This window comes from Dendrobates tinctorius, unplaced genomic scaffold, assembly GCF_039654945.1.
Source record: "Dendrobates tinctorius isolate UK_male_01 unplaced genomic scaffold, ASM3965494v1 ptg000017l, whole genome shotgun sequence".
Lineage (NCBI taxonomy): Eukaryota > Metazoa > Chordata > Amphibia > Anura > Dendrobatidae > Dendrobates > Dendrobates tinctorius.
This window is the reverse complement of record NW_027361685.1, coordinates 7,270,350-7,495,920: the sequence shown is the minus strand read 5'-3', so window position 1 is coordinate 7,495,920 and position 225,571 is coordinate 7,270,350. Positions and strand designations below refer to the sequence as shown.

At 46.1% G+C, this 225,571-nt stretch overlaps 2 protein-coding genes across 2 annotated transcripts; both read left to right on the top strand.

Moving 5' to 3' along the window:
- The first annotated feature begins 24,002 nt into the window (after positions 1 to 24,002).
- Positions 24,003 to 93,538, top strand: LOC141082423 (uncharacterized). The gene is made up of 4 exons (XM_073566364.1): positions 24,003 to 24,087; positions 32,373 to 32,470; positions 32,669 to 32,759; positions 90,295 to 93,538. Exons 1-4 carry the CDS (start codon positions 24,003 to 24,005, stop codon positions 91,485 to 91,487), a joined length of 1,467 nt encoding a protein of 488 aa, XP_073422465.1. The 3' UTR covers positions 91,488 to 93,538.
- An 11,054-nt stretch (positions 93,539 to 104,592) lies between these two features.
- On the top strand, positions 104,593 to 223,504 carry LOC141082422 (uncharacterized). Its single transcript, XM_073566363.1, has 5 exons — positions 104,593 to 104,685; positions 148,877 to 149,000; positions 212,007 to 212,104; positions 212,303 to 212,393; positions 221,516 to 223,504. Exons 1-5 carry the CDS (start codon positions 104,593 to 104,595, stop codon positions 223,114 to 223,116), a joined length of 2,007 nt encoding a protein of 668 aa, XP_073422464.1. The 3' UTR covers positions 223,117 to 223,504.
- Positions 223,505 to 225,571: the final 2,067 nt, after the last annotated feature.

Here is a 225,571-nt window from a genome sequence, read left to right as displayed (position 1 = left end):
ATGATTTTAGGGTTTTCTTCGTCTAGTCCCACTTGAATATACTTCAATATTAAATAGTCTCCTGATGAATGAATGAATCCAATGAATATTCATTTCTCTTGAGTAGCGGCACACGTGACCGCCGGCAGCAGCAGGAAGCCGGTGGCTGACACTGCGCGCTACTGAAGAGGAAGGAATACTCGCTGCTCTCTGTGCGCACAGTCCCGGCGAGTACTCCGGCAGCTGTGCTCTGCTTGTGAGCAATGCATGACGTCCCTGCCAAGCACTGCTTACAAGCATAAAGCAGTTGCTGAAACCGGAGCAGGACGCAGCGAGGGAGCGCCGGGTAGGTAAGTGTAATTTTTTTAATGTTTTCTGATTGGGGCTGTGCAAACCAGAATACGGATGGGGCCCTGCATACCAGGATGAGATGGGGGCCCTGCATACCAGGATAGGGATGAGGGGGCCATGTGTATCAGGATGGGGGTGAGGATACCATATATACCAAGATAGGGGATATTAAGTACAGAGTTGACCACATTTTTTGCTTTAATTTTGTTCCTAATTTCCTGCTCTAAAACCTAGGTGTGTCTTATAGTCCATACGGTATATATCTTTTTTTTTTCTCAGTGAACTCATTCCTCATGTTTGGCCTCATTAAAATAAAAACACTCATACTCCGCTGGCGTGCCGGCTCCACTTCAGCGGTGTTGAGACTCACTGTCCCGGGGCTTATGTGAGGTTGTCACATCACACGAGCCCTGCACCCAATCAGCGGCAGCTTCACTGTTCCTTCGGACGTATTGAACATGAAGATGAAGTCAGGGCTGCGGCTGCTCTCTGACGGCCTCATGATGCTTGATTTGTCCGAAGGTGGGGACAGTGACGTCAGCGCTGATTGGGCACAGGGCTCACGTGACGTAAAATCCTCAAAAGAGCCCCAAGAACGCAAGCGCCAACACCACTGAAACGGAGCCAGCATGGGAGGTTTGTGTAAGTGTTTTTATTGTAACAGGACCAAACATGAGGAATGAGAAGGGGTTGTCCAACTAGTTGTCAACCTTTTTATCAAAAATCCCACACAGGGAAAAGTCATTATTATACCGAGAGTGTGAGAAATGAATTACAGGAAAATCGTATTTTGTTGACCTTCAAAAATAACTCAGACGGGGAGAACCTATATATATTATTCACAGATTGTACAAAAACATGATGCACGCGGCGTGCGTTCAAGGATGGAATATTATATGGGAGTTTTATAGGATAAATTCAAGGTGAGAATATTATATGGGAATTTTATAGGATAAATTCAAGGTGAGAATATTATATGGGAGTTTTATAGGATAAACCAAATACCAACAGAAAATAAACGACCCAAAACAAACATTTATCAGTAAAAATAACTCCTCTTTATTAGGTAAAGTATCAAAGAATTGCTCCATTTTCCGATACCCGTCGCGTCTACATTTTTCATGATTTCAGGTTGGGTGAGGGATTATTTTTTGCGTGCCGAGCTGACTTTTTAATGATACCATTTTGAAGCAGATACGATCTTTTGATCGCCTGTTATTGTATTTTAATGCAATGTTGCGGCGATCATAAAGACGTAATTCTGACGTTTTGGATTTTTCTCGTTACGCCGTTTAGCGATCGGGTTAATTCTTTTTTTATATTGATAGATCAAGCGATTCTGACTGCGGCTATAACAAATATGTGTATGCTTTTTCTTTGTATTGTTTTGTTTTGAATAGGGCGAAGGGGGGTGATTTGAACTTTTATATTTTTTTTCTACTTTTGGCATTGTGAAGACATACAGCATTGTATCTTAATTAACCAGATGACTATTTTTAGCAAATGAAGAATAATAGAATGTTATCTGTATGTTGGCTTTCAAATGTAAGTGTTGATTTCTGGTTGGTCAAGAAAACAGACTTTTGCTTGTGTAAGCCGGTAATACTGAGTTTTGTTGTGCGCTTATCCTTGATCACTGGTGATGTTTGCTGATATGCTAATTATACATTGTGTTATTGAGCCAGTTTGTTGACTTCTAAAGCAGAGAGGGAAAAACTATGCAAATATTTTAAATAATCAAGTAATGCTATAATAATCTCATCTCCATTCTTACCCTTTATGTAAATACTGAATGAGGGACACTTCTTAAGTCTAAGAATAGGTGACATGCTTCTATATAAAGAGACAGAGAGAAATAGCCAGAGAGATTCTGCCAAGACATCTATACATACAAAGGACAAGAGACAGGACAGCAGCCACAACATCATCACAAGGGACACGGATCTATCATTCTACAGGAAACAACCTAGGGGTTTTCAGCCTCGGTTGGAAGAATACAGATCTGCTCCATTGACCATCGCTGAAACATGGATACGTTTGGAGACAGGTTGTGGACCTCAGATCAACTGGCCTTGTACCTTATGTGGACTCAATAACCTGTCATCTTCCTACACTTGTCATTACCTCCTCCCTGTGTGTGTGCCACAGGTGGAGTAGTGACCCTGGAAGATCTGTAGTCACAGCAGCTATTATCCCGACAGGTCAGTGGAAGGGTGAGAGTCTGTAATGTGCCCCATCTTGGGTATTTTGCTGGGACTGTTCTATGTGTTATTTGCCTGTTTTGTGGTACAATAAAGCATTGTCACACTTTTACCCTCCCCATGTGTTGTCTGAGTAGCGTCTTGCCCACGTTAAAAGGAGAGCAGGAATTCGTCAGGACGATCCCTGTGCCATGCGGTTTTGGCTAGTGGACCAGACCGCCTGCTGACCCCCCATGTCTCCACAGGCATGCTTCAATAGTGTCCTTGGGAGACTAGAAGCTGTCATAACCCGATCGGCTCTGCTACATAGAGGCGATGACCAGATCTCCTGTATTTAGCAGAGTTGCTCACTTGCTATGAGCACCGACCAATGGGCAGCACTCATAGGATCCGGCAGTGACAAAACCATAGAGGTCTGTTGGAGACCTCTGGCTGTCATGCCAACCCAATGGTGACCCGCGATCACGTGACAGAGTCACCGATGGGTGGAATTTCCAGTCCATCATGTGCCGGAAAAAATGTGTGCTCAGCGTCGGAGCCCACATCAAAGGGAGGGAGTCCGAGATCGGCGTACATTTACACCCGATGTCAGAAAGGGGTTAATGGGGATTGTTTTTACAGAGACAGAAGTGGTAATCAATCATGTATACATACAGATAATTACAGAAATACACAGTTTATAATGTTAAATAGTAAAGAGTTAAGACAAGAAAATATAATTTGTGTAAACCAGGTGTAGATATAAAAATTCAGGTAAATGTCAGATGATGTAGCTCCATCTAGTGGCCATGTGCAAAAGTGCCATCATAGAGTAACATGTATCCTAAGAGAGCGTCACTATCAAGGGGGAGATGAGATAAGTGCACTGTATTTATTGAGTGTAAGATAAATCCATACATAGATATATGTGACCGGATTGTAGATCTATCACTGGATATCCGTGTATAAGGGGAATAGATCCTGTGCACTTATAGATGAATATCTTATATAATGAGAGGACACAGAGCAAAGGGTATAAATAGTGAGAGAATAAAGAGCTGACAGCGCATTACATCCCTGGAGTACAGATAGGAGATATAAAGTGCCGCCAGTGCTATATGGGATATCCCAGGAATACAGCACAGCCCATATAGTGTAAAGGAGGAACCATCCTAACAAGAGATGGAGATTACAGATCCTACAGACGACATGCCGGGAGTGTACAGAGAAAGATGGCAGAGTCACCACTATTCCCTCTTACGGGCGTTTTGCCCCGTCAGCTTCCTCAGAGGGTACGGATAAGTGTTTCCAACACACCAAGGTCCTGCACTAATCCAGGCAAGGGGAGTAACTCTGGGGTAAAGTGGTGGTGTTTCTAAAGGAATTGGGGCTGTTCCCTGGTCACATCTATGGAACACATGATGGAGTCGGCCATTGTCAGCCAATCACATTGGTGGTTACTGTTTATACCGGCCCTTTCCTGTCCAGGGTCGTGTTATTGGCGTGACACCTAATAGTGGTGGGGACATACCCCTGATGGCTTATTGGTGTAACCCGAACGACCTGGGGCAAATGCCAATCAGAGGTCACAGGGAGCGAGTATACCCCACGTGGGTACATGCATCTGTGACGCCCCCGGGTGGTGTGTCACGTGCGGGATCCAGGAAACAGCGTCACACGCCATCCCGGGTAACTCCGACTCCGGACACCTCTGATTGGATGGTGTCACCGAGGGGAGTGACCGGAATGACGCTGGATGGACTCGTTGCCATGGAGACCAGACGGGCCCACACCACGCAAGCGTTTAGCATCCTCAGGGAAGCAGGAGGTTCAGGATGAAAACCTGTTGGTAAGACCACGATGAATAATGCTGCATAGAGCCATCTGGTAGCGATCAATCAGGTAAAGTGATAGTGAGGGGGTCCGGAAACAGAACAATGCAGGTGAAAAGAGCCAAATGTGACCCCACCAAGTGACCAGTGAGAGCGCAACTGTGCAACGGGTAAGAAAAGAGAATAAACAGTGATATGGTAAAGATATAAAGAGAAAAGCAGCTTAATAACATTGATGATAATAAAATCTATGGAAAGTGTTTGTGGTGAAGTGTATACACTCCTAGAAATGTTTCCTCTACAATATAGAGATATAAATGATCAGTATTAGGACGTGTAACAAAGAGGAATCTGTTATTTTATGGAGAAAATGTAATGAGCAATAAATGACGGGAATAATGCCGACAAAAGGAGATTGGATCCTCCACCGTATCGTGTTGGGGACAAAGTCTAGCTCTCCTCCAAATTCATCCGGTTGAAACTGCCCTCCTACAAGTTGGGACCACGCTACATCGGTCCATTTGAAATTCTTGGACGTATCAACGAAGTCGCCTACAAATTGAGGTTGCCTGCTTCGCTCCGGGACCCGAACACCTTCCACGTCTCCCTCCTGAAACCTGTGGTGCTGAATCGCTTCCATTCCTTGCCTGATGCTGGTCCTCAGCCGGTGGGTGCCGATGATGTCTTTGAAGTGCAGGACATTCTCGCTATGAAGAGGGTTAGAGGTAGGACATTCTTTCTTGTTGATTGGAAGGGCTTTGGTCCTGAGGAGAGATCCTGGGAGCCTCGGGAGAATATCAATGCTCCCCGTATCCTCAAGAGATTTCTTGCTAATCTCCGGGGAGGGCGGCTTAGGGGAGGGGGTACTGTTACACCGCTCCATCATACTCACCCGGCCTCCGCTCCCACGCCGCAGCCGGTCTCCATTCCCACGCCGCAGCCTCTCTCCTCCCGACGGCCACGGCGGTCACTTCTGACGGGCGCACGGCCGATGCCATCTCTGCATGCAATGCGCATTCCCACGGCCGCGCCTCCCATCTGCTTCTTGTGCTCCGGCTGTGCCCTGATCCGGATGCACCTTCGGACCAATGGCAGACCAGATGGGGCCATATAAGGCCACTTCCCCCTGAGGGAGGCGCCTGATCGTTGTGTTACCCTGCACACTGGGCCCTGCTTCCTCCTGTGCTCTCTGCAGCCTCTCAGTTCCGTCCCCGATGTTTCCTGCAGCAGCCTCGCAGCCCTGTCTCTCGTGTTCCCTGCATTATACCCCAGTCCTGCTCCTGTGTTCCAGCTCCATCCTACTCCAGTCCTGCTCCAGCGTTCCTGTTCCACCCCACTCCAGTCCTGTTCCAGCGTTCCTGTTCCTTCCTATTCCAGTCCTGCTCCTGTGGTCCAGTTCCATCCTACTCCAGTCCTGTTCCTGTGTTCCTGTTCCATCCTACTCCAGTCCTGTTCCTGTGTTCCAGTCCAATCCTACTCCAGTCCTGCACCAGCGTTCCTGTTCCATCCTACTCCAGTCCTGCCTCCGGTGTTCCTGCTCCATCCAACTATCCATAATCCTACAGTCCTACTTCAGTCCTATCGCCTGTGTTCCGCTCCAGATATCTCTCCATATTCCAGCCTTATAGTCTACGCTTCAGTCCCGCACTCCTACTCCAGTCCATTCTGAGCCGCCCCTCTCGGTACCGGCTACAGTGGCACTCGAACCCCTGGGCCTGCTCCTAACGGTCCCTGTATAGGGGTCGGTTCCACCTGGCAGCTCGCCGGGGACCCCTCGGTGCCACGGTCCAGAGGGTCCACTCCTGGAGATTCCGGCTCCTGACCATCCACGCCAACATATGTACTGAATATCACTTAGTCATTGTGTGACCAAATATATGTGTGTTAGTAGATCTGAATCACTATCAAGTTTTGTATGTATGTACCTGGTCTTTTGTTAATTTGTGCATTCTAAAATGTTCCATTTCTGTTGTTCTTCAGCTTCCTGTCCACTGGCCTGTCTTATGCCGCCCTCCACCATGAGTTTCTCATTGGAAGATCTACCATTTTTGGCATAGTCAGGTCAACATGTAGTCAAATATGGTCAAGACTACATCAACTCCTCATGCCCGAGCCCAGGATGGAAGACTGGTTGAGGATATCAAGGGACTTTGAGGAGGAATGCCAGTTTCCTAATTTTATTGGGGCCCTTGATGGCAAACATATCCGGGTGCTTAAGCCGCCGAACTCTGGCTCCCAATTCTTCAATTATAAACAATAATTTTCTGTTGTATTGTTGGCTCTGGCTGACCCTCAATACAAGTTTATAATTGTCGACATTGGGGCCTATGGAAAGACGGGAGACTCTAGAGTCTTCAATACTTCCATTATGGGTCGGCGGCTACGCACCAACCAGTTGGATCTACCACCAGTATGCCAGCTACCAGGCTCCACTCAAGAATCAGTCCCTTATGTCCTTGTGGCAGATGAGGCATTTCAGTTAAGGCGCAATGTCATGAGGCCATATCCCCGGTGCAACCTGGACCACGGCGCAGAATTTTTAACTTGCGCCTATCACGTGCTTGGCGACTGGTGGAGTGTTCCTTTGGGATTCTTTGTGCCAAATGGCGGGTACTCCAGTCTGCCATTCAGCTGAGTGAACAAAATGTTAATGAAGTAGTTAAAGCCTGTGTCATTCTTCATAACTTCACCAGGATACATGATTGTTCCTCCTCTGCTGGGGTTGTGCGTGGGTCGGACAATGTGCGTAGGGCGAGACCACATATCACCCCTCAACGTAGACCGCTCTCTGGGCTCAAAGTGTGTGAAATTTTCACAAATTACTTTATGTCACCTGAGGGGGAATCTTCTTGGCAAGAGCATGCTGTGTCTATTTTATAATTTTTTGGTTTATGTCTGTCTAAATATATATATTTAAACCCCTTATGATTCTATGACTGTTTAATTGCATTGGTAAGCATATGTTAGTATGCTGACACCTTTTTTTAGAATTGAGACAGAGACGTAAAATGTAGTAGACAAATGTTTACTTTTGCCTTTTTTTTTTTTTAAAGGAAAACATTATTGCCATATGATAAATGTGGCAATGGGCCAAATTGGCCTTTGTGCAGATGTGAAAATTGGGTACAAATAACATTTTCTGACATATAAAACAACCACAAAACCATTAGGCAATACCAAAATGGCAACATTATAAATTTTGGTAGGTTGGGGGAGGAGAAAGCGGAAGACCAGCCTGTGTTTGCTGCTGGCTACTTTGCCCAACTTGGCCATCGCCCTGTGTGGGGGCATACTGTTGCCCATGATGTGGGTAGTGTACTGCCTCCTGGGATTGTGGTTGGTACTGGCCAGAGTGATACTGGAGAGGGGCCTCTTGTTGGGGCTGGTAGGCCCGTGTCTCATACCCACCAAAATAGCCATGTCATACCCAACCAGGTTGGGACCAGCCTCCAACACCGGGTGGAAACAAGTGGCCATATTGGTGAGGTTGGCTAGAGCCAGACATATGTGACTGCTGTTGGAAAGGTTGGGTAGGGGGAGGAAGGGGGTGAGGTGTAGGCGCACGTATTTGAGGATCATCAGAGCCTGCTTGAACAAGCATGTGCGTGGGGTGTCTAAGGCGCATCAGATTTCTGGGTGAAAGCTGCCACCTCTCCAGATATTCAAATAACTCATATGGGGTGTGTGCTTGCATCAAGCAGGATCTGAAAACATCCTCAAATACATAGCCTCACCTCACGAAAAAAGGCATGAAGATAAAGGGCCAGGCTGCATGAGTATGCCTCCTCGCCATCATCATTATTGACTCTAGCCAGATAGTTCAGTACCCCTGTGTCAACATTGGTACGGGTATCTTGGGCAGGGATATGGTGCCTTCTTCCTCGCCGGGATGGTCCAGCAGGCTGTGGGGAGCCCCGGATCTGGGCAGTTGGGCTGCTGCTGATGTTGCCCTGCTCCTCCTGTATGGCTGATGGTGCAGCAGCAGACGGTCCTGCTTGTGGATGTGGTCCTGGTGGTGGGGTTTGTGGTGCAGGCACTGGGTTTTCCTGAGAGGAATCTTCACCCATGCTTCTTGGAGGGGGAGAAGATGGGCCAACCACCTCATCCCCTACAGACCGAGGATCTATGATGGGCTTGGTATCTGAGCCAGCTCCTCTCTCCGTAAGGTTGGACTGAGTTCTGTTATGAAATAGAACAGAGCCAAAAATAAATCAATTTTTTTGGCCCTGTAAAGTATCTGTGTAATGTGGTGTGAGGTATCTACTTACGGTCTCAGATCCAGAATAGGGGCGAGGAAGGAGAGGCGGTCATAATAGATGTATTTCCTCTTTATGTGGCCCGCATCACCACTCCTGGACCGCTGCTGACGTTCCCGGCTGTATTGGTCGCGGATACTGCGCCAGCGTCTCATCACATCTTCCACTGCTATGTGACGGGAAATATTCTCAATTTCACATATTTGCTAGGTCAAATTTGCTACCAGTAGCCTAGGCATGTGGCCTTCTAGGGTGTGCTTTCTACCCAGGGTGGCATATATAATTGGGGCATCCAGGCCAGATACACAGGGTCACAATAGTTCAGGTATCAAGTAATTACACTTAATAACTTGGTTGGCCAAGAGGATGAGGAGCTTGTGGTCTGGGCCAAATTATGGCAGTGTAAAACCATGGGTCACATAAAAATTTACCCGCCTCATGAGGCAAAAGTCCAAGCACAGGAGGGGGGGGCCTGATTCTAAATGCCTTTTTTGATGTGAGGTAATTTTAAACAGTTTTTGGGTTGTACTTACTAAGTTGCTGCTGCTCCTCACGTGGCCGATCACCAAAATCGTGGAACATCTGGCGACATATGCGCCTCCATGATGCCTCCTTTCTTGCCCGGTTGGCATAATGGGCATCACATTGGTCCCAGATTTCTGGCTGCTCCTGCACTAATACAATAAGAATCTCCACATTGAGGAAATATGGCGCCATGATGCTGCAGGACTCCGTGGAGGAGTACTTCCTGGATGTCTGGAGTGCTTTTTGAGCTAATTAGCATGTCTAAGCTTCCTGATGATGGATTGGCCCATTTCCTGTCACCTGCCAAAAGACCTGCATATTTCTCGCAAGTCACACGTGTGGTCCGTGTGTAATCCGTATTTTTTGCGCACACATAGACTTGCATTGGCGTACTACGGGCGAAGTACGCTGACATTCGCAGCATGCTGCGATTGGCACGGACCGTAGAATACGGACGAGAATTATACAGCTGTTGGGAGCTGCCATAGAGAATCATTGGTCCGTGTGTAATGCGCGCTTTTAACGCCTCTCACTCGTCCGTATTCCTCTCTAGTGACCCCGGCCTTACTCACGTCCTCTGCAGGAGCATCATGAGCATGTCAGACAGCTGGAGTGGGAAAAACATTACCCAGCAATCCCTTTTTGACATTTTGAAGACCTCCATCATTGAACAATGTCCTAGCACCAAGAAACATAAAAGAGAAGGAAGATTTGCTAAAAATCGCCTGTCTACAGAATAAAATCATTACATGTGATCTGAAAACTTGCCTCTGTTGTGACTCGATCTGCCATGGTCTCTCTGAATTCACCCTTATTTCTACTGGTGAAATTTTCCCGATCAAAACTCCCATGTCATGTTCCACCAGTTATGTTACATACGTGATTATATGCTCATACCAGAAATTATATGTGGGAAGGACGACCCAACCCCTCCACAAAAGGCTGAACTCACACCGTTCCAATACTCCATAGGGTTTTCTCCAACATGGGCTTTCGCGTCACTGCACCATCAAACACAAGAAAGATTTCACACAACTGAAAATATTCCCCACAGAGGAGATTCCCCCACAGGGTCAGAATCGCATTGGACAACTACATCGGGAAGAAATCTTCTGGATTTATAAACTAAACCCCCTTACTCCAAATGGCCTCAGTGAGATTACAGATGTTACAGAGGCTCCTGCTGCACCAGCCTGGGATAAGTCAGATCATCGCCGGATCACCGAACTCCTCCTGTGACCCGGCTCCACCAGCGCTGGCCATCCCCCCCCCCCCCCCCCCCGGGTTTACTGAATTCGGACTGTGGGACAGACCCCCATTTGACGCATTAACTTTTACCCTATTTTCCTTCTGGATATTTTGGGTGCGTCTTATGGTCCGGTGCGGCTTATAGTCCAAAAGATACAGTATATTTTTATTCTTTCTTTTAGGTGACCTCACTTCATTCATAGGCACTTTATAATATAATTATTGTATGTAAGTGTGTTTTGTTTTTCATGAACTGCAAATTTATCTTTGTGTGACGGACTTTCTCATGAACTTTGACATTTTGTGCTTTGTTGGCGTTTTTTCATTCCAGAGACATACTGATAGGGAATTTAGATTGTGAGCCCCATCGGGGACAGCGATGATAATGTGTGCAAACTGTAAAGCGCTGCGGAATATGTTAGCGCTATATAAATAAAAAGATTATTATTATTATTATTATTATTATTATAAAGACTGCATATAAAACGTTCCAGGCTTGCCATGTTTATCCGCTCTCAGGTTTTGCCCTGAGGAAGACGTCCTGCGTGACTGTGAAACGCGTTGACTTTGAAAACCTATTGGAATAAACGTGTTTAAGGAAAATCTCCATCTCCGATCGTCTCCATCAGCAGCGCAGGTACAGACACATTATACCGGATCAGCTCTTCTGCTCGGTCTTTGGCACTGGGTCCTGCAGCAGCTGAATTATGCATTGAGCATGGTGTAAAGGCGCCACTCCATCAGGTGAGTGTAACACTCCCCTACTCTCATTATATCTGGTTATCAGGTAAGACCCTATTTTTCGCTTGTTTGTTCCTCAGTATCTCGACTACAAGAAATCTCTGTAACACTTTCAGGTTACTTGGTTAAAACCAATGAAGGGACTGCTGGGACCGTAACGGGGTCCATCTGAGACCCCAATGCAGAAGCCAAATGTCCTGAGAACTGGACCTGCTGGACCACAAATTGTCATTTCTCCAGGATACCAAATAAATAGTTGTCATGTAGAACCTGGAGACCCTGTCTGACATGCTCAGCATGCTCCTCCAGAGGACGGGAGTAACTCACTATATCATCCAGGAAAATTACCACAAATCTACCAATTAGTGAGAAAAAATATAATTACTGACATTGTCACAGACTGCCGGAGCATTGATTACCCGAATGGCGGCATCAGGTTGGGTTTTCTTACAACGAATATCCGATTTATGTTGGGACCCCCTGTCCCTGACAGCCGGTGTCGTTTCCCCTACAGAGGCTAATCCACAAGGGCACTGAGGTGTGAAACTCAGGCGAGTTTCTCCCAAGTGTGACCCCGACCTCAGCCGGACTCTGGAAGGGGGAAATAACCGAGATTTGGGCATTTTAGCTCCTGGTGTGGAGTCGATAGCACAATCATATGCCGCCATATAGTAGACGGCTGGTAACCGGTGATAATTCCCTCCTGTGTGGGGTCTATTTGTCTCCAGAGAAATCACACGTTACATTCCACACATAGCACTATGTAGAAAAGGCGGCGTGGGGTAATTGTGCCAGTAGTGAGGGGCGAATAATGGCGGGAATGTCACTGACTGAGGAGAAGACTCCTTGGAGCATCTTCACTCCGGAGATCATGTGACCCCTGACTCCTCCCCTCCTGTGACCTCATCACAGGTCCTGTGCACAGAGCAGCCATATATGTGGAGTGCGGCTCTGCAGGTTAGTGATGGGCAGTCCGGCTCTTCTGGCTCCTTTCCCCACTTTTCTCCGTCCTGTCCCTTCACAATAAAGCCTGGGCCTCATTATACAGCTGTACAGGGGTCTAGTGAAGGCTTTTTAGCCCTTTCCTCAGACTGTAGCTCCTGGGCTCAGGCCCTCACTCCTGTCCCTTCACTATAAAGCCTGGGCCTCATTATACAGCTGTACAGGGGTCTAGTGAAGGCTTTTTAGCCCTTTCCTCAGACTGTAGCTCCTGGGCTCAGGCCCTCACTCCTGTCCCCTCACTATAAAGCCTGGGCCTCATTATACAGCTGTACAGGGGTCTAGTGAAGGCTTTTTAGCCCTTTCCTCAGACTGTAGCTCCTGGGAACAGGCCCTCACTCCTGTCCCTTCACTATAAAGCCTGGGCCTCATTATACAGCTGTACAGGGGTCTAGTGAAGGCTTTTTAGCCCTTTCCTCAAACTGTAGCTCCTGGGCACAAGCCCTCACTCCTGTCCCTTCTCTATAAAGCCTGGGCCTCATTATACAGCTGTACAGGGGTCTAGTGAAGGCTTTTTAGCCCTTTCCTCTGACTGTAGCTCCTGGGAACAGGCCCTCACTCCTGTCCCTTCTCTATAAAGCCTGGGCCTCATTATACAGCTGTACAGGGGTCTAGTGAAGGCTTTTTAGCCCTTTCCTCAGACTGTAGCTCCTGGGAACAGACCCTCACTCCTGTCCCTTCACTATAAAGCCTGGGCCTCATTATACAGCTGTACAGGGGTCTAGTGAAGGCTTTTTAGCCCTTTCCTCAGACTGTAGCTCCTGAGAACAGGCCCTCACTCCTGTCCCTTCACTATAAAGCCTGGGCCTCATTATACAGCTGTACAGGGGTCTAGTGAAGGCTTTTTAGCCCTTTCCTCAGACTGTAGCTCCTGAGAACAGGCCCTCACTCCTGTCCCTTCACTTTAAAGCCTGGGCCTCATTATACAGCTGTACAGGGGTCTAGTGAAGGCTTTTTAGCCCTTTCCTCAGACTGTAGCTCCTGGTCACCATGTGATCTCACCATAACCCTAACAAGCTAATTAAGGTGTGAAATCTTGGTCAAAATTATCTCAGTGCACACATCTCCAAGGGAGCCCAAAGTTTTGCATTGCCCCTTTTTCCTTTTTGCAATTATGAAATTGTAAAAAAGTCTATATATATTTTTTTTTTTATTATTTTTGCCTAAAATACAAAGGTCGTGTCATCTTCGAGGTTCATCCCGCTGGTGCTCAATATTTAATAGGGTCTTAATATTAAACTTAATGAAAAGTTTGGTGAATTTCTTTGAGCTGTTTTTGTGGCGCCCCCAGGAGTATGGTTGCCACAGTGGCTTTGCCTTCCTCCAGGGGAGGGTAATGCCAGGCTTGGAGGCAATGATGGGTCTCTCTCACAGTCAATCCATACATGCAACACAGTTCCACTCCAGGCCAGCAGGGAGAACTCTGAACTAGGATGAAGGGGAGGGGAGCTCCCTGAGGGCCGAGAAGGAGTAGTCAGTTAGTCTGCGGAGGGTGAAGTGTGCAGACGTGGAGAACGAAGCTGAGAGGTTGAGCTGCAGAAGGCGAGCTCCCTCAGCTTGAGAGCGCACGAACTGGAGCCTGGTCTCCACGGTGGTACGGATACTAACGATCCTGCCACAGATACCAGAGGAGTAGGAGGCTGTAAATGCCCTTCTCCCAGCAAAGTCTTGGGACACAACAGCAATTGAATAGATAGCCAGGACTCAAGAGAGGAGTTCCCGAGAGTGGCTACAGCTGTCTGTCATACAAGTGTAGTTCTAGAAACATCTGAAGAGAGGCATTTCAGACTAACTAAGTACTGGAGTGCTTCACACCACAAAGCGCTAGGGAAGGAGACTGCACAGCCCGTCTGGGAGGGAGAATCCTGAGTTGCTTCCAGGCTATCCTGCTCCAATACCATCTGTAATCAGGACCCTGGACTTCATATACCAAGTAAAGGTACAGAAACTGCAACCGCTGTGTCTTGTCTGTTCCCTACGCTTCCAGCACTGCTACATCCCCGTGCCGGGTACATCTACACTGCCCTGGGACTACAACTCCACCTGTGGGGAGCTTTTACATTTTTGCTGCACCCTACCATCAGTCCCAGCGGATCTGTATGCAACGTTGGCCTAACACCATACTTGCCAAACACCACGGGTGGCGTCATGAACTATTCTACCCTAAACTACATCTACCCATTGCTTGGGCGCCCAGGGCCACGGACCGGGTCACCTCTGCTGTGACACATCCCCCTGACACCGGCCCGGTAACGAGTACCCCACAGCCCTGTGAGGGCGACCCAATTTGGCATCACGAACAGGATTATGGAGCCCGGAATCCCCGGGTCCTGTGTGCCATAGACAGTGATTGTGAACTGTGTGAATTTTGGCGCCAGTTGCCGCCATTGCCGCGCTGCTTGGCGCGCGCGGGAAGAAAGAGGGGCGGCCTTCATGGGCGGAGCATGCCGCAGAGTACAAAGAAGAGAAGTGCCACGCGGGAAGAGAGGACAGGGCGCGAGAGGGGGAAGAGCTGAGGCCTACAGCCCGGAGTGTCGGGCCTGTGAAGCGGCCGCCGGTGAGCTCACCCTAATCCCCCGGCCTAGCTAACGTTAACTCTGGGGGAAAGAAGATGTCTGGCGATAACGCCGATGGAGCGGGGGCGCTCCCGCTAACCCCGCAGCGGTCTCCATCATGCCGCTGTCTATGCCCTACATACCGGGAGCGGCCTGGCTACCGCAGTACTCGGGTGAGTCACATACCCTGAGTGAATTTAAAGAAAGGCTGTGCAGCTTGTTTAAAGTTTACCTTCTGTCTGGACAGTTAATGGGTGCAGCACTGAGGGAGGTGAAAGCCTGGCAAGCCACCGATAAAGAGACTGTTGCATTGGTCCTGGCCAAGCTGAGATGCACCTTTGACACCCGCACTGCAGCTGAAATCAAGATGCGGTTCTTTGGCTGTAAACAGAGGGCACAAGACAGTATCCGGGATTATGCTCTCAACCTGCAGGAGGCGCTGCGAGCAGTTAAGCAAGTTGATCCTGACAGTGTAAAAGAAGAAGATAAACTGTTGAAGGAGCAGTTCACTGAAGGACTACTGTCTAGTACCCACAGGGGGCAGCTGCGCATCCTGACCATGCAAACCCCTGATCTGAACTTTGCTGATTTTAAGGATAAAGCTATACGGGTACTGCAGGAACCCACTGACAGCCGTCCAGTGCCCCAGAGGCGCCTAGCGATCACCTACCTTCAGGAAACCACGCCTTTTCCTTACATCCCTGTGGAGGCTGATGCCCAGACTCTGGATAAAGACCCAACAGAGGAGCTGCGTCTACAGGTCCAGGAGCTGACCAAAGGAATGGCTGCACTTACCAGAACCGTACAGTCCCTGCAGGAGTCCTCCAAAGAAAAGGTCCAGCTTGCTTCCAGTCCAGAGGATGTTCCGTGGCTCTGGAAGAGAAGAACCCGGCAACTTTGAGGAAGGAACAATGATCGCTATGACCAGAACGGACGTCCCATCTGTCGTCGCTGTTACAAGGCAGGTCATCTTGCAAGGTACTGTCCTTTAAACGAGCAACCCCTGGGGCAGAGGGCCAACCCCCAGGAGTACATTCAGCAGGCCCAAGGAACTGGAGAGCCAAGTATGTGGGAGGGAGACCAATCCTTCCTGTGGTGATTGACAGCATTCCCATAAACGCTTTGCTGGACACTGGCTCCCAGGTGACCACTATGCCGTACATTTTGTACAAGAGGTACTGGGCTGATTCTGAACTCACCCGTGGCCCAACTGATGAACTAACAGTAGTTGCTAGTAATGGTCATACCTTGCCGCAGATTGGATGAAAGGAAATTACTGTTAAAGTGAGGTGGGTAGAGCTAAAATCACAGGGTCTGATAATTGTTGATATTGATCGACGTGAATGTAATCCCATGATGACTCTTGGTACAAATGTAATTGAAAACTGTCTGTCCGAGGTTATTGTCTTGTTGCAACAGGTGGCTGAGACTGCTGGTCCCAGAGAACGAGTCCTGCAGAAGGAGATCTGAGCCCTGATGCAAAGACAACAGGTAGAACTCTCTGGCGGAGAGATTGGCAGTGTCAGAGTGAGTGATGCTTTCCCCATTGAAATACCCCCCAGGAGTGAAATGTTGATATGGTGTCGGGCAGCTATAGGCCTTAGAGGGAGGGATTACTAGGCATTGGTGGAACCAGTATACTCCGAAAGCAGGCCCACTGTCCTGACAGCCAGGGGGGTGGTTGATGTACAAAAAGGGAGAGTACCTGTACGCCTGTTGAATTGTGGGGAGGAGGAAGTCACAATACCTTGGTACGCTACAGTTGCTAAACTGCTCACTGTCAATAACAACTCATTGCAGGCAGCAGAGCCCTTGGTCTCATCCGACCAGGTGGAGGACAATGGCTCTGGAAAGCAGTTAGAGGAGTGGTGCCAGCAACTGCAGGTGGGAACTGACTCTACCCCTTCATACCAGAGAAATGGGGTCTACAGAGTGACACAAGAGTATGAGCGGGTATTCAGCAAACACCCACTAGATTTTGGGCAGGCAAAAGGGGTGCAACATCATATCCCCACTGGAGACCATCCACCCATAAAGGAGAGGTACAGACCTATACCCCCAACACAGTACCAATGTGCTAAGAGTATGCTGAAAGAGATGAAGGAAGCTGGGGTTATCAGGGACAGTTGTAGCCCTTGGGCAGCTCCCATAGTTTTTGTAAAGAAAAAGGATGGTACCATGGGAATGTGTGTTGATTACAGGAAAATTAACAGCATTACACATAAAGATGCCTACCCATTACCTAGGATTGAGGAATCCTTAGCTGCACTTAAAACTGCTAATTATTTTTCCACCTTGGATCTCACCAGTGGGTATTTGCAGGTTCCCGTGGCAGTGGCAGATAAGGAGAAAACTGCATTTACTACTCCAATGGGTCTCTGTGAGTTCAATTGTATGCCGTTTGGGCTCTGCACTGCTCCGGGAACATTTCAACGGCTGATGGAGTGCTGCCTGGGACAAATGAACTTTGAGAACTTTGAACTTTGAGACGGTCCTGTTGTACCTGGATGATATTTTCTCCAAGACCTATGAAGAGCATCTGGAACACCTGGCTGAAGTATTTGAAGCTTTCTCCAATTTTGGCCTGAAGGTGAAGCCTTCCAAATGCCACCTCCTGAAGCCTAAGGTCCAGTACCTTGGTCACGTGGTCAGTGCAGAAGGTGTGGCACCAGATCCTGACAATGTCACGGTCATCCGGGACTGGAAGAAGCCCAGCAACCTCCATGAGGTACACCAATTCCTGGGACTGGTAGGCTACTACCGGAGATTTATCAAAGGCTTTACTGAAATAGTCACCCCGATGCAAAACCTGTTGGGGCAGTCCAAGAAGGGCAAGCAGAAGAATTCCATGTTTGAATGGACTGAAGAATTGGAGAAGTCCTTCACCAGATTGAAGATGGCCTTCACAGGTGACGAAGTTCTGGCTTACCCAGATTATGACAAACCCTTTGTGCTGTACACGGATGACAGCAGCGTGGGATTAGGAGCAGTACTGGCGCAGGTACAGAATGGAAAAGAGAGAGTGATCTCCTACACCAGCAGGAAGCTGCGCCCCACTGAGATGAACCCTGATTATTACAGTTCTTTCAAGCTGGAGTTCCTTTCCATAGTCTGGGCTGTCACAGAAAGGTTCAAGCATTACCTGGCTTCGGCAAAATTTACAATCTTCACGGACAACAATCCATTGACCCACTTGGACACTGCCAAGGTAGGACCTCTGGAGCAGCGATGGATGGCTCGGTTATCTAATTATGAATTTACTATCAAGTACCGAGCAGGGCACAAGAATGCCAATGTGGATGCGCTATCCAGGATGCCTAATCTGCCAGTTGCCTCCATTCCACCGGCCTTTGGCGGCCCAACGCGCTCAGGGAGTGAGAGACCGGCGGTCTGGCTTGAAGGAAGTCACCCTGAATCCATTGCCCCATCATGACTGGGCAGAAGCGCAAGATAGTGACCCTGCAGTCCGCCTGGTGAAGGAACTACTGTTGCAGGCTGACTCATGCCCAGATTCGAATGCTCCTGAAGAAACCCAGCAGTTGTGGAAAGAGAAAGGTCGGCTGTTCATATATGAAGGGAAGCTGTGTCGGAGAAGTATCAATGCCCGCACTCATGAGCTGGTCTGGCAGGTAGTAGTCCCAAAGAGAGATGCATCAATGGTCCTGGAGGCATACCACAATGGAGCTGGACACTTTGGATGGAAGAAGTTGGAAGTATTGCTCCGAGAGAGGTTCTATTGGACTGGCATGAGGAAAGCCATTGAGAAGTGGTGCTGGGAGTGTGGACAGTGTAACCTGCGCAGGAAGGATCGAGACAGCCAGAGAGCTCCCCTACAGCCAATCATCACCAAACAGCCACTTGAGTTGGTGGCCCTAGACCATGTGAAGCTGGTTCCAGGCCAGTCAGGCTACCTCTGTCGAGGTAGCTATTTTGGGAGGGCTAAATTAACCCTTCACGGTTGATCCAGTGATTTCCAAATTATTCCACAGTGTTGCTAGCAACTCAAATGACCACACGGAGACTGGGGTCTCTGTACAGGAGGATCAAGGCAGATCACTAAGCCCCTTTGTTTTAGTCACTTCTTTTATAATATTTTGCTTAATTATGCAAAGTTCTCAGCTACCAATAACATCATGGTAATGCTTCACTTTGTAAGCCAATAATATTGCAAGAAAACCGGAACTGCATATATGTCCGTACCTAAAAGTAGTATAATGGCATATTCTTCAGAGTTTTACACTCCCGCCTCCCTTATCTTGCACCTGATGGGAACAGTCTGGTTTCATGACAGCCCATGCCAATTACAAAAATTTATCTTACAGTGTTCACACAGGGAATGCAGGGCTTCTGGCTCACAACCTCTTAGTAACACCTCTTAGGGACTGACAAGTGTAAGGAACTTTGACGCAGTTTGTCAGCTTCCGTATTAAGGCCTTAATATCAACCAATACCTTACATATATTGATATGTTTTTTGTGCACTTTTTATATTTCTTTCAGGGTGCAGTTGGGCCCAAATGGTTCTGCAAACTTGTGGCCTCTGTTCACACGGGATGCATTCTAGTTGGCACTGGGCAGCCCCCCTTTATGGTGTTACTAAGAGGTTGTGAGCCAGAAGCCCTGCATTCCCTGTGTGAACACTGCCACATGCAGATTATTTTTTCTGCACTTGTGTACCACACGGCCAATCCCTGATTGTAGGCTGGCTGTTTCATTTGGTATTTATGCACCTGTGCAGCTGCCATTTTACTTGGGTCCGCTGCACCCTGGATTAGTGCAGATGCAGAATAACATATTGAACAGCACGGTCAGTTTCTTCTGATAACTGCTGAGGCTAGAAATTTACAACTGGGGGCCTAGCACCAAACAATATCTCATATGGGGACAGGCCATATTTTGCAATAGGGCTAGTACGAATATGGTATAACACAATGGGTATGAGCTCTGGCCATGGAGCCGTAGTCTCCTGCATCATTTTGGTCAATTGTCCCTTCAGTGTGCCGTTCAGCCTCTCAACTTTCCCACTGGATTGTGGGTGGTATGGAGTATGCAGGGCTACAGTGGATCCAAGCATTGTCAGAACTTCTTAGTACACATGGGAAGAAAAGGCCGGGCCTTGATCACTTTCAACAACTTCTGGAACCCCATATCTGCATATAACTTCCATCACCAGTTTCTTCGCTGTGGTCTTTGCAGTCATGTTGGTAACGGAATGCTTCCGGCCAACTGGAGAACCAGGGCCCAGTAGAATTTTTGCACCAGTGCGAGGGCCTGATTCTTTCCTCGATGTGTAGGCCCATGTGCCTATGTGGCAATAGCAGGGTACATCCGCTTAGGGAGACACACGAGTTGGTCCTTTTTCCAGAGACCATTATCCATTCTTGCCCCATCAGTCTTCCATTGCTTCACCTCTTCCTTTGGAGACATTCTCTGCGTTGTCATTAAGCGGTCTCGCAGGGTTCGACAGAAAACTTCAGTCTGTTGTAGATCATCAGGTTCTTGTAGGGTCAATGCTTCTTGTAACTGTTTACGCTGAGAGCGTGTGGTCACCATAGTTGGTATAGTTGGTTCAACGGGTAAGAGAGCGGCGGCTTTTGCTTGCATATCTGCAAATGTGTTGCCAACAGTCTATGGACTGGTCCTAGGACCGTGCGCCTTAACTTTGATAATAGCCACCTGAGTAGGTAATTTGATCGAGTCCAAGAGGGTTTTAACAGCTTCAGCATTTTTCACTGGGGTTCCGGCAGTAGTAATAAACCCTCGATTGGCCCATAGAGCCCCAAAATCGTGAGCAATACCAAATGCATACCGTGAGTCTGTGTATAACACCAGATCAGGATTTGGGAGTGGATTCTCACTGACATTTGGTGGAGTAGCTGTTTCTCCAGTCAGAAGTTGGGAACAGTCATATTGGAGGTAATCCTCATCACTGCCATCTTTCCTTATAGTTCATTATGCCGTCTTTCAAGGCGTTGTAAAGGGGTTACATTATGCGGGATGCATCCGGTATCCACTGACAACAATAAGTGCATAGTCCAAGAAAACGCTGGAGTTCAGTTTCATCTTTTGGGAAAGGAAGGGAGTTGACAGCTATTTTTCTTTCTTCTGCGAGGTGTCTGGCACCCTGAAGGAGACAGTGACCCAAGAATATCACTTGACCAAGGCAGAACTGAAGTCAAGAGGCCGAAACCAGACAGTTCAGTGCTGCCAGATACTTAAGGAGGCTAACAATGGCAGCAATGGCAAAAGACACCTGCTCATATTTTTTTGCAAACTGGTTGGGACTGTTTTGGGCCCCTTGTGGCATAACTGTCCATATTAACTGTCGCCCTGCTAAGTGAATGCAAATAGAAACTGGCAGTCTGGGTGTAACGGAATGCTAAAGAAGGCATTGGTAAGATCAATACCTGTAAACCAAGCAGCATCCTGGGGTATTTGGGACAAAAGAGTATGAGGATTAGGCACCAGGTTTGAGAAACACTTTTACTGGTTCTACAGTCATTTTCCCTATATCATTGGCCCTTTTGACCAGAGTTTAGATAGTATCTCTGAGAGGTATGGGGTGAGTCATTGATCCTCAGGCAATATTGGGGGTGGATCTGAGCCTATCAGGGCCATCATAACAGTAGGAAGGGCATGCAAAATACAGATTTCCTCACTGTCTTCATCTACATTGGGATTATATAACGTAAGAGCCATCTGACCATCATCTTGGAATTGTATTCCGGAGCGGAACTGTGATAATAAATGTGCCCCTAGTAAATTTACAGGACATGTGGGAGAGATTACAAACTGAATAGTAACCTCAGGGAAGGGTTTTATGGGGTTTATAAAAGTATATTAATTGGGTCTGCCATCTACCCCGATTAAAACAGCCGGAGTATAACAAGTTCTCTGAAAGTGTCCGAGTTTGGCACAGCGCCAGCATTAGCAGGGAGGGGCTGAGGAACAGGGATCCCAGTAGCTGAAGTCTGAGGGGGGCCAGAGTTTGCTGTGTGGGCTGAAGGGCACACTGATACTGATAAGGGACTGTGTACTCGCAGCTGTGCTGGGCACAATGGTGGGGGCTGGAGCAGCTGCTGGCTGCTAGCTTGCTTTTTTTCTTTTTTTCTCTCTCTCTGCTGAACAGAGCGGGTTAAAGTCTTCTCAAAACTTTTTTTTTCTCCTCTGGATCTGGTAAATGGAAGGGGTGGATACTCATAACCAATAGCAATAACGGGGACTAAGGCTGGTTGCGGATGATAATAGGTGCCGTCAGCAGAGGTGGGGGCTGCGACTCTCGGTCTCCTTGTACAATTGTCATCTAGCAGGGAGACCTCTTCTTTCAAATCATTACTTTAAACTATTCGTCTGCCTGACACATTGTCTCATTAATCTCAGTTCCTTCTTTAATCAATCACTTTCTCACACCACAGTCACTTTCTTGAACGACAATACATCCCGTCTTTGCCATAATAATAGACAATTTTTCTTCTTCAACATAGCAGTAACAGAAACAATCAGAATTCACTTGCTGTTCAATGTCCACATAACCTTCATTATACAATTCATGTGCCAAGCCACGGAATTCCTCAGCGCCTTCAAGTAATCCATCATCAGTCAACGTTCCTTTATTCTTTTTAACTCCTTCATTCCATAGCGTAGGCTGCAACCTCCCGCCTTTAGGAAATCCCAGAATCGAAAATATTTTTCCTGCATTCCTGACAGATTTCTTTCCTCGTCTTTGAATCATAAGACTAACCGTATCTGATCCTTCACACAATTCCAAACTTTTCTTTTTCTTCCACAGAAACATAATTCTCTTCTTTAGAGCTAAATACCCTGACTTAAATTATGCACAGATCTGGAGCGGCCGTATCATTCTGTTCCACAGGGTCAATAATCCCCCTCTGGGATTGCCCAAAATTTGCGGTACTCAGTGAAAGGAGGAGGGCGTCTCAGACTATCCCTCCGGACACCTCTGGTTATATATATCTTTCTGTATATACCTGAGTTACATATCCTACCCATCTTCGATCACATCACCACGCCCAATACTACTAATGATCGGGAATTTCAGGATATTTTGACTATAAAGAGAGCCACAATCACTGGTCAATCCGGGGTGTCCGTCCCTTATGAGGTACGGTTCGAGCACTGGGCCCCCAATGGGACTACACCTCTATATGATTCCACCCATGAATCACCCCACCAGGGGACAAACCTCAGATCCTCTTTGCAGCAACAAGCACAGGAAAACCACACCAACGGTCAATCTGAACTGTATAACTGCCAACTTACCGTGGTTGTTGTGGGGGATGATCAGTCCCAATTTTCCAGCACCTGTGTCCGCTCCGAGGGTCCTTTGTCTTGTTGTCCTCCGGGGGCAGAGGCGTCCCTGTTCGGGGGCCCCACGTTGGGCACCACTGTCGAGGTAGCTATTTTGGGAGGGATAAATTAACCCTTCACGGTTGATCCAGTGATTTCCAAATCATTCCACAGTGTTGCTAGCAACTCAAATGACCACACGGAGCCTGAGGTCTCTGTACAGGAGGATCAAGGCAGATCACTAAGCCCCTTTGTTTTAGTCACTTCTTTTATAATATTTTGCTTAATTATGCAAGGTTCTCAACTACCAATAACATCATGGTAATGCTTCACTTTGTAAGCCAATAATATTGCAAGAAAACCGCAACTGCATATATGTCCATACCTAAATAGCGTAGAAAGTAGTATAATGGCATATTCTTCAGAGTTTTACACTCCCGCCTCCCTTATCTTGCACCTGATGGAAACAGTCTGGTTTCATGACAGCCCATGCCAAGTACAAAAATTTATCTTACAGCAACAAAAATGAAGAAACGAAACCTTCAGAGAATGGATAAAACGAAACTTCAGCTTTGATTTTAGTATTAACCCTTCACACCTCTATGCCCTTACCATTGTGGACCATTATTCAAGATTCCTGGTGGTTGTGCCTGTCAAAGATCAAACTGCTAGAACGGCAGCCAGAGCATTCCAACTACACTTCTGTAGACCACATGGGTACCCTGAGAGAGTGCTTACTGATCAAGGTCCAGCTTTCGAGGCAGAAGTGTTTCATGAATTCTGTAACCTGTATGGTTGTAAGAAGATCCGGACAACACTGTATCACCCACAGACCAATGGCATGTGTGAGAAGATGAACCAGGTAGTGATTGACCTACTGAAGACATTGCCCTTGGAGGAGAGGAATCTGTGGCCCAAAAAGTAGCCAGACCTGGTAGACCTCTACAGCCATATTCCAGTGAACTCTACCAACTGAACTCCAGCATACCTGATGAGATCAAGACCGGGTAGGCTGCCTGTGGATTTGGACATGGGAGTCCTGACGCCTGAAGTAGCATTGCCAGAAGCTGACTGGGACAAGGAGAGGCAGCAGCAGTACAGAAGAGAACAGGAAGGTGAGGAGAAGAGTCTGGCCCAGGCAAGACAGAAGCAGGAGATGCTTTAAAACCAAAATGCACCTGCTGCTCCCTTTTCGCCGGGAGAACAAGTCTTGAAAAGGAAGAGGAGACTACATAAGCTGGATAATCAATGGGAGGCTGAGCCTTATACCATTCTGCCCTAGAACTTTGATAATACCAAAATCTGTCTTATTAGCAAAGATGGAGGAGAAACCTCAGCAGCCATTTCCAGAGATCACCTGAAGCTGTGTCCTGACTTGTTAAAAGAAAGAATAGAGGAACCAGATAACATCCAGTCAGTAGAGAAAGAAGAGAAGGTCAGCACAGTGCTTGGAGAGTTCCCTGCGAATTGGTCTAGAGTTAATGATGCAGTAGTGGTACCAGTGTTGTTATTTCCCCAAGTAGTAGCACAGGAAGATGGGATGCGAGAAAACCCTGAAGATCAGGAAAATCAGGTAGCAGTTGCCACACCAGCAGTGGAGCCAGAGAACCCTCGCCCTGCCAGTGGTGAACAAGTAGTACCTATGGTGAGTTCAAGAGTTCCTAGACACTCACGAGTCCCTGCGCCATGTAGAGTTACTAGGAGCGTATCTAGAGCAGTACACACAACATCGGTAGTTAGAACCAGACAAACAGTAAGGCCCACTACAGTACCAGTGTTACGCAGATCAACTCGTACCACACAGGGTGTACTACCAGTTAGATTCCGCATCTAAAAACTTTATTTATAAATAGTTCACCATTTGCCAGGAATGGACCATGGACATTGATGCTGGACTTATCATCATAGGACCATTTTTGAACACTTGGTTTTTGTATATTTTTAACTATTTTCAAATATTGTACAAATATTTTTGTTCAAATGTTTATATGTTATCTATGTTTTCTTTTGTTAAGCCCAGGAGTGCTGACTTGCACTAGGGGGGAATGTGGCGCCCCAGGAGTATGGTCGCCACAGTGGCTTGCCTTCCTCCAGGGGAGGGTAATGCCAGGCTTGGAGGCAATGATGGGTCTCTCTCAGAGTCAATCCATACATGCAACACAGTTCTACTCCAGGCCAGCAGGGGGGAACTCTGAACCAGGATGAAGGGGAGGGGAGCTCCCTGAGGGCCGAGATGAAGGAGTAGTCAGTTAGTCTGTGGAGAGTGAAGTGTGCAGACGTGGAGAACGAAGCTGAGAGGTTGAGCTGCAGAAGGCGAGCTCCCTCAGCTTGAGAGCGCACGAACTGGAGCCTGGTCTCCACGGTGGTACGGATACTAACGATCCTGCCACAGATACCAGAGGAGTAGGAGGCTGTAAATGCCCTGCTCCCAGCAAAGACTTGGGACACAACAGCAATTGAATAGAGAGCCAGGACTCAAGAGAAGAGTCCCCGAGAGAGGCAACAGCTGTCTGTCATACAAGTCTAGTTCTAGGAACATCTGAAGAGAGGCATTTCAGAGTAACTAAGTACTGGAGTGCTTCACACCACAAAGCGCTAGGGAAGGAGACTGCACAGCCCGTCTGTGAGAGAGAATCCTGAGTTGCTTCCAGGCTATCCTGCTCCAATACCATCTGTAATCAGGACCCTGGACTGCATATACCAAGTAAAGGTACAGAAACTGCAACCGCTGTGTCTTGTCTGTTCCCTACGCTTCCAGCACTGCTACATCCACGTGCCGGGTACATCTACGCTGCCCTGGGACTACAGCTCCACCTGTGGGGAGCTTTTACATCTTTGCTGCACCCTACCATCAGTCCCAGTGGATCTGTATGCAGCGATGGCCTAACACCATACTTGCCAAACACCACGGGTGGCGTCACAAACTATTCTACCCTTAACTACATCTACCCATTGCTTGGGCGCCCAGGGCCACGGACCGGGTCACCGCTGCTGTGACACATCCCCCTGACACCGGCCCGGTACCGAGTACTCCACAGCCCTGGGAGGGTGACCCATTTTTACTAGAGATGAGGGACTATTGTCAGAGAAGTTGTTATTGGCTAATATCGCTTACCGAATAGCTGCATCGGGACCCCGGATCCCTGGAGCGCTCCTGATAATCAGCTGCATGTGTCGCTCTCCATGCAGGTGCTGTGACTATCACACAGCGCGACACATGCAGCTGATTATCGGGAGCGCTCCAGCACACTGAGTCCTGCACACACTGAGGCCCCTAATCATGTGACCCCTGACTCCTCCCCTCCTGTGACCTTATCACAGGTCCTGTGCACTGCACAGAGCAGTCATATATTTGGCGGACACTCCTGGATCTTCAGCTTTCTGGGCCGGTTCCTCCTGTGAGTCCTATTAACCCTTTCGCTCCCTGTATTCTCCTTTCTAACCACGACAATATCTGAATTCGGATAGTGTGACAGGAATTTAAGCAACGTGGAAGGAAAAATGACAATTTTACTTTTTTTCTCACAAAAATGTGACTTTAGCCCCAAAATTGGCAGCGTAACAAATACTTATTTTCCCCACTGTAGTTTGCAGACTCCATATACAGATCCCTTAAGTGCGAAAAGAGCTGAATTCCCCACTTAAGTTATTGCATTTTGGAAATTGCACCCCACTGGGAATTTATCTACAGGTAAAGGCACAATTGTGTCCCCATGGGGGTTGTGCTCACAGCCCAACATAGTGAGGCCCTCCAAAGAAATGCCACCCCGCACCATTACTGACCCACTGCCAAACCGGTCATGTTGTAGGATGTTGCAGGCAGCAAATCGCTCTCCACGGCGTCTCCAGGCTCTGTCACGTCTGTCACATGTGCTCAGTGTGAACCTGCTTTCATCTGTGAAGAGCACAGGGCGCCTGTGGCAAATTTGCCAATCCTGGTGTTCTGTGGGAAATGCCAAGTGCCCTGTACGGTGTTGGGCTGTGAGCACAACCCCCATCTGTGGACGTCAGCACTCAGACCATCCTCATGGAGTCAGTTTCTAACCGTTTGTGCAGACACATATACATTTGTGGCCTGATGAAGATTATTTTGCAGGGCTCTGGCAGTGCTCATCCTGTTCCTCTTTGCACAAAGGTGGAGGTAGCGGTCCTGCTGCTGGTATATTGCCCTCATACGGCCCCCTCCACATTTCCTGGTGTACTGACCTGTCTCCTAGTAGCGCCTCCAGCCTGTGGACACCATGCTGACAGACACAGCAAACCTTCTTGCCACATCACGCATTGATGTGCCATCCTGGATGAGCTGCACTACCTGAGCCACTTGTGTCGGTTGTAGAGTACGTCTCATGCTACCACGAGTGTGAAAGCACAACCAACATTCAAAAGTGACCAAAACATCAGTCAGAAAGCATTGGTACTGAGATGTGGTCTGTGGTCCCCACCTGCAGAACCACTCCTTTATTGAGGGTGTCTTGATAATTGCCAATAATTTCCATCTGTTGTCTATTCCATTTGCACAACAGCATGTGAAATTGATTGTCAATCAGTGTTGCTTCCTAAGTGGACAGTTTGATTTCACAGAAGTTTGATTTACTTGGAGTTAGATTCTGTTGTTTAAGTGTTCCATTTATTTTTTTGAACAAAAGACCAGAAAAAGCCATACACCTGACAAATGCTATTGAGAACTCTGCTATTAGAAGTGGAAAGGAAGAACAAAGACAAAAGAATCTAATTAATAAAAATATTGGAGAAAGAGAAGCCAATCACAAACTAAAATGTTTCTATACTAATGCACAAAGCATGGGCAACAAACAAGGAGGATTGGAACTACTAAACACAGGAAAAGAAATATGATGTCATTGGAATCACTGAAACTTGGTGGGACAATACACATGATTGGAATACAAGACTAGAAGGATACAACTTATTTGCAAGAAACAGACTTGATAAACGAGGAGGAGGTGTCGCATTGTATGTTAGAAACACGTATATCTGCACAGAGATTGAAGCTTCAGAGACTGGGAGTTCTGTGGAAACCGTTTGGGTAAGAATACATGGAAAGAACAATGGAAAGGACACCATTGTAGGCATTTACTACAGGCCGCCTGTGCAAGCTGAAGATATGGATGAACTCTTTATGCATCAAATGGCCAAGTTCTCCAAAAAATATGACATAGTTGTCATGGGAGATTTCAACTATCCAGACATTTGTTGGGAATCTCTCTTAGGCAAAACTAACAGGTCAAGGAAATTCTTATCCTCTCTTGCAGACAACTTTATCTTCCAAAACCTAGGGGAGAAAACAAGGGGAACTGCTACCTTGGATCTAATCCTTATAAACAGGGAGGAAATGGTTGAGGAGGTAAAAGTGGCTGGGACCCTAGGAGGTAGCGACCATGCTATTTTAGAATTTTGGATAACTAGAGGCGGAAGACCTGTGAAGACTCAGACATCAAGGTTAGATTTCAGAAAGGCAGATTTTAAGGGATTCAGAAAGAGAATTGGAGGGATCCAATGGCTGGATATCCTTAAAGACAAAAATGTCCAGGAAGGATGGGAAATCTTGAAAAATGACATTCTCAAAGCACAGTTGTTAACAATTCCGAAAAGAGGGAAGAATAGGGAGCGTTTAAGGAAACCAGGATGGATGAACACAGAACTTAAGGACATGCTAAAAAGGAAGAAAAAAATGTTTATAAAATGGAAAGAGGGAGGCATATCTAAAGAAGAATATAATGCTGTTTGCAGAACCTGCAGGGCACAAATCAGATTAGCTAAAGCTGAAAATGAATTGAGGCTTGCAAGAGATGTCAAAAGCAATAATAAAGGATTTTGGGGATATGTCAAAAGTAAAAGAAAAGTCAAAGATGCTATAGGATTTTTACAGGATGAAAATGATGAAATGGTAAGACAGGATGTTGAGAAGGCTGAACTTTTAAATTCCTATTTTGCATCTGTTTTCTCTCAGAAAGGAAATGTAACATCAACTGTTATTCACTGTCCTTTTAAGGGAATAGAAGAATCCAGGATATCTATAAACAGAAAGATAGTGAGGAAACACTTAACTAACCTAAATGAATTCAAGTTTCCAGGTCCAGATGAATTACACCCCAGAGTACTGAAGGAGATAGCAGAAGAAATTTTTGAACCCCTCTCCATAATCTTTGAAAATTCTTGGAGAACAGGAGAAGTCCCAGAAGACTGGAGAAGAGCAAATGTTGTTCCTATCTTCAAAAAGGGGAAGAAGGTGGACCCAGGCAACTATAGGCCGGTGAGTCTGACGTCTATACCAGGAAAGATCTTTGAACAAATTATTAAACAACATGTATGTCAGTACCTGGATAAGAATGAAGTGATTAAACAGAGTCAGCATGGGTTTGTAACTAATAAGTCATGTCAGACTAACTTAATTTCCTTCTATGACAGTATCACTGATTGGGTGAATCAAGGAAATGCTGTAGATATAGTATATCTTGACTTCAGCAAAGCATTTGACAAAGTCTCTCATACAATCCTTATTGAGAAAATGACTAAGTATGGAATGGACAAGGCAACTGTTAGGTGGATTCATAACTGGCTTAGTGATCGGACCCAAAGAGTGGTCGTAAATGGCTGCACATCCAGTTGGAAGAATGTCTCAAGTGGGGTACCACAGGGCTCTGTCCTGGGTCCTGTATTGTTCAACATCTTTATCAACGATTTAGATGAAGGAATTGAGGGTAAACTGATTAAATTTGCTGATGACACAAAGCTAGGAGGGATAGCTAATACTAGAGAAGAGAGAGGGAGGATTCAAAAAGATTTAACTAAACTGGAGAAGTGGGCAGCAACTAACAGAATGGTTTTTAACAGGGAGAAATGCAAAGTACTACATCTGGGCAATAAAAATGAAAAAAGCATATACAGAATGGGAGGAATAGGGCTAAGTGACAGCACATGTGAAAAAGACTTGGGTATACTAATAGATCACAGACTGAATATGAGTCAACAGTGTGATGCAGCAGCAAAAAAGGCAAATGCAATTCTAGGATGTATTAACAGAAGCATACAGTCTAGATCACGTGAAGTCATTATTTCCCTCTACTCCTCTTTGGTCAGACCTCATCTGGAATATTGTGTCCAGTTTTGGGCACCACATTTTAAAAAAGACATCAACAAAGCAATTTCAGAAAAGAGCGACCAGAATGGTGACTGGTCTGCAAACCCTGTCTTATGAGGAAAGGTTGCAGGATTTGGGAATGTTTAGTTTGCAAAAGAGAACTACTGTAGTGCCGTGTATCATCACTGCCTGTCAGTGTAATACTAACGGCCCCATACACATGAGATAAGAGTTGGCTGAATGGTCATTTGGCAGACAGCTATCTCTCCCGACTCCCCATACACACAAATATTCCAGCTTTCCTGTGGTCTGCATGAGAAAGTCATCTCCAGACTCCTCTAGAGGAGGATTATCTACAGGAAGAACAAATGGATTATCCTCTGAAATTCAGGATGCCAGATCCTTCTCTGCCCTGACATCATCTGTCAGGAGGCTCCCAAATACATTATATGGTCGGCCAAACCCCCCGAAATCAGTGCTTTCATGGAACTTTAGTGTAATGTGTATGGGGGCGTTATAAGGTAACTTATTGGATGCTGCCTCTGGCCCGGCCTAATAGACCTTCATACATTGCAGCCCAGACACCATTATTAGGCATGTAAGTATCGGAGTAACTAGGCCGCCCCATACTATCGAGTACTTGGAGGCGGGGGGCATTCAGCCAAACTCTGTCACACCTTCTTAGATGCCATGTTTGCTTTTCACAGCAGCAAGTGGTTAAACTCTCAGGGTTTTCGTTGAAGCCTCATCTGTGCCGTCCCTGCGGTGTACATCTATGTTCTGGGGCACAAAAAGATTCATTTCTTTTTAATAAATGTTTAACATGTTAAAAATTATAAAATGTGTCTTCTGCTTTTTCCATGTTTTTTTCTTCTTACAAGAATTGTTGGAGCCAATTTTCTTTAGAAACATTTTAATATTGGCTTTTTCTGGAATTTTCCTGTAATATAGGAAAGTCTACGGCTAGAAATAAACCCTATAAATCACTGTACATGGAGACTTTGGGATCAGATCATTTCTGTCCATTGTGTTTGTGGAAACAAAAAATCTTTTCTAAAAGCCTCAAACTTCTGTGTATGACTCAGAGCTGAGATCTAACGTGATAGAAGATTCCAGTGCGGGGAAGACGGGAAACCTTCATATAGACGGCCGGTGGGGATGGAGGCAGTGACCGACTCTGACCAAATCTGTCTCTAGAGCTGTAGTAGAAGATGAAGATGTCGTCCTCATCATGAAGGAGTTATTTCTCATGTCGCGTGTAATGAATATCTCCTGCAGTATTGCTAATGCCGATTCCAGTGTCGGTAATGAGACGAGAATTAGCGTTATGGAAGATGAGTCTATGAGGAACGTGTTCAACTGCTGACTCCGAGGAGGAAACTGCTTGTTGTCTGTGGCCTAAATATATAGGTTTTATTAGTAGATGTCAGGGAAGAAAACTAAACCCTGTAAGATAATAAATCTCCTCATATGTTTCCCTTATTATCTCCAGTAATTGTATTATTACACAGGATTCTTATGATGTTATATCGGATCATCTTCTTCTCATTCAGGTCTCTACAATATCGAATCCTCTCAGTGAAGATCTTCTACAAAAGAGAATTTTCCTGATTTACCCATCAAGGATGGATATGGACAGAGACAAGATGGCAGAGAGGATATTACACCTCACCCTAGAGATCCTCTTCCGTCTCACTGGAGAGGTGAGAGATTCTGATGACGTCACATTGCATCATTCTTATCTATGGGAATAACGGATGGACAGAACTGGAGAGGTGAGGACTCTGGAAATGTCTGTAGTGAGATTTATTAATGTGTCTCTCCATAACCAGGATTACACAGTGGTGAAGAAGACCTCTAGTGATCGCTGTCATCACCCTATGTCTGAGGGATGGGGAAGGCCCCTGAGCCCAATCACGGGGCCTCCACCTCACCCCGTGATCCATGAGGACATCACTGACCAGAAGATCCTAGAACTCATCTACAAGATGATTGAGCTGCTGACTGGAGAGGTGACACTGCTGGGAATGCTGGGACATTATACAGTAACGCTATGAAGGGATCGGGGGATGACGGTATCATTGTATGTGTCAGGTTTCTATAAGGTGTCAGGATGTCGCTGTCTATTTCTCCTTGGGGGAGTGGGAGTATTTAGAAGGACACAAAGATCTGTACAATGATGTCATAATGGAGGTTCCCCAGCCCCTCACATCACCAGGTAATAGACAGGACTAAATACACACGGCCTATAATTATCTGTATGTAGAGAATGAATTTAGTCCCTGTATGCGTTTCCTCCAGATCTATCCAGTAAGAGGACAACACCAGAGAGATGTCCCCGTCCTCTTCTTCCACAAGACTGTAACCAAGAAGATCCCAGTGCTCCTCAGGATCATCAGGTAGATGGAGAGAAGGTGTCAGGAGATCTCCCCTATGATGTGTAGACGGCTGTGAAGGTCTTGTGCTCAGTCTTGTTTTATCCACCAGTTTTTTATGTTTTATACTTGTGTAATGAGAGCGGTGGAGATGGCAGGATTAGAGCTGATCATAGATGGGACTTCTCCATCTGTCGGTGACTTTTACAATATTTGTTTCAGGGTGAAGATCTGACCCATATTAATACTACAGAGACATATGTGAGGGGTGATGAGCGGTGTAAAGAGGAGATTCCCACATATGACTACCCAGGTGAGTAGTAACCACTGAATGCAGAGAAGTCAGATTCCTCTCAGTCACCGGCTGTGGCTGCTTTATCGGTGGTGTAGTCCGGCCGTATTACCATGATCACCATTTTGCCTCTAGACCACAACATTCTCTTCCACCCAAAACTGTTCAAATGACTTTGGGCATTGAAAGCCCTTTTCTATAGAACTTACAACCTGGAGGATCCACCTACCCCATGGGATTAGTGTGAGGGTGATCCCTTAAAGCAAGATCTATATGATTGCTTGTACCTGACCCACTATAGGCCAAGTGCTCACTTACAGAGTCACACTGAACACAGAGTTAGATGTCTACTCCTTTCTCAGCAAAGGCTTGCACAGAACTGAAGTTTATTCTCAAGACAAAGAGACAGGCGATGGGTGTCACACAATCTCCTGAGTAGCCAGTGTCAGTCTATGATAGGTCCATTTCAACTTCACTTCCATATATGGTATCCAGTATATCAGCTTCTGCATTCCTTCCAGGGTGTTATCTGAAGACACAGACGCCATCTTGGTACACCATATGTAATAATAATAATAATAATCTTTATTTATATAGCGCCAACATATTCCGCAGCACTTTACAGTTTAACACTTTCAAAACACAAGTCATAAGTAACAACGTTAACCATAATACAATAATTAAAGTAAAATAATCCGCCCCTGCTCGTGAGAGCTTACAATCTACAATGAGGTGGGGGAGAAATAAAGTACAGGTGTGTATTTACAATGGTGTATTTACAATGAAGGTCCCGCCATCTTGAGGGAGGGGAGGGATGGATGGAGATAGTGAATGGGCTACACAGGCACATTTACACATAGAATGACTTTGATTAATGAACGTGATAGGCCGCTCTGAATAAATGTGTTTTAAGGGAACTCCTGAAACAATGGAAATTTTGGATAGTCCTGATTTCTTGGGGTAGAGCATTCCAGAGGATGGGAGCAGCGCGGGAGAAGTCTTGGAGTCGGGAGTGGGAGGTACGGATTAGTGTAGAGGTTAATCGAAGGTCGTTTGCAGAGCGCAGCGGTTGGTTAGGCCAATGGACAGAAATGAGGGAGGAGATGTAAGGGGGTGCCGCACCGTGGATAGCTTTGTGGGTGAGAACAAGTACTTTGAAATGAATCCTATAATGAATGGGCAGCCAATGTAAGGACTGGTGAAGAACGAACGCGTCCGAGTACCGATGAGTCAGATAGATGACCCTGGCTGCTGCATTAAGTATGGACTGGAGAGGGGATAGTCGAGTGACAGGGAGGCCAAGTAATAGAGCGTTGCAGTAATCCAGGCGGGAGTGGATCAATGCTACAGTGAGGGTTTTTGTTGTTTCCATGGTGAGAAAAGGGCAGATTCTAGAGATGTTCTTTAGGTGCAAGCGGCAAGAGCGGGCAAGAGATTGTATATGGGATGTGAAGGAGAGGTTGGTGTCAAACATAACACCCAGACAGTGTGCCTGCTGCCGGGGTGTTATTATGGTGCCACCCACGGAGAGGGAAATGTCAGATTTAGGGAGGTTAGTAGATGGCAGGAGCAGAAGAAGGTCAGTTTTGGAGAGGTTGCGTTTCAGATAGAGAGCGGACATGACATTGGAGACTGCGGACAATCACTGGCGTTCTGTAGTACAGAGGGGGTAAGGTCGGGGAATGACGTGTATAGTTGTGTGTCATCAGCATAAAGATGGTACTGAAAGCCAAATCTGCTGATGGTCTGTCCAATTGGGGCTGTGTAGAGAGAGAAGAGAAGGGGGCCAAGGACTGAGCCCTGAGGTACCCCGACAGCGAGAGGAAGAGGAGATGACATGGAGCCAGAGAACAAAACACTGAAGGAGCGGTCAGAGAGATAGGAAGAAAACCAGGAGAGAGCAGTGTCCTTAATGCCTAGTGACTGGAGCCTAGAGAGTAGGAGATGGTGGTCAACAGTATCGAAAGCTGCAGATAGGTCAAGAAGAATGAGCAGAGAGTGGTCACCATTACGTTATGCTGTCTGAAGGTCATTGGTCACTTTGATGAGTGCAGTTTCAGTCGAATGTAGGGGGTGGAAGCCGGACTGTGAAGGGTCTAGAAGGGAGTGAGTGGGGAGGTAACGGGTAAGGCGTGAGTATATCAGGCGCTCCAAGAGTTTAGAGATGAAGGGGAGATTGGAGACTGGTCTCTAGCTGTTTGTGCAGGATGGGTCGAGAGCGGGTTTCTTTAGTAATGGAGTAACGATGGCGTGTTTGAAGGAGGATGGGAAAATGCCCGAGGAGAGGGAGAGATTAAAGATTGTAGTTAGGTGGGTTGTGACGACTGGAGCTGTGAACTGTGAACTGACTTGTATAAGGGTTAATAATTGATTTCATTAGCCATTCTCTCCTTCACATTAGGAGACGCTGACCGTTCCCTGCCCAGATCTGTAAACTATAAAGCCAAATGACAGCGTACGTAGAATGTGCTGACAAGATAGAAAATCACTTGAAGAAAAATCTTATGCTGGGCCTGTAAGAGAAAGCGGAGGGTAATGATGCTGTTGGCTTCCTAGATCCCTGAGATCTTATCGGATGAATCTTCTCTCCCTTCTGTGCTGCTGAATGTCTCATGGTCCCTACAAGACCAGGTCCAGTCTTTCTGGCCAAACTTCCCTTTTATGAGCGACAACAGTAAATGTGCAGTGAGGCCAAGTGTGAATTTCTGTCCAATAACAGCAGAGTTTCCCTTTATCCTGACTTTTCAATTTGTATTAAAATCAACTAACTTCAAGGAGGATTGTGATAATCTCCAGGACAAACATTCCACCTGTGCCCTGATAGATCTCTAAGCTGTGCGTAGCTGATGGCTGTAATATACATTTATTCCCGCCTGCAGGAGATGTGTTGGCTCCAGCTGTCATGGATTCACTCCACGTCATACATTACATTGTTTCTGATCCTAAGGAATTCAGATTACTGCACAATCTCTCCTGAAATGGGGAGCAATATTATTTTCTCTAATCTTCTGCTCAGGATCCATAGTAGCTCCAATGGTCCACCATAAATGAGGGCAACTCTGGTTTACTGTTGTGTAATCTGTATTTGTAGTTTTCAGTTAATGAGATTCTCGTGCTCTGGGGCGGGGCTGTGGGTGGGGCTGTGGGCGGGGCTTTATGTGGTGCTCTGATTACATATTCATCTGTATTGGCTTATGACAGGTCGCTGACCCCTCACTGACCTGCCCCCATTATTACATAATGCATATAATAGCATTGATATTATTGGTGATAATGCCTATAATATTGTGGCTATTGTGAGGCTTAGAAAAAAAATTACATACAGCAAAATGACACCAGCGGCCTCTGTCCAGTAGCCTCTACCTCTTACTTATAGATGCTACTGTGCAGGCGCCGCCATCGAAGGTGACATTTTGCTGGATGTAATTTTTTTTCTAAGCCTCACAATAACATATTGTGCCCATTTTGTGTCTCTGGAGACCTCCCCCCACCTACCCCCCGGAAATTGTTAAGTCAGCTCTACTCAAATGTGTCTGTCACTAAATAAACCAAATGCTTGAATGTCAAAACAGTTCAAAAACGTGGTTCTGTGTGGAAGATTGTAAAGCCGTCATGGAGGCATAAGGCTGGCAGTGATGGGCATTGTGGGTAATAATAGCGGGGATCATGCCTCATTCCTCTCTAGGAACATACACGACATCTTCTCTGGGGGTTCTTTATTGTTTCAGTTGCTGGGATGAGTGCAATAAAATGTCGCTCAGTGAGTCTTCTGACATCTTCACATTCTAAAGGATAGGCGGGGACAAAATTTTCAAAAACAAGATTTTCAGTGACCTTTTCCTGATAATGAAGGAAAGTATCTGCATTTCCGGCTTTTTTGTATAACACAAAAGAATTATATGTGGCCACCTGAAACAAATACATGACTAACTTTTTATACCAGATATATGATTTTCTTGATACCTGGTATGGCTGTAGAACCTGATCTGCAAGGTCCACACCCCATATATTTGTTGTAGGCAATGACAGACACAGGTTTTGGAGTAGTGGATCCCTGTTGGTCTGCAGTGGCCCTTGTGGCATCTGTGTGGATCGAGCTCAGGATAAAAATATATTTTTCATCCTTATACTTAAGGACAAGCAGCTCTCCATTGTGTAAAGCCCCTGACTGCCCCTTTCGGAACTCTTTGCTGACAAATGATTGTGGAAACCCCTGATGGTTTTAGCGAATGGTCCCACAAGCCCCTATGTTATGTTCAGCCAGACTTTTAAATAGAGGTATGCTGGTGTAGTAGTTGTCAACATACAGATTGTAGCATTTTTGTAAAAATGGAGTTATCAGCTCCCAAACGATTTTTCCAGGTGTCCCCAAAAAAGTAGGGCGTGGCTTGAACAGGGCGGTTGGACCAATAGGACTGAATGCTCATTTCTTTAACAAGCCCCATAGTGAATGTAAGTCCTAAAAATGTTTTCATTTCTAGGACATTAGTTGGTTCCATAAATTTGACTGAGCATAATAGGATTGTGGATTCTGGCTGATGAATTGGGACGCATATAAATTTGTAGGACAATATGCTCTAGCAAGCTATCTGTCATAATAAACAAATTAAAAAAATAATTGGTCCAAAATTTTCCACCTCCACATTTATACCAAGAATGGCATTAAAATTAGGGATAAATGGAGTAGCCGAATCCGAAGCCTCCCATCTGGGAAATGCTACATCAAGAGGCAAAGCCCCTTGGACATTGGTGTGCGCCAATTCACGAGCACTAGGGACAGCGCTAGTACTGGGCATTGTTCCCTGAGTTGGAGACATTTCTCCAGAAGCGCTATTTGTCCTTCTTGTTGTACTGATCCTTGTGTGTGAGGATGGACCAGAATCACTGCTCATTTCTGAGCTATCACTGTCGCTGCTACTAAAGCCCTCGAAATCCACATCACCATCTGACACTGCACTTTCTTCGCTGTCAGAACATAAAAGTGCATAAGCCTCCTCTGTACTATAATACTGACCGGCCATTTTATTTGTTTTTAATTTTTTTTACTGGAAATAAAAAACTCTGATATGATCAAATTATTGGGGAGACGATTGAGAAAAGGCTAATTCTTCAGCCTAACTCTAACTTTAGCCTAAAAGTAACCCTAACTTTACCCCAACACTAACCACTAACCCTAACTATAGCAATAACTGTAACCTGCCTTATCTGTTTTTCTATTGACAAATGATGGACCTGAGTGGGGACTTGTTTTTGTGAAATGAGAATTGGTATTACTTTCGCCTACATAACATTGATTGGCTTCTTTATATTCGATATTTGGGAGGCAGAATGAACAAACAGTTGAACACCACACACTACTGGCTCTTCCAACAAGGTTTTCTATTAGACTGTGAACAGTCATTGTCTTGGTAAATAATTAAAGTTTTTTACATAGCTTGTCATTTTTATGTACAGTTTAAGTAGAAGTGTTCAAAAATATAAAACTCAAGGATATTTTATTTAACAAAAATGTTTTTTTATCTTAGCAGATAACTGTACCAGGAGATCAGAGGGACAGCTGACATCTGATGATCTTGAGATCCTACAACATACAACTGAAGTGATTGCTATTACTCCAGATATATCATCAAACATTCACAGCAAAGATCTGTCATCTGATCCTATGAAACAGGTCCCATCTTCTGATTCATTACCGACTACTAAGGAAAATCAAAGTCACAAAACAGGCATTAAAAAACAAACTGCTCCTTTAGCAAAGAAGTCATTTTCATGTTCAGAATGTGGGAAATGTTTTGCACATAAATCACTGCTTGTTGCTCACCATAGAACTCACACAGGAGAGAAGCCTTTTTCATGTTCAGAATGTGGGAAATGTTTTAAACAGAAAGTGAGTCTTGATGAACACCATAGAGTTCACACAGGAGAGAAGCCTTTTTCCTGTTCAAAATGTGGGAAATGTTTTGCACGTAAATCACTGCTTGTTACTCACCATAGAACTCACACAGGGGAGAAGCCTTTTTCATGTTCAGAATGTGGGAAATGTTTTAATGAGAAATCTCATTTTGTTACACACCACAGAACGCACACAGGGGAGAAGCCTTTTTCCTGTTCAGAATGTGGGAAAAGTTTTAATGAGAAATCACAATTGGTTAATCACCATAGAACTCACACAGGGGAGAAGCCTTTTTCCTGTTCAGAATGTGGGAAATGTTTTAGCCGGAAAGTGATTCTTGTTACTCACCATAGAACTCACACAGGGGAGAAGCTTTTTTCCTGTTCAGAATGTGGGAAATGTTTTAAAGAGAAATCACATTTGGTTGCTCACCATAGAACTCACACAGGGCAGAAGCCTTTTTCATGTTCAGAATGTGGGAAATGTTTTATCTGGAAAACAGATTTGGTTAATCACCGTAGAACTCACACAGGGGAGAAGCCTTTTAAATGTTCAGAATGTGGGAAATGTTTTAACTGGAAGCAAAATTTGGTTGATCACCATAGAACTCACACAGGAGAGAAGCCTTTTTCATGTTCAGAATGTGGGAAATGTTTTAACCGGAAAGGGAATCTTGAAGAACACCAAAGAACCCACACAGGAGAGAAGCCTTTTTCCTGTTCAGAATGTGGGAAATATTTTAACCGGAAAGCGCTTCTTGTTAGACATCAGAGCAGTCACACAGAGGAGAAACCTTTTTAATTTTCTTAATGTGGGAAATATTTTACTTGGAAATCAACTGTTAATAAACATCAGAGACGTCACATAGGGGAGAAGCCTTTTTTATGTTCATAATGTTGGAATAGTTTTAACCAAAACTGAATCTTCTTAAATGGGTTGTCTCTTGTCAGTCCTCATGTTTGCTGACAAAAGGATAAAACTAAGCTTTATTAATTTCATATGTAAAACTATACCCTTATTTCACCCCCTGAAGGGTAGTCAGTAGGTGACCAATAGAAAAAGCATATACCCCACATCTCAGTATATAGAGTGAGGTGATGTATACACACTCACTCTCCAAGCCTCTCATTTCAACGGGTTTCATCATCCTCACCAAAGACGACTCATCAGGAGACTTTATTTAATATTGACCTATATTCAAGTGAGACTAGACAAAAAAAAAACCAAAAATCATGTATCATGTTATCCAAAACAGTCAGAAAACTAGCCCCATATTGGCAGATCCCAGACCTCAGACTATATACTGTGTAAGTTTATAAGCCCCTCCAGTGTCAGGAATAGATAGTATGTGACAATACAGTATAATTCTTGTGTTTTTCTCCTATAGGGACTGCCCTAGTTTGGTAATGTAACAGCTGATAATTAGTAGTGCAGACAAATTGTCCTAGACTAAACTCAGTCTTCAGACGGCCCAATATGTACCACTCAGGGAAAACTTACCTGCTCCAAAGATCATTAGCAGCTTCTAACTAATGGCCATGCTGCGGTCTGGCAGGGAATGAGTGCAATATCGGTATAAAGACTAGGGATATGTGCAGTCATAATGTCTGGGAGATCTGTGCCATTATTTAGTATGAATATGGAAATTATCTCTGAAAGGTAAGTGTTCCCTGAGCGGTGTATACTGTATTTTCACATACTATCTATTCCTGATACTGGAGGGGCTTATAAACTTACACAGTATATGCACTGCTCAGAAAAATAAAGGGAACACTTAAACAACAGAATATAACTGTTGGCACTCCCTCAAAACACACTTGTTCAGAGCGGCCTATCACGTTCACTAATCAAAGTCATTCTCTGTGTAAGTGTGCGTGTGTAGCCCATTCACTATCTCCATCCATCCTTCACTCCCTCAAGATGGCTGGATCTTCATTGTAAATATACAATTGTAAATACACACCTGTACTCTGTATCTCCCTCACCTCATTGTAGATTGTAAGCTCTCACCAGCAGGGTCATCTTATTTCGTCTTATTTTGCTTTAATTATTGTATTGTTAACGTTGTTACTTATGACTTGTGTTTTGAAACTGTTAAACTGTAAAGCGCTGCAGAATATGTTGGCGCTATATAAATAAAGATTATTATTATTAACTCCAAGTAAATCAAACTTCTGTGAAATCAAACTGTCCATTTAGGAAGAAACACTGATTGACAATCAATTTCACATGCTTTGTGCAAATGGAATAGACAACAGATGGAAATTATTGGCAATTATCAAGACACCCTCAATAAAGGAGTGGTTCTGCAGGTGGGGACCACAGACCACATCTCAGTACCAATGCTTTCTGGCTGATGTTTTGGTCACTTTTGAATGTTGGTTGTGCTTTCACACTTGTGGTAACATGAGATGGACTCTACATCCCACACAAGTGACTCAAGTAGTGCAGCTCATCCAGGATGGCACATCAATGCGAGCTGTGGCAAGAAGGTTTGCTGTGTCTGTCAGTATAGTGTCCAGAAGCTGAAGGCGCTACCAGAAGACAGGCCAGTACACCAGGAGATGTGGAGGGTGCCGTAGGAGGGCAACAACCCAGCTGCAGGACTGTTACCTCAGCCTTTGTGCAAGGAGGAACAGGAGGAGCACTGCCAGAGCCCTGCAAAATGACCTCCAGCAGGCCACAAATGTGCATGTGTCTGTACAAACGGTTAAAAACCAACTCCATGAGGATGGTCTGAGTGCCCGACATCCACAGATGGGGGTTGTGCTTACAGCCCAACACCATGCAGGACGCTTGGAATTTGCCACAGAACACCAGGATTGGCAAATCCACCACTGGTGCCCTGTGCTCTTCACAGATGAAAGCATGTTCACAATGAGCACATGTGACAGACGAGGCAGAGTCTGGAGACGCCGTGGAGAGCGATCTGCTGCCTGCAACATCCTTCAGCATGACCGGTTTGGCAGTGGGTCAGTAATGGTGTGGGGTGGCATTTCTTTGGAGGGCCGCACAGTGTTGCAGACATTATGGTTCCACATATCTCTAGTCTTTATAATGATGTTGCACTCATTCCTTGACAGACCGCAGCATGGCCATTAGTTAGAAGCTGCTAATGATCTTTGGAGCAGGTAAGTTTTCCCTGAGTGGTACTTATTGGGCCATCTGAAGACTGAGTTTAGTCTAGGACAATTTGTCTGCACTACTAATTAACAGCAGTTACAATACCAAACTAGGGCAGTCCCTATAGGAGAAAAACACAAGAATTATACTGTATTTTCACATACTATCTATTCCTGACACTGGAGTGGCTTATAAACTTACAAAGTATATAGTTTGAGGTCTGGGATCTGCCAATATGTGGCTAGTTCACTGACTGTTTTGGATAACATGATACATGGTTTTAGGGTTTTCTTCGTCTAGTCTCGCTTGGATATAGTTCAATATTAAATAGTCTCCTGATGAATGAATGAATCCATTGAATATTCATTTCTCTTAAGTAGCGGCACACGTGACCACCGGCAGCAGCAGGAAGCAGGTGGCTGACACTGCGCGCTACTGAAGAGTAAATTCATTTTCAATTGTTCAAATGAGGTTTGTTGTTCATCACCCCAGGGACCAAAGTAATCGCTGTTTTCACCTTTTAAAAGATCATATAAAGGTCTGGCCTTGTCTGCAAAATTTTCAATGAAATCCCTTGAATAGTTCATAAGACTGTGAGAATCATGTGGGAATAGTGGATGAGGGCAGGTATATCTCGCCCAGATTCCTTTCCTACAGTATGTGGCCTAGTCTGGTTAGTATCGCACCTGCTTACTAATGGATAATGGGAGGTGGATATAAAAGGATGCAAGGTGGTTGTGTGAGTGTCTCAGCCTGGGAACACAGAGAGCCTGTCTGTGTGAGAGACACACGTGAGTGGAAGCAGTGCCCACTGCAACTGTGGTTTGGCTGGACGGGAGAAGCCCGCCAGTTGGTAGTTAGGTTGTCCATTGTTTAGTTAGTGCCGGACAGGCAAGGATTTGTTTTATGTTTTATTTCCTTTTGCATTGCTTTCACCGTTAATAAACCTGACTCAGGGTCAGTTACACCCGAATCCCAGCTCTGCGCCTGAGTTTCATGCTGAACGCACGTGACCTTTGACCCCAGCAAAGGCGATCCCGGAGTGTTTTATCACATTGTGGTGGAGAACGCGGGCATCACGTTGCAAGCATGAGCATGGAGGACGTGGTGAAAGCGCTGGTACAGTCCACCGCCGTCCAGCAAGAAGCTAATCGGGTGATGATGGCCCAGCTGAAGGAGTTGGTGGACATGACAGTTACCGATCGTTCGCTTCTCCAGCAGGTGGCGCAGCGCTTGGCAAGCTTACCTGAGCTTAACCTGGAAGCCGAGTCGAGAGTGATTCACGTGAGTCGGTACTGGCAGAAAATGACGCCTGATGATGACGTCGAGGCATACCTGACCACGTTTGAACGGACGGCGGTGCGAGAAAAATGGCCGAAGGCACGATGGGCCAGCCTGATTGCCCCGTTTCTTTCCAGTGAGGCCCAAAAGGCGTATTATGACTTGGAACCTGAAGCTGCGCAGGACTTTGACAAATTGAAAGCCCAGATCTTGGCCCGGCTGGGAGTGACGACCGCTGTCCGGGCACAGAGAGTGCATCAATGGACTTATCAGCCGGATAAACCACCGCGGTCACAGATGTTCGACCTGATCCACGTGACGAAGAAGTGGCTACAACCCGAGGTGTTGACAGCGCCAGAGATAATCCAGAGAGTCGTCCTGGACAAGTACCTGAGAGCTCTACCGCCAGCCCTGAGGAAGTGGGTAAGCCATGGAAATCCTACGACGGCAGATCAACTGGTGGATCTGGTTGAACGTTACTCCGTGGCGGAAGGACTCCGAGACGACGCTACCCCACCTCGTTCTTCATCATCTCCACGTGGAACCGGTAAGACTGTTCCAGGGAGTAGGGGAGATGGAAAAATCCCTAAGACAGTGGGGGAGGAAAACGGGACTGCCCGCACTGCGAGGCCGAGAGTAATGAACTATGGTCTAAGCAAGGGGCCTGTTAGGTGTTTCCGCTGCTAAGAGATGGGACATATTGCTGCGAACTGTCCAGTCACTACTGAACCCATGCAGTGCGACATCACAGACTCTAAAAACCGCATGTCTATGGTTGCACGGGTAGTGAGTGTGAATGCCGGTCAAAAGGATGTGGAAAAACACTTGTGTGATTTAACTGTTGATGGCAAAAATGTGGTGGCATTGTTAGACTCGGGAAGTGTGGTGACTCTGGTGAAGGCCAGTCTGGTGCCAGCCCCGACTGGACCATCAGACAAATTTTCTGTAACGTGTGTGCATGGAGACACCTGTTCGTACCTCACCACGGTCATATGCATTACTACTTCCTATGGGTCTGTGCAACATAAAGTGGGACTCGTCCCGGCGTTATTGCATGATGTTATCCTGGGCCGGGATTTTTCCCACTTCTGGCAATTGTGGGAGAATCAGTTGATGCCTTCGGGTAGTAGTGTACATGATTCTTCTCCCAGGGCGCGTGTGGGTCCCGAACCCCGGGAAGAGGTCTCCCCGGAAGACTCGGGGGAAGAGTCTGCGGGAAATTACCTGCAGTTCCCGTTTTCAGTCATGGAGGGTGATACGGAGGAGACCGGGGAAGAGGAGGAGGCCGACAGCCGTCCACCTCCCCGTTTGCCGGATTTAGAAGTTCAGAAAGATGACTTCCAAAGCGAGCAAATAAAGGATCCTACCCTTTCTCAGGCTAGGACAATTGTAAAAGTGATAAATGGGGTACCCATAGAACCTGGCTCTAGGCTGGCATATCCTTACATGGTTCTGGAGAATGATTTACTCTATCAGATAGAGAAAAAGGGGGAAGATACGGTGCAACTATTAGTCGTGCCAAAACCCTACCGGCGGCAGGTGCTGGACCTGGCCCACGGACATGTGATGGGAGGTCACCTGGGAGTCCAGAAAACCACCGAAAGGATATTACACTGTTTTGTTTGGCCAGGCATGCATCACGATATTCGTGTATATTGTGAGTCTTGTCCTGACTGCCAAGCCTCTGCACCTAAGCCCCGGTTCTGTAGCCCTTTGGTACCCCTACCTATTATTGAAGTCCCGTTTGAGATGATTGGGATGGATTTAGTTGGGCCCCTTCCACGGTCTGCACGTGGACACCAACATATCCTGGTCATCTTGGATTATGCCACTCGTTACCCGGAGGCCATCCCTTTGCGTAACACGGCCACCAAGACGATTGCCAAGGAACTGGTGCATGTGTTTAGTCGGGTCGGTATACCAAAACAGATACTCACCGACCAGGGGACCCCCTTTATGTCCAGGGTAATGAAGGAGCTCTGCCGATTGTTACAAATCGAACCGTTACGCACATCCGTGTATCACCCTCAAACAGACGGGTTGGTCGAACGGTTCAATAAAACTCTGAAGCAGATGCTGAGAAAGGTGATAGACAAGGATGGGAAGAACTGGGACTATTTACTTCCGTATTTGCTTTTTGCCATCAGGGAAGTACCCCAGTCTTCCACGGGATTCTCGCCTTTCGAGTTATTGTACGCCCGACGTCTTCGCGGACTGTTAGACGTTGCAAAAGAAACCTGGGAGGGTCAGGTCACTCCATTTAAAACAGTGATAGATCACGTCACACAAATGCAGGACCGTATTGCGGCTGTGATGCCTATCGTCAAAGAACACATGATACAGGCTCAAGGAGCCCAAAAAAGAATCTATGATAGGGGCGCCAAGATCCGTACGTTTGCACCCGGAGATAGGGTGTTGATCCTGGTCCCCACGGTGGACAGTAAGTTCCTGGCAAAGTGGCAGGGCCCCTTTGAGATCAAGGAAAGAGTTGGTGAAGTAAACTACAAAGTATACCAGGCAGGTAAACGGAAACCTGAACAGATTTATCATGTAAATCTGATAAAGCCATGGAAGGATCGGTCTGCCTTGTCAGCGGAGCTGGCCCGTCCTGTCTGTTCGCATACCGTACCGGAGGTACGGGTTGCAGAGACTCTCTCGGAGCGGCAAAAGACTGAGGTCAGGCAGTTTCTACTTCACAACCAAAAGTTTTTCTCAGAAAAACCCGGGCAGACTACGCTAATGAAACATGACATCGTAACGGAACCTGGTGTCACAGTTCACGTAAAGCCCTACCGAATCCCGGAAGCGCGCCGTGAAGCCGTTTCCCGAGAAGTGAAGGCAATGTTAGAGTTAGGTGTCATTGAGGAATCGCACAGTGCTTGGTCCAGCCCGATTGTGCTAATTCCTAAACCGGACGGCACCATCCGGTTCTGCAATGACTTCAGGAAACTGAATGCGGTCTCAAAATTTGATGCCTACCCTATGCCCCGGGTCGACGAGTTAATAGATCGGTTAGGAAAAGCCCGGTATATTACGACCCTAGACCTAACAAAGGGGTATTGGCAGATCCCTCTGGCGGAGGCTGCCAGAGAAAAGACGGCATTTGCTACGCCGGAAGGTTTATTTCAGTATGTGTATATGCCGTTTGGACTGCACGGAGCACCGGCGACCTTCCAGAGACTGATGGATCGAGTCCTGAGGCCACATAGGCAGTACGCTTCGGCCTATTTGGATGACATTGTCATTTACAGCTTGGACTGGGAGACTCATCTCCAGAAAGTACAAGCTGTGATTGACGACCTGTGGGAGGCAGGTCTAACCGCGAACCCCAAGAAATGTCACATCGGGCTAGAAGAAGCCCGGTATTTGGGGTATGTAATTGGGAGGGGTGTTGTTAAACCCCAGGTTGATAAGATTCAGGCAGTTCAGGACTGGCCGCAACCTGTCAACAAGAAGCAGGTACAAGCCTTCCTGGGGATCGCCGGCTATTATCGCCAGTTCATACCCAATTTTGCAGCCATCGCTACCCCCTGACGGATCTTACAAAAGGGAAAGACTCCGTCATGATTAAATGGAGTTTAGCGGCTGAAGAAGCCTTCCATAGCCTAAAACGGGCACATTGCTCTCAGCCCGTACTGGTGACTCCGGACTTCCGCAGCGAGTTTGTGGTACAAACAGATGCCTCTGATACCGGTATCAGGGCCATACTCTCACAAGTGAGGGACGGAGTGGAACACCCAGTCCTCTATCTCAGCAGGAAGCTGAATAAACACGAGCAAAGGTATGCAGTCGTAGAAAAAGAGTGCCTCGCCAATAAGTGGGCTCTAGAGGCCCTCAAATATTACCTGGTGGGCCAAAAGTTCAGGCTGATCACTGACCATGCCCCTCTCAAGTGGATGCACTTGAACAAGGAACGGAATAGCCGGGTGACCCGGTGGTTCCTTGCCCTGCAGGCCTACACTTTTACGGTGGAGCACCGCCCAGGCGTACAGATGGGAAATGCAGATGCCCTGTCCCGAGTGCACTGTTTGGCGGGTGTCGTTGCTCGACCGGAGTGGTCTGAGCAGAGGGGGGGGATATGTGAGAATCATGTGGGAATAGTGGATGAGGGCAGGTATATCTCGCCCAGATTCCTTTCCTATGTGGCCTAGTCTGGTCAGTATCGCACCTGCTTACTAATGGATAATGGGAGGTGGATATAAAAGGATGCAAGGTGGTTGTGTGAGTGTCTCAGCCTGGGAACACAGAGAGCCTGTCTGTGTGAGAGACACACGTGAGTGGAAGCAGTGCCCACTGCAACTGTGGTTTGGCTGGACGGGAGAAGCCCGCCAGTTGGTAGTTAGGTTGTCCATTGTTTAGTTAGTGCCGGACAGGCAAGGATTTGTTTTATGTTTTATTTCCTTTTGCATTGCTTTCACCATTAATAAACCTGACTCAGGGTCAGTTACACCCGAATCCCAGCTCTGCGCCTGAGTTTCATGCTGAACGCACGTGACCTTTGACCCCAGCAAAGGCGATCCCGGAGTGTTTTATCACAAGACCTAAGAAATGTCTCAATGCCTTGTGTGATGTCGGAATTGGTAGGGAAGCAATTGCCTCAATCCTTTCCTGCAGTGGCTGCCTTTTCCTGGACTCAACAACACTCCTAAAAATCTGACCTCAGTCTTCATCAATTTGACCTTTTTGGTGTTCAATTTCAACCCTGCATCATGTAACAACTCAAATAATTCTGTCAGAAGAGAAACATGTGTCTCTTTATCCTCTGTAGACAATAAAATATCATCCACATACTGCAAAATGCAATCAGGCCTCGAAAATCTGGATAATACCTTCGCCAATGCCTGATGAAAACACTAGGTGACAAATGTGCTCCTTGAGGTAACCTGCAAAACAGATATTGCTCGTCCAAGAAGGTAAATGCAAACTTATACTGACAACTCTTTTCAAGAGGTATACTGAAAAAACCATTACTGATGTCCAGTGCAGAAAAGTATTTTGCCTTTGCATTTAACCTTGCCATCATGTCATGAGTATCTGCAGCAATTGGTGCCACATTGGGAGTATGCTTATTAAACATCCGCAAATCCAATATCATTCGATAAGAACCATCAGATTTCAAGACACACCACAAAGGATTGTTACTTACAGAATTAGCCTTTCGGATAACACCTTGATCTAACAATTCCTGTATGATCTTTGACATAGAATCAATTGATTCTGGAGGCAATTTATACTGACGCTGTGGCGGAAGATCTCGCCCTTCCACATTCACAACCATGTCCTTCATTGTTCCAACCTGATTCCTGAACTGAGCCCAAAGAGAAGGAAAAAGCTGTACAATTTCTGTCAATACCTCGTCATCATTAGTGTCAGGCCACAAATGGTCAGATGATACCACATCATTTAAGCAAATACTTCCGACATGGCTATAATCATTAGGATCAATGACTACCGGTTTACAGCCATTGGAATCTTTCCAGATCACTTGATTTCTTAGATCAACTACCCATCCGAATTTCTGCATAAAATCTGTGCCAAGTATATTTTCAGAATCACGACAATGCCAGATGTCAATTTCTGTTTTGAAAGAACTAGGTATTTCCAACGTCACATTGGGAACTAAGGTCGCTTTAGTTCCACCTTTTCCACTAATACCGACAATTGTACAAACTGGTGAATCTGGGCTTAGCTTCAAATCAAGATTAGTAAGACTTAACTGAGCTCCTGTGTCAATGAGGAATACAGCATTCTGGCCTGCTAAACTTCCTTTGATAAATGGTCTTCCACAGTCATCCAATGTAACGCGAGTCACAAATTCCAATGGATGTGGTACAGGAATAGTCTGTGATTGTCAGAAAGATGAAGGAGATGGGAGGAGACCAGTGTCCCTCTTAAAAGACTTTGGAATTCTATCCCTTGACTCTGTCTCCTTCACTGTCATCTCTCTGATCTGTCTGATTAATGGTGCATATGGTGACTGTGTTTGTCTGTTGGCAGTGTGAGTAGGTGCAGAAGGTTGTAATGGAGGTGCGGAAGGTTTGGTGGATGATTTTGGCATGAGTCCGTTTTCCCTTCCAAGCTACCTGTTCCTTGTGTACCTATCTCTGATTCTGTTCTCAAAAATTTCCTACACTGCCACTTTAAGTGTCCAGGTATACCACAAAAATAACAATGGATATTGTTCCTTTGTGTAGTATTTTTACCTCTTTGATCAATGTGATCCCTGTTCTTGGAGATTACTGTGGATCTAGGTTTCAGCTGACTTCTTTCTCATGAACTACAGCTATTTTAACCTTGACCTGATTTTGTTTCATGGATCTCCTTACTTTGTCTATAAAAACTGCTGCTTCTTGCAATGATGGCTGAGTGTTAGCCAATTGCACTGAGGCAGGATCCAAGTACTTGAACTTTTTTACAAAAAATCTTATCATGTATGCTGGCTCTTCGTGAGGTCTAAGGTCCATTACCATCCTATAGGCCTGTTCAAATTTTACCAAAAAAGAGAATGGGTCTTCAGAAATATTTGTTTGTAAACTCCCTAAAATATCAACTGTAGGCATGTCTTCTCCGGTTGTAAACAATACCAATTGTCTAAGTCTGTCTTCTTTTGTACTATGTGTTTCATTCTCATCATTTAATCTGGGTGTGATCTGTAATCTTTTTCCCATATGTGAAGGTAGCCATACTTTGAATATCTTATTTTTTTGTTCATCATTAAGATTGAATTTGTCTGTGTTTGATTAAAAAATGTCCACATTATAAAAGGCGTCCATCTGATCGCTGTAATTTGGAATGTCTTTTACAATTTTCATTAACTGATCGTGTATTTTCAGATTAATGCGTGCTGCTCTGTCATGTAATTTTTTCCGTTGTATGTCATCTGCCCATAAATCCTCTACTGTGACATCTGGATCTTGTGTGTCTGGTACAAATGATGAGGGAGCAGCACTGTCCTCCTGTTTACCTGTTGATCTTCTATTAGCAGAAACCCTTTTTATGTCTTGTCGTAATTTGGACAATAACTCTGTCCGAGTATCAATCTGATCTTCCAATTGTTCAATATGTTCTGACAATATCAAACAATTTGGACAATCAAAGTAATCCCCGTCAGACTCTTGTGTGTCATTGTGTGTGTCGGTGTGATCAGTTTCTTGTGTGACAATGCATGTTTTATAAGTGTTGGGTTCCGTTTTCTCAAAGACTAAGCTATTATACACATGGACAAGCTGCATAACATTCTGAAGTTTCCTTTGTAATTTTCTTACTGAGAAAAACCTTTTGTCAATTCTAACATTTTCTGCCTCACATTGATTATACAAACTAGACCATAATTGGGCATCCGTATGATTATGAACAAACTTGAAATCTATGTTACTTTTCTTAGAATAATCATGTATAAAATCCATTTTTCTCACCTATGGAGAGTCTTTCCCATCAATGGATGGTCCTCTGTGATCCTCAGATCTCCGTCTGGATAGGACGCATGCAGCTCTGTACGATCCTCACCCGTCGTCTTTAGGTTCAGTCTGATCCTTGTGCCGTGAAATAGTGGAATTCCTGAGGAGGCTTGTACAACAAGTGTTTTTAGCAGAGTTCTAGTGCTCCCCCCTTGTACAATCGAGGAAGGAATGCCAGCCAAAATTAGCACAAAAGAGCAGTCTGGCTAAGGCTTGCCAAAATGAAGAAAAATATATCCCTTACTTACTTTCAAGTAAGTGCACGGTGAGGATAAAAAGTAAAAGCAATGTTGAATTGAGGATAAAATAAGTCTTGTTTAATAGTTCATTCAAAAAATGATTACAAAAATGAAGAAAAGTAAGTTCATAGCACACAAAATACAAATGTTAGTTTAAAAGAAGAAAAAGAAGCATTTTGGTTCTTACATATGGTCTTGAGCAGCTGTTCCGTGTGTGTGTTCGAGAATCTCAAGGGATATGAGATCTGACTGAACAGAGTTAGGTCAGCTTTATATACTATTTTGACCTATAAACTACAACCACATATGGTGGCTTGCCTCTATGTTCATAACTTCTTTCATATTAAGTGAACCCTAGTTATTTTAACAATATGCATACAGTTATTTATGCATTACCTTAGTCTGAGAAACTTAAACCTATGGAGAATCATCCATCATCTCAGAATAGTCACATATTGACAGTTCTGACAAGTGACCTATACATCTGACACGCAGGAACAAAAGTATGAACCAAGGAACTCAGAATAACTCAGTCATACTCTAAACTAAGCAGAGCCTGTTGGCTGGACTAGACTTTGTATGTCAGAATTTAATCTACCGTATTTTCCGCTTTGTAAGACGCACTTTTTTTCCCCCAAAATTTGGGGGGAAAACAGGGGTGCGTCTTACAAAGCGGACATGCCTTACCTAGGCTGTGATCGGGGGCGTCCGGCGGTTGCTGGCCGCTGCTGCGGGTGTGTCCGGTGCCGCGTTGTGTGCCCGTCGATGCCCGGGGCTCTGCCAACATTGTGCGACAGGCCAGAGCCCCGGCATTTCCTCAGTTCCCTGTGTGCCGGTAAAAAGATGGCCGCCGGCGCGTGCGCAGATGGGATCTCGGGACCCAGTTCTCGAGAGATGAGATTTGAAATCTCATCTCTCGAGAGGTGGGTCCCGAGATTCCACCTGCGCACGCGCCGGCAGCCATTTTCCCTGGGTTCCCTGTGTGCGCGCGGTGGTGCCTGCAAAAAAATGGCCGCCGCGCGTGCGCAGATGGGATCTCGGGATCCAGCTCTCGAGAGATGAGATTTCAGATCTCATCTCTCGAGAACTGGTCCCGAGATCCCATCTGCGCACGCGCCGGCGGCCATTTTTTTTTTACCGGCACTTCAGCGCACATATACAGGGAACCGAGGAAATGCTGGGGCTCTGGTCTGTCGAACAATGTCGGCAGAGCCCCGGGCATCGATGGGCACACAACGCCGCACCGGAGCACCCGCAGCACCGGCTTCCAACCGCCGGACAAGTGGAGAAACCTGACACCAGCACAAGACTCTGCAGCAGCAACAGCACACATCGGAGCCCCCCCCTCATCCCTGAATGCGGCCTGCAGCATCACTCCACGCCTGCCTCCTCCAGCAGCGAGCCTGGGACCCCTCTACACCGCAGCCACCAACCCCGGTAAGCAATAAGATGCAAGGATTATAAAAGGCACCACCATTTTATTAAAAAATATTTTTTTCTTATTTTTCTCCTCAAAAATTGTGGTGCGTCTTATAATCCAGAGCGTCTTATAAAGCGAAAAATACGGTATATATTTTTTTTATCATAGAAATACTGATATTTTACAGTCCCTTTTAACTAATGCTGTTACTCACATAACTCTTCACATATTGCTACTGCATTGTCCTCATCACAGACACTACTTACTATCATATGACACCATTATTTACTCTCACAATGCCCTGCAGCTACCCCTATTAACCCTTGTGTATGCCAACCATACCTGCTAATGGCTCTGATATCATTTTATGTCTCCATTCTGGCTAGAGCTCCCATAAGGTCATCTCATTAGCTGCAAAGTTAGTTAGCAAAAGTTTTTCCAAGATGGCAGCTCAGTCCGACATGGCTGTTCAATATATTTAGTACTGATCATTCTCGTACAATGAGTGCTTTTATTGTAACATGGCCAAACATGAGGACTGACAAGGGGTTTTCCTAGTAGTGGTCAACACCTTTAAGAATATACAATTCTGAGTTAAAATATTTCCAAAATTTTGAACATGAAAAAAGTTTCTCCCCGCATGACTTCCCTGATGTTTATTAAGAGTTGATTTCGGTAGAAAAATTTCCCACATTAAGAACATGATTCAGGTTTCTCCCCTGTGTGAGTTTTTTGGTGACTAAGAAGAGATGATTTCTTCACAAAACATTTCCCACATTCTGAACAGGAAAAAGGCTTCTCCCCTGTGTGAGTTCTTTGGTGCTTAATCAAATCTGATTTCTTTGTAAAACATTTCCCACATTCTGAACAGGAAAAAGGCTTCTCCCCTGTGTGAGTTCTTTGGTGCTTAAACAAATCTGATTTCCAGTTAAAACATTTCCCACATTCTGAACAGGAAAAAGGCTTCTCCCTGTGTGAGTTCGCTGATGTGTAACAAGAGTTGATTTCTCAGTAAAACTTTTCACACATTCTGAACAGGTTTCTCCCCTGTGTGAGTTCTGTTGGTGCTTAACCAAATCTGATTTCTGGATAAAACATTTCCAACATTCTGAACAGGAAAAACGCTTCTCTCCTGTGTGAGTTCTTTTGTGCCTAACCAAATCTGATTTCTGGATAAAACATTTCCAACATTCTGAACAGGAAAAACGCTTCTCTCCTGTGTGAGTTCTATGGTGATTAACCAAATCTGATTTCTGGATAAAACATTACCAACATTCTGAACAGGAAAAAGGCTTCTCCCCTGTGTGAGTTCTTTGGTGATTAATAAGCAGTGATTTACGGGTAAAACATTTCCCACATTCTGAACAGGAAAAACGCTTCTCTCCTGTGTGAGTTCTTTTGTGCCTAACCAAATCTGATTTCTGGATAAAACATTTCCAACATTCTGAACAGGAAAAATGCTTCTCTCCTGTGTGAGTTCTATGGTGATTAACCAAATCTGATTTCTGGATAAAACATTTCCAACATTCTGAACAGGAAAAAGGCTTCTCCCCTGTGTGAGTTCTCTGGTGCTTAACACAATCTGATTTATTGTTAAAACATTTCCCACATTCTGAACATGAAAAAGGCTTCTCTCCTGTGTGAGTTCTTTGGTGCCTAACCAAATTTGATTTCTCGTTAAAACATTTCCCACATTCTGAACATGAATATCGTTTCTCTGTTGTGTGAACTCTCTCATGTGTAACAAGATGTGAATTCTGAGTAAAACATTTCCCACATTCTGAACAGGAAAATCTATTCTCTGTTATGTGAATTTTTTCTTGTTTAAGAAAAGTCTTTTTATAAAAACGATTTGCATATTCTGAATATGATAATGGCTCCTTTCTTTTAATAATTAATAATTTTTTATTTATATATATAGCGCCAACATATTCCGCAGCACTTTACAATTAAGCGGGGACATGTACAGACAATAAATTCAATACAAGTTAAGACAATTCAAACAGTGACATTAGGAGTGAGGTCCCTGCTCGCAAGCTTACAATCTACAAGGAAATGGGGGGACACAGTAGGTGAAAAATGCTTGTTAATTCAGGTCTGGCAATTATAATAGGGATTTTCATATAAAGCTGCATGATCCGGTCATCAGCCCATGTGTTTAAGTGCAATAGACAAGTATCAAGTGCAGTTATCATGTGCATGAAGGGTGTGGAGACAGATGAATAGTAGGGTGCAGATTCAGAATAATATTTGGAAGAAGGGAACAGGGCAAAGTTAGCTTGCTGGGTAGTTGATGTGGTAGGCTTGTTTGAAGAGATGGGTTTTCAAAGCGCGCTTGAATAGGTCAGGGCTAGGTATCAGTCTGATTGCCTGGGGAAGTGCATTCCAGAGAGCTGGAGCAGCACGAGAGAAGTCTTGGAGGCGGAGGTGCGAGGTTCGGATTACGGGGGATGTTAGTCTTAGGTCATTTGTAGAACGGAGGGCACGTGTAGGGCGATAGACAGAGATGAGAGAGGAGATATAAGGCGGTGCAGAACAGTGGAGAGCTTTGTGGGTGAGAGAGATGAGTTTATACTGGACCCTGTAGCGAATAGGTAGCCAGTGTAATAACTGGCACAAGATGGAGGCATCGGTGAAGCGGCTGGACAGAAATATGACCCTGGCTGCCGCATTCAAGATGGATTGGAGAGGAGAAAGTTTGGTAAGAGAGAGACCGATCAGAAGAGAGTTGCAGTAGTCCAGGCGAGAATGAATAAGAGCGACAGTAAGAGTCTTAGCAGTTTCAAAGGTGAGAAAAGGTCGGATTCTGGAGATGTTTTTAAGATGCAGGTGACAAGAGCGACTGAGTGATCGGATGTACGGAGTAAAGGAAAGTTCAGTGTCGAATATGACCCCAAGACAGCGGGCATGCTGCTTGGGAGTTATGGTTGAACCCTCCAGGGTTATTTCGATGTTAGGTAGAGTGAGGTTAGTAGAGGGGAGAAACACAAGAAGTTCAGTTTTAGAGAGATTTAGTTTCAGATAGAGGGAGGACATGATGCTAGAGACAGCAGACAGACAATCCTTGGTATTTTGAATTAGGGTAGGGGTGATGTCAGGGGAAGAAGTGTATAATTGTGATTGCTATAAGTGTGTGCTAGAAGTGTGAAGATTAATTTAAGAATTAAAACCAGAAGGATGTATACAGACTGTGCCCTGCTACCTGCCACCATCGCACTCTAACAAGCATCTCTATTCTTCCGACAGGTATGTCCATCCACCCAGCTCTCCTGCTCTCCTGCTGTCTGTCTATGAAGGACACACAGTGCGTCACCCAGCTTTGCACATAGACTTGCCTCTGCACCTAGCATTCACATGGTATGTCCATCCACCCAGCTCTCCTGCTCTCCTGCTGTCTGTCTATGAAGGACACACAGTGCGTCACCCAGCTTTGCACATAGACTTGCCTCTGCACCTAGCATTCACATGGTATGTCCATCCACCCAGCTCTCCTGCTCTCCTGCTGTCTGTCTATGAAGGACACACAGTGCGTCACCCAGCTTTGCACATAGACTTGCCTCTGCACCTAGCATTCACATGGTATGTCCATCCACCCAGCTCTCCTGCTCTCCTGCTGTCTGTCTATGAAGGACACACAGTGCGTCACCCAGCTTTGCACATAGACTTGCCTCTGCACCTAGCATTCACATGGTATGTCCATCCACCCAGCTCTCCTGCTCTCCTGCTGTCTGTCTATGAAGGACACACAGTGCGTCACCAGCTTTGCACATAGACTTGCCTCTGCACCTAGCATTCACATGGTATGCCTTTCAGCTAACCCCAGTGTTATTTATGACCTTGTTTACTCTGGCTTGATCATATACATCTGGTCCACTCTTAATTGTCTGGCCAAGATGAGCAGAGACCACTCCTCTCTGCTTCACACCTGACTGCACTTAGTTGTACATATATTGCAGAGTACAAGTCTGCATAGACTTCAGTCTGCATTGTGATTGCTATAAGTGTGTGCTAGAAGTGTGAAGATTAATTTAAGAATTAAAACCAGAATTGGAACTGAAGGGAACTGGACACAGTCACTGTAAACAATGTTTCTGTTTGTTTTCACTTTCACCCCAATAATCCTTCACTTTCTGCTAATTCCCCTAATCCCTACTCCTAGTAAGGAACTGTTCATCTCTTCTTCAATCCTCCCCATCCACCTCACCTCCGCCTCAAAACTGTTCCTTAACATACAATCCTCTGTCTCCAAACACAGACAGCCCCCTCATGCCCTCTCCTGCTCCCACCTGCTAACACTTTCTCTGCTCCTTCTCACTGCTGGTGATATCTCTCCAAATCCTGGTCCTCCTCACCACATTCCCACAGTCATTTCTACCTCCCATCCACGCTCTATCACAACCTTCCGTAACCTCTCCAACCTTATACCCATTCACCCAGCACCCGCTTCCCCAGTCCCACTAACAGGAGCTCTGTGGAACGCTCGCTCTGTCTGCAACAAGCTTTCCTACATCCATGATCTTTTTGTTACTACCAAACTCTCCTTCCTCGCCATCACCGAAACCTGGCTCACCCCTTCTGACACAGCCTCTCCTGCTGCACTTTCGTATGGCGGCTTCCACCTTTCTCACACCCCCCGCCCCAGCAGCAAACATGGTGGAGGAGTTGGTTTTCTCCTGTCAGATACCTGCTCCTTCACCCCAATCCCACTGCCACCCTCTGTTACCCTCCCTTCCTTTGAGGTGCACTCTGTGCGCATCTACTCCCCCTCCAACCTCCAACTGGCTGTCATCTACCGCCCCCCAGGGCCAGCCACCACCTTCTTTGACCACTTCACCACCTGGTTACTTCATTTCCTTTCCGCGGACATCCCTACTATCATCATGGGCGACTTCAACATCCCCATTGACACTTCCCTCTCAGCTGCCACTAAACTTCTATCTCTCACTTCCTCCTTCGGCCTCACTCAATGGTCTTCTACAGCCACCCACAAAGATGGCCACACACTGGACCTCATCTTCACCCGCCTCTGCTCCCTATCTAACCTCTCTAACTCACCTCTTCCTCTCTCTGACCACAACCTGCTCACATTCTCTTCCCTCTTCACTCCATGTCTACAATCCCCACCCCACAAACTTTCACACCCTCGCAGGAATCTTAAACACCTTGACCTACACTCATTCTCCGAATCCCTCCTCCCTCTTACAGATATAAGTTCCTTACACAATGCGGATGACGCTGCCGCTCTATATAACACCACAATAGCTGTAGCTTTGGAATCCGCTGCCCCACTTACACATACCAAAACTCGCAAAATCAACAGACAGCCCTGGCACACCAGCCTGACCAAAGAGCTGAGGCGAGCTTCCAGGGCTGCTGAGCGCAGATGGAAAAGATCCCACTCCAACGAGCATTTCATCGCATTCAAACAGTCCCTCACTACTTTCAAGACCACACTCGCCACAGCTAAACAAACCTACTTCTCATCTCTCATATCCTCCCTGTCTCACAACCCTAAACAGTTATTCAACACCTTCAATTCTCTCCTCCGCCCCCCAGCACCTCCTCCCTCCCCACTCATCTCAGCTGAAGACTTTGCCTCATTTTTCAAGCAGAAAATTGATAACATCATTGACAGTTTTGGTCAACAACCCCCAGAGCCCTTCCTCCCGACTTCCCAGCCCTCCACCTTCAAAACCAACTTCTCCACCATTACAGAAGATCGACTCTCCACTCTACTCTCAAGATCACATCTCACCACCTGTGCACTCGACCCGATCCCATCCCACTTCATCCCAAACCTCACCACAGTCTTCATCCCAACCCTAACCCATCTCTTCAACCTATCACTAACAACTGGTGTTTTCCCCTCAAGCTTTAAACATGCCTCCATCACACCTATCCTCAAAAAGCCCTCTCTTGACCCATCCTCTGTATCTAGCTATCGCCCTATATCACTTCTCCCATACGCCTCCAAGCTACTGGAACAACACGTCTACCTTGAACTGTCCTCCCATCTCTCTTCTTGCTCCCTCTTCGACCGCTTACAATCTGGCTTCCGGTCACACCACTCCACTGAAACTGCCCTTACTAAGGTCACCAATGACCTCTTAACTGCCAAGAGCAAGCGACACTACTCTGTCCTCCTCCTCCTGGACCTGTCGGCTGCCTTTGACACAGTGGACCATTCCCTATTATTACAGACCCTCTCATCCCTTGGCATCACAGACTTGGCCCTCTCCTGGATCTCATCATACCTAACAGACCGGACATTCAGCGTCTCCCACTCACACACCACCTCCTCACCTCGCCCCCTATCTGTCGGAGTCCCACAAGGTTCAGTCCTAGGGCCCCTGCTGTTCTCTATTTACACCTTTGGCCTGGGACAGCTCATAGAATCTCATGGCTTTCAGTATCATCTTTATGCTGATGACACACAGATCTACATCTCTGGACCAGATATCACCTCCCTACTAACCAGAATCCCTCAATGTCTGTCCACTATTTCATCCTTCTTCTCCACTAGATATCTGAAACTCAACATGGACAAAACAGAATTCATCATCTTTCCCCCATCTCACGTGACCCCCCCTACGAACCTATCAATTACAGTAAATGACTGCCCACTCTCCCCAGTCCCACAAGCTCGCTGCCTCGGAGTAATCCTTGATGCTGATCTCTCCTTCAAACCACATATCCAAACCCTTTCCACTTCCTGCCGACTTCAACTCAAAAATATTTCACACATCCGTTCATTCCTCACCCAAGAATCTGCAAAAACCCTAGTCCATGCCCTCATCATCTCTCGCCTTGACTACTGCAACCTCATGCTCTGCGGCCTCCCCTCAAACACTCTCGCACCCCTCCAATCTATTCTAAACTCTGCTGCCCGACTAATCCACCTGTCCCCCCGCTATTCCCCAGCTTCTCCCCTCTGTCAATCCCTTCACTGGCTCCCAATTGCCCAGAGACTCCATTACAAAACCCTAACCATGACATACAAAGCCATCCACAACTTGTCTCCTCCATACATCTGTGACCTCGTCTCCCGGTACTTTCCTGCATGCAACCTCCGATCCTCACAAGATCTCCTTCTCTACTCCCCTCTTATCTCCTCTTCCCACAATCGCATACAAGATTTCTCTCGCGCATCACCCCTACTCTGGAACTCTCTACCACAACATATCAGACTCTCACCTACCATCGAAACCTTCAAAAAGAGCCTGAAGACCCACCTCTTCCGACAAGCCTATAACCTGCAGTAACCACCGATCGACCAAACCGCTGCACGACCAGCTCTACCCTCGCCTACTGTATTATCACCCATCCCTTGAAGATTGTGAGCCCTCGCGGGCAGGGTCCTCTCTCCTCCTGTACCAGTTATGACTTGTATTGTTTAAGATTATTGTACTTGTTTTTATGTATACCCCCCTCACATGTAAAGCGCCATGGAATAAATGGCGCTATAACAATAAATAATAATAATAATAATAATTGGGTGTCATCAGCATAGAGATGATACTGGAACCCAAATCTGCTGATTGTTTGTCCAATAGGGGCAGTGTATAAAGAGAAGAGGAGGGGGCCTAGGACTGAGCCCTGCGGGACCCCGATAGTAAGGGGACGAGAAGAGGAAGAGGAGCCGGAAAAAGATACAGTGAAGGAGCGGTCAGAGAGGTAGGAGGAGAACCAGGAGAGGGCTGTGTCCTTGAGGCCTATAGAGCGGAGCATAGTGAGGAGGAGCTGGTGATCCACAGTGTCAAATGCGGCAGAGAGATCCAGGAGAATCAGCAGGGAGCAATGACCTTTCGATTTAGCTGTTATTAAATCATTAGAGACTTTAGTGAGGGCAGTTTCAGTAGAGTGTAAAGAGCGGAAACCAGATTGTAAGGGGTCGAGAAGAGAGTTATCCGAGAGATAGCGGATTAGACGGGAGTGGACCAGGCGTTCCAGGAGTTTAGAGATGAAGGGAAGGTTAGAGACAGGTCTATAGTTAGCAGTGCAGTTCTGGTCCAGGGATGGTTTTTTAAGTAAAGGGGTTATGATGGCATGTTTAAATGAGGAGGGAAATATACCTGAAGAAAGAGAGAGGTTAAATATTTTAGTCAGGTGAGTGGTGACCACTGGTGAGAGAGACTGCAGGAGCTGTGAAGGAATAGGGTCACTGTTGCAGGTTGTAGGCCGAGCAGAAGCGAGGAGCTTGGAAACTTCTTCTTCTGAAACAGGCTCAAAGATGTCTAGTGAGCTTGAGGTGCGGCAGGGAAGGGGATCCAGGCACTGAGGAGATAGGGCTGAGATATCCTGATGGATGTGGTTGATTTTTTCTAGGAAATAAGTGGCCAGATCCTCACCGCTGAGGTTGGTGATGGGGGCCTGTACTTTAGGTTTCAGGAGGGAGTTTAAGGTTTCAAAAAGTCGTCTTGGGTTGTTGGATAGTGAGGTGATGAGGGTGGTGAAGTAGGATTGTTTGGCCAGATGAAGGGCAGAGTTATAGGTTTTGAGCATGAACTTATAGTGGATGAAGTCTTCTGCTAAGAGAGATTTTCTCCACTGCCGCTCTGCACACCTTGAGCAGCGCTGAAGAAAGCGTGTTTGCGTTGTGTGCCAGGGCTGCCGTTGTCTGTGTCGGGTCTTTCTGCGTATAGAAGGTGCTGCTTCATCTAGGGCATTCTTCAGTGTATTATTGAAGTGTGACAATGCTATGTCTGGACAGGAGAGGGTGGAGATGGGGGCTAAAGATGTGTGGAGATTGTCCCTAAGCTGTTGGGTATTAATGGTACGTGTATTCCTATAAGTGTGGTAAGTGGGGGTGTTCCGGGTGAGGAGACAATTCTTGACAGAGAAGGAAAGAAGGTTGTGGTCCGAGAGCGGGAGGGGTGAATTAGTAAAGTCGTGCAGCGAGCTGGGACGGGAGAAAACCAGGTCCAGAGTATTCCCGTCCTCATGTGTAGGAGAATTAGTAAACTGTGAGAGGCCGAATGAAGAAGTTAGAGAAAGAAGATGAGAGGCAGACTGGGAGAGCGGATCATTGATGGGGATGTTAAAGTCTCCCATGATGAGGGTGGGGATGTCACAGGATAGAAAGTGAGTAAGCCAGGTGGTGAAGTGGTCTAGAAACTGGCGGGAGGAGCCTGGAGGGCGATAAACGACCGCCACTCGTAAGGAGAAGGGCTTAAAGAGTCTGACGGCGTGGACTTCAAAGGAAGGAAATGTAAGTGAGGGAACCGGGGGGATGACCTGGAAAGCACATTGTGATGAAAGGAGCAAACCAACACCTCCACCCTGTCTGTTCTCAGGTCTGGGGGTATGTGAAAATTTTAGCCCACCAAACGAGAGAGCGGCAGCAGCGGTGGTGTCTGAATGCTGGATCCAGGTTTCTGTAATAGCCAGAAGGTTAAGGGAATTAGAGAGAAAAAGATCGTGAATGTAAGTCAGTTTGTTACACACAGACCGTGCATTCCAGAGAGCACATTGGAAAGTGAGAGGAGAAGGCATGCACTGAATGTTAATAAGATTAGCAGGGTTTCTATATGAAGATGGAGGAGAGTAACGTATGCTGGTGGAGGGAGGCCCAGGGTTGGGGGAGATGTCACCTGCAACTATTAAAAGGAGAAAAAACAGAAAAAGCAGGTGGTGGGATGATTTGTATGAACGTTTTGAGTGCTGCATGGAGGTTTTGGATGGTTTGGTGTGGGTAAGAAATGTCAATAGAGCCTCAGAGTTATACATGGGAGAGGGGAAAAGAGAGGGGTGGATATGCAGAGAGTGCACAGAATGTGTAAAAGGGCAGGCGAGTTGTTAGAAAGCAGAGGTGAAGACAAAAAAGCAGCAGGTTGATATGATCAATGCAAATGTAGTACGACTGACCAAGAAGCATGGGTGCATGAAAAACTTATGCACCTTACCTGTCTCCTGCCCTGTCCAACTGCATTGTCTAACTGCAAAACACTTGATCCCGTTGCACTTAATATCTGTTGCACGCGTGAGCCCGCACGCGTGCTATCCCAACCAGAGCTAAATATATATGAAATGAAATGTCTGCTAGCTTCAGCCACCAAAAGGCCACAATCAGTAATTAACCAATTAGCACAAGGCCAGAGCAGGCATTACTATGCAGGGTAAATAACTAACGCTGGACAAGGCCATCAAACAGAGAAAGGGAAAAAACCTTTCTACACTTCAAAGCAGAAACCAAATAGTTAAAAAAAAAAAAATAAAGACCCACCACAGGAGTGATGGAATGAAATACCATAAAAATATCTGGCAATATATGATGCAGTTCACACTTGTCAGACAGCATACATGGATGATGGAATGAAATACCTGTGTGAAGAAGAGAAGAGAGGAACATCAGCTTCAATGCATTGTCTAACTGCAAAACACTTGATCCCGTTGCACTTAATATCTGTTGCACGCGTGCTATCCCAACCAGAGCTAAATATATATTCTTTTAGAATCAATTAATTTTTTAATGCTTATATTGTGACTTTGATTTTCCTTAGTAGTTGGTAATGAACCAAAAGATGGGACCTGGTTCAATGTATCAGATGACAGATCTTGGCTATGAAGGGATGATGGTATATCTGGAGTAATGGCATTCACTTCAGTTGTATCCTGTGATATCTCAAGATCATCAGATTTAAAAATTGAAGATGTCAGCTGTCCCTCTGATCTCCTGGTACAGTCATCTGCTAAAAATAAAACCAATTAATAATTTTGAATAAAATATCCTCAAATTTTATACTTTTGAAGATTTCTACTTAAGCTGTCCATAAAAAATACAGGAAAGATGTATATCTTTGTACCGTGTTAGCCAGTAGATAGAAAAATATTCAGAATTCAATAAAACATCCGGACTCCTTATCTATGAACTGGTCCAATATTTATGTTTCTCCCTCTCCCATAATCATTTGTGCTTCACGTCACTTGTCTCATCTATTGCATTTTTTATGTGCCGTATTGTTCATAAATATGTGACTCTTCAGATTTTGTATTAGTCTATGCCTGATGAAGAGACCTGAGTAGTCTCGAAAGCTTGCAATGTGTTACCATCTTTTCAGTTAGCCATTAAAAGGTATCAACCACTGAGGACTCTCAATTCAGAATATTCATAAAAAATACAAGCTTTTTAAAAATATTGAATTATTCACCAAGACAATGAGAGTTCACAGTCTAAATGAAAGCCTCATAGCATGAACCAGCGCATCATGGTGTTCAATGGTTTGTTCATTTTGCTTCCCAAACATGGAATAAAAAGCCAACAAACAATGTTATATAGGTGAAAATTATACCAATAAAGCTTCTATCTCACGGAAACACAAGACACCACTAAGGTCCATCATCTGTCAGAGGAAAACCAAAAGGTTTCCACAATGTTTGTGGCTCAACAGCTCTTGAAAAGCAACATGGCTTCCATAAACCAATCCAGCAATATCCGCTCTCCCAAAGTCAAATATCCACTCTCTTCTGAGCCTTGTAGTGCGCCCAAACCATATTTAGCATCCATATATTGGGCATTACTATAGTGAGAAGAACCCACTTAATTTACGGTGTGTGTTTCCTGGAGCACAATCTGGACATTATGTGCTGGGTAATAAAATGGCAAATGTGCAATTTTCATGTTGCAACATCCAGTGCGAGCTAATTTCCGTAAAGTGTCACTACTCCCATAGAATAATTCACTGAGGGTTATAATTTCCATAATGGAGCCACTTTATGGGGATTTCTACTGCTTTAGTTTCCTGTAATTTTGTTATATTAGGGCATCAGCAGATGGTGTGTCCCCTCTCCACTGGAATCTGCTCCTGTGATGTTTGATTCCATCACCAAGCAGCGCCTTATTTATTGTGCAGGCGTTGCTGGTAATAGAAGAGACGTCGAAACCAGAAGCTCTGGGTGGCGCTGGCTCTGTCCAGCCGCTAAGATTAGGGTGCCTGAGACCAGTAGTTTCATCCAGCCTGGCAGTATGGGTTTATGTGCTGTCCAGCAATCTGGTAGCAATCTGCTACCTGCTTAAGCCAATTAGAAAGCACCAAACCCTCCTAAAGCTTGAAGCCTATTCCCGGAATCTGCCAGATACAGCCTTGTTCTCCTCTGGTTCAGTCCTCTGTGCTCAGCTGGTGTATTTGTTTCCTGGTGTAATCCCAGCCCACTTACTGACTACACTTGTGTCTTCTGATTTTGTACTTTCTCTGCCCTCCTGGTTATGACCCAGCTACCTGACTATTCTTCTTGCCATCTCACTCCACAGAATAGCGGGTAACACCATGGCCCAAGCCTAGGGGTCTCTGTGTAAGTCCAGATCCATGTAGAGGGGTTAAAGGATGATGAGCAAGGCAATCATGGGATCTGGAAAATAGAGTAGATAGAGCCAAGCCTTCTCACGGTGGCCATCTTTGGATCTGCCAGGTGATCACTAACAGTGCTCCCAATACATCGTGTCTGCAAACTATTCCATCAAGATCTGTGTACGAATAGCTAAATGGCACTCATTCCTTTCTTAACCCTACCATGTACCCAGAAAGTAGTGTACAACCATATATAGGGGATTGTTGGATTCAGGAGACATTGGAGAATAATTTGTAAGGTCCATTTGTTTCCTATTATCGTGGTGAAAACTCTCTGGGTAATTAGAGTATGGGGCTCGGTGGCTCTTGGCAATCTAAACTATTGTAAGGGCCAATATTTTCTGTCAGATGAGTTTTAAGAGGAAATAAACATGTTACCGTATTTTTTGGATTATAAGACGCTCCGGGTTATAAGACGCACCCCAAATTTTGAGGAGAAAAATAGGAAAAAAAATTTTTTTTAATAAAATGGTGGTGCTTTTTATAATCCATGCATCTTATTGCTGTGGTGAAGCAGGGTCCCAGGGTTGCTGCTGGAGGAGGCAGGAGTGGGGTGATGCTGCTGGCCTCTGGGTGGGATGAGGGGGTGCTGCGATGTGCAGTGCGCCGCTGCGTGTGTTTGGTGCTGCTAGGGTGCCTGGCGCTGCTGCCCGGAGTGGACGCTGCTGCTGCCCGGGGTGACCACCGCTGCTGCCGCCCAGGATGTCAACCGCTGCAGGGGGGATCTGCCGACATTTCGTGAAAGACCAGAACCCGCCGCATGTCCGTGAACATGGCCGCCGGGGGGTGGCGCATGCACAGATGGAGATCTCTGTATCAAGATCTCGGGAGATGAGATTTCAGCCCTGAAATTATATCTCAGGGTTCTAGGAAGCCAACAGCATCGTTACCCTCCGCTTTCTCTTACAGGCCCAGCATAAGATTTTTCTTCAAGTGATTTTCTATCTTGTCAGCACATTCTACGTACGCTGTCATTTGGCTTTATAGTTACAGATCTGGGCAGGCAACGGTCAGCATTTTGAGGTAGATGGATCCTTCAGGTTGTAAGTTCTATAGAAAAAGGGCTTTCAATGCCCAAACTCATTTGAACAGTTTTGGATAGAGGAGAATAGCACTGCAGCCTTGCAGCGCTGGAATCCTAGGTTCGAATCCCACCAAGGACAACATCTGCAAGGAGTTTGTATGTTCTCCCCATGTTTGAGTGGGTTTCCTCCCACATTCCAAAGACATACTAATAAGGAATTTAGAGTGTGAGCCCCATCGGGGACAGTGATGATAATGTGTGCAAAATTGTAAAGCGCTGCGGAATATGTTAGCGCTATATAAAAATAAAATTATTATTATTAATGTTGTGGTCTAGAGGCAAAATGGTGACCATGGTAATACGGCTGGACTACACCACCGATAAAGCAGCCACAGCCGGTGACTGAGAGGAATCTGTGACTTCTCTGCATTCAGTGGTTACTACTCACCTGGGTAGTCATATGTGGGAATCTCCTCTTTACACCACTCATCATCTCTCACATATGTCTCTGTAGTATTAATATGGGTCAGATCTTCACCCTGAAACAAATATTGTAAAAGTCACAGACAGATGGAGAAGTCCCATCTATGATCAACTCTAATCCTGCCATCTCCATCACTCTCATTACACAAGTTGTTGGAATATGTTTAGTGCAACAACTCTGTTACAGTCTATGAGTGTTTAGTTGCTAGATTTGTATGCTGTTTATAAAGTTTAAAAAAAAAAACTCCCAGAGACAGGAAGAGCATGTGACTGTACTTCCTGTTTTCCTGCTGTGTCTGTGTATGAGAAAAGCAGCCTGTTGTAGATGCTGCAGATAGAGACACGCAAATGATTTATTCCTGATCTATTAAGCTTATCATATATTGTTCCTGAAAAAACAAGTTCTGTTGTCACACGCTTAACTGTAACACAGCAGCTATAGCCCAAAGAAAAAGCAGCACGGAGCAATAGAGAAGATGTCCACTAGCAGCAATCCTGTCAAGTTCTCAGTGCCAAGCCTCACTAGCAAGAACTACCAGTCCTGGAAATTCAAGGTGAAGATGCTCATAAGAGAAGGTACATGGAAATACACTCAGGATCAAGTGCCTCATCCATTACCAGATGATTGGCTAGAGAAGGATGAGAAAGATCAGAAAGCACAAAGCACGATCTCCCTCAGTGTAGATGATAATCAGATTGTGCAAGTGTGCAACTGCAGAAGAGATGTGGGATGAGTTACAGAAAGTGCATGAAAGATCAAATCTCAGCAATAAGCTTTATCTCATGAGAAAGCTGTATCAGTCTAAGCTAAATGATGGAAAGAATATGCAGGACTATATAAGAAACACCCTAGAGATTGTGGACCGTTGTGGTGCTAATATGAAATATGGATATCTTATAGCCTACATATTGTAATATATTGTTTATATGCTTTGATATAGTGTGGTCATTAGACCAAGGGTAGAAAGTATTGCAAATATGAAATATGGTTGCTTGAATCCAAACACTATATTGCAATACTAGGGTGTAATCTGGACTTTTGATACTGAGACACAAAGCGTTTGCTCTGTGTCAATACCGTAAGACAAGGAATTGCACTGTGGTCTTTGAAGCTCTGTGTTTCAAAGATTCCTTATCCTGATTTGCACACAAGTGATATTTGCTTTGAGTGAATACCTTCACTTGGGGGTGGTTGATGGAAAGAAGCTTTCCAACTAATTCTGTGTGGTATTCTAATATAAGAGTTGTGTGGTATATTCTTACATATAAGCTAGGACAATAGGAATAACAACTGTATAGATAATGAATATTTATGCTGCTTGAACAAGGAAGTCTTGTGCTCAATAATAGTCAATATTGGGTGGTGCATGACATCCATAATCGAGGAACGATTGTGATACATATCTTGACATGACTGAGTGTGTGTCTGAATTACATAGGTATCCAGTTTTCAGAATAGGTGATTATGGAAGTCATGCCACCATCTTAGAGCATTATGCTATGAGCATGAAGAGTTAACTTTGCAACAAGCAACATATGTTGAACTTTGCAACTTTGACAAGTTGACCAGAGGCAAACAGAGTCTAGGTTGACATACTATTGGCAAACAAATCTCTGGTTGGTGCAAACACACTAAGAGGCTATAGCAAACAGACCTTGAAGTCTTGTGCAGTTTCCAGATTCTGATGACTCAGCATACTGCACAGAGGGAATGTGGGAATATTGTGTATAAAAAGGTGGACCTGTGTCAGTGAGGTAGGGACATTTTCCAGAAGCTATCGTGGGTGCACGGTTTCTGTGATGACAAGATTTTCCTTCTCACTGACACTGTGGGGTCCCTCCAGTGGAGAAGTGATGTTGCAATGCTACCTGGTAATGTATTGATGCTTATTTCTCTATGTAAACAAGACAGGGTAATATTATATCTGCCATTCCATTAATTTGGTGTTTTATAATCATTGTATAATAAAATCGTGTTATATCCAAGTAGTAGCCTTCTTTAAAGCCGTATCCGAACCTTATTGCTAAACAGTTGGCAATACAACCGTCTCAGGGGTATTGGAGAAGAAATTAAAGATTTTCATGCTGCTGCACTTCTAATAAGTGGTCTTCCAGAGAGTTATGACACACTCGTGACTGCACTAGATGCACGGCCAGATGATGAGCTGACACTAGAGTATGTTAAAGGCAAACTTGTGCATGAATTCAAGAGAAAAACACAGCATGTAGCAGCAGTAATGAATCCAGAGCAGAAACAGCATTAAAGACACAGGATTTCCCTACATATAAGAGCAATCTAAGAGAAACTTGTGAATGTTTTGTCTGTAAAAAGCCCGGCCACCTTAAAGCAGACTGCAGAATTTGGAAAGAAAGAATGAGTCAGCTTAAAAAGCAGAACAGTCATCAAAGGGTTAAAACAGCTGTAAAAGAAGATTCTGCATGTCCTGAAGTTGTATTTAATGCCAGAAAAAGCTCATCTGCAAAGTGTATATGGTGTATAGATTCTGGTTCAAGCAGCAATATGACAAATAATAAGGATTTCTTCACTGACCTTAATGAAAGCAAGTCAGAAAAGGTCATCTTAGCTAATGGTCACTACATAACTTCAGAAGGAGTATATGGCTACCTCCACTGTCCAGTTTCCTCAGCACAAAGCAGAAAGATCCCAATAAAACCAGGGGAAGAGTCTTGAGGAGATCATTTGCATATTCCCAGTGCCTTCTGGGATAAGTGAAGAGTCTCCGCGAGCTCAACGATCACTGGGTTTTGGCCGTTGCAGCTGAAAAGAGGAAATCGGAAAACCAGGGGAAGAGTCTTGAGGAGATCATTTGCATATTCCCAGTGCCTTCTGGGATAAGTGAAGAGTCTCCGCGAGCTCAACGATCACTGGGTTTTGGCCGTTGCAGCTGAAAAGAGGAAATCGGAAAACCAGGGGAAGAGTCTTGAGGAGATCATTTGCATATTCCCAGTGCCTTCTGGGATAAGTGAAGAGTCTCCGCGAGCTCAACGATCACTGGGTTTTGGCCGTTGCAGCTGAAAAGAGGAAATCGGAAAACCAGGGGAAGAGTCTTGAGGAGATCATTTGCATATTCCCAGTGCCTTCTGGGATAAGTGAAGAGTCTCCGCGAGCTCAGCGATCACTGGGTTTTGGCCGTTGCAGCTGAAAAGAGGAAATCGGAAAACCAGGGGAAGAGTCTTGAGGAGATCATTTGCATATTCCCAGTGCCTTCTGGGATAAGTGAAGAGTCTCCGCGAGCTCAACGATCACTGGGTTTTGGCCGTTGCAGCTGAAAAGAGGAAATCGGAAAAACCGCGCGCCGAAATTTGGCTCATCTTTCATCGTTTTTAAGAAATCTCAAGATGGAAGAGGCCAGGAGCCATTTGGTGAGCTGCATTTCGTGCTACATGTTCACAGATTTACCAGTGGAAAAGCCAAACTTCACATGCCACAAATGCAAGCTTGTGTCCCTGTTGGAGGAAAAGTTGCAAAATCTCGAAGAGAGGTTAGCTACGTTGAAGATCATTAAGGAAGGTGAAGAGTTCTTGGACAGAGCAGAATTATCTCTTCATGTTACAGAAAGAGAAGAAATTCGAAGTGCACCTGAAGAAACAGAGGAATGGAGACATGTGACCCGGAGAAGCAGGAGGATCAGGAGGCAGTCAGCACCCATACTGCTCAGGAACCAGTACCAGGCTCTCACGCAGGAAAACGATGAAGAAATACATCAGGATAAGACTTTGCCAACAAACAGCAACCTTGTACGCCCTCAGAGTCCTCCTGGATGGAGAAAGAAAAATGTTGTGAAGAAGAAACGGAGAGTGGTGGTCATGGGGGATTCCCTGCTGAGAGGAACAGAGGCCGCTATCTGCAGACCGGATATAACTACAAGAGAAATGTGCTGTCTTCCAGGTGCAAAAATTAAAGATGTGTCTGACAGGATATCAGGACTCTTCAGACCTACAGATGACTACCCATTCCTGCTACTACATGTGGGGACAAATGACACCGCAAGAAACGACCTGGAAATCATCTGCAGAGACTTTGAAGACTTAGGCAAGAAAGTGAAAGAACTGGGAGCGCAGGTGGTCTTCTCTTCCATCCTCCCAGTGGATGGCCATGGAACAAGGAGGTGGAATAAGATTCTGCAGGTGAACAACTGGCTACGTCGATGGTGCCGTCAGCAACGATTTGGATTTCTGGATCACGGAGTGAACTACTTATACGATGGACTACTTGCTAGAGATGGGGTGCACCTTACGAAGACTGGAAAGCATGTATTTGGAAGTCGCCTTGCTACACTTGTAAGGAGAGCTTTAAACTAGAACAACATGGGAAGGGAAGCAAAAGACCAGAAAAAGCCATACACCTGACAAATGCTATTGAGAACTCTGCTATTAGAAGTGGAAAGGAAGAACAAAGACGAAAGAATCTAATTAATAAAAATATTGGAGAAAGAGAAACCAATCACAAACTAAAATGTTTCTATACTAATGCACAAAGCATGGGCAACAAACAAGGAGAATTGGAACTACTAACACAGGAAAAGAAATATGATGTCATTGGAATCACTGAAACTTGGTGGGACAATACACATGACTGGAATACAAGACTAGAAGGATACAACTTATTTGCAAGAAACAGACTTGATAAACGAGGAGGGGGTGTCGCATTGTATGTTCGAAACGCGTATATCTGCACAGAGATTGAAGCTTCAGAGACTTGGAGTTCTGTGGAAACTGTTTGGGTAAGAATACAAGGACAGAACAATGGAAAGGACACCATTGTAGGCATTTACTACAGGCCGCCTGTGCAAGCCGAAGATATAGATGAACTCTTTATGCATCAGATGGCCAAGTTCTCCAAAAAATATGACATAGTTGTCATGGGAGATTTCAACTATCCAGACATTTGTTGGGAATCTCTCTCAGGCAAAACTAACAGGTCAAGGAAATTCTTATCCTCTCTTGCTGACAACTTTATCTTCCAAAAGGTAAGGGAGAAAACAAGGGGAACTGCTACCTTGGATCTAATCCTTATAAACAGGGAGGAAATGGTTGAGGAGGTAAAAGTGGCTGGGACCCTAGGAGGTAGCGACCATGCTATTTTAGAATTTTGGATTACTAGAGGTGGAAGACCTGTGAAGACTCAGACATCAAGGTTAGATTTCAGAAAGGCAGATTTTAAGGGATTCAGAAAGAGAATTGGAGGGATCCAATGGCTGGATATCCTTAAAGACAAAAATGTCCAGGAAGGATGGGAAATCTTGAAAAATGAAATTCTCAAAGCACAGTTGTTAACAATTCCGAAAAGAGGGAAGAATAGGAAGCATTTAAGGAAACCAGGATGGATGAACACAGAACTTAAGCACATGCTAAAAAGGAAGAAAAAAATGTTTATAAAATGGAAAGAGGGAGGCATATCTAAAGAAGAATATAATGCTGTCTGCAGAACCTGCAGGGCACAAATCAGATTATCTAAAGCTGAAAATGAACTGAGGCTTGCAAGAGATGTCAAAAGCAATAATAAAGGATTTTGGGGATATGTCAAAAGTAAAAGAAAAGTCAAAGATGCTATAGGATTTTTACAGGATGAAAATGATGAAATGGTAAGACAGGATGTTGAGAAGGCTGAACTTTTAAATTCCTATTTTGCATCTGTTTTCTCTCAGAAAGGAAATGCAACATCAACTGTTATTCACTGTCCTATTAAGGGAATAGAAGAATCCAGGATATCTATAAACAGAAAGATAGTGAGGAAACACTTAGCTAACCTAAATGAATTCAAGTCTCCAGGTCCAGATGAATTACACCCCAGAGTACTGAAGGAGATAGCAGAAGAAATTTTTGAACCCCTCTCCATAATCTTTGAAAATTCTTGGAGAACAGGAGAAGTGCCAGAAGACTGGAGAAGAGCAAATGTTGTTCCTATCTTCAAAAAGGGGAAGAAGGTAGACCCAGGCAACTATAGGCCGGTGAGTCTGACTTCTATACCAGGAAAGATCTTTGAACAAATTATTAAACAACATGTATGTCAATACCTGGATAAGAATGAAGTGATTAAACAGAGTCAGCATGGGTTTCTAACTAATAAGTCATGTCAGACTAACTTAATTTCCTTCTATGACGGTATCACTGATTGGGTGGATCAAGGAAATGCTGTAGATATAGTATATCTTGACTTCAGCAAAGCATTTGACAAAGTCTCTCATACAATCCTTATTGAAAAAATGACTAAGTATGGAATGGTCAAGGCAACTGTTAGGTGGATTCATAACTGGCTTAGTGATCGGACCCAAAGAGTGGTCGTAAATGGCTGCACATCCAGTTGGAAGAATGTCTCAAGTGGGGTACCACAGGGCTCTGTCCTGGGCCCTGTATTGTTCAACATCTTTATCAACGATTTAGATGAAGGAATTGAGGGTAAACTGATTAAATTTGCTGATGACACAAAGCTAGGAGGGATAGCTAATACTAGAGAAGAGAGAGAGAGGATTCAAAAAGATTTAAATAAACTGGAGAAGTGGGCAGCAACTAACAGAATGGTTTTTAACAGGGAGAAATGCAAAGTACTACATCTGGGCAATAAAAATGAAAAAAGCATATATAGAATGGGAGGAATAGGGCTAAGTGACAGCACATGTGAAAAAGACTTGGGTATACTAATAGATCACAGACTGAATATGAGTCAACAGTGTGATGCAGCAGCAAAAAAGGCAAATGCAATTCTAGGATGTATTAACAGAAGCATACAGTCTAGATCACGTGAAGTCATTATTTCCCTCTACTCCTCTTTGGTCAGACCTCATCTGGAATATTGTGTCCAGTTTTGGGCACCACATTTTAAAAAAGACATCAACAAACTGGAGCAAGTTCAGAAAAGAGCGACCAGAATGGTGACCGGTCTGCAAACCCTAACTTATGAGGAAAGGTTGCAGGATTTGGGAATGTTTAGTTTGCAAAAGAGAAGACTGAGAGGAGACTTAATAGCTGTCTACAAATATCTAAAGGGCTGTCACATTGTAGAAGGATCAACTTTATTCTCATTTGCACAAGGAAAGACTAGAAGCAATGGGATGAAACTGAATGGGAAGAGACACAGATTAGATATTAGAAAAAACTTTTTGACAGTTAGAGTGATCAATGAGTGGAACAGGCTGCCACGAGAAGTGGTGAGTTCTCCTTCAATGGAAGTCTTCAAACAGAGGCTGGACAGACATCTGACTGGGATGATTTAGCGAATCCTGCTTTGAGCAGGGGGTTGGACCAGATGGCCCAGGAGGTCCCTTCCAACTCTACGATTCTATGATTCTATGATTCTATGATTCAATAAAGCTGCTGCAGCGCAGTAGCGTGCAACCTCCACTAGGGGGTGCTGGCGATGAAAAAAAGGTTGAACTCACAGCGTACCACCACAGTGCAGCAATGCAGGTGCCACTAGGTGGTGAAAGAGTGGTCATAGAAGCCAGGTCAGTAATGGACAGGGAACGCAGTACCAGAGGAAAAAGCAATACACATGGTCTTATACAAGCCAGAGAAGTTGGAGGTGGTCGGGAGCAGAGATGCCAGAGACATGAGACAGTCAAACAGGTCAGAGAACAAGCCGGGTCAAATACCAAGGGGTCACAGCACAGGGAGCAAACACTAAGACGAGCGGTGTAACAGGAGTGGGCAGACACGGGAACTCAGTAAACAGGCAGAGAACAAATCAGGGTGTAACGGGGTCAGCCACTCAAGCCAGGGGCAAGAACTATAACTGACGCTGCCTGCAGGCAGCAGTGGACTGAAATAGCCCAACAGATCCCAAAACGAGGCAGAGAAAGTTAACCCCCTCATGAACAGGCCGGGGAGAGAATAACAAGAAACAAACCAAGACCTGGATCATGACAAAAGGATGTTTTCTATGTTCCCAGCCTTGAAAGCAATCTTCTGTCAGTAAAGAAGCTCACGCAAAAGGGGAATCTTGTTACTTTTAGAGATAACAATCAGCACAAAAAGAGAAAGTCCAGTATAGCGTGCCAGTATAAAAATATATAACCTTTATTAAACTCAATCCGAGTAATTCATACACATGTAATAGAAAGTTATTCCCAGTAAAAAATTCAAAATCACTACTTTACCATAATAGGGGAGTTAACCCCATAAGCCCGATCTACCACCTATGTAACCAGTGCATATGTATAATCCTTAATTTGTAGCCACTTAGATCTCTAATACCCAATACCGACCGTGTCCCACTCAGGCAGTAAATGAGAAAAAATAAACAGAATAGCACTTACATTGATGATGGTCTGCTGTGTGTGGTCTACTCAAGCACCCCAACGCACGTTTTGTCCCTTCGTCAGGAGGCGAGCGCTAGGGGGAAGGGGTGGGTGCAATAAATAGGACAAGTGGCCAATGGCAAGTGTGTTCTTTTCTGTGAGGGATTTGTCTCTTTTACTATGGGTGGGTGGGGGTGATCTTTTTGGGTTTATGATTGTTTCGTATATTTTAACCAATTGGTCTTGGGATTTTCCTATGATTTATTCCTTTTGTACCATATTCTAGGTTCCATTTAGAAACTGTGGTTGGGTAGCCTTTTGGCTCTCTCGGCATGTGATCCACTTCTGGATATGGTCTGACCTATATGGGACAAGATTTATTCTAATAAGCAAAAGAGGATCAAAATCAGTAAGGACTACGCAGTCATCATAAACATTCTGTGGCCTAGTCAGCTGTTCTTTTCCTTATGGAACGCAGTCTGACATGTGGGGTCACAGGATGGGATTTTCTTATCAATTGTGGGGTTATTCATAGTTTATCATGTGTTATGTGTGCTATTGGTGATATGCACTAGTTTATACACTAATTGTGAGATATTAGTATGGTATGCACTGGACACCTTATGTCACTATATGCACTTTATTTCTACATATATAACTTTACTATAAATGTATGTTTACTCAATATAGTCTTGTTTTATGTAAAATTATGCTGTTAAATGGGATAATTACTGCATTGTTAGCACATTATTTTTACTTTATCATTTATTTAGGGTATACTATTATGTTTCATACCGGGCACTTTACACTTACATCTTATTTACTTTACTTGAGCAGTAAAAATATTGCATTAATGATGCATCACTACTAGTATATGTCATTATGCACTTTTTTTGGTTATTCTTTACATTAATATATATGATCTCACATTATTTACTGATGAAACTCCTCACTTCCTGCTATGCCGTGTGCAAAGCCGTCACATTCACTGACGCTATGGAAAGCGGGCATTGGGGGCAAGGCGCATGCGCAATCTCCATGACGGCCCATGTTGTGCTTATGTTCCACGGCCGCAATCCATGACGTCTGATGGATGAGTGATGTTGGGAGCGCACGCGCAGTGAAGTACTGGAAGTGACCCCGACATGACACGGAACCCCTCATAGATCTGAGAGCACGCATGCCATTAGCCGCTTGTCCTATTTAAGGCACCCACTCCTTCCCCCTAGCGTTCACCTCCTGATGAAGAGATGAAATGCACGTTGGGGAGCTTGGGGAGACCACGCACAGCAGACCACCACCAATGTAAGTGCTAATCCATTTACTTTTTCTCATTTACTGCCTGAGTGGGACACGGCCGGTACCGGGTATTGGAGATCTAAGTGGCTACAAATTAAGGATTATACATATGCACTGGTTACATAGGTGGTAGATTGGGCTTATGGGGTTAACTCCCCTATTATGGTTAAGAAGTGACCTTGAATATTTTACTGGGAATACAGTATATACAGTATGCTCACATACATATACAGCTTATATATATACACAATATCGTGCACACATGCAGTATACAAATATAATATACATACACATACTATATACTGTATGTACATGTATATATATATTATATATAAACTCACATGCACCACAGATATACACAATCATACTATATTATATATATATGCACACACATACTATATACACATATACAGGCACACACACTATATATTGCACATGTACACACACAGATACACATATACATGTATACTTACCAGATTCTGTGGTTTCACTTGTACAGATCCATTCCCAGGACAGTGCTTTACGAGCAGCCATGATGAGGACTCAGGAGGAGATGACAAAGACACACAGGGCTGCAGGCATCTTCCTGGCCCTGCTCTGATCTCTGCTGTGCTGTAATCGTCCCATCCCCCCTCACTCTCAACTTCTAACCTGACTGTAGGGAGAAAGAGAGAGGGGGGCTGGAGGGGGGTTTGGGAGAGACGCTCCGGGACTACAGAGGATGCACAGCGTTATTGACTGCTGTAAATCCTCTACTATAGAGCAAAATTGGGATTTATATCATTGTAACAGGTTGTTGTATTGTTTACTGTTTTTTCTTTTTTTATTGTTTTTCTCACAGTGTTTGTATATGAAAAACAAAATGTTGGTAATTCTTTGTTTTGTTCAATAAAATTTATCCGATTGAAAAAAAAGAAAGGCGGTAAAGTGGTTAATAGATGAAACAATAGAAAATACCAAGATCACATGAGAAGGTGTTCGTATGAATTCACAGATAAATGTGGTCGCTCATTGACAAGGAGGTTATATCCATGTATGCAAGGGACATATGTATCCAAAATAAAAGGGGCACCCGGGCCAGAAATGCATAACCCCTCTGACATAGCTGAGGCATGTTGTTGCTATTATAGCTCGCTCTATAATATCCATGGATAATACCACGACATGCCACCTAATATTCTGGAAAGAAAAACTGACAAATATATTATGGACGCTGCTCTTCCTTCCTTACAGACCCCTGAGCAGGAGAAACTAGACAAAGCTGTCACTGAGAAAGAGATCGGAGAGGCCATTACATCATTCCCTATCGGGAAGAGCCCTGGGCCGGATGGAGGCAATAATAGATTTTATAAGATGTTTGCACCCCAGTTATTACCATTTTAGGAAAAGTGTTCAGTAATATCTCAGAAGACTCCCTCTCTGCCCCTTAATTACTTGAGGCTGACATAACATTGTTACTGAAAGCCTGGAGAAGAACCAAATGTCTGCCCTAATTTTCATCCAATATCACTAATTACTGTAGATGTGAAAATATTCTCTACAGTGATTACAGCCCGGCTCTCCCACTACCTGCCCCCAATTGTTACCGACCATCAGGTTGGCTTTATTAAGGACAGAGAAGCTTGTGAGAAAACATTGTTATTAATGTCACATGCGGAAACCCCGGGGATCCCAATGTGCCTTGTTTCTGCCGACACTGAAGAAGCGTTGGACACAGAGCCCGGACTTTCTTGAAGGTCACCCTACGACATATTGATATCATCTATCATTCTCTCCTTATACACTGACCCTAAACTGATAATTAGGGGAGACGGCCTTCTATCTGACACATCATCTATTAATAATGGGACGGGGCGAGGGCGCCCCTCATCACTTCTCCTATACACACCGGTGATGGAGCAGTTAGTGGTGGCATTACGTATAAATCCCGATATTAGTGGGTTACTATAGGCTCACGGCTCTATACACTCGCTCTATACACAGGTGACTTGTGGCTCTATGTTTCACCCCAATGATCTCATGTCCCTCTGTAATAAAGGAATTCGGAGAATTCGGCCATGGAAGGAATTTTATAGTCAACTACTCTAAATCAGAAGCCATGAACATAACGCTGAACTGACACAACTAATTTCTAACTTTCCCTGTAAGTGGCAGAAAGGCGCAATTAACCCCTTCATGCTGCGGGACATTTTCGTTCTTTTGTTTCTGTTTTTTCCTTCCCTTCTTCCCAGAGCCATAACTCTTTATCTCTCTGGCCACATAGACATATGAGGCTTGATGTTTGCGGGGCGAGTTGTACTTTTCAATGACTCCCTTAATTTTACCACATAGTGCACTCGAAAATGAGGAAAAAATTCCAAGTGCGGTGAAATTGTGAAAAAAACAAATCTGACATTGTTTTTTGTGAATTGTTTTTGTACATTTTGTGGTATAATTGACCATGTAATATGATTCTCCTCATCACTATGATTACGGCAACACCGAACATGTCCAGTTTTTATTATTCTTTTAGTGGAGAAAAAAAAATCTGAGGTTTGGAAAGAAACATTTTTGGAGCAGTTCCTCCATTTCCCGAGCCCCGTAACATTGTTATTTTCCTCCGGTAGAGCTGTATGATGGATTATTTTCTGCAGGACGAGATAACATTTTTATTAGTACAATTGTGATCGCTCGTTACAGCATTTTTTGTGGAATTGTGCCATCCATAAATACTTATTTTTGTCATTCTCACATTTTTTCTATTTCCGGTGTTTACTGATCGGGTTAATTGTTTTTATGTTTTTTACAGAGGGGTAAAAGACACACAGGCAGTGCTGTACAAAAACAACAGATAATGTAACAAAAAAGAACAGCGAGCACCGAAGGAGATAAAAACTGCCAAGATCCTGTTATTAGAGAAGCCGATAAAGGCAATAATGTAGTGTTAGTAGCAATGGACAATATAGTAAGGAGCAGAAAGACAGCGATCAGAGAGCAGCACAGAGAAAAACAAGCGCTGATCCCACAAATAACGAGAAGGAACAACTAAGATCTTCTCTGAGATTTCACATAGAGAAGGGACGATTGTCTAAGAAATACCAGAGAAACTCTTCCCTGAATTTCCACACAAGCCGCATTGGTGTTATATTCCTAAAGTCCACAAAGACGCAGCGCTCCCACCAGGCCGCCCGATAGTGTGCGGGGTCGGATCAGTAACAGAATCTTTATCTACATTTATAGACCGGTGTGTGAGACCATTACTGAGAATAGCACCTGCTCACATCAAGGACACCGGAGATTTATAGAGAACTGTGTCCGGTATAGATTGGCAGGAGGGTTATAAATTGGCTTTGATCGACGTCGGGAGCTTGTACGCACGAATTCCACAAATCACAGGACTGGAAGCAATAAAAAATCTATGGAAAAAACTGCTGAAACAGATGACTATATTGGATTCATCCTGGAAAGCCTGAATGTTATATTGTCCCATAAGGCCTTCTCTTTTGGGGGCAGCTGGTCCACCCAGATGACGGGGACAGCGATGGGGGCGCCGGATGCTGCAGTTTCACTAATTTGTTCTTGCCAGACTTTGAAAATACATATATTTATAGTGTAAAAGCCCCCCCTAACACCGCCGTGCGGACCACCGGTACGTGGATGATGTGTTTCTGGTGTGGGCTGGGACAGAAAGGGGTTAATGATTTCATTACATATTTAACGAGGAGAATAAGGTTAATATGAGATTTATTCACAATTTGCACAGAATAACTTAGATTTCTCAGATGTGAATATTATCTGCCATGGTCTCTCTGAATTCACCCTTATTTCTACTGGTGAAATTTTCCCGATCAAAACTCCCATGTCATGTTCCACCAGTTATGTCACATACGTGATTATATGCTCATACCAGAAATTATATGTGGGAAGGACGACCCGACCCCTCCACAAAAGGCTGAACTCACACCGTTCCAATACTCCATAGGGTTTTCTCCAACATGGGCTTTCACGTCACTGCACCATCAAACACAAGAAAGATTCCACACAACTGAGAATATTCCCCACAGAGGAGATTCCCCCACAGGGTCAGAATCGCATTGGACAAGTACATCGGGAAGAAATCTTCTGGATTTATAAACTAAACCCCCTTACTCCAAATGGCCTCAGTGAGATTACAGATGTTACAGAGGCTCCTGCTGCACCAGCCTGGGATAAGTCAGATCATTGCCGGATCACCGAACACCTCCTGTGACCCGGCTCCACCAGCGCTGCCGATCCCCGCCCCGGGTTTACTGAATTCAGACTGTGGGACAGACCCCCATTTGACACATTAACTTTTGCCCCATTATCCTTCTGAAAATTTGTGGTGCGTCTTATAGTCCAGTGCGGCTTATAGTCCAAACCAATGAAGGGACTGCTGGGACCGTAACGTGGTCCATCTGAGACCCCAATGCAGAAGCCTAATGTCCTGAGAACTGGACCTGCTGGACCACAAATTGTCATTTCTCCAGGTTACCAAATAAAAAGTTATCACGTAGAACCTGGAGAACCTGTCTGACATGCTCAGCATGCTCCTCCAGAGGACGCAAGTAACTCACTATATCATCCAGGAAAATTACCACAAATCTACCAATCAGTGAGAAAAAATATAATTACTGACATTGTCACAGACTGCCGGAGCATTGGTTACCCCGAATGGCGGCATCAGGTTGGGTTTTCTTACAGCGAATATTGGATTTATGTTGGGGCCCCCTGTCCCTGACAGCCGGTGTCGTTCCCCTACAGAGGCTAATCCACAAGGGCCCTGAGGTGCGAGACTCGGGCGAGTTTCTCCCAAGTGTGACCCCGGCCTCAGCCGGACTCTGGAAGGGGGGAAATAACCAAGATTTGGGCATTTTAGCTCCTGGTGTGGAGTCGATAGCACAATCATCTGCCGCCATATAGTAGACGGCCGGTAACTGGTGAGAATTCCCTCATGTGTGGGGTCTATTTCCCTCCAGAGAAATCACACGTCACATTCCACACATAACACTGTGTAGAGAAGGCGGCGCGGGGTAATTGTGCCAGTAGTGAGGGGCGAATAATGGCGGGAATGTCACTGACTGAGGGGAAGGCTCCATGGAGCGTCTTCACTTCGGAGATCATGTGACCCCTGACTCCTCCCCTCCAGTGACCTCATCACAGGTCCTGTGCACAGAGCAGCCATATATGTGGAGTGCGGCTCTGCAGGTTAGTGATGGGCAGTCCGGCTCTTCTGGCTCCTTTCCCCACTTTTCTCCCTCCTGTCCCTTCACTATAAAGCCTGGGCCTCATTATACAGCTGTACAGGGGTCTAGTGAAGGCATTTTAGCCCTTTCCTCAGACTGTAGCTCCTGGGCACAGGCCCTCACTCCTGTCCCTTCACTATAAAGCCTGGGCCTCATTATACAGCTGTACAGGGGTCTAGTGAAGGCTTTTTAGCCCTTTCCTCAGACTGTAGCTCCTGGGAACAGGCCCTCACTCCTGTCCCTTCACTATAAAGCCTGGGCCTCATTATACAGCTGTACAGGGGTCTAGTGAAGGCTTTTTAGCCCTTTCCTCAGACTGTAGCTCCTGGAAACAGGCCCTCACTCCTGTCCCTTCACTATAAAGCCTGGGCCTCATTATACAGCTGTACAGGGGTCTAGTGAAGGCTTTTTAGCCCTTTCCTCAGTCTGTAGCTCCTGGGATCAGGCCCTCACTCCTGTCCCTTCACTATAAAGCCTGGGCCTCATTATACAGCTGTACAGGGGTCTAGTGAAGGCTTTTTAGCCCTTTCCTCCATCTGTAGCTCCTGGGCACAGGCCCTCACTCCTGTCCCTTCACTATAAAGCCTGGGCCTCATTATACAGCTGTACAGGGGTCTAGTAAAGGCTTTTTAACCCTTTGCTCAGACTGTAGCTCCTGGGATCAGGCCCTCACTCCTGTCCCTTCACTATAAAGCCTGGGCCTCGTTATACAGCTGTACAGGGGTCTAGTGAAGGCTTTTTAGCCCTTTCCTCAGTCTGTAGCTCCTGGGCACAGGCCCTCACTCCTGTCCCTTCACTATAAAGCCTGGGCCTCATTATACAGCTGTACAGGGGTCTAGTGAAGGCTTTTTAGCCCTTTCCTCAGACTGTAGCTCCTGGTCACCATGTGATCTCACCATAACCCTAACAAGCTAATTAAGGTGTGAAATCTTGGTCAAAATTATCTCAGTACACAAATCTCCCAGGATGCCCAAAGTTTTGCATCGCCCTTTTTCCTTTTTGCAATTATGAAATTGTAAAAAAGTCTATATATATATATATTTTTTTTATTATTGTTGCCTAAAATACAAAGGCCATGTGTCATCTTAGAGGTTCGGCCTTTTAGAGATCATTTCATCTTCATCTTACTACTGCTCACAATAACGGTCATTTTGACCAGGGGCGCCCACACTTTTACATGCCGCTGTCAATGCCTCATCCCGCTGGTGCTCAATATTTAATAGGGTCTCGCTATTAAACTTAATGAAAAGTTCGGTGAATTCCTTTGAGCTGTTATTACTAGAGATGAGCGAATATCGTCGGAGAAGTTGTTATTGGTTAATATCACTTACCGAATAGCTGCATCGGGACCCCGGATCCCTGGAGTGCTCCCGATAATCAGCTGCATGTGTCGCCCTCCATGCAGGTGCTGTGACTATCACACAGCGCGACACACGCAGCTGATTATCGGGAGCGCTCCAGCACACTGAGTCCTGCACACACTGAGGCCCCTGATCATGTGACCCCTGACTCCTCCCCTCCTGTGACCTCATCACAGGTCCTGTGCACAGAGCAGTCATATATATGGCGGACACTCCTGGATCTTCTGCTTTCTGGGCCGGTTCCTCCTGTGAGTCCTATTAACCCTTTCGCTCCCTGTATTCTCCTTTCTGACAGGACAATATCTGAATTCGGACAGTGTGACAGGAATTTCAGCAATGTGGAAGGAAAAAATGACAATTTTATTTTTTTTTCCTCACAAAAATGTGACTTTAGCCCAAAATTGGCAGCGTAACAAATCCTTATTTCCCCCACTGTAGTTTGTAGACTCCATATACAGATCCCTTAAGTGCGAAAAGAGCTGAATTCCCCACTTAAGTTATTGCATTTTGGAAATTGCCCCCACTGTGAATTTATCTCCAGGTAAAGGCACAATTGTGTCTCCATGGGGGTTGTGCTCACAGCCCAACATCGTGTGGCCTCCAAAGAAATGCCACCCCACACCATTACTGACCACTGCCAAACCGGTCATGCTGAAGGATGTTGCAGGCAGCAGATCGCTCTCCACGGCGTCTCTAGACTCTGTCACGGCTGTCACATGTGCTCAGTGTGAACCTGCTTTCATCTGTGAAGAGCACAGGGCGCCAGTGGTGAATTTGCCAATCCTGGTGTTCTGTGGCAAATGCCAAGTGTCCTGTACGGTGTTGGGCTGTGAGCACAACCCCCATCTGTGGACGTCGGGCACTCAGACCATCCTAATGGAGTCAGTTTCTAACCGTTTGTGCAGACATGCACATTTGTGGCCTGCTGAAGATCATTTTGCAGGGCTCTGGCAGTGCTCCTCCTGTTCCTCCTTGCACAAAGGGGGAGGTAGTGGCCCTGCTGCTGGGTTGTTGCCCTTATACGGCCCCCTCCACATGTCCTGATGTACTGGCCTGTCTCCTGGTAGCACCACCAGCCTCTGGACACTACACTGTCAGACACAGTAAACCTTCTTGTTACAGCTCGCATTGATGTGCCATCCTGGATGAGCTGCACTACCTGAGCCACTTGTGTGGGTTGTAGAAGTCCGTCTCATGCTACCACAAGTGTGAAAGCACAACCAACATTCAAAAGTAACCAAAGCATCAGCCAGAAAGCATTGGTACAGAGATGTGGTGTGTGGTCCCCACCTGCAGAACCACTCCTTTATTGAGGGTGTCTTGATAATTGCCAATAATTTCCATCTGTTGTCTATTCCATTTGCACAACAGCATGTGAAATTGATTGTCAATCAGTGTTGCTTCCTAAGTGGACAGTTTGATTTCACAGAAGTTTGATTTACTTGGAGTTATATTCTGTTGTTTAAGTGTTCCCTTTATTTTTTTGAACAGTGTATATAGATAGATAGATTTTTTTTTCTTTGCGTTGGAGGGTCCAATTCCAGCTATTGCTGTGGGATCTGTGATTTCTATCTACTCCACTGTGTACAGGATAATAGAGTATAATAAAGTAGTTATGGACGTGACGTAACTAACATTGTGCAGTGACTCTGCTTTCCATATAGTGATGGATATTTCTTGTTGCTGTGATATTTTCCCCACTTTAAACCTTTTTTAAACCCCTCTGATCAGTGCTATCATACAACATACAAGCCTCTGATGGCTCCGGTGACGCCCTGTACTACTGTAGTGCCGTGTATCATCACTGCCTGTCAGTGTAATACTAACGGCCCCATACACATGAGATCAGAGTTGGCTGAACGGTCATTTGGCAGACGGCGATCTCTCCCGACTCCCCCATACACACAAATATTCCAGCTTTCCTGTGGTCTGTATGAGAGAGTCGCCTCCAGACTCCTCTAGAGGAGGATTATCTACAGGAAGAGCAAACAGATTATCCTCTGAAATTCATTATGTCAGATCCTTCTCTGCCCTGACATCATCTGTCGGGAGGCCCCCAAATACATTATATGGTCGGCCAAACCCCCCGAAATCAGTGCTTTCATGGGACTTTAGTCTACTGTGTATGGGGGAGTTATAAGGTAACTTATTGGACGTTGCCTCTGGCCCGGCCTAATAGACCTTCATACATTGCAGCCCAGACCCCATTATTAGGCATGTAAGTATCGTAGTAACTAGGCCGCCCCATACTATCGAGTACTTGGGGGCGGGGGCATTCAGCCGAACTCTGTCACACCTTCTTAGATGCCATGTTTGCTTTTCACAGCAGCAAGTGGTTAAACTGTCAGGGTTTTTGTTGCAGCCTCATCTGTGCCGTCCCTGCGGTGTACATCTATGTTCTGGGGACCAAAAAGATTAATTTATTTTTAATAAATGTTTAACATGTTAAAAATTATAAAATGTGTCTTCTGCTTTTTTGTTATTTTTTTCTTCTTACAAGAATTGTTGGAGCCAATTTTCTTTAGAAACATTTTAATATCGGCTTTTTCTGGAGTTTTTCTTGTAATATAGGAAAGCCTAAGGCCAGAAATAAACCCCATAAATCACTGTACATGGAGACTTTGGCATCAGATCATTTCTGTCCGTTGTGTTTGCGGAAACAAAAAATCTTTTCTAAAAGCCTCAAACTTCTGTGTGTGATCTAACGTGATAGAAGATTCCAGTGCGGGGAAGACGGGAAACCTTCATATAGACGGCCGGTGGGGATGGAGGCAGTGACCGACTCTGGCCAAATCTGTCTCTAGAGCCGCAGTAGAAGATGAAGATGTCGTCCTCATCATGAAGGAGTTATTTCTCATGTCGCGTGTAATGAATATCTCCTGCAGTATTGCTAATGCCGATTCCAGTGTCGGTAATGAGACGAGAATTAGCGTTATGGAAGATTAGTCTATGAGGAACGTGTTCAGCTGCCGACTCCGAGGAGGAAACTGCTTGTTGTCTGTGGCCTAAATATATAGGTTTTATTAGTAGATGTCAGGGAAGAAAACTAAACCCTGTAAGATAATAAATCTCCTCATATGTTTCCCTTATTATCTCCAGTAATTGTATTATTACACAGGATTCTTATGATGTTACATCGGATCATCTTTTTCTCATTCAGGTCTCTACAATATCGGATCCTCTCAGTGAAGATCTTCTACATAAGAACATTTTCCTGATTTACCCATCAAGGATGGATATGGACAGAGACAAGATGGTGGAGAGGATATTACACCTCATCCTAGAGATCCTCTTCCGTCTCACTGGAGAGGTGAGAGATTCTGATGTCACATCACATCATTCTTATCTATGGGAATAACAGATGGACAGAACTGGAGAGGTGAGGACTCTGGAAATGTCTGTAGTGAGATTTATTAATGTGTCTCTCCATAACCAGGATTACACAGTGGTGAAGAAGACCTCTAGTGATCACTGTCAGGACCCTGTGTCTGAGGGATGGGGAAGACCCCTGAGCCCAATCACGGGGCCTCCACCTCACCCCCTGATCCATGAGGACATCAATGACCAGAAGATCCTAGGACTCATCTACAAGATGATTGAGCTGCTGACTGGAGAGGTGACACTGCTGGGAATGCTGGGACATTATACAGTAACACTATGAAGGGATCGGGGGATGACGGTATCATTGTATGTGTCAGGTTCCTATAAGGTGTCAGGATGTCGCTGTCTATTTCTCCATGGAGGAGTGGGAGTATTTAGAAGGACACAGAGATCTGTACAAGAACGTCATAATGGAGGTTCCCCAGCCCCTCACATCTCCAGGTAATAGACAGGACTAAATACACACGGCCTATAATTATCTGTATGTAGAGAATGAATTCAGTCCCTGTATGTGTTTCCTCAAGATCTATCCAGTAAGAGGACAACACCAGAGAGATGTCCCCGTCCTCTTCTTCCACAGGACTGTAACCAAGAAGATCCCAGTGCTCCTCAGGATCATCAGGTAGATGGAGAGAAGGTGTCAGGAGATCTCCCCTATGATGAGTAGACGGCTGTGAAGGTCTTGTGCTCAGTCTTGTTTTATCCACCAGTATTATATGTTTTATACTTGTGTAATGAGAACAGTGGAGATGGCAGGATTAGAGCTGATCATAGATGGAACTTCTCCATCTATCGTTGACTTTTACAATATTTGTTTCAGGGTGAACATCTGACCCATATTAATACTACAGAGACATATGTGAGGGGTGATGAGCGGTGTAAAGAGGAGATTCCCACATATGACTACCCAGGTGAGTAGTAACCACTGAATGCAGAGAAGTCACAGATTGCTCTCAGTCACCGGCTGTGGCTGCTTTATTGGTGGTGTAGTCCGGCCGCATTACCATGATCACCATTTTCCCTCTAGACCACAACATTCTCCTCCACCCAAAACTGTTCAAATGACTTTGGGCATTGCAAGCCCTTTTCTATAGAACTTACAACCCAGAGGATCCACCTACCCCCTGGGATTAATAACAAGATTCCCATGTAAAATGCTAAAATGCCTATGGATGATACCAAAACAATTTGTTCACCCTAGGCACAAGCCACATCAGCTCCTATAAACATGGAAACACCGGAGAAAAAAGGGAGCAAAACGACGACTGCAAAAATATTAATAATTTTTATTAACTATCGTACAAAGAAGTGCACAAAATCATGATGAGGTGCCAATATAAAGCAGATGAACACATACCCGACCATCCCCCCCGTCCATCCAAGATGGAAATAATGTCCTCATATATGTATTTTAGACATCATGCCCAAGTGGAAGCCCAAAATATAATACCGCCCTACAAAAATCAATGGCCATATGGCCCAGATTACTTCAAGTAAATCCCCTGAGCAAAGCTCAAAAAGTAAGGAGGAGAGACATATAATGTCCTTAGGGTGCAATGAATCTGGACATAAACAAGGGCGACCACCAATGAAAGACAGAAATAAATGTCAGTTCAAAATCTTACCAGAGGATGCAGGAGGAAGAGGGGAAGCGTCTGGCAGTGACCTCTGACGCACGTTTCGTGGCGCAGAAAGGCCGCTTTATCAAGGAGATAGTAGCCATATCTCCACAGGACCTTCATATACCCTGTGACCGCAGTCACGTGACCGAGATCAACCAATCATCGCGGCCTCATCGGCGCATGCGCTCTGAGGTCGGCAAGCACCGCTGCACAGAACAGGCGTCATGCTGAACACAGGACACAGGTCAAAAGACCAAGGCGCCCGTGTACAACATAAAGACGCCCATCTGTCAGCAGCACAATTACCACCGCAGAGAGATGCGCACTGCTGCCCATAATTGTATCCCATATATAGGGTAAATGGAAATCCCAAAAATCCATACCGGGAAGATGAATGATTTTTAAAGGGGTCATGGCCATACAAAAGAATCATCACATACATACATGGATATACATCACATATAGCCCAGGCGATAAAGAGTCTCATATATTAAATACATCAAATGCATAAAACGGATATATGGTCATGACACATACAACTATAAAGGCCACTAGATCCGATTCACATGTTTGATATAATATGCTCATAATTATATCCCATACATGGGAAGAACCGTAAGGTCCATGCAGACAATAATCCTAAGCGGGTCATGACCGTAAAAAAAGTCATCACATATATATAAATGTACATCGTATATGACATAAACAGTGAAAAAATCTCACATACTAAGTACATAAAATACATAGAATACAATATATGGTCATGATTCCCACAACTGTAGAGACTGCTGGATGCGGTTCACATAGATATGGTACAGGGTGAGGGTCCAAGGAGATATATGGTGTCCTCAAGGTCACTAAATATAAATTATTGACATACAAGAAAAGATTAGTGAAAATAAAGAGTAAAAATTAAAAACAATATAAAAACAACACACTGCCAGAAAAAAGGAGGGAGTGTGATATAGACCTGTGGAGGAAAAGGGACAGGAGGAATTCTCATTACCTATATATTATATGCCTATAAATATACCCAGATATCCATATGGAACATACTATAAAGAGAATAATGCAAATCATCCCATTGGGAATCCATTAACAAAACAGAAAATAATATCCGGGACCAATTGATGCATAATTGTTAAATCCCCAAAGACTATAGGAATGGGGCCAAGCTCAAAACTTCATTGAGTCCATTAGGGGTCATGGTGTCCAGTTGAATGAACCACCTGAGTTCCATCTGTGATAAAAAAATGTTTGTTGTCACCACCCCTAATGCCCATATGAAGCGCATCCATCCCTCTAGTTCTCTTCTCATCAGATGGGACAAGGGAATTCCAGATTAGACAGAGAATTTCCTGTGGAACTTCAAACGTGATTTACTATGCCACGTGCCCTTGCCCCAAAATATATGTGGGTCTGACAACAAGAGAACTCAGGATTCGAGTGCGCGAGCATGTGCGGGACATTGGCGCGGCCAAGACAGTGTCCGATATTGGGGATCTGAAAACCATTCCCCAACACTATAGATCATGTCATAATAGTGATGTGACCTTATTGAAGATTAGAGGGATTGATGCGCTTCATATGGTTTATGTGGCTTCATACTCTAATTACCCCAGAGAGGTTTCACCACTAGTTACTCATTTATTACTGATGGAGACTGTGGAGTTTGATCATTTCAGCAGTTCCTAATCAGGCCCCATTATTAATATCTGACGTGTGTCACTTTATGTGGTGGTAAGTTTGGAATTCTTCACAAAGGATAATAGAAAACAAATGGATCTTAGAAATTGTTTTCCAGCTTCGCACTGTACCCTATATACGATTGTACACTACTGTCTGGCAGTGTTCAGAAGGGAAGGAGCGCCATTTAGCTATTTGAATGCAGATCTAGCTGAATAGTTTGCAGACACAATGTATTGGGAGCACTGTTCGTGGTCACCTGGCAGCTCAAAAGATGTCCACCATGAACATGCTTGGCTCTATCTTCTTTGCTTTCCCAAGGATTGCCTTGCTCATCGCCCTATAACACCCTCACATGGAATCTGGACTTACACTGGGACCCCTAGGCTTGGACCATGGTGTTACCTGCTATTCTGTGGTGTTAGATGGCAAGAAGAATAGTCAGGTAGCTAGATCAGAACCAGAAGGACAGAATCAGTAGACACAAGAGTAGTCAGTAAACGGGCCACGGTCACAGTAGGAAACAAATACACAAGCCGCAAGCTGAGCACGGAGGACTGAACCAGAGGAGAACAGCGCTGTATCTGGCAGATTCCGGCCATGTGCTTTGAGCTTTAGTAGGGTGTGGTACTTTCCAATTGGCTGAAGTAGGGAGCAGATTACTCCAGCTGGACAGCAGGAACAGATCCCAGATGAGATTGGACACACCATATGCAGAAGCCCTAATATAACTAAATGACAGAAAACCAGAATAGTAGAAATCCCCATAAAGTGATTCCATGTTATAAATTAATTCACTGAGGGTTATAATCCTTAGGAGGAGTGAATATTTTGACTCCACAGCCACTTTCTGGGAATTAACATGCAGTGGATGTTGGAAAGTGAAAATTACACATTTGCCATTTTATTACCCAGCACATAGTGCCCAGATTGTGCTCCAGGAGACACCACAAATTAAGTGGATTCTTCTCACTATAATGTTGCTAAATACAGGGATCCTAAATGTTGTTTGCGCACACTGCAAGACTCCGAAGTGAGAGCGGATTTTGCAGGATTGGTTTATGGAAACCTTGTTGCTTTTCAGCAGCCTTTGAGCCACTAATAGTGTGGGAACCTCTGTTTTTCCATTGACAGATGATGGACCTGAGTGAGGTCTTGTTTTTTGTGAGATGAGAATTGGTATTATTTTCACCTACATAACATTGATTGGTTTCTTTATATTTGATATTTGGGAGGCAGAATGAACAAACAGTTGAACACCACACACTACTGGCTCATCCAACAACGTTTTCTATTAGACTGTGAACTGTCATTGACTTGGTAAATAATTAAAGTTTTTTACATAGCTTGCCATTTTTATGGACAGTTTAAGTAGAAACGTTCAAAAATATAAAAAACTCAAGGATATTTTATTTTAAAAAAGTTTTTTTTTATCTTAGCAGATGACTGTACCAGGAGATCAGAGGGACAGCTGACATCTTCAACTTTTAAATCTGATGATCTTGAGATCCTACAAGACACAACTGAAGTGATTACTGTTACTCCAGATATATCATCTATTCACAGCAAAGATCTGTCATCTGATCCTATGAAACAGGTCCCATCTTCTGATTCATTACTAACTACTAAGGAAAATCAAAGTCACAAAAGAGGCATTAAAAAACAAACTGCTCCGAAAGCAAAGAAGTCATTTTCATGTTCAGAATGTGGGAAATATTTTGCATCGAAATCGCATTTTGTTACTCACCAGAGAATTCACACAGGGGAGAAGCCTTTTTCCTGTTCAGAATGTGGGAAAAATTTTGCACAGAAATCAAATTTTGTTATCCACCAGAGAACTCACACAGGGCAGAAGCCTTTTTCCTGTTCAGAATGTGGGAAATGTTTTAATAATAAATCTGATTGTGTTAAGCACCAGAGAATCCACACAGGGGAGAAGCCTTTTTCCTGTTCAGAATGTGGGAAATGTTTTAATCTGAAATCGGTTCTTGATAGACACCAGAGAGCACACACAGGGGAGATGCCCTTTTCCTTTTCCTGTTCAGAATGTGGGAAATGTTTTGAACATAAATCAAATTTTGTTACCCACCAGAGAACTCACACAGGGGAGAAGCCTATTTCCTGTTTAGAATGTGGGAAATGTTTTAGACAGAATTCACATTTTCTTACCCACAAGAGAACTCACACAGGGGAGAAGCCTTTTTCCTGTTCAGAATGTGGGAAATGTTTTACCACTAAATCTGATTGTGTTAATCACCAGAGAATTCACACAGGGGAGAAGCCTTTTTCCTGTTCAGAATGTGGGAAATGTTTTAACACTAAATCAGATTTTGTTAAGCACCAGAGAATCCACACAGGGGAGAAGCCTTTTTCATGTTTAGAATGTGGGAAATGTTTTAGACAGAATTCACATTTACTTACCCACAAGAGAACTCACACAGGGGAGAAGCCTTTTTCATGTTCAGAATGTGGGAAATGTTTTATGAATAAATCAGATTGTGTTAAGCACCAGAGAACTCACACAGGGGAGAAGCCTTTTTCCTGTTCAGAATGTGGGAAATGTTTTAACAATAAATCCAATTGTGTTAAGCACCAGAGAACTCACACAGGGAAGAAGCCGTTTTTATGTTCATAATGTTATAATGTTGGAATAGTTTTAACCAAAATTGAATCTTCTTAAATGGGTTGTCTCTTGTCATTCCGCATGTTTGCTGACGAAAGGATAAAACTAAACCTTATTGCAAATGTAAAACTATACCCATAATTCACCCCCTGAAGGTTAGTCGGAAAGTGACTAATAGAAAAAACATATACCCCACATCTCAGTATATAGGGTGAGGTGACATATACACACTCACTCTCATTTCTATGGTTTCATCGTCCTCACCAAAGGCGACTCATTAAGAGACTATTTAATATTGACCTATATTCAGGAGAGACTAAATGAGAAAAAAAAAACTAAAATCATATATCATGTTATCCGAAACAGAAAATTAGCCACATATTGGCAGATCCCAAACACCAAATTATATACTTCGGAAGTTTATAAGCCACTCCAGTGTCAGGAATAGATAGTATGTATTTGAATTTACCAAACAGTTGCAATGAAATAAAGAGTGAAAAATTTAAAGGGGTGTGAATACTTTCCATACCCACTGTATCAGTAAAAATAACTCCTCTTTATTAGGTAAAGTATAAAAGAATTGCACCATTTTCCGATACCCGTCACGTCTCCATTTTTCATGATCTCGGATCGGGTGAAAGACTATTTTTTGTGTGCCGAGCTGACGATTTTAATGGAGACCATTTTGGTGCAGATACGATCTTTTGGTCATCCTTTATTGCATTTTAATGCAATGTTGCGGCGACCAAAAAAAGTGATTCTGGCGTTTTGACATTCTTTCTCGTTACGCCATTTACTGATCGGGTTAATTCTTTTTTATATTGATATATTCTGAATATGGCTATAACAAATATGTGTATGTCTGATTTTTTACTGTTTTATTTTGAAAGGGGGTGACTTGAACTTTTATATTTTTTTATATTTTTTAAAACATTTTTTTTTTTTACTTTTGGCATTGTGAAGACATACAGCATTGTATCTTAATTAACCAGACAGCTATTTGTTAGCAAATGAAGTATAATAGAATGTTATCTGTATGTTGGCTTTAAATTTAAGTGTTGATTTCTAGTTGGTCAAGAAAACAGACTTTTGTTTGTGTAAGCCTGAAATATTGACTTTTATTGTGCGCTTATCCTTAAATCACTAGTGATCTTTGCTGATATGCTAATTATGCATTGTGTTATGGAGCCAGTTTGTTGACTTTTAAAGCAGAGAGGGAAAAACTATGCAAATAGTTTAAATAATCAAGTAATGCTATAATAATCTCCTCTCTATTCTTACCCTTTATGTAAATACTGAATGAGGGACACTTGTTAAGCATAAAAATGGGTTACATGCCTCTGTATAAAGAGACTGAGAGAGAAACAGCCAGAGAGATTCTGCCAAGACATCTATACATCCAAAGCACAAGAGACAGGACAGCAGCCACAACATCATCACAAGGGACACGGATCTATCATTCTATAGGAAACAACCTAGGGGTTTTCAGCCTCGGTTGGAAGAATACAGATCTGCTCCATTGACCATCACTGAACCATGGATACATTTGGAGAAGCCAGATTGTGATCTTTGGATCAACCGGCCTTGTACCTTGTATGGACTCAATGGACTGTCATCTTCCTACACTTATTGTTACCTCCTCTCTGTACATGCCACAGGTGGAGTAGTCGACCCTGGAAGATGAAGCCAGGCTGTGATCCTCGGATCAACTGGCCTTGTATGGACTGTCATCTTCCTACACTTGTCATTACCTCCTCTCTGTGTGCGTGACACAGGTGGAGTAATCGACCCTGGAAGATGAAGCCAGGCTGTGATCCTCTGATCAACTGGTCTTGTATGGACTGTCATCTTCCTACACTTGTCATTACCTCCTCTCTGTGTGTGCCACAGCTGGGTAGCGCCCCTGGAAGATCTGAAATCACAGCTGCTATTATCCCAGCGGGTCAGTGGAAGGGTGAGACTCTGTAATGTGCCCCATCTTGTGTACTGTGCTGGGACTGTTCTATGTGTTATCTGCCTGTTCTGTGGTAGAATAAAGCATTGCCCACACTGTGTTACCCTCACCCTGTGTTGTCTGAGTAGCGTTTTGCCCATGTTAAAAGGAGAGCGGGAGTTCGGCAGGATGATCCCTGGTTCATGTGGTTTTGGCTAGCGGGCGGCGCTCATAGCATTCCGGCAGTGACAAGCATAGAGGTCTGCTGGAGACCTCTGGTTGTCATGCCAACCCATCAGTGACCTATGATCCTGTGACGGGGTCACTGTTGGGTGGATTTCCGGCGTGCTTGCTGGAAGTGTGCATTAAATGCCGCTGTCAGAGGCTGTTAGGAGCAAATGGCAGCTGTTCAAAACAGCTGACGTGCCGGAAAAGATGTCGGCTCACTGCCGGAGCCCACATCAAAGGGAGGAAGTACATTTACGCCCAATGTCGGAAAGGGGTTAAAGGGGATTGTTTTTACAGAGACAGAAGTGGTAATCAATCATGTATACATACAAATAATTACAGAAATACACAGCTTCTAATGGTAAATAGTATAGAGTTACCACAAGAAAATATAATTTGTGTAAACCATGTATAGATATAAAAATTCAGGCAAATGTCAGATGTTGTAGCGCCATCTAGTGGCCATGTGCAAAAGTGCCATCATAGAGTAACATGTATCCTAAGAGAGCGTCACTATCAAGGTGGGGATGAGATAAGTGCACCGTATTTACTGAGTGTAAGATAAATCCATACATAGATATATGTAACCGGATTGTAGATCTATCACTGGATATCAGTGTATAAGGGGAATAGATCCTGTGCACTTATAGATGAATAGCTTATATAATGAGAGGACACAGAGCAAAGGGTATAAATAGTGAGAGAATAAAGAGCTGACAGCGCATTACATCCCTGGGATACAGATAGGAGATATAAAGTGCAGCCAGTGCTATATGGGATATCCCAGGAATACAGCACAGCCCATATAGTGTAAAGGAGGAACCATCCTAACAAGAGATGGAGATTACAGATCCTACAGACGACATGCCGGGAGTGTACAGAGAAAGATGGCAGATTCACCACTATTCCCTCTTACGGGCGTTTCGCCCCGTCAGCTTCCTCAGAGGGTACGGATAAGTGTTTCCAACACACCAAGGTCCTGCACTAATCCAGGCAAGGGGAGTAACTCTGGGGTAAAGTGGGAGTTTTCCTAAAGGAATTGCGGCTGTTCCCTGGTCACATCTTCCCCAGTGAAGCAGGAGGTTCAGGATGAAAACCTGTTGGTAAGACCAAGATGGATAATGCTGCATAGAGCCATCTGGTAGCGATCAGTCAGGTAAAGTGATAGTGAGGGGGGTCCGGAAACAAAACAATGCAGGTGAAAAGAGCCAAATGTGACCCCACCAAGTGACCAGTGAGAGTGCAACTGTGCAACGGGTAAGAAAAGAGAATAAACAGTGATATGGTAAAGATATAAAGAGAAAAGCAGCTTAATAACAGTGATGATAATAAAATCTATGGGAAGTGTTTGTGGTGAAGTGTATACACTCCTAGAAATGTTTCCTCTACAATATAGAGATATAAATGATCAGTATTAGGACGTGTAACAAAGAGGAATCTGTTATTATATAGAGAGAATGTAACGAGCAATAAATGACGGGAATAATCGGGAATGAAATTGTTATTAATAATATAATGAGATCCCAGCACCTGACACTTCCCGGGATATATGGGCTTATATTAGAATCCCAATTACCCAACTGGAAAGATAAAAACAAAGGGAAAAGGGCGGAACAAAAAACAAGCCCCAAACACCTCATAACCCACAATGTAAGGGCAGAAAAATACCGGAAATATAAGTGTCTATTCACACTGCAATATTAGTCACCTGTGATCTGTGTCTCTCCCAGAAGAGAAGTCATCACAGCGTCATTCCCCGTAATAACCGTATAGAGGAGGAAATGATCGCGGAGAGAGCGTCCATTGTTAGAATAGTGGGGAGACACAGATGGGGTCCAATGTTCCTGACTGTCCGGATGTCTAGAGGATCGTCACCATCGGAGAGTAAAGTGCAGATCGGCGATCTTGTGACCGTTGTATTATGGGGAGATAAGAAACAAATAAGACACATTGAGATCAGAGAAAACTGTTCTATGTAATAAAGAGTGTAGAGAACGAATTCCACCAAACCCCCTATAGGAAAGGGGAGAAGCGGAGAACTTCATCTACACCATTGGGATGTCAGGGATTTAATTGCCGGATCCATTTAGTCTCTAATTGTGACCAGTAGTGATGGGCGAATCCCCCGATGATCGGGATCGGTGGGTTCTCTTGAGTTTTTTTTGTAAAGTTTGATCTCGGGGCCGGAGATGACGCGAACTTGCGTCCGAACCCCGAGCTTGGACTTTACAGATATGGGATGGGGTGGGGGGCTGTGAAACAAAGCATAATATTAATAATAAACATTATAATTATACTTACTGGTCCAGTGACGCGTCCTCCCGTCTCGCTGTCTCCCGGCCGCATCTACTTCCGGGGCCGCTCATTAACTTCTGGCTTATTCACTCCACTGCTTGGCAATTTTCGGCCGGCGTTTGTAGTGTTCGCGCGGTGATGTCAGGGTTCACCCCGGGCTGAGCCATGAACTGTGGTGAACTCTGACATCATCGCATGAACACTGCCTGAAAAAGCCGAAGACCGCCGAGTGCATTGGTACCCAACTTAAGTGATCAAACAATAATTTAATGTCCACAATCGTAGTAAACAAAACGTTTCGTTCTTACATCAGTTACAGATTAAAGAACACTTATTAGGTCAGGTGGACTAATACATTTGGTTGAAGATCACTAGATCTAATGATCTTCAACCAAATATATTGGTTTATTTACTCAAGCTAAATGTCAATCTCCTCTCCATATTGGGGCAAGCTATACAGTTACAACAAGGAAAAAATCCCTTTTATTACCCTTCATGCCAAAGTAGTTAGGTGTGTTGGCTAAGTTACTTGTGACACATAAGAAACGGCTCTGTGCCGAATGTATTACAAAGATCCTAAAGAAGGAGCAGACCTCATTCATGGCTGACATGAGGTCTATAATTAGGGAAGACGCGCTAAGCACAGTTTCCAGTCCAGTTCCCCCTCAGACAGTACAGGTCATGTCCCGTCATAAGAGAGCCAGGTGGGAAACGGAAGTATCATCAGAGAAAGATGAAGGTTCTTATGATTGTTACCAGTATGTGGAGGGTGGAGAGGAAATGCCTCAGGTTCTCCCAGAGGAAAGGAATAAAGATTATTTTTCATCCGACGATACAGAACGAGTACAATGAAAACTGAGGAAGCACAAATGGCTCACTCAATACAGGATGAAATGTTTAGGGGCTGTGAACCCAGAGAAACAGAGTCTTTCCAGCTAACAAACACATTAGAGCCATGATAATGGAAGAGTGGGAAGATGAACAAATAGCTAAAAACGAGACCCTCCTATTTACAGCGATTCTAATACTTTATAAAGGGGGGCTTATCATATCAGAGGTACAGAGAGGAGAAGTTATCTAGCCATATTACAGCCTATCACTCAGCCCGCCTTCCCGCCAAGGTTGGCACCCTAACATTGCGATATGGCGGCCCCGCTCACTGCCGGTTTACACTCAATGACCTAAATACGCCCTACATATATAGTGGTACGGAAAGTATTCAGACCCCTTTACATTTTTCACTCTTTGTTTCATTGCAGCCATTTGCCAATTTCAAAAAATTTCATTTTTTTCTCATTAATGTACACTCAGTCCCCATCTTGACTGAAATGTAGAAATTTTTACTAATGTATTAAAAAAGAAAAACTGAACTATCACATGGTCATAAGTATTCAGACCCTTTGCTCAGACACTCGTATGTAAGTCTCATGCTGTCCATTTCCCTGTGATCCTCCTTGAGATGGTTCTGCTCCTTCATTGGGATCCAGCTGTGTCTTTTTTTAATCGTTGTTTTTATTGAATGCAAAAAAAATGTTCCTACATATATCCATGCAGATAATGTTTGAGGCATATGTAACAAAACCTCCTCATTAGAGATCACATCGGTACACAGAACAATAGATCAAGACAAACATGAAAAACCGGGGAAGGGAAAAAAGGGAGAAGGAAGCGGGGGGCATGTCAAACACAAGCATAATGTTTACCCATCAGACACCCAGCACATGTGTCCAATCTTAAGTTCAGGACCCACTGTCACCAAAGTACACCCCAAACACCCCGAAGTGTCTCTCTGCAGCGGTTCACCCACAGACATCAGTGGACAGGTGTCTCCCCCAGTAGTAATTGCTCCTGGTACCAGACTGTCGGCTGAGAACAGATCTTAATATTGCTCTGGATGTGCTGTGGGAGCAGAGAGATGAAGCTTTCCCAAGTTTTGAAAAAGGCCTGCACCCTTCCCTCTTTATGTAAAGAGGCCTCAGCCCAGTCCATTTGAAGCAAGAACGACAGCTTCTCTAGAAAGATATTGAAAGGAGGGGCATGGTCGAGGATCCATGTCTGTAAAATGGCCTTAGTACAGGCGGACGCCACCAAATGCAGTAGTTTACGGGCCCCTGGAGAACAGGTGTAATTACCTGGTTTTAGGTATCCAAATATGGACCATAAGGGTTCATCAGGAGCAAAGTTTGTCAGATGTGTGGCGGTGTATTGCCGTATTCTTTCCCAAAATAGTCTAATGACCGGGCATGCCCACAAGCAATGAAACAGGTTGGCTTCTAGGGAATGGCATGTAAAACATGTAGAAGTTGTGTACAACCCCATTCTATGACCTTTTGCGGAGTCAGGTAAGAGCCGTGACAGATTTTCAATCTCATTTCTAGGAAACGGGCTGGATGGAGGAATTTGTAGGCTGGGTCTAGAGCTTTCAGAATAGTGTCACAGGACATGCTGGGGTCTTCAGTCTGCCATTTTGTTTCTGGAAATTGGAATTGTTCATAATCCAGAGCTGCATGGATGAATTTGTAATTAGTGACTATTTGGCCAGGTGGAGAATTAGATTTCGTGAACCATCTAAGCACGGATGGTCTCCATTCATATTCAGAAAGATGTGCTTATACTTTTGTTCCATAGCTTTTACCTTGCAAGTATTGGAAGGGAGGGAACATGGCAGTGGGATATTTACATTTCAACTCCTCTATCAAAGTGTATCCGTCGTTCCTCAGGGTGGACTAAGTGCTTAATAGATGTTATACCTTAGGAGTACCACTGGCAGATGACAGTGTGAGAGTGCCCATCCTGAAAGTGGGGTTACCAATAAGTGGAAGAAGAAGAGACATCCAGGCAGAGAGCTGGAAATGTTAACGTAGTTTCCGCCATACCCTCCATGTAGACATTAAAAGTGGGTTAGCTCTCATGAGTGTAAGATATGATGTCTTTCATGCTCCACTTCCCTCTGATTGTCTTCCAGTTCTAAATGTTTACAGACGTGTTTTATGATAATTGCCTGTGGTACTGCTACATGTATAACTATGTATTACCGCTCATTGCTTATGGTATTGCCACTTGAATGTGTTACCATTGTATAGAAAACTGTATATATTGACTTGCATTCCTGTATTTTAATATTGCTTACATATTATGTATTCTTTGTATATGACAGTCAGGGAAAGGTAGTGTATCTTCCTTGGGACATTAAAGGAGGGCACGCTTAATATAGTTTCCTCTATAGACCAGGTAGTTGTAATTATGCTGAGGGCCACTAGGTGGGGGTATACAAGTGGGGCCTGATAGGAGGTTCTTAGAGGGTTAATTGTAGGATGGGCTGCAGAGCGTTAAGGTTAGTGATGAAGAGTGGTTTAGTTATACGGCGCCAGGGCGCCCAAGTGTCCACATGGGCTATAGGGCCGGACAGATTGGCAGTCATGTAACGTTAAGCCATTGCCCAAGTTACCCACGGCCACTGCATGCCTTATCAGTGGGTCAGAATAGGAAAAGGAAGATGTGGCATCTTACCGCCTGGGCCAATACTTTTAGGGAAGAAGTTGGCTGGACTAAGGAGACGAAAGGAGTTGGAGCTTTGACAAGATCAGTACAGACGGGCCGGATGCTTCACTAGGGGCCACCAAACACAGTGATTGATGAATTCATGTCTGGGGTGAAACAGGCTGAAGGAAATGTCATTATAGTGAGGTCAGGCTTGGAAGGAACTGGGAAGCAGTCTAGTACGGTCCGGGCGTTTACTGCACAGAAGTGACAAGCAAGGGAAAGATCAGGAAGCAAGCAAATGTTATAACGTACCAACTGTGAATGTAACGTGCGAAATCCTAAGTAAAGAAAGTGTTACAGTTGTCTCGGACTGTGTCTCCATTGATGGGGGTCGCCTAGAAGAGGGACCGTTATGGCCTGGGAAGTGCCCGGGTGAAGCTGAATCTGGAGATGCAGGTATGCCGAGAATAGTATTGTTTCATGTAGGGGAAGGACTGGACACAGCTGCCACCGGAATACAGATCACGACTACAGTCCTGTCCCTCCCTTACACTTCAGTCGGCAATTCCATATAAGGGAGATGTAGAAGGGCAGAGAGAGCCAGTTCCGGGGTAAGACAGCTCCAGGTCATATTTGGCATAATAAGACATTCCTCTCAGCCAGTCCACCACCACCCGGTACAGGGATGCTACGATATAGTGTCTAATATCAGGGAAATTTATGCTCCCGTTTCCCCTCGATCGTTGGAGAATTTTGAAGTCCTGTACGGGACATTTTTCCCTCCCAGGTGAATGAGCGATACAGATAGTTAATCCGCTTCTCTTCTTTAGGAACTAGATATATTGAGAGTATGGAAGAGGTATAGGAGACGTGGGAATTCCATCATCTAAACTAAGTTGGTTCTGCTTAGATATGACAAGTTAAAATCTTTCCATTTCACTAAAGTAGATTCTAAGTTTTTAAGATATGTATTAATATTAGTTTTCTATAATTTAGCTGGGTGTTTTGTCACTTATATTCACAAGTATTTCAGTGAGCCATTAGTAAATTGACACGGGAACCTTAATGCCCGCAAAGGTTTGAAATGCGAATATTTGCCACGCTGCTGCATCCCTGAGTAAATCCTGTCTAAGCCTCACATAGAAGGCCAGGTAGCAGCATCTGCAGTCAGTTTACCAGGATCCTCGCCAAGAGTATATAGTTGTGGTTGAGGAGTGAGAGCTGCTCCATAAAGGCTGATGGCCCCATAAGATGCTCCATAGAATAATATGCCCCATATGCTGCTCCATAAAGGTTGATGGCCCCATAAGATGCTCTATAGATATATATGCCCCATATAATGCTCCATAAAGGTTGATTGCCCCATAAGATGCTCCATAGACTAATATTCTCCATATGCTGCTCCTTAAAAGGTTGATGGCCCCATAAGATGCTCTATAGATATATATGCTCCATATAATGCACCATAAAGGTTGATGGCCCCATACGATGCTCCATAGATATATATGCCCCATATGCTGCTGTGATTAAAAAAAATGACATACTGACCTCTCGCTATGGGGACCAGGTGCCAGTGTCACCACTGCCTCAGGGCCCGGCACCTGTGATATTCACCTGTCCCCGTTCCACCTCCACACGCCACTCTGTCTTGTCGTAGCCCGTGACCCCTGAACACAGGAAGATCTGCGGCACTGGAGACCATCTGAGAAACAGGGAAGTGCAGAGACCACACCAGGAGGGGGTGAGTATGATCTGACAGCTGCCGGCTCCTGCACTCCCCCTCCCCGCCTACCCCCTGAGACAATGACTCGAGTATAAGCTGAGAGGGGAACTTTCAGCCTAAAAAAATGGGCTGAAAATCTTGGCTTATACTCATGTAGATTCAAGATTCAAAGATTCAATAAAGCTTTATTGGCAGGACTAAATACACATTAGTTTTGCCAAAGCAAGTGTACAAAAGGGAATAGGGATAGGGACCGTAGGGATGTTGGGTAGGGGCTGTAGGAAAGGTGGATGGGGGCAGATCCAGGATGGGGGCAATAGAAGTCCATGGCATAGGGAAGGTGGATGGGGGCCATAGAAGTCCATGACATATCACAGTTCTCTTTCTTGCAGTCTATGACATTCAGTATATAAGGTAAATAAATTTAACTCACTACCTGATTTTGACATTTCCATGAAAAAAAATCACTGATAATATAAAATCATTGGAAGACAATATAATCAAGACTAAAAAAATCTAAGTTTTCCAGAGACTCTATGGACTATAAAAGCAATCAAGTATATAATTGGAATAAATCTTCTTTTCATGGTTCCTCTAAAAAATCCATATTGAGAAATGATGTGAACACTTCAAACCTGGTTATAAACGCAATAAAACCGTCTATTTTTCTTCATCTGAATATCATAGCTCGTATTATGACACTGGCCATTCCTCACGTAGGAGGGCTGTGGATACACGTGACCCTCGTAATTTTTCCACTGTTGCAACAAAAAACGCAATGTGTGTAGGAGAGGAGGACGGAGACAGAGAAAACCGTCCATGGAGACGCTATCCTACGAGGCACAGGAAAACAACTTCGTAAAAGCCATTGATAATTTTTCTAATGTCCTGATTCTGACCCTGTGGTTTTATCTCAAGCACAAATGGAAGTTTTATCAAAAGGACTGAATTCTGTACCGAGCAAAAAGTTCAACTTATTCCAGATCATCAAAGATGTTAATAAACTTACGAGGTTGTTAACCGTCAAAAGACACTTTTTTCTCTGTGGATCGGCAATGTAATTGACCAACATTTGAACCCGCTTCAGCACCTATGACTACCGCATTATTTTCACTTAAGGAACAGAAAGCCATTTGTACATTATCATCTCTTCAGGATCCAAAATGCAATCCTTGTTCTGTTCAAGACAATGACATTTTTGTTTCTACTCAGAATTCGACTTATTACCCTTTACAATCAAGGGTTCCTTCTCTTGATGTTTTCCGATCATTGGTTGAAAAAGAACTGAAAGCACTGGATGCCGAAATTGACATAAATCATGTTAATAATTTGTCTATTAATCTAATGCTGTCGAGGAATTACAGTGCAACTCCAACATTGTGATACGTCAATCTGACAAAGGGGGTTGTGCTGTGGAAAAGCCACACGTGGCGGCATCATAAATTCTAAAGTCAGCAAATGGCTATTACCAGATCATGCCATTATTCCTGTTCTTCCTGGTTTACCCAAGACTCATAAAAATATCTTTCTACCACCTTTACTCCTATCATTTCTAGAATTGGATCTGTAAATGAGAATTTGAGTTCTTGGGTGGACGATCATTTAAGTCATCTTGTGCCCAGAATCCCGGGGGATTTCGAGGATATGCAAGGATATTGTGCGCATTGAGTTCATGGGGAACATGTTCTCAAACGAAGCATCCAAAAAGCTTCTCTGGTCATTTTTTGTGTTCCCCATGGACTCAATGCATGGAAGGAAATTATGTTCCATTATTAAAGTACCTAGATTTTTCTTCTTTTTATATTGGATTGTATATGTTTTTCATTTGCCTGTTTGTATAATCTTTAATGTTTGTAATAGAATTGTTATATACATTTTCTATTTGTGGTTTTTAATCATGCATCATGTGATTTCACTGTCATTATGCACCATATGTGTGGAGAATTGTAATTGGTGAAAGGGGGTATATATACCGCATGATGTTCATGTGTTAGCAGCTTGGAAAAAGAACAGCGGATTGCTTGAAGCGCATTGCTAGTGCTATTGCCATTCTGCACTGATGCGGTCTGTCTGTTGACCTTGATTTTATGCCTGAATAAATTTTGTCTATATTTGGAAGCTGGATTTTTTTCATTTTTTGGCATTTCCACGTGGGACTACACGATATCCGTGCTTCCTATGCACCACCAGCCAAGACAGTTGAGCTGGTTCTCTACCGTATTGCATAATGAAGTTTGTTCCATAGAATCATAGATCATAGAATCGTAGAGTTGGAAGGGACCTCCTGGGCCATCTGGTCCAACCCCCTGCTCAAAGCAGGATTCACTAAATCATCCCAGTCAGATGTCTGTCCAGCCTCTGTTTGAAGACTTCCATTGAAGGAGAACTCACCACTTCTCATGGCAGCCTGTTCCACTCATTGATCACTCTAACTGTCAAAAAGTTTTTTCTAATATCTTATCTGTGTCTCCTCCCCTTCAGTTTCATCCCATTGCTTCTAGTCTTTCCTTGTGCAAATGAGAATAAAGTTGATCCTTCTACAATGTGACAGCCCTTTAGATATTTGTAGACAGCTATTAAGTCTCCTCTCAGTCTTCTCTTTTGCAAACTAAACATTCCCAAATCCTGCAACCTTTCCTCATAAGACAGGGTTTGCAGACCGGTCACCATTCTGGTTGCTCTTTTCTGAACTTGCTCCAGTTTGTTGATGTCTTTTTTAAAATGTGGTGCCCAAAACTGGACACAATATTCCAGATGAGGTCTCACCAAAGAGGAGTAGAGGGAAATAATGACTTCACGTTATCTAGACTGTATGCTTCTGTTAATACATCCTAGAATTGCATTTGCCTTTTTTGCTGCTGCATCACACTGTTGACTCATATTCAGTCTGTGATCTATTAGTATACCCAAGTCTTTTTCATATGTGCTGTCACTTAGCCCTATTCCTCCCATTCTGTATATGCTTTTTTCATTTTTATTGCCTAGATGTAGTACTTTGCATTTCTCCCTGTTAAAAACCATTCTGTTAGTTGCTGCCCACTGTTCCAACCGTGCTGTGCCTGGGACTAAGGCAATCATTCTGGAACTGTGTTTTTAATTTGCCTTCATATAGTCCTATTTTTCTTGGCTTTTTCTTGGCTATATTTTGGTGGTTGCATTTTTTTGATAATTGGACATTATGAGCATAAGTCCAGACAGGACACTAAAAGCCGCAAAATAGTTTAATGCTACTACGTCTGCTGTGGATAGAGATTTGTCTCCAGATGAATTCGCCCAGGATATTAAAAAGCTGGAAAAACTTATGATCCAGGAAACTAAAATCTGGTCTGGACAACTACGTACAGAAAGATATGATCCCGAGGGGATTAAGGTTGAAAAAGATACCAACCACAATTTATTCACAAGAACTTGTGGAGGATTGGAATAAAATCTTGAGTGCTTGTTCGATTAAACTCATGCAGCTCATTATGAAGCATGAAGCGGATAATCTGAAGAGAATTCAGGCAGTCATTACGGCTATGAAAATGAAACTGGAGGAAAAAGAGTCTGTAAGACTCAAGGAGCCACTAGCTAACATACAGCAAAGTTTCTAAATTGTAAAATTCCATCATGAGCCGAAAAAAGAACAAATTTCAACGTGACATTGGTGATTACCAGAGTAATCAAGTACATGAATGGGGCAGGTGGGCCAGATCGCCGTCCACTCCACGTTCTATCTTGAAACACCACAACAGATCGGCTGACACATGGGAACGGCATGTGTCCTTCAGCTCGACAGATGCAGAATAGCTGAACAACAGTGTAAATGATGTTTATTGTGAAGATAATACCTCTGATGATAATTTTCATGGTAATGGGAAATCCTATTATAGGAAATTCAGGAGATGGTTTTAAAAAAAAAACGTAAAAACCGCGGGGGCCGCAAGCATAGGAATATACACCAGAATGGCCACCCGCAACAAGAAGTAAGGAGTGTTTCTTCTTCTCTTTCTGATGTTCGTAATGAAAATGATTTTTCCAATGTGTTGAATATCTCCAGTTGTACTTTAACGGAGGAGCAGTTGCAGGTTCTGTCATTTGGTGTAAATTTTGCTCCAGATAAGTGTTTTCATCTACTTCAGACTCTCCTAGACGTTAACAGATTTATTCGCAATTTAACGGTGAGGAAACATTTTTTGGTGAGAAATCTTGTGAAACAAATTCTGATGATGATTTTTCTGAGCATGTATATAGTAAGTTCATGTTCAAGGAACAAATGGCATTAAAAAATTTAGAGCAGCTCAAACGAGAAAGTGTTGGCGTTTAAAGGTCAGTGCATTTTGCAGGTCATTGTTGACCAAAAACCCTTATTTCTCTCCAGTCAATTCCAGGGTGGACCGTATGGAGAAATTCCAGTGTGCCATGGAGCGGGATCTTAGAACACTTCATCAGTCTCCCCTTTCTTCTGCAAGAAAATGTAATCTAAATTTTAAACAGCGCAATGCGCTTGAAGAGATTAAAAACATGTCTCCTGTTACGGTGAAAAAAGCAGATAAAGGCGGACTGACAGTGGTAATGGATACTGGAGTGTATAAACTACAGATAGAAACGCTTCTAAATGATGACTCTACATACATGGAATTGCCTGTAGATCCGACTGGAAACTTTCAGAAGGAATTGTTTGATTTTGCGGATGAGGGTTTTGCACTTGGGGTACTTACTAAGACGCAGTTGGAATATATCAAAATTGCACCTCCAGTTATTCCCATTCTCCATGCTTTGCCTAAAGTTCACAAATGCATTAATCCCCCCATGCGCCCCATAGTGTCAGGCATTGGATGGCTAACAGAACATTTAAGCCATTGGCTTGATTCGTTATTACAGCCGCTATGTGTGCGTACTATGGGGTTTTTTGAGGGATTCTAAAGAAGTATTAGATAATTATCTAAGATCACCTGGAAGGAAAACTTCTGCTGGGTGGGATGCGATGCAATTGCATTGTATACATCTATACCGCAACATATAATGATTGAAGCCGTACAGTTGGATAAATATAGTGATTACATGAAAGACCATTGTGATTACATTATTTGTGCTATTTGTTTCATCATGAAGCGCAATTATTTTTTGTTCAATCAGAAGTTTTTCCTTCAATGCAGAGGAGTTTCCATGGGGGGAAGACATTCTGCATCTATTGCTAATTAGGTCATGGCATATTGGGAGGAGCGTTTTTTGCATGCTGCTGGAAATCGTTTTGTGCCCGACCTCTTCTGTTATGGCAGATACATTGATGATACACTCATTATCTGGAGTGGGGATGTGTCTGCCATACCGGAATTTGTCGGGTATCTGAATGATAATAATTTTAACTTGCGTTTTACCCATCAAATTGATCCTAAGTGTATTTCCTTTCTGGATTTAAAACTGCAAGGTTTTGCAGACGTTCCGATTGTAACCTCTACTCATTGCAAGCCGCTTGCTGGCAATAATATATTGCATGCCAGGAGCAGCCATCCTAGCCATACCATCAAAGCAATTCCTCTGGGTGAATTGACTAGATTAACTAGGAATTTTAGTGATGCTGGCTCTCTAATACAGGAGATAGATTTGTGCTGTGACAGATTAAAAAAAGAGGTTATCCTCAGAGGTCACTTGAGCGTGCCAAGAGGATTGTTCATGAGAAAAATCGCGAGGAATTACTGTCATGATCTGACAGTTTTAAATTGCACTGGGTGAACTTTTTTTACTTTGGAAAGTTCCAAGGTGTCTTGACTGTCCCCGGTGGTGGTTAGTGGTATCGCACTTTAGGTTTTTTGTGCACGTAATTATGGATCAGGTGTGACACCCTATAAAGGAGTGCTAGGGGTGTGCAATCACGGCCTGTGATATTGTGAGATTGTGTTCACTCTGAGTTTGAGAGCCTGGTGGAAGGATGGAGCTGGAGAGGAGACCTGCGCAGCTTAGCCAGGGGGGACGTGTTTCAGCTATGGTGTCTGGACGAAGGGCTGGCATGGCGTGGTGGGGTCGCAGTGATGGTGTCGGCGGGAAGTGTCTGCATGGACTGGTGGAGTGGCGACTATGGAGAGTGGCACTCACCATGTGGGACTTGGCTACTGAGCTGGACTCAAGCATGCTTGACTTCGTGGCAGAAGCTGGACTCATCTTGGGGACTCTGTTACTAAGCAGCAGCAACTGATGGTGGACTCTGCTCCAAGGCTGCACTAAGGTGAAGGATCCGGTTATGGTGATGGATCTGGGTGGAGGAGAAGATGCACACAGGTGGTGGGCTCTGTTGCTAGGAGCGTACGCAACAGAGCAAAGCTAAGTGGTGTTTCCCCTGTATTGCCTTCTTTCCTCATGTATGTTGTTAGTGCAGTGTTGAGATTAGTCTCCGCACCAACCTATTCCCTAGTGAGGGTTTAGGGTCAGGGTGAGCAAGGGTTTTAAGGTACGCGTGCGGCGACAGGTGCGGAGCCTGTATAGGGAACGTAAGGAGTGCAGGGACACTGGCTCAGGGGAGCTTAGGAGGTCTCCACGTCCCCCATTCCCTATCGCAGGGCCCACCATTGTTAAAGTTACCCAGGTTCCCCCTTTATTATTTGATTATTGTATAACGTGTAATACCTAAATTCGCCAGGTGGAGGCGGCGTATCCACCTGCACGTTTTATTATTTAAATGCGCCCCACTGGAGGCGGTGTATCCAGGGTCACGTGTGTTATGGGTTCGCCTTGCGGTAACCACTGCGTCCAGAGACACGTGATCGTGACATTATCACAGGCTATAGTTTTTTTTTTCTGGTGAGCCTTGGCCATGTGGAGACCTGTTAGTAATTGCTGCCGGGCCTCACTGAGGTGAGTGGGGAGCGGCATGGTGTGTTAGAGCCACTGCAGCAGCAGTTATCAGGGTCTGGGGCCTCTGCTCAGCTAACCAGAAAATAAAAAAAAAAATGGCGGCTGCGGTCTGGCTAAAAGCCCCCTAGAGTCGCTGCTGGGGAGCGGGACTGGTTCATGCATGTGGGCGCACCCAGGCAGGTGGGAGGAATGGTGCCCCACGGAGCTGCCTGGTATTCCCCGAGGTGAAGGGGTACGCCCCTGTGGTGAGCTGACTGGTGTGATAGTCCGCGGGGTTTACGCCAAATCTTCAATACCACCGAAGAAGCCGCCCTCCTGGTTGTGTGGAGGCGACCAGCGAGTGTATATTTCCTCCCTTTCCCGTCCCCTTCTCCTCCTGGTGTGTGCAGCAGGTGTGCTGCGGGGGAGTAGGGACAAATCTCAACCCTCGCCATTAACCAACCCTGGGAGGCGCAGACCTCATGGTGAAAGGGTTGGAGGGTGGTGTCCCTTGGTGAATAGCGGGAGTGTGAGTGTGGTGACACAGGGGGACGCCTGTGTTGTCGAGTCCAGAATGAGTTCACCAAATTTATGACAAACGAATGTGTGCAATAAACGTTCAGGTCCGGACCTGCGTGTGAACGAGCATGTATGGGTGCCACCAAATATCATCTTGTGGAAATGTGTTGTGGAGTCTGATCAGCTCTTAACAAACATACACTTACATAAACTCGTTCCCCAGGTCGGCGCTGTGGAGAGGAGTGGTGCCTCCAAAACGAACTTTATTGCCAATACCAGCGGTGTGTTTGTCATAAACCTGGAGTGTCAGGTAACGGTGGGGTGAACTCAGGATCTGGGCGTCCCCACTGTAGGTGTTTCCCTAATGAGGGGTGGTCTTGAGGGTCCAGAGACCCCTCATTAAGGAGGGGGTACTGTCATGATCTGACAGTTTTAAATTACACTGGGTGAACTTTTTTTACTTTGGAAAGTTCCAAGGTGTCTTGACTGTCCCCGGTGGTGGTTAGTGGTATCGCACTTTAGGTTTTTTGTGCACGTAATTATGGATCAGGTGTGACACCCTATAAAGGTGTGCTAGGGGTGTGCAATCACGGCCTGTGATATTGTTTTCACTCTGAGTTTGAGAGCCTGGTGGAAGGATGGAGCTGGAGAGGAGTCCTGCGCAGCTTAGCCAGGGGGGACGTGTTTCAGCTATGGTGCCTGGACGAAGGGCTGGCATGGCGGGGTCGCAGTGATGGTGTCGGCGGGAAGTGTCTGCATGGACTGGTGGAGTGGCGACTATGGAGAGTGGCACTCACCATGTGGGACTTGGCTGCTGAGCTGGACTCAAGCATGCTTGACTTCGTGGCAGAAGCTGGACTCATCTTGGGGACTCTGTTACTAAGCAGCAGCAACTGGTGGTGGACTCTGCTCCAAGGCTGTACTAAGGTGAAGGATCCGATTATGGTGATGGATCCGGGTGGAGGAGAAGATGCACACAGGTGGTGGGCTCTGTTGCTAGGAGCGTACGCAACAGAGCAAAGCTAAGTGGTGTTTCCCCTGTATTGTCTTCTTTCCTCATGTGTGTTGTTAGTGCAGTGGTGGGATTAGTCTCCGCACCAACCTATTCCCTAGTGAGGGTTTAGGGTCAGGGTGAGCAAGGGTTTTAAGGTACGCGTGCGGCGACAGGTGCGGAGCCTGTATAGGGAACGTAAGGAGTGCAGGGACACTGGCTCAGGGGAGCTTAGGAGGTCTCCACGTCCCCCATTCCCTATCGCAGGGCCCACCATTGTTAAAGTTACCCAGGTTCCCCCTTTATTATTTGATTATTGTATAACGTGTAATACCTAAATTCGCCAGGTGGAGGCGGCGTATCCACCTGCACGTTTTATTATTTAAATGCGCCCCACTGGAGGCGGTGTATCCAGGGTCACGTGTGTTATGGGTTCGCCTTGCGGTAACCGCTGCGTCCAGAGACACGTGATCATGACAATTACTAACTTCTAGTTCTAGGGTTAATCATCTGCCTGGTGCACAAAACAAAAGATTGGTGTGTTCTATTAATTATAGCCCTCAATTTAATGCCATTAAGCAAATTATTCGGAACAACATGGGTATTTTGAATGAAGATGAAACCTTGTCAAGCATTCTTTCAGGAGGTTGTCACATTGTTGCCAAAAAAGCAGCTACATTGGGGAACATTATTTCTCCAAGTTTTTGGAATTTTCGGAGCCACAAACGCACCTGGCTAAACCACTCAGGTTTTTACCGTTGTGGTGGAAACAGATGCAGAACTTGTGCTCATTCCAAGGCAATGCATTTTTTTGTGGATAGTGGTAACGTGCAGCAATTTAAAATTCAACATTTTATCAATTGCAATACGAAAAATGTCATGTATTTAATTATGTGTACAGAATGCAAATTGAATTATGTTGGTTGCACGATGCGCAAATTGAAGGTGAGGATTTCAGAACACATAACTGAAGTCATCTCTCTTAGCAGTTCCCATCGGGCTATGTCCTTCGCCTCTAAACATTTTATCTCCCAACACCATAGAAGTATTTCTTCTTTTCAAGTTGTGGGAATTGAAAAAGTGGATATTCCAACAAGAGGTGGAGATTTGAAACGGCGATTAATGACCAGAGAAGCTTTTTGGATGCTTCGATTAAGAACATGTGTTCCCCAATGGACTCAATGCGCGCAAGGAAATTATGTTCCACTATTAAAGTACCCAAAATTTTCTTCTTTTTATATTGGATTGTATATGTTTTATATTTAGCTGTTTGTATAATCTTTAATGTTTATAATAGAATTGTTATATACATTTTCTATTCTTGGTTTTTAATCATGCATCATGTGATTTCATTGTCATTATGCACCATATGTGTGGAGAATTGTAATTTTATGCCTGAATAAATTTTGTCTATATTTGGAAGCAGGATTTTTTTCATTTTTTGGTATATCCATGTGGGACTATACGGTATCCGTGCTTCCTATGCACCACTAGCCAAGACAGGTGAGCTGGTTTTCTACCATATTGCAAATTACGGGTATAGTTTTATATTTGGAATCAATAAAGTTTAGTTTTATCCTTGTGTCAGGAAACATGAGGAATGAAGAGACAACCCATTTAAGAAAATTCAATTTTGGCTAAAACTATTCCATCATTATGAACATAAAAAAGGCTTCTCCCCTATGTGACATCGCTGATGTTTATTAACAGCTGATTACCAAGTAAAATATTTCCCACATGAAAAAGGCTTCTCCCCTGTGTGACTGCTCTGATGTCTAACAAGAATTGCTTTCCGGTTAAAATATTTCCCACATTCTGAACAGGAAAAAGGCTTCTCCCCTGTGTAACTTCTCTGGTGAGGTGGCTCAGTGGTTAGCACTGCGGCCTTGCAGTGCTGTAGTCCTGGGTTCAACTCCCCCACCAAGAACAACATCTGCAAGGAGTTTGTATGTTCTCCCTGTGTTTCCGTGGGTTTCCTCCCACATTCCAAAGACATACTGATAGGGAATTTACATTGTGAGCCCCATTGAGGACAGCGATGATAATGTGTGCAAACTGTAAAGCGCTTCAGAATATGTTAGCGCTAAATAAAAAGAAAGAATATTATTATTAGTAAGATTCCATTTCTGGTTAAAACATTTCCCACATTATGAACAGGAAAAATGACTCCTCCCCGTGTGGGATCTCTGATGTGATCAAGATTTATTTTCCATCTAACATGAAAGAAGTTTCTCCCCTGTGAGAGTTATTTGGTGTGGAACAAGACTCCCTTTCTGGTTAAAAATTGTTCCACATTGTGAACATGAAAAAGGCTTCTCCCCTTGTGTGAGTTCTCTAGTGCCTAACACAATCTGATTTAGTGCAAAAACATTTCCCACATTCTGAACATGAAAAAGGCTTCTCCCCTTTGTGAATTCTCTGGTGTCTAACAAAATGTGATATATGTGCAAAACATTTCCCACATTCTGAACAGGAAAAAGGCTTCTCCCCTGTGTGAGTTCTATGGTGATAAACCAATTGTGATTTCCAGTTAAAACATTTCCCACATTCTGAACAGGAAAAAGGCTTCTCCCCTGTGTGAGTTCTCTGGTGAGTAACAAAACGTGATTTCTGTATAAAACATTTCCCACATTCTGAACAGGAAAAAGGCTTCTCCCCTGTGTGAGTTCTATGGTGATTAACCAAATCTGATTTCTGATTAAAACATTTCCCACATTCTGAACAGGAAAAAGGCTTCTCCCCTGTGTGACTTCTATGGTGAGTAACAAAATTTGATTTCCGGTTAAAACATTTCCCACATTCTGAACAAGAAAAAGGCTTATCCCCTGTGTGAGTTCTATGGTGATTAACCAAATCTGATTTCAGTGTAAAACATTTCCCACATTCTGAACAGGAAAAAGGCTTCTCCCCTGTGTGAGTTCTATGGTGATTAACCAAATCTGATTTCTGGTTAAAACATTTCCCACATTCTGAACAGGAAAAAGGCTTCTCCCCTGTGTGAGTTCTATGGTGATAAACCAATTGTGATTTCCAGTTAAAACATTTCCCACATTCTGAACAGGAAAAAGGCTTCTCCCCTGTGTGAGTTCTCTGGTGAGTAACAAAACGTGATTTCTGTATAAAACATTTCCCACATTCTGAACAGGAAAAAGGCTTCTCCCCTGTGTGAGTTCTATGGTGATTAACCAAATCTGATTTCTGATTAAAACATTTCCCACATTCTGAACAGGAAAAAGGCTTCTCCCCTGTGTGAGTTCTATGGTGAGTAACAAAATTTGATTTCCGGTTAAAACATTTCCCACATTCTGAACAAGAAAAAGGCTTATCCCCTGTGTGAGTTCTATGGTGATTAACCAAATCTGATTTCAGTGTAAAACATTTCCCACATTCTGAACATGAAAATGATTTCTTTGCTTTAGTAGCAGTTTGTTTTATAATGCCTCTTTTGTGACATTGATTTCCCTTATTAGTCAGTAATGAATCAGAAGATGGGACCTGTTTCATAGGATCAGATGACAGATCTTTGCTGTGAATGGATGATGATATATCTGGAGTAATGGAATTCACTTCAGTTGTATCTTGTAGGATCTCATGATCATCAGATTTAAAAATTGAAGATGTCAGCTGTCCCTCTGATCTCCTGGTACAGTCATCTGCTAAGGTAAAAAACAATTATTATTTATTAATAAAAATATCCTTTAGTTTTATATTTTTGAACATTTCTACTTAAACTGTCCATAAAAATGGCAAGCTATGTAAAAAACTAATTATTTACCAAGACAATGACAGTTCACAGTCTAATAGAAAACCTTGTTGGATGAACCAGTAGTGTGTGGTGTTCAACTGTTTGTTCATTCTGCCTCCCAAATGTCAAATACAAAGAAACCAATCAATGTTATGTAGGCAAAAATAATACCAATTCTTATCTCACAAAAAACAAGTCCCCACTCAGGTCCATCATCTGTCAATGTAAAAACAGAGTTTCCCACACTATTAGTGGCTCAAAGGCTGTTGAAAAGCAACAGGGTTTCTATAAACCAATCCAGCAAAATCCGCTCTCACTTCTGAGTCTTGCAGTGTGCGCAAACAACATTTAGGATCCCTGTATTTAGCAATATTATAGTGAGAAGAATCCACTTAATTTGAGGTGTCTCCTGGAGCACAATCTGGGCACTATGTGCTGGGTAATAAAATGGCAAATGTGTAATTTTCACTCCAATATCCACTGCGTGTTAATTTCCGGAAAGTTGCTGTAGAGTCAAAATATTCACTCCTCCTACACACGTGGTCAAAATTGTTGGTACCCGTTGTTTAATGAAACCCACAATGGTCACAGAAATAACTTTAATCTGATAGTAATAATTAAAAAATCTATGAAAATGAACAACTGAAAGTCAGACATTGCTTTTCAGCCATGCTTCCACAGAATTTAAAATAAATAAAACTCATGAAATAGGCCTGGACAGAAATGATGGTTCCCTTAACTAAAATATTTTATTGCACAACCCTTGGAGGCAATTGTTGAAATAAAATGATTCCTGTAGCTGTCAATGAGACTTCTGCACCTCTCGACAGGTATTTTGGCCACTCTTCAAGAGCAACTGCTCCAGTCGTCTCGTGTTTGAAGGTTGCCTTTTCCAGACGGCATGTTCCAGCTCTTTCCAAAGATGCTCATTAGGATTTAGGTCAGGGCTCATAGAAGGCCACTTCAGAATAGTCCAATATTTTCCTCTTAGCCATTCTTGCATGTTTTTAGCTGTGTATTGTGTGTCATTATCCTGTATGACCTGCGACTGAGACCAAGCTATCTGACATTGGGCAGCACATTTCTCTCTAGAATCCCTTGATAGTCTTGAGATTTCATTGTATGATGGAGATTCTAGACACCCTGTGCCAGATGCAGCAAAGCAGCCCCAGAACATAACAGAGTCTCCTCCATGTTTCACAGTAGGGACAGTGTTCTTTTTGTGATATGCCTCATTTTTCCATCTGAGAACATAGAGCTGATGTGCCTTGCCAGAAAGTTCCATTTTTGTCTCATCTGTGCATAGGACATTCTCCCAGAAGCTTTGTAGCTTGTCAACATGTAGTTTGGCAAATTCCAGTCTGTTTTTTAATGATATTTTTTCAACAATGGTGTCCTCCTTGGTCGTCTCCCATGAAATCCACTTTGGCTCATACAACGACATTTGGTGCGATCGGACACTGATGTTCCTTGAGCTTCAAGTTCACCTTTAATCTGTTTACAAGTTTTTCTGGGCTCTGGTACCATTCATATTATATGTCTCTTTGATTTGTCATCAATTTTCCTCCTGCAGCCATGTCCAGGGAGGTTGGCTACAGTCCCATGGATATTAAATTTCTGAATAATATGTGCAACTTTAGTCACAAGAATATGAAGCTGTTTGGAGATGGTCTTATAACTTTTACCTGTAACATGTTTGTCTATAATTTTCTAATCTCCTGAGACATCTCTTTCCTTCGCTTCCTCTGGTCCATGTTGAGTGTGATACACACCATGTCACCACACAGCACAGTGAGTATCTGTAGCCTCCTCTATACAGGCCACTCACTGATTCCAGGATTGTAGACACCGGTGATGCTAATTAGTGAACACACCGCGATTTACACATTCTGTGGAAGCTTGATTGAAAAGCAATGTCTGACTTTCATTTGTTCATTTTCATAGCTTTTTTATTTATTATTACTTTTGTCAGATTAAAGTTATTTCTGTGACCATTGTGGGTTTTTCTGTCATTAAACGAGGGGTAACAACAATTTTGACCACGTGTGTATAGATTATAACCCTCAGTGAATTAATTTATAACATGGAATCACTTTATGGGGATTTCGACTATTCTGGTTTTCTGTCATTTATTTATATTAGGGCTTCTGCATATGGTGTGTCCAATCTCAACTGGGATCTGTTCCTGCTGTCCAGCTGGAGTAATCTGCTCCCTACTTCAGCCAATTGTAAAAGTACCACACCCTACTAAAGTGCAAAGCACATGGCCGGAATCTGCCAGATACAGCGCTGTTCTCCTCTGGTTTATTCCTCTGTGCTCAGCTTGCGGCTTGTGTATTTGTTTCCTGCTGTGACCGTGGCCCGTTTACTGACTACTCTTGTGTCTTCTGATTCTGTATTCTGGCCTTCTGGTTCTGACCCAGCTACCTGACTAGTCTTCTTGCCATCTAACACCACAGAATAGCAGGTAACACCATGGTCCAAGCCTAGGGGTCCCAGTGTAAGTCCAGATCCATGTAATGGTGTTAAAGGGTGATGAGCAAGGCAATCCTTGGGATATGGAAAGCAGAGAAGATAGAGCCAAGCATGTTCATGGTGGACATCTTTTGAGCTGCCAGGTGACCACGAACAGTGCTCCCAATACATTGTGTCTGCAAACTATTCCAGCTAGATCTGCATTCAAATAGCTAAATGGCGCTCCTTCCCTTCTGAACACTGCCATGTGCCCAGACAGTAGTGTACAACCGTATATAGAGTATAGTGCGAAGCTGGAAAATAATTTGTAAGATCCATTTGTTTTCTATTATCCTTTGTGAAGAATTCCAAATTTACCACCACATAAAGTGACACACGTCAGATATTAATAATGGGGCCTGATTAAGAACACAAATCTGGCTGCGGGAAGAGGTTAAATCAGAGGATTTTGGACACTACTGTAATCAAAAACTGTGACTATAGACAATACCATCTACAGAAATGATCAAACTCCACAGTCTCCATCAGTAATAAATGAGCAGCTAGTGGTGAAACCTCTCTGGGGTAATTAGAGTATGGGGCTCGGTGACGTCACAATCTAATCTATCGTAAGGGCCAATATTTTCTGTCAGATGAGTTTCATGAAGAAATATTACACATTTAAAGAGAACTGTGTATAATAGTGCAGAGCTGAGATGTCTTAAAGGGAACCTGTCAGCAGGATTGTGCTCAGTAACCTACAGACACTGTCAGGTCGGCACCGTTATACTGATTACAATGATACCTGGTGATGAAATCCGTCTTGTTGTTGTTCTTTAATCTGTATTTGTAGTTTTCAGTTAATGATATTCTCGGGGTCGGGGCTGTGGGCGGGGCTGTGGGCAGGGCTTTATGTGGTGCTCTGATTACATATTCATCTGTATTAGCTTATGACAGGTTGCTGATCCCTCACTGACCTGCCCCCATTATTACATAATGCATATAATAGCATTGATATTATTGTTGATAATGCCTATAATATTGTGGCTATTGTGAGGCTTAGAAAAAAAATTACATCCAGCAAAATGACACCAGTGGCGCCTGCGCAGTAGCCTCTATCTCTTACTTATAGACGCTACTGCGCAGGCGCCGCCATCGCCAGTGACATTTTGCTGGATGTAATACAGATGAATATGTAATCAGAGCACCACATAGAGCGCATATTTTTCTACAAGTGATTTTCTATCTTGTCAGCACATTCTACGTACGCTGTCATTTGGCTTTATAGTTACAGATCTGTGCAGGTAACGGTCAGCATCTTCTAATGTGAAGCAGAGAATGGCTAATGAAATCAATTATTAAACCTTATATATGTCAGTTCAGATATGGTGTACCAAGATGGCGTCTGTGTCTTCAGACAACACCCTGGAAGGAATCCTTGGAATGCAGAAGCTGAGATACTGGATACCATATATGGAAGTGAAGCTGAAATGGACCTATCATAGAGTGACACTGGCTACTCAGGAGATTGTGTGACACCCATTTCCTGTCTCTTTGTCTTGAGAATAAACTTCAGTTGTGTGCAAGCCTTTGCTGAGAAAGGAGTAGACATCTAACTCTGTGTTCGGTGTGACTCTTTAAGCGTGCACTCGGCCTATATTGGGTCAGTACAAGCAATCATATAGATCTTGCCTTAAGGGATCACCCTCACACTAATACCACGGGGTAGGTGGATCCTCCAGGTAGTAAGTTCTATATAAAAGGGCTTTCAATGCCCAAAGTCATTTGAACAGTTTTGGGTGGAGAATGTTGTGGTCTAGAGGCAAAATGGTGATCATGGTGATACGGCCGGACTACACCACCGATAAAGCAGCCACAGCCGGTGACTGAGAAGAATCTGTGACTTCTCTGCATTCAGTGGTTAATAGTGTTGAGCATTCCGATACCGCAAATATCGGGTATCAGCCGATATTCGCGGTATCGGAATTCCGATACTGAGTTCCGATAATTTTTGCATATCGAATACCGGAATCGGAAGTTCCCATAATGCTATGAGCCAGTTTGATTTGATTAAGCCAATGAGGAATCCTCAGAAGTGTGGGCACATCCTGTTAGGCATGTAGGCATGTTAACTAATGGCATGGCTGTGATTGGCTGCTGAAATGATGTCATGATGCACTATAAAAGCCGCCGCCGCCATTTAGGGTTCACTTTGCTGTGAATTCAGTTAGGGACAGGCTGCTGTTGATGACTCTGAGGGACAGTTAGAGATAGCGATTTGCTATAGAATATTGTGCTTTACCCAGGCTACATTATCAATCACTGTAGCTTTCTTTTGCCTTGCAGCGCTGTTCACAGCTGTCTGCAACGTCTGTGTGAGTGCAGCTCACGCTGTAGTGTGTCCTGCAGCCACCTCTGGTTGTAGGCCGCTCAGCGTGCGTCACTGCCTCATACATATTTATTTTTGTTTTATTGCTGCTCATTTTTCATTAATTCTCCTATTAGTGTGCATCCATCCGTATCCATCTACATTGGTTGCAAACACTATAGGAGTAGACAGCGGAGCCTTTCTGCAGCCTTTCAGTGCTAGTGCCCAGTTCTCTGCACTGTTCACGGCTGTCTGAGAGGTCTCTGTGTGTGAGTGCAGCTCACGTTGTAGTGTGTTCTGCAGCCACCTCTGGTTGTAGGCCGCTCAGCGTGCGTCACTGCCTCATACATATTTATTTTTGTTTTATTGCTGCTCATTTTTCATTAATTCTCCTATTAGTGTGCATCCATCCGTATCCATCTACATTGGTTGCAAACACTATAGGAGTAGACAGTGGAGCCTTTCTACAGCCTTTCAGTGCTAATGCCCAGTTCTCTGCACTGTTCACGGCTGTCTGTGAGGTCTCTGTGTGTGAGTACAGCTCACGTTGTAGTGTGTTCTGCAGCCAGCTCAGGTTGTAGTCCGCTCAGCGTACGTCACTGCCTCATACATAGTCCTTTTTTGGTTTTACTGCAGCTCATTTTTCCTGATTTTTTTCTCCTATTAGTGTGCTTCCATCTGTATCCATCTACATTGGTTGGTTGCAAACATATATAGGAGTAGATAGAGGAGCCTTTTTTCTGACTTGTGTCCTTCAGTTGCAGCCAGATTAGTATTACCCTATTTTTTGGAGCCTCATCTTTTGCATTGTAGGTTACCTTCCTGCATTGTAATAGCTCCAAAAAGTTTGTGATACTATCGCTTTCACATCTTTGGTCACATCCTTTTTGTTTTTTTGAAAAAAAACCACATAAATAAAGTTCACCAAACACTCCACTTGACAGTTGTGTAGGCCACATTAGCTCATATTAAAGTGTAGTCCACACACTTTATAAAATTAGTGTTTCTTATACCTGTTACCAGCTGTTCAGGAATAAGCACACTAAGCCGCCCCTTTGTACTTTTCTGCCTATCTTTATCAGTCTACCAAGATGAAGAAGGCAGGGAGTAAGGCACGTGGTCGTGGGCGTGGAGTTTCAGCAGGGAGAGGACGTGGGGATTCTGTGCCTGCTGCGGGCACTAGTGACTCACCATCCCCCAGTTTTACCAGGCAACAATCCTTTATGAGCAGCTTTGTAGGACCTCGCTGTACCCCACTGCTTCGGGATGCACAAATTGAAGCCGTTGTCGGATGGATGGCAGCTAATGCATCGACTTCAATGACTTCCACATCCTCTCAGGGCCAGAGCACTGAAGAGCAACCATCTGTCTCTTCACCACCTGCCAAATTGCCCAGGCAGTCAGAGAGCCCTGGACAGGAGCCATCTCTACTTCTGTTCTCTGAATCTCTTGGCTTGGAAACAGGGGGCCAGCCAAGCAGCATTCTAGAATGTGAAGAGGGAGTATGCAATGATGCACAACTGCTTTGTCCCTCTGAATCTGAAGAGGCGGGTGGGCCAGTGCTTATGGTCAGCACACCTCAGTACGCATCAGTTGATGAGACTCAGGTGCCACTTTCTGGTGCGTACTGTGCTGACGAGACTACCCAGGAGAAGCAGGTGTTTGAACAGGGGAGTGTAGATGATGAGGTCTTTGACCCATCATGGCGCGAGGAAAAGGAAGGTGGTGGGAGCAGCTCTGAGGAAGAGATTCCCCAAACGGCCAAAACAGGAGGGAGAGGGAGGGGGCAGACTTGGTTGCCTGTAGCCTCCACTTCGGCACCCATTAGGAGCATTCCTCTTCCAAAACCCAAAACGGGCGCTCCCAGGACTTGCAGAGCGTGGTCCTTTTTTGACACAGTTGCAGATGACATTTGCTTTGTCAAATGCAAGCTGTGTAATCATAAAGTCAAAAGAGGGAAAAGTGTCAGCAACCTCAATACCACAAATATGTGGAAACATGTGCAGACCAAGCATGTGGTGGAGTTACAAAGACACACTGAAGACATAGGCCAAGTTACAGCACCACCTATCACCTCTTCAGCTCGTGTTGTAGCCTCTTCCTCCAGCTCACACACAGCTGGTTCAGCTTCCTCACAGGATCGCCATGGAAGAACCTCTGGCACTGTTGTCCAGAGACCCAGTGACATTCCACCCACAGCACCACGTTCCCTGTCATCCTCACACTCCCAGGCCACTCTACAGCCATCGGTAGCACAGGCATGGGAGAAAAGGCGGCCATACTCGGCAAACCATCCCCGAGCACAGGCTCTGAATGCTGGCATTGCAAAACTACTGGCCCTTGAAATTCTCTCATTCAGGCTGGTGGAGACTGACACTTTCCGTAACTTCATGGCATTGGCAGTCCCACAATACACCGTGCCCAGTCGCTTTTATTTCAGCACGCAAGCCGTCCCTGCCCTGCAAAAGCATGTGGAGGGAAAAATTAAACATGCGCTACTAAACGCCGTCAGTAGCAAGGTCCACGTGACCACCGATGCGTGGACCAGTAACCATGGACAGGGACGATACCTTTCCCTCACTGCCCAATGGGTCAATGTTGTGGTGCCGGGTACAGATCTTGAGAGTTGGGCTGTATGTGTTCTGCCAACTCCAAGGATTCCAGTCTGTACACATTGACTCCTCCTCATACTCCAGTTCCTCAGAATCAGTGCTGCAGGAGCCGTCACGGTCTACCTCCACATGGACCCGTGAACGCTTAACCGATATGAGCACAGCCGTGGCCAAACGTCAACAGGCCATACTGAAATTAATTTCTTTGGGGAATCGAAGCCACACAGCGCAGGAGCACTGGATTGCCATCAAGCAGGAGAGCGACGTGTGGTTTGTGCCAGCGAAACTCCAGCCAGGCTTGGTAGTGTGTGACAATGGCCGAAATCTGGTGGCAGCTCTGGGCCTAGGCAACCTCACTCACATCCCATGTCTGGCACATGTGCTCAACTTGGTCGTGCAGAGCTTTCTGAGGGACTATTCGGATCTTGATGCACTGCTGCATAAGGTCCGCATAGAGTGCGCTCACTTGCGGTGTTCCAGCATGGCAAGATCGCGCACTGCAGCTCTGCAGCGCCGATTCCGCCTTCCGGAACATCGCATCATATGTGACCTACCCACCAGGTGGAATTCAACGTTACATATGTTGGAGCGGTTGTGTGAGCAGCAGGCAGCAGTAATGGAGTACCAGCTGCATCAGGCGCAAACAAGTCGCACTGTGCGCCGGTCACACTTCAGCACCACTGAGTGGTAGAGTTGAGCGAAACGGGTCGAAAAATTTCAAAAGTCGCCGACTTTTGGCAAAGTCGGGTTTCATGAAACGAAACCCGACCCTAGGATGAGGTCGGCCACGAGGTCGGCGACTTACGCGCCAAAGTCGCGTTTCAAAAGTTTGTTTAGCGCTCTTTTTCAGCCAATCAGGATCCACGGACACTGTGGGCAACGTGATGACATAGGCAGGGGTCACCACCATCTTTCAGAAGGGCATGCAAGTGATTGGCTTGCTTTGGTGGGCGTCACAGGGGGTATAAAAGGGCGTGCACGCCGACCGCCATCTTACTTCTGCCGATCTCAGTATAGGGAGAGGCTGCTGCTGATTCTGTAGGGAGAGCGTTAGGCAGGGAAGAAGACAAAAAAACTGCTTCTGCTGCTAGCGATTTGGCCTGCACAACACACCAGTCACTGTGTGTGCAGTGCAAGGGGAGGCTATATAGTGGTGTATCAGTGGTGTTGGTTGTTGGGCTGCCTTCTAAGGCTTCCTGACATTCCTGCATTGCTGTTTACCCACTGCTCCGCAAACTGCTTTTTTAAAAGCAATCCCAATTTTTTTGTTTTGTCCTGCTGAGAAGAAAAAAAAACTGCTTCTGCTGCTAGCGATTTGGCCTGTACAACACACCAGTCACTGTGTGTGCAGTGCAAGGGGAGGCTATATAGTGGTGTATCAGTGGTGTTGGTTGTTGGGCTGCCTTCTAAGGCCTCCTGACATTCCTGCATTGCTGTTTACCCACTGCTCCGCAAACTGCTTTTTTAAAAGCAATCCCAATTTTTTTTTTTTGTCCTGCTGAGAAGAAAAAAAAACTGCTTCTGCTGCTAGCGATTTGGCCTGCACAACACACCAGTCACTGTGTGTGCAGTGCAAGGGGAGGCTATATTGTGGTGTATCAGTGGTGTTGGTTGTTGGGCTGCCTTTTAAGGCTTCCTGACAGGCTGGCATTGCTGTTTACCCACTGCTCTGCAAACTGCTTTTTTAAAAGCAATCCAATCTCCCTTATCCTCTAGTCACTTTTGTCACAGCTGTGCCATCGAGCCTGTAACATAGCGCTCAGATATCAGTGGGCCTCACACAATCCAAAAGTGTCCAGTGTCCACAAGTGTGTGCAGAAATTCAAAATCTCCCTTATCCTCTCGTCACTTTTGTCACAGCTGTGCCATCGAGCCTGTGACATAGCGCTCAGATATCAGTGGCCCTCACACAATCCAAAAGTGTCCAGTGTCCACAAGTGTGTGCAGAAATTCAAAATCTCCCTTATCCTCTAGTCACTTTGGTCACAGCTGTGCCATCAAGCCTGTCACATAGCGCTCAGATATTCATTGGGCCTCACACAATCCAAAAGTGTCCAGTGTCCACAAGTGTGTGCAGAAATTCAAAATCTCCCTTATCCTCTAGTCACTTTGGTCACAGCTGTGCCATCGAGCCTGTCACATAGTGCTCAGATATTCATTGGGCCTCACACAATCCAAAAGTGTCCAGTGTCCACAAGTGTGTGCAGAAATTCAAAATCTCCCTTATCCTCTAGTCACTTTGGTCACAGCTGTGCCATCGAGCCTGTCACATAGCGCTCAGATATTCATTGGGCCTCACACAATCCAAAAGTGTCCAGTGTCCACAAGTGTGTGCAGAAATTCAAAATCTCCCTTATCCTCTAGTCACTTTGGTCACAGCTGTGCCATCGAGCCTGTCACATAGCGCTCAGATATTCATTGGGCCTCACACAATCCAAAAGTGTCCAGTGTCCACAAGTGTGTGCAGAAATTCAAAATCTCCCTTATCCTCTAGTCACTTTGGTCACAGCTGTGCCATCGAGCCTGTCACATAGCGCTCAGATATTCATTGGGCCTCACACAATCCAAAAGTGTCCAGTGTCCACAAGTGTGTGCAGAAATTCAAAATCTCCCTTATCCTCTAGTCACTTTGGTCACAGCTGTGCCATAGAGCCTGTCACATAGCGCTCAGATATTCATTGGGCCTCACACAATCCAAAAGTGTCCAGTGTCCACAAGTGTGTGCAGAAATTCAAAATCTCCCTTATCCTCTAGTCACTTTGGTCACAGCTGTGCCATCGAGCCTGTCACATAGCGCTCAGATATTCATTGGGCCTCACACAATCCAAAAGTGTCCAGTGTCCACAAGTGTGTGCAGAAATTCAAAATCTCCCTTATCCTCTAGTCACTTTGGTCACAGCTGTGCCATCGAGCCTGTCACATAGCGCTCAGATATTCATTGGGCCTCACACAATCCAAAAGTGTCCAGTGTCCACAAGTGTGTGCAGAAATTCAAAATCTCCCTTATCCTCTAGTCACTTTGGTCACAGCTGTGCCATCGAGCCTGTCACATAGCGCTCAGATATTCATTGGGCCTCACACAATCCAAAAGTGTCCAGTGTCCACAAGTGTGTGCAGAAATTCAAAATCTCCCTTATCCTCTAGTCACTTTGGTCACAGCTGTGCCATCGAGCCTGTCACATAGCGCTCAGATATTCATTGGGTCTCACACAATCCAAAAGTGTCCAGTGTCTACAAGTGTGTGCAGAAATTCAAAATCTCCCTTATCCTCTCGTCACTTTTGTCACAGCTGTGCCATCGAGCCTGTGACATAGCGCTCAGATATCAGTGGGCCTCACACAATCCAAAAGTGTCCAGTGTCCACAAGTGTCTGCAGAAATTCAAAATCTCCCCTGTCCTATAGACACCTTGTACCTTGTTTTACATTACTATATAGTTTGTTGGATTTTGTCTACATTTCTACCAAAAATGAGGAAGGCTGGTGGAAGAGGCCGTGGAATTGGGCGGGGGTTGGCAGCTGGTAATGATGGTGTTGGTGGTGGATCTGATGGTAGTGGCAAGAGCAAAATAGGACCGAATGCAGGAGGTGTTGAGCCTGCGTCATCGTCTGGCTACATAAGGCCTCGAACGCTTAGTTTTCTAGGAGTTGGCAAACCGCTTTTAAAGCCAGAGCATCAGGAAAAAGTTTTGTCTTACATTGCTGACTCAGCCTCCAGCTCTATCGCCTCCTCTTCTTCAGTTGTAAAAAGTAAAAGCACTGAGTCGTCATTGGAGGCTCATGTTCATGAACCACACCTTTCCTTGTGTCCTTCACCCCAACCAAGATTGAAGGATGACGCAGGCCATACTACTGATTACTCCATGGAGCTGTTTTCACATACCATGCCTGGATTATCAAGTCAAATGGTGAATTACCCAGGCCAAGATGAATCTGACATGGAGTGCACTGATGCACAGCCGCTGATGGATGATTCTGCTGGTACATTCACTCAGAGCACTACATTGTCCTCGCAGTGTACAGAGCCAGATTCTGACCCTGATGAGACTCAGGTGCCCCTTCCCGCACACTATACCACCATACACGGTGACACAGAGGAAGGTGCACATGACATAGAAGAGGAGGTGATGGATGACCCAGTTGTTGACCCAGATTGGCATCCATTGGGGGAAGAGGGTGCTGCTTCCAATAGCTCAGATGAGGAGCATCCACAGCAGACATCGACATCGCAACAGCTGTTATCTGGCAGGCCCGGAGCACTCGAAAGACAGGTTCCAAACATCAAAAGAGTTGCTGGACAGCTTGTCCAGAGGGTCAAAAGATCACAGCGTGCTAGGCCGCAAAATGTCTGCCAAAGTAGGAAGAGTGCAGTGTGGCACTTTTTTGAACAAAATCCTCATGATCAGGCCAAGGTTATCTGTAAGAAGTGCGCAAAGACCTTTAGCCGAGGGAAAAATCTGAAAAATTTGAATACCAGTTGCATGCTTAGACATTTAACCAGCATGCACTTGCAAGCGTGGACACAACACCAAACCTCAAGTGCCACATGTGCAACTGATCACAACGAAGGTAGTCAGCAACGCTACATTGTTTCCCCTACTGTAAGCCCACCGGTTAGCACAGCAGCAAATGTTGAGGTGTCGTTGCAAGGCCACAGCAGTCAGGGAATCCCACTGTTATATCAACGAAAGACTGATTCTAGGCCATCAGAAAGAACACCAACTCCATCACCATCATCAACCCTCTCTCAGTCCGCCCTGTCCACCGCTACTTCCACCATATGCAGCTCTCAAGTCCAGCTCACCCTCCCAGACACTATGAGTAGGTCAAGAAAGTACTCAGTCTCTCAACCACGTACACTGGGTTTGAACGCCCACATTGCCAAACTAATCTCGTTTGAGATGATGCCCTTTCGGTTGGTGGAAAGGACAGCTTTCCGCGAACTCATGGCCTATGCAGTACCACGCTATGACCTACCCAGTCGCCACTTCTTCTCTCGCAAAGCCATCCCAGCCCTCCACCATCATGTGAAAGACCGCATTGTCCATGCACTCAAGCAGTCAGTGAGCGGAAAGATGCACCTCACAACTGATGCATGGTCCAGTCGGCATGGCCAGGGCCGTTACGTGTCCATCACTGCGCACTGGGTTAATGTGGTGGATGCAGGGTCCACAGGGGACAGCGGTGGTGGGACAGTGCTGCCTAGCCCACGGTATAGGAAACAGTTGGCTGTATGCGTTCGACCCTCCTCCTCCTCCTCCTCCAGAAGCGAAAGCTCGTCCACAGAGCGCAGTCGTACGAGCACTCCATCTGCAGCTGCCACTGTTGCACACAATGTGTCCCCCTATCGAGCAGCTAGTGGAAAGCGTCAGCAGGCTGTGTTGCAGATGATGTGTTTGGGCAACAGACACACCGCCGAGGTGCTGGCCGAGTACTTGAAGCGACAAACTGAGTCATGGCTGGGCAGTCTACATCTTGAGGCAGGCAAGGTAGTTAGTGATAATGGCCGTAATTTTGTGGCAGCCATAGCCCTTTTAAAACTCAGCCATATACCTTGCTTGGCTCACACCTTGAACCTGGTGGTGCAGTGCTTCCTCAAAAATTATCCGGAGTTAACAGCCCTGCTCCAGAAGGTGCGAAGACTGTGCGCGCACATCCGCCGGTCGCCTGTACACTCCGTTCGTATGCAGAAGCTGCAGCGATTGCTCCACCTTCCCAACCACCGCCTCATTATCGACATTGCAACAAGGTGGAACTCCACCCTGCACATGGTGGAGCGGCTGTGCGAGCAGAGGCAGGCCATAATGCATTTGTGGGAGGATACACGGCCAGGCACTTTGAGAGCAGACATGGAGTTGACAGGTGTGCAGTGGTCGAAGCTGAAAGACCTCTGTAAAGTCCTTCAGTGTTTTGAGGAATGCACACGGCTGGTAAGCGCAGACGATGCCATCCTAAGCATGAGCATCCCACTTATGCGTCTGCTCATGCAAACTTTGACGCACCTTAAGGAGCAGGCGTCTGCAGCCAATGTTGATGAGGAGGAAGAGGAGGAGGGAATCCTTGATGACATTCAGCCATTGTCTGCTCAGGGACCTTTCCTGGACGAGGTGGAGGAAGAAGAGGAGGAGGAGGAGGATGATGGGGATGATTACTTAGGGGAGGAGGATGCATCTCGTGGGGCAAGTGAAAATGTTGGCGTGGCAAGGCCTGGTACAGGGTTTGTGCGTGACTGGAGGGATGTGGATTTGCCAGAAAGTGCTCCTCCAACCAGCACTCGCAGTGCATCATTGACACCGGGAACATTGGCCTACATGTCAGATTATGCCTTGCAGATCCTAAAAAGGGACCCACGCATTGCCAAAATGATGAACGATGACGACTACTGGTTGGCCAGCATCCTGGATCCACGCTATAAAGGCAAATTACAAAACATCATGCCACAGGAGAACCTTGACCTAATATTGGCTAATAAACAAGCAACTCTGGTAAATCGGTTGCTTGAGGCATTCCCAGCACACAGCAGCGGTGATGGTTCTCACACGAGCCGTACGGGCCGGGGGCAGCTTGGCAGAGGTGTTCGTGGTGCACACAGCAGAAGTGGCATTGGAGACAGGGGTTTCATGACAATGTTGTGGACTGATTTTTCAAGTACCGCTCACACAACTGGTAATACTGCATCGATGGAAAGTGACAGGAGACAGCAGTTGTCAACTATGGTTACAAACTACTTTTCCTCCCATATCGATGTTCTCCCACACAGGTCATTCCCCTTTGACTATTGGGCCGCTAAACTGGACACCTGGCCTGAATTGGCACAATATGCCTTACAGGAGCTCGCTTGCCCAGCTGCAAGTGTGCTATCGGAAAGAGTCTTCAGTGCAGCTGGATCAATCCTGACCGAAAAAAGGACCCGTCTGTCAACCCAAAATGTGGATGATCTAACCTTCATTAAAATGAACCACGCATGGGTTTCCAAGGATTTTGTCCCACCTTCCTCTGATGACACATAGGGTGACAGAAAAATGGCTTGCTTTGGTCCACCTCTTCCTGGGACTTGACCTATTTCACCTTTTGCATCAGCTGAATGTCCAACATCAACATATGCCACTTTCTAAAACTCCCTAACTGTGCTGCCTCCCCCCCCCATGGCCGGGGTCACCACCTAGCGCACGACACCGTGCGAGTGCCGTTGCCCTGGACAGGTGGGTAGGCCGACTCTTGGGCGCGGGCACTGGTACAGGGTCCTTCATAGTGCAATCAAGTGTCTCTGACGGTGGTGGTGCACACCCGCCGTCAGACACACCGCCGTACTATGAGGGGCCCAGTGCCAGTACCGACGCCCACGAGTGGGCCCCCCTTGCTTGGGCAGGGCCCCAGCATTTGCAATCTTTACCTCTCCCTGCTCCTCCTCTGTGTAGTCTGGGCCGTCAAATCCATACTGTGCCTGACACCGTCTGAGCCTGCCTCCTGAGACATATATTTTGAATGTGTACGCTATCCATACAGGTTATCCGGGGAAACGGTACCCTTTCTAACCTTTGTGCAATCACGTGCAATCCATACTGGGCCTAACACCGTCTGAGCCTGCCTCCTGAGACATATATTTTGAATGTGTACGCTATCCATACATGTTATCCGGGGATACGGTACCCTTTCTAACCTTTGTGCAATCACGTGCAATCCATACTGGGCCTAACACCGTCTGAGCCTGCCTCCTGAGACATATATTTTGAATGTGTACGCTATCCATACATGTTATCCGGGGATACGGTACCCTTTCTAACCTTTGTGCAATCACGTGCAATCCATACTGGGCCTAACACCGTCTGAGCCTGCCTCCTGAGACATATATTTTGAATGTGTACGCTATCCATACATGTTATCCGGGGATACAGTACCCTTTCTAACCTTTGTGCAATCACGTGCAATCCATACTGGGCCTAACACCGTCTGAGCCTGCCTCCTGAGACATATATTTTGAATGTGTACGCTATCCATACATGTTATCTGGGGATACGGTACCCTTTCTAACCTTTGTGCAATCACGTGCAATCCATACTGGGCCTAACACCATCTGAGCCTGCCTCCTGATGTATAGACATATATTTTGAATGTGTACGCTATCCATACATGTTATCCGGGGATACGGTACCCTTTCTAACCTTTGTGCAATCACGTGCAATCCATACTGGGCCTAACACCGTCTGAGCCTGCCTCCTGAGACATATATTTTGAATGTGTACGCTATCCATACATGTTATCCGGGGATACGGTACCCTTTCTAACCTTTGTGCAATCACGTGCAATCCATACTGGGCCTAACACCGTCTGAGCCTGCCTCCTGAGACATATATTTTGAATGTGTACGCTATCCATACATGTTATCTGGGGATACAGTACCCTTTCTAACCTTTGTGCAATCACGTGCAATCCATACTGGGCCTAACACCGTCTGAGCCTGCCTCCTGATGTATAGACATATATTTTGAATGTGTACGCTATCCATACATGTTATCCGGGGATACGGTACCCTTTCTAACCTTTGTGCAATCACGTGCAATCCATACTGGGCCTAACACCGTCTGAGCCTGCCTCCTGAGACATATATTTTGAATGTGTACGCTATCCATACATGTTATCCGGGGATACGGTACCCTTTCTAACCTTTGTGCAATCACGTGCAATCCATACTGGGCCTAACACCGTCTGAGCCTGCCTCCTGAGACATATATTTTGAATGTGTACGCTATCCATACATGTTATCTGGGGATACGGTACCCTTTCTCACCTTTGTGCAATCACGTGTAATCCATACTGGGCGTGAGAACGGCTGGCGAGCTGTTAAGCAAGCTACAGCACCTGTGGTTTGCACACGTAAGTTTTTCATTTTTTCAGGAATGACGGTTAGGCCTAATTCCGGAACTGCGGTTGACCTGCACTTACTGGGAAATCATTGTTCGCGGGTAATAATTGTAAACAGTGATCCCCATCACTAACGTTGTTCAGCGGGTTATCTGCACCTGTAAGCGACAAACGCTGGCCTTTTCAGTGTAGCGCACATGCAGCCACGGACATGTAAGGGCATGACAAACCAGTTATTGGCCAATCTCATGTCCCAGAGCCTCACGTGTCCCTCTAGTAAGCCGGACTCGGACCGCGGGGCATGACGGAGTCTCGTTCGTTAACGGAATTAAGCTTGCAATGTGTGCATCTGTTCTGTAGCTGGCATGGTTGAGGTTTCCCAGGTGGAGTCGAATTTAACCGTAGGCTCCACTCCTGGTGGTGCCCTTCTGGACATTCCTTTAAGGTTCAGCTTTGCAACCATACTGCCCACGTAAAACAAACACTTTGCCTTCATGAACGCTGTTTGGAGGGTCATGACTCGTGGGAATAAAGCCGCCCAATCAGTTAACCTGCTAGAGAGATCCTTCGTTGCTCCCAAGCATGACATCACACTCCCTAGGAAGAAGGTAATGCCACTGTGGTGACCGTACTCCTGGGGGCGACACAAGTGCACTGATTCCCAGCCACTGCTCGATGAATCTGCTGGTACATTGACCCAGACCACTACATTCCCCTCGCACGCTACACGACCTGAATCTGACCCTGATGAAACTCAGGTTACCCTTCCCATATACAGTTCCATCTTACACGGTGACAAAGAGGAAGCTGCAGATGAAAGTGCAGGTTCGGCCCACCCGCCATCAGACACACCACCGTACTATCAGGGGCCCTGTGCCAGTGCCGTCGCCAACGAGTGGGCCCCCCCCTGCTTGCTCAGGATCACAGCACTTGCAAAGTTGAAATACTGTGCAGTGAGATGGAAGATGGGGACGACGAGGAGTCCAGACTAGTACAGGGATTCCCTAGCGAGGAGACTTATTTGATTGTTTTCAATGTTGGGACAGCAATTTTTGGGGAGCACTATACTCTGGAGAATGAAAGATGGGGCCCACCATACACTGGAACATTCCAAAGGTGGACATCAGACACTGGAGCAGCATTTACAGGGCCCATTATACACTAGAGCATTAGAAATGGGGCCCATTATGTTTGGAGCATTATTTGGGCCCATAAGACAGTGGAGCTTCATCCATGGGGACCAACATATACTGTAGCATTATGTGGAGCTCATCATATACTGTTTCAAACATTATATGGGACCAATGATTCTGTATGGAGAAATAGATGGGCCTCGTCATGAGATGTAAAAAGTGAGGTATTTTTCATTGTACTATACCGCTATTTCTCTGCCGTATCGGAGCATGATGAGTTGTGGTATGTGTTAAAGGGGCGCTCTTTTGCCCAGGGCACATGAAAACCTGCAGCCAGCCCTCCCCCCCACAACTTAAGCCAAATAACCCACATTTTTCAGTGCGTAACTTGTATTATGAAGTTAATTAAGGTTGACAAGCTTAAGTAAGAAGAATTGATGCTTTTGGCATTCAAATGGGCACTGTAGGTGTGTTTCCTGTCCTCCTCTCACTGCCGACTTTTATTCCCCATTGACTTACATTGGGTTTCGTGTTTCGGGACGATCCCGACTTTTCCCTATAATCGGACGATCTTGCCCGACCCGACTTTTGGAATAGTCGGGTTTCACGAAACGAAACGCGACCCTAAAAAACCAAAAGTCGCTCAACTCTAGATACTGATATTTAACAGTAATTTTGTTGAGGGCACGATAGTCAATACAAGGCCTTACTGAACCATCCTTTTTAGCCACGAAAAAAAACCCAGCACCTAAGGGTGAAGAGGATGGTCTAATATGACCCTTCTCCAACGACTCCTTAATATAGGATCGCATAGCCTCGTGCTCGGGTACAGATAAATTGAAAAGCCGACCCTTGGGGAATTTACACCCCGGGTTCAGCTCAATTGCACAGTCATAACTCCTATGAGGAGGCAAAGACGCAGACTCATTCTCACTAAATACATCATAAAAGTCAGCCAAATAGTCAGGAACATCATGCGACTGGGGAGAGGTGGAGAAAACAGGAGCATCACTAAGGGCACACCGACAACCCCAACTCACCACAGACAAAGATTTCCAATCCAGAACAGGATTATGGATTTGCAACCAGGGAAACCCCAGAACAATGGTATCATGCAAATTAGGCAACACCAAAAATCTGCAATTTTCTTGATGGTCTGGGGCGACCCGCATTACCACCTGGGTCCAAAACTGAGCTTTATTCTTTGCCAAAGGAGTAGCATCAATACCCATCAAAGGTATAGGCGTCCGCAGAGGTGTCATAGGAAATCCACAATGTTTAGCAAAATCCAAGTCCATCAGGTTCAGAGCTGCTCCCGAATCCACAAAAGCCTTGGCGGAAAATGTGGACAGGGAGCAGATCAGAGTAATTGCCAGAAGAAACTTAGGTTGAACACCACCCACAGAAAACATGTGTGCACAACGTTTCTCTCGTTTAGGGCAGACAGAAATAATATGCGAGGCATCTCCACAAAAAAAACACAGCTTATTACGCCTTCTGAACTACTGACGTTGCGCCCTAGACAAAACTCTATCACATTGCATAGGTTCAGACATTTGTTCAACAGGTGGTAACATCTCTCGTGTAGTTTTGCGTTCACGTAAACGCCGATCCACCTGAATGGCTAATGATGTAGAATCGTCAAGACCTGAGGGAACAGGAAATCCCACCATAGTATCTTTTACAGTTTCTGACAAACCCTTCCGAAAGAGGGCTGCCAAGGCACAATCATTCCAGGTAGTAAGGACCGCCCACTTTTGGAATTTTTGACAGTACAACTCTGCCGAATCCCGACCCTGGCTTAATGCCAACAGGGTCTTTTCAGCCTGATCAATAGCATTAGGTTCATCATACAACAACCCCAAGGCTTGAAAAAATGCGTTCACATTATTCAGAATAGGATCATCAGGTTTCAAAGAAAACGCCCAATCCTGGGGATCGCCGCGCAGCAAAGAGATGACAATTTTAACCTGCTGCGCGGAGTTCCCCGACGAGTTAGGCTTCAAGGCAAAAAATAATTTACAATTATTCTTGAAATTCAAGAATTTAGACCGATCCCCAAAAAACACATCAGGGGCATGAATCTTTGGTTCAGCAGCATGTGAATGAGCAAGATAGGCGGAAATTCCCCGCACTTCAGCAGCGAGCTGCTCCACACGATCAGACAATTGCTTCATCTCTATTGAGAGAAAAATTCCCCCTATGGCCTCAGAGATATAGAGGAAAAAATATGTGCAAAAAAAAAAAATTCTTTTTTTTTTTTTTTACAATTCTCTCCTGCTATTGAGTACCCTAGGATCTGCGGTATGGCTGGTGATTCTGTTATGATGAGTCACCGAAGGAGGAAAAAACAAAATACTAGCTAAGTCCAGAAAAACCAGAGAGGTTGGCAGCTATCGGATTGCGGCCCCTGAACCTATCCACAACAACTAGCAGTAGCCATGGGGGGTTCCTACGGTGCCCTAGACCCCTCGATAACAGCCGGAGAACTACATAGCCTAAAGACAGAAAGGGGAAAAACTAAACTGCCCCAGAGCAGACCCCAAAACAATAGGCAGCCTCCAACATATAATGACGGTGAAGCAAGATGAAAACACTAACACAGATAGAAAGATAGGTTGAGCAAATGATGGGGCCCAAGCTAACTAAAAAGGACAGGATAGGAAAGCCGCTGTCTGCCATCCGCAAAAACCCTATCCAAAATGTGCCAACCGACTGATAGGAAAAACAGGCCCTGAAGTCGCTAGGCTTCAAAAGACTATATCAGCACTCAGGTATATACTGAAGACAGAGCAAAAGATCAACAGATCAGAGACAAAAATGGAATTCAGCTCATCCCCGGCCGGGGATGGCAGAACTTCCAAAAAAAAAGGCAAAACAAAAACAAAACTGAAGTGTACAAAGCAGACCTGAAAAACTTAGCTTTGAGACACAGGAATCAGACTGGTCTCCAAGAATCCAGCAGGATCACCAGCAAGGCAGAAGGGCGTCGGCTGCCTTATATCCAGTCCTCAATTCCAGCCACCCAGTCATCATCTAGCTTCCCAGGTGTTTGGTAATCAGCCTCACTACCTTCTTTCACCAGAGGAGGGAGTTCATCAGACCTCAACGGTGAAGGGAAAAATGAACTCACAACAGCATCTACTTCCGGGGCCGCTCATTAACTTCCGGGTTATTCACTCCACTGCTTGGCAATTTTCGGCCAGCGTTGGTAGTGTTTGCGCGGTGATGTCAGGGTTCACCCCAGGCTGAGCCATGAACTGTGGTGAACCCTGACATCATCGCATGAACACTGCCTGAAAAAGCCGAAGACCGCCGAGTGCATTGGTACCCAGTTTAAGTGATCAAACAATAATTTAATGTCCACAATCGTAGTAAACAAAACGTTTCGTTCTTACATCAGTTACAGATTAAAGAACACTTATTAGGTCAGGTGGACTAATACATTTGGCTGAAGATCAGTAGATCTAATAATCTTCAACCAAATATATTGGTTTATTTACTCAAGCGAAATGTCAATCTCCTCTCCATATTTGGGCAAGCTATACAGTTACAACAAGGAAAAAAATCCCTTTTATTACCCTCCGTGCCAAAGTAGTTAGGTGTGTTGGCTAAGTTACTTGTGACACATAAGAAACGGCTGTGTGCCGAATGTATTACAAAGATCCTAAAGAAGGAGCAGACCTCATTCATGGCTGACATGAGGTCTATAATTAGGGAAGACGCGCTAAGCACAGTTTCCAGTCCAGTTCTCCCTCAGACAGTACAGGTCATGTCCCGTCATAAGAGAGCCAGGTGGGAAACGGAAGCATCATCAGAGAAAGATGAAGGTTCTTATGATCGGTACCAATATCTGGAGGGTGGAGAGGAAATGCCTCAGGTTCTCCCAGAGGAAAGGAATAAAGATTATTTCTCATCCGACGATACAGAACGAGTACAATGAAAACTGAGGAAGCACAAATGGCTCACTCAATACAGGATGAAATGTTTAGGGGCTGTGAACCCAGAGAAACAGAGTCTTTCCAGCAAACAAACACATTAGAGCCATGATAATGGAAGAGTGGGAAGATGAACAAATAGCTAAAAACGAGACCCTCCTACTACTTACAGCGATTCTAATAAATACTTTCCATTGAGTTCTCCTTCAATGGAAGTCTTCAAACAGAGGCTTGGCAGACATCTGACTGGGATGATTTAGCGAATCCTGCTTTGAGCAGGGGGTTGGACCAGATGGCCCAGGAGGTCCCTTCCAACTCTATGATTCTAAGGGGGGCTTATCATATCAGAGGTACAGTGAGGAGACGTTATCTAGCCATTGTTACACCGCTCCGCCATACTCACCCGGCCTCCGCTCCCACGCCGCAGTCGCCCTCCGCTCCCACGCCGCAGCCTCTCTCCACCCGACGGCCGCGGCGGTCACCTGAGACAGGCCCGCGACCGATGCCTTCCCTGCATGCTATGCGCATGCGCCATAGGCCGCGGCCGCGCCTCCTTTCTGCTTCTTATGCTCCGGCTGTGCCCTGACCCGGAAGCACCTTTGGACCAATGGCTGACCAGACGGGGCCATATCAGGCCGCTTCCCCCTGAGGGAGGCGCCTGATCGTTGTGTTTCCTGACACTCTGGCCTCGCTCCATCGTGCACACTCTGCTCCTGCAGTTCCTGTCTCGGCTGCTCCTCACAGCAGCTTCTCAGTCCTGCTACCCGTGTTCCTGGTTACCTACTCCAGTCCTGCCTTCAGTGTTCCTGTCGTCCTACTCCAGTCCTGCCTTCAGTGTTCCTGTCGTCCTACTCCAGTCCTGCCTTCAGTGTTCCTGTCGTCCTACTCCAGTCCTGCCTTGTGTTCCTGCCGTCCTACTCCAGTCCTGCCTTCAGTGTTCCTGCCGTCCTACTCCAGTCCTGTCTTCAGTGCTCCTGCCGTCCTACTCCAGTCTCAGTCTTACTCCGGTCCATCCTGAGCCGCCCCTCTCGGTACCGGCTACCGTGGTACTCGAACCCCTGGGCCTGCTCCTAACGGTCCCTGTATAGGGGTCGGTTCCACCTGGCAGCTCGCCCGGGGTCCCTCGGTGCCACGGTCCAGAGGGTCCACTCTCGGAGCTCCCGCTCCTGACCACCCACGCTAACAGTACGATCAGGCCATGGACTCCGCCGGTACTACGGCTGCTACCCAGAAAGAGTTGCTATTCCTACGGGAGAATCAGGGGCGCATTATGTCAATCATGAAGTCGATGGACACCCGTTTGTCGGCCTTACAGGTGGCCGATCCTGGAAATGCCACTCAGCTGGCCAGTCTCCAACAGGAGCTGGGTCAGCAGCAAGATACTCAAACCCACATTTTGTCCTACATGGCCTCATTTGATAGTCGCTTGTCGGCCCTCCAGGCTGCCGCTGCAGTGCCGACTCCTCCCCCTGCGTCTGCTGCTCCTCCGACGCCCCGCCTCGCCAAACCGCCTCGTTTCACCGGGGATCCCAAGCTCTGTAGGGGGTTCTTAAATCAGTGTAGTCTCCACTTTGAATGGCTGCCGCAGCAATATCCCTCGGACCGGGCCAAAGTGGCCTTCATCATGTCCCATCTGGAGGAAGAGGCCCTTTCTTGGGTAAACCCGCTCTGGGAACGTGACGACCCGGTCGTTTCGAGTCTCCCGGTTTTCCTGGATACTTTTCGTAAGGTTTTCGATGAGCCGGGCCGGTTAGCCTCTCTCACTGAGTCACTCTTTAACTTACACCAGGGCTCTCTCATGGTCGGACAGTACGCTATTCGCTTTCGCACTATTTCCTCTGAGCTCGGCTGGAATAACGCAGCTTTGGTGGGGGCATTCTGGCGCGGTCTTTCTAGTAAAATAAAGGATGAACTCGCTGGTCGAGATACCCCGTCCACCTTAGAGGACCTTATCTCGCTGGCTACCCGCATTGACCTGCGCTTCCTGGAGCGCGCTCGGGAGTCAGTGAGAGACAGGCGTTCCTCCAGGTCAGTTTCTCCTTTCACTCAGTCGGCCAGCTCTCGTTCAGTCGGATCTTCTTCCCTCTCTTCGGGTGAGCCCATGCAGATAGATCATCTCAGGTTGGCCGAGTTACGTCAGAGAGAGAGACGGGCACAAGGTCTGTGCCTCTATTGCGGTCATTCGTCACACTATATCCGCACCTGTCCTAAGAGACAGGGAAACGACTCCACCTAGGTCAGGTAAGAGAGGCCTTCCTAGGTGATGATGATGATTCCTCTCAACCCCTTACGATTTCTGTGCTTTTGGTTTCAGGAGGGAGGCGTGGTTCCGAGGTGGCCTACGTGGATTCGGGCTCAGCGGGTAACTTCATTCGGCCGGAAGAGGTAGACAAATACCAAATTCCTGTAGTCACTCTATCTAACCCAATTCAGATTGCCACCGTGGATGGCAAACCGCTACAGGTGACCGTCACCTTGGTCACTGAAGAGGTGGAATTGCAAATCGGAGCCTTACATCGAGAGAAGATAGCCTTTTACGTTTTACCTAAGCTCTCTCACGCCATTCTACTCGGTCTTCCATGGTTAAGAACTCATCAGCCTGTTCTCGACTGGTCTTCTGGGGAGATACTCCGCTGGGGGCACCCGTGCCAAGCTCGCTGTCTGACTCCTGTCCGCCTGGTGGTCGCTCCACGGTCACCTCCAGACCTCCCGGGTCTTCCTCCAGCTTACAGATCCTACGCCGATGTTTTTGATAAGAAGGAAGCGGAGGCCCTCCCCCCACACCGGCCGTTTGACTGCCCAATTGAACTTGTTTCTGGTTCAACCCCCCAAGGGGCAGAATCTACCCTCTGTCTCCCGCGGAGACCACCGCCATGTCCGAGTACGTCCGAGAGAACCTCGCCAAAGGCTTTATACGGAAATCCTCTTCGCCCGCGGGAGCCGGGTTCTTCTTCGTCAAAAAGAAGGACGGGACTCTACGACCATGCATTGACTATAGGGGCTTGAATGAGATTACCATCAAGAACAGGTACCCTCTTCCACTCATTCCGGAACTGTTTGACCGTCTCAGAGGGGCTCGGATCTTTACCAAGCTGGACCTCAGAGGAGCCTACAATCTGGTCCGTATCCGTGCAGGTGACGAGTGGAAGACCGCTTTCAACACTCGAGATGGCCATTACGAGTACCTGGTCATGCCCTTCGGTCTTTGCAATGCTCCTGCAGTCTTCCAAGAGTTCGTCAACGAGATCTTCCGGGATCTCTTGTACTCCTGTGTGGTCGTGTACTTAGACGACATCCTCGTCTTCTCGCCGGACCTCTCGTCCCACAGAAAGAGTGTCCGCCTGGTGCTTCAGCGTCTTCGGGAGAACCGTCTGTATGCAAAGATCGAGAAATGTCTCTTTGAACAGACCTCTCTGCCATTTCTGGGATACATTATCTCCGACGCTGGTCTAAGGATGGATCCCGAGAAGTTGTCTGCCATCCTCAAATGGCCTCGCCCCGTCGGTTTAAAGGCAATACAACGATTCCTCGGGTTCGCCAACTATTACTGGCAATTTGTCTCCCACTTCTCCGCGATCACAAGACCCATTTCTGTGCTCACCCGTAAAGGGTCTACTTCCAAGGATTGGTCTCCTGAGGCAGAGGAGGCCTTTCTGTCCCTAAAACGGGCTTTCTCCACGGCTCCGGTCCTGCATCGCCCTGAGAGCGATCGACCTTTTGTACTCGAGGTGGATGCTTCCTCGACTGGTGCCGGGGCGGTGCTGTCCCAGAGAACCGCCTCCGGTCGCCTGCACCCTTGTGGCTTCTTCTCGAAGGCCTTTTCTCCATCCGAGTGTAACTACTCGATCGGTGACCGGGAACTTTTGGCCATCAAGTTGGCCTTGGAGGAATGGCGCCACCTCCTGGAAGGAGCTGTCCATCCTTTTGTCATCTTCTCGGACCACAAGAATCTGGCCTATCTCCAGTCTGCCCAGAGACTAAACCCTCGCCAGGCCAGATGGTCTTTATTTTTTGCCCGATTTGATTTCGAGCTCCGATTCCGTCCCGGCAACAAGAATTCCAAAGCCGACGCCCTGTCCTGGGTCTTCCAACCACACGAATCCACGGAGGAACCGTCACATATCATTGATCCCACTAGGATCATCACCGTGGCTCCAGTGAACTGGCTTACTCCTCCGCCTGGCAAGACGCTTGTGCCAGAGAATCTTAAGCAAAAGGTTCTTCTATGGGGGCACTCCTCCAAACTGGCCGGCCATGCCGGAACTAAGAAGACCCTTGACCTTATCAAACGTCACTACTGGTGGCCCTCACTTCGCCAAGATGTACTCGACTTTGTGGCTTCTTGTCCATCCTGTGCAAAGAACAAGGTGCCACGGAGATCTCCGTCTGGCTTGTTGCTTCCGTTGCCTGTCCCTAGGGTTCCTTGGGAGAACATCGCCATGGATTTCATCACCGACCTACCCTGCTCTGCGGGCTGCTCAGTCATTCTGGTGGTGGTGGATCGTTTTTCCAAGATGGCTCACTTCATCCCTCTGCCCGGTCTTCCCTCAGCGCCAGAGCTGGCCGAGATCTTCATTCATCAAGTCTTCAGGCTTCATGGACTACCTCGACGCATTGTGTCTGACCGAGGGGTTCAGTTTACCTCCAAGTTCTGGCGTTCGCTTTGTAAGCTTATGAACGTTTCCCTCGACTTCTCCTCGGCCTACCATCCACAGTCCAACGGACAAGTAGAGCGTACCAACCAGACGCTTACGGGATACTTACGCCACTTCTCTAACGCCCACCAGAACGATTGGGTCAACTTACTCCCCTGGGCAGAGTTCGCTTATAACAACCATGCTGGTGAGTCTTCGGCCAAGTCTCCGTTTTTCATTGTTTTTGGCAGACATCCTGGTGTCCCTCTTCCGATAACCCCTGCCTCTGAGGTACCCGCGGCCAATGCCTTGTCCTCGGAATTTTCTAAGATTTGGGCTGAGACCAACACATCACTCAAGAGATCCGCTGATCAGATGAAGAACTATGCAGACAAAAAGAGGTTGGATTCTCCTCCGTATCGTGTTGGCGACAAGGTCTGGCTCTCCTCCAAATTCGTCCGACTAAAACTGCCCTCCTACAAGTTGGGTCCACGCTACATCGGTCCGTTTGAAATTCTGGGACGTATTAACGAAGTTGCCTACAAATTGAGGTTGCCTGCTTCGCTCCGGATCCAGAACACCTTTCACGTCTCTCTCCTGAAGCCTGTGGTGCTGAATCGTTTCCATTCCTCGCTTGATCTTGGTCCTCAGCCGGTGGGTGCCGACAACGTTTTTGAAGTGCAGGACATCCTCGCTGTGAAAAGGGTTAGAGGTAGGACTTTCTTTCTCGTTGATTGGAAGGGCTTTGGTCCTGAGGAGAGATCCTGGGAGCCTCGGGAGAATATTAATGCTCCCCGTATCCTCAAGAGGTTTCTTGTTAATCTCCGGGGGGGGCGGCTTAGGGGAGGGGGTACTGTTACACCGCTCCGCCATACTCACCCGGCCTCCGCTCCCACGCCGCAGCCTCTCTCCACCCGACGGCCGCGGCGGTCACCTGAGACAGGCCCGCGACCGATGCCTTCCCTGCATGCTTTGCGCATGCGCCATAGGGCGCGGCCGCGCCTCCTTTCTGCTTCTTATGCTCCGGCTGTGCCCTGACCCGGAAGCACCTTTGGACCAATGGCTGACCAGACGGGGCCATATCAGGCCGCTTCCCCCTGAGGGAGGCGCCTGATCGTTGTGTTTCCTGACACTCTGGCCTCGCTCCATCGTGCACACTCTGCTCCTGCAGTTCCTGTCTCGGCTGCTCCTCACAGCAGCTTCTCAGTCCTGCTACCCGTGTTCCTGGTTACCTACTCCAGTCCTGCCTTCAGTGTTCCTGTCGTCCTACTCCAGTCCTGCCTTGTGTTCCTGCCGTCCTACTCCAGTCCTGCCTTCAGTGTTCCTGCCGTCCTACTCCAGTCCTGCCTTGTGTTCCTGCCGTCCTACTCCAGTCCTGCCTTCAGTGTTCCTGCCGTCCTACTCCAGTCCTGTCTTCAGTGCTCCTGCCGTCCTACTCCAGTCTCAGTCTTACTCCGGTCCATCCTGAGCCGCCCCTCTCGGTACCGGCTACCGTGGTACTCGAACCCCTGGGCCTGCTCCTAACGGTCCCTGTATAGGGGTCGGTTCCACCTGGCAGCTCGCCCGGGGTCCCTCGGTGCCACGGTCCAGAGGGTCCACTCTCGGAGCTCCCGCTCCTGACCACCCACGCTAACAGCCATATTACGGCATATCACTCAGCCCGCCTTGCAGCCGAGGTTGGCACCCTAACATTGCGATATGGTGGCCACGCTCACTGCCGGCTTACACTCAATGACCTAAATACACCCTACATATATAGTGGGTACAGAAAGTATTCAGACCCCTATACATTTTTCACTCTTTGTTTCAATGCAGCCATTTGGTAAATTCAGACAATTTCATTTTTTTCTCATTAATGTACACGCTGCACCTCATCTTGACTGAAATGTAGACATTTTTGCTAATTTATTAAAAAAGAAAAACTGAACTATCACATGGTCATAAGTATTCAGACCCTTTGCTCAGACACTCGTATGTAAGTCTCATGCTGTCCATTTCCCTGTGATCCTCCTTGAGATGGTTCTACTCCTTCATTGGGATCCAGCTGTGTCTTTTTTTAATCGTTGTTTTTATTGAATGCAAAAAAATGTTCCTACATATATCCATGCAGATAATATTTGAGTCATATGTAACAAAACCTCCTCATTAGAGATCGCATCGGTACACAGAACAATAGATCAAAACAAACCTGAAAAACCGGAGAGGGGAAAAAAGGAGAAGGAAGCGGGGGGCATGTCAAACACAAGCATAATGTTTACCCATCAGACACCCAGCACGTATCCAACCTTAAGTTCAGGACCCACTGACACCAAAGTACACCCCAAACACCCCGAAGTGTCTCTCCGCAGTGGTTCACCCAGAGACATCAATGGACAGGTGTCTCCCCCAGTAGTAGTTGCTCCTGGTACCAGACTGTCGGCTGAGAACAGATCTTAATATTGCTGTGGATGCGTTTTGGGAGCAGAGAGATGAAGATTTCCCAAGTTTCAAAAAAGGCCTGCACCCTTCCCTCTTTATGTAAAGAGACCTCAACCCAGTCCATTTGAAGCAAGAACGACAGCTTCTCTAGAAAGATATTGAAAGGAGGGGCATGGTCGTGGATCCATGTCTTTAAAACCGCCCTAGTACTGGCGGCCGCCACCAAATGCAGTAGTTTACAGGCCCCTGGAGAACAGGTGTAATTATCTGGTTTTAGGTATCCAAATATGGCCCATAAGGGTTCATCAGGAACAAAGTTTGTCAGATGTGTGGCGGTATATTGCCGTATTCTTTCCCAAAACAGTCTATTGACCGGGCATGCCCACAAGCAATGAAACAGCTTGGCTTCTGGGGAATGGCATGTAAAACATTTAGAAGTTGTGTACAACCCCATTCTATGACCTTTTGTGGAGTCAGGTAAGAGCCGTGACAGATTTTCAATCTCATTTCTGGGAAACGGGCTGGATGGAGGAATTTGTAGGCTGGGTCTAGAGCTTTCAGAATAGTGTCACAGGACATGCTGGGGTCTTCAGTCTGCCATTTTGTTAGTGGAAATTGGAATTGTTCATAATCCAGAGCTATATGGATGAATTTGTAATTAGTGACTATTTGGACAGATGGAGAATTAGATTTCGTGAACCATCTAAGCACGGATGGTCTCCATTCATAGTCAGAAAGATGTGCTAACACTTTTGTTCCATAGCTTTTACCTTGCAAGTATTGGAAGGGAGGGAATATGGCAGTGGGATATTTACATTTCAACTCCTCTATTAAAGTGTATCCGTCGTTCCTCGGGGTGGACTAAGTGCTTAATAGATGTTATACCTTAGGAGTACCACTGGTAGATGACAGTGTGAGAGTGCCCGTCCTGAAAGTGGGGGTTACCAATAAGTGGAAGAAGAAGAGACATCCAGGCAGAGAGCTGGAAATGTTAACGTAGTTTCCGCCATACCCTCCATGTAGACATTAAAAGGGGGTTAGCTCTCATGAGTGTAAGGGGGTAAGATATGATGTATTTCATGCTCCACATCCCTCTGATTGTCTTCCAGTTCTAAATGTTTACAGACGTGTTTTATGATAATTCCCTGCGGTACTGCTACATGTATAACTATGTATTACTGCTCATTGCTTATGGTATTCCCACTTGAATGTGTTACCATTGTATAGAAAACTGTATATATTGACTTGCATTCCTGTATTATAATGTTTACATATTATGTGTTCTTTGTATATGTACAGTCAAGGAAAGGTAGTGTATCCTTCTTAGGATATTAGAGAAGGACACTCTTACTATATAGTTTCCCCTATACACCAGGTAGTTGTAATTATGTTGTGGACCACTAGAGGGGGGTATACTAGTGGGGCCTGATAGGAGGTTCTTAGAGGGTTAATTGTAGGAGGGGCTGCTGAGAGTTAAGGTTAGTGATGAAGAGCGGTTTAGTCAGATGGGGCCAGGGTGCCCAAGTGTCCACATGGGCTATAGGGCCAGACAGCTCGGCAGTCACATAAAATTAAGTCGTTATTGTCCACGTTACCCACGGCCACTGCATGCCTAAGCAGTGGGTCAGAATCGGAAAAGGAAGATGTGGCATTTTACCACCTGTGCCAATGCTTTTAGGGCAGAAGTTGGCTGGACTAAGGAGATGAAAGGAGTTGGAGCTTCGACAAGATCAGTACAGACGGGCCGGATGCTTCACTAGGGGTCACCAAACGTAGTGATTGATGAATTCATGTCTGGGGTGAAACAGGCTGAAGGAAATGTCATTATAGTGAGGTCAGGCCTGGAAGGAACTGGGAAGCAGTGAAGTACGGGCCGGGCGTTTACTGCACAGAAGTGACAACAAGCAAGGGAAAGATCAGGAAGCAAGAAAATGTTATGATGTACCAACTGTGAATGTAACGTGCGAAATTCTAAGTAGAGAAAGTGTTAAAGTTGTCTCGGACTGTGTCTCCATTGATGGGGGTCGCCTTAGAAGAGAGACTGCTATGGCCTGGGAAGTGCCCGGGTGAAACTGAATCTGGAGATGCAGGTATGCCGAGAATAGTATTGTTTTATGTAGGGAAAGGACTGGACACAGCTGTCACCGGAATACAGGTCACGACTACAGTCCTGTCCCTCCCTTATACTTCAGTCAGCAATTCCGTATAAGGGAGATGTAGAAGGGTAGGGAGAGCCAGTGCCGGGGTAAGACCGCTCCTGGTCATATTGGGCATAATAAGACATTCCTCTCAGCCAGTCCACCAACACCCGGTACAGGGATGCTAAGGTACAGTGGGGAAAAAAAGTATTTAGTCAGTCAGCAATAGTGCAAGTTCCACCACTTAAAAAGATGAGAGGCGTCTGTAATTTACATCATAGGTAGACCTCAACTATGGGAGACAAACTGAGAAAAAAAAATCCAGAAAATCACATTGTCTGTTTTTTTTCATTTTATTTGCATATTATGGTGGAAAATAAGTATTTGGTCAGAAACAAAATTTCATCTCAATACTTTGTGATATATCCTTTGTTGGCAATGACAGAGGTCAAACGTTTTCTGTAAGTCTTCACAAGGTTGCCACACACTGTTGTTGGTATGTTGGCCCATTCCTCCATGCAGATCTCCTCTAGAGCAGTGATGATTTTGGCTTTTCGCTTGGCAACACGGACTTTCAACTCCCTCCAAAGGTTTTCTATAGGGTTGAGATCTGGAGACTGGCTAGGCCACTCCAGGACCTTGAAATGCTTCATACGAAGCCACTCCTTCGTTGCCCTGGCGGTGTGCTTTGGATCATTGTCATGTTGAAAGACCCAGCCACGTTTCATCTTCAATGCCCTTGCTGATGGAAGGAGGTTTGCACTCAAAATCTCACGATACATGGCCCCATTCATTCTTTCATGTACCCGGATCAGTCGTCCTGGCCCCTTTGCAGAGAAACAGCCCCAAAGCATGATGTTTCCACCACCATGCTTTACAGTAGGTATGGTGTTTTATGGCTGTAACTCAGTATTCTTTTTCCTCCAAACACGACAAGTTGTGTTTCTACCAAACAGTTCCAGTTTGGTTTCATCAGACCATAGGACATTCTCCCAAAACTCCTCTGGATCATCCAAATGCTCTCTAGCAAACTTCAGACGGGCCCGGACATGTACAGGCTTAAGCAGTGGGACACGTCTGGCACTGCAGGATCTGAGTCCATGGTGGCGTAGTGTGTTACTTATGGTAGGCCTTGTTACATTGGTCCCAGCTCTCTGCAGTTCATTCACGAGGTCCCCCCGCGTGGTTCTGGGATTTTTGCTCACCGTTCTTGTGATCATTCTGACCCCACGGGGTGGGATTTTGCGTGGAGCACCAGATCGAGGGAGATTATCAGTGGTCTTGTATGTCTTCCATTTTCTAATTATTGCTCCCACAGTTGATTTCTTCACTCCAAGCTGGTTGGCTATTGCAGATTCAGTCTTCCCAGCCTGGTGCAGGGCTACAATTTTGTTTCTGGTGTCCTTTGACAGCTCTTTGGTCTTCACCATAGTGGAGTTTGGAGTCAGACTGTTTGAGGGTGTGCACAGGTGTCTTTTTATACTGATAACAAGTTTAAACAGGTGCCATTACTACAGGTAATGAGTGGAGGAAAGAGGAGACTCTTAAAGAAGAAGTTACAGGTCTGTGAGAGCCAGAAATCTTGATTGCTTGTTTCTGACCAAATACTTATTTTCCACCATAATATGCAAATAAAATGAAAAAAAAAAACAGACAATGTGATTTTCTGGATTTTTTTTTCTCAGTTTGTCTCCCATAGTTGAGGTCTACCTATGATGTAAATTACAGACACCTCTCATCTTTTTAAGTGGTGGAACTTGCACTATTGCTGACTGACTAAATACTTTTTTTCCCCACTGTATAGTGTCAAATGTCAGGGAAATTTATCCCCCCGTTTCCCCGCAATCATTGGAGTATTTTGAAGGCTATACGGGGCATTTTTCCCTCCCAGATGAATGAGCGATACAGATAGTTAATTGGGATAGTATGGAAGAAGTAGAGGAGACGTGGGAATTCCGTCATCTAAATTAAGTTGGCTCTGCCTAGATATGACAAGTTAAAATCTTTCCATTTCACTAAGGTAGATTCTAAGTTTTTAAGATATGTATTAATATTAGTTTTCTATAATTTAGCTGGGTGTTTTGTCACCTGTATTCCCAAGTATTTCAGTGAGCCATTAGTAAATTGACACGGGAACCTTAATGCCCGCAAAGGTTTGAAAGGTTTGAAATGTGAATATTTGCCACGCTGCTGCATCCCTGAGTAAATCCTGTCTTAGCCTCACATAAGGGGCCATGTAGCAGCATCTGCAGTCAGTTCGCCAGGATCCTCACCAAGAGTTTATAGTCGTGGTTGAAGAGAGCTGCTCCATAAAGGCTGATGGCCCCAATAAGATGTTCCATAGAAAAATATGCCCCATATGCTGCTCCATAATGTTGATGGCCCCAATAGATGCTCCATAGAATAATATGCTGCCCCATAAAGGTTGATGGCCCATAAGATGCTCCATAGAATAATATGCCCCATATGCTGCTCCATAAAGGTTGATGGCCCCATAAGATGCTCTATAGATATATATGCCCCAAATAATGCTGCATAAATGTTGATGGCCCCATAAGATGCCCCATAAGATGCTCCATAGATATATATATGCACCATATGCTGCTGTGATTAAAAAAAAATGACATACTCACCTCTCACCGCTGGGGGCCAGGTGACGGTGTCATGAGCAGGTGCGGATACTGGCACGCTATGGGGGCCAGGTGCCAGTGTTGCCACTTGCTTAGGGCCCCGACACCTGTGATATTCACCTGTCCCCGTTCCACCTCCACGCGCCACTCTGTCTTGCGGTACCACGTGACGGCTGAACACAGGAAGATCTGCGGCACCGGAAACCATCTGAGAAGCAGGGAAGTGCAGAGACCGCGCCAGGAGGGGGTGAGTATGATCTGACAGCCGCCGGCTCCTGTGCTCCCCCTCCCCCGCCTACCCCCTGAGACAATGACTCGAGAATAAGCCGAGAGGGGCACTTTCAGCCTAAAAAATGGGTTGAAAATCTCGGCTTATACGCGAGTATATATGGTAAATAAATTTAACTCACTACCTGATTTGACATTTCCATGAAAAAAATCACTGATAATATAAACTCATTGGAAGACAATATAATCAAGACTAAAATGTCATGGTGTGTTTTGGGTAGGTGGTGAAGGAGTTAACTCTGAGAGCCTCTCTGTGGATCTGGGAAGGGTTTTTATAGCTTCAGGGGAGAGCCATCCCCTGTCGCTTATACTCCTATCTGAGTGTGCCCGACCCTGCTCTGTCCGTGCGTCACGCCATTCATTGTCCATCTGCCTGGTATTCTGACCCTGCTGTTACGGTTTATGTCTCTGGTTTGCTGACTCTGTACCTGCTTTGCCTATGCTGTTTATGGCCCTTGGCTTTGTCTGGCCTCCCTCCTGAATATCCCTCCTGTACCGCGCTTGCCCGTACTGTGTATGACCTTTGGCTTTGTCTGACCTCCCATCTGTATATCCCTCCTGTACCTCACTTGCCCGTACTGTGTATGACTTCCATTTTGCCTGACTGAGTTTTTGTATAGTGTCCTGCCATCTCTGAAATCAGGACGCTAAGCCCCGCCCCCTTGCAGTCACGTGACCGTAGGTCCTGTGACTGCTTGCTAACTTCAGCATTCACAGGTCCTGTGCATCTGTACTTTCCGGCTGTACCTGACCCCAGGCCCCCTACAGTGTGGGTGAGTCCCTGCTCAGCGGAGGCTGCACGCCGGCGCTGTCAGGATCCTGACATAAAAAATCTAAGTTTTCCAGAGACACTATGAACTATAAAAACAACAAAGTATATAATTGGAATAAATCTTCTTTTCATGGTTCCTCTGAAAAATCCATCTTGAGAAATTATGTGAACGCTTCCAAACCTGGTTATAAACGCAATAAAACCGTCTATTTTTCTTCATCTGAATACAATAACTCGGATTATGACACTGGCCATTCCTCACGTAGGAGGGCTGTGGATACACGTGACCCTCGTAATTTTTCCACTGTTGCAACAAAAAACGCAATGTGTGTAGGAGAGGAGGACGGAGACAGAGAAAACCATCCATGGAGACGCTATCCTACGAGGCACAGGAAAACAACTTAGTAAAAGCCATTGATAGTTTTTCTTATGTCCTGATTCTGACCCTGTGGTTTTATCTCAAGCACAAATGGAAGTTTTATCAAAAGGACTGAATTCTGTACTGAGCAAAAAGTTCAACTTATTCCAGACCATCAAAGATGTTAATAAACTTACGAGGTTGTTAACCGTCAAAAGACACTTTTTTCTCTGTGGATCAGCAATGTATTTTTCCAACATTTGAACCCGCTTCAGCACCTATGACTACCGCATTATTTTCACTTGAGGAACAGAAAGCCATTTGTACATTATCATCTCTTCAGGATCCAAAATGCAATCCATGTTCTGTTCAAGACAATGACATTTTTGTTTCTTAGAATTCGACTTATTACCTTTTACAATCAAGGGTTCCTTCTCTTGATGTTTTCCGATCATTGGTTGAAAAAGAACTGAAAGCACTGGATGCCGAAATTGACATAAATCATGTTAATAATTTGTCTATTAATCTAATGCTGTCGAGTAATTACAGTGCAACTCCAACATTGTGATACGTCAATCTGACAAGGGGGTTGTACTGCGGAAAGGCCACACGTGGCGGCATCATAAATTCTAAAGCCAGCAAATGGCTATTACCAGATCATGAGATTATTCCTGGTTTTCATGGTCTACCCAAGACTCATAAAAATGTCTTTCCACCACCTTTACATCCTATCATTTCTAGAATTGGATCTTTATATGAGAATTTGAGTTCTTGGGTGGACGATCATTTAAGCCCTCTTGTGTCCAGAATCCCGGGGATTTCCAGGATACCTTGTCGGTCTTGCAGGTTTTTGAGTGTTTTTATTGGCAACAGGATTTTCAATTTTTTACATGTGACGTTGTTATCCTATATTCTTCTGTTCCCCACAATTTGGCTGTACATGCGATTATTCACCATTTAGATTGTTACAGCAATGATTCTGATCGTCTTAAGTCATTTATCATTGATTCTATTACATATTTGTTAAAACATAATTTTTTCCTGTTTAACAATGAATTTTTTTTGTTGCAGGTCCTTGGTGCCCCAATGGGCTCAAAGTTCTCCCCAACATTAGCCTTTCTATATATGGCTTGGTGGGAGGAATTATATTTATTTTCAGATTCCAATCCTTTTTGTATAAATCTTGTTTTTTCTGGTAGGTATGTGGATGATTTACTGCTCATTTGGCGCGGTTCCCATCTGATTTGTCTTCCTTTCATAAGTATCTGAATTCTAATATTTTGAATCTTTCTTTTACTGTCAGTAATATAAATACCCCAATCTGCTTCTTGGACATTTTTCTTATGGGTGATCCCACTCTCCATTGTATTCACACCACTATCCATAGGAAGGAGAATTCTGGTAATTCTCTGTCACTTTCTTCATCTCCTCATCCCCATCATACAACTAAGGCGATCCCTTACGGTGAATGTAACGGAGTGGAGCGTATATGCTGTGATCAGTGTTTGTTCTATAAGGAGAGTGAAATTATCAGTAAACGTCTACTTCACAGGGGTTATAGTAACCTGAACATCAAGCGTGCATTTAATAACGCTTCCAATAAACCCAGCGCATTAGAACCGACTAAAACATCATCCGTTATTCATTTTCATTCCGACTCTATTATCACCTTTTCCGCGCCTTACAGCTGATGGTTCTGTCACACTAAGGTGCGACCCGTCTTAATTGTCTGTGGCCGAATTGTAGCTTTGGCACAAGGTATACGTATACTCGAGAAAAGAATACACAAGACAAGAGGGTATAGTGTCAGTATGATTCTTCTCTGTCTTTAATCAAACGTGTACAGCTTTTATAACAGAATTTGAGCTACATCATCAGTTACATCATGGACATGTTTCCAGTTACTATTTGCTTTTCCCAGGTCGCTACACAATCATTATGTACATTTCTGGGTTACCGTTTACTGCTCCCATATTGCTAAACAATACTTATATACACAAGTATTGTTTTCTAGCTTGGCTTACCCTGGTCCACCCAGTTTATTCAATATTTGATGAAGCTTAGGTGAGTGATACCATACAGAAACAACTCTAAGAAAATATAAGAAAATCAGAAGTATCTTAAAGCAACATGATCCCAATATCAGCAAAGCGTCCATATAGTGATATAATTTTGATTCTTGTATATATTCATGTGCCATATATTCTTCCCTTAACACAGCCGCAATATAATCGAATAATATCTATAATTAAGAAATATTTACCAGTATCAGGAGGACAAATTGCGGCATATTATCAGTACAGGCTGCGGTCTGTGGCCAGACGGGGTTGCAGTTTAGCTAATGCTCTTTCCCCTAGACTATTAAAGCCAATGTCTACTCCTAAATCTTGGTCGTCCATTTCTGGTTTCTATAAATGTGCCGGTAGTAGGTGTAATGTTTGCACGCATGCGATAGACAGAAAAAAGGTTTTTCAATCATCAGACGGTAAATCGTACGACATCACCTCATTTATCAATTGTGACCCCCAATCCGTAATTTATTGTATTTGCTGTACATTGTGTGTGATAAATTACATCGGATGTAACACACGGAAAATAAAAACAAACGTATTGCCGAGCACTTGACCAATCTTCCCAATAAGAATGTGGCTTATTCGGGGGCTGCCAAGCACTTTGTTAATGTTCACAGAGGAGATGGTTCTAATTTTACCTTTTATGCGTTTGCGAAGGTTTATAATCCGACCAGAGGAGGCAATAAACACAAACTTCTGACTATACGTGAAGCATATTGGATCTTGAAGCTTGACACTAAACACCCCAGAGGCATGAATTTGAGAAACTATTTGTTTATATTAGTTTTCCTGCCATATTATTTTATGTTTTCTTTTCATGGCTGTACAATTATCATGTTAATAATTTTTATATCATCAGTTTTTGTTATTTAAGACAGGATCAGTGTTGGGTCCATTGACTATTGTATTGTGTCTTTCCAATCCCAGGTTCATTCGCTCACAACTAGGGATGAGCGAGTATACTCCTTAGGATTCGGTACTCGGCAAGTAATGAGATACTCGTGGTACTCGAATCCTAGCAAGTAAGTTTCACTGCTCACCTCGCAATATTCGGATCTCCCACCTGGAATGTGTTAACCAATCACAGTAAAGCCGCCGCCTTCTTTATTGTGGCATTACTGTGATTGGCGGGCCGCGCAGCATCACTGTATCGCTGGAGCCCCTGGAGAGAGGTCATTATTAATGGGATTACAGCAGAAAGGTCAGTATACAGTAGGTTACTTTATTATTTTAATTTTTTTTACAGGTGATAATAATATAATAATAAATTTTATTTCTATAGCGCCAACATATTCCGCAGCACTTTACATTTCAGAGGGGACTTGTATAGACAATAGACATTACAGCATAACAATAATCACATAGATCATAACATACCAAGAGGAGTGAGGGCCCTGCTCGCAAGCTTACAGTCTATGAGGAAAGAGGTAGACACGAAAGGTGGGTGGTAACAGTTGCCCTGATTGTATGGACCAGCCATAATGTTAAGTGTGTAACAGTACAGACACAGAGGGCTGATGGATGCATAAAGCATGTGGGAACATGATGCGAGGAACCTGGCCATGGTAAAAACTTTTGACTGGTCCACACAGGGATAGATTAGGTTAATGCATTGAGGCGGTAGTCCAGTCTGAATAAATGCTTTTTCACAGCACACTTAAAATTGTAGGGATTGGGGACTAATCGTATTGACCTGGGAAGTGCATTCCAAAGAATTGGCACAGCACGTGTATAGACTTGGAGACGGGAGTGGGAGGTTCTGATTATTGAGGATGCTAACCTCAGGTCATCAGCAGAACGGAGGGCGCGGGATGGGTGGTATACTGAAGCAAGGGAGGAGATGTAGGGTGGTGCTGAGCCATGGAGGGCTTTGTGGGTGAGGGTAATAAGTTTATACTGAATTCTGGACTGGATGGGTAGCCAGTGTAATGACTGGCACAAGGTAGAGGCATCGGTGTAATGATTGGCGAGGAATATGATCCTGGCTGCAGCATTCAGGACAGATTGGAGGGGGGAGAGTTTGGTAAGAGGGAGACCGATTAGAAGAGAGTTACAATAGTCGATACGAGAATGAATAATAGAAACAGTAAGAGTTTTTGCGGAATCAAAAGTAAGAAAAGGTCGAATTCTAGAAATATTTTTGAGGTACAGATAACAAGAGCGAGCCAGTGATCGGATGTGGTGGGCAAAGGAAAGCTCGGAGTCAAGTATGACCCCATGACAGCGGGCATGCTGCTGGGGAGTAATAGTGGAATCACACAGAAATGGCAATGTCAGGTATAGGTACATTAGTAGCGGGAGGAAACACCAGGAGTTCAGTCTTTGACAGGTTCAGGTGATCAATGGCTTTGGGGAATTAGGTGTGTGCACTGAGTATGTACTCTATGTTATGTGCTGTATGTTATGTGTATGTACTGTATGTTATGTGTTGTATGTTCTGTATGTCTTTTTCTTTTTACACATTCACCCCATTAGCCGGATGATGGGAATACTACTTTCCCATCATCCACTAATGCTGTCACTGTAGCGGGCATAGCCAGATGGGACAAGTAGTCCCATCGGACGATGCCTGCACAGCCCGCACAAGCCCCGCACACACACACACAGCCCCAAAAACCCGCGTACACATTCTCCACGCACACATAGTCTCCGCCCACACACATTCTCTGCCCATTACTCGCATTTCCAATAGACTTACATTGGAGTCGCTACTCGTTACGAGTACCCGAGTGCTAGGAGCTACTCGTAATGAGTACAGCGAGTCCGAGTATTTCACTACTCGCTCATCCCTATTCACAACTGGTGCATAATTAATGTCATTATTATTCACATGATTTTGATTGGTTTTCTGTTGTATATGATGCTTATGTCAGTTTGTTTTTCTATATCCTATGAGTAAGGGCTCTTGTAACGTGCCAGAAACGCCTTAGGTGTTTGAGGTTTTTAAACCGGTTTCACATGCTGCTATAAAGTTTTTCTTCTATTTTTACATAGGTGGTGTGCCGAATCCATTCCTCGTTTTTTTGTTACGAGGTATATAGTTTGAAGTCTGGGGTCTGCCAATATGTGGATAGTTTTCTCTTTCGGATAACATGATACATGATTTTAGTTTTTTTTTGTCTAGTTTCGCTTGAATATAGGACAATATTAACTAGTCTCCTGATGACGCCTTCGGTGAGGACGATGAAACCCATAGAAATGAGAGGCTTGGAGAGTGAGTGTGTAAACGTCACCTCACTCTATATACTGAGATGTGGTGTACATTTTTTTTCTATTAGTCACCTACTGACTAACCTTCAGGGGGTGAATTATGGGTGTAGTTTTATATCTGGAATTAATAAAGTTTAGTTTTATCATTTTGTCAGCAAACAAGAGGAATGACAAGAGACAACCCATTTAAGAAAATTCAGTTTTGGCTAAAATTATTCCAACATTATGAACATAAAAAAGACTTCTCCCCTATGTGACGTCTCTGATATTTATTAACAGTTGATTTCCAAGTAAAATATTTCCCACATTAAGAAAATGAAAAAGGCTTCGTCCCTGTGTGACTGCTCTGATGTCTAACAAGAAGCGCTTTCAGGTTAAAACATTCCCCACATTGTGAACAGGAAAACGGCTTCTCCCCTGTGTGAGTTCTCTGGTGACTAACAAAATTCCCTTTATGGTTAAAATATTTCCCACATTCTGAACAGTTAAAAAGCTCCCCTGTGTGGGTTCTTTGATGGCTACAAAGATCTATTTTCCATTTAAAACATTTCCCACATTCTGAACATGAAAAAGGCTTCTCCCCTGTGTGAGTTCTATGGTGATTAACCAAATGTGATTTATGGCTAAAACATTTCCCACATTCTGAACATGAAAAAGGCTTCTCCCCCGTGTGAGTTCTCTGGTGTTTAACAAAATGTGATTTCTGGATAAAACATTTCCCACATTCTGAACATGAAAAAGGCTTCTCCCCTGTGTGAGTTCTCTGGTGATTAACCAAATGTGAATTATGGCTAAAACATTTCCCACATTCTGAACATGAAAAAGGCTTCTCCCCTGTGTGAGTTCTCTGGTGTCTAACAAAATGTGATTTATTTGCAAAATATTTTCCACATTCTGAACAGGAAAAAGGCTTCACCCCTGTGTGAGTTCTCTGGTGTGTAACAAGATTCCCTTTATGGGTAAAACATGTCCCACATTCTGAACAGGCAAAAGGCTTCTCCCCTGTGTGAGTTCTATGGTGATTAACAAGATGTGATTTCTTGTTAAAACATTTCCCACATTCCGAACATGAAAATGGCTTCTTTGCTTTAGGAGCAGTTTGTTTTTTAATGCCTCTTTTGTGACATTGATTTTCCTTAGTAGTCAATAATGAATTAGAAGATGGGACCTGTTTCATAGGATCAGATGACAGATCTTTGCTGTGAATGGATGATGGTATATCTGGAGTAATAGCAATCACTTCAGTTGTAACTTGTAGGATCTCAAGATCATCAGATTTAAAAACTGAAGATGTCAGCTGTCCCTCTGATCTCCTGGTACAGTCATCTGCTAAGATAAAAAACAATTATTTTTATAAAATATCATTGAGTTTTATATTTTTGAACGTTTCTACTTAAACTGTCCATAAAAATGGCAAGCTATGTAAAAAAAAAAATTAATTATTTGCCAAGACAATGACAGTTCACAGTCTAATAGAAAACCTTGTTGGATGAACCAGTAGTGTGCGGTGTTCAACTGTTTGTTCATTCTGCCTCCCAAATATTGCATATAAAGAAACCAATCAATGTTATGTAGGCGAAAATAATACCAATTCTCATCTCACAAAAACAAGTCCCCACTCAGGTCCATCATCTGTCAATGGAAAACAGAGGTTCCCACACTATTAGTGGCTCAATTGAAAACCAACAAGGTTTCTATAAACCAATCCAGCAAAATCCGCTCTCACTTCGGAGTCTTGCAGTGTGCGTAAACAACATTTAGGATCCCTGTATTTAGCAATATTATAGTGAGAAGAATCCACTTAATTTGCGGTGTCTCCTGGAGCACAATCTGGGCACTATGTGCTGGGTAATAAAATAGCAAATGTGTAATTTTCAGTCTCCAACATCCACTGCGTGTTAATTTCTGGAAAGTGGCTGTGGAGTCAAAATATTCACTCCTCCTACACACGTGGTCAAAATTGTTGGTACCCCTCGTTTAATGACAGATAAACCCACAATGGTCACAGAAATAACTTGAATCTGACAAAAGTAATAATAAATCAAAACTCTATGAAAATGAACAAATGAAAGTCAGACATTGCTTTTCAACCATGATTCCATAGTATTATTTGAAAATTAAACCTCATGAAATAGGCCTGGACAGAAATGATGGTACCCTTAACTTATGCGCTTCCAGACTGTCAAAGGTAGATAAACGCTGGCGCTAGCAGGGCTTTGTGCAGTACCGACATTTGTCTATGGTGGGCGGTTTTATGCTCATCGGGCCCCCATGTATCCTATAACAAGGAGATTCCACCGCACAATGCATCCTGTGACCCTTGACCTCACTGAGACCTGATTGGTTCAGGTCCTCATGACGTCAGCATCACACCAGCCAATGAGACAAATCACTAGGAAAGTTTGTTGTAGCAGCGAACTTTCCCGGACGATCTGCCTCATAAAAACACTGTTTCTCCTCAGATCTCCTGTCAGTGAAAGATTAGAGGAGAAACAGTGTTACAAGTGCTGCTGGGAACAGCTGTGTCAGTCAGCGATTGTGTTAGAAAGTAAAAAAAACAGATAAGGCAGGTTAGGGTTAGTGTTAGGGTTACTGTTAGGCTAAAGTTAGGGTTAGGGTTTATTCTAAAGTAAGGGGTAGGGTAAAGAATTAGGCTTTTCTCAATTGTCTCCCCAATAATTTGGTCATGTCAGAGATTTCTATTTACAGAAAAAAAAAATAAAACGAATAAAATGGCTCGTCAGTATTATAGTGCAGAGGAGGCTTATGCACTTTTATGTTCTGACAGTGAAGAAAGTGCAGTGTCAGATGGCGATGTGGATTTCGAGGGCTTTAGTAGCAGCGAAGTGATAGCTCAGAAATGAGCAGTGATTCCGGTCCATCCTCACACACTGTCATGATCCCAGTGCAAGTTTTGACCTGCACAGTTAGGGGTTAATGTCTTGAGCCCAGTGCAAGCTTTGACCTGCACGCCTGGGGTTAATTATTGTGGACTCTCTTTGGTTCAGGGAGAGCTTCTTATAGCCCTGAGAAACTCCAATCAGTTATACTTTTGCCTTTGGCCGAGTGTGTTGACCCCTGTGTGCCTGTTCGTTGTCTTCTAGCTTGCTTATATGGTTCTGACCCGGTTCTGTCCCCCGTTGTGCATTTGCCTGTTGATTCTGTACTGCGCTACCCTCTCTGTGTATGACTCCTTGCCTGTGACCTGACTATTCTTTGCTCGCCTCTCTTGTACTTTGCAGCTATCTCTGTGTATGACTCATTGGATACATCCTGACTCACCGTTCTGCCTATCCTCTGGTTTTGTAGTGCTATCTCGTGCTTTGACCCCAGCCTGTCTATGCCCCTTGGTAACTTTGTCCCGTAGTTACCCTGCTAGGAGTTTTCCTGCAGCTCCTAGCTCTCTGAGGTTTAGGCCATGCCCCCAGCAGTCACATGCTTTAGGTCCTGCTGGTCTGAAGCACGCACCTTCTCTGCTGCTGCCCGCTCCACAGGTATCGCTGAGCACAGTTTGTCTTACTCAGGACACGTGCACTGGTTCAGTGAGCAAGTGCAGTGCGGTGTTCCTGACACACACAAGGACCAGTACAACAAGAAGGACAAATAGCGCTTCTGGAGAAATGTCTCCAACTCAGAGAACAATGCCCAGTACTAGCGCTGTCCCTAGTGCTCGTGAATTGGTGCACACCAATGTCCAAGGGGCTTTGCCTCTTGATGTAGCATTTCTCAGATGGGAGGCTTCGGATTCGGCTACTCCATTCATCCCTAATTTTAATGCCATTCCTGGTATAAATGTGGAGGTGGAAAATTTTGGACTAATTATATTTATTAATTTGTTTCTGACAGATAGCTTGCTAGAGCATATTATCCGACAAATTTATGTGTGTCCCAATTCATCAGCCAGAATCCACCATCCTATTATGCTAGGTCACATTTATGGGACCAACCAATATCCTAGAAATGAAAACATTTTTAGGACTTACATTCGCTATGGGGCTTGTTAAAAAAAATGAGCATTCAGTCCCATTGGTCCAACTGCCCTGTTCAAGCCACCCCTATGTTATTTCCATTGATGAGTCCCTTGTAAAATTCAAAGGAAGACTGCACCTCAAGCAATTTATTCCTTCTAAGAGGGCAAGGTTCGGAATAAAGCTCTATAAAATGTGCGAGAGTTCAACCGGATACACATAAGCTTTTCGCATTTATGAGGGGAAAGACAGCCAACTAAACCCACCAGGATGCCCTACTTATCTGGGGACATCTGGAAAAATGGTTTTGAGCCTTTTTTTTTTACATAAAGGCTACAATCTGTATGTTGACAACTACTACACCAGCATACCTCTATTTAAAAATCTAGTTGAACATAACATAGGGGCTTGTGGGACCATTCACTAAAACCGTCAGGGGTTTCCACAGTCATTGGTCAAAGAAAATTTCCAAAAGGGGCAGTCAGGGGCTTTACACAATGGAGAGCTGCTTGCCCTTAAGTATAAGGATAAAAAAGATATTTTTATCCTGAGCTCGATCCACACAGATGCCACAAGGGCCACTGCAGACCAACAGGGATCCACTACTCCAAAACCTGTTTTTAGTCATTGACTACAACAAATATATGGGGGTGTGGACCTTGCAGATCAGGTTCTACAGCCATACCAGGTATCAAGAAAATCATATATCTGGTATAAAAAGTTAGTCATGTATTTGTTTCAGGTGGCCACATATAATTCTTTTGTGTTATACAAAAAAGCCGGAAATGCAGATACTTTCCTTCATTATCAGGAAAAGGTCACTGAAAATCTTGTTTTTGAAAATTTTGTCCCCACCAATCCTTTAGAATGTGAAGATGTCAGAAGACTCACTGAGCGACATTTTATTGCACTCATCCCAGTAACTGAAACAAGAAAGAACCCCCAGAGAAGATGTCGTGTATGTTCCTAGAGAGGAATGAGGCATGATCCCCGCTATTATTACCCACAATGCCCATCATTGCCAGCCTTATGCCTCCATGACGGCTTTACAATCTTCCACACAGAACCACGTTTTTGAACTGTTTTGACATTCAAGCATTTGGATTATTTAGTGACAGACACATTTGAGTAGAGCTGACTTAACAATTTCCGGGGGTAGGTGGGGGAGGTCTCCAGAGACACAAGCTGGGCACAATATATTGGGCACTACAATGACATTTCTGCAATTTTTGCTATAAAACTTCTACTACGAGTTTCTGGAAATCATCCATGTAGTGAAAATGGTCACAATATACACAGATGAATTCCCAGAGGGGTGTCATTTCCAAAATGGGGTCACTTCAGGGGGATTCTGTTGTTCTGTTACTTAGCGGCTCTCCAAAGTGCCATAACAGCAGAATCCCCCCTGAAGTGATCCCATTTTGGAAATGACACCCCTCTGGGAATTCATCTATGGGTGTAGTGACCATTTACCTATCTACCTATTTTCCAATGTAATATCTGGGGTTAAAAAACATTTTCGTCTCATAAATGTACCATATTATTCGGAATATCAGACGCACTTTTTCCCAAATATTTTTTTTGGGAAATGGGGGTGTGTCTTATAGTAGGAATATACTTACAAATGATGCAGTGGCGGTCTGTGCTGCGTGGAGGGCTCCGCCAGCATTTTGTCAAAGCCCAGAGGCCCCTGCAGCTCCATTGCTGCGATGTGGTGGTCTCCAGAAAAATGGCCGCTGTGGGCGGCTCATGCTCAGATTCAGATCTCGCCCCAAGATCTCGTTGCCGAGATCTGAATCTGAGCATGCACCGCCCCCAGTTGCCATTTTTCCAGAAGCCACCACATCGCAGCAATGGAGCTGCAGAGGCCTCCGGCTTTGACAAAATGGCGCCGCCGCCCCAGCACAGAGCGCTGCCACCATCCCAGGTAGAGCGCTGCTGCACCAGCATAGAGCGCTGCCGCCACCCCAGCACAGAGCACCGCTGCCGCACCAGCCTGGGATGGGATTTTCCGGAGGCCACTGCACCAGCATGGACCACCGAACAACCTCTGTGATCACTCTTGCACCTGTGCTGATCCCCCCGGTAAGCTGAATTCAGACTGTAAGACGGACCCCCATTTTGCACATTTTTTCCCCTATTTTTGTTTTGAAAATTTGGGGTGCATCTTATGGTCCGAAAACTACAGTAATTTTTTCTTCACTGCCCAATGGTATAATTTTCTATGGAACAGCTGTGGTGTCAGTATGCTCACTGCACCACTAGAAGAATTCATTCAGGGAAGTATTTGGTAAAATGCAGTCACTTTTGGGGCTTATGCTGTTCTGGCACCTCAGGGGCTCTGACAATGTGACATGTCACCCACAAACAATTCCAGCAAAATCTGCTCTCCAATATGGCGCTCCTTCCCTTCCGAGCTCTGCCATGCGCCAAAACAGTGGATTACCCCCACATATGAGGTGTCAGAATACTCAGGACAAATTGCAAAATAACTTTCTGGGTGCAATTTCTCCTGTTACCCTTTGGAAAAAACATTTGAGATCGAAAAGTTCATTTTTTGTCGAAAAAATATGATTTTTTATTTTCACAACTGTATGTAACTAACTTCTGTGAAGCACTTGGGGGTTCAAAGTGCCCATCACACATCTAGATAAGTTCCTTGGGGGGTTTAGTTTCCAAAATGGGGTCACTTCACTGTTTAGACACGTCATTGTCTCTGACAATGTGACATGTCACCCACAAATAATTCCAGCAAAATCTGCTCTCCAATATGGCGCTCCTTCCCTTTCAAGCTCTGCCATGCGCCCATACAGTGGTTTAGCCTTTTTATTTCCACGGCTCTACATTATGAACTTCTGTAAAGCACCTGTGGGTTCAAGGTGCTCAATACACATCTGGATAAGTTCCCTAAGGGGTCTAGTTTCCAAAATAGGGTCACTTGTTGGGAGTTTCCACTGTTTAGACACATCAGGGGCTCTGCAAATGCGACATGGCAACCGCTAATTATTCCAGCATATTTTACACTAAAAAAAAATGAGAATTTGCAAAACAAAATGTATAGTCCATTTTCTCCTGTTACTCTTGTGAAAGTAAAAAAAAAATTAGGTGTAAAGGAAAATTTTTGTGAAAGAAAAGTAAATGTTTATTTTTTCCTTCCACATTCCATTCATTCCTGTGAAGCACCTGAAGGGTTAATAAACTTCTTGAATGTGGTTTTGAGCACCTTGAGGGGTGCAGTTTTTAGAATGGTGTCACTTTTGGGTATTTTCTGTGATATTGACCCCCCAAACTCACTTCAAATGTGAGGTCGTCCCTAAAAAAAATGGTTTTGTAAATTTTGCTGTAAAAGTGAGAAATCGCTGTTTAACTTTTAACCCTTATAACTTCCTAACAAAAAAAATTTGATATAGTTGATATAGAGGCTACTGCGCAGGCGCCGCCATCACCGGTGACATTTTACTGGATGTAATTTTTTTCTAAGCCTCACAATAGCCACAATATTATAGGCATTATCAGCAATAATATCAATGCTATTATATGCATTATGTAATAATGGGGGTAGGTCAGTGAGGGGTCAGCGACCTGTCATAAGCCAATACAGATGAATATGTAATCAGATCACCACATAAAGCCCCGCCCACAGCCCCACCCCCAGCCCCGCCCCAGAGCACGAGAATCTCATTAACTGAAAACTACAAATACAGATTACACAACAGTAAACCAGAGTTGCCCTCATTTATGGTGGACCATTGGAGCTACTATGGATCCTGAGCAGAAGATTAGAGAAAATAATATTGCTCCCCATTTCAGGAGAGATTGTGCAGGAATCTGAATTCCTTAGGACCAAAAACAATGTAATGTATGACGTGGAGTGACTCCATGACACCAGGGCTGGAGCCAACACATCTCCTGCAGGCGGGAATAAATGTATATTACAGCCATCAGCCACGCACAGCTTAGAGATCTATCATGGCACAGGTGGAATGTTTGTCCTGTAGATTATCACAATCCTCCTTGAAGTTAGTTGGTTTTAATACAAATTGAAAAGTCAGGATAAAGGGAAACTCTGCTGTTATTGTACAGAAATTCACACTTGGCCTCACTGCACATTTACTGTTGTCGCTCATAAAAGGGAAGTTTGGCCAGAAAGACTGGACCTGGTCTTGTAGGGACCATGAGACATTCAGCAGCACAGAAGGGAGAGAAGATTCATCCGATAAGATCTCAGGGATCTAGGAAGCCAACAGCATCATTACCCTCCGCTTTCTCTTAATTTAATTAAAATTTTGCACCAATTAATTTTTTTAATTTGTTTATGACAGATAGCTTGCTAGAGCATATTGTCCTACAAATTTATATGCATCCCAATTCATCAGCCAGAATCCACGATCCTATGCTAGGTCAAATTTATGGACACCAACTAATGTCCTAGAAAGTAAAACATTTTTAGGACTTACATTCAATATGGGGCTTGTTAAAAAACGAGCATTCAGTCCTATTGGTCCAACTGCCCTGTTCAAGCCACCCCTATGTTATTTCCATTGATGAGTCCATTATAAAATTCAAAGGAAGACTGCATCTTAAGCAATTTATTCCTTCTAAGAGGGCAAGGTTCGGCATAAAGTTCTATAAAATGTGTGAGAGTTCAACCGGATACACATCAGCTTTTCACAATTATGAAGGGAAAGACAGCAAACTGAACCCACCAGGATGCCCTACTTATCTGGGGACTGTCAGGGTCCTGACAGCGCCGGCGTACAGCCTCCGCTAAGCAGGGACTCACCCGCACCGTAGGGACCCCCTGGGGACAAGAACAGCCGGAAAATAAAGATGCACAGGACCTGAATGTAGAAGTTTAGCAAGCCGGCATAGGACCTATGGTCATGTGAACGGTCATGTGACTGCAAGGGGGCGGGGCTTAGCATCCTGCTTTCAGAGGAGGTAGAAAAGTCAGAGTCAGGCAAAGCGGGGGTCAAGTACAATACAGGCAAGTGAGGTACAGGAGGGATAAACAGACGGAAGGTCAGACAAAGCCAAAGGTCATACACAAGATATCAGTACAGTACCAGGGATGAGACAGAACGGACAGTCAGGGCCAAGCATAGATCAAAACCAAACAGACGTAGAAGGTACCAGGCAGAATCCAAAGCGATATCCAGAGAACAGACCGAGTCGTACACAGAGAATCAAGCAACCAGAACACAGCACTAACACACTCAGGGGTCACCACACAATGCCAAGGGCGAAAGTATAACTGACGGGGGATGGGAGCTTCCTGAGGCTATAAGAAGCCTCCCCAGAACCAATGAGAGGCAACCATAATAGGTCCCAGGTGTGCAGGTGAGAGTCTGCACTGCGATCAGAACATTAACCCCAGAAGTGCCGGTCACCCAGCACTGGTATGACAGTAACCCCCTCTCAACGGGGGGCCTCTGGACCCCCAGGCTTGCCTAGGTACCTAGCATGGAAAGCCCGAACCAGACGATCCGCATGCATCAACCGGGCCGGCACCCAGGACCTGTCCTCCGGCCCATACCCCTTCCAATGAACTAGGTACTGTACTGACCGCCGTACCAACCTAGAATCTATGATGTGACCAATCTCATATTCCACATGTCCCTCAACCGAAACCGGAGGAGCAGCGGACTCGGATTCTCCCCGGACTGCTTCAAACGGCTTCAGTAGATCTATGGAAGACGTTAGGGATCTTGAAAGAGGGTGGAAGGCACAGCCTGTATGCTACTGGGTTGATTTTTTCCACAATCTTGTACAGGCCAATGAATTTGGGGCCCAACTTGGCTGACGGAATCTTTAACTTGATGTTTCGCGTGGAGAACCAAACTTTCTCTCCCACCTGAACCATGGGACCAGGTGTTCGTTTCCTGTCCGCGAAAAACTTATACCTGCCTTGAGACCTAGATATACGCTGCTGGACTTCTGCCCATGTATCTTTTAACCGCTGAACTGAGTCCTCAGCCCCGGGGCACCCCGAATCCAGATGAGAAAACTCACCAAAATGAGGACTGAACCCATAGTTGATCAAGAAACGGGACATACCAGTGGATTGACTCATCCGACTTTTGAAGGCAAATTCAGCCAACGGCAGTATATCACACCAGTCATTCTGTCTAGCAGAAGTCAGACATCTGAGGATCTGTTCCAGAGACTGATTAGTGCGTTCCGTCTGACCATTAGTCTCAGGATGGTATGCAGACGATAAGGACAGAGATATCCCTATTTTTTTGCAGAAAACATGCCAAAACTTAGCCACAAACTGCACACCACGATCAGGCACCACATTCAGGGGGACCCCATGCAAGCGGACCACATGCTGCACAAACAATCTGGATAAGATCTCAGCAGAAGGTAATGTGGACAGGGGTACAAAATGAGCATGCTTTGAAAATCTGTCCACCACTACCCATACCACCGTATTACCCCTGGAAGAGGGAAGATTGGTAATAAAATCCATGGACAGATGGGTCCACGGTCTTTCGGGAGCTTCCAAGGGCATCAGCTCCCCCGCCGGCCGGCTATGGGAGCTTTTAGAACTAGCGCAGACCCCACAACCTTTATATCAGAACCCAGAGTAGGCCACCAGAAGACCCTAGCCACCACCAGTCGTGTGGCTGATATACCAGGGTGAGCACACAACTTGGATTCGTGGAACTCTTGTAAGAGTTTAAGGCGAAGTTGCTCTAGGACAAACAACTTGCCCCCTGGCTTGGCCGCAGGAGCCAGCGACTGGGCCCCCTCAATTCCCCATTCCAATTCAGACGAGATCCCTGCTAACACCACCCCAGGGTGCAGAATGGAGGACGATGGCTCAGGGACAGACACAGGGTGAAAACTATGAGATAAGGCGTCAGCCTTGACATTCTTTAACCCTGGACGGAATGTAATAGTAAACTGGAAACGAGAAAAAAAAAGTGACCAACGGGCCTGTCTGGGCGTTAATCTTTTAGCAGACTCGATGTAAGACAAATTTTTGTTATCAATGATCACAGTAACCGGGTGACTGGCCCCCTCCAAAAAGTGCCTCCATTCCTCAAACGCCAACTTAACCGCAAGAAGCTCTCTATTGCCTACATCATAATTTCTTTCAGCAGCAGAGAACTTCCTGGAAAAGAAGGCACATGGCCTGAGTTTGGTTAGAGTGGCAGGCCCTTGGGACAACACCGCTCCCACCCCCACCTCGGAGGCGTCTACCTCCACCACAAATGGCTTGGAAGGATCTGGCTGTACAAAGACAGGAGCAGACATAAAACATTTTTTCAGCGTCGCAAAGGCCTCTTTTGCGAGTGAGGACCAATTTCTCACATCCGCACCTTTGCATGTTAGATCTGTGAGAGGTTTGACCACTTGCGAAAACCCCCGGATAAATTTGTGGTAATAACTGGCAAACCCTAAGAAGCGCTGAAGACCCTTAAGATCTTGGGGTAACACCCAATCCGCAATGGCCTGCACCTTCTTGGGGTCCATGCGAAAACCCTCACCGGATACAATTAATCCCAAAAAAGACAATTCTTGCACACAGAATACACATTTCTCCAATTTGGCATACAGATGATTTTCTCTCAGTCTTTGGAGAACAGATCGTACATGTTCCAAATGAGAATGCTTGTCGGAGGAGTATATCTAAATATCATCTAAGTAGATAACGGCAAAACGACCAATGAGATCTGAAAGTACTACGTTGATGAAATTCTGAAATATGGCGGGGGCGTTGGTAAGACCAAACGGCATGACTAAATTTTCAAATAGTCCCTCGGTCATGAGGAACGCGGTTTTCCATTCATCCCCCTCTCGAACCCTTATCAAATTATATGGCTCCCGAAGATCCAGTTTAGAAAACCACTTTTCCGCCGATAGTTGGTTACATAAATCGGGAATCAACGGAAGGGGGTGCGTATTCCATACAGTAATCTGATTAAGCTCCCGGAAGTCGAGACAGGGACGTAACCCGCCATCTTTTTTCTTTACAAAAAAGAAACCTGCCGCCACAGGTGAGACTGAAGGACGTATGTGTCCTTTGCGCAGACTTTCAGCAATGTACTCCTTCATAGCCAAGCGCTCAGGACCGAACAAATTAAACAGATGGGCTTTAGGTAATTTAGCCCCCGGGACCAGCTCTGTTATGATTGAGTCACCGTAGGAGGCAAAAACAGAACTGCTAGCTAAGTCCAGAAAACCAGAGAGGTTGGCAGCTATCGGATTGCAGACCCCTGATCCTATCACAACAACTAACAGTAGCCGTGGGGGGCTCCTACGATGCCCTAGACCCCTCGATCACAGCCGGAGAAATAAATAGGCCTAAAGCCTTATATCCAGTCAGTGACTCCACTCAGCCAGTCATCCTCATTAGACTCAGGTGCCTGATAATCAGGCTCATTACCTTCCTTTACCAGAATAGGGAGTTCACCAGACCTCAGTGACGAAGGGGAAAATGAACTCACAATCACAACACAGCTCAATAGCGCAGTCAAAGGGTCTATGTGGCGGTAACGTCTCGGCCTCGCTTTCGGAGAATACATCTTCGAAGTCCTTCAGGCATTCCGGAATACCTTTCAGCTCGACAGATGATACAGACACAGATTTAACAGGTTCAACCAGCAGTGCGGATTTATCACATAACTTAAAATCATTAAACCCCCATTGAACAATCTCCCCCGTTTTCCAGTTAATAACTGGGTTATGGTGTTGTAACCAGGGCATGCCCAACACCAACCTTGCAGGTAGATTGTCCAGCACAAAACAACTTAGGTTTTCCACATGAGTAGCGCCCACTCTGAGCGAAAACAAGTCAGACATAAAGAGAATGCCCTCCTTAGTGAGGGGAGAGGAGTCAATGGCCATCACCTTGATCGGAACCTTGAGCCTAACTGTCCCTATCTTGCAGTGTGTGACCAATTGGGAGTCAATGAGATTAATCGATGACCCGCAGTCCACGAAGGCTGTAGAGGAAAAATAACTACCGTCCACAAACAGTTCCAGAGGCAGTAACACTTTAGAAAACGAGGAAAAGGGTACCTGAGGGTCTGAGTAGTCTCCCCGTTGACTACCCAGACCTAGTCGTTTCCCGCTGACCGGGTTGAAGACGGGCAATCAGGACACTCCCTTTTCCAATGTCCCGTTTTACCGCAGTAAAAGCATAACTGCTTGTCCTTCCGGCGTTTCCTCTCCGTATCCTTCAGGGAGAGGGCGCCTACATCCATGAGCTCAGGGGCAGTCTCTTTTTCACTGGGGAACAATGGAGTCTCCACCTGCATCACCCCTCTGGCCCGCAGCCTGCGGTCCATCCGGACGGCCTGGGTCATGGCGTCCTCGAGAGAGTTAGGTGGGGGATGTAATGCCAAGGCATCCTGCAGCCGCTCGGACAAGCCTCTGCGAAAGAGTCCTCGGAGTGTGGCGTCGTTCCAAGAGACCTCTGCGGCCCAGCGGCGGAATTCAGTACAAAACCACTCAGCTGAGTGTTTCCCCTGACAGACACTCATCACCATGTCCTCTGCCAATCGCACTCGGTCAGGCTCATCATAAATGTGCCCGAGGGCCTCAAAAAATGCATTCACAGACACTCTCTCAGGGGCAGTGGGAGAAAGGGAGAAAGCCCAAGCTTGTGGGGACCCTCTTAACAGAGACATAACGACCCCAACCTTCTGACTTTCGTCCCCAGAGGAACGTGGTCTCAAACTAAAAAAAAGTTTGCACCCCTCCATGAAGACCCTGAACTCCTTTTTGTTTCCAGAAAAAAAGTCAGGCAGTTTAACAGGCGGTTCTGGGGACACCAAAGCAACATCACTCGCTCCAGCCCCCAGAGACCCAGCAGCTAAAGCAACCCGCACTGTCTCAGAAACCTGCTGCTGAGAACGAGCCAGAGCTTGCTGCTCCAGAGATAAACCCTGAAACATCTGACTCAGACTTTTCATCTTGTCATATGGGAGCCATAACTCTGCATAAAAAACCCCTCAAAAACTTAATGGTCAGTTATAATGTCAGGGACCTGACAGCGCCGGCGTACAGCCTCCGCTAAGCAGGGACTCACCCGCACCGTAGGGACCCCTGGGGACAAGAACAGCTGGAAAATAAAGATGCACAGGACCTTAATGTAGAAGTTTAGCAAGCCGGCATAGGACCTATGGTCATGTGACTGCAAGGGGGCGGGGCTTAGCGTCCAGCTTTCAGAGGAGGTAGAAAACTCAGAGTCAGGCAAAGCGGGGGTCAAGCACAATACAGGCAAGCAAGGTACCTGAGGGATAAACAGACGGAAGGTCAGACAAAGCTAAAGGTCATACACAAGATATCAGTACAGTACCAGGGATGAGACAGAACGGACAGTCAGGGCCAAGCAGAGATCAAAACCAAACAGACGTAGAAGGTACTAGGCAGAATCCAAAGCGATATCCAGAGAACAGACCGAGTCGTACACAGAGAATCAAGCAACCAGAACACAGCACTAACACACTCAGGGGTCACCACACAATGAGAACAGCAGAAGAACAACAAGGTTTACCCGTACAGGCCTCCAAACAAATGCACTATCAGGATGCAGTGGACCCATATAATAAAGATGGCAACACAGGTGCAAAAATACCAATCAAGCAACTGCTCCAGCCTACCAATACATGGAGGGGGCGATTGCCTGGTATGTTGATGCACAAAACAACTTGTATGCGGCGCTGTTCACACTAAGGCCATGCACAGCATCCAGGCCAGCCTAGTACCAACACCCTTCTATTAGATCAGGCGGGCTGCCCAGCGCTAACAAAATGCATGCCGTGTGAACAGACACCGCAGTTTACAAGACCAAATGGGCCCAACTGCACCCCGAATAAAAAGTGCAAAAAACACATTTTAAAAAATGTGGAGTATTAGCTGATATTTTGGCCAAAATACGTGAGCCTGTAACCTACGTCAAAGATCTCCACGCTTACGGGTACCTAACACTAAATACTAATACAGCACAGTACAAAAAGAGGACTTGAAAATCCTCCAATAATGAGAAGAGCAAAAGAACAACAAGGTTTACCCGTACAGGCCTCCAAACAAGTGCACTATCAGGATGCAGTGGACCCATATAATAAAGATATCAGCTAATACTCCACATTTTTTAAAATGTGTTTTTTGCACTTTTTATTCGGATACTTTTTATACTGATACCACTTTAGCAGCACATTTGCCACCACGACCTAGAATCATTCCTAGACGAAGCTGGAATTTAAAAGATCATCTAGTTAAAAGCCATTATGTACCAACAATACCAACAGTCCGTGGCCTTACTCGTATACAAGGATGTTTCCCTTGTGGGAGATGTGTTGCATGTCCGAATATTTGTAAATCTACATCTTTTAGTACATCTGACGGAAAAAAGACTTTCTCTATAAAGAGTTATATTACATGCAACACACCAAATGTGGTGTATTATGCCACTTGTCCTTGTAATAAAATTTATATTGGACTTACGTCACGAGAGTTTACAGTTCGGGTGCGTGAACATGTTAGGGACATAATGGCATCTAGAGATATTGAGGATATTTCCTGTCTAAAAACACTTCCGAAACACTTTAAATTGTTTCATAGTGCCAATCCCAAGGGTTTATTAGTCCGTGGGATTGATAGGATTGATTGTGGTATTCGTGGTGGCAATGTTAAAAAGATCCTTGCACAACACGAGTGCAGGTGGATTGTGACATTAGATACCTTAGCTCCTGCTGGCCTGAATGAAACTAATACCTTTGTTCCTTTCCTTAATTAGGGATTGGTCCCAATAGATCTTGAATTGGGTTCTGAAGCATTACGGTTCTTTAAGTTCCACTGGGATAATAACGATCCCGGCTATGACTCAGTCTATCTTTTTTACCGTTGTGGTCTGACTATTTATCCATTTTTGTTCTTGTTGTGCTTTTAATTTGGTTTTAATATTTTGTGTCTGTTTCTTCTAGTTTATTTCACAGCTGTACTATTTCTGGCATCCATGTCTGAATGCGGAAGAGTTGGTTCCACTATATTTTTCATAACTATTTGGACCAGTAGTCGCCTTCTCTGGGAAACTATACTGCCTGCTATTTTGTGAAACATGGCTGACTATGATATCCATCTCCTACGCTTCACTGAAGATACTGCCATTACTAGGTGGGGGTTCGTGGGTTGGGGGGGGTTGGTGTGGTTACTTTCTATATAATGTTGACCTTGTTATGTCCAGACATTAAAGAAGAATCCTCCATATTTTTGTATCATTTAATCAATGATGTTTGTATGATGCTTTGTAATATTATACATTATGAGATCTATTGTATTCTTATATAATATTTAATTGTATGTACCATAAGTGCCATTTATATGTATGATCTGGGGCATAGCTTGTTCCTTTTTTAGAACGTTTTTTCCTCCAGTAGATGGTATTTTATGATGGCGGGATTTCCTTATGATTTATACTTAATATTACCTTTTTTGCATATTTGCATTATTGTCTTCCTTTCTGTATGGTTTTATATTATATGCACTGCTCATGTCTTTGATTGGCTGTATATTATTACAACTACATAATGGGGATTCTCTTTGGACTCCTTTTTCTAGCAATCATGGATTCTTTTCTTATTATGATGTCCCCCTCCCTCCCTTTTGTATTTTGCCTGTGAGCAGCTTAACGACCTGTTCAGACCCCACCATCATGGCCGCTTGCAGTGTCTCCGAGAACATGGCGCTGATCCTGAGCGCATGCGCGGTGTGCCCGACATTGGTCGCGATGCTCCGGTCATCATATTGTGGGCCGCGCGCGTGTTGATGACGTCTAGCGGTGTTTTTCTCACCGCGCACGCGCGCTGCTCACTGATGGCGGCGGGCCATCGTGCGGTTACTATGCGGCTACACTGGGCATGCGCCGTTATTGATTAGCTACACCTGGAACGCTGCATTTATATATGGGTGCTTGAGGATAGATAGGCACTTCCCCTTGAGAAAGCCGAGGCGAAACGCTCGTCGGGGTTGAGCGCGGTATCCTCCCTGCATTCATATTCCCCTATGGGTAAGTGGCATGAGCAATATGGATATTTGGTATGATCCCAGAATTGATCGATATATTCCTCTGAGCCAGCAATTGTTTATATAAATTTTAGCATCTTGCTATATACAGCACCCGGTCCTTTTTTAGGTATATAGAGACATTGTCTCTGGATAAGTTGCACAATACGTTTAGGTGCTTAGACTAAGCTTCATACTTGTAACATATGGTGCTCTGGCCTGCTGTCACTTTATATATAGGGATGCCTACCGTGCGCTACACTGGGATTATTCCTTGTATATCTACCTCTATTATGTGTTTATAAATGTCTGATTTTGTTTTAAGATGTGTTAATAAAGATTTATCATTTTTCTTATATTTCTATTGTGGTTTATGGCTACGCTATCTTTTTCTTTATTTGTATGAAATTGGGAGTACTCCACTATTACTTTATTAGTCCTTATTTTTGGTGGGGGAACTATGATTGTTTTCGAACTGGTTCCTGACCACGTTTTATAGTTATGAAGGTTTTGAATTTGTTTTCAATACTACACCAGCATACCTCTATTTAAAAGTCTGGTTGAACATAACATAGGGGCTTGTGGGACCATTCGCAAAAACCGTCAGGGGTTTCCACAATCATTGGTCAGCAAAAAGTTCTGAAAGGGGCAGTCAGGGGCTTTACACAATGGAGAGCTGCTTGCCCTTAAGTATAAGGATAAAGATATTTTTATCCTGAGCTCGATCCACACAGAGGCCACAAGGGCCACTGCAGACCAACAGGGATCCACTACTCCAAAACCTGTGTCTGTCATTGACTACAACAAATATATGGGGGTGTGGACCTTGCAGGTCAGGTTCTACAGCCATACCAGGTATCAAGAAAATCATATATCTGGTATAAAAAGTTAGTCATGTATTTGTTTCAGGTGGCCACATATAATTCTTTTGTGTTATACAAAAAAGCCGGAAATGCAGATACTTTCCTTGATTATCAGGAAAAGGTCACTGAAAATCTTGTTTTTGAAAATTTTGTCCCCGACAATCCTTTAGATCTGAAGATGTGAGAAGACTCACTGAGCGACATTTTATTGCACTCATCCCAGTAACTGAAACAAGAAAGAACCCCCAGAGAAGATGTCGTGTATGTTCCTAGAGAGGAATGGGGCATGATCCCCGCTATTATTACCCACAATGCCCATCACTGCCAGCCTTATGCCTCCATGACGGCTTTACAATCTTCCACACAGAACCACGTTTTTGAACTGTTTTGACATTCAAGCATTTGGATTATTTAGTGACAGACACCTTTGAGTAGAGCTGACTTAATTTCCGGGGGTAGGTGGGGGGAGGTCTCCAGAGACACAAGCTGGGCACAATATATTGGGCACTACAATGACATTTTTGCAATTTTTGCTCTGAAACTTCCACTACGAGTTTCTGGAAATCATCCATGTAGTGAAAATGGTCACTATATCCATAGATGAATTCCCAGAGGGGTGTCATTTCCAAAATGGGGTCACTTCAGGGGGGATTGTATTGCTCTGGTACTTAGCGTCTCTACAAAGTGCCACAACAGCAGAATCCCCCCTGAAGTGACCCCATTTGGGAAATGACACCCCTCTGGGAATTCATCTATGGGTGTATGGACCATTTATCTATCTACCTATTTTCCAATGTAAAATCTGGGGCTTACACAACATCTTAGTGGTAAAAATGTACCATATTTTTCTCACTATAAGACCCACTTAATCCCAAAAAATATTTGTGGGAAATAGGGGTGAGTCTTATAGTCAGAATATACTTACAAATGCTGTGGTGGCGGCGCTCTGTGCTGCGTGGAGGGCTCCGCCGGCATTTTGTCAAAACCCGGAGACCCCCGCAGTTCCATTACTATGATTCGGTGGTCTCTGGAAAAATGGCCGCTGTGGGCGGCGCATGCTCAGATTCAGATTTCGTCCCGAGATCTCGTTGCTGCTATCTGAATCTGAGCATGCACCTCTCCCAGCTGCCGTTTTCCAGGAGGCCACCGCATCGCAGCAGTAGAGTTGCAGGGGCCTCTGGCTTTGACAAAATGGCGGTGGAGACCCCCACGCAGCAGAGTGCTGCCGCCGCCCCAAGCACAGAGCGCTGCCGCCGCCCCAGCACGGAGTGTTGCCGCCACCTCAGCACAGAGCGCTGCCGCTGCCCCAGGTAGAGTGCTGCCGCCCCAGCACAGAGCACCACTGCCACACCAGCTTGGGATGGGATTTTCCAGAGGCCACCGCACCAGCCTGGACCACCAAACAATGTCTGTGACCACTCTTGCACCTGTGGTGATCCCCCCCGATAAGATGAATTCGGACTGTAAGTCGGACCCCCATTTGGTATAATTTTTCCCCTATTTTCCTTTTAAAAATTTCGGGTGCGTCTTATAGTCTGAAAAATACAGTAATTATTTTTTCTTCACTGCCCAATGGTATAATTTTCTATGGAACAGCAGTGGTGTCAGTATGCTCACTGCACCACTAGAAGAATTCATTCAGGGAAGTATTTGGTAAAATGCAGTCACTTTTGGGGCTTATGCTGTTCTGGCACCTCAGGGGCTCTGACAATGTGACATGTCACCCACAAACAATTCCAGCAAAATCTGCTCTCCAATATGGCGCGCCTTCCCTTCCAAGCTCTGCCATGCGTCCAAACAGTAGTATTCTCCCACATATGGGGTATCGGCGTGCTCAGGAGAAATTGCACAACAAACTGTTATGGATCAATTTCTCCTGTTCCCCTTATGAAAATGCAAAATATGGAGCTAAAAAGATTTGAGAAAAATGTTATTTTTTTATTTCCACGGCTCTACGTTATAAACTTCTGTGAAGCACCTGTGGGTTCAAGGTGCTCAATACACATCTGGATAAGTTCCCTAAGGGATCTAGTTTCCAAAATGGTGACCCTTGTTGGGGGTTTTCACTGTTTAGGCACATCAGGGGCTCTCCAAACACGACATGGCAACCGCTAATTATTCCAACATATTTTACATTCAAAAAGTCAAATGGCGCGCCTTCCCTTCCGAGCCCTGCCGTGCGCCCAAACAGTAGATTTCCCCCACATATGGGGTATCGGAACGCTCAGGAGAAATTGTAAAACAAAATGTATCGTCCATTTTCTCCTGCTACCCTTGTGAAAGTAAAAAAAATTAGGTATAAAGGAAAATTTTGTGAAAGAAAAGTAAATATTTATTTTTTCCTTCAACATTCCATTCATTCCTGTGAAGCCCCTGAAGGGTTAATAAACTTCTTGAATGTGGTTTTGAGCTCCTTGAGGGGTGCAGTTTTTACAATGGTGTCATTTTGGGTATTTTCTGTCATATTGACCCCTCAAACTCACTTCAAATATTAGGTGCTCCCTAAAAAAATGGTTTTGTAAATTTTGATGTAAAAATGAGAAATCGCTGGTCAACTTTTAACCCTTATAACTTCCTAATGAAAAAAATTGATATAGTTGATATAGATGCTACTGCGCAGGCGCCGCCATCACCGGTGACATTGTGCTGGATGTAATTTTTTTCTAAGCCTCACAATAGCCACAATATTATAGGCATTATCACCAATAATATCAATGTTATTATATGCATTATGTAATAATGGGGGCAGGTCAGTGAGGGATCAGCGACCTGTCATAAGCCAATACAGATGAATATGTAATCAGAGCACCACATAAAGCCCCGCCCACAGCCCCACCCACATCCCCGCCCTAGAGCACGAGAATCTCATTAACTGAAAACTACAAATACAGATTAAACAGTAAACCAGAGTTGCCCTCATTTATGGTGGACCATTGGAGCTACTATGGATCCTGAGCAGAAGATTAGAGAAAATAATATTGCTCCCCATTTCAGGAGAGATTGTGCAGGAATCTGAATTCCTTAGGATCAAAATCAATGTTATTGGTTGTAAGTTCTATAGAAAAGGGCTTTCACTGCCCAAAGTCATGTGAACAGTTTTGGGTGGAGGAGAATGTTGTGGTCTAGAGGCAAAATGGTGATCATGTTAATACGGCCGGACTACACCACCGATAAAGCAGCCACAGCCGGTGACTGAGAGGAATCTGTGACTTCTCTGCATTCAGTGGTCACTACTCACCTGGGTAGTCATATGTGGGAATCTCCTCTTTACACCACTCATCATCTCTCACATATGTCTCTGTAGTATTAATATGGGTCAGATCTTCACCCTGAAACAAATATTGTAAAAGTCACAGACAGATGGAGAAGTCCCATCTATGATCAGCTCTAATCCTGCCATCTCCACCGTTCTCATTACACAAGTATAAAACATATAATACTGGTGGATAAAACAAGACTGAGCACAAGACCTTCACAGCCGTCTACACATCATAGGGGGATCTCCTGACACCTTCTCTACATCTACCTGATGATCCTGAGGAGCACTGGGATCTTCTTGGTTACAGTCCTGTGGAAGAAGAGGATGGGGACATCTCTCTGGTGTTGTCCTCTTTCTGGATAGATCTGGAGGAAACACATACAGGGACTGAATTCATTCTCTACATACAGATAATTATAGGCCATGTGTATTTAGTCCTGTCTATTACCTGGAGATGTGAGGGGCTGGGGAACCTCCATTATGACGTTCTTGTACAGATCTTTGTGTCCTTCTAAATACTCCCACTCCTCCATGGAGAAATAGACAGCGACATCCTGACACCTTATAGGAACCTGACACATACAATGATACCGTCATCCCCCGATCCCTTCATAGTGTTACTGTATAATGTCCCAGCATTCCCAGCAGTGTCACCTCTCCAGTCAGCAGCTCAATCATCTTGTAGATGAGTTCTAGGATCTTCTGGTCATTAATGTCCTCAGGGATCAGGGGGTGAGGTGGAGGCCCCGTGATTGGGCTCAGGGGTCTTCCCCATCCCTCAGACACAGGGTCCTGACAGCGATCACTAGAGGTCTTCTTCACCACTGTGTAATCCTGGTTATGGAGAGACACATTAATAAATCTCACTACAGACATTCCCAGAGTCCTCACCTCTCCAGTTCTGTCCATCTGTTATTCCCATAGATAAGAATGATGGAATGTGACGTCATCAGAATCTCTCACCTCTCCAGTGAGACGGAAGAGGATCTCTAGGGTGAGGTGTAATATCCTCTCCACCATCTTGTCTCTGTCCATATCCATCCTTGATGGGTAAATCAGGAAAATTCTCTTCTGTAGAAGATCTTCACTGAGAGGATCCGATATTGTAGAGACCTGAATGAGAAGAAGATGATCCGATGTAACATCATAAGAATCCTGTGTAATAATACAATTACTGGAGATAATAAGGGAAACATATGAGGAGATTTATTATCTTACAGGGTTTAGTTTTCTCCCCTGACATCTACTAATAAAACCTATATATTTAGGCCACAGACAACAAGCAGTTTCCTCCTCGGAGTCGGCAGCTGAACACGTTCCTCATAGACTCATCTTCCATAACGCTAATTCTCCTCTCATTACCGACACTGGAATCGGCATTAGCAATACTGCAGGAGATATTCATTACACGCGACATGAGAAATAACTCCTTCATGGTGAGGACGACATCTTCATCTTCTACTGCGGCTCTAGAGACAGATGTGGCCAGAGTCGGTCACTGCCTCCATCCCCACCGGCCGTCTATATGAAGGTTTCCCGTCTTCCCCGCACTGGAATCTTCTCTCCCGTTAGATCTCAGCTCTGAGTCACACACAGAAGTTTGAGGCTTTTCTGGAAGAACAGGACAGGAGAGATCTGAGGCCGATGTCTCCATGTACAGGGTTTCCCCTCGGGATAAGAGGCTTTTCTATCCCTTTCCCCCAATTAGAGGGGACACCTGTGGATATCGGGGTCTTTACCGGCTGCAGTCCTGGGGGGATTTACTCGGTAACGTGGATGTTGGACAAACGTCACCATCAATTCCCATCAGAGTGAAGGAACATCGCTCCTCTATTCAGCTCTATGGATCCAGGATGAAATCCACTGCGGCCCCTGCAAGAAAAGAGCGAAGTCTGGTGAGACCCCCCGAGGCCGGAGATTTCTACAGCTGCTCTGTGCGCACAGGACCTGTGATGAGGTCACAGGAGGGGAGGAGTCAGGGGTCACATGATCAGGGGCCTCAGTGTGGGCAGGACTCTGCTGTGCTGGTTGTCATGGTGCTGGATGAGGGGAAGTTTATGTGTGGGGTCAGGAGGGGTTTACAGGGTGGATGTAGCGGAGCCGTGTGTGTACGAGGTGTACGGAGCAGAGCCGTGTGTGTACGAGGTGTACGGAGCGGAGCCGCGTGTGTACGAGGTGTACGGAGCGGAGCCGAGTGTGTACGAGGTGTACGGAGCGGAGCCGCGTGTGTACGAGGTGTACGGAGCGAAGCCGTGTGTGTACGAGGTGTACGGAGCGGAGCCGTGTGTGTACGAGGTGTACGGAGCGGAGCCGTGTGTGTACGAGGTGTACGGAGCAGAGCCGTGTGTGTACGAGGTGTACGGAGCGGAGCCGTGTGTGTACGAGGTGTACGGAGCGGAGCCGTGTGTGTACGAGGTGTACGGAGCGGAGCCGTGTGTGTACGAGGTGTACGGAGCGGAGCCGCGTGTGTACGAGGTGTACGGAGCGGAGCCGAGTGTGTACGAGGTGTACGGAGCGGAGCCGCGTGTATACGAGGTGTACGGAGCGGAGCCGCGTGTGTACGAGGTGTACGGAGCGGAGCCGCGTGTGTACGAGGTGTACGGAGCTGTACTCAGCTTCAGTGGCAGACCCCTGTGTATAATGTATACACCTGTATACCCCAAGCTTCACTCACAGACCCTGCGTCTCTCACACTATATACACCTGTATACCCCCAGCTTCAGTCGCAGACCCCTGTGTATGCTGTATACACCCGTATACCCCCAGCTTCGGTCACAGACCCCTGTGTACACTGTATACACCTGTTTATCCCCAGTTTTGGTCGCAGACCCCTGTGTACACTGTATACACCCATATACCCCCAGCTTCAGTTGTAGACCCCTGTGTGTACTGTATTCACCTGTATACCCCCAGCTTCAGTCACAGACCCTGCGTCTCTCACACTGTATACACCTGTATACCTCCAGCTTCAGTCTCAGAACCCTGTGTGTATGCTGTATACACCCGTATACCCCCAGCTTCGGTCACAGACCCTTCTGTGTATGCTGTATACACCCATATACCCCCAGCTTCGGTCACAGCCCCCTGTGTTCACTGTATACACCCGTATATCCCCAGCTTCGGTCGCAGATCCCTGTGTACACTGTATACACCCGTATACCCCCAGCTTTCGTCGCAGACCCCTGTGTATGCTGTATACACCCGTATAACCCCAGCTTTGGTCACAGACCCCTGTGTATGCTGTATACATCCGTATACCCCCAGCTTCGGTCACAGACCCCGCGTCTCTCACACTGTAGAACTGACGCCAGACACACACGGTAAAACTGCGGTCGTCGGTCTCTCATCTCTCGCACTTATACTGATAAAATAAGATGGAGTCAGACGAACCCTCCTACAAAACATGAGAACAAAGTCATTACTACAGGACTGTGTGAGAAAGGGATTTATTCTACAAGAAACGCTGGGGCCACAAATGAGAATAACATAATGTCGTTCATCTTATCTTTCACCATAGATATTGACAGTGAGGGCGACTTCCACTTTGCCGCAATGTGGATTTTAGTGGCCATACATAAGTAGTTTACTAGCTTCTGAAAGCTTTCTGGAAGCCGGGAAGGCCTGGTTCCCAGTAAAAGGGTAAAAGGTTCCAGATCAACCGGTCCACCATACATCTGTGCTATCAGATGCTTCACCTTCTCCCAAAGCCCAGAAACCACCGTACAAGACCACCAAATATGTCTCATGTCACCAGATATTCCACAGCCCCTAAAACAGTCTCCCGAGATTTTAGGAAAAATGCTGTGAATTTTTTCCGGTACATAATAGACTCTGTGCAATAGTTTTAAGGAGGTCTCCACAAGAGAAGTCTGGTGATTACCTCATGATATGGTGTCACAGCTACGATACCATTCATCAATTGACTGTTCAAATCCCAGATCCTCCTCCCACTGTAACATATACTTCAATTTTTTATCATCTTTTGGAGAATTTATAGCATAGTAGATCAATGAGATCGTTCCCCTGCCCAAAGGGTGATTTAGATATTAATTTTCAAAACTCGTTGCCCTGAGAGTAGTACCGCTCGGGAGGATCTGCTTTGCAAAGTGGGAGATCTGGTTCAGTCGCATTACCTCCCTAACTGGAGGTTCAAATGTTTGAACAAATTCCTGTCTGTCAAGTAAGATATTAAATGGGGAACACAAATGTTTAAGTATATGAATACCTTTCAGCTTCCACCAAGAAAAAATTTGTGGCTCAAGGCCGGGCGGGAACATGGGGTTTTGTAATATAGCTGTCAGGGGAGAAGGGCTTGATTGTAAGTTATATTTAAACCGGACTTTTCTCCAAAGAAGAAACGAGTGGACTGTAAAAGGAGCCACATTCATTAACCCCCGTGGAAGTCGGTCTGTGGTCCACATTAGGCCTGATAAAGAGAATGGTTTGGAGAAAAATGATTCCAGAATAACCCATCTCGGACTATTGGGATATGAACACGCACTTATTAATGGAGCAATCTGTGCCGACTTGTAATAAAGTGTTAAATTAGGGAGGGATAAACCCCCTTCTTTTCTGTGACAGAACATAAGTTTTTGCACAATTCTGGGTTGTTTTCCGAGCCAAAGAAATTAGACCTCATAGAGTGTAACTGAGTGAATGTTCTGGCTGGTACCATAATTGGGAGGGACCTAAATAGATATAAGAAGCGAGGCAGTGACACCATTTTAATGCATGTATTCTGCCGAGCCAGGATAACTTTGAGGGAGCCCATCTATCCAGGTCCCTCTGGAAGTTTTGGATCAGTGGAGTGTAATTCCACCGAAACAGAGGTGACCTGTTGGCTGTTAAGTTGATACCCAGATATGTTAGATAATGTTCTTTGTGTATAAACCCAAAATGGGAGGCTATATTAGTTTGCTCTTAGGAAAATTTACAAATAATGCTTCTGGATTTATCAATGTTAATCTTTAACCCTGAGATCTTCTCAAATTCGTGAAGGAGGGAAAACAAGTGAGGGAGTGTAGTGTGGGGACTTATTAATGTTAGCAGGAGATCATCCGCAAAGAGGCTGACTTTATATTGGTCTCCCATATTCTCAGGGCCCAGGATATTCTGATCTCTCCTTATTGCTTCCCCAATGGGTTCCATTGTAAGTGCAAAAAGATCCGGAGATAGAGGACAGCCCTGCCTGGTACCCTCTGAATATTAATTGGAGGGGGGTGTGGTGACGGGAGTTTTACATAAGCGATAGGGCTATCATATAACAATTGGAGGCACTTTATAAGTTTAGGGGAGAATCCGACTTCCGATAGAACCGTAAAGAGATACGTCCAGGACGCCGAATCGAAAGCCCTCTCAGTATCTAATGCAAGCAGGAGAAGTCGCTTTCGCTGTAGGTTAGTTGTATGAATAATATTTAACGCTCTCCTAATATTATCTGGGGCCTGTCGCACTGGTATAAAATCAACCTGATCCCGATGGATGAGGTGAGGGAGGATTTTATTGGTCCTGTTAGTCACAATGGATGTAAAGATTTTGAAGTCAATGTATAAGAGGGATATAGGTCTATAATTTGTGGTGAGATGATCTTTCTTAGGATTAGGGATTACGGTTACATGCGCCACGTAGAGCTCAGGGGGCAGCTGTGAGCCATTTAGTAGTGAATTACAGAGGTTTTTATATGTGGTGTCAGCACATCGCTGCATTTTTTATAATATATTGCTGTAAGACCATCCGGCCCCGGGGCCTTTCCTCTTTTTAGTTTTTTGATTGTTGAAACTATTTCCTCCTCAGAGATGTGTAAATGGAGTTGTTGTGCCGCGGACTCAGTCAGGTTAGGTAGATGTAGTGTGTGAAGGAATGACTCCAGTAGTGAGGGGGGTGATTGTGGGGGGAATACAAACTCTGGGGGTATTCATTATAAGTGCTATACATGACATCGGGGTGGGCTGAGATCTGACCCTTAGGGTCTTTTATAGAGGAGATTATATGCAGTGACTCTCTCATTCTGAGCTTACGAGCGGCATCTTATTAGGCTTATTGGCATGGTGATAAAACGCGGCTTTACTCCAAGTTAGCGCCTCTCCGTTCTGGTGGTGAGAATGGCGTCTAATTGTCATTTCATATCTTGTATTTGTGTAGATAAGTATAGGGGTGAAGAGCGCTGATTGGCCAATTCTAACTCCTGCAGTTTCTCCTCCAGTCTGGGCTGTAATTCAGACCTTTCTTCTTCCTGTCGGCCGATAACTTAATCACAGAACCGGGAATAGATTTTCTGTGCGCGAGTCACATTGCTCCAAGTGAGGCCTCCTCCGCTGTGTGAGTTTAGGGGAAATTTGTTATATCTTCTCTTATAGCGGTTACCAGTGGCGGATTATAATGAGGTCAATTTGGGCAGTTGCCCCGGGCCCAGTGGGGTTAAGGGGCCCACAGCCCAGGCCAGTAAATTGCCCCATTATAATCCGCCACCGCGCAGGGCCGGATTATAGGCAGGGCAGGCGGGGCTTCAGCCCCGGGGCCCCCACCACAAGAGCTTCTAAGGGGGCCCCCACCACATTCCTGCTGGCTGCTGCAATGGCACTCCATCTTCTCCCCACCTAAAAGTGAGTGACCGTGGGGGCGGCATTATGTGATCTGCTACCAGCAGCATCTACAAGTAGCGTGAACGCTGATGCTGCTGGTAGCGTGCAAAGGCTTGTGATGAGATCACAGGAGGTAAGGTGTCAGGACCCCCGATCATGTGACCCCTGACTCCTCCCCTCCTGTGACCTCATCACAGGTCCTGTGCGCACAGCACAGAGCACTGAGAGCAGCCATGTATGTGGAGTGCGGCTCTGCGGGTGGAGGTCGGTGCTGGAGGCCCCATTATTCTCTATGTGGAGTGCGGCCCTGCGGGTGGAGGTCGGTGCTGGAGGCTCCATTATTCTCTATGTGGAGTGAGGCTCTGCGGGTGGAGGTCGGTGCTGGAGGCTCCATTATTCTCTATGTGGAGTGTGGCTCTGCGGGTGGAGGTCGGTGCTGGAGGCTCCATTATTCTCTATGTGGAGTGAGGCTCTGCGGGTGGAGGTCGGTGCTGGAGGCTCCATTATTCTCTATGTGGAGTGCGGCTCTGCGGGTGGAGGTCGGTGCTGGAGGCTCCATTATTCTCTATGTGGAGTGTGGCTCTGCGGGTGGAGGTCGGTGCTGGAGGCCCCATTATTCTCTATGTGGAGTGCGGCCCTGCGGGTGGAGGTCGGTGCTGGAGGCTCCATTATTCTCTATGTGGAGTGTGGCTCTGCGGGTGGAGGTCGGTGCTGGAGGCTCCATTATTCTCTATGTGGAGTGTGGCTCTGCGGGTGGAGGTCGGTGCTGGAGGCCCCATTATTCTCTATGTGGAGTGCGGCTCTGCGGGTGGAGGTCGGTGCTGGAGGCCCCATTATTCTCTATGTGGAGTGCGGCCCTGCGGGTGGAGGTCGGTGCTGGAGGCTCCATTATTCTCTATGTGGAGTGAGGCTCTGCGGGTGGAGGTCGGTGCTGGAGGCTCCATTATTCTCTATGTGGAGTGTGGCTCTGCGGGTGGAGGTCGGTGCTGGAGGCTCCATTATTCTCTATGTGGAGTGTGGCTCTGCGGGTGGAGGTCGGTGCTGGAGGCCCCATTATTCTCTATGTGGAGTGCGGCCCTGCGGGTGGAGGTCGGTGCTGGAGGCTCCATTATTCTCTATGTGGAGTGAGGCTCTGCGGGTGGAGGTCGGTGCTGGAGGCTCCATTATTCTCTATGTGGAGTGTGGCTCTGCGGGTGGAGGTCGGTGCTGGAGGCTCCATTATTCTCTATGTGGCTCTGCGGGTGGAGGTCGGTGCTGGAGGCTCCATTATTCTCTATGTTGAGTGCGGCTCTGCGGGTGGAGGTCGGTGCCGGCGGCTCCATTATTCTCTATGTGGAGTGTGGCTCTGCGGGTGGAGGTCGGTGCCGGAGGCTCCATTATTCTCTATGTGGAGTGCGGCTCTGCGGGTGGATGTCGGTGCCGGAGGTTCCATTATTCTCTATGTGGAGTGCGGCTCTGCGGGTGGAGGTCGGTGCCGGCGGCTCCATTATTCTCTATGTGGAGTGCGGCTCTGCGGGTGGATGTCGGTGCCGGAGGCTCCATTATTCTCTATGTTGAGTGCGGCTCTGCGGGTGGAGGTCGGTGCCGGCGGCTCCATTATTCTCTATGTGGAGTGTGGCTCTGCGGGTGGAGGTCGGTGCTGGAGGCCCCATTATTCTCTATGTGGAGTGCGGCTCTGCGGGTGGAGGTCGGTGCTGGAGGCCCCATTATTCTCTATGTAGAGTGTGGCTCTGCGGGTGGAGGTCGGTGCTGGAGGCTCCATTATTCTCTATGTGGAGTGAGGCTCTGCGGGTGGAGGTCGGTGCTGGAGGCTCCATTATTCTCTATGTGGAGTGTGGCTCTGCGGGTGGAGGTCGGTGCTGGAGGCTCCATTATTCTCTATGTGGAGTGCGGCTCTGCGGGTGGAGGTCGGTGCTGGAGGCTCCATTATTCTCTATGTGGAGTGCGGCTCTGCGGGTGGAGGTCGGTGCTGGAGGCTCCATTATTCTCTATGTGGAGTGTGGCTCTGCGGGTGGAGGTCGGTGCTGGAGGCCCCATTATTCTCTATGTGGAGTGCGGCCCTGCGGGTGGAGGTCGGTGCTGGAGGCTCCATTATTCTCTATGTGGAGTGTGGCTCTGCGGGTGGAGGTCGGTGCTGGAGGCTCCATTATTCTCTATGTGGAGTGTGGCTCTGCGGGTGGAGGTCGGTGCTGGAGGCCCCATTATTCTCTATGTGGAGTGCGGCTCTGCGGGTGGAGGTCGGTGCTGGAGGCCCCATTATTCTCTATGTGGAGTGCGGCCCTGCGGGTGGAGGTCGGTGCTGGAGGCTCCATTATTCTCTATGTGGAGTGAGGCTCTGCGGGTGGAGGTCGGTGCTGGAGGCTCCATTATTCTCTATGTGGAGTGTGGCTCTGCGGGTGGAGGTCGGTGCTGGAGGCTCCATTATTCTCTATGTGGAGTGTGGCTCTGCGGGTGGAGGTCGGTGCTGGAGGCCCCATTATTCTCTATGTGGAGTGCGGCCCTGCGGGTGGAGGTCGGTGCTGGAGGCTCCATTATTCTCTATGTGGAGTGAGGCTCTGCGGGTGGAGGTCGGTGCTGGAGGCTCCATTATTCTCTATGTGGAGTGTGGCTCTGCGGGTGGAGGTCGGTGCTGGAGGCTCCATTATTCTCTATGTGGCTCTGCGGGTGGAGGTCGGTGCTGGAGGCTCCATTATTCTCTATGTTGAGTGCGGCTCTGCGGGTGGAGGTCGGTGCCGGCGGCTCCATTATTCTCTATGTGGAGTGTGGCTCTGCGGGTGGAGGTCGGTGCCGGAGGCTCCATTATTCTCTATGTGGAGTGCGGCTCTGCGGGTGGATGTCGGTGCCGGAGGTTCCATTATTCTCTATGTGGAGTGCGGCTCTGCGGGTGGAGGTCGGTGCCGGCGGCTCCATTATTCTCTATGTGGAGTGCGGCTCTGCGGGTGGATGTCGGTGCCGGAGGCTCCATTATTCTCTATGTTGAGTGCGGCTCTGCGGGTGGAGGTCGGTGCCGGCGGCTCCATTATTCTCTATGTGGAGTGTGGCTCTGCGGGTGGAGGTCGGTGCTGGAGGCCCCATTATTCTCTATGTGGAGTGCGGCTCTGCGGGTGGAGGTCGGTGCTGGAGGCCCCATTATTCTCTATGTAGAGTGTGGCTCTACGATTCGTGACCCCCGTCACGTGACGAGGGGGGCCCACAGAGTCTGAACTGCCCCGGGCCCTGGCTACCCTTAATCCACCCCTGGCGGTTACATTAGAGATTTGGGCATTTTAGCTCCTGGTGTGGAGTCGAGAGCACAATCATATGCCGCCATATAGCAGACGGCCGGTAACTGGTGAGAATTCCCTCATGTGTGGGGTCTATTTCCCTCCAGAGAAATCACACGTTACATTCCACACATAACACTGTGTAGAGAAGGCGGCGCGGGGTAATTGTGCCAGTAGTGAGGGGCGAATAATGGCGGGAATGTCACTGACTGAGGAGAAGGCTCCATGGAGTAGTGATCTGTCGTTCATGAACGATCCGATTCAAAGAGACGGCTCCCCGCTGGGAACGAAATGAGCCGGCTCTGCACTGTGAACGAGCCGGTTCTTTTTTTTTTCCTTTTTCTGGCGCCAGGCAGTGGCAGTGATTTATCTGGGAGGAGGCGGAGCTGTCAGGAGACAGAGAGAAATGTGTGCTGTCTGTGCTGGAGTGAGTGGAAATATTTACAGTGATACACTCCTCCTAGCTTCAGACATGCATGGCATACTGTATATGGCATGTGACTGTAGAGGGGTTAAACTCAAGTGACAGCAAATTGGTCTCATGTAGACTCTCACGTATACTATCAGTTAAAGTCAGCCGACTCAGCAGTGCAGCACTGAGTGAGACGGATTCACATTTGTGCTTTATGGTGCAGCGACGGCCTGCGCACGGCCGCTGCTAAGCCCCGCCCCCTGTCAGCTCCCTGCCCGCCCCTTCCGGTCATCGCCGCCTACTAGGGCACATGGACGCTTGCGATCTGCGCACCCTAAATTTAGCATAGGGTGCGGAGATCGTGCGCTGGCCGTGCGCTAGCAGGATTTTGCCATGCACTGCGTACCTTTGAAGGTGCGCCGTGCGTGCTGAAATGCAACATGCTGCGTTCCGCACACACGGACGCACCTTCAAAAGTGCGCAGCGCACGGCAAAATCCTGCTAGCGCACGGCCAGCGCACGATCTCCGCACCCTATGCTAAAGATAGGGTGCGCAGATCGCAAGTGTCCATGTGCGCTAGTAGGCGGCGATGACTGGAAGGGGCGGGCAGGGAGCCGGCAGGGGCGTGGCTTAGCGGTGGCCGTGCGCAGGCCGTCGCTGCACCATAAAGCGCAAATGTGAAACCGGCCTGAGTGAGGAGGATTCAGGACAGTCACACAGGACAGGAACCGTACAGGGAGAAGTGTCAGTTCTTGCTGAGGGTAAGCAATATAATAAAGTGATTTCAGGCAAGACTGTGCAGAGATCTAGGTCCAGCCCCAATATTTAGGCCATGTGCACACATAATTTTTGGTGCTGCGGATTTGGAAAAATCTGCAGGTAAAAAAGATCTGCGGATCAGCCTGCGGATTAGCCTGCAGTTTCACATCTCTACAATGGAGGTTTGAAACCGCAGCGGATTCTGCACAAAGAATTGACATGCTGTGGATTTGAACCCGCAGAAAAATCTGCAGCATGTGCACAGCGGTTTTCAGTTTACCATTGAAAACAAAGGTACTGTACAACACACCTAAAGCTGCTGCAGAGCCTGAAACGCTGCGGATCCGCACCGTGTGCACATGGCCTTATAGGGTTAAGCTGGTGTCACACTTGCATATTTTGGATGCACACGGATCCGTCTCCATTGACTTTCAGTGGTGACAGATGGGACTGTGCATCCGGCTGTCACCGTTTTCCCATGGATCGCTGTGTCTGCATATTTTATCAGATGCACAAAAACGCAACTTGTTGCAGTTTTGTGTCATCTGAAAAACACGCAGGCGCAGGGAGACGCACGGATCCGCGGCTACACGTCTGGAATTAACATGGAGCTCTATGGAGCACGGATCCAGGAGAACACGGGTCCATGTGCTTCCATGTGCAGGAATCCGTTTTGTGGCACTGATGCTGGGTCATTATCAGATCACCAGGGCCGATATGAAACTATTCTTACTGCACATGACTTTATTACACTGCAGTAATAGGGGAGTCAGGAGGAAGGGGCCAGTGGGGGAACAGAAAGGATCTTTTCAGTGTAATATGGAAACAAAACTGTCCCTAGTCCAAATCATTTTACAGGCTTCAAATAAATGCACCTGCGAGGATGTCCGTGACTTTAATGCTGGCTGACCTTAGAATAGATCAGCAATGTCTGATCAGTGAGGGGGCGACACCGAGCCCCCCGGCCCGGCAGCTGCTCTTAGTGTCTGATTTTACCATTCAGTAGGCGTTGCTTACATATTCTGGAGTGTGTGCACAGTGCTTCCAACATAGCTTTTACGGATTATACTCTTATACAGCGCCAACACAGATTGCAGCACTTACTAATCCAGACAGGACATGTACAAAAAACGCCACAGATTAGAAAGGAATACATGGTAAGACTGTCTGCAACCAAGGAGCCAGGGCCTGATCACAAGAGCTGACAATCTGAGGAGACAGCAATGCTGAATAACAGTCTACACTGCGTCACTAGATCCTTATACAGGGGTATAATGAGGCCTCACTGTACAGGAGAGACCGGAGCGAGGAGCAGAGGCCTGATCACAAGAGCTGACAATCTGAGGAGACAGCAATGCTGAATAACAGTCTACACTGTGTCACTAGCTCCTTATACAGGGGTATAATGAGGCCTTACTGTACAGGAGAGACCGGAGCGAGGAGCAGGGGCCTGATCACAAGAGCTGACAATCTGAGGAGACAGCAATGCTGAATAACAGTCTACACTGCGTCACTAGATCCTTATACAGGGGTATAATGAGGCCTCACTGTACAGGAGAGACCGGAGCGAGGAGCAGGGGCCTGATCACAAGAGCTGACAATCTGAGGAGACAGCAATGCTGAATAACAGTCTACACTGCGTCACTAGATCCTTATACAGGGGAATAATGAGGCCTCACTGTACAGGAGAGACCGGAGCGAGGAGCAGGGGCCTGATCACAAGAGCTGACAATCTGAGGAGACAGCAATGCTGAATAACAGTCTACACTGCGTCAATAGATCCTTATACAGGGGTATAATGAGGCCTCACTGTACAGGAGAGACCGGAGCGAGGAGCAGGGGCCTGATCACAAGAGCTGACAATCTGAGGAAACAGCAATGCTGAATAGCAGTCTACACTGCGTCACTAGATCCTTATACAGGAGTATAATGAGGCCTCACTGTACAGGAGAGACCGGAGCGAGGAGCAGGGGCCTGATCACAAGAGCTGACAATCTGAGGAGACAGCAATGCTGAATAATAGTCTACACTGCGTCACTAGATCCTTATACAGGGGTATAATGAGGCCTCACTGTACAGGAGAGACCGGAGCGAGGAGCAGGTGCCTGATCACAAGAGCTGACAATCTGAGGAAACAGCAATGCTGAATAGCAGTCTACACTGCGTCACTAGATCCTTATACAGGGGTATAAAGAGGTCTCACTGTACAGGAGAGAACAGAGCGAGGAGCAGGGGCCTGAACACAAAAGCTGACAATCTGAGGAGACAGCAATGCTGAATAACAGTCTACACTGCATCACTAGATCCTTCTATAGGTGGAGAATGAGGCCCTCACTGTACAGGAGAGACCGGAGCGAGGAGCCGGAGCCTGACCACAAGAGCTGACAATCTGAGGAGACAACAATGCTGAATAACAGTCTACACTGCGTCACTAGATCCTTCTATAGGTGGAGAATGAGGCCCTCACTGTACAGGAGAGACCAGAGCGAGGAGCAGGGGCCTGATCACAAGAGCTGACAATCTGAGGAAACAGCAATGCTGAATAAAAGTTTACACTGCGTCACTAGATCCTTATACAGGGGTATAATGAGGCCTCACTGTACAGGAGAGACCGGAGCGAGGAGCAGGGGCCTGATCACAAGAGCTGACAATCTGAGGACACAGCAATGCTGAATAAAAGTTTACACTGCGTCACTAGATCCTTATACAGGAGTATAATGAGGCCTCACTGTACAGGAGAGACCGGAGCGAGGAGCAGGGGCCTGATCACAAGAGCTGACAATCTGAGGACACAGCAATGCTGAATAAAAGTTTACACTGCGTCACTAGATCCTTATACAGGGGTATAATGAGGCCTCACTGTACAGGAGAGAGCAGAGCGAGGAGCAGGGGCCTGATCACAAGAGCAGACAATCTGAGGACACAGCAATGCTGAATAACAGTCTACACTGCATCACTAGATGATTATACAGGGGTATAATGAGGCCTCACTGTACAGGAGAGAGCGGAGCGAGGAGCAGGGGCCTGATCACAAGAGCTGACAATCTGAGGAGACAGCAATGCTGAATAACAGTTTACACTGCGTCACTAGATCCTTATACAGGGGTATAATGAGACCTCACTGTACAGGAGAGACCGAAGCGAGGAGCCGGGGCCTGATCACAAGAGCTGACAATCTGAGGACACAGCAATGCTGAATAACAGTTTACACTGCGTCACTAGATCCTTATACAGGGGTATAATGAGGCCTCACTGTACAGGAGAGAGCAGAGCGAGGAGCAGGGGCCTGATCACAAGAGCTGACAATCTGAGGACACAGCAATGCTGAATAACAGTTTACACTGCGTCACTAGATCCTTATACAGGGGTATAATGAGGCCTCACTGTACAGGAGAGACCGGAGCGAGGAGCAGAGGCCTGATCACAAGAGCTGACAATCTGAGGAGACAACAATGCTGAATAACAGTCTACACTGCGTCACTAGATCCTTATACAGGGGTATAATGAGGCCTCACTGTACAGGAGAGAGCAGAGCGAGGAGCAGAGGCCTGATCACAAGAGCTGACAATCTGAGGACACAGCAATGCTGAATAACAGTCTACACTGCATCACTAGATCCTTATACAGGTGTATAATGAGGCCTCACTGTACAGGAGACACCGGAGCGAGGAGCAGGGGACTGATCACAAGAGCTGACAATCTGAGGAGACAGCAATGCTGAATAACAGTCTACACTGCGACACTAGATCCTTCTATAGGTGGAGAATGAGGCCTTCACTGTACAGAAGAGACCGGAGCGAGGAGCCGGGGCCTGACCACAAGAGCTGACAATCTGAGGAGACAGCAATGCTGAATAACAGTGTACACTGCGTCACTAGATCCTTATACAGGGGTATAATGAGGCCTCACTGTACAGGAGAGCACGGAGCGAGGAGCCGGGGCCTGATCACAAGAGCTGACAATCTGAGGAAACAGCAATGCTGAATAACAGTCTGTACTGCGTCACTAGATCCTTATACAGGGGTATAATGAGGCCTCACTGTACAGGAGAGACCGGAGCGAGGAGCAGAGGCCTGATCACAAGAGCTGACAATCTGAGGAAACAGCAATGCTGAATAACAGTCTACACTGCGTCACTAGATCCTTATACAGGGGTATAATGAGGCCTCACTGTACAGGAGAGACCGGAGCGAGGAGCAGGGGCCTGATCACAAGAGCTGACAATCTGAGGACACAGCAATGCTGAATAACAGTCTACACTGCGTCACTAGATCCTTATACAGGGGTATAATGAGGCCTCACTGTACAGGAGAGACCGGAGCGAGGAGCAGAGTCCTGATCACAAGAGCTGACAATCTGAGGAAACAGCAATGCTGAATAACAGTCTATACTGCATCACTAGATGCTTATACAGGGGTATAATGAGGCCTCACTGTACAAGAGACACCGGAGCGAGAAGCGAGGGCCTGATCACAAGAGCTGACAATCTGAGGCGACAGCAATGCTGAATAACAGTCTACACTGCGTCACTAGATCCTTCTAAAGGTGGAGAATGAGGCCCTTACTGTACAGGAGAGACCGGAGCGAGGAGCAGAGGCCTGATCACAAGAGCTGACAATCTGAGGAAACAGCAATGCTGAATAACAGTCTACACTGCGTCACTAGATCCTTATACAGGGGTATAATAAGGCCTCACTGTACAGGAGAGACCGGAGCGAGGAGCAGAGGCCTGATCACAAGAGCTGACAATCTGAGGAGACAGCAATGCTGAATAACAGTCTACACTGCGTCACTAGATCCTTATACAGGGGTATAATAAGGCCTCACTGTACAGGAGAGACCGGAGCGAGGAGCAGAGGCCTGATCACAAGAGCTGACAATCTGAGGAGACAGCAATGCTGAATAACAGTCTACACTACGTCACTAGATCCTTATACAGGGGTATAATGAGGCCTCACTGTACAGGAGAGACCGGAGCGAGGAGCAGGGGCCTGATCACAAGAGCTGACAATCTGAGGACACAGCAATGCTGAATAACAGTCTACACTGCGTCACTAGATCCTTATACAGGGGTATAATGAGGCCTCACTGTACAGGAGAGACCGGAGCGAGGAGCAGAGGCCTGATCACAAGAGCTGACAATCTGAGGAAACAGCAATGCTGAATAACAGTCTACACTGCATCACTAGATGCTTATACAGGGGTATAATGAGGCCTCACTGTACAAGAGACACCGGAGCGAGGAGCGAGGGCCTGATCACAAGAGCTGACAATCTGAGGCGACAGCAATGCTGAATAACAGTCTACACTGCGTCACTAGATCCTTCTAAAGGTGGAGAATGAGGCCCTTACTGTACAGGAGAGACCGGAGCGAGGAGCAGAGGCCTGATCACAAGAGCTGACAATCTGAGGAAACAGCAATGCTGAATAACAGTCTACACTGCGTCACTAGATCCTTATACAGGGGTATAATGAGGCCTCACTGTACAGGAGAGACCGGAGCGAGGAGCCGGGGCCTGACCACAAGACCTGACAATCTGAGGAGACAGCAATGCTGAATAACAGTCTACACTGCGTCACTAGATCCTTATACAGGGGTATAATGAGGCCTCACTGTACAGGAGAGACCGGAGCGAGGAGCCGGGGCCTGACCACAAGACCTGACAATCTGAGGAGACAGCAATGCTGAATAACAGTCTACACTGCGTCACTAGATCCTTATACAGGGGTATAATGAGGCCTCACTGTACAGGAGAGACCGGAGCGAGCAGCAGAGGCCTAATCACAAGAGCTGACAATCTGAGGACACAGGAATGCTGAATAACAGTCTACACTGCGTCACTAGATCCTTATACAGGGGTATAATTAGGCTTCACTGTACAGGAGAGACCGGAGAGAGGAGCAGGGGCCTGATCACAAGAGCTGACAATCTGAGGAAACAGCAATGCTGAATAACAGTCTACACTGCGTCACTAGATCCTTATACAGGGGTATAATGAGGCCTCACTGTACAGGAGAGACCGGAGCGAGAAGCAGAGGCCTGATCACAAGAGCTGACAATCTGAGGAGACAGCAATGCTGAATAACAGTCTACACTGCGTCACTAGATCCTTATACAGGGGTATAATGAGGCCTCACTGTACAGGAGAGACCGGAGCGAGGAGCCGGGGCCTGATCACAAGAGCTGACAATCTGAGGAAACAGCAATGCTGAATAACAGTCTACACTGCGTCACTAGATCCTTATACAGGGGTATAATGAGGCCTCACTGTACAGGAGTGACCGGAGCGAGGAGCAGGGGCCTGATCACAAGAGCTGACAATCTTAGGAAACAGCAATGCTGAATACCAGTCTACACTGCGTCACTAGATCCTTATACAGGGGTATAAAGAGGTCTCACTGTTTCGGAGAGAACAGAGCGAGGAGCAGGGGCCTGATCACAAGAGCTGACAATCTGAGGAGACAGCAATGCTGAATAGCAGTCTACACTGCGTCACTAGATCCTTCTATAGGTGGAGAATGAGGCCCTCACTCTACAGGAGAGACCGGAGCGAGGAGACGGGGCCTGACCACAAGAGCTGACAATCTGAGGAGACAGCAATGCTGAATAACAGTCTGCAATGCGTAACTAGATCCTTATACAGGGGTATAATGAGGCCTCACTGTACAGGAGAGACCGGAGGGAGGAGCCGGGGCCTGACCACAAGAGCTGACAATCTGAGGAGACAACAATGCTGAATAACAGTCTACAATGCGTCACTAGATCCTTCTATAGGTGGAGAATGAGGCCCTCACTCTACAGGAGAGACCGGAGCGAGGAGACGGGGCCTGACCACAAGAGCTGACAATCTGAGGAGACAGCAATGCTGAATAACAGTCTGCAATGCGTAACTAGATCCTTATACAGGGGTATAATGAGGCCTCACTGTACAGGAGAGACCGGAGCGAAGAGCAGGGGACTGATCACAGGAGCTGACAATCTGAGGAGACAGCAATGCTGAATAACAGTCTACACTGCGTCACTAGATCCTTATACAGGTGTATAATGAGGCCTCACTGTACAGGAGAGACCGGAGCGAGGAGCCAAGGCCTGATCACAAGACCTGACAATATGAGGAAACAGCAATGCTGAATAACAGTCTGTACTGCGTCACTAGATCCTTATACAGGGGTATAATGAGCCCTCACTGTACAGGAGAGACTGGGCGAGGAGCAGGGGACTGATCACAAGAGCTGACAATCTGAGGAAACAGCAATGCTGAATAACAGTCTACACTGCGTCACTAGATCCTTATACAGGGGTATAACGAGACCTCACTGTACAGGAGAGACTGGAGCGAGGAGCAGGGGCCTGATCACAAGAGCTGACAATCTGAGGAAACAGCAATGCTGAATAACAGTCTACACTGCGTCACTAGATCCTTATACAGGGGTATAAAGAGGTCTCACTGTACAGGAGAGAACAGAGCGAGGAGCAGGGGCCTGATCACAAGAGCTGACAATCTGAGGAGACAGCAATGCTGAATAACAGTCTACACTGCGTCACTAGATCCTTCTATAGGTGGAGAATGAGGCCCTCACTGTACAGGAGAGACCGGAGCGAGGAGCCGGGGCCTGACCACAAGAGCTGACTATCTGAGGAGACAAAAAAGCTGAATAACAGTCTACACTGCGTCACTAGATCCTTATACAGGGGTATAATGAGGCCTCACTGTACAGGAGAGACCGGAGCGAGGAGCCGAGGCCTGATCACAAGAGCTGACAATCTGAGGAAACAGCAATGCTGAATAACAGTCTACACTGCGTCACTAGATCCTTATACAGTGGTATAATGAGGCCTCACAGTACAGGAGAGACCAGAGCGAGGAGCAGGGGCCTGATCACAAGAGCTGATAATCTGAGGGGACAGCAATGCTGAATAAAAGTCTACACTGCGTCACTAGATCCTTATACAGGGGTATAATGAGGCCTCACTGTACAGGAGAGACCGGAGCGAGGAGCAGAGGCCTGATCACAAGAGCTGACAATCTGAGGAGACAGCAATGCTGAATAACAGTCTACACTGCGTCACTAGATCCTTATACAGGGGTATAATGAGGCATCACTGTACAGGAGAGACCAGAGCAAAAAGCAGGGGCCTGATCACAAGAGCTGACAATCTGAGGAGACAGCAATGCTGAATAACAGTCTACACTGCGTCACTAGATCCTTATACAGGGGTATAAAGACGCCTCACTGTACAGGAGACACCGGAGTGAGGAGCAGGGGCCTGATCACAAGAGTTGACAATCTGAGGAGACAGCAATGCTGAATAACAGTCTACACTGCGTCAATAGATCCTTAGACAGGGGTATAATGAGGCCTCACTGTACAGGAGAGACCGGAGCGAGGAGCAGGGGCCTGACCACAAGAGCTGACAATCTGAGGAGACAGCAATGCTGAATAACAGTCTACACTGCATCACTAGATTCTTATACAGGGGTATAATGAGGCCTCACTGTACAGGAGAGACCGGAGCGAGGAGCAGGGGACTAATCACAGGAACTGACAATCTGAGGAGACAGCAATGCGGAATAACAGTCTACACTGCGTCACTAGATCCTTATACAGGGGTATAATGAGGCCTCACTGTACAGGAGAGACCGGAGCGTGGAGCAGGGGCCTGATCACAAGAGCTGACAATCTGAGGAGACAGCAATGCTGAATAACAGTCTACACTGCGTCACTAGATCCTTATACAGGGGTATAATGAGACCTCACTGTACAGGAGAGACCGGAGCGAGGAGCAGAGGCCTGATCACAAGAGCTGACAAACTGAGGAAACAGCAATGCTGAATAACAGTCTACACTGCGTCACTAGATCCTTATACAGGGGTATAATGAGGCCTCACTGTACAGGAGAGACCGGAGCGAGGAGCAGGGGACTGATCACAGGAGCTGACAATCTGAGGAGACAGCAATGCTGAATAACAGTCTACACTGCGTCACTAGATCCTTATACAGGAGTATAATGAGGCCTCACTGTACAGGAGAGACCGGAGCGAGGAGCAGGGGTCTGATCACAAGAGCTGACAATCTGAAGACACAGCAATGCTGAATAACAGTCTACACTGCATCACTAGATCCTTATACAGGGGTATAATGAGGCCTCACTGTACAGGAGAGACCGGAGCGAGGAGGCGGGGCCTGATCACAAGAGCTGACAATCTGAGGACACATCAATGCTGAATAACAGTTTACACTGCGTCACTAGATCCTTATACAGGGGTATAATGAGGCCTCACTGTACAGGAGAGAGCAGAGCGAGGAGCAGGGGCCTGATCACAAGAGCTGACAATCTGAGGACACAGCAATGCTGAATAACAGTCTACACTGCGTCACTAGATCCTTATACAGGGGTATAATGAGGCCTCACTGTACAGGAGAGAGCAGAGCGAGGAGCAGGGGCCTGATCACAAGAGCTGACAATCTGAGGACACAGCAATGCTGAATAACAGTCTACACTGCATCACTAGATCCTTATACAGGGGTATAATGAGGCCTCACTGTACAGGAGAGACCGGAGCGAGGAGCCGGGGCCGGACCACAAGAGCTGACAATCTGAGGAGACAGCAATGCTGAATAACAGTCTACACTGCGTCACTAGATCCTTATACAGGTGTATAATGAGGCCTCACTGTACAGGAGAGACCGGAGCGAAGAGCAGGGGCCTGATCACAAGAGCTGACAATCTGAGGACACAGCAATGCTGAATAACAGTCTACACTGCATCACTAGATGCTTATACAGGGGTATAATGAGGCCTCACTGTACAAGAGACACCGGAGCGAGGAGCGAGGGCCTGATCACAAGAGCTGACAATCTGAGGCGACAGCAATGCTGAATAACAGTCTACACTGCGTCACTAGATCCTTCTAAAGGTGGAGAATGAGGCCCTTACTGTACAGGAGAGACCGGAGCGAGGAGCAGAGGCCTGATCACAAGAGCTGACAATCTGAGGAAACAGCAATGCTGAATAACAGTCTACACTGCGTCACTAGATCCTTATACAGGGGTATAATGAGGCCTCACTGTACAGGAGAGACCGGAGCGAGGAGCCGGGGCCTGACCACAAGACCTGACAATCTGAGGAGACAGCAATGCTGAATAACAGTCTACACTGCGTCACTAGATCCTTATACAGGGGTATAATGAGGCCTCACTGTACAGGAGAGACCGGAGCGAGGAGCCGGGGCCTGACCACAAGACCTGACAATCTGAGGAGACAGCAATGCTGAATAACAGTCTACACTGCGTCACTAGATCCTTATACAGGGGTATAATGAGGCCTCACTGTACAGGAGAGACCGGAGCGAGCAGCAGAGGCCTAATCACAAGAGCTGACAATCTGAGGACACAGGAATGCTGAATAACAGTCTACACTGCGTCACTAGATCCTTATACAGGGGTATAATTAGGCTTCACTGTACAGGAGAGACCGGAGAGAGGAGCAGGGGCCTGATCACAAGAGCTGACAATCTGAGGAAACAGCAATGCTGAATAACAGTCTACACTGCGTCACTAGATCCTTATACAGGGGTATAATGAGGCCTCACTGTACAGGAGAGACCGGAGCGAGAAGCAGAGGCCTGATCACAAGAGCTGACAATCTGAGGAGACAGCAATGCTGAATAACAGTCTACACTGCGTCACTAGATCCTTATACAGGGGTATAATGAGGCCTCACTGTACAGGAGAGACCGGAGCGAGGAGCCGGGGCCTGATCACAAGAGCTGACAATCTGAGGAAACAGCAATGCTGAATAACAGTCTACACTGCGTCACTAGATCCTTATACAGGGGTATAATGAGGCCTCACTGTACAGGAGTGACCGGAGCGAGGAGCAGGGGCCTGATCACAAGAGCTGACAATCTTAGGAAACAGCAATGCTGAATACCAGTCTACACTGCGTCACTAGATCCTTATACAGGGGTATAAAGAGGTCTCACTGTTTCGGAGAGAACAGAGCGAGGAGCAGGGGCCTGATCACAAGAGCTGACAATCTGAGGAGACAGCAATGCTGAATAGCAGTCTACACTGCGTCACTAGATCCTTCTATAGGTGGAGAATGAGGCCCTCACTCTACAGGAGAGACCGGAGCGAGGAGACGGGGCCTGACCACAAGAGCTGACAATCTGAGGAGACAGCAATGCTGAATAACAGTCTGCAATGCGTAACTAGATCCTTATACAGGGGTATAATGAGGCCTCACTGTACAGGAGAGACCGGAGGGAGGAGCCGGGGCCTGACCACAAGAGCTGACAATCTGAGGAGACAACAATGCTGAATAACAGTCTACACTGCGTCACTAGATCCTTCTATAGGTGGAGAATGAGGCCCTCACTCTACAGGAGAGACCGGAGCGAGGAGACGGGGCCTGACCACAAGAGCTGACAATCTGAGGAGACAGCAATGCTGAATAACAGTCTGCAATGCGTAACTAGATCCTTATACAGGGGTATAATGAGGCCTCACTGTACAGGAGAGACCGGAGCGAAGAGCAGGGGACTGATCACAGGAGCTGACAATCTGAGGAGACAGCAATGCTGAATAACAGTCTACACTGCGTCACTAGATCCTTATACAGGTGTATAATGAGGCCTCACTGTACAGGAGAGACCGGAGCGAGGAGCCAAGGCCTGATCACAAGACCTGACAATCTGAGGAAACAGCAATGCTGAATAACAGTCTGTACTGCGTTACTAGATCCTTATACAGGGGTATAATGAGCCCTCACTGTACAGGAGAGACTGGGCGAGGAGCAGGGGCCTGATCACAAGAGCTGACAATCTGAGGAAACAGCAATGCTGAATAACAGTCTACACTGCGTCACTAGATCCTTATACAGGGGTATAATGAGGCCTCACTGTACAGGAGAGACCGGAGCGAGGAGCAGGGGCCTGATCACAAGAGCTGACAATCTGAGGAGACAGCAATGCTGAATAACAGTCTACACTGCGTCACTAGATCCTAATACAGGGGTATAATGAGCCCTCACTGTACAGGAGAGACTGGGCGAGGAGCAGGGGCCTGATCACAAGAGCTGACAATCTGAGGAGACAGCAATGCTGAATAACAGTCTGTACTGCGTCACTAGATCCTTATACAGGGGTATAATGAGCCCTCACTGTACAGGAGAGACTGGGCGAGGAGCAGGGGCCTGATCACAAGAGCTGACAATCTGAGGAAACAGCAATGCTGAATAACAGTCTACACTGCGTCACTATATCCTTATACAGGGGTATAATGAGACCTCACTGTACAGGAGAGACTGGAGCGAGGAGCAGGGGCCTGATCACAAGAGCTGACAATCTGAGGAAACAGCAATGCTGAATAACAGTCTACACTGCGTCACTAGATCCTTATACAGGGGTATAAAGAGGTCTCACTGTACAGGAGAGAACAGAGCGAGGAGCAGGGGCCTGATCACAAGAGCTGACAATCTGAGGAGACAGCAATGCTGAATAACAGTCTACACTGCGTCACTAGATCCTTCTATAGGTGGAGAATGAGGCCCTCACTGTACAGGAGAGACCGGAGCGAGGAGCCGGGGCCTGACCACAAGAGCTGACTATCTGAGGAGACAAAAAAGCTGAATAACAGTCTACACTGCGTCACTAGATCCTTATACAGGGGTATAATGAGGCCTCACTGTACAGGAGAGACCAGAGCGAGGAGCCGGGGCCGGACCACAAGAGCTGAAAATCTGAGGAGACAGCAATGCTGAATAACAGTCTGCACTGCGTCACTAGATCCTTATACAGGGGTATAATGAGGCCTCACTGTACAGGAGAGACCGGAGCGAAGAGCAGGGGACTGATCACAAGAGCTGACAATCTGAGGAAACAGCAATGCTGAATAACAGTCTGTACTGCGTCACTAGATCCTTATACAGGGGTATAATGAGGCCTCACTGTACAGGAGAGACCAGAGTGAGGAGCAGGGGCCTGATCACAAGAGCTGATAATCTGAGGAGACAGCAATGCTGAATAACAGTCTACACTGCGTCACTAGATCCTTATACAGGGGTATAATGAGGCCTCACTGTACAGTAGAGACCGGAGCGAGGAGCAGAGGCCTGATCACAAGAGCTGACAATCTGAGGAGACAGCAATGCTGAATAACAGTCTACACTGCGTCACTAGATCCTTATACAGGTGTATAATGAGGCCTCACTGTACAGGAGAGACCGGAGCGAGGAGCCGAGGCCTGATCACAAGAGCTGACAATCTGAGGAAACAGCAATGCTGAATAACAGTCTGTACTGTGTCACTTGATCCTTATACAGGGGTATAATGAGGCCTCACTGTACAGGAGAGACCGGAGCGAGGAGCCGGGGCCGGACCACAAGAGCTGACAATCTGAGGAGACAGCAACGCTGAATAACAGTCTGCACTGCGTCACTAGATCCTTATACAGGGGTATAATGAGGCCTCACTGTACAGGAGAGACCGGAGCGAAGAGCAGGGGACTGATCACAGGAGCTGACAATCTGAGGAGACAGCAATGCTGAATAACAGTCTACACTGCATCACTAGATCCTTATACAGGTGTATAATGAGGCCTCACTGTACAGGAGAGACCGGAGCGTGGAGCCGAGGCCTGATCACAAGAGCTGACAATCTGAGGAAACAGCAATGCTGAATAACAGTCTACACTGCGTCACTAGATCCTTATACAGGGGTATAATGAGGCCTCACAGTACAGGAGAGACCAGAGCGAGGAGCAGGGGCCTGATCACAAGAGCTGATAATCTGAGGAGACAGCAATGCTGAATAACAGTCTACACTGCATCACTAGATTCTTATACAGGGGTATAATGAGGCCTCACTGTACAGGAGAGACCGGAGCGAGGAGCAGGGGACTAATCACAGGAACTGACAATCTGAGGAGACAGCAATGCGGAATAACAGTCTACACTGCGTCACTAGATCCTTATACAGGGGTATAATGAGGCCTCACTGTACAGGAGAGACCGGAGCGTGGAGCAGGGGCCTGATCACAAGAGCTGACAATCTGAGGAGACAGCAATGCTGAATAACAGTCTACACTGCGTCACTAGATCCTTATACAGGGGTATAATGAGACCTCACTGTACAGGAGAGACCGGAGCGAGGAGCAGAGGCCTGATCACAAGAGCTGACAAACTGAGGAAACAGCAATGCTGAATAACAGTCTACACTGCGTCACTAGATCCTTATACAGGGGTATAATGAGGCCTCACTGTACAGGAGAGACCGGAGCGAGGAGCAGGGGACTGATCACAGGAGCTGACAATCTGAGGAGACAGCAATGCTGAATAACAGTCTACACTGCGTCACTAGATCCTTATACAGGAGTATAATGAGTCCTCACTGTACAGGAGAGACCGGAGCGAGGAGCAGGGGTCTGATCACAAGAGCTGACAATCTGAAGACACAGCAATGCTGAATAACAGTCTACACTGCATCACTAGATCCTTATACAGGGGTATAATGAGGCCTCACTGTACAGGAGAGACCGGAGCGAGGAGGCGGGGCCTGATCACAAGAGCTGACAATCTGAGGACACATCAATGCTGAATAACAGTTTACAATGCGTCACTAGATCCTTATACAGGGGTATAATGAGGCCTCACTGTACAGGAGAGAGCAGAGCGAGGAGCAGGGGCCTGATCACAAGAGCTGACAATCTGAGGACACAGCAATGCTGAATAACAGTCTACACTGCGTCACTAGATCCTTATACAGGAGTATAATGAGGCCTCACTGTACAGGAGAGACCGGAGCGAGGAGCAGAGGCCTGATCACAAGAGCTGACAATCTGAGGAGACAGCAATGCTGAATAACAGTCTACACTGCGTCACTAGATCCTTATACAGGTGTATAATGAGGCCTCACTGTACAGGAGAGACCGGAGCGAAGAGCAGGGGCCTGATCACAAGAGCTGACAATCTGAGGAGACAGCAATGCTGAATAACAGTCTACACTGCGTCACTAGATCCTTATACAGGGGTATAATGAGGCCTCACTGTACAGGAGAGACCAGAGCGAGGAGCAGGGGCCTGATCACAAGAGCTGACAATCTGAGGAGACAGCAATGCTGAATAACAGTCTACACTGTGTCACTAGATCCTTATACAGGGGTATAATGAGGCCTCACTGTACAGGAGAGACCAGAGCGAGGAGCAGGGGCCTGATCACAAGAGCTGACAATCTGAGGAGACAGCAATGCTGAATAACAGTCTACACTGCATCACTAGATCCTTATACAGGGGTATAATGAGGCCTCACTGTACAGGAGAGACCGGAGCGAGGAGCAGGGGCCTGATCACAAGAGCTGACAATCTGAGGAGACAGCAATGCTGAATAACAGTCTACACTGCGTCACTAGATCCTTATACAGGGGTATAATGAGGCCTCACTGTACAGGAGAGACCGGAGCGAGGAGCAGGGGCCTGATCACAAGAGCTGACAATCTGAGGACACAGCAATGCTGAATAACAGTCTACACTGCGTCACTAGATCCTTATACATGGGTATAATGAGGCCTCACTGTACAGGAGAGACCGGAGCGAGAAGCAGGGGCCTGATCACAAGAGCTGACAATCTGAGGAGACAACAATGCTGAATAACAGTCTACACTGCGTCAATAGATCGTTAGACAGGGGTATAATGAGGCCTCACTATACAGGAGAGACCGGAGTGAGGATCCGGGGCCTGATCACAAGAGCTGACAATCTGAGGAGACAGCAATGCTGAATAACAGTCTACACTGCGTCACTAGATCCTTATACAGGGGTATAATGAGGCCTCACTGTACAGGAGAGACCGGAGCGAGGAGCAGGGGCCTGATCACAAGAGCTGACAATCTGAGGAGACAGCAATGCTGAATAACAGTCTACACTGCGTCACTAGATCCTTATACAGGGGTATAATGAGGCCTCACTGTACAGGAGAGACCGGAGCGAGGAGCAGGAGCCTGATCACAAGAGCTGACAATCTGAGGAGACAGCAATGCTGAATAACAGTCTACACTGCGTCACTAGATCCTTATACAGGGGTATAATGAGGCCTCACTGTACAGGAGAGACCGGAGCGAGGAGCAGGAGCCTGATCACAAGAGCTGACAATCTGAGGAGACAGCAATGCTGAATAACAGTCTACACTGTGTCACTAGATCCTTATACAGGGGTATAATGAGGCCTCACTGTACAGGAGAGACCGGAGCGAGGAGCAGGAGCCTGATCACAAGAGCTGACAATCTGAGGAGACAGCAATGCTGAATAACAGTCTACACTGCGTCACTAGATCCTTATACAGGGGTATAATGAGGCCTCACTGTACAGGAGAGACCGGAGCGAGGAGCAGGGGCCTGATCACAAGAGCTGACAATCTGAGGAGACAGCAATGCTGAATAACAGTCTACACTGCGTCAATAGATCGTTAGACAGGGGTATAATGAGGCCTCACTATACAGGAGAGACCGGAGTGAGGATCCGGGGCCTGATCACAAGAGCTGACAATCTGAGGAGACAGCAATGCTGAATAACAGTCTACACTGCGTCACTAGATCCTTATACAGGGGTATAATGAGGCCTCACTGTACAGGAGAGACCGGAGCGAGGAGCAGGAGCCTGATCACAAGAGCTGACAATCTGAGGAAACAGCAATGCTGAATAACAGTTTACACTGCGTCACTAGATCCTTATACAGGAGTATAATGAGGCCTCACTGTACAGGAGAGACCGGAGCGAGGAGCAGAGGCCTGATCACAAGAGCTGACAATCTGAGGAGACAGCAATGCTGAATAACAGTCTACACTGCGTCACTAGATCCTTATACAGGTGTATAATGAGGCCTCACTGTACAGGAGAGACCGGAGCGAGGAGCAGGGGCCTGATCACAAGAGCTGACAATCTGAGGAGACAGCAATGCTGAATAACAGTCTACACTGCGTCACTAGATCCTTATACAGGTGTATAATGAGGCCTCACTGTACAGGAGAGACCGGAGCGAGGAGCAGAGGCCTGATCACAAGAGCTGACAATCTGAGGAGACAGCAATGCTGAATAACAGTCTACACTGCGTCACTAGATCCTTATACAGCGGTATAATGAGACCTCACTGTACAGGAGAGACCGGAGCGAGGAGCAGGGGCCTGATCACAAGAGCTGACAAACTGAGGAGACAGCAATGCTGAATAACAGTCTACACTGCATCACTAGATCCTTATACAGGGGTATAATGAGGCCTCACTGTACAGGAGAGAGCAGAGCGAGGAGCAGGGGCCTGATCACAAGAGCTGACAATCTGAGGACACAGCAATGCTGAATAACAGTCTACACTGCGACACTAGATCCTTCTATAGGTGGAGAATGAGGCCCTCACTGTACAGGAGAGACCGGAGTGAGGAGCCGGGGCCTGACCACAAGAGCTGACAATCTGAGGAGACAGCAATGCTGAATAACAGTCTGTACTGCGTCACTAGATCCTTATACAGGGGTATAATGAGGCCTGACTGTACAGGAGAGACCGGAGCGAGGAGCAGGGGCCTGATCACAAGAGCTGACAATCTGAGGACACAGCAATGCTGAATAACAGTCTACACTGCGTCACTAGATCCTTATACAGGGGTATAATGAGGCCTCACTGAACAGGAGAGACCGGAGCGAGGAGCCGGGGCCTGATCACAAGAGCTGACAATCTGAGGACACAGCAATGCTGAATAACAGTCTACACTGCATCACTAGATGCTTATACAGGCGTATAATGAGGCCTCACTGTACAGGAGACACTGGAGCGAGGGCCTGATCACAAGAGCTGACAATCTGAGGAGACAGCAATGCTGAATAACAGTTTACACTGCCACACTAGATCCTTCTATAGGTGGAGAATGAGGCCCTCACTGTACAGGAGAGACCGGAGTGAGGAGCCGGGGCCTGACCACAAGAGCTGACAATCTGAGGAGACAGCAATGCTGAATAACAGTCTGTACTGCGTCACTAGATCCTTATACAGGGGTATAATGAGGCCTGACTGTACAGGAGAGCACGGAGCGAGGAGCTGGGGCCTGATCACAAGAGCTGACAATCTGAGGAAACAGCAATGCTGAATAACAGTCTGTACTGCGTCACTAGATCCTTATACAGGGGTATAATGAGGCCTCACTGAACAGGAGAGACCGGAGCGAGGAGCAGGGGACTGATCACAGGAGCTGACAATCTGAGGAGACAGCAATGCTGAATAACAGTCTACACTGCGTCACTAGATCCTTATACAGGGGTATAATGAGGCCTCACTTTACAGGAGAGCACGGAGCGAGGAGCTGGGGCCTGATCACAAGAGCTGACAATCTGAGGAAACAGCAATGCTGAATAACAGTCTGTACTGCGTCACTAGATCCTTATACAGGGGTATAAAGAGGCCTCACTGTACAGGAGAGACCGGAGTGAGGAGCCGGGGCCTGACCACAAGAGCTGACAATCTGAGGAGACAGCAATGCTGAATAACAGTCTACACTGCGTCACTAGATCCTTATACAGGGGTATAATGAGGCCTCACTTTACAGGAGAGCACGGAGCGAGGAGCTGGGGCCTGATCACAAGAGCTGACAATCTGAGGAAACAGCAATGCTGAATAACAGTCTGTACTGCGTCACTAGATCCTTATACAGGGCTATAATGAGGCCTCACTGTACAGGAGAGACCGGAGCGAGGAGCCGGGGCCTGATCACAAGAGCTGACAAACTGAGGAAACAGCAATGCTGAATAACAGTCTGTACTGCATCACTAGATCCTTATACAGGGGTATAATGAGGCCTCACTGTACAGGAGAGAGCAGAGCGAGGAGCAGGGGCCTGATCACAGGAGCTGACAATCTGAGGACACAGCAATGCTGAATAACAGTCTACACTGCGTCACTAGATCCTTATACAGGGGTATAATGAGGCCTCACTGTACAGGAGACACCGGAGCGAGGAGCGAGGGCCTGATCACAAGAGCTGACAATCTGAGGAGACAGCAATGCTGAATAACAGTCTATACTGCGACACTAGATCCTTCTATAGGTGGAGAATGAGGCCCTCACTGTACAGGAGAGACCGGAGCGAGGAGCCGGGGCCTGACCACAAGAGCTGACAATCTGAGGAGACAGCAATGCTGAATAACAGTCTACACTGCGTCACTAGATCCTTATACAGGGGTATAATGAGGCCTGACTGTACAGGAGAGAACGGAGCGAGGAGCAGGGGCCTGATCACAAGAGCTGACAATCTGAGGAGACAGCAATGCTGAATAACAGTCTATACTGCGACACTAGATCCTTCTATAGGTGGAGAATGAGGCCCTCACTGTACAGGAGAGACCGGAGCGAGGAGCAGGGGCCTGATCACAATAGCTGACAATCTGAGGAAACAGCAATGCTGATTAACAGTCTGTACTGCGTCACTAGATCCTTATACAGGGGTATAATGAGGCCTCACTTTACAGGAGAGCACGGAGCGAGGAGCTGGGGCCTGATCACAAGAGCTGACAATCTGAGGAAACAGCAATGCTGAATAACAGTCTGTACTGCGTCACTAGATCCTTATACAGGGGTATAATGAGGCCTCACTGCACAGGAGAGAGCAGAGCGAGGAGCAGGGGCCTGATCACAAGAGCTGACAATCTGAGGACACAGCAATGCTGAATAACAGTCTACACTGCGTCACTAGATCCTTATACAGGGGTATAATGAGGCCTGACTGTACAGGAGAGAACGGAACGAGGAGCCGGGGCCTGACCACAAGAGCTGACAATCTGAGGAAACAGCAATGCTGATTAACAGTCTGTACTGCGTCACTAGATCCTTATACATGGGTATAATGAGGCCTCACTGTACAGGAGAGACCGGAGCGAGGAGCAGGGGCCTGATCACAAGAGCTGACAATGTGAGGAAACAGCAATGTTGAATAACAGTCTGTACTGCGTCACTAGATCCTTATACAGGGGTATAATGAGGCCTCACTGTACAGGAGAGACCAGAGCGAGGAGCAGGGGCCTGATCACAAGAGCTGACAATCTGAGGAAACAGCAATGCTGAATAACAGTCTGTACTGCGTCACTAGATCCTTATACAGGTGTATAATGAGTCCTCACTGTACAGGAGAGACCGGAGCGAGGAGCAGGGGCCTGATCACAAGAGCTGACAATCTGAGGAAACAGCAATGCTTTCTAACAGTCTGTACTGCGTCACTAGATCCTTATACAGGGGTATAATGAGGCCTCACTGTACAGGAGAGAGCAGAGCGAGGAGCAGGGGCCTGATCACAAGAGCTGACAATCTGAGGACACAGCAATGCTGAATAACAGTTTACACTGCGTCACTAGATCCTTATACAGGGGTATAATGAAGCCTCGCTGTACAGGAGAGAGCAGAGCGAGGAGCCGGGGCCTGATCACAAGAGCTGACAATCTGAGGAGACAGCAATGCTGAATAACAGTCTACACTGCGACACTAGATCCTTCTATAGGTGGAGAATGAGGCCCTCACTGTACAGGAGAGACCGGATTGAGGAGCCGGGGCCTGACCACAAGAGCTGACAATCTGAGGAGACAGCAATGCTGAATAACAGTCTACGCTGCGTCACTAGATCCTTATACAGGGGTATAATGAGGCCTCACTTTGCAGGAGAGCACGGAGCGAGGAGCTGGGGCCTGATCACAAGAGCTGACAATCTGAGGAAACAGCAATGCTGAATAACAGTCTACACTGCGTCACTAGATCCTTATACAGGAGTATAATGAGGTCTCACTGTACAGGAGAGACCGGAGCGAGGAGCAGGGGCCTGATCACAAGAGCTGACAATCTGAGGAAGCAGCAATGCTGAATAACAGCCTACACTGCGTCACTAGATCCTTATACATGGGTATAATGAGGCCTCACTGTACAGGAGAGACCGGAGCGAGGAGCAGGGGCCTGATCACAAGAGCTGACAATCTGAGGAAGCAGCAATGCTGAATAACAGCCTACACTGCGTCACTAGATCCTTATACAGGTGGAGAATGAGGCCTCACTGTACAGGCAAAGACCTGGAACGAGGACTGGGGAAAACGAATTATTAAAAAAAGAGCCGTTAAAAGAGCCAAAAGAGCCGTCTCTTTATGGTGAGCGGAGCCGAATGAGCCGGATCGAAAAAAGGAGCCGAACTTCCCATCACTAGTGTGCAGAGTTCCCTTATATATACAGCAGACAGGAAAGAAGATGGCCCCTGTGAAGCCAGCAACTCCATTTTGGGCAAGGGCAGAATCCAACCGAACTAAGGGCAAGAGCAGACAAAGCAGGTACACAGTCCCCGTCCTTACACAAGGACAACATCTGCAAGGAGTTTGTATGTTCTCTCCGTGTTTGCATCGGTTTCCTCCGGGTTCTCCGGTTTCCTCCTACATTCCAAAGATAGGAAATTTAGATTGTGAGCCTCATTGGGGACAATGTCACTAATGTCTGTAAAGCGCTGTGGAATTAATAGTGCTATATAAATGAGTAAAAATAAATATATAAACTGCGGGGGTTCGGGCCTTTCACAAAATGTCGGCAGAGGCCCCGCAGCACCGTACACACAGGGCTCCGCTCCGTACACCTCGTACACACGCGGCTCCGCGCCACACACCTCGTACACACGCGGCTCCGCGCCACACACCTCGTACACACTCGGCTCCGCTCCGTACACCTCGTACACACACGGCTCCGCTCCGTACACACACGGCTCCGCTCCGTACACCTCGTACACTCACGTCTCCGCTCCGCACACCTCGTACACACGCGGCTCCGCACCATACACCTCGTACACACGCGGCTCCGCTCCGTACACCTCGCACACACGCGGCTCCGCTCCGTACACCTCGTACACACGCGGCTCCACTCCGTACACCTCGTACACACGCGGCTCCGCTCCGTACACCTCGTACACACGCGGCTCCGCTCCGTACACCTCGTACAGACGCGGCTCCGCTCCGTACACCTCGTACACTCACGTCTCCGCTCCGCACACCTCGTACACACGCGGCTCCGCTCCACACACCTCGTACACACGCGGCTCCGCGCCACACACCTCGTACACACGCGGCTCCGCTCCGTACACCTTGTACACACGCGGCTCCGCTCCGTACACCTCGTACACACACGGCTCCGCTCCGTACACCTCGTACACTCACGTCTCCGCTCCGCACACCTCGTACACACGCGGCTCCGCGCCACACACCTCGTACACACGCGGCTCCGCTCCGTACACCTCGCACACACGCGGCTCCGCTCCGTACACCTCGTACACACGTGGCTCCACTCCGTACACCTCGTACACACGCGGCTCCGCTCCGTACACCTCGTACACACGCGGCTCCGCTCCGTACACCTCGTACACACGCGGCTCCGCTCCGAACACCTCGTACACACGCGGCTCCGCTCCGTACACCTCATACACACACGGCTCCGGTCCGTACACCTCGTACACACATGGCTCCGCTCCGTACACCTCGTACACACAAGGCTCCGGTCCGTACACCTCGTACACACACGGCTCCGCTCCGTACACCTCGTACACACACGGCTCCGCTCCGTACACCTCGTACACACACGGCTCCGCTCCGTACACCTCGTACACACACGGCTCCGCTCCGTACACCTCGTACACACACGGCTCTGCTCCGTACACCTCGTACACACGGCTCCGCTCCGTACACCTCGTACACACACGGCTCCGCTCCGTACACCTCGTACACACAGGGCTCCGCTCCGTACACCTCGTACACACAGGGCTCCGCTCCGTACACCTCGTACACACACGGCTCCGCTCCGTACACCTCGTACACACACGGCTCTGCTCCGTACACCTCGTACACACGGCTCCGCTCCGTACACCTCGTACACACGGCTCCGCTCCGTACACCTCGTACACACATGGCTCCGCTCCGTACACCTCGTACACACACGGCTCCGCTCCGTACACCTCGTACACACACGGCTCTGCTCCGTACACCTCGTACACACGGCTCCGCTCCGTACACCTCGTATACACACGGCTCCGCTCCGTACACCTCGTACACACAGGGCTCCACTCCGTACACCTCGTACACACAGGGCTCCACTCCGTACACCTCGTACACACAGGGCTCCACTCCGTACACCTCGTACACACACGGCTCTGCTCCGTACACCTCGTACACACACGGCTCCGCTCCGTACACCTCGTACACACAGGGCTCCACTCCGTACACCTCGTACACACACGGCTCCGCTCCGTACACCTCGTACACACACGGCTCTGCTCCGTACACCTCGTACACACGGCTCCGCTCCGTACACCTCGTATACACACGGCTCCGCTCCGTACACCTCGCACACACACGCCTCTGCTACATCTACCCTGTAAACCCCTCCTGACCCCACACATAAACTTCCCCTCATCCAGCACCATGACAACCAGCATAGCAGAGTCCTGTCCACACTGAGGCCCCTGATCATGTGACCCCTGACTCCTCCCCTCCTGTGACCTCATCACAGGTCCTGTGCGCACAGAGCAACTGTAGAAATCTCCGGCCTCGGGGGTCTCACCAGACTTCGCTCTTTTCTTGCAGGGGCCGCAGTGGATTTCATCCGGGATCCATAGAGCTGAATAGAGGAGCGATGTTCCTTCACTCTGATGGGAATTGATGGTGACGTTTGTCCAACGTCCACGTTACCGAGTAAATCCCCCCAGGACTGCAGCCGGTAAAGACCCCGATATCCACAGGTGTCCCCTCTAATTGGGGGAAAGGGATCGAAAAGCCTCTTATCCCGAGGGGAAACCCTGTACATGGAGACATCGGCCTCAGATCTCTCCTGTCCTGTTCTTCCAGAAAAGCCTCAAACTTCTGTGTGTGACTCAGAGCTGAGATCTAACGGGAGAGAAGATTCCAGTGCGGGGAAGACGGGAAACCTTCATATAGACGGCCGGTGGGGATGGAGGCAGTGACCGACTCTGGCCACATCTGTCTCTAGAGCCCGCAGTAGAAGATGAAGATGTCGTCCTCATCATGAAGGAGTTACAGTCATCAGTCATATGTTAAAGTTTGGGCACCCCTATTAATGTTAACCTTTTTTCTTTATAACAATTTTGGTTTTTGCAACAGCTATTTCAGTTTCATATATCTAATAACTGATGGACTCAGTTATATTTCTGGATTCAAATGAGGTTTATTGTACTAACAGAAAATGTGCAATATGCATTTTAACAAAATTTGACCGGTGCAAATGTATTGGCACGTCAACATAAAAGTGACATTAATATTTCGTAGATCCTCCTTTTGCAAAAATAACAGCCTCTAGTCGCTTCCTGTAGCTATTAATGAGTTCCTGGATCCTGGATGAAGGTATTTGTGACCATTCCTGCTTACAAAACAATTCCAGTTCAGTTAAGTTTGATGGTCGCCGAGCATGGACAGGCCGCTTCAAATCATCCCACAGATGTTCAATGATATTCAGGTCAGGGGACTGGGATGGCCATTCCAGAACATTGTAATTGTTCCTCTGCATGAATGCCTGAGTAGATTTGGAGCGGTGTTTTGGATCATTGTCTTGCTGAAATATCCATCCCCTGCGTAACTTCAACTTCATCACTGATTCTTGCACATTATTGTCAAGAATCTTCTGATACTGAGTTGAATCCATGCGACCCTCAACTTTAACAAGATTCCCGGTGCCGGCATTGGCCACACAGCCCCAAAGCATGATGGAACCTCCACCAAATTTTACTGTGGGTAGCAAATGTTTTTCTTGGAATGCTGTGTTTTTAAGCCTCCATGCATAACGCCTTTTTGTTTGACCAAACAACTCAATCTTTGTTTCTTCAGTCCACAGGACCTTCTTCCAAAATGTAACTGGCTTGTCCAAATGTGCTTTTGCAGACCTCAGGCGACTCTGTTTGTGGCGTGCTTGCAGAAATGGCTTCTTTCGCATCACTCTCCCATACAGCTTCTCCTTGTGCAAAGTGCGCTGTATTGTTGACCGATGCACAGTGACACCATCTGCAGCAAGATGAGGCTGCAGGTCTTTGGAGGTGGTCTGTGGATTGTCCTTGACTGTTCTCACCATTCTTCTTCTCTGCTTTTCTGATATTTTTCTTGGCCTGCCACTTCTGGGCTTAACAAGAACTGTACCTGTGTTCTTCCATTTCCTTACTATGTTCCTCACAGTGGAAACTGACAGGTTAAATCTCTGAGACAACTTTTTGTATCCTTCCCCTGAAAAGCTATGTTGAATAATCTTTGTTTTCAGATCATTTGAGAGTTGTTTTGAGGAGCCCATGATGCCACTCTTCATAGGAGAATCAAATAGGAGAACTACTTGCAAGTGGCCACTTTAAATACCTTTTCTCATGATTTGATACATCTGGCTATGAAGTTCAAAGCTCAATGAGGTTACAAAACCAATTTAGTGCTTCAGGAAGTCAGTAAAAAGTAGTTAGGAGTGTTCAACTCAAGAAAATGATAAGGGTGCCCATACTTTTGCACCGGTCAAATTTTGTTTAAATGCAGATTGCACATTTTCTGTTAGTACAATAAACCTCATTTGAATCCAGAAATATAACTGAGTCCATCAGTTATTAGATATATGAAACTGAAATAGCTGTTGCAAAAACCAAAATTGTTATAAAGAAAAAAGGTTAACATTAATAGGGGTGCCCAAACTTTTACATATGACTGTATTTCTCATGTCGCATGTAATGAATCTCTCCTGCAGTATTGCTAATGCCGATTCCAGTGTCGGTAATGAGACGAGAATTAGCGTTATGGAAGATGAGTCTATGAGGAACGTGTTCAGCTGCCGACTCCAAGGAGGAAACTGCTTGTTGTCTGTGGCCTAAATATATAGGTTTTATTAGTAGATGTCAGGGGAGAAAACTAAACCCTGTAAGATAATAAATCTCCTCATATGTTTCCCTTATTATCTCCAGTAATTGTATTATTACACAGGATTCTTATGATGTTACATCGGATCATCTTCTTCTCATTCAGGTCTCTACAATATCGGATCCTCTCAGTGAAGATCTTCTACAGAAGAGAATTTTCCTGATTTCCCCATCAAGGATGGATATGGACAGAGACAAGATGGCGGAGAGGATATTACACCTCACCCTAGAGATCCTCTTCCGTCTCACTGGAGAGGTGAGAGATTCTGATGACGTCACATTACATCATTCTTATCTATGGGAATAACAGATGGACAGAACTGGAGAGGTGAGGACTCTGGAAATGTCTGGAGTGAGATTTATTAGTGTGTCTCTCCATTGCCAGGATTACACAGTGGTGAAGAAGACCTCTAGTGATCGCTGTCAGGACCCTGTGTCTGAGGGATGGGGAAGACCCCTGAGCCCAATCACGGGGCCTCCACCTCACCCCCTGATCCATGAGGACATCAATGACCAGAAGATCCTAGAGCTCATCTACAAGATGATTGAGCTGCTGACTGGAGAGGTGACACTGCTGGGAATGCTGGGACATTATACAGTAACACTATGAAGGGATCGGGGGGATGACGGTATCATTGTATGTGTCAGGTTCCTATAAGGTGTCAGGATGTCGCTGTCTATTTCTCCATGGAGGAGTGGGAGTATTTAGAAGGACACAGAGATCTGTACAAGGACGTCATAATGGAGGTTCCCCAGCCCCTCACATCTCCAGGTAATAGACAGGACTAAATACACACGGCCTATAATTATCTGTATGTAGAGAATGAATTCAGTCCCTGTATGTGTTTCCTCCAGATCTATCCAGTAAGAGGACAACACCAGAGAGATGTCCCCGTCCTCTTCTTCCACAGGACTGTAACCAAGAAGATCCCAGTGCTCCTCAGGATCATCAGGTAGATGGAGAGAAGGTGTCAGGAGATCTCCCCTATGATGTGTAGACGGCTGTGAAGGTCTTGTGCTCAGTCTTGCTGTATCTACCAGTATTATATGTTTTATACTTGTGTAATGAGAACGGTGGAGATGGCAGGATTAGAGCTGATCATAGATGGGACTTCTCCATCTGTCGGTGACTTTTACAATATTTGTTTCAGGGTGAAGATCTGACCCATATTAATACTACAGAGACATATGTGAGGGGTGATGAGTGGTGTAAAGAGGAGATTCCCACATATGACTACCCAGGTGAGTAGTAACCACTGAATGCAGAGAAGTCACAGATTCCTCTCAGTCACCGGCTGTGGCTGCTTTATCGGTGGTGTAGTCCGGCCGTATTACCATGATCACCATTTTGCCTCTAGACCACAACATTCTCCTCCACTAAAAACTGTTCAAATGACTTTGGGCAGTGAAAGCCCTTTTCTATAGAACTTACAACCAATTACATTGTTTCTGATCCTAAGGAATTCAGATTACTGCACAATCTCTCCTGAAATGGGGAGCAATATTATTTTCTCTAATCTTCTGCTCAGGATCCATAGTAGCTCCAATGGTCCACCATAAGTGAGGGCAACTCTGGTTTACTGTTGTGTAATCTGTATTTGTAGTTTTCCGTTAATGAGATTCTCGTGCTCTGGGGCGGGGCTGTGGGTGGGGCTGTGGGTGGGGCTTTATGTGGTGCTCTGATTACATATTCCTCTGTATTGGCTTATGACAGGTCGCTGACCCCTCACTGACCTGCCCCCATTATTACATAATGCATATAATAACATTGATATTATTGTTGATAATGCCTATAATATTGTGGCTATTGTGAGGCTTAGAAAAAAATTACACCCAGCAAAATGTCACCGGTGATGGCGGCACCTGCGCAGCAGCATCTATATCAACTATATCAAATTTTTTTGTTAGGAAGTTATAAGGGTTAAAAGTTGACCAGCGATTTCTCATTTTTACAACAAAATTTACAAAACCATTTTTTTAGGGACCACCTCACATTTGAAGTGAGTTTGGGGGGTCAATATGACAGAAAATACCCAAAAGTGACACCATTCTAAAAACTGCACCCCTCAAGGTGCTCAAAACCACATTCAAGAAGTTTATTAACCCTTCAGGTGCTTCACAGGAATGAATGGAATGTGGAAGGAAAAAATAAACATTTACTTTTCTTTCACACAAATTTTCCTTTAGACCTAATTTTTTTAACTTTTGCAAGGGTAACAGGAGAAAATGGACTATACATTTTGTTTTGCAATTTCTCTTAAGCATGCCAATACCCCATATGTGGGCACACGGCAGGGCTCCTAAGGGAAGACGCGCCATTTGAGTTTATGAATGTAAAATATGCTGGAATAATTAGCCGTTGCCATGTTGCATTTGGCCCCTGATGTGCCTAAACAGGGACCCCATTTTGGAAACTAGATCCCTTAGGGAACTTATGCAGATGTGTATTGAGCACCTTGAACCCACAGCTGCTTCACAGAAGTTTATAACGTAGAGCCATGGAAATAAATAACATTTTTCACAAATCATTTTAGCTCCATATTTTGCATTTTCATAAGGGGAACAGGAGAAATTGCTCCATACAGTTTGTTGTGCAATTTCTCCTGAGCACGCCGATACCCCATATGTGGGAGAATACTACTGTTTGGGCGCATGGCAATGCTTAGAAGGGAAGGAGCGCCATATTGGAGAGCAGATTTTGCTGGAATTGTTTGTGGGTGACATGTCACATTGTCAGAGCCCCTGAGGAGCCAGAACTGCATAAGCCCCAAAAGTGACTGCATTTTACCAAATACTTCCCTGAATGAATTCTTCTAGTGGTGCAGTGAGCATACTGACACCACTGCTGTTTCATAGAAAATTATACCATTGGCCAGTGAAGAAGAAATAATTACTGTATTTTTCGGACGCACCCCAAATTTTCAAAAGGAAAATAGGGGAAAAAAATGTGCCAAATGGGGGTCCGTCTTACAGTCCGAATTCAGCTTACCGGGGGGATCAGCACAGGTGCAAGAGTAGTCACAGAGGTTGTTCGGTAGTCCAGGCTTGTGCGGTGGCCTCTGGAAAATCCCATCCCAGGGTGGTGCGGCAGGGGTGTTCTGTGCTGGGGCGCGTCAGCATTCTGTGCTTGGGCGGCAGCGCTCTGTGCTAGGGTGGCAGCGCTCCACCTGAGGCGGCAGCAGCGCTCTGTGCTGGGGAGGCAGCACTCTGTGCTGCGTAGGAGGCTCCACCGCAATTTTGTCAAAGCCGGAGGCCCCTGCAGCTCCATTACTGCGATGCGGTGGCCTCTGGGAAAATGGCAGCTGGGGGCGGCACATGCTCAGATTCAGATCTCGGCAACGAGATCTCAGGACGAGATCTGAATCTGAGCATGCGACATTCACAGCGGCCATTTTTCCGGAGAACACCGCATCGCAGCAATGGAACTGTGGGGGTCTCCGGGCTTTGACAAAATGCCGGCAGAGCCCTCCACGCAGCACAGAGCTACACCGCAGCATTTGTAAGTATATTCCTACTATAAGACGCAAATTTTTTTGGGAAAAAGTGCGTCTTATAGTCCGAGAAATATCGTACATTTTTACCACTAAAATATTGTTTTAACCCCAGATATTACATTGGAAAATAGGTAGATAGGTAAATGATCACTACACCCAGAGATGAATTCACAGAGGGGGGGTCATTTCCAATTCCCAGAGGGGTGTCATTTCTAAAATGGGGTCACTTCAGGGGGGATTCTGATGTTATGGCACTTTGGAGAGCCACTAAGTGCCAGAACAACAGAATCTCCCCTGAAGTGACCCCATTTTGGAAATGACACCCCTCTGGGAATTCATCTAGGGATATAGTGACCATTTTCACTACATGGATGATTTCCAGAAACTCATAGTAGAAGTTTCACAGCAAAAATGTCATTGTAGTGCCCAATATATTGTGCCCAGCTTGTGTCTCTGGAGACCTCCCCCCACCTACCCCCGGAAATTGTTAAGTCAGCTCTACTCAAATGTGTCTGTCACTAAATAAACCAAATGCTTGAATGTCAAAACAGTTCATCAACGTGGTTCTGTGTGGAAGATTGTAAAGCCGTCATGGAGGCATAAGGCTGGCAGTGATGGTCATTGTGGGTAATAATAGCGGGTATTGTAGCAATATGTTACATGATGATGTGGCCTCTAGGGGTCTCACTTCGTTATGTGTGTACTATAGAGTGTTGGAACTTGTTGGTTAGTTGTAAGGAGACATCTTGTAATGGTGGATTGCCTCTCATGTAATAAAAAGCCTGGAGATATCCACAGAGTGCGATCCATGACAGGAAACAACTAGCAGATCATGGTGGCAGCTGGGCACAGAACCTGCAAACCCTCAGAGCTTGTGTGAGGCTGGGACTGGACAGAGGGTCCCAGCACCTGTAAGTACAGATTCCCTGACATTACTGCAACATGGAGACTGGGTTGAAGCCCCCTCAGGGACTGGATATCACTTCATGTAATCTGTCCCAGACTTGGAGACATTGGAAGGAAGAGTTTACACTGTATGTGGATCTCACAGTGGCCCCCACTGATGACAAACGGAAAGTAAAGCTGTTTTATTACTGTGACGTCCGTCTGTGAGTCTGGGTGGCAGTAAGACAGCGCCCCGAGCAACCCCGATACCCTTTCCCCCTATACAGGGATCTGGATTTACAGCAGAGCCCAGGAGGTGCTGTCTGAATAAGAGCAGCGGACCAGAGCAGGACGGTCGCCAGAAAGGGGTTAAAAGACAGGACCAAAAGCGTAGTCAGGAATCCAAGTCTAAACCAGGCGGGCAGCAGAGGTACAAAAACGGCAGACAGTAGCAGAGTCAAAGCCAGGCCAAGGTCAGAGTCATAAACCGGGAGGGAGGCAGAGGTACAACATCGTTAGGCAGTCGCAGGGTCAAAAACCAGGCCAAGGTCAGAGACAGAAATCCAGGCCAAGGTCAGAGTCATAAACCGGGAGGTTGGCAGAGGTACAAAATAGTCAGGCAGGAACAGAGTCAGAAATCCAGGCATAGGTCAGAGTCAAAGATAGCAAATAACAAACTAGCACACTGGGGAAACCAAGACTATATCTGGCGACCTGCAAGACAGGCCCCAAGGTATTTGAAGGATCAGGCTATCCCTCACAGGCTCACAGTCTGATGATGTCATTAGGACCGCCCCCAGGACCAGGTCAGATGGTGATGCACCAACCCTTTCATGACTGACAGAGAAGCGGAGCCTGCGCCCACCAGATGTCTGCTCAGGAACCCCTTCTCTGTCACCACCACCCACGGGGGAACCACGGCACCTCCTAGTGGCCGAGGCAGGAACAGCCGTCCCCGAGTCTGACGGTGACGTGACCGCCCGGCGCCTCCCAGTGGTTGAGACCGAAACAGCAGTCCCTGTATCTGACGGCGACGTGACCGCCAGGCGCCTCCCAGTGGAGGGGCCTCCGGACCCTCAAAACCTGGTTTGTTAGGGTGAAGGAGGTGAAGTTTCCTGATCAACCCCTTGGCATGAATGTCACCAGCAAGGACCCAGGACTTCTCCTCCGGACCGTAGCCCTTCCAGTGCACCAGATACTGCTCGGACCCTCTCACTAAGCGGGACTCAAGGATACCCTGGACTTCGTATTCCAAGGCACCCCCGACCAAAACTGGAGGAGGAGGGGACCGGACAGGACGAATTGGGGAGCGGTACAATTTGAGGAGAGACTTGTGGAAAACATTTGGCAGTTTGAATGACTGAGGGAGTTTTAGACGAAAAGCTACTGGGTTAATCACCTCTAATTTCGTATGGACCAATGAACCTGGGACCCAGTTTTGCAGACGGCACTTTAAGCCTAATATTCCTGGTAGAAAGCCAGACTTTGTCTCCAACTCCCAGGTGCGGCCCTTTGGATCGCCGTCTGTTAGCAGCCGAAGCTTGTCTAACCTGAGCCCCTTTCAAGTTTGTGTTCACTTCTGACCAAATCATCTTTAACTGATGTATAGATCTTTCTACCCCAGGGAGCTCTGACATCTTAGCAGAGAATGAACCAAAGCGTGGGTGCAGCCCACGATTGCAGAAGAAAGGGGTAGTCTTGATGGACTCCTGGTACTGATTATTCAGGGCTAACTCTGCTAACGGCAGATGTTCCACCCAATTGGACTGATGCTCAGACACATAACAACGGAGATTCATTGTTCCAGTGCTTGGTTGGGTCCCTCGGTTTGACCATTTATTTCTGGGTGGTAGGCAGAGGAGAAGGACAATTCAATGCCAATGCATTTGCAGAACGCCCTCCAAAATTTCAAAACAAACTGGGTACCCCTGTCGGACACAATATTCACAGGAGCGCTATGCAGTCGTACAACATGAATAATGAACAGTTTACTTAGGGTTTCGGAATTAGGTAGTCCAGACAGAGGAACGAAATGACACTGCTTACTGAACCTATCCACCACCACCCAGGTACAAGTCTTCCCTTCTGAGGGCGATAGGTCAGTAATAAAGTCCATGGAGATGTGGGTCCATGGACCCTCAGGGTTAGGCAAGAACTGGAGCCAGCCAGCAGGACGATTATGGGGAGACTTAGCGCGAGCACAGATTTCTCAATCCAGTACATAGTCCTTACAATCCTTTATTACAGTTGGCCACCAAAAATTCCTGGTCACCAGTCTGATGGTACTATTTATACCTGGATGCCCTGCAAGGACGGAATCATGTGATTCCTTCAGAACTTGCAGGCGGAATGTGGCCGGAACAAAAATTTTTTGGGGAGGCGTAGTGTCAGGGGCTTGTTCTGGGGATCTACGGATCTCCTCCAGAAGATCCAAGGACACAGCCGAAACAACAATCCCGTTGGCCAATATTAGAGCTGGTTCAGAGTCCTCGGCCTGTGAGGGGCAAAAACTTTGAGAGAGGGCATCAGCCCTTACATTTTTAGTACCTGGTCGGAAAGTGATCACAAAATCAAATCTCAAGAAGAACAGGGCCCACCTTGCCTGTCTAGGATTCTGTCACGATTGGACTGGCGAGTAAACTGAGACCAGGGGCACCTTTCCTGGCCCTGACACTAGGGGGCACCCTAACTCGCCCTGTTTCCCGGGATACCTCAGATGGCGAGGATGCCGAGGCCTCTGCCCTAGCCCTGTCTCCTAGCTTAGCCCTGCGTCTGCCCCCCTCCCCTCTCCCGGGGAAGAGAGGCGCTACCGTGTACCGAAGTACACCAACCCGACAGACAGGGGAACGAGACAAGGGTAAAAGAAAATTCCACTCACAAATAATACTCTCACAAGCAACAGAGGTATACACCAGGGTGTGAAGGATGGGGGAAGAAAACAAAGCAGGAATGGATGAGGAATCTCCAAGCGTGCAAACCACACAGTCGTCGCATAATGAACTCCTCCAGCACTCCTAACACCAGCTCCTTTCTCTCTCTCCAGATCCTTGAAGCAAATGCTATCTCAGACAAAGATCTGGCCTGTGGACCTAGTTTTTATAGGAGAGAGGAGTGGTTAACCAAGCACAGCTGAAAGCAGGGATTTCCACATGACTGATTAACCCCTGTCCTGCTGAAAGAAACAAACACCCTTAATACGCCGGAGAAGTGCTTCTTCTCAGCGGCAATGCAGGAGCCACAAGACGCTGCGGTTCTCTGGCTCTGTTCTGTCTCGGTAACCCCGTGACAGATTCAGTCTTTTTGCTGATTCCAAGTAGGTCAGGTTCTTGTGATCCGTGATCACGGTGATCTTATATTCCGCACCTTCGAGGAAGTGGTGCCATTCTTCGAAGGCCCATATTATTGCCAACAGTTCCCCATTCCCTATATCATAATTTCTCTCAGTGGAAGAGAATTTTTGGGAAAAGAAGGCACATGGACGAAGTTGAGTGAGGGATGCCGTGCCTTGTGATAGCACTGCTTCTACTCCAACCTCAGAGGCATCAACCTCTACCACAAAGGGGCGATCTAGATCAGGCTGAATCAATATTGGGTTAGACGCAAAACATTCTTTTAAAACAGAAAATGCCTGAAGTGCATACAACACATAACATAGAGTACATACTTACCAATCACCTAATTCCCCAAAGCCATCAATCTCCTGTAATAAAAATAAAATAAAAAGCAACCTATGCTCACCTTTCCGCTGTATTCCAGATAATAACGACGATCTCCCGTGTAGAGCAGCCGCATCAGCTGATGCGACCGCTCTCCAGGGGCCCGAGCAATGAAATGATAGGCGGAGGTAATCCTCCGCTGTGTATCCCTCCGCCACCAGGAAAGAGGTCCCGTAACCGTAACCCAAGCCCTAACCCTATTTCTCACGCAGCATTGCTGTAACTGAACTCATGTAACCTCAGTGATGCACTGCAGGAGCCATTGTCTCCTGTCAGTTCATCACTGTGAGGCCCTAAAGAGCAGTGACATATAGGGGAGATCATCGTGGGACATTCGTTATTAATAGGAATGTGTCAGACAGGGAATATATGGTTTGTTTATTTTTTTACTTTTTATTACAGGAGACTGAGGGCGTCGCTTGGATCTGGGCGTGCAATAAAAATATATCGGTGTTGTGTTTTATTTCATTAAAATACTTTTATGTGTGTGTGTTTTTTTTAACCCTTTATTACTATAAGATTAATAATGGAGAGGCTGTCCATTATTAACCAGGCTTAATGTCATTTTCCAATAGCAAGGTGACATTAACCCCTTATTACCCCATATTCCACAGCTACACGGGAGTGGAAAGAGAGGAGCTAAGTGCCTGAATTGGCTCATCTTATAGATGCGCCATTTCTGGGGCGGCTGCAGGCTGGTATTTGTAGCTGGGGGGGTCCAATATCCATGGCCCCTTCCTAGGCTATGAATATCAGCCAGCAGCTTTCTGGCTATAAAATTTAGGGGGACCCCCAGGTCATTTTTTGGGGGGTCCCCTATTTTAATAGCCAGTAAAGGCTATGAAGACAGCTGCGGGCTGATATTCATAGCCTGGGAAATGGCCATGGGTATTGCCCCATTCCCAGGCTACAAATATTGGCCCCCGGCTGTCGGCTTTCCCCCTCTGGCACAGAAAATTGCACGGGAGCCCACGCCATTTTTTTTATTTTTTAAAATGAAACATTGTTCATTAATAAACATGGATATGGAAATATCTATAGAAATATCTGGAAATATATCTGGACATATCTATGGATATATCTATAGATACAGTATATCTATGGATATATCTATGGATATATCTATGGAAAGATCCATGGATATATCTATAGATAGATCTATCTATCTATCTATCCCATATTTATCTATCCCATATCTATCTATCTTTCTATCTATCTACGTGTGTAATGGAGTGTGGGTTGGACAAGTGTAAAAGAGGAGGTCGGACAGAAATGGCAACACAAATCTTTTTTTGTTAAATGACATATCTTTATTTAGGTTACAAAGACGCATACAATTCACAAGCAAAAACCGCATAAAAAATGCATCAAAAAGCGCATCAATAACGCACCTGCATTTTCTGCCAAGAGCTGTGGATTCTGTGTGGAATAATCCGCCCGGTGTGCACACAGCCTTATAGCTCTCAGCACTATAACGGTGTGTACATGGGGACTTATTATTAAGAACGTCTGTGTCTGTGCGCGCTCCTGTGTGTGCGCTCATGATGCTTGCAATGTGTTTTATGTGAACACGTGGCGGATTGTGCTGCAGATTTTTCCGTGCAGATTTTGCTAAATCCGCAGGTAAAATGACCGGCGTATTACCTGCGGATTTTGTGCGGCTTTCACCTGCATTTTGACACCTGCGGATTCTTATAATGGAGTAGATGTAAAACGCTGCGGAATACGCACAAAGAATTGACATTCTGCAGAAATGAACCCTCAGCGTTTATGCTGCGGATTTTTCTGCACCATGTGCACAGAGGTTTTTGTTTTACATTGACTATAATGGTACTGTACAATGCAGGAGAATCTGCTGTGGATCCGCAGTAGAATCCGCAACGTGTGCACAGACCCTTACAATAAGATGCTTCAGATTGAAGAGAGAGGAGGGAGGGGTTTGGGTGTGTTTTGGAGTGGGTGTGCTCGGTGCTGGCTTACAGGCCAGTGCAATGCATCATGGAACTTGTAGTATTAGAGCACAGTAAGTTGGGAGAAAGGAAGTTGTCGATTAACCCGATGAGAGCTGGAGCCAGCACTGAAAATGTGCTGCTAGAGCATGATAAAAGGTAATATTGCTAAAATAAACACAGTGGATGTTTTTACTGGCACATAATAGCAAGATTTATGAAAAAAAGTTACAGTAGTGGACAACTTCTTTAAATAGAAATGTTCAAAATATAAAACTCAATGATATTTTATTAAAGAAAATTGTTTTTTGTCTTGGCAGATGACTGCTCCAGGAGATCAGAGGGACAGCTGACATCTTTAATTTTTAAATCTGATGATCTTGAGATCCTACAAAATATGACTGAAGTGATTGCTATTACTCCAGATATATCATCATCCATTCACAGTAAAGATCTGTCATCTGATCCTAAGAAACAGGTCCCATCTTCTGATTCATTACTGACTACTAAGGAAAATCAAAGTCACAAAAGAGGCATTAAAAAACAAACTGCTCCTAAAGCAAAAAAGTCATTTTCTTGTTCAAATTGTGGGAAATGTTTTAACAAGAAATCTCATTTTGTTACACACCAGAGAATGCACACAGGGGAGAAGCCTTTTTACTGTTCAGAATGTGGGAAATGTTTTGCAGATAAATCATATTTTGTTATTCACCAGAGAACTCACACAGGGGAGAAGCCTTTTTCATGTTCAGAATGTGGGAAATGTTTTAATAAGAAATCAGAGCTTGTTACTCACCAGAGAACACACACAGGGGAGAAACCTTTTTCTTGTTCAGAATGTGGGAAATGTTTTGCACTGAAAACAAGTTTTGTTTCCCACCAGAGAACTCATACAGGGGAGAAGCCTTTTTCCTGTTCAGAATGTGGGAAATGTTTTGCACATAAGTCACATTTTGTTACTCACCATAAAACTCACACAGGGGAGAAGCCTTTTTCCTGTTCAGAATGTGGGAAATGTTTTAACCAGAAATCACATTTTGTTGCACACCAGAGAACTCACACAGGGGAGAAGCCTTTTTCCTGTTCAGAATGTGGGAAATGTTTTGCACGTAAATCACATTTTGTTACTCACCATAGAACTCACACAGGGGAGAAGCCTTTTTCCTGTTCAGAATGTGGGAAATGTTTTAACCAGAAATCAAATTTGGTTGATCACCATAGAACTCACACTGGGGAAAAGCCTTTTTCCTGTTCAGATTGTGGGAAATGTTTTAACCGGAAATCACATTTTGTTAACCACCAGAGAACTCACACAGGGGAGAAGCCTTTTTCCTGTTCAGAATGTGGGAAATGTTTTAGCCAGAAATCAAATTTGGTTGATCACCATAGAATTCACATGGGGGAGAAGCCTTTTTCCTGTTCAGAATGTGGGAAATGTTTTAACCAGAAAGGGGATCTTGTTAAGCACCAAAGAACTCACACAGGGGAGAAGCCTTTTTCCTGTTCAGAATGTGGGAAATGTTTTAACCAGAAATCACATTTTGTTAAACACCAGAGAACTCACACAGGGGAGAAGCCTTTTTCCTGTTCAGAATGTGGGAAATGTTTTGCAGATAAATCACATTTTGTTACTCACTGTAGAACTCACACAGGGGAGAAGCCTTTTTCCTGTTCAGAATGTGGGAAATGTTTTAACCGGAAATCATGTTTGGTTGATCACCATAGAACTCACACGGGGGAGAAGCCTTTTTCCTGTTCAGAATGTGAGAAATGTTTTAACCAGAAAGGGGATCTTGTTAGGCACCAAAGAACTCATACAGGAGAGAAGCCTTTTTCATGTTCAGAATGTGGGAAATGTTTTAACCAGAAAGGGGATCTTGTTAAGCACCAAAGAACTCACACAGGAGAGAACCCTTTTTGATGTTCAGAATGTGGGAAATGTTTTACTCAGATTTCAAGTCTTGTTACACATGAGAGAATTCACACAGCAGAGAAGCCATATTCATGTTCAGAATGTGGGAAATGTTTTAAATGGAAAATAGATCTAGATCACCATCAAAGAACGCACACAGGGCAGAAGCCTTTTTTCCTGTTCAGAATGTGGGAAATGTTTTAACCGGAAAGCGATTCTTGTTAGACATGAGAGACCTCACACAGAGTAGAAGCCATTTGCATTTTCTTAATGTGGGAAATATTTTGCTTGGAAATCAACTGTTAATAAACATCAGACACGTCACATAAGGGAGAAGCCTTTTTTATGTTCATATGTTCATAATGTTTTAACCAAAATATAATCTTCTTAAATGGGTTGTCTCTTGTCATTCCTCATGTTTGCTGACAAAAGAATAAAACTTAACTTTATTCCAAATGTAAAACTATACCCATAATTCACCCCCTTAAGGTTAGTCAGTAGGTGACTAATAGAAAAAACATGTACCCCTAAGTTCACTATATAGGGTGAGGTGACGTACTGTATACTGTGACGGAGTCAGCTTCAGCTGAGTCGATTTCTAGAGTGGCACCCACCCACCTAGGGCTAGCTGACCTTGTGAGGGATCACCCCCTATACAGAGAGTGTCAGGGGCAAGACCAAGGGGGTGATCCACCACGACTGCTGGAACCAGGCGGCCGACTCAAGGAAGACAGGTGTGAGTGTCTGGCAACAGGGAACGTGCAGGGTACAAGACATAACAAAGCGTGGTCACAGTGTTTCTTCAATAAAGCGTGGTCCCAGGGTTTAATCAGGAACAAGACATAGTTACAAGGACAAAGTGAAACATAGCAAGGTGCGTGCATGGGCACGCCAAGGTCCAAGACATGATATGTGCTAGGTGGCACACCAGGGTCCCGCAAGGGCTAGATGGCATCGGACTCCGGACATCTGGCAACGATCGACAGTCTCTGGACTTCAGCTGCGGACATCAGGCCGCAGTCATCAGGTTCCGAACCTCTGGCAGCGATAGGCAGGCTCTGGGCATCTGTCAGGCAAGCCAGGGTTCAGGCAAGGAGGCACGCCAGAGTTCAAGACATGGTGCATGTTAGGAGACACGCCAAGGTCCAAGGCAGGGTTCCAGGCAGGATGAGTGCTAGGAGACACACCAGGGTCCAGGGCAAAGTTCAAGGCACGGTGCGTGCTAGGGGGCACACCAGGGTCCAAGGCAGGGTGCAAGGCAAGGTGTGTGCTAGGGGCTACGCCAGGTTCAGACTAGGGCTAGGGCCTGTGCATGCTAGGAGGCATGCCAGGGTTCAGGCTAGGGCCTATGCATGCTAGGAGGCATGCCAGGGTTCATGGCAGGACCTGTGAGTGCTTTAGAGATGCACAGGGAGGTATGCCAAGGAGCAGGCTAGGGCCTGCTCGTGCCAAGGTGGCACGCATTGCACAGTGCAGATACAGCGTGAGTGCAAGGAAGCAAAGAGTACGGCTGGGGCACTGGCTAGCTGGTCGGGCTGAGGCTCAGACAGGCGGGCCAGACTGCGGCGAGCACGGCTGAGGCACAACAGGCGGACACAGCTAAGGCAGGCATGGCTGAGGCACAAACAGGCGGGCGAGGGAAGGCCAGGCGCGTGCAAAGGGCCCGCAAAGAAACAAGGCAAGGCAAAGTACAAATCAAGGAGCGGAACGTAGGTTGAATCACAAAGCCGGCTACAACATAGAAGCGGAGCGTATGCTAGAGCCCAGACCCAAGTCAGAGACATAGAGCAGAGTACAGACAGGTAGTGGAACGTATGCTGAGACACAGAGCTGGGTATATGGCAAAGCACAGAGTACAAGATAAGACTTGTGCTAAAGGAGCACGGAAGGTCAGAATGAAAAGATAGAGCTCAAGACAGAGTACATGGCCAAGGTGCGAACAGACAGCACGGCAAGGTATAGTGTTATGAGTTCATTTTCCCCTTCACCATTGAGGTCTTATGAACTCCCTCTTCTGGTGAAGGAAGGTAGTGAGGCTGATTACCAAGCACCTGAGCTGGGAGAGGATGACTGGGCGACGGGGATCTCTGACTGGATATAAGGCAGCCGACGCCCTTCCTCCTCGCTGGTGATTTCTCTGTAGAATTCTAGGAGACCAGTCTGATTCCTGCTCCTCAAAAGCTAAGTTTTCTGCTTTGCCTTTTTGCATTTGTGTTTTGGTTTTAGTTTGCCTTGCTTTTCTGGATTCTGCCATTCCCTGCTGGGGTGAGCTGAATTCCTTTTTTGCCGGTTGCTCTGTCTTCAGAAAATACCTGAGTACTGACATAGTCTTTTTGAAGCCTAGCATCTTCAGGGCATTTTTCCCTGTCAGTCTGTTGGCTCTTATTTTCATAGGGTTTTTCGCGGATTGCAGATAGCAGCTTTCCTATCCTGTCCTGTCTAGTTAGCTTGGGCCCCATCATTT

What these genes read in the sequence shown, in the direction of transcription:
- LOC141082423 (XM_073566364.1), top strand. Translation starts at nt 24,003, where the DNA reads ATGGGAGTCCTGACGCCTGAAGTAGCATTGCCAGAAGCTGACTGGGAC. An exon ending in GTACAGAAGAGAACAGGAAG is followed by an intron (nt 24,088 to 32,372) that starts GTGAGGAGAAGA and finishes CGTTTCCTCCAG; the next exon opens with ATCTATCCAGTAAGAGGACA. An exon ending in GTGCTCCTCAGGATCATCAG is followed by an intron (nt 32,471 to 32,668) that starts GTAGATGGAGAG and finishes TATTTGTTTCAG; the next exon opens with GGTGAAGATCTGACCCATAT.
- LOC141082422 (XM_073566363.1), top strand. Translation starts at nt 104,593, where the DNA reads ATGCAGCTCATTATGAAGCATGAAGCGGATAATCTGAAGAGAATTCAG. An exon ending in AACTGGAGGAAAAAGAGTCT is followed by an intron (nt 104,686 to 148,876) that starts GTAAGACTCAAG and finishes TTTTTGTTGCAG; the next exon opens with GTCCTTGGTGCCCCAATGGG. An exon ending in GTGCTCCTCAGGATCATCAG is followed by an intron (nt 212,105 to 212,302) that starts GTAGATGGAGAG and finishes TATTTGTTTCAG; the next exon opens with GGTGAAGATCTGACCCATAT.